This window comes from Pleuronectes platessa, chromosome 8 (assembly GCF_947347685.1).
Source record: "Pleuronectes platessa chromosome 8, fPlePla1.1, whole genome shotgun sequence".
NCBI lineage: Eukaryota > Metazoa > Chordata > Actinopteri > Pleuronectiformes > Pleuronectidae > Pleuronectes > Pleuronectes platessa.
In genome coordinates, this window is record NC_070633.1 from 16,313,802 (window position 1) to 16,581,698 (window position 267,897).

Consider the following 267,897-nt stretch of genomic DNA (forward strand, 5'->3'; position numbering starts at 1 on the left):
CATCTTGAGATGAAGCCGCTCCTCGTATATCTTTGCATCCAGACCCCAAGCACCTCATCGCATCGCCTTGTAACTCCTTTTAATTATTCTACTCACCGCTGATTCAATGATTTTTTGTGGTGAGTGTAAAAACCTGTGTCTCACTGTAGCCATAGCCTTGACCGATCCACGCGCACCTAGCAGTGCGCACACCATCATTCTCGGAATCTATTTGAGAGATCATTTCTTGGCTGTCAGCACCGCTCGGCTCGGGTTTCACTCATCACTCAGAAACACATATATTGGAATCGGAGGAGAGGATTGGTCATTTGGCGCTGTCACTTCCTTTTCTACGCTGCTCGCTTATTTCTCGGCGCGTCACTCCGTAGAATAGCAAAGTAAGTGTCACCAGTGAAGTGTGTTCCCTAAACCTAACTGCACACCCACTGGTCCGCCCACCAATCCATCTCGTCCATCCATCCATCCGTTCAGCCACACAATATGTGTCATGTGAGAAGAAAGAGAAGCGACTGACAGTGACATGTCGACCATCTGTTATGCTGTAAAGCGGGGGGGGATTTATAGTGTGTAACGAAAGAGATCGTTGTTAGATTGGAAATCTAGTTCTCCTGTTTAATGATAATCTACCTACCTTCCTGCCTACCTATATTTGTACAGTGGACGGACATGGCTTTCCTTATATTCTAAGTTTTCTCAAAATTTGCTTTCTTAATTCTGTGTCAATAAAAATAATACATATATAGATGACAAATACTACACAATTTGGAAATATTAATGTGGTCCATGGTTTGATATAATGTTTTACGATGCCTGGAACAGTGAACTTTCTTTTAGCATAGATTACTATCTATTATAAGTACACAACTTTTCTGGTCGGAGCATAGACTGTAAATAAAGATGGCCGAAATGATGGCTCTCAAAAAGTGAACCCAATGCATGTAGATCACCACCTGGTGGCTGTTTGCAGTATAGGTCTTAAATCCCGCCTCGTCCATGTTAGCAGATGAGACAGGAAAAATAAAAAGTCAAAAAAATTTTTTTATCAAAGATTGGTGTCTGTCATTTAATGTATTTCTAATTCCACTGATGTATGCCAAAGACTTAATTTTGTTTCTTTATTTGTTGAATCATGATTGACAACTGAGACTGACTCGCGATTGGTCGAGTGCATATATCCCATGATTGCTACTGCAACCTGGCAGCGTTAATTTCCAGGATATTGTGGCTTCATTTCTTGATAGTGGGAGGAGGTGGAGACACGTCGTCCATCTTTATATACAGAAACACAATACTTGTTAATGTTGCCCAGAACCAAAAGGTTGTTTTCCCCAGATGTGAGTTTTATTTTTTATATTTCTTTATGTGTATATGATATTTTCTCATATTATTTCCTTCAAGTTTTATCTTCAAAATGTCACGAATGTGTTCAGAATTGTATAAAACGAGGTGCGCATGAAATTCACATCCGCAAAGGAAACAGATATGGTTAACAATCAGCAGCAATTTGTTGGTATAACTTTGAGTCACCCCTCCGTATCCAGTGCCCCGATATATACAAGGTTATTTCATCCCATCACCTCATTCCGTCCCTGTAGCATGTTCGAGTGCTTACTAACGAGAAATGTGGTTTAGGTGGCAGTTAGAGATTAAGTGCAATGATTCTAATTCCATCAGGAAATGCTTGCTCCTTTTCTTTCTAACACGAACGGTGCTTTTGATGGCCCATTTAATTTGTCACAGTTTCTCTCTGCTCAGCCAATTTCCATTAGGGTTGAGTCGATGTGGCCCCGGTCAACACGAGCACTAACACCCATTTCTTGTTGGCCATCATGTCCAAAACATAAGCACCTAGTTTGTATTCTCTCCCTGCGTCCCGGCATCTGCCTCGCTCGCTCACTCGCTCAACCATGACGGACCGAATCCCTCGCTTTCTGCTCATCTTCTCCACTTAACTTTAATGGTGTGAAAGAATCATTTGCATGTTCGAGATCAAGAGATAAGAGAGAAACAGTCGGAAAAAAAACACATCATTGTCATCTTATCCCGGAATACCTCTGTTGTCAGTCACCAAACCAATTTCCCTTCCTCGCTCTTCCCCTCACTCTCTCTCTCTCTCTATCTCTCTCTGTCGTCTGGCACCTATTTAACTATGTATGGTGTTGACCAATCAGACTGTTCATTAAAATCTGGGGTCATTTTTTAGTAGTTTTGAAGGAGAGCTGGTCAGTGTCTGTCATTTACGGACACATTAATGAGAATATTGATTGATTGATTGATTATTGATGTTAAAAAGACACCTGCGTAATTGTGTTACATCCTGCTTATCTGTTTCGCCAGTGTCACCGACCATCTCCCTTCAAAGATCACCCACTGTGGCTCAGAGAGTCATTATCATCCAAAAGGCAGACCCGGGTAATTCAACACATCTCACTTTAAAATCAACTGTGAACAGAAAACCATTCACAGAAAGCACTTCAACAAACTAAATAGGAAGGTTTCCCGCAGGGTTACAGCTTTGTCAGCGTCGTAGATAATTTGTGCGAGAGTTTGATATTTAATCCAAAACAGCGAAATTTCCACCCTGTGCCTCTAATCTTCTTCCTAATTCCCCTTTACACCTGCGCGTTTCATTTAGATATTTTGATGATGAGTCAAAGTTGCATGCATTTATTATGGAAGTAGATTTTCCAACGAGAAAAGAAAAAAAAAGAGCGCACTTTGGTAGAAGTCACCTTTATGCCAAAAATGTATTTTATGGCTTTAATGTCTTTGGCATGTAATCTTCTTTGAAACAGAAGAGAGGAAGTGAGGCCAAAGCGTCTCATGAAAGCTAAACCAATCCCGGTGGGATTTTGCTTAAAACCTGGCAGAAGTCGAACAAACTCTGACTAATAACTGCACCTTGCATTTGGAGTTTTTCTAAGGACAGCAATCATGGTGAAGGAGAAACCCACATTCTGCAGATTAAGCTCAACTCTCAGCTAAGAGCTCTCATTCTATTCGAGGAAATTTCGCTCTTTAATAGTCTGTTTTCAGTATGCCCTAAAATCACTTTCTTCTCAATCTAATACGCAGACACAACAATCCATTATTGAAGTGAAGTGTTTCCATGAATTAAATGCACAATAAACAAGGTTCTATAAAACTAAATTGCCTTAGAGCTCTGCTTTGCAAACGGTAAGATACCTTTTCAAGGAAAATAAGATGCCTGTTTTGGGTTGGCATGGTGCTTATGCAGTTATTTGCCGTGGGCATGCTACTTGGCAAGTAATCATGGCTCCTGGCTCACCCTCTCCATTCAGCACGGAGCAGTGCAGCAGGCAGAGCCACAGGTCAAGCAAATATTGTGCATCTTAACCTATTCACATGATTTATGGACTAAATTCTGCACAAGCTCACCTGGCTCCCTGATATAGAAGTTTGATTGGAATTACTTGAAGTCATACAGGGTAATGGCCCGAGAATTTAAATAATTTAAATAGCTATCATCCCAAAAAGCTCAATTGTGCTTCCTTGGGGAGCAGGGATGTTTTATTTTGCCAGGTGCAATTTGTAATTGAAAATATACCTCAAAGGTTTTGTCAGAATAATACATTAATGACATAAATTCACAAAAGGCTTTTATTAGAGGGAATAAATCAGTGTCAGCGACCAATACATGCAGAGGGAAGCCAGATAGTACATCATCAGCTTATTTCCATTGGGAACGAAAATTGCCTCATTCTTTGGATTTCTAGGTGAGAAGAGATAGAATTGAAACCTCTCTCTTTCTCTGCTTCACTGGTTCAAGATAACCATTGTGGAGACCGATGCTTTTGAAATCACCCTGGTGGTTCAGTAAGACTACCAATAGTGGAGAGTCTCTTGATTTAAGAGCTGACAGACAGAGGGACTACAGCCGAGTCTCACGGTTCTCAGCGAGCATGTCTCCTCCTGGCTCCCTCCCTCACTCCCTCCCTCATCCCCTCACTCACTCACTCCCTGGCTCACTCCCTCATCCCCTCGCTCACCCACTCCCTATCTCACCCCCTCGCTCACTCACTCATAAACCCTCTCTACATGTTGGTTTTAGTGTCCGTACTTAAAGAAAAATAACATCCCCAAGAGTCCCTTTCACATTTCATAGCTCTGTTCTTTACTGCACCGGGGAAATGACCACAGACAGAAGCTCGGCCCCAGAGATCTGGTGGCATGCAGATGTTTGTATTTATTCTTTAATTTTCTTTCTCCAGCTGTTGAAGTGACTGAATGCAGCGGCTGGATCAAGACCACACGGGGCCAGTGAGCGTTTAAGGGCCTCGATCCATAACATTACATTACAAGTAATGTGAGTTTTGCAGGTCAGGGGAGATGTTTTCCGATGTCTATAGCTGGATTTAAAACTTTTTTTCTTCTTTTCACAGAACTATAAAACCTTCATAGCCTTCATACAGATATACAGTATTGAGCATATAATAGACATTCTGTCAATATAAACCGATAAGAAAGGCACAACAGCCCTGCACATCTCCTGTTTACTTAGTTGGTTTGTACACAAGGGCAAAGTGACATACCGGGTTTAAATGAAATAGCAACAAAAATGTGATTATGAAACCTCAAAGCTTATTCATGAATAACGTATGTCATGGTCGTATTGGATCCCATGTTGTACAGCATTTAGCTGAAAGTTTATGAAACTGTCATCAGTCTGCTGAACCTTAGCTGGAGATAAAAGAGCCGCCACGAAGACACTTTTCTCATTTTTGCTACTAGCAGTGTGTTCCTGCATTTTGTTGTGTTGTGTATTTGCAGCACTTTCCTATATTTGGTTGATTTGCAGTCTATTTGGCTCTGTGGTGTATTTTTATTTGTAGTGCATGTGTAGTCAAATTAATTCATGCCACCATAGAACCCACTATGAGTGCACCCAGCATGTGCTGGCCCCTGTGTGCACTCCAGGTCAGCTTGATTGTAGATCCAGCGTCACTGAGTGTGGCGGATATAGCCAAGGCAGCTAATCAGCATCCACATTTTTCTTTGTAAAGGAGCAAGTTGAGCATGAGGTGGAAAGAGCTTCTTGAATTATTCCTGTTTTATAACTTTCCCAACTTGAGAGGAGAGAAATCCGAAAACAGACCCCAGTGCTGAAGTATGAGTGGTGAACACGCACAATGTTGTTTAGGACCTAAATTTAATAAATTCCAAAGCCGTAGTGCTGATATTTGTTCCAGTGATGCCAGCCCTCAGTGTGGCTGACTAGGGACAGGGACAGGAGTCAGAGTGCCTGCAGTCCCTTTTTAATGAAAAACACATTCCTCAAAGCCTATTATGACCTTGTAGCGTGTCTTACAAATGGCTACGATGTTGCATATTATGTACATATGGATATTAAGAAATCAAACATTGCAATAATCACAGCTACACAGTGAAAACATCTATATGAACATGTCTTTGTCCAGGTGAACTTCCTGTTGAACTAAAGTCTCTAATGTTTGTTCCTACGCTATTTAAATGTTCTTATCCGAGTTACACTCTCAGTTAATAATTTTTCTCCATAATTGCTTGCCATTTAGCAATGATACATAACCCAAAACATCTGAGGATGTAAACAGAGGCGGCGCTGAAAGAGCAACAGCCAAGGAAAACACCACCTGAAAGAAATTAATGACAAGCTGTGGTGTGTTGCTGCGCTGCAAACATAAGGTGAGAGCGGGAGTAGAGGAGAGGGAGCGAGGCGCAGACAGACCGAGGAGATCTATCACTCTTTTTTATGTAGAGGAACAAGGGTGGATCATAGTTGTGTAAGGATCGGACCTGTTTGTGTCATGTTTGTAAAGTGCAGTTCAGACGCACTGGAACACTTTGAATGGCAGCGGGTATTTATATTCCACAGCATGCACTTAAATGCACCCTGCTGACAGAGTGAGAGTAAAGTTGTGTGGGGAACGGGGAAACTTTGTCCTCACCCATTAGATGGTGACTAATTGACTCCTAAACTTGCTATGGAGGAAATCACCTCTAATGGGATTTCTTTGTGTGAGTTAAAGGCCTTTAACTTGGATTCTGCCTCAGGGCAAAATGTTCGATGATTTGTGACAATAAATAGAATCACAAAAGGCCTAATAGACCTGCACCAATGTACAGAGCAATTAGACGAGAAGATACACAATCATTTCAGATTGTTGTATTTAAAGGAGACATATGCTCGTCTTCGAATCTCATTTTGGATTATTACTTGAAAAGGGTTTACACACGCTATAGGTTCAGAAAACGTCAATGCTGCCAATCCTCTGTTGAACCTCTGTCTGAAACACTTGGTTTTAGCTGCTGTCTCTTTAAGGCCCTTAACAGCAGTCTTTCAACAAAATGTTCTACTTTTTATACCTTTCCAGACCTTATCAGATACACAGGAGAAAACTTGAAAAACCATAGTACCTCTCCTTTAATACCTGGTCTTAAAGTGTCTATCCATGTGGCCCAATGAGATTGTCCATGGCTAGACATCTGCCTCTGCTTGCTGCTGGCACACTGAGTGCATCTCGCTAACTGACCAGAACCGTCTTGACAACTTGTGTCTATTAACTTAAAAGGAGGGAGCGGGTTAACTGAGGATGCTTATAATTAATTTAAAGGCACAAATTAAGTAATTTATGCACACATTATTTATTCAACAGAACAATTTACTAATTTCTAGACTTCAATTAGTAATTTCAGGAAGACATTACTAGTTTGGATTCCCTTATACAAGCTAACAGCACCACAAGGTTGAGCCACAGCATTTTAATCCATACAGGCTACTACATGATACAGTTTCTTTAAGGGTCGTGTCTTACATAATAACCAAGGTATACATTTCAAGAGATGCTTTTATAGAAAATATGAACATATCAAAGCTATATCATTTCATTTTGTGAATAGAACCAAGGCAGAGTACCCAAAGCAGACTGTGTGGTTTGTGGCCATGTGGAGAGTTGTGTTAAGGGTCTGAGAGCTGTTTGAGTTCTTCATCTGTAATCAGAGAAGTGTTTTTTGGTTTGAGTTGTGTGGGGTTAAACTCGGTTGACGTTTGAGTCGCTCTGGTTCTGTAAGTGCCCGGGGAAAATATTTTCCTTTCTTTATGTTGTTTGGACAAAGCTAGTCTATCAGCGTCAGTCCTAGTTCTACTGAGTGGTGTGCATTACACAATGTAAAAACAAGTGATTTATCAAACCTCAAACCCTGATTACATGGATTTAAACATGTAGCTGGAAGTGTGTGGGAAGTCGTCTCAATTGTCTCCATTTTAAAGGATTTTGTTTGTAGGTTGGTTCTTTAGTGATTCATCCTTAAAAAGAAAAGAAAAGAAAAGTCTGCATCCAGGGTGAATACCCAGGAGATAGATCAACACTAAAAGGAATACATATTCTATTGTTCTGCTTGCTAATTGTTATGTTCTTTATTCCAAAAATGCAGTCCAGGTTAAAAAAGCAAATCATCAGTAGCAAAAATCCAGAAAACCTGCAGTAATCACTTAGAAGCTGATATTGATCGACATCACTATTAACACCCTGTGACTACACTTTGTGGATCAGTTTGGGCTAAACAAGCAATAAACAGCCTGATGTGTGAAAGTGTTTTCACTGTGTTGCTCACAGCTGATCCCACTGATCCGTCCACACTTGTGCTGTTACGCGTTGTCAATCACGTCTGGATTTACAATCGTTGCCAAAACACTACTTCAGCTTAATGCCACGACAGGCTTCGGGAGATTGACCAATACAAACACACTTCGCTGAATAATTACCTCAGATCAGCTGCTGTGCGACAGAGGCATGTGTAGCGCATTGGGCTCTGCCGTGAATTCTGTGGAAAGTCAATCCTTTGTGACCAATCATCAAACACAAACATTGCTGTTTACAGATTGGACGTACACGTTAAATCCCATTTGACCTTGGTGACCCCCCCCCCTCTCTTCTCTCCCCCTCTGCCCACACATGGCTTGACACACATGAGTGGAATAGAAAGTGACATTTTCCAGTGAGCTTTGTTACCCATCAGTCATTGTTAGCCTGTGTCTTGGAGAGAAAAAGCCCTCAGAGCGCAGAGTGAGTCGGAGCTGAAATGGGGGGAGAGGGGCCTTTAAGTGTTGTTAGCAGACAATGGAGCGAGTCCCCATGACATTGCCCCGAAACTCCTAAATCATGAACACCAATTAAAATGGTGAACAGTATGTTTTACATTTTAGAGGTGTTTGCCTAAATCCTCTATTCTATATTAAGACCGACAAACCGAGAACTCTCTTTATGCCAAAGTAATTTATCACCGAAAGTAGAATACAGTACCTGTGTAACTAAGAAAACCAATTTCAGGCAAACATGTAAAATCCCAGCCGGTGAAGTACATTCACAGTTTCAAGTGGGTTATAACAGTTTAAACATGCTAAATGCTACATAGAGTCACTTTCTTAGTTTTTTGACAACACAATATTCACCCTTTTTCAGGATCCACTTACTTGAGTCTCAGTTATATTCCTGTTATTCTATAGGTTTTCTAGGCCAAGATCAAAGTGAGAGTTGTCATGCAGGTTATGCATGAAGCCCAACGTATCAATATATGAAGTAAATCCATCAGTGCAAGCCTTGTGCATTTAGCAGTACCTACTCTCCAGAGAAGCTCCCCATGAGGCTTCATTATTAGCCCTGAATATTTCAGATTATATCTGCATACTCAGAATACTTAGCCCCACAGTGGAGTATTTTTAAAATTTCATGATACAAGCCTTATCTCCGTTCACCTAATTAGTGATTGCCATTAAATGGATGCATGGCACACATGTTGATAGAGAATGAAAGCTCTCTGACCTCTCAAAGACCTTTTGGCCGCCCCTCTTCTCCGTCAGCATCAACATGGGAGGCTACTATTGTCACGTAAATGTTTGCAAACATTGATTCGTTTTGAAAGCCTCTCGTTTCCACTAGTTACCCTTTTTTGAAATCTGTTTAGCGTGTTTGGCAGATAAAGCAGTTAGAGAAATTTAAAGTCAGAGTGTTCATATTTACTTTTCCAGTAAATATACAAAGCTATAGTGGGTATTGTCGTAGCTATTGATTGGTGTTTATAGAAGCCAACAGCGCTGAATGTTTTTCACGCCCCCACGTCATAGTTGACAGTAATTAGCAGTTTAGCATTTGCAGTCATGACGACACCCTGTTCCCTGTTGTTGAGGACTTCTCTACACCTCCTACGCCTGTGGATTTAAACCGATGAATTGAACAGCTTATAGATCCATCACCACTGGTTGCTAACTGGTAGAATTATAGGTTAGGGATAGGGAGTTAAAAATTGAAGTAAGCATTATTATTGGATGAAAAATCTGTAAACGCCTTCTATGAGTCGTCAAATAGTATAAACGGAATAGAGAGGACAGGAAGTTTGATGTAAAAAAAATACAATGATATTGGTTTTCTGACAAATAACAAAAGATAAATGATCAATTAACACAGGGGCACAGGATTAAAACTGTGATGCATTTTTTCATTTCGTGAGCCCTGAACATACAGGCAAGGGAGGAGTCCTGTTTGCACAAATAACATCCAGCAGGAGGGGGGGTGGGGATGTGGAATAGAGGAGGCTTTAGCCAAAAGAAACACAGTGTCTTGGATTTGCACATTGTTATCACAGCAGTGTCATTGCTGTGACTGTGACACAGAGAAGACAATGGGTATCTTTACTTTGAAGCACAGACATCCTTATATTCAACTTGCCAGACACATTTTTCTTCCAATGCAGGCGAGAAAAAAATTCCAATCTCTGATGATAGCTACATCTCGTTGGAGGGGCCCCGTTATCGAGAATTAACGAACACCCCTGAGCCAGTCAGAGTAGCATATTCTTTCAGGGGATGCTATAATGTAAAATATGTTCCTCAATCTAAGTATATGCAAACCACAATAGCTGTAATGACGGTGAAGATAATAGTTCAGTCTGGAATGAAGATGGTCTTTAGATTGCTGGCAGACCAGATCCTATCATCATTAGGAAACCTGCGAGAGAGGGATGCTGAGGGTATGTGGGAGAACTAGATTTAGAGAGCGAGACGTAGACAAGGAGAAAGGAAAGATGAGAAGGTGGGGGATCTACAGCATTGGCATTATTGTTAAATAGCCCACAATCACAGTCAGAAAAATGCCCAAAGACCTGCTGGAGTAGCAGTACTTGACTCGCCACTCGTACACCCCTCTATCCCTCTAGAATTCACTTTCATAGCGGGTGTACTAGTGCATAAAGTCTTCCATGGCTGAGACCTGACAGCCTCAGATGCCAAAAATCCATCTTCCAATGCAATTTAGCACAGAGGGAGCTAGGAAGATGGGGAAATTATACAGGACTCGAGTCAGAGTTTTAAGGTAGCAGTGGCGGCCCACAGACACATTTGAAATGATGACAGCTGGCAAGAACCTGACAAGTCAAAAGTTAGCGACTCCAAAAATAAAATTTCAGTCACTTTCTGGAGACCCCTGTGACAAGGCAGAGTATTGAGGGGCTGTCGCGCTGCTTCTCTTTGTATCCGAGGGCTCACGATGACTAACCTTCAGACCAGTTTTCCTTCGAAGTCCTCCCGTGTCTAACCTCGAACCGAGGGAAAGTGACAGAGATAAAGTGATGCAGAATGTCGAGACTTTCCTCCGAAGAATCAAATCTTATTGTCTGAACAGTGCAAGTGAGTTTGAAAGATCAGAGTTTCTACGGCGTTCTCACCCTTCTGCATTTCTCAAGGCTTTGATTTGTGTCTCTTGTTGAATTATTGAATCTTCGATGCATTATAATTGACAATTTTCAGTTAATTCGGAGAAATGCAGCATTGCAATTTTAGTGCTGAAGAAATGTGAAGGTTTCTTTCACCAAACACTAACAGTTACTGTAGCAGTGAAAGACAAACCTTTAACAACAACATTAACATATTGAATCCATACACTTGCCACTTCTTTTTAGATATTTAGCTCACATCTAAACTCAAAGGAAACACATATCCTATAAGACCAATAATTCGGGGGCGATCACATTCCTAGGCTGCATTTGAAGACCAATGGTGTCGCAGTGGCAAAGCTAGTCTGTCCTAATGCTAAGACTCCACCCACTGCCTTCAAGTCAACTGAACAGCTAACGGTACAATGTTGAAAATAACAAGGGGCAGCTGCAACGCTATTACTCGGCGTCTGCGGTCACCTAGTGATGCTGATCATGAAAATCCTCCGTAGACCCGACCATCTCATTTCAGTTAGGAAGAAGGTGGCCCCTGAAACGGGCTAATATGTTGTGGTGTTTTCTTGAATATTCAAAATAACACAGGTAAATGCTGCCTGTAACCCAAACAGGAAGGACATGACTGTTATGGTTTCCAATATGTAGGTCCAGTGTGCCATAGATTCACTATGTGTTCGGGGTCCAGACAAAAAAAGGTTTGAGCAAGGAAGAGTCCGAAGTGACCAAAGACAGTAGAATCGCTCTATTTACCCAATATCATTTCTTAATTATAGATATTATATCTTTTTTTTAACATTACGATGCACCTATTTTAGTTCTAACCTTTCATTAGTCCCCTCATCTAACACCTTTGTGTCTCCTCCTCAGCAGACAGTATATCATACAATATTTATCATTATGAGGCACTTGAGGAAACTTGGGGAAATTGTTGTTGTTTGATGTGAGGAAAAATACTTTAACTATTTATCCCATGTGAAAAGTTTATAGGGATCTCCTCATTGATTTATAGTCTTGATGTGAAAAAAACACCAAATACCAGTAGTTAAATAGAATTTGTAAATTAAACTCTGCTCATTTCATCTCCAAGGGAACCGACCAAAATGATCTTCACTGTAGACAGCAGCTTAGTTGCTGTGGGTCGAGGCAATTATTTCAGATCAGAGCCACAAAATCGCATCCCATCGCATAGTGGTGATAATGGCTGAACACAAATTTGGGCTGGATATTTTAATGATACGGCATGGCGAATAAACAGATAACACAAAACCACTCAAGCCAAATTGATAACGCTCGGTGGAAACGAACCAGCATTTCAGTGGTGCTGGGAGTGTAGAGTGTAAAGCCCAAGCCTCCCTTCTGGGGCTCCACAGAGCAATATGTGAGAAAGGCGAGTGTGGGCCGACCGCTCACGTCCCTCGGAGGAACGCATGACCCAACTGTCAGATGCCAAAATGCCAAAAGCTTGATTGACAGCCTTGCGTTAAACAGCATGTTTGAACTCATTAGCACATTAACACTTGCTACATGGAGGACCCCCGGTCATTGTGTGTTAATGTTGTACTTTTGATTTCTGCCGCACGTCACTCAAGTCAGCACCCTTGTGACAATATGGAATTGTACCAGTAACACGTTCTCAAAAGCCTGCGAAAAAAGGGTGCTACTTTTATACCAGACACGCCCCTTAATTGCAGAAAGAAAAGGATTTTCACTTAGTAGCGAGACAACAAGCCGTCCATTTAAATCAGTAGTAAATTTGTTTAGATGTGTGAATGCGTCTGGGCCCACATAAACATGCACCCGCGTGCACACACACGCGCACACAGAAACATCGGTCCGGAGTCAGCACAGGCTCTTTCTTCACAGCAGCTGTAATTCCAGTCTCAATCATAGCACAGCACTGAGAGCTCAACATCAGTCAAGTCCGCCCACTGCTATTCTCACATCTGTCAAATCAAACAATCATGTTGAACTTTAGGGTTCAAACATTCTTTCAAGCTCTGCCACAAAAAGGGGACGCGGGACTGTAAGGGACATATAAACACGTGTTTGTGCCAGGCCTGTACGCCGTGACAAAAGGTGAGCTCTGGGACGTAAGTGGGAAAATATACCGATGCTTCCTCACCGCAGTGTGGAGATGGTAATACCTTCACACAGCCAAGGTTACAAACAGGGTTTGCTTCTTTTTTTTTCAAGATGAGTGCTTGCATTTTATTTTTCATATGTGACTGTCACCCTTATGCTTCTTTTTTAAAAGTGATTGACGTATGGTGTTATCATCCTCTGTGGCATTCTAAAGAGGGCTAGTGGCGGACTCAATGCACTCTTCATTTTTAACTAATAGGGACAGCAAATGGCTGGAAGCTGTCTCCTTGTTGGTCCCTGTTTGACACTGATGCATTTCTGTCCCGACTGAAAATGCTTGGTCAATAGCCAGCCCTAGCATATCCTGGATATTGTGTGTACCGCATGTCAGCTGCACAAAATCCTAGCAATCTTTTTTTCTACAGTGACATAAATAGTCTGTTCTTGTATGCTTTACAACATTGAATATTCTCTCTTCGATGAGAGTCCTGAGGAGGATGATCAGAAGATTTAGTCTAGTGAGTGACAAGTTAAATGACCTTTAGCATAATGAGACTTTGACAATTAAATTCCACTCTGGCACACTTTTCCCACACAGGCTATACATAATTCATTTGAAGAAGTAAGCAGTCAAGAGAATGTCACGTCTCATTTGGTTGTGCTGAGCGACAATGATGAGTCCGAAACACGCGGCTTACAGGATCCGATTGGAAGGCTCCTCCAGATATCCGCTTCCGCAGTGACACGAATGTGTTAGTGAATCTCAGTCAGAAGTGATGCTCAACCCTGGGATTTCATTTAGTTAATTCTCTCGGCTCACATTATCCATTTGATACATATTTCAAGAGCACTCTCACTTTCTAAGTTTCACAATCAATGAGAATCAGTACATATGCCACAGAGTATCATAAAGGAAGCTATGAGGGGAGATTGAACACTGGTGGAGATAAAGATGAGGTGTAGTCTAATGTAGCTTGGTATGAGTTAAGCATTTAAATACACTTTGTGAAGATTATTTTAAAATGTTAGTCTTCATTATGATTTTGTTCCCAAAAGCAGCATTTAACCTCAAATGACAAAAAGACATAATCAACTGGATTGACATTGCAAGAATGAAACTCATCATTTCATGCTTGATGATTGACGTTGATGACATGAAAACAAGAACATGTCAAAGCAAATTAATTGCACTCTATTGTCTTTCACAACAAATTTTCTTGAAGCAATTTCAACAGTCGTTGAACGATTTCCCCGCAGATTTCAGGAGCAGACCGACTGGGTTGAGCCTTCGATATAGATGAACATCCGTTCTACCCTCCACTCAAAATCAGTGTATGATGCAAGTCAATGCAAGTCAAAAATTTTACACGATTTCACTGAAATTACCATGCATGTCTTACAGGGTCAACATCCTCCAAAGATCCAGCGCTTCCCCCCCACGCTTGTGTGAACGGCAGATTCCCCCCCCTTCCAACTCATGCAATTTGGTGATGGAAATGTATTCGTCTTTCAGGCTGACATGGAGTACCATACAGGTCATATCAGTCTTTTGATCCAGCAGCCATTAATAATCATGGGCACGAAAAAACTAGACTTGCATATAGTCGCTCCCATTAATAAATGATAGCGCTGATCCAATTAAAAAGCCTCGCAAAGGAAGGTTTCTCAGGGTGTCCTCACAGAACATTTTTTTGAAGGTGCGCGGGCCTGTAAATAATCAAGCCCCGGGCGCTCCCGCCCTCGGTACCCAGGAGATGCATGCTGTGTCAACAGCGTAGCACTGTGCTGTCACCACATATCACTCCTGAGCCTTCTCACAGCCCTCAGCTGTGTGAAAAGACCACAGCCCTTATCTTTCCCCTCCTTACCATGCCACCATGTTAGCCGTAAAGCATACACACCACAGCTCAAATGTAGACTCCGGTTTTCACAGAATCCCTTTTCTTTTTTCTTTCACAGCACCACGTTCGCCGGTTCTATTTGCTTTTCCTTTTCGTGTTGTGTTGAGTCGTACAACAATAATGAAGAGTCTTGGTGTTTGCAGATCACCATGACTAGCAGCAGGGATATTGTAGAACTTATACATTTACCCCTCTTTGTTTTCAATTCTCCTTCCAAATTTACAGTGAAAAATGGTCAATTGAAAACTATGAGCATTCACTCATGATTGAATACATTGCTTTGACTCTGTCTAAGCCACTTTCCCTGTTGATATCTTAAGAGATTTAACGTGGTGATTGTTGCTTGTCTAACATCATCACAAAACACTTTTCTTACTTTATATCTTAGTATTTATTTCACCCATTTGTCTCGTTTGTCCTCCTCCTCAAAAATCGGCAACCATTGAAGCTGTCACTACAGCGATTTGATCGGGGCTAGTTATGCTTTTTTCTTTTCTTTTTCAGGCTGACTGTCCCTTTAAAAGAACATGGAGATACGAGAAAGCCTTAGATGTAATGCATGAGACTTGGCATCATTAGTGGAACCGACACGCTCATCCAGGTTGGCGTTTGGCTTTGTGCCTGAGGCTTGATGATGCCCTAATATATGAGCCATAGTGTGTGGAGAGCTCGCTGTGACCTTCTTATACAGAAGCGTTAATACTCCAGAACAATATGATGGAACATGAAAACAAAATGATCTTAATTAGGAAAGGAGCTCATTCTGTCTGACACCAGCTGAGTCACCAGTGTACCCGTCCACTCCCCAGCACCTTATTATCATGTAATGACTTCCACTGAATTAAACATGTCGGCCTATCTTTAAATACAGTATGAGGGACAACTCGGTATATAATAGAGTGGTTGACACTGCATTCATACTGAAACTAGGTTTGAAAATTATTAGGTACGAGCGGTTATGTGTATAATTCACTTGCCTCCTGAATGAAATGTTGAGCATGGCCACATCATTAGCATTTCTCCCTTACCAGAACATGAAAATCTGTATTTTCAGCTGGGAAGGGCTGCCACTCAAGCATCAATGTGACATTGTCATTACTGTTGAGTGTGGCCTTGGCTTGAATTAATACAATCCCATTTTGATGTTTGACAAACAACTGAAGCGAAAGCCTCAAAATTTGAGACTTCCTTGTCAAATTGACCTGTACATGTAAGACCCCCAAATTACTTTGTATACCTTATAATGAGAGTGGTTTCAAGGTTTTCAACAGAAAAGGTTTGATGGCATCCTCTTCATGTTTTTTATGCTTTTGTTATATTTTAATAAGTAATTTTATGGAAGAATCGATTAACCCCTGAACAGAAAAGACAACTGTGTAGGGTTAAATTCACTTACAGAAAGTCAGGCTCTCAAATTTGTGCTGACTTGAGGGAAGTGAATTTATCAACTGTGTAAATAACAGCAGCTCTTAAATTATCTTTTTTCTATTTACAGTGTAAACACATGCCAATTACTGTGATAATAAACCTGATTACAAATACACACACAGTTCCAGGTCTCTAGAATTAAGACGCTTTTTCTTGAAGACTTATTTGCCCAATGCAATTACTGACATTCCCCTGAAAGTGCAAGCGAGATATCAACTCAGGGACAAAAATAGTCCTAAATGCTATGTATTTATTGATGAAATAATCATCGAGCTGCGGTTCATTAGGCCCTGCTTTATGTTTCTGTTTTAATTATTGGTCCTGGAAGATGTAACATGACAGGATCTTTAATCACCTGTGACGGAGGCTTGCTTCCAAAGGACACCTTGCTGACACGCTGAGGAGGGAATGTGTCTGCAATGCAGATTCACTGATCTCTATGAGTACATGTGTCGCCTCACATTGATAATTAACAAAGGGATGTGTCAATTACTGACGGGCAATCAGGGAAGCTGTGCCAGCAGGTGGGTTCTAAGGTCTGGGGGATTTCAGTCTCAGTTCAAGCATCGCTGCTGCCAATCAAAGGTGTACTCACCTCGCCATATAGGTGGGGAGAGATCCCAGGCACCCGCAGCATTCCCACAGCAAATATTCAAAGAAGGGCAAATTGGACTCAGATCAGTGGAGCAAGGAGGGCATAGAGAGCCCGTCTAGTGCCTTTCTGTGCACATGCATACCGCATTCGCCCGACACTAGAGGTATATGACAAGACTTCTACATGGTAATCAGGTTGGAAATGCATTGCATCACAAACTAGATTACGGACAGATTGACAGATTTCACAGAGAATCTCTCGAAGATTTGTGTTGCCTTAAATATGATCGCACCAGATAATGAGGTGTTTCTGCTGCCTGTACCTGTCACTGATGATCATGCTGTGTATATTGATCATGCAGGGATCCAACATGAATAAGCATACATCAGTATGCACTTCAGAGTGAATGGAGAAGGAAACAAGGTATTTGAAGGATTTTGGCAAATGTCTGGGCAAAAGATTGGCTGAGGGGACCCAGTGTCTTGGCTCGTTTCAGTAGAAATATCAAACATAATAGTGCCGCAGTTAAATTAGAAATATAATAGATTCGGGGAGGGAGTTTCCAAATTGTTCTCCCTTTAATGTAATCATTGATTACAATCGCGACTTACCATTTCTGGGTCACTTCATTGTAATCTGGGCTCTCATTTGCTGTTGGCAGCTCTCTCTGAAATAAATCTTTCATCAACCCTGCAGTGCGAGACCGGTGCAGATGTTGGGAGGAACTGCTCGTGATCGAGGCTTTGACTCGACAGAAATACACAGTAAATCAAGCCGTCCACTTTTTGTGTCTCACTCAGGCTTCGCGATCCACAGGCCTGTCCACTTTCTGTATTTACTCGGTCTATTACGATGAGTCTTATCCCGGGGAGCGGTGCAACAACATTGACACGGCCAAGAAGGCTAATCTCATCTGACCTCATCTTGGGTTCATGAAATCTGTATTATCTGTGCATGTTTGGTTTCTCACTAACTTCCTTCATTTCTCAGAAAAAGTATCTCTGGGTTGCAGAGGGCGGCTATAAGGCGTTATGTATCTGTTTAGCAGCCATCATGTATCACTGTGGCGCCGGCAGATTAGAGCGGTGGTGGTGTGATGTCACAGTCTTTGCACTGCAGGTTGAACAGTGCGGAAACCTATTGTATCTTGGCATGGCTATGCTGCGAAAAGGTCTAAGGTTGTGGAAGCTGTTGGCATTTTTTATGATGCAGTGTGGTTTAGAAATAGCCTGAATAAAATACAGCAATGGGTTTTAGTTCGTTATGTTGCAGAGAGTCTGAAAATCTGTGGAAACATTTGGACTCTGTACCGAATGAAGTTCAGTAAATTCTTTGAAATTCTAGGAAATACTTGTTTTGAAGGCTGCAATGTGTACAACTTGAATTCCTGCTGCAGCTATATATTATTGAATTGAATAAGAAAATGTGAAATCAGCATTGTTTTGCCTCACTCAAAAATTATGTCATAGGCAAGATAATGCATTTGCAGTACTATGTGTAAATATTAAAAAAAGATGTTGAAGCGAGACATTTCAAGAATGTGCTAACAAATCATAGCTCTCGACCTGCTAGCCTCCAGCCACCACTACAGTTGGACAGTCCTTGGTGTGCTAGTCTCTAGCATGCTATGCATTGGCATGCTAACCATCATTCTATACCCCAGCTCATTGATTGGCTCAGGTTTGTGAGCCTAACACCTAACGGTGGGTGAGTCTGGTGTCTGGTCTTGTTGCTGTGCCATCTATTTCCTCATCTGATCCTAAACGTTGAGCAGTCCTCCCTGGGACTTCTCTGGTAATCTCCCTGATCTAGTAGGAGGAGCTGATTCCCCATGCCCATCAGCTCCACAGAGCTTCCGGCCCTTCCGAGCACCTTGATCAATGCACAGCTGGAACTTGGCCACGATTTGGCTTGTCTGGACTTTCATCCCCCTCCTTTGCCTCTGGGGGGAACCCGTCTTTAGTGTTGGCCTCCTGTTCTGCCTCTGGTGGTCTCCTGTCTTTGCCATTGGCCACTGCCTGCAACGCCGGAATCCAGCTACCGTCTAGGGGGGGATCTGCTGTCTGCCTCCTGAATGACCGGGCTTCCACCGTCATTCTCCTTCTGTGCCTACTGAGTGTCCTTGACTTCATCATCAGTCTTGTGCTCCTGGGATATCCAGTCTTCAGCATTATCCACCTGTTCTGCCTTAAGGGAGATGCCACCTTCGCTGCCGCCCAGCAGATCAGCCCTGCCTTTGCAGCCGGCCTCATAGTTTGTACTCGTTTGTGTTCAAGTCTTTCAGGTATGAACTGACTTAAAGCGGCCGACCTGTGGTCAGATCACCCAAGATGCTTGTTAATACCTGGTACGAACAAGTCTTAACACGTATATTTTTAAATGCTGAAATTTTCAGCTTCACATTTTACTGTTCAAATTCTATTTTACCCTGCGGTCTATTGCCACCAAAATGAGATATATAAATGATATGTCCCCTCATGGATTGTTAAAGTTTTCTTTCTCTCTCTCTCTCTCTCTCTCTCTCTCTCTCTCTCTCTCTCTCTCTCTCTCTCTCTCTCTCTCTCTCTCTCTCTCTCTCTCCTGTTTCTTTGAAACAACGTTCATTATTATCAGTTTACTACCATGGATTTTTTCGGTTGCCGCTGAAGATAAGTAATATTCATGGTGAAAAAATGATTAAAGCTTGCCTCTGATTCATGAAATTAGCCACACAAACTAATAATTGAGATCAAGGAATTTATATAAACATATTTTTCAACATAGCTCCCCCCTACATTTACACACCGAGTGCCGTGGCCGTCTTCTTATCCCTGCTTCTTAGAAGAGAGATCTTATCCTTGGTCTTGATCCTTTGTTCTGACCGTCAGTTGTCTTCCAGGACGGGGTTCATTATTCCAGACTCTGCCACATTTTAATTCAGCAACCCACTTCACCCTAAAGCAAAAAGATACTCCCTCGCCAGTGATGCCATCATCTACTTGTGAATCTCTTAGGATGATAAGTGCAAGGGCGTCAACTGCACTAAGGCCAATACTGTCCGTTTTATCAAATTGATCATTAAAAAATAGAGACACCACTAAAATGATGAACTACAAACTTTTAGCCTTGTCACTCAAAGAGATTCACAAGCATGTGACAAGAGCTGTATACAACCCACCTCCCTACAGTTTAGTCCCCGGACTTATCAATCACCTTGGATGTCAACATTCAATGTATCTGTGCAGGAGTCATGTTAGGACAGTTTACAAGAAAACATATAAACCCATATTATATCAAGCCAATCATGTTATAACTTAATACATGCATACTATTCTATTAACTGGTAGCTTCGGTGTTTCATGTGCTGACACTTGTCTGTATTTCGAGAAGAGGCAGCCAATCTGATTATAATGAATGAGTCACAAGAGTGTGACCTAATGAACCAACATGGTATATCTTTACACAATCTGAAAATAGAATAAAAGACACGTCTGACAACTAGATAATGACATTTTACTCCAATGCAACACTTTGAGGTAGGTTTATTTATATATTATTTTTCAAATGTGTTAATTTTCATATCACTGCATCACTTAAAGTCATTGTAAGCATTTCATGTCAAAAATCATTAATCTTTCTCTCTGACTTAGAAATCATAATTCTTAACAAAGCCTGCCCTGAGATACATTACCCAGAGTTCCCAGCTGAAGGCTTGGCTGTTTGAGAAGTGGAAGGCTCTATCTTTGAGGAGTGAACACAACCCCCCCCCCCCATTCTGCTCCAGGGGACAACAGTGAGCTGAAGTGACAATCTTGACAGAATAAAAGTAATGGCAGCACTAAACAGTGGGCAATGGATCTGACAAACATTTAGATGCTATCTCCCAGTTACAGGGAATAACTGCGCTGCCACTGCTGCACCATCGTAGCCACTGGCAACACCAGCCAGACATGTAATCCCTTTGGACAAGCGAGCACCTCATCAAGCACAGGCCCAAATCAAAGTAATTGACAAACCCAGGGAAATAATGAATAGACCACGAGTGGATTACCAAGAATTTGTATTTGTCCAGAATAAAAGCTTAGCTGCGTGTTCGACACTGTCCAACTTAGCAACAATGATGGCAGTGATTTGGGAAGTTAACAAGGCCAAAACTATGAAAACTAAAATATAATGTTCATATATTTCTGTTAGCCGGACTTCATATGTCCCTTTAATGAATTTGATTGAAATTGAAATGAATTCGTTTTTTAGTGCTTGGATAATAATGCAATACTTCCATTTCAGAGATACCTTTCCATTGATTGAAGTTGAACTTTAGGTTTGGTCTGCTGGTTACCCTTGTTGTGCCCACTAGCTGTAAAACATTATCGTCCAAATAGTATTTCCTCCTCTTGTTTATGTGCCCTCTGGGTCACAATCCGTATCTGGTCAAAAACTCCATCACATACGCACTTACAGTTCAGTATTTAGAGAAGGCACAGTATGTTCTCTTGACATGCAGAGATCGACCCATTCTCAACCCTGGTTCATAAAAGAAATACAGTGTGTGCTGAACACCAGTCAATACAGTGCACCTACAGCACCAAAATATTCCTGAGCAGAACATATCACTGCCTTAATTACCTTGTATATTAACATACCAGACGAAAACATTCCTATTAAAATGTCCGCAAATTGTCCACTGTTAATGTTTTCTTCAGGCTTCTCTTCCAATTAAATCCACTTGTAGCAATTAGCATGATAAAGGTAGGGTTAAAAGTCGCCCCTAGCAGCTTTTAGCGCCCTATCTAGTCAGCAGAAACATATCACACCATTCCCTTTCTTATGCAAGGGGGGATGCATCTCTGTGGCCTAGCCCAGAACCTGGCGTTCCACTGCTCATGGAAACATTTCTATGCAGCTCGAGCAGTGGCAGAAAAAAACATTCAGTCAAAATTCAGTTAAGACAACAGATAAATCGATAAAAAATGTACAGTCGACCTTATAAATAATAAACACGCATAATTCAAGCTAGATTTTACACAGTTAATAATCAATACTTTAGGGAAATGCCATCCATATTCACTTGTGAAATATATTGAGCAAAACTGTTATATTTTAAATAAATCATTGAGGCTTGGGAGAAAATGCAGAAACACCTGTAGTATGTTATTTACAGTATTCAAGTGTATTCATTGTGTTATTCATTGACTGTTTGTTTATTACAAATGTTTGATGTTTTTGTGTGTATATGCGGCAGGCAAAATGAGGAACGCAAAATGAGACCGGAAAGACATTGTGAAGGCTGCGCTGTTCCTTGAGAATGAGGGGAGTGATGACAAAAAAAATGAAAGTAACCTTGAAAGAGAAGTTTCCACCGTCAGCAAGTGCAGAGATCACAGGGGTGGAGGTGTCTCCCTTGTTTCTCTGCCTGTAGTGTGGCTTTCATGCGATGTTTCACCTCATTACCGTAAAAGTCCTCTAACAACTCCGGCAATCAGCTCTTATATATGTCTCCGTGCATGAACACAGCGTCAGTCATATATTTCCCCTGCGAAATACTCATGTGGTACAGCAGCCTCTTCAGGGGGGAGCAAAAATAATCAAATGTGTTTTACGTCATGTGGTTTTAAGGATCGTATTCCTAGAGCAGCCTCTATTCCCAGTACCTCTGTCAAACGGTCAACACGTGAATTTATTAGTATTTCATAATTAATGTACTTCAATTAACAAAATAATTACACATTATTTGTATTTATTGCAATAAAGATAATTTTTTTAATTCAAAAATACTTTCGCAGAACAGGTTAAGTGAGCGACATCATGTGTAATAAAAAAAATGCTGAAATCCTGACGGTGGAAATAGGGCACCTCATCAATATTGTGAAGTCTAATTTTGTTCCCATATTAGGATATTAATTCCAAAGTGGACAGATGGCACCATTTGCATGTCTACCAGCACTCTTCAGGATCAAGCAACAATTTTGCACTTCACTGCAACTGTCTCCGAAGAAGGTCATCCATTAAGCTATGCGAGGCTTTAAAAGCCTTTTCATGTATTATGAAATTAATTTTAAAAGTGGGGTAGGCACGTGCGTCTCATTCTTCACCGGACAAGCTGCGGCTGAATTACCATATTTAGCTGGTTTATTCTGAAAAAAGAAACCATTATTATAATACAGCCATTAAAGTGTTCAGAATCCTAATTTTTTGCTTCATTCCTGTGATGATACACTTGTATGCTTGACACTCGTGTGGGTGAGCCCAGGAACAGAACGGCAAACTGACCTTGAGTAGTCCTTTCAGCTCTGTGAGGGCAACGTTAAGGACTTTGGCTGACTGTCATTACAGAGGGGAAAATGTTTGGGGGATCATCTACATCTCTGATTTAATGATGCATAGTGAAATCTTATGAGAGTCACTTATGTCCCATAAAATCCCTGGACAAAGCTGTAAAATCAATGACCTGTTTTGTTACTTAATGAGCAGCTCGACTGTGGAAAGGTTGGACCGCTCACCTCCCCGTGCCCCACCCCTCAAGGTATAAACTTTGCTGTGTGGCCTCCAAAATAGAGTTTCATCATTCATCATTTGTTGTTGTTATCTGCCTATTGACCCTTTGATGATGTGTGATGCTACACTAAACTGTATTTAAAGGTCATGTGTTGCAGTTCATCAGGTTATAAGGTATAATCTTTAAATAGCTTGCCCTATAATAAACTTCTATGTGCAAGTTTGGGTGCTTTGCCGGCCATTGTATTACAGTCCTGTGGATGTCTTCCATAATATTGTACCGGCTAATCTCGGCGGGGTATTAAAACTGGAATGATTGGTATGCAGCCTTAATGTGGGAGAGTTAAGAGTTAGGGGTGAGAGAAAAGGATATAAAACCAACCAGGGGAAAAATTAATATGAGGCAAGGTAGTGGAACTGATAGCATTCTATAATGTGTTGGCACAGAGATTGGAGGGGGGAAAAAGTCACCAAATACAAAGTGATGAAAGTTGGTGGCTTGTTTGGGATCTTTTCTGACAGCACAACAGAATGTGCTATGAAGTCGGCTTGAAGGCAACTCTGAAACTGTCTGATGACTTCCACCGAGTCCTTCCTCCTGAAAGCACTTTAAAACAGTGAATGACTTTTTTTTATTTTTTTATTTGCAGACTTTCTCAGTGAAAGTCAAGGAACGCAGTGAGGCTGTCGATCCAGGTGAGGAGTGATTATGCATTCCGGCCCATCCTTGTGAATCCATAATCATTAACATCTGCTCCAGCTTTCATTATTGAACTATTTCGCCCATGTGTGGTCCACTTATTCTCGTTAACTCCACTTTAGCCAACTCAGCACATAGATCGAAGGATAGATGGAACGGAAAGGGAGGTAGAGACAAACAGAGAGAAGAATGAGAAAGAGAGAGAGAGAGAGATAAGGGCACCTTTTGGGGGGGATAAAATAAATAATATCTGGCTCTATTTTAAGCTTTTAGGTCCAGGCAGGCTCACCGCAGACGTTGCTTACTCACCTTTCTTTTTTTCTTCTTCCCTCCCTGGAAGTCATTCCTTAGCCTACTGTATCCTGACAACTGACCCATGGATTTGCTGTCTGGCTGCGGGATGCCTTGAAATAATTTCTATAATTGCCTTCCCGCACCTATTGATTCCGACAAGGATAAAATAAGAGTAGCAGCAAGTATACTGAGAATTTGTTGACGGCGGGAATTAGAAACTCATTAGAAATCCCATTGACCTTGTCACTATGGTAACTTTCAGGGAAAGTCATCTCTTTAAGTCAAATACACGATCGACGTTCCTGGTTTATTATGATTATTAGTACCAATACAAGTATTTGCAGCATCACCTGTCGTACTACTCTAGTAATACAGGCTCCGTGGAAGCTCACTGGGTTTTTGCACAAACCACGTTTGACAAATCACCCAACAAATCCCCCTGGATGACCTATTGATATCAAGTGACAAGTCGTCAATATGTCCGGCCTCTGTCAATATCTACAACATCCCGTACAGGAGCTGTGTTCTTGTGCACGGCTGCAAAACAATCTGCTAATAATTACATTCATATGCAGTTATTCTGCACAAGCAATTACATTTTTTGGGGAGGGAGCCTATTGCCAACCAGATTAGATTTTATATGAATGCAGGAAACAATGTGAGAAGGTCATACAGAGCAGCTGGAAGGGAAAGTATGGAAGGTGACTCTGGTGTAGAAGTATTTGCCTTTGACACCTGCTGTCCTGTCTTTGTCTCAGCATTGACATTTTCCTCTAATTCATCCATGACCCCTGTCTTTGCCTAACCTTGACGAAGTGGTTGAGTTGCCTAACCCTGCAGTTGTCGGTTGCACATACTGAAGAAAGGACCAAAGAAATACAGTTTTGGCTTTTAATGTTCATACAATATGAATATTTTATTTTGGATTCCAGATAAAACATGATGTAAAGTTATGTGTCATTTAGTGTCACCTCATATAATGAAGGTATTGCTTTAAAACAATTAGGATTCAGAATATAGAAATTGCAAAGTCCTTCCAAGTGATCTCTGGTCACATATTCAGTGATTCTCATTGACTGTATGAGACAATAAAGGCATTCACACGTATTATATTTAATTTATTATTCCATAAGTACGATTTTATGATTTCAACAATATTTTCCTGTGTTCAAGGGAGCGTGTGAAGGGACTTTGGCAGCCCCATGCAGAATGGGCCCTGCATCAACCCTCCCCTAATGCATTTATGGGATATAGTCTTCAAACACAAATTGCAAAGCTTTCGGCAGGAAGTCGGTGGCACGGGGCTTCGTCAGGGTGTTTCCGACCATTGAGCCGCTGCTGCGGCCTCTGCATTGCCTATCATAGGAATTAAGGGGGCTCTCACAAAGTTGTTTTTACTGTAGTAGACTAACACGATCAGCTTCTCTCCATAGGGCCCCCTCTCATCTCAGGTCCCCAGGCTCTTCTCTGCTTTGCCTATACCCTGTTGTGATGCCTCTGCCTATATGGCCTACAAGTGCTGCAATGGTTTCTATGTGCTTGAAACTGTACTCACTATATGTCTTATTACATGGGAATGTACTAAATTGTTGAATATATGGCCATGTGATTGAAAAACAAACGACTAAAAAGAATGTAGGGATTTATTCACCCGTCGTTTCAGGGCACGAGCGCTAAGCACATATGAATTTTTCTCTCACAAATAAAAATGTTACATGATTCGGCCTGAAAGGCAATTTCAGTATCTTTGCACTTTGATGTACACTTCTCACATTTTACCCAAAAAACAAGCTTTGAGCAAAACATATTCGAGTTCCCCTCTCAGTAACCTACTCCTACCTCTCCCTTTCTCGCCCTCCCTCACTCCCTCACCCTTTGTAGCAGGTGATTAGGGCCATAACTAGAATATTATTTACTGGATTGGCAATGTTAAAGTTAATGTTGCAAAAATCCCCTTTCTCCAGTCGGATTCCGGCTCTAATGAGGCTTTACTGAAACAGCGCTGATGGCTCTGCAGAGGAGACGGGTGCTTCTGGAGGCATGTCAAACATCTACCTCCACATTCTTGCACAGCATCATTAGGGTTATTTAGTAGTTCCGTTGAATCACAGCAGAAACCGGAGAGAGCAAAAAAAAAAAAAAGCACAGAGGTCCATGAAAAGTCATCCTGTGCCTCGTGGAGGGACTGAAGTGTATTTGCATGTTTGAGAGGAAGAGTGCCGGCTTTATGTGCCCTTTGAGCTCTTACTGCATACGAAAGTATTGATTTTAAAGTCCTTTCACCGATCAGAGTCATTTGGAGAGCGGCATAGCAAACCGTGAAAAGCTCGGAGAGAAAGTGCAGAGAAATATATTCTCACTGAAGTGAATTTCATGTTTTTTGCAGCTGCTGGTTGCTTTTAGTGACTTGATATTCCGGCGTCGGCCCTGCTCCCGGTTTCGTGTTACATTTTCAAGTTTCACGTGACTGAAAAGCTTTTATGAGAAGACTTTCAGGTCCCATAATTTATGAGGAGACCTCCATATGTCCGTGTTAGGCTCGGTCCATTTGATCATGTGATGGAATTTTTAAGTCCCCGTTGAAGACAGTGCTTGACATCTCCGGGTCAGCCGGACCGTCGTGACATTTGCTGCCGACAAGTGTTCAATCTGTGGGGAGGATTGTGAGGCCGCTGACTCACATTACCAATGAACAGCGCCTGGAAGAGAAACACCTTGATGAAAAAGTTAAGTGGACAGTCGGCCAGTCCGCTTCAAAAGAAACGTATTCTCCATCACTCCTCGCTGTTATTTTTGATTGACTTTGAGATTTTTGTATTATTCTATTCACTTACTTTCCATCCAATCCATTTGTGGATAGAAATGTCAATCCTGCCTGAGTGTGACCCTCCGGTTCAACCTGCAGGAGGCTTTAGTTTTTTTTTTCATTCATGTCGTTTGAGACGTAAGATGTCATCTAAAGCGACATGTCCTTTTTCTATGATAACGCTCCACTGTCTGCCGACTGACATGAAGACAGCGGTGGCTTCAAAGAACCAATCTCATCCAAATGGTTTGAAAATAATCAGTTCACTCGCTAAATTCTAATCGCGCGTCCCTCTGAGCTCACATTCCTTTGAAAGAGCAGGACCTGGACCCCTGAGCCACCCACAGGTGACCCTCCCCTCCCACACAGGTGCTGGATTTCAATACGCCCACACCTCCTAACCAATTGAAATTCAGCTTCTGTTGTGGTCCGACCGGCTAGGATTGCCCTCGGAAACCTGCTGATAGTGACACATGTAAGCACTGGTAGAGAAAAGGTTTTTAATTAATTAGAAAGAAAAATTAATATTCACACTTTATAGAAATGACTTTGACTTTCAATGCATTGCAGTTGACATTGATTGACGTTACCCTTGATTTTTATTGCCAGTCTATCATGGATTACAAATGCAATAAATGTAGGTAACTCTTATTGGAAATTCACAAAAACCTCACAAAATGTGAACAATGTTTAATTGTAAGGAGGTCTGGTCTCCGTGGATTATAAACTCTGAATCCTGTATGTCATTAATGATACATTCAGAAGGTGAGAGGATGTACTGGTTCTGTATGAGGAGGATTTCCGTGGCGGTGGGGATATTTGCATTATGATTATGGAATGTGCCACCACCTCCAATAAAGCAGCTAAAATCCACATGGCAGAGCTCTCCAAAGTTTTACCTGCTGGGATCTGTCAGGAGCATTTAAGAGTTTTAGCTTTTGTACTTCACAGAGAATTATGCATGGGGCTTCTCAACAGTGCAGGCTCAACATCACACAGACCTAATACATCCATGTTAAACAGCTGTCAAGATTAACACTGCACAATATGTTTACATTTCTCGGGTTTGGCGCGGAGAGGAACAAGTGAGCTCAGGTCTCGATGTGAGACTTTGCGATGTCTGTGTGATACCGCTCGGCATCATGGGAAATCCCTTCGGCCTGTTAATGAAAAACTGCCAAATCTTTCATTTTTTTCCCTCTAGAAACTCTCAGGTCTGAGTTTCCCCCTCACTCTTTTCATGCTATCTGGGGGGACTCGTGGCCAAAGTGAGTGATCTCGCCTTCAGGCAACATCTTACTCTTATGGAAGTTTGCAACCTTTCGCCAGGTAATAATTATGTTTTGGACAGGTTAATTTATATCCTTGTAATCAAGTTTAAAAGCCATAAAAAGACTGTAACTGCCAGCAGGTTGTGTTTAATGCGCATGCTTTAGTGTAGGTTTGGTTGTGCGGTTGTGTGTGCGTGCATCCCCTGCAAACACAATTCTCCGATGCCTCCTATGCCCGAAAGCCATCATCAAACTTCTTGTGTGTACTGTATTGTCTCTGTCATTAGTCATACATTTCTATAAATATTCAATCAGCTTGACTAGCTGCCGAACACCAAGTTTCCAAAAAACAATCTCACCCAGCGATACATTATTTATTTCCGTGCCCTCTTATGAATTATTTTTCTTGTTCAACTATCTTGCATTGCTTTTTTTTTTACGTTTCACTTTCCCGAATATAGACCTCGCCGAAATAAAAGCCGAATCTAAAGCACGCTTCAACTCATAAATTCAGTCGTAAATTCAGTTGTGTGCTGTGGATGCTGCGCCTGAAGTTTACATGAACTTTCTCATGTACACGGGGGGATGTTTGGTTTACTGGGACGCCGGGAATGATGCTATGCTATAAATATTTGACTTGCAAAAGAATGCACATTGAGTTGAAATAGAATACAGTTTTGAAATATATTCATGCACGTATACCATACTATGTATAGAGATATAGAACTTTGACCGGGAATCCAAGTATTTAGTTCGACGTTTTTTTTCCATTATTTTCTATTCATTTAAACAATGATTTCCGCGGAATAGAGAAAGAAACAAAAGGACCATGTGTCATTTAGCTTGGCTCATAAATACCCTCCACAATATGTCAACCCTTTGAGTAGAACTCACCCTTGTTTGCTTGTTAGCTTTGTGCTCCATCATCAGCGGACCACAAACATTAGCCCATTGTTTAAGTCTGATATTCAGCCGAGCAGGTCATTAGTCCCTGTCTGGGCCATTGTTCATATTCAAAACCCCATGTTCGTTTCATCACTCAGCCCATTTAAGCTCCATTTTCCTAAGTCATTCTTTTGGTGATGAATTGGCCCCAGCAGTGGCAGTTCAATCAGCTCTGATTTTGTTTAACACGTTCGAAAATGAGAGCGAAAATGATACGGAAATAAATCACATTTTGCTACTTGATCGGAACCACAGACTGAGCCTGTGCTGCTCTCTGCCTTGAGTCAATTACTCATTACACACAGCTATTGACCTTTCTTCCAACAGGAAGTTCAGTGAATATCTCTGCAAGGATTGTAATTGACAAAATGTCTCTTTTAATAGAAAAATGCCCACATTTCCTCGCAAGTTAATTATAAATTCAATAGAGGACCCAATGGCCACAGCCCCTGAAAAAGGTTAGTATAGACATTTGTACCTGCCAGACCACCCATGAACACATTATTTATTCCTGAAAGAGAAGAAATTAACACATCTACTTTCAAGCCATTTAATACATGACAGTGTCACAATTTAAAAATTCAGATCCATTTAAATCTACACATAATTCCAGCAGGATGTGACATGAAAATGGAGACTTTAAGGTAATTTGTGCAGCATGAAGTAGCGTCCATACAGTGGCCGCGTTGAACGGTGGCCTCAGCGGGCTTGTCAGCACTGTACATACAATACAGAGGTTCAATTTCCAAAGTGAGAATGATGTCATCGAGGAGGAGATTTAGTCCCACATTATGGGACGATTTAAAAAAAGTGGCAGCACATCCATCAACATGAGAAAAACACGACAGCTCCATGCTATGACACGTATAGATCTGACCTTCATTTGCCCCAGGAGCCTCTCCCCCGGAGTCGACAGGCGAGTTCATCGGTAAACAGAGTGTTTGAGAGAGCAGCTGATTCTTATTTGCTGGGAACGTTTGATAGATCCTGACACGCGGACTCCAGAGGTACCTGGATGTTTCTGAAACTCCCATCATCTCAGACATGTGAACCTTCAGAACTCCTTCACTTATCCAACTTGAAACCGGTGGGACCCAAACAGCTCGTGGCTGTGTTAAACACTCACAGACGCTGCAGTTGATGAATTTCGCAGCATTTTGAAATTTACAATTTAACAATGTTTACAGGCAAATTTACTTTTATTCTAAAAGCCTTTTATCCATTGAAGCGGAGAGATGAAAAGAAGCACTTAATGGTATCATGCTGATCGTGAAAGGCAGTCAGCCTGAAGACACACGGCGCTCCTCCTTGTTGACTGACACCTCTGAATCTTGAAATAGGAGACGAGCTGAATTAAAAATCAGACCCAAAATATGTTAAACGAGGAATAAGAGCCATGTAGGACAGTTTGACATTATTCATCATCCTGTTGGTTGTCACATAAGAGTCCAGATTCAGGGAGATTTATGAACAGAACACAGTGTTTTAAAATTACGTTTTAATTCGTGCATATTCACCTGTAATAAAGTATTGTTGGGAAGAGGGTCTTTTGACTTTTCCGGTTGGTTGGTTGCAATGTTGAAGCTCACAGCTAGGTGCCACTACATCCTACACACTTAACCTTTAAAGGACGACGCTGACCTTTTTCTGCCAATCTTCATCTCTCGTAGTGACTCACTTTGACATTTTTGTTTAGCAGATACACCGAGAGATGTGAGCTGTACTGTAAAGTGCCTGCCGCCTTTTGCTTTGCACGTCGTACGGCTCCTTTTCTGATTTATCAAGCTAGTCAACCTGCAGCCATAATTCATCTATTAAATGTGAACGGTGCTTCATTTTTTTTTTGTTACAACCTGTCATAGTTTACCATTCAAGCATTAGTTATCTGCTTGAATCCGATATCCGGCAGCAAATTCCAAATGGCACATGAAGGAAATAGGCTGTCAGAGATAATATTATTCATTTTGGAATTGATAGAGGCATTGGTGGCATAAATAGTGTCAAGTGAACACAGATTGCCAGCTGTCCCTTGTATAAGTGAAAAAGTTTTACCTCGTGTCAAATAAAACATCAACGACAATATCCTATATTTGCATGGTTATTAAGAATAGGATTTATTAACACAGCATATATACAGGATTGATCGCTTTAAATTGGGCCTCCATTAATCAATAGTCTGACACAATGATTTGACACAATGCAGCAAGTAAACTGACAGATTTCTACATTTTTCAGGGCAAACACTTGATGTGGCTTCAGAGGACAAAACAATGAAACAAGGTCCTGCTGTGCCAGACGGATGAAAGGACCAGAGCATGGTGGAAAATACACATGAGTACATGCATCAATCACGTCATACATCAGGCTGTGGCGAGGCAACGCGTGGCACATATTTGGACCCTTGATAAAAGAGAAGCGATGGTTCAGTGCCATGGGATAGCAGAGTGCTATTGCCAATCAGGTGCATCCCTAACAGCATAAAAGCACCGCTCCGGCAGCAGGGTAATACACCATGCTGCATGAACAGGATTGTCTGGGAACAGCTCGGTGAACATGACAGTAAATTCGGCCTACTGCACTAGACTGCTCAGTCACAAGATTTCAATTCGATTGAGCATCTGTGGGATGAGATTGAACATTTGGAGTAGAGATCTACTTCCAGTCAACTTGACGCTTCTGTGGGAGGCACTGAAGTCAACATTGGCGAGCGTCCCCGAGAAACCCTGTCACAAGACGCGGAGGTTATTACCTAACAAGCTGACACTGTGAGAGGGGACAAGCTGGTATGAGTCAAAATGAATACAGCTTCCTCTTAGTGTTTGCACCATCTAGTTATAAAGTGATGGGAAAATAAAAAGTCATATTCTGTTTTATAGATCCGAAAAGATGTATCAAAACATCCAATATAGGAACCAATAATTAAAAAGTATTTATATTTTCCAGATTTTTATTAGACTCGTTTTTAAGAACCAGTCATTATCAACAATTTTAATAATGTTTATTCCTGATGCTTTGATAAATGGTTCTAAACATGACGCCTTGTACACATCAGTGTTTAGGAAATGTTTTAACCTCCCTAGGGAGGGCATTTTTTCACCCCTGTTGGTTTGTTGGTGTATTTGTTTATTAGTAAGCAGGATTCCACAAACGATACTGCACCAACGTGCACCAAACTCGATTAGAAAGATGGGACGGGGCCAGGGCAGAACCCATTTAATTTTGGTGCGGATCCAATGAAAGGAGCAGATCCAGTGCTTTTTTTTATATCACTTTCCTTAACATTGTGAGATAAATTGACAATTTCGCCGCCACTTTTATGGTGTTTAAATGTAGGAGTAGTACAATTTGGGGCAGGTCCTCAGACTTCATTTATCTTTTTCTTATTTTTATTGTAAGAGCTAGATAGACGTGTGCAGGATTGTTTGGCCTTGGTGGAGGTACAAACCCAGACAAGCGGTCTGATTCTGCCTGTTTCCACTAGTTTTTGTGGAGCTAAACCAGCTGCTGACTCCAGCTTCATATTTACTCTACACGCAGTGGTCACCAACCTTTTCAGGACCAAGGTCACTTTTAATTCCATACGTCAGCCGAGCTCTACCGCCCGATATCTTCCCAAACACCCACTTAGGAGCGTCACATTTATTATTTTTGCAGTTTCTGCTAAAGGCTCAATGTACGAGCATAAATATCCACAAAGAACGGCAGTTATTCAACTTTATCTGTTCAATGCACAATATGTAGGTTCTCAGTTCAGCAATATGTTGTGCAGAGGAGCTTCTATAGGCAGTACAATGTCAAGGCTTTACCTTGAAAACGGCCATAAAAATGTCTATTTCCTTGCATTAAAGTAGTCCTGTGTACACTGCTAAATACCAGTTCCATACAGTATGAAGCCCTACAAATATTTCACCATAAAACCCCTTTTTCTTTAACAAATGAATGGATTTATCTTGAAAGCCATACAGGAAGCGTTGCAACCATTTATATTTGTGACATAAATTCAACAGATAAACATTAAAACTCAGGTGAAAGATCATTTGCCCTGTTTATTTAGCTGTGAACCACAATGTTTATCTCTCCATGTCACAAACGTATATATTTACAACACTTCCAGAATCCCTTTCAAAGTAAAAGCACTCTTTTTCCGAATCCATTCATGTATTCTATTTAGGCTTGATTGTTAACACAAGACTGAAAGATCCACATCTTCATACCGTAGTATTCTGTCATTTAATTTATTAAATAATACGACTTGCATTCAAGGAAATGCAGTAGAAATATACCAGCAGCTCCGCCGCCACTAGCCGACAGGCTGCTAGTGTGAACACCAGACAATCACCACACACAGCTGGTCTGGGGAGCCACGGCAGCCAGTGAGTCCAGAGCGTTACTGGGATCAACGAAGGTCAAGATCGACCACTCTATCGCGAACGACAGGTTGGCGACCGCTGCTCTACAGGCAGTATACAGCCTTTATTCTTTTCATACCAAGAGACTGAATATGATGCATTTTTTTCACTGGAAAATAACGACATCTGAGTCATATATACACAAGTGAATATCGCAGCTTAACAGATATTTTCTACACTAGCACACAATGATGGAGACTCTACTTTCAGAGTCATTTAAGTGCAGTAAAGTGATGATGCATCAACATTAATCTTTCCTCTCAATCGCATACTCTGGAAACGCATCTCTTGGGAAGTTGAGGGAACCTCTTGACACATTGTTTCCTCTTCATTACCCAACCAGCTGTTGTTCCTAATGAGCCTAAAGGCAATCTCTCATTCTCCAACTTCTAGCCACCATGTCTCTCATGCAACCGGGGACACATCGTCTGCCCGCAGACTGAGGACCAGTCACCGAAGGAAAGAAAGTTTGTTATCACAACCTCCCGAAAAGTGAGTCCAAGCACAAGAGGAGTAGTTTCAACTTGAAGTGTCCATCTGGGGGATTTTACCAATTTCTTTAAGCCTCTGGTTGTTATCTTGTAATGTTTATTATGTTAGGTTTATATGTGCAGATCGGCTCTTAGTCACTCTGATACGACTGGTGTGAGAAACAACAGTGCTCAAAAATAATACTTCCTAAATTACAAAATTGCTAAGAATAGTGCAGAGAAAAGTTAATGATGTGTTGATTTGTGTACAGTGTGTAGAAGGCCATTATCCGAGCTAATGGACGACAGAAAAATATATATGCACAGCCACTTACGGCCAAAACAATTTCGAGGTTTTAAAACACAGTTAAATCACTTAACAATGTCGCGTTCTCCGAATGATCAAAACGCCTCGCTGTGCATCGTCCCTCTCTACTTTGTTTTGGTGAAGGTGATAACTCATTACTGCTTACAAAAACAAGAACAACACACAGAGGGAACATTCCTCTGTCTGTACAACTTAGCTTTGAAGTCTGCATTGGGAATATCACCACCTGAGTCATTTATCTCCACGTAGTCTCTGCACATAATCAGCGTCAGTGGCTGACAGGGTGCTGCAGGTGTAGATTAGCTCCCACTCGGATTACAGCCTCATGAATCCTCGTGGATAGAGTATGTACCCTGATGCCGAGTGAGTGGAACTGCTTGTGGTGTGCCAGAGGAGAATTACTCCCCTGATGTATCACATTAATATGTGATAAACAACCTTGCATTGCCAGATTACAATAAATAATTCACTGCCCTTCAGAGGATGTGATATGTGCCTGCACGGATTATTTACAGCTTTGAAATTATTCTTTTAATCTCGTGCAGCAAGCTGCCAAGGTGAACCCGGAGTAAATAATGCATGGCAAAAGTTTATTCCGGCTATATATTCTTTTTGTCGGACTCTTTCTTTTTGTATTACATCTCAGTGAATAGGTGGATTACTTAAGAACTGTGGGAGTGTTGGCACGGGGTGTTTTTTGTTGTTATTTTGCTAATGGAGTTTGGTTTAATTTGAGAGTCATTTAATATTCTTCTGAGTTACTCTGCAGGGTTCATGCTTGGTCCACAGCAAACAGAAGGCTACAAAGAGGAATACAGATTCCCTCCAAAGACATGTTATTTTTTTATTTTGCCAGAAAGGGGAGTTCTTGGGTTTATTGAAGTTCAACCGAATCTTGTGCTGCACATGAACCATTGCAGGAGGCACAAAAACACGCGGCGCACAGACCATCCTTGGCTCAGCCGGTGCTGAAAAAAGATTTATCAATAGACTGTATCATCCCTATTGAGAGGGTTTAGAAACCATCTAAATACCAAAAAATCTTCTGATTAAAGCAGGTTTGATTTGTGTTTACAGTCAGTGAAGGACAAGGAACAAATTCATGTCAAATAAAGAAATAAATATCGATAACATAAGCTAAGATAAGACTTTATCCCATCCTGAGGGGAAAGTCTTGATGGATAGAATACAGTAAATAAAAGTATTACGTGTAAAAAGAAAAGTATCAAGTGAATTAAAAGTATGACGTGCCGACCCAGTGCCTTATATAATATCTGGATGTCATCTAATGTTGGATTGTTGCTCCGCTTTGTGCATATGACAAAATGTTACCCCTCATCGAGCGAGCCACACACACACACATTTAGCAAACTTGTTTTTTTCTCCGTCCCATCTTTAAATGACAAGCTCACACCTCTGGAGTGCCTCGGTGAACATTTCAGAAAACAGAAAATGTTGTTTTGTCCCCGTCGAGTCCGGGAGGAAAGAGGCCGAAGAACAGCTGTTGCCTAGCACTAAATCTTAATCTCGGCGCTGGACTGCAGACATGATGATTCACAGCTGGATTGAAAAATTCTCCGCCCTCTGCCAGAGTAATTATCAAACAAGTGGAGTCAGATGAATTTTGAATGTGGGATGCCAGAAAGATGACCATGGAATAAAATGTAGGAAGGTGATTGAGTTTCTAATATCACAGAGAAAAACGCAAAGGAATGGGCTGAAGACTTTTTCTTCCCAAAACTGAAAATGACAGTTTGCACATGAAGCCACAAAACATGCTCAAACCAAATGTGTTTATAATCTGGCAAAAATGATGGAATAAGAAAAATACATGTCTATGATAAAAATTCTTATCGTGTCTGAAACCCTTGTAGATCTGACGTTTATGTGAGCTGTCAGCTTCTCATTCAACCATATCACTTATAAATTACATTTATGCACCATAGCAGCGATTTCATTTTGTTGATACGCCCACACAATGTGAATGGTAAAACTCAATACATACCAAATCAAATCCTACAATAACTTAAACAATCGGAAATCACTGTCGTGCATTTCGACTGAGTAGTAAATCTGGGATTACACAGAACAGTATCCACGTAAACATTAAGATATCTCATTTCAGCTAAATACATTGTGTACGGTTGAACAAATGTGTAACCTTTACGAGTTTTTCTTTTCAATTTTTTTGTGTAGTTTTTGTTACGAGGTGGAGGCAAACTTCACCTCACTTGTTCACTTGAGGCTCTCATGATAATAATCAACAGTTATGATAAAATAAGAAAAACAAATCACGGACACAACTGGCATTAGCCCTGCATACCAGTGAAGAACGCAACATAGAAAAGCTTTTGTCTTTGCTATGTTTTCAAGTGTGTTAGTACGGACAGGCCTTAAAGGTTCAGTGTGTTGAATTTAGTGACATCTAGTGGTGAAGTTGCATGTTGCAGCTGAACACCCCTCACCCAATCCTCCCCTTCCAAACATGATAGAGAACCTGTGGTAGCCGCCAGTTGTAATATAAACTCCAAATGTGTTTGGTTTTTCCAGTTTAGGCTACTTTAAAAAAAACATGGTGGCCCCCGTAGAGAGGACTGATGTAAATATAAAGTATTTAAATATAAAGGACCCATTCTAGTAAATAAAACAACAATTCATACAATTTAGATATCACATTAGTGAAAACATCACTAGGATTATTTTATTTTCATTTTCTTCCAATATATACCTCAATAAAAACGATGATGGATAATGTTTTCTATGCCCTAAAACCTCCACATTTCAATCTGAAACAACAGGACAAAAAGGGCTGAATTCACGTGTGATTCAGTCACATCTCTAATAGTGATAATGCATTGGACATTTGTCAGAAATAGTTATAGTTAATAAAAAACATGATGGATGTTCTATTCTTATAAAATGAATTAGCTTGCCTGTGTCGCATGTGTAAAGCAAAGCACCTTGACTGTTGCCTTGTTTTATGTATGACTGCGTTGTTTGGTGCCTTAAGCTACTGTGTTTCAACTTCAGGATACGCTGCCGCCATGTATCAGACCTATCAGATGGGAAGATTAGTGTGTCAACGCCCAAGGATTACAGTCAATGCTCCATCAGCACTTCTCTGTCTGTAGCCATTCACCTGCAGGCTGCGACTGCTCCTCTCGTCCACAATAATCTACACAACGGGAGATTCACAGATTTACAAAGACACACACGCAGGAAGGTGAAGTGTTTTACTAATAAAAGCAAAAGTTAAATCAACTGCTCTGATAGGCTTTCAAAACTCAGTATGCTCTGGTTTATTCATTCCAATATTTTCGAGACATGAAACAGCTTTAAAAAAACATATCTGTAATATCAAATGTTTCATTCCAGTCAAGAGTCCATTTAAACCAGTAAGTTATATTCCACCCTGTATTGTATTGAAGAATAATAATATTTTCTCCTTCCATATCCTCTGAAACTCGATCTATTAATTTATGATCGAGAAGCATTGGGATGTCATGTGTAACAATAATTTCTTAACGTTCCAGCTGGAGTTAAACTTGTTTTTAAATGTATATCTTTTTTGATTTGCATTCATAATTGAATTAAACCTTTTGTGCATCTGCTCGCTGCTTTGTGTCACGGATCCAGCAGAGCTTAGAAATACTTCATTGAATGGAAATGTTCCAAGGATAAGACATTGTGCACGTCTCAATAACTCATTCAATTTCACTTGCAATATTTTCACATTTGATGAAAATCCAATAAATTAAATTCAGCTAAATACGAACCAATTCAATTTATTTTTATTAAGAGTAATATCCGCGGCGCACTGTTTCGTCTCGCCGGCAACTGTGAGGACACGACTCCGTCCCGCTTGCACCTAAAATTGCTTGCGTGTCATATGAGGACATCGTTGTTGACAGAAACATTTTGCACAGAATGCAATTATTAGCTGTATCAACAATATAATTAGCATTACTAGTTGAGGCTAATAAGATAATTATGCACACCGGAGAGGTGAAGTGTCTCTTTTCCAAAGTTACTTTAATGAGGATCATTTTCGAGACATCTTCACAGAAGCAACGGCCTCAGTGGCTCAAACGAAGGCTCAAAAATGATGTTTACATTCTGCCGACAAGTCCCCTACTGCAGCGGAGTGAATAATGATTTTGCCCTTTCACCGAATCAAAGGTGGCAGTAATGCAATGTTGTCGCACAAGGCAAAATCTATAAACTTGTAACGTGAGGGAGGTCAGGCTGGATGCCGGGGCGCGGCCTCACATGAGAAACATCAGCTGCCCTTGTGACGGTTTGCATAGCAGGTGAGATTCATTCGTATGAACAATTAGATATTCAGTCCGATACGTATTCATCCGCTGCTGACAAGAAACATTAATACCATTTCCCCGTTTTTTTAATTAGCCATCTCTTCTAGCCCGAGCTGCTCTGGTATGAACGTATATCTCCTTTATTAATTTACATAGGTTTCTCTAATGTGGGAGTATAAAATCTTGACAGGGGATTCATGCTGGAGTTGGGAATGAGTCAGAATGTGATTAAAAGGAAATCATTCATATTGTCAAGTGGTAAGTAATGTTAATTCAGCATTTGCTACATACTAATTTCTTTTTTAACGCAAACCGCAGTTCTACGACGATGCCGTGCCAGATTTTCAACCGAGAGAAAAACATATTCAGGGTGATGTATTATGTATTTTTCGCAACATGATTTTCCTAAAAGCTGCGAGGTGTGTTATCTCTGAGCTCGGAGATTACTTAAGGAATAACATACAACAATTTCTGAATCTATTCGATACCGGGCGCTGGCAGGCGAGGTCTCGCCACTTCAGGAGACAATTTGCTCGCTTTAAAAAGAGGAGAATGATCACATCTCCAAGGGCTTGACTCCTCGCTGTAACCCCAAAAATGATGACACAGTAATCTATGGAAAATCCCCCACCTCAGCAATTTTTTTCTTTCTCGGTGTACCTTGAATTTGAAGGTAGCCTTTCACAGTCGGACAATGCAACAGGGAGGGATCCGTCAAGATGAGAATACACAAAGTGAAATTACAGCAGCACACATTTGCCTCCAAACTTTTAATTAATTGACTTTGTTTTAATGATCTCTAAAAGATAGCTCCTACAACATTTCGTGAGGATGAAACAACTTGTTCAGTGCTTTCATCAATACGAAATATAAAAATAGATTTAATAATACACTTTGTAACATTAATTTGAATCTATGTAATCCTCACACCGTGTATTTCAATCAAACTGTGTGTTCGGCCTTAGGGCAGGTGAGGAGGACAACTCTGAGACAGATGATTAGCAGAGCTTCAACTCCCATAGATCCATCTCACCCTGTTCGGGGTTGGGAGGTTTTACAAAGAGTCAGTTTTCTGCTTTTTTGTGATCACTCTTTCAGAATCATTAACCAGATCTGCTCCGGTGAAAACAACTAGCGGCAGCATTGTCGTCCAGCGTGTGGTCTCCCAGATTATTTTGTCATCGTGAATGTATTTTCGAGGTCATTCATCCACAGACGTTTCCTGCGCTGCAAGTGATTTCAATCATTGGATTTCACTGAGAGACTCGCTCAACAAATGGATCAATGTTATGTGCATGCCAAAGCGAAAGTTTCTACTCTCCTTCACAGTCGCTGGCAGGATAAGACGGCTGACGGCAACCGCCATACAATCTTCAAGTACAAATACAGCTAAGCCGCTAAGCTGATGATTGGTGTGGGAACAGAGTATGTAAGCAAATGACTTTGAGGAGGAGGAGGAGAGGGCCCTGCTGCTTTCTCAATTATACTTCCTCCTCAGGCTTGGGAGAGACAAAAAAAAAGCCAAACTGCATCATTGACAGTCAACTGGGCCAGACTGAACTCTTCCCCTGAGGTATTGTGGTCCAAGTAAAGAAGGGTAATAGAGCCAGTACCACGTGACGAAGGCGCGTGCTGCTCTGGGACCACGGAGAGCAAGGTTACACGTCTGAACAATGCGACAACCGCGCACACCGGCTCACGGCATTGACCCTCTTCTGCGGTGTATGGAGATGCAATGTTCTTTGGATCTGATGCTGTTTATTCATGAAATAAACATGCACAAATATGTATCCTACTGTGTTTGTATGGCACAGGGGGAAGATAACACCGGCTGATACAGACACGGAAACAAGGAAACCATCAAAACGTGGAGCAATCAGATAGTGGTCGGTATATACACACAGCCAATTGTTCCAGAATGAATCAGTTCTCTTTACTGTTTCTATTCCTTTATGTGCATCAGACCCCTCCCTCACAGAGGCGTGTGTGCCGGAGAACAGACAGGGTGAATTTCAACTAATGTCTTCAGTGTGCGAGCGCGCTGTAATAAACATCAGCATTTGCATTCATACTGCGGTGATAAGTAGGTTGCCCTAGAATAGGAATACAGTGCAGCCTCTGCGGTGCACCATTGTTGTTAAATACTTAATGGTGCTGCCAGTATCTTCAAGGAGCACCTGTCCCGTTGTTTTGTTAGTGTGATTAGAGTGTGAAAGAGCTGTAGGGAAAAAGAATCAATAGGGAGCTCCGTGTTAAGTCAACTCTGCGTGAACATACTTCAGGAATGGAATATTTGTTTCTGCAAAAAAAAAAAAACGCTCCCACAAGTGCATCGCAGCGATTATCTCATCAGGACCGCAGGTATACGAGCATTGCAAGTAGGTAAACGCTATCTGCTGAGGTATTTAACTGCAGAAAAATATTGATCCAAAGCAATAATAACATCATCTCAGAGCCTTGCTTGCATTCTGATAGCTGTCTATTGTTGTAACATTCATCCCACCACAGGGGATACATTCACATGCACACAGTCAGCTATCGGTTGAGCAGTAGAGTCGTATTCAAGTTAAATTACACACATTCTTCTTTGATATCTGGAGACATGAAACACAGAAGAAACAAGTGAGCGGATAAGGTTCAGCTGAAAGCTCCGACTCTTTCAGCTCAGCGGGAACGGATCCCTCATATCAAATGTTTAATTCAATATATTTACCGATAGTTATTTTAATTTGTTTTGGTTGACGTTAAACTGATGTGTCCCTACGCTGTATCTGATTTTAAAACCAAACCAAAGGGGAAGGAATAGCGTTGTTCATGCCACATTAAGCCCTTAATCTGAGACTACATGTTGACAATGTTTGTTTTCATAATCTGAATGATTCAGAGTTATGACCAACACCATTTTATTTGATTACCTGGGTTAAGAACTCAGAACTGTTCATGCACACAGCTCATATTTGAGATGTGAGCTGTAATGGGGCTGGATGCCTCTCTACAGGTCTGTAGAGTCTTTGTTTCAGCACTACCCATCTAAGTGCACGGAGAGCCCTGTGTTCGGCTCTTCAGAATATATTTCAAGTGCACAAAGATGCCGAATGCAGAAAAGCACCATTCAAACATGTACCTGTCATTCTCCCCCTGTGAAGGGTGTGGGAGTTCTCTCCCTCCCCGCCGAGCTCTTGTCTATTTTCAGTGATATGGTTTCCAAGCCAGCAATCACATAATTAAGACCCTTCATCATATTTATTCATCCTCAAAGATTTCTGACAACCTACAACTGTTTTCCACCCCCACTGCTAAACCTTGTACAAACAGGAATACCTTTGGCAGTATCTGGATAATTTGATGCATTTTGTCTGTGGCTTGATCCATCTTTATGAGAGTGAAAACACTTGCTCACACTCGACTGCATGCTGACAGTCCTAATAAATAGATGAATCAAGGTTCCCTCTCTCTTGTCTCTCAAAATGAATAATGCATTTGTGTAGTATATGCATGACGAGACTCGCCCATTCTCAATTTGAATGTTCTGTAGGCACAACCTGCTGGAAATGAAAGCCTCACACTCAGCTTGCTGGAAATGGTTTTGGAACAAGACCTTATCATTTATGTATAATCCCGGCTTCCCATCAGAGTAATACACTATCATTGTGCTCATTATTAAAAGTTTATAAGTCTGTTACACTTGTCTGTAGCCACCTTAAGAGCTTTCATGGATTATTTAGGCAGTGCCCGGCAGCAATATAAAGCCAAGCCTATCAACTGTACTCTGCACAGTTGTATGGTGTCCATCTGATGCCCCTCGCATGTGAAATATTTAATTAAGTTTATAATAGACTTGCTGACAGTCCCCGGCAACAGCCAGCTGAAATCTGTGCATCTTTAATGTCTGAGTGCTGTGGAAATTGAGAACGAAACTGTATATGAAAATGTCTTACTTCTATTTTAGGTCAAGTCGAGGTAGAAATGGGGACATTTTTTATAGGCAAAGGAAAGTCATCCGCAGAAGTGAAATCTTGAGGGTGAATGGGTTTAAAGAAATCCTCTCCTTTATTCCCTTTTTTTTATGAGTTCCTGAACATGAGGTATATATGTGCATGTCCATCAGCAGCAGCAGCTTTGTTTTGTCTTCTCATGGATGTGTGGGATAGCAGGGGGACTGGGTTTGCCTGTGTCCAGTGTTTTGGTTTGTTATCTCTAAGTGTGATTCATATTGGCCATCGTACAACAGAGGTGGAGGTTGTAAATCTGCAGCAAAATTCCACTTAGAGGACAATGACTCAGTCAGTGGTGTTGGACACCCTGGCTGTGCTGTGTACCCACTGCAGCTGCATTCCAGTGCAACACTTCAATCATCTCTGAGACCATTGGAGGAAAGGCATTCATCATATTGTAAACATATTAAAGCCCAAAGAGCAAGGTTGATATAATTAGTGTGAGTAGATCACAGGGAGAAATAAGCTGCACACACAGCCCTAATGACTTCTGGGTAAATGACTAAATAAATATGCACGTTTAAAAACGAGAATGGGTTCACTTCCAGTTTTTCAGTGTAGTGCGCCATAGTTCCGGTGGCCAGGCAAGCTGCCAGCAGCAACTCATAGGGGTGTTGTGTCGTTAACAAACAAGGCCCACACAGCTCCATTCTTTGCGTCCTACAATTTAAAACACAAGATGGGAGAGTATGCCAATGATAGAGCATGGCGCCATGCCAGAAACTGCACAATGTGGAGGAAGTGCTAATGGCTAGTGCTAAAACACACAGCTGGAGCAGGACAAGACGAGGGAACAGTGATAATAAAAGTCTGTTTTGTTCTCGCTACTTAGATTATGCCTACTTTGTGTGTGTGTGTGTGTTTGTGTGTGTGTGTGTTGGATAGGCTTGAATTGGTAATGGTCAAGGTTTGGGTTAAGGTTTTTGTTGATCTGTCCACAATGAATGGAAATCAAATCACAGTTATGTGTGGCTTATCACAACAGGCATTATTAGAGTGGGGACTCACATATTAAATATTTTATGATTTCAGTTATTTGAATTCTCAATCAACTAAATTTCAAGGAGTTTCAATAAAACCATGTCTGTGTGTTTCTACTTCTCTCATGCTATGAATTAAATTCAAAACTTTGAATCCAAATTGAAATTTAGCAGCAGCCTAGACTCCGGGGTCTCTGGGATTCATCTTAATTGACTTCAACTTCGCCAAACATCTCTTTTTGTGTAGTAGTCTGTCTCTCCTCCAGCGCAAACCTACTATTTGAAGAAATTACTGAGGAGAAGGGGGTTGTTGTATATTTCAAAAAACAAAGTGAAATGGCATTGTTATGACCAGGCCACAATTTCCCCAAACATTTGATGCATAAACACAAAGTTCAAGTTTATTCTTGGGATACTGACTATCCTCATGCACCTGGGTTAATTCATCTGCATTGTGGAGGAAGTGCTAATGGCTAGCGCTAAAACGATGAGGGGACTGTAAAAAAATATCTCTGATTAGTTCTAAAGAATGCAATTATTAAAACTTGAGAATTTTTTTTTTTCCCCAATACAAAGTAGAAAAACAAAGCCAATGGGCCACTGACCATATTTATGTATCTGTATTAATTCAGTCTGATCTCTGTCGAGCCGCAATGCACTCAATCTGCTGTCCGGACATCAAGGAAATCATTATGGTGCGGTGAAAAATGTATTACTTTGAAAAAGTTCTTGAGTTAAATTTTATCTCTAAAGATCTGTTTGGCACCTTGGTAAATCAACTTTGTGTCATTCGAAGGCACCCTGCTTGTTATTGAGAGAAGCCTCCAAATATTGCATTTAAAAAAATCAATTACCCAATCAATGAGGAGAAAAAGTTTTTAAACAGGATATTAAGAAAGATAAGACGCCACTCTGTCAATGTTATTAATAACAATTTGAACACGGTCCCTTTGGGTACGTTGTTGCACTCTGCAATCTCCAAAACACACGACCACAGTCGTTTTCTGAATCCGAACCAAAACACTCCACCTCAGACAAACCTGTTTCTCAGCAATCTGTGTGGCAGCTCGACATTGGCCAAGATTATCACTTAGGTTCATATAACTGCTGAAGTCAGGCTTCTTCCCGAGCATCGACTTTAATTAGCTGCATGGACTGGAGTAGAGGAATGAACTTGTGTTTAAGACTAAGAGTGTCACAGTGACACCCTCCTTGATCCCTCGCCCCCGGTCATCACCTGAGGGAGGCTCCTTCTAAGGCGCAGGAGGTGAGAAAGTCGACTGATTGCCCTCAGGAGGATCACAGTGGCCTGCCTGCGGGACCGGACATCTTGTTAAGGCTCAGTGGCTCACAGTTACAATGAATGGCCCCCCCACAGTTGAGTAGGAATTTCAGGATAGGACCCTGGCTATCTAACAAGCCAATCACAAAAGCCAATTAGGACCCAGGCGTTGCTTTGGGGATACAGAGATTCCAGGGCTTGGGGAAGTGATCCTAGCCTTGGCCTCAGTCTATAAGCTGGAGGAGAATTTCAGTGTTGTCAGCAGGAGAGCAAACTCTGCATCAATCTCACCAGTGGACCGAATCCGATTTCCCAGGGTCCAGTGTGCATGGGCTGAATGCAACATTACTTTACTTAACTTAGTGTTTTGACAACTTTCCAAGGCTTGTCAACGGGGTTCTTTTTTCCGTCTTAAGGCACTGCTGAGGAAAGTACAGTGAAGTTCACCTGATCCGGGGGAATCAGAGGGGATCCTCAACTTGTACCTCCAAACTTTTGAATGTTCTGCAGATGTATCATTTGTTTTCACACCCTTATTGAAGGTTGTCCTTTGGGTAGAAACCTTGCTACTAACTTTTCTATGATAGTCCAAATGGGATTTTTTTGACAACTTCTTGGAGATCTCTTCCCCTTGATTGTCTGCACAAAGTGGTCATTCAAGAAGAAGAGATACAGGCACAAAGATGCAGCGTCTTACTGTACTTGATGCACTTTTAACGACTTACTGATGTATATAGAGAAAAGACAACATATAACACTAAATCATACTCAGATTTGATATGCTTCATTTCTTAAATAACATAAGATGGAGACATATAATCAGCGTCACAAATATCAAGAGACTGATGCCAGACAAGCTGATGGATCAAGATGAGGTACACTTCTCCAACAGCGTAGCTCTGGACTTCAAATGCCAGGGTTAAGGGGTTAGGGGGTTAGGGGCTGGAAAGTTTGTTCATGGGAGGATCAACGCAGCTAATGTTGGTGCGTTTTGTTGTCGAAGATGTTTAGAATCAGTCAATATTCTTGCCTTGATGGCAGTGAACTCATGTAGAAGCAAGGTGAATGCGAGCATCCCATGAAAGAGCTGGTTCCGTTTTCAGCAAGTGAACACATACAGAGTGAAGATCCACTGCAGATCTGCAGATCCTTCAATGAAACTCAAAGGAATAATGTGTGGCTGAATAGTTTATACAAGGTGTAAAGTGGAATAAAGACAGCATTTTCAAGCCTTTTGGATCTTTAATAAAAACTCCTCAAGGGTTAAGAGCAAGTCTTTTTCTTACTTAAAGCCATGTCCTTATAGTTTTTTCTGACTTGTAACCATTCAGAAGGAGGCATCTGGTTTGAATGAACAAAAAATGTTACACTTGAAAATGTTATCATTCATGACTATCCAGAAATGGTATCCCAGCTTCACAGAATAATCCCTCCAGCATTATTTGATTGGAAACAATCGTATACCAAATACATGAGAGAAGTTATTGCGACATGACAAAAACTGTTTACTCCTCTCCTCCATCCGCCGCCCTAACTCCTCATTGCCATGCTGTTTGCGATTTTTCTTCTCAGTGTGTGTTTGTTTGTTTTTCTGGCTTGGTCATTTCTCAGCTGTCCTCCAGGAACCCTTTGTGTTCCCCCCTGTCCTTCACACCTGTTGCTCATTCTTATCGGCCCTGATCTCTGCCTGCCTTCCCGGTGGTCCTTAATCTCCTATTAATGTCTGTGTATGCAGTTTTTGTGTCCTTTGGCAGATTGCCTGTCAGCACGCTGCTTTAGTGTTCAAGCTATTCCTGTTGTCCTATTTCCTGCCACTTAACTGCTTCCCTGTCCAAAGCACCTGTTGCTACTGCCTCATCTTCCTGCTAATCGCCTGATTTGTTTGCCCAGCCACTGGCTGTTTGGTGCTGACTGTGAACCCGAACATTCTCCATGCCAAATCTTCAGTGTCAGTATGTGCACTTAAGTCTACTTAACTGTTGCTAGGTTTATTAAATGTTGTAAAAACAGCAAGCAATGGCCACGGTGAGGTGACATAGAGAGCAATGAAACAGCACCAGTGGTAGAGGGCACTAAATTACAACAGCGTGCTACATTTATTGTAGACAAGATGCAGTCTTGTGATTTTAAATGAAAAATGCTACGGCCATTACCGACTGATTCCTCAAGGCCTGCTGTGGCTTTCCAAGAGACACTCATCACAGGTGCTGAGATGATGAATGGCATCTTTTAACCAACTGAGGTGAGAAGGTTGGAGTAACACTGTCGCTTTTACTGCCATGAGTCACAAGGCTGCATAATGTAGCATTAACTTGAGCATATGCATTAAGGCATGCTAATGATTGACCTACTTTGTATGTCTGCTCAGCCTTGGCTTCAAGATGTTTTTATTTTACAGCCTGGGTCTAACAGTCATGCTGTCATGTTGTTTAACCCCAAATACCTAAAAGCTCCATTATGACATACTCAACCAGCCTCACTGCAGAGGCGTCATTGCAGACATTATTCACATAGGATACATACGGTCTGTACCTGTTGTCCAAATACTTGCAGTCTGCTTTCCCAAGCCCTTGTTGCTACTTATGCCAACTATTTTTGTAGAAATAGGCCGTCTCGAATGCTTGGTATACTGAAGGTAGAATTCTGCAATGGGTCATCGGGGATAAGGGGCTTTGTGAAGTGAATGTAGCTGCAGCTGTCAGAAGAATGTGACATTGCCTCACTCTGACAGTAGATATAGCCAACAAAGAACAACTGAAATGTGGCGTATTTGTTTTCCATGTATCTCTGGACACTATTTGCAACAAAACGTCTTTGGGATCTGGTTGCTGGTTGTGATGTGATGTGAAAGGTGTTGCATAATTCCATATGTTTTCTTCATTCATCCTAATGTTTATCATAACCCTGAAAAATACTTCTTTGATTATTGTGCTTCTGGTTCTATCATTTCTGTATGTTCAACTCCAAATGAACCTCTTTCGGGGCGGCTGAATGACAGGAATTCCTGAAAATGAATTGCATCTTCTTGCAGAGATTAGAGGTATGCAACTTTATGCGCCTTCTAACATTTTATTCCCTCAGTTAAAGTTAAGTCTGGGGTGAGATATTCATTTTAAATAATTTGAACCAACCAGTAAAAGGAGCTCTGAGTCATACTGCTGATGCCACACCACATTACCCCTAGTCTGCCAATGGATTATCCAAAACTTTGTTGTCGAACATGGAAGTAATTCAATCTTGTTATCACTCGCGTACCAACATCTACTTAACAAAAGAATTCCCCAGAGCCTTTGCCATGGTTCGATTCTAATAGTCTTAGCAGCATTAGACTTAGAACTACAAAAGGAAGATTGTTCCTCCACACCCCCACAATTAAAAAAAGATTAGGGGCATGCCACAAATCCACTGCATGTTTACAACAGGTGAAGCATGCCGAGGGAGCCTGCTGTACAGAATGGGGGAACTTCACACAAAGAATTCTGTTGACATTTTATCTGACAGAGATGTCGATAAATTCCATTAAGATGCTTTGTGTAATCATTAATTTACAAAGCATGCATTTAACAATCCCTATTATACTTTTTTGCTGTTGTTTTATAATCCCTCAGTTTTTGTGATGAACCAGATTTAGATAAAAATACTGTATATGCATGTGGGGATTTGGAAACCTTCCGTTTGAGTGCATCCTGCTCATTATCCAGGCTCGTAATAAGAGCTAATCAATCAGTCTCTCTTCAGGCAGTTAAGCTGTGGGTGTACGGCCACATGACTGTCTGGTGTGCAGAGCAGGTGGAAATGGATTCTAAAGAGCCAGAATGACCCTGAAAGGTTCGCCAAAGGAAAAAAGAAATCTGTTCTATGCCGATGTTTTGGATTCAAGTTCAGTGACATTGAGCTGAAAATCCATCCATCCATTATCTATTTCGCTTATCCTTCGATGGTCAGAGCGCGGCTGGAGCCAATCCCAGCTGACAGCGGCTGAAAGGCGGGGCTACTCCAGACAGGTGGCTTCGATCAGGAGACATCCAAACAAAAGGAACCACAACATGTGTTTGTGAGGGTTATGGGGTGAGAGTGTTAATGCTGCACCACATAACAAGTCCTCACAGAGATATAAAGGTATCACCAACTCCATGATGAACTTGGCATTTTGCAAGATGTCCAGCTTCTTATAACTATATTTTATGGTAAACACTGGGTGATAAAGATGTCTGAATTTTACTGATTGATGCAATAAAATACAGCAGATCAATAACCTCAATGTTCCATGAAAAGACATGTTACATCATGTTTGGGTACTGGAGGTTATGGCCTGAAAGCAAACATTGTATAAAATAAATGTATAGCTAAATCATAACAATAAATCTAGATGCATAGGAAATTTGCGCAGCTTATTGGAATAAGAAAGAGTCTTTTGAAGATCGTGTTTAAGTCTTCACAGTCATAGTAGCTTCTCTAACCTAACTGGTATTCCTAGTGTGGATTTTCAATCAAATTGTGTTTTAAAAATAAACAGAATCATTAGATGTACAAGGGAAATAACCAATGGAGACTGAGGCAATTAGTACTTAACCAAAATATTGATTTTGAAAGCTTTGCCTTTTGGGCCTTTTCAGCCAATAAAAACATTTGAGCTTAAAGGAGTCTGATGGAGTCAGATGCAGGATTTTGATTGATTGCTCTCCTCGGATGTATTTGTGAACAAATGTTTAGACAACAGAAACATTTAAGCTCTGATTTGAAAATGCATTTAGTTTGTAAATGTGGTCGTTTTGCATGTTGTTAGGTCAAGCACCCAATCAACAAGGAGCTGCATTCATCCTTTTGCTACTCTACTGTAATTTATAGTGTTCTTATTGACGCAGCCCGCACAACATAAGGTCTCTTTGTCGGCTCACAACTGGCTCTAGCCCTCTGTGCGTCTCCATTAGATCGATACAAATGCTGCTCTGTATAATGGAAGCCAGCATTACAACAAAGGAAAACATTAAGGGGTGAGAAGTGTTCACGTTTTATTAAATTTTCACTGTCTACTATATATTGAACATATCCCGTTGAGTGTCACAGCATCAGTCCCAGAGTCAAATCTATATTTCTGTGGCACGAAATAAATGCTTTGAAATCAATATGTTGACAGATCAAGGCTTCAAGTTACTTATTGAGACAGGCAGCACTCAGGTGCATGTTACGCATAGTGCAAATAATATTGCATGACACAAAAACAAAGAAGTGATGGAGGACTTGAAGCAAGCCCTTGTGCTTTTCAAAAGCAAACTAAAACCGAAATATATTTTATATACTGCAAACAAAACAGTATATTCTTATAGTTATTATTGCAGCTTTTATATTTAGTTTAAATAGTATGCGTGAGAGTGAGAGAGACAGAGAGAATGTGTGGATACTGTACTCTGCTGAAGTAGCCTGAGTGGAGATGAATTGACACATTAGTGCCGGGGCTCTTTAACGATTTGTCAAAGGAAATTAGAGCCACTGCTCTTTATGACGGTGCTGCATAGGAAAGTAACTGGGGGAGAATAATTCAGTCTCAATTCATTTTATGCTGAAGGCAGGTCAGGGTTGAATTGCACCATTTGGCTTTCGAAACTAATGTCCATGCATATCTTGATTGCCTGAACAAAAGCGCAGGGTGGCCTTTATGGGTCCTGGAGGATGGGTGTGGGGAGGGCTTAGCCTGTAATGCTCATTGCTAGAGATGATCACTGACAGCTATAACCTTAAGGCACTATTACCACCAGCAGCAACCATCATTTGGTTATTACATTCAACAAAGTAGTCTAATGGGTCTGCCATTGTAGCTGTACTGCAGCATGCTGACTTACTGTGGTACAACTTTGTTTCCTCATACAGAATACTGAGTAACTTAATGACATCAAATGCAATTAAATAAAAACCTTTTACATGAATTAAGTTAATTTGTATAAAAAAAATACACAAGAGGCTAATGGGAACCACAAATATCTGTTAAACTGGTAGCTTGTTAAAACTGCACTCAGTTTGTGGGTCAATTAAAAAAATGGAGCGTTTGGGTATCCTACAGGAGCTGCGTTTAGGACTGCAAGTTTAGCAGTTTGCGGAGACTTAAGGGTTTTGCTGCGGTATGTTTACCCAAACAATTACCTACCAGGATCGCAGCTAAGACTAAAATCACTGTTAAGTAATTGTCCCATGCTTTAGAGCCCCAACATGGAGGCAGAATAGATCCAGTGTTTTAAAAGCAATCAGGCCGCTTGTCTTTTCTGCTTCAATACATTGTATTTGGAAGATGAGCCATCCCTTAGAGGACTAATGCACCCGATGCTGTCTACGTTTACAGCTCACCCTTCACGTGGCACAGAGCGGAGCGATATTGACTGCTTCCACTTCAGTGGAGTCGGTCGAGATTGACACATAACGAATGCACAGCAGGGGAGAGCAAACAAGGAGAAACATATACATGCTGTTTTTGTGAGGGCTTTCAAACAACTGATACACTCACTGTCAACCGTATTTAGGATACAAATATAATTTAGGATGTGACCTTGCAGCACAGGAGCTATTTGGAGTTATTTTTCACATGCTTGTGTGGTAAGTCAGGATGGAGCCGCAACTACACACTGGTACTAGCTGTGTGAATGTCCTTTTTAACTCTGCAGCCACAGAATCAGGCCTCATGGACACGGAGCTTGTAAACAGAGGGTTACTATTTGCAACTTCCATTCACTTTCAAACTAGGCTCTCCCATTTTGGCTTGTTAGTACAAATATGTCATGCTAACAAGAACTACCACTCTTGTTGGGTTAACCCTTCACCTTTTTGTCACACCAGTGATATATACAGATAGGAGCAATTATCCACTAGGCAAGTGGATACACACCCGGGCCACCGTCTTTGTGTATCGTTTGTTAAGCAAGAAAAACAATCACACTGACCAGCGTTGAGGAGGCCACTTCTTTTGCATATTACTGAATTGTTACTCCTGGAACAACGAACCCTCTAGTTCTTCTGTTCAAGCAGCTTATTATGGCTCGTTGTTATGTTTTATTATTCAGTGACCTCTAGCAGCTGCAGCAATTATGAGGGGAAGATAGATGATGGAGTAGATAAAGTGATAAGTGATCAGTAAAATTGTCAAGCACATGTCTTTCTAATGCATCCAATCCCTCCTCCTGCACTATGCTGAAGTTTGACTGCCCACACAAGAAAGGGGAAATAACCTCCACACAAAGGAAGGCATCACCTGCTTACTTTCAAATGAGCTGACTTGTAAACATTTAGCTGGATCTTACTGCTGCTGACCTAACTGTGAGGAGGAAGACTTTAACCAAATATTTGACCTTCTCTCCATCACACTTCTGCTAGAAGGAAAGATCCAAGTACCGGGACCAAGAAGAGAATTTCTCAGATTTCCCCGACAGCCTGAAGCTCCAAAAATTTGACCCACGGGTTTCTGCTGCAGAAGTCCCCTGCCAGGCCCACTCGACCAGCCGCCAAAAGTTGCCGGGGATCGGAGCATGAAACACCAACGTTTCCGAAGTCTGTCTGAAGTCACATGCAGCCAGAAACATGGGGCCAAGCTCGGGCAGAGATCTCTGCGCCGGCCTGAGGAAGTGGATGCCTGCTGTTGTTGCAGATATATTAACCGGAAAGCCTTTTTTCTTTCTTTTTTGCACGGACAGTGGGGGGGGGGTCTCTCTCAGAAATCTTCAATGGATCCAGGAGAGGAAAGGTGCCTCGCTCTCCACTTCAAGGTCATCAGCTTCTAAAGAGCACCGGAGAGACGGGTGGTTGTTGCCAGCGTGCACCGCTTGTGGAGACGCAGTGAACTTGTCATAGTTACACCACGAGATCTTCAGCTTCAAGAAAAAATGTTCCCACTGCTGTGGCTGATGAATTTGTAGAAACACCCGGCAGGACCCGACAGGCTTCACACACAAGCCTGTTGAAGGGTGAAGCCTTTGTGAAACAGAGCTGCACCAACATCTGTGTGATTGACACCGACAATGGGCTCTCAGACATGAGAATCAAGGACAGCATTCTGTAATGTGATGGCAAAATTGTTAGAATTTGACTCTCATTGTCACCGGGTGAGTTTTTTTTTCTTCTCTTTAAAACCTATTACTCTATTCCTATGCTTGCAATTCATGATGAAGACAAACTGTGCCCACTCTTATATTTCAAGAAGGAAGAGTTTTGAATCTCAAGCCTCGGAAGAACGACATCAAATTTTTCAATTAAAGTTTTATTATTACTCCATCATGAAGCTGACCTGCTGTCTCGAATTACTGCAGATGATACAGTCTGAGGCGTAATTAAAACACAATTAGGAGAATGTGGCAGGCTAGGAGCACCTTCACCTCCCCTCAACTAAACAAGGTCATTAAGCATGCTGGGTATGACTTTAAGGAAATATCCAGGTGTGTGTAGGCAGACGCAGCGACATTTAGAAATCAGGGCTGCAAAGTATAATACATATATATTAGTGGGTTTGTGTGATTTAAAAGACTCGATAAAGGTATAATTAAATGAATAGAATGGGATATTCTCAATTATATATCTTTAATTGAATTGAAATACAATTGGTTTGATAATAGAAGAAAATAAAATCAGTCAACATCTGTTCCTATTTAAGCCAGTGTGGGATTTTATTTCCTAATGCCAATTAGTTTGGAGACAATTTGTTCTCTGGAGCAGTACATCAGCATGAAATAGAAATCAAGCAATTCAAATCTATATAACAAAGGTGGAGATATCTGAGCATTTTTTAAGAGTTTAATTTAAAAAGTTTTTGCAGACAAAGAAAAGCTAATATTCTATCATTGTGTCTGGTCTATCTTTTTTTCTATTTATTCTAACCTAGTTTGATGTTTCAAAACGAGTTCCCTCTTTGCTGGGTCCTCACATTGATGATTTCAAGCAGCCACTTGATTTTTTAACGCAAATTAGATTTTTTTTACATATTTGCTCAGGTTTTGGCTGTGGAACACAACTTTGTATTTTAAATCTATTGTCCCTATCAACTGGGAAACATTGTTTTTCTTTCAAATGAATCGCACACTTTTACCCTACAAATGATCACCTAGACACAAATCATAAAATGTACCACTGATACCTGCTGGGCTCTGTATTTTAATATCATATGCTTCTTTTTATAACTTCAGACAGTGAAGCGCAGCTAAAAATATATAAAGGAGCATTCATATTACCAGTCATCCTCATCCATCGCTTGGAGGCATTTATAGGAATCTTTGGAGACTTTCTGTTGAAACCAGCTTCCTTATTGCCCTCCTTGATTTAATTTCTCAACCCAAGGAAATGAAGAGTAAAGTTTCTGTATTTTCTTTTTTTTTATTCATCTTTTGTCTGTTCTTTTTTTGTCGCTGTCTTCATACCCTCCAGCTCCAGCAAGGTCCATAATTCCACTGGTGTATCACACAGCCTTCTCTGTTTACTGGCAGTTATTTTAAATTAAAAGTCACAATCTGCCTATCAAGCAATTGTCTCTGCCTCGTGGCAATAAAGACATGAAGTGAAGATGCACCCTCCTCCCCCTCGGCGCTTTGTATGTTTAAATGGCAATTGCCTGCCAATATCACTTTGCATTAATTAGACCATTTGGTGGAGGACAATTTAACGTACATATAAACTCACACATACTCCCGACATGAACTGGCTCCCGTGCTCGCGTCCACAATGCCCAGTGAGGACCCTGTGGTTTTTCCGTGTCACACCACTTACCTACTGGATCTCTGTAATATTATACTGCACTGTCTAGCACACGCTTGTTCGACTTGGAGGAGGGTTACAGATCACAAGTTTTGTCAGTGAGCTGTCTGTGCCCTTTAAGCCCTTAGTCATTCACACGGTGTGACCTACAGTATACTGACATGACAGTGATATGGCTGGTGTCTCACAGCCGGACAACAGGTCCACAGGGAAGTCATAACATCGCTCGACTTTGAGAGTAAAACTTATCTCCCTCTAGTCCCTTTAGGTCACTGCTTTGTTTCGTGCATTTCTCTTTATTCTGTGAAGCACGTACACACCCTGTGCATCTGATTCTCTTCAAGAATACTTGAGAATTACTCTGAGAGGTGCTTAGTGTGTGTGTTGGCGCTGCTAAAAAAGTATTACCAGTCACCAACTTGTCAAGTCTATTTTTTCTTGCTGGAGGTTTGATAATAGAAGTGCTTAATCAAACAGCACAGGGCTTTGAATAACATCACACTTCTCTTTGAAACTTCCTCCAGCAGTTCACGTGCATCAATTCCGGTGGCGGAGTCACAATGGGCAAACCGCTACACTTGTTACTATGGAATCCGCATAAAGGCATAAGCACAGAGGAAGTGAGTGGAATCAAGAAAGTCTCTTTTCATCGCATCTTGCCTTCTACGAGGAATCTACAGCAGTGTAAAAAAAAAGAAAAGAAAAGGTGGCTGCACAATACACCACGCACTGCTTCCCGAGGTCGCTCGTCACTGAAGTGATGCCGAGCCTGTCTGTGATGGCGAAGCCGTGTCAACGCATACGCGATGAACGCTTTGACCCAACATGTGGACAAAGGACGCTTCCTGGGCTAATAACATGTTGTGAATCAGCAGGTCGTAATTATAAAGTCATGAGACCTAGAGTTACAGGAACACACAGGTACTTCTGCGTGTTCTGCAGCCCATTATAGCCTACGTTAATAGTCCGTTTCCTATTGGGAACATATTGTGCCATTACCTCTCGACGGGAGCCAATGTATTCCATTGTTCATTGTCCAGCTGCCATTCTACAGAAATAAGTGTTCTAATATAAAATAGTTATGCCTTTTTATTACCGTGGCTTTATAAGCATTGCACTGCCATCGAGTGTCTCTGTATCAGAGGCCATGTTTAGCTGTGTGTGCTTTTAATTCCCACAAAATGTACCATAGACTTATCATATTAATGTACAAATTGGGTTATCCTTCTTTCAAGGTCCCCAGTCTTAAATTAATATGACATCTTTGGCAAGGAAACCAGAATGGCTTTTAAAAGAATTTAATAAAAGGCATCACTGATGAAATTAGCTAATGCCCATTGACATTTTATCCTGAGCTCTATAAGAATAACAAGATCCAGTGGTCATATTTCTCGTGGTTTCTGATGCTACCGTCCGATAGATTTCTATTTAATTTGTAAGTGAAAAGTTAGCCTTAAGGTCAGGTGTGGCACCAAGGTTTATTTGGAGGTAAGCGATAATGCTTGTCTACTGCATTTGAATTAATTGTTCTAGCTGGCAGCTCTGTTCTCTCAGTTTCGCGCTATATTCCTACCGACAACAAAACATTCAGTGGTGTTATCGCCTAACTCACACTACAGATAACAGGTTCCATATTTTCTCTCTGATACGATGCACATGCCCTGAAAGCAGTTGCATGCATTCACGTAACTGTTCATCGCAAACGGCAATTACAAACATGGTGTTCCTGTCTTCAGCTGTATCTGAACACAATGTTTAATCTTGCCTTTTCTACGCAGTTTACAAAACTAGATCAAATGACTCTGCTTGTTTTATATCGCATGTCAGCTCTAATGATGGAGGCGCACAAAGAAGATTCCCACAGACAGAGCAGCAGAAGCCGCACGTCTCGGTAAACCCACGAGAGCAGCAGCCTGTGAAACAAAGCAGCCTTCACTTTTATGTCCTGTTTCTTTCTCTCTGGTTGTTGGTAAAGTTGCAAGTAAATTTGCCATTAAAATGGCAGCAAGAACCATCGCTGTTGAGCGTCGCAATCTATTTGAAACGTTCTAGCTGGTGCACAGTGGAGGGAGCGTCAGGCCTTTCATATGCAATGCCATTTCTCAAGGAATGGTTGAAAGTACTGCATTTTTAGCACATTGTTTATTTCTCTCCTTTAAAAGCCTCTTTTTGCCTGACGTTATTTATACATAAAGAAATACGTTTTATTCCACAGCTGGTTTATTCCTCACAGCCACTGTCATTTCATTGTGATTAAACTACATAAGGTCATGATGACAACAGTGCTAAAAGTGATACATTTACAAATGTCTATCCATTTTTATGTATGCCAAACTCGTCTGATGAAATGTAATGAAGCACCTTTTGATGTCATGGTTGGTTTTCTGTTTTTGAGGCAAACATTCTTTGACTCTGTTAAGTATTCCATAACAAATGGAATGCAAGTGTCTCTACTTGTTTCAGACCAATGCTGACATTTTCTCATGCAGCGCCCAGTATGTTGTACATGGCAAAAAACAAATGCAACTGAGCTCAATGCGGCGTTGGCCCGTTGCTGTCTAGAGGCAGTAGCGAGCGACTGCTCTTTTGACGAACAAAAAACAGGTCTGAAGTCAATGGCTGGTTTATTTAGGGGCAGGTTGGGTGCATGACACAAGCACACTGTTTATTACAAACACAGATGATCAGCTCATGCACAAAGTGTGAAGCAGAGAAGCCCTATTTTAGTCCTAGCTGTTAAAATCAGCTTTAAAATACAAATCTACCAAGGTGCAAGGGCACCTGCATGGAATAGGATGAGACGCTCTGCGTGGTTATTGCATGTTATGCCAAACAACAGCAGGTTTGACATTTCTAACATTGAGTCTTCAAGGAGACCTTATTAGAGTACACCTCATTTGTACAGTTTGGCATCATATCAGAGGTGGTTGGAAATCTCCTCTAAACCTGAATGTGCACTCATTTCCTCTCCTAGACTCCAGTTAGTAGGAGAGAAAACGATATCATACAGTAGCAATGGTAAGATAGAGATAAACTGAGAAGTGGAAAATTTATAACATGTCTGGATGTTGAACAATATAAAAAGATTAAAAAAAATAAATAAACTGTAGTCGGCTGCCACTCCGGCCGTGAACCGAGATGATTGAATAGCTTTTTATTATCGACTCTTTTTTCTAAACCTCATTATGAAAATAAAAGTTAATACATTGTGAAAGCAATTGTGCAAAATATAAAAGAGGATGGCACTCAGTTGATCACATAACTCAGCCAAAACTTAATAATCCTAAACATCTGTCTGGCTCTTAGAATAGAAAACAGGAAAATAGCTTGATAATCTGCAGCAAACTCAAAACAAACTCACAGATGTCCGTATAGATTTGTTTCCGTCCAGTTACACGGCTCCTTCCCTCCACCAACTTTGCTGCGGATCGGTTCAGTGATTTTTGTGTATTCCTGCCGACAGATAAAGAAACCGACACACCAGCAAACAGACATGGGTGAAAACATGCCCTCCTTGGTGGAGGTTATTTACACAGAATCTTTTTGGACAGTATTCCTTGCACATTACTTCTAGTTTACCAGGTCTTGGCAGGTGAGCCAAAAGTTATTTTTACACTCTGTGACTTGGCAAGATGATGACATTATCATTGACCTTGGCCATCTATGCCTCAGTGTGTATAGGTTTTTAAATGTAAAACATTTGTATGCCTTAAACGCACTGAGGAGTTTTTTGGTTTGTCTTTATCAACAAGCCAAGGGCTCCTGTTTTTTAATGTTCCAGATATAGAAATGACAAGTAGAGAGCCATACTGGTTTCCTGTACCAAAAAACTGCCCCTATACTCATACAGAAAGCAAGCATGGTTATGTAAACTGGAAACTTGGTGGAAAGATTAGACAAGGGCCCAGAAAGAACCCATTAAATATTGGTGCCCATCCATACAAAGGGGCAGATTCAAACTTTGCAAGATCGTTTGATTCCTCATTAAATCATGGTATAAAATCAGGCATATATAAGAGACTTGTCTGTAGAATTTAGTTCGCTCTGATTGAACTTAAAGGTTCAGTGTGTAGAATTTAGGGACATCTAGTGGTGAAGTTGCAGGTTGCAGCTGAACACCCCTCACCTCAACCTTCCACACATGAAAGAGAACCTGTGGTAGCTTTCAGTTTTCATACAAATTTAAAAGATGTTTAGGTTTGTCCAGTTTGGACTAGTGTAAAAAACACGGCGGACTCTATAGAGAGGACCCACTCTCGATGTAATATATATATATTTAAGTATTTACATATAAAGGGCCCATTCTAGGGTAAATAATTCAATTTGTACAATTTAGATGAAACAAACTAGTGAAAACATCACTAGGATATTTTTATATTCAATTTCTGCCAATAGATCCCTTTCACCTAAATCATACACACTGGACCTTCAAGTGGACTGTTGGACCTTTGTGGTGGTATGCTCTCTACTTAGTGGCATTCAAGTTTTTGTACCTATTTATTTCAATTACTAGGTTTAGATTCATGGACAATTTTAACAGGAAGGATGCAAACACTCCACTCTGAAAACTAGGGGCAGTTCTCTATTTGAAGTCTTGAGGACTAGTCTGGGTTTAGCATTAGGAGTTAAGGTACTTGGGTCCAGACTTCTGACTTGCGAATCCCTGTGTGGAGTTTAAAGGACTTGGTTTCCTCATGCAGCTCAGGTTCACTAGTGACTGTCCATGTGTGCCTGTTGATCTATAAGCCCTGTGATGGACCGACAACCTGCTTAGTGCAAGTCTGAAGAAGTATATGGTTACCTTCTGCCTGGTGCATGCTTGAAGCCAATGACTCCCCCTCCATCACCCTGAATAAGAATGAGCCTGGAAAGAAAATGAGGGAACATATGGGACATGAAGGTGTATTTCAGCGCTTGAAGTAAAAAGTCACTCTCCTGTAGAAGTTTTTGAGCTTGTGACTGAAGAACCCTCTGTGAGTGATGGCATTGTTTTGACAGATGTTTCCTGTTATCCACAGCCAGTTATTCACATGCCCTATCATATTTATATTTGTAAGGTTTCCCCCCTCTCTCTTTCAATGAAGTTATTATTCCATGCACTTCCTTTCCAATTTCGTACACCATACAAGACGGTAACAATAGTAACATCTATTGAAATGGATGCCCGTACATATACGTGCATTTATTAACAAGGTTACGTGTCTCACTTGTTATGGACGAGAAAAGCTGCTGTCAAAGTCTGGATGTAGCCCTCCAATTAAAACACATCAGTGATAAATAGATCATCCACCACTTGAGCTCTGTCTGGCTTTTATGTCGTACAAGACAACACATAATTAACAGCAATTACAATAACCAAGGCACTCTTATAGCTGCTATTACTGCTCATGTGAGCTCAGGCACCCATCCAGCCAGATAATGTGAGATGATGTGTCACACACAGACACACACACAAACACACACACACACACACACGGTTGATAGCTAATAGAAGTAAAGAAGGACTGTACCTTCAGATTAAAAGTGGATTATCCCAAAACCCTTGGTATGTTAATCCAGTTAATAGCACTTGTAGTCAAACTCTTTTTGTTCAGTATTAACTTGGGCCAGACACAAGGTTTCACTGCACTTTCACAGTCTGAGCACTTGTTACAGAAGATAACTGAAAGTAAACTACAGGCAACTGTATTGTCTCATGTTCAGCAAAATCCAAGACAACTGTGATTATTATAATTAAAGTGAAATAAAGATTTATGTAATTTGCAGTAAGTGCAAAGTAAGGCATTTAGGCAAAGTGGAAACATTTTTCTCCCCGGTTGTCTGTCTTTTCTTAAATGTCACACATCTTGTTCATTTCAGGTCTTTAACCGTAGAGGAGCCACTTGTTTACAATCACAAGAAGCAGTCAGGATAGACTTTTGAATCAATTACACTTCTGGATTGCTCATTGGTTGTAATGGTGAAGTAGTTGCAGAACAATATACTAGGCTCATGCTGTACAGTCTGAACTGGTTTGTGGATGTATTATTGTTTAGGCACACAAATCCTCAGGCACGGTTTACTTTCTTTCTCAAAGTAGGACGCCGTTAAAGATGTGACAGGCCTCATAGTCGGATGACGCTTTTTCGGACTTGTTTACGCAGGACGGTTCATACTTTTTATTTATTATGTTGTTGTTTTTCCTGTAGTTTTTATTCTAATTTTAGACATTTCAACTTACAAAATGCCGAAGGCAGGGAAACTGTGGGCAGACGTACACTCCTCAGCGTCACGGAATGTGTGGTCATCCTTCATTGCACTCATCTTGCCCTGGTTTCTAACGGAGGCAGATGATTTCAGAATCTGCAGCAAGACACCAGGTGTGAAGGTGGTGGCATAAAATACACAAGAAATACCGGAAAAAAAAGAAGAAGACAAAAAAAGAAAAAGGCCTCTGGGCAAATGTGTGTTTTACACAGGCTGAGCCTCTGAGACGCTGCTGGCAAGATACTCGACAAATGACAGTACTTGGTTGGTTGTTTTAAGGCTTTGAGGCCATTTTCCTTCATGTGACAGTTGTGTATCCCTCTCCCCGTTCTCGAGAATAGTTTGGCTGTATGATTCTTTCACCAAAACCATTGGGGGACCGGCTCCGTTTTGTAGGCTGTACTCTTAGATCATTTTGCCTTATTTTCTTCTGGTGTCTTCACGCCAGCTACGCGTCAACCACTGATATGATTGATCCCCAGTCTGTCCTATGAGGGATTTTCAGCGTTTTCAACACTATGTGTCATCGTCGTCAGCATGAACATATTCACCTACAAGGATCATAATTCAGTACCCGTCAAATAAAGAGACAAGCGCTTCAACCTGTCCAACTGGAAAAGGATGGCAAATTAACCGTAACGTAACTCTGCTGCAGCAAAGAAACAATTCATTTGCCTTTAACAAATCCACGCCCGAGGCCTATTTTTAATCACCAATTGAACAAAGAGCGGAACAGATGCCCGTATAAGACCATCAGATAAAACATCAAATTGCATATTTCAGTCGGCTCTTCAAACATCACAAAACCCAGCGCAACATAAACACAACGCATATGGTGCCATGAGGAACCACAAAAGATGCACCAGGCTGCATTCCCAAACAGCCAAACGCTTGAAGACTAGAAAGCCAATTGTAGCTCTTAAATGGGACACCGAGGCAGCAGCAGTGGCCATCCACCAGCGAGAAAATGGAATCAGTGAGACATTGTTCCTCAGAGAAACGCACTCTGCTTCTGTCTGTCTGTGGACAAACACTCGATTTTTTATGACCTGGCAAAGTTTCCTGCAAATACCTCCCCCCAGTGAGTTCCTAACTCCCGTGCTGTCTGCAATAACCGGCATAAACAGCATCCTGTAGCATGGCAGTAGCTGTAGCAGCATAGAAGGTGATTTTAGATCATTGGCTGTCATCATAAAGAGTGTGCACGTATACAATGATTAAGTATATTTACTGTCTTACTCATAATGAAACAATTTCCTGCATTCCTACAGAAAGTGTGAATATTTCAAAATGCAAAATGGGATGCTATATTTGATACTTCAGATGCAAATTTTCTGATACCTCCACCAGGGAGGTTGTGTTTCCACCCGTTCCTTTGTTTGTTGGTTGGATTTTACTCATAATTATACTAATAAAAACTCCTGGACGGATTATCATGAAGTTTGGTGAAAGAACACATTAGATCTTTGGCTCAGGTCCAGGTCTTTCTTTCTTTAATATTATAAGATTGGGTGTTTCTTTAACATTTTCACATGTTCCCAAAGGAGTAATTCATGGATCCTGATGAAATCAAGCCCATTCATGGAACTGATTCCATGAGTGTGTGCAATTTGTTGCAGCTCGATTTAATTTAGTCTGTTGGACCGAGGCGGAGGAGTCCACTGTGACGAGTGGCATTTTAGTTTTTTTGTTATTTTGTTATTTAGTTACACACTCTAAAACGCATCTTACCTAAATGAAATGCTGTTTTCAATGAAAATTCAAGTCTGAAACATGCCTCATCAGCACAGTGGCTGATGAGTAACTGTAGAGCTTAAAGTGAAAGGTGAGATTACTCAGTTCATTCAATTCTCCGGCATTGTAGTCGTGTAGCTGGATCGAGAATCACCAATCAGCCGCCAGGTGCCTCTCAGCGAATCACACACTCCAGTCTCGCAGTGTGCATGACGTGCCCTCTCTATTTGCCGTGCGCCTCAGATGGCTATCCACCCACGTGCACATTATGCTCATAAAGCCGAGGCCTGCATGAGCGCTCCAGGCCGGCTTCTGCACATCTGTATGTAAACCAGCAGGGACGGGCTCCGATGTGTAGATCAGGCAGACGCATTGTAGCCACTGTCACAGCTGTAGGCTGAGTCCCTGAGGGAGTGCTCCACCAGCCACCCTGTAGGAAAGTGCCAGAGCACATCTGGGTCCCAGCAGGTGCTCTGCGGTCCCATGATAGATTGTCATTCGCTGCTTAAGCCTTTGGACTGGTGTCCCAGCGCATCACTATGAAGCTTCACATTCAGCTTGGAATACTCAAGCACTGGAAATAAGGGTGAGAAAGTAGCCTGTAACATGTGCAGGGGAGAACTTAAAGAAGGAAAAACATTTTTGGTGACAACAATGAGATGCGATTGTGATGTTGTCACATATTGTTACCAGGATACCTCAAGGCCAGATATCTGTCCTCTAACAAAAGCATTTTATCACAATGTGGGGTTTTTCCTGTCTTTTTTTTCTTTTTTCTTCCGATTAAATAATCAAATGTGGCATGCTGTCCCCTGGCATCCATCTATATAAATGATAATACTGTTGTGTCATGGGTTTTCAGCCTTTAAGGACAGACTGTAAACATTGTTTACATTTTTATTGAAGTGAGAGAAAGGACAAAACAAGGATCGCTGAAAGTCATCCTGTCTCATCATTATTCTGCAGTGCCATGTGCCAATATCATCAGAGATAAGCAAGTGCAGAGTAATTGCAAAGATAACTTTCATTTAAGGAAGCTCTAATACTCGGCCGTGGTTCCTAATTGACGATGTTCTCTGCAGAAAGCCCTGACCTTCGTGTCCCACTTTTGTTTATCAGCAAAACCATCAAAATGTTGCTTGACAGTATCTGTGAGAAGCAGTGATAAATGATTGACTCTGGAAGTCACACACTCTAATTGATTTCTATAAACATTAAAAAAGGTGCAAGAGTCACCTTTCCCCCCCAAATGTGTTAATTAGCTAAGTGTCATGTAACGATAACACATAATAATCAATGTTTAATAATAAGTTTTGATTGCTCTCTGACAAACACCTTGAAACTCAGAAATCACACAGTGGCTTCAGAGGGAGGCGAGTTTTACGGTGGCAATACTACATGTCACAGAAACGCACAAATGGAATGGTGCGGCAGTGCAGCCAATTGTAGCCTATCGCAATAAACCTTCTATTTGTGTGAGTCTCTTAGGTTGATCCATCCCTTTTTGCTATTATTTAATTATCTCATGAACCTCATTGTACAGAATATCAAAGTCTGTAACTTGTAACAAAAATGGATGACATTTCAGAGCTTCCCCGTAACTGTCTCCAAGAGGGATTTGAGCGGATAAGCTCCCCATCGCCCCGTAATTGGAACCAACACTTTCAAGTTTTAGGACAAAGGATCAGTTAATCAAATATAAAAAAAAGTAGGCAGACATACAGCCAGAACTTCCAGCTTGCTGTATTTTAAGTGACAGATAAAGTCCAGCATAGTCTGAGCCCCTTATCGGTTTATGAATGTGATGTCTGTCAACAAATTAATGTTTTTGTATAAAACTTCCATTGGAGAATTGTGATTAAATAGGTCTGATATCGATAAGGAGAAAAAAAGAGAGGAAATAAAAGTAAAAACCAAACATTATTTGGGGAACATGCGCGTCTGACTGATAAATGTTCAACCAGGAAAGAAGAGGAACAAGTAAACAACAATACAGATGTTTGGCTTTAATAATTCAAAGATGTTTGCGGCTGATGAAATCATGCAGGGTTTCCCATCGGGAGCTGTAGCCCAGGGCTTGACACGGGTGACAGCGCGGTGAAGGAGGGGCAGAGCAGCAATTACACCCCAGAATGTAACAGGTTCATAACCCGTCCACACGAGGGACCAGCGTGCAATTAAATTCCCCCTTTTTTCAAAAATAGATAATAAGACATATAAATAAAGTGAATACAAATAGAACAAAGGAGTTGCAAACAGAGTGATGCTATTTGGATTGGAAACAATGTGAGGAGGTTTGGGATTTTTTGGGATGTAAAAAGAGAAAACAAAGTGTGTCTCCTGATGAAAACTCTTCTTTTCATCGTGACTCGCCCGTTCTGATCTCAAAATTCATCTCACTCCAATATCAGTTCTGATATCTTAAACTTCAATTTTAAAGCGAGACAGGTATCTAAATAGCATCAAACTGTAGCCTGTGTGTGAAATTGGTGAGGGTCTGTGAAATATTTTTTAAGTTGTTTTCTGTGGAGGGTGCAAATACACCTTTGGAGAACAGGTCTAAACAAGTGGGCCCCTAACACGCTGCCCCCACTTTAAGGCTGAATGAGGCGTGTTGTACAAAATCCTTTTACATTGAGAGCGTACCCAAGTTTGAAAAATAACTAAGTGGAATTTGATTTGAGCTGCACTCTTCCACCTCCGTGTCTGAGAAAAACAGAGTATATTTGTGCATCTGAATCCTCTCCCCTTCAACTTGTCTGGGCTTTGATTTCTTGACATATTCCCTTGTTGCTTTTTTGCTTCAATGCTCCGTGCGCCGTGTTGTCTCCCATCTTCTTGTATCCGTCTCCTATCTCATCCCAAATGTGCTTCCAGGCAACGCAAGGCTCACAGCCTGCTTTCCATAAAGATAACATTGCGAGTTAAACAGATGGGGTATAAATGTTCTCTCAGTGGTAAGTATTTGCTCAGATACACCAAAAGATGGGGGAAAAGAGATTGTTCTTAGTGTCTTTAATTCTCTACAAAAATGTGCAATCTTGAGTGGAGTCGGGGGGGTTTGGACGTGTGCACAATGCGTGTTGAGCCCGTTTTGAACAGAAGACTCGCTTGTGCGCCTATCATCATGACTGTGCCACTTCTAGAGCTAATGGCCGTAACAACATGGCTGCAAATTGTGCTGTATTTCTTCCAGTGGATCTGTGGAGCTGCATCAGTTTACTATCAAATGATATCAGTTTGCAACCGCAGTCCTGTGTAAAGTAAAGAGGTTAAAAGAGGTTATGTATTAAAAATGTACAGTATGTCCCCGACGGGCGAAAGGCCACAAGAGCCGCTTTTCTTAAATCTCTGCTGCGGTGGCATTTTTATTGCACCTTGGTAGTTGCAACTTAATTCTAAGTGTTACTGAACTCCTTGTCAAACATCGTGTGTTGATAAATCTCCTAGTTATACTTAAATCAATACAGGGGGCAAGGTGCTGGGTGAAAAACCTTTATAATCCTTGCCCTCAGCAATTCTCCGCACGCAGGCCAATTTCAGTCTGGTTTTATCATTTGAACCTGACAGGATGCAGTATCTCGCCTGCACCCGATCCATAGCGTTTGATACCGCTCTCGGTCAACACCCATAAATTATTCCAATCAAAGTTGCTGGGATGTGATTTTAATGTCACAGGAAACCATCGTTTGTCTATGCACTCATAAGATTTCCACATAGAATATCAATGTGGGAGGCAATTGAGCAAGTGCTAATCAATTTCCTCTCTCATAAGAAATGCTACAGCACCTTGTTTAGTGACAGGAATATGATCACATACTTAATGTTTAATTAAATAACGTTATTGTTTAATTACTTACAAGACATAAAGCAATGCCAGTGAAATGAGCATGATTTTGTTTTTCATACATCTAGTGGCTATTCTTGGGAGATGATCTTTAAGCACCCAGTCATTGTAATTAATGGAATAATTAAAAAGTTGGAAAGTACAGCATTTCTTATTCACATGTTTTGACATTTCTTCATTTATATTTTCCCAGCAACATTCATCAGAAGTGTTTGTTCCACGCAACCTCATCACTTCTAATAACAACTTCTAGATGATCAAAATAGCATTAATTACAAAACAGTGAATTACTGATAGATAACAGTTGTCAAAGTTTTTTGTTGGATAAATTTGAATGTTTTCGCGATTGCAGAATGACAAGTGTGTCAGTTTGACATTTGAAAGTCTAAAATTGTCTTTTGAATGATGTGTTTCATGGGACACGTGGTGGTTCTGCGGCATGAAATCAAGTTGCAGGGTTTTGGCAGAATGAAAACGCCAAAGTTTTTTACATTGAGTCTGTTGACGGAGGGTCAGTAGATCAGGTACTTCATGGTGTGTCTTCAAAAGTTCAGCGCTCCTCCTTTCATGCAAGTCATCATCATGAGCATGTAAATGGAAGCAGTGAATAGAAGAAACACTTTGGTGATTCAAATCAACATTTTTTTCTCCTACCACGCATCACATTAAGTGACAAACAAGGCAACAATTTCCAGCCAGTTGTCAAAATAAGACGAAACTCCCATCTCCTGTGGTCTCTTCTCATGTAGATTGTTTTGCAATTTTCCAGTCGGGTTTGCATATCTTCAAAACGCTGTATTGAACATCATTGGGACATCTTGTTAGCATTCCTCCAATCCAGGGCCCACCTCAAAGGTTGCAAGAGACAGAAACAATCTTAAAGAGCTCCTCTTAGGCTCCGAGAAGCAGCGTCAAATGAGTGAAGGGTCAGCACACCAACAGTTAGAGGGAAGCCTCAGGGACATGTATAAAATTGGATCTGCCATTTTCTGAAAAATGTGCTGTTGATTTGATACTTTTCGGGTCCGGGTTTCGTTCCTGAGGATGTCCATAATAGTTGATGAAGACAAATTACAGATGCTTCCCTCTGAGAGAAAAGAAAGGAAAAGGAAGGAAGAGAAAACAGATCTCCGGAGAGGTCTGTTTCATCTTCTTATGCATTCAGAGAAGAATATCCATACTGTGCACTGAGCGTTGGCCCATTATAGCTGAATGGTTCAGGAAATAAAAGGTTATTAAAAGGTAATGCCAGACATTTTAAGTATTCACTGATTATTTCACTGTCCCAGGACAGTTCGCCCGATGTCTGTGAACTTACATCAGTCTTTCCTAAAGCTAGACTTCAGAGGCAGAACCCTTGAATTTGTGATGTCACTGGCGTGTAAAAAAATAAGGGGTGGCGGATTTGCAAGTATATCCAGCTGCTTCTTAAAATGAAGGAAGTTGAATTTGGGGTTCGGGGTGGGGGTGGGTGTCGTTTGAACTCTGACAAATGACCGCTGCGAACGATAACGGTCAGGTATGAAGGGTCTGCAATTGAATGCTTCTCTCAGCTAGTGGACCCTGACCATAAACCATAAAGATGGACAACATGGCAAACGTGTAGCCTAAGCATCTCAATCACCACCTGGTGGCTGGCTGCAGGACAGGTCATCAACCTTGCCTCCTCCATCTTAGTGGATGGGACATGGGCCAAACTAAAAAGTTAAAATATATGACAATTCCAAACATTGGAAAAACATTTTTATCAATGTTAGTAGCTCCTAAAACAGGTGTATGTTCAAGAGCTAGTGTTTGGGCTTCATTTACTAATTTAAAGCTAAAATGACAGGCACCAAATGACGTCACTGGCACAAGATCGCATCATCCATATCCAGGATATTTTTGGCTTAATGTGTGTATAGTGGTAGATGGAGAAAATGTTGTTCATCTTCATAAAGAGTCTATGACCCTGACCATGTGCAGCAATCAAAGCTCAGATCAAAATGAGATCCAAGCTCTAGTTCTGTGAAGAAGAACACAAACCTCACATGGGTGTAAATTCGTATGCACTAGGCCTACATCCAGTTCAAAGCCAACTTCTGACTTAACTTTCCAAGGACAAAAGAACAACACAGTTTGTGGAATTTCACTGTGAAAACCACAACCATAAAATGAGTTTGTTAGCTTCTGTGTGCAGTTGAGAACAACTATGCCTCCCTTTAAACTAACCCATTCCGAGCCAATGGGGGTTAAATTAAAGAGAGATGATGCCCTTATGAAGTTCTAGGCCAGGGCTGAGTTATTCTTCAGAAAGGAATGCTTATACCCATGTGGAAACGCCAGAGAGAGATCACAAATAAATGCACATTTCTCTGCTCGTGCGATGTATAATTTCCAACGCTCGTGTGTTCGAGTGAGAGTCTGCTGGGCTGACAGCCTTATTGGCATTTTCTATGGTGATTTCTATGAGCCCACTCTATTAGAATCACAGAGGGCTTGCATCTAGTCCGCAGCTGCCTGCATGCAAAAGAAGTGTCCCTGGAGCCTCTGTTTACCAACCAAGTCGGATTTGCTGCACTCAAACGCAGCCAGGGTAAAGCTGAGCTATACCCAGAAACAACCCCTCCCCCGCACTTGCCACCAAAACACCCACACTCCCCCCACCCCACACACACACACACACACACACACTTAACACCCCCATCCTCACCCCAACCCACCAGTCCTTGAGGCTTTCATTTTGTCGCTCATCCTCAGTCTACTTTTCGCCAGAATGTGTTTGAAACTTTCCAGGCTGCAGGCTTTTTATGTAAATCTTGTGGCACAAAAAACGTGAAGTCATGGTTACAAGCCAAATCTGCATCTTAAAAAAAAAAAAAAAGGAAATAAGGGACACTTCAAACAGAATTGTTTAAGTCTTCAAATAACAAAATTGAAGGGGTGTATTGTTGCTTTGACAAAATGAAAAGGAGGGACTCCAAGAGCTTGTTAATAAACATTGAAAACAAGCCTTTTCTGGCTGAGTGAAAAGGTCTTCAGTCTGCTTCCAAATAGAAAATGTATGTTTTTGTTATTTCTTCTTACTTCCACCTTTGAAGAGTTTGAGCGTGACGGCGACTTTTGCAATGTGTTGTTATACTATTCTTTACTTCTGATATCCCCGCACAAATCTCTCAGAGTGCATGAGTGTGAAATAAATAGTTGGTGCTCAAGAATTTCTTCTCAGTGATAACAAGGAAAAACAATCCAAAGGCGAGACAACAAGAGAATGTGTCTGTCTCGTTGACGCAGCTCTTCTGGGAGGAAACTTCCAACAGTTGATGAAGTTAGTCAACAAGGCCGTACGTCAGCTGGTGATGAAGATGTCATGCGTTGCTCCTTGTTTCACCAAAGCACAGTGTGTGCCTGGACAGAGGGGATGTTCATTTTGAACAGTGTGATCTATCCTGGCTGTCTTTTCTAACTTTGTAGAGCTCCCTCCGCAACCACAGGAAACATTATGAGTCCTTGAGACTAGTACACTGAACTTCATATGTGTGCGACTGCGGCTCATCAGGGATGTTTCTAAATCGGGGGCCATTGAAGGGCCACAATTAACAATGAAGGGCCAAGTATATGTCAAACATCCATCCACACTTCCTGATCATTGAATTCCTTGTTTACTGTTAGCATTATAGTTTTGAGCACATCGTGTACTTAGAATAATCATTTGAAAAATAAATGTATTCACATATTTATTTTTAGCGTTGTTAGTAGGTAACTATACACAGAACAGGCGCGCTTCAGGGGCCCATCAGGTTCCAGCTGAAGCCAGTGCCCCCCTGGATCCGCCCCTGCTGTGAGACGTACAGTATGCTGTGATTATTAAAAAAAATGTAGCAAACCAAAATTACACCATAATGGCACAAATTTATTTGACACTTTGCCATAAGCTTCATTTATCACTTCCTTTTCTGGCAGCCAATATTTAGCATTTAAATCTGGAACACCGAGTTGGCTCCGTGTTCACATGCTCCGGCCTCTCTATTTGCCCTCATTATAAAGGTCTGACCTACCAACACATTGTAAAAAGTAAACATGAGCAGTCAATAAGCAGCAGGGATGGCAGCACACCAAACATGTGAATGGGACAAAACTGATACCATCGTTTTCATTATTCTTAGCTTTTTTTTGTGGTTATTTATTGGCACAAAGATGAATGTGAATTTACACAGAGCTGTTGTTCTGGCATCCACGACTGGAAGGCTGCCATAAACCTGGCACAACACTGTCATTCTTCTTATCCAAAAAGAAGTCAGGAGAAATGTTATGAGTTCAGTGATGCCGCGTTAACTAGTTGGCACCCAGTGCTCGCATGACACTGTCGAGAAGAAATTAGTTTGCTGTCTTTACAATAAACATCTGCTCAAGAGTTTCTCGGTGCACCTTCAAAGCAGTTTCTCGTTCAGCGTTTTGTCTGTCAACACAACCGAGCTGAGCCACCGACTGTCACTTCCAACTGCAGTCTGGACTCTCCAGACATGAAATCAATACTCAACATTTTCCTCCTGATGGACACATACTGGGGACAGACAGATTCCCCTTTACCAAGACTGCACTTGATTGAGCCCCACTTAGATTGCTAATGTGACTGATGGACTGACACAGACAGCTCTGCAGGAAGATACTGTGTGATCTATCGCGGCAATCTCTCCCTGACAGCAAGGGAGTGTGTTCCAACGATGCTGTGCTGTTGTCTCCAACTGTTCAATGTTCATTGCCTTTGTGCTTCCTGTAACTTCCCTCTTCAGAGGTCGACATCATGCCACGACAGAGGATTCCATAGAATATATAGAATAGAATAGAATATAGAATAGAATATAGGATGTGTGTTTGGTTTTAAAATCCAAACACACATCCTATATTCCATTTTTTGCTTTCAGCCTGAGACTGTATCATTAAAATGAAGGACAATGCTCCAACATCTGTCCGTTTCAGCCTTGTCTCAGTCCAGCAATGAAATTACTACACACAACAGCTTGTGACAATACCTGTGTTCATTTCAAGTGAAAAATATAAATTTAGGATTTCCAAAATTTTTTATGTTTGGAGGCATTTGCTAACTACAGCATCTGGCAGTGTGGGATGAGAGCGTGATCATGTCTTGAGGTTGTTTGCAGACCACGGCAACATTTGAAAACATTCAAATGTTTTTTTGGAATGTAGTGTAACTGTGGAGGTTTATGTGTGTGTTATTCTGAGGATTGTGTTATTCTGAGGATTGTAAAATACACGTGTTATTGTTATGGTTATGCATTAACCAAAAGCAACAGAAGAAAGTGAAAAGTAGAGGCAGCTACTTGATAAGATGATTCTTTTCCTCCGATAAGTTGTATAAAAACTTTGGGTGCATATTTTACATCTTTAGACTCAAGAAATGATCAGTAAAACAAAACCAAACAGCGGCTGTTTTTTTTTTTTTTTTAAAGGTCAACCAACCATGTTTTAATTTCCTTCATTTTCCATCCATAGAATATGTTTTCTGAGGGGAGAGAACCAAGGATTAAAACATTTGTAGCCTCTGATGTGATGGATCAATTCACACTTTTTATTTACTCTCAAGGGCTAAAGCATTTGCTCGGAAATCAAATCAAGAACGTTTAATTTTCATTTTCATAATATTATGATTTGAAGGTCCACCTCTAATACCCTTTCAAAATGTAGGGGCTGTGATTCACACGAGAAGGTACTAACAAAGACACAGGGGTTGCCAGGATGGAGATAAACGCTGCAAGGACAAACAAAGAGCCCATCCATGTTTATTTCACCAAGGCTCAGCCATCTATTAGCCTCTAAGGCCCCGACCACGCTCCAGTGTGGAGCTGTGCACTGAAATATGTGAGTAACTTGTAAAGGACTTAGTTAATAGTTTTATAAGATTACCATGAACCAATGAGTATCTCCATTGATTTAACAACTGCAATAGCTCCAACTACTTTCATGACTTTCCTCCAATCAGGGATGACCTCGTCTCTACCTCATGTTGTTTGAATCTCCCCCTTCGGTCCAGGTCTCATGATGGCATGTATGATTGAACCTGCCCTGTGGAGCTCATATTGTTTACAGCTGCTTTCTTCAGCTGATAATTCTTTAAGAAGTTGCCTTGTGTAGGTGAATAGTGCCACATATAGTCTATTAGCAGCCCAATGCAGTCCGTTGAGTTGTAATTATTATTCTCTGAAAAGGCTGCAAAGGGCCTGACTTGAATTTATTGATTGCTTTTGGTGTAGTTAAGTTTTGTCATCGCACATTTTACCTGACCCACATTGTGCCTCTATCAAAGTACATATTTAGATATATAATGTTACTTCTGGTTCGTTAATATCACTTTTAGGTACTTTTATCTGAGAACATGCAGTACCCCTTGTAGTTCGCTGCTTGAGCTTCCTATTCAGCGGCCATGTTGCTCCTCTCTCCACTCTGTCCCCCCAACAGTCTGAGCAGGAGAAGGTGAACCAGCCATTTTGTTGAAGCCCTGTTCCTCTGACACATTTTCTCAGCCGAGGCGGAGTGTTCATGCACAGACGCTGTTAAACAAACATTCGTTTGCTCTTCCCAGGAGAATCTGCAGGCTGCAGAGCGACACCCCACTGGCTGTCTCACAAAGGGAGGCCACTGGGTGCCAGAGATTTTTTTGAAGCATCCATACTCTTCTGCGGCCATCAGTAGTCAGAACAGATATGTGGCGATGTGGGTGTCCGACTCTGTAATAGGCTTCGGCTTTGTTTGGAAACTTTTTCTGGCTCCGTCTTTCTCATCCTTGGAAAGTGTTCTTAGGAATACTTGTAGTGAGTACCTTCATTGTTCCCTCTGTGGAATCCTGTTTAGATTCCGATTAGCAACCCTCTCCTGCACCCCCTTAGCTAGAATGTGTTTGATAACCAGGTGCCTGAGCTGTCCCTCAACAAATCTTCAGTGCAAATGATAAACTCATGTTTTATGAAGATTTCACCTCTATCCTGAACTTTGTAATGTAACATAATGTCAGATGAAATATTGAAGGCCTCAGCTCAACCGCGGATTTTGTCAGTTATTTTCTAATCTTTGATTATTCAAAGCTGAATGGGCATCTACCATATTGGCTGCTCAAAGAGAATATATCACCCTCATGTTCAGATTCATAATTTTAGTTTGGCTTATCACTTGAAAGGGTTTATGTACTGCTCTCATCTTCAGAAAATAAATCACTTTCTTCATAGGTCCACTGCTGCAGCTCCTCTTTTCAGCCTCTGTCTGAAAGGCTTGGTTGTAGCACCTGTCTCCTTAAGCCCCCCCTCCCGATGAAGCCTGTTCTGCTTAGATTGACCAGCACGCTCACTCTGCTGTGATCGTTCAGCTGCTTGCATCAGCCTAAGATCTCGCTGTTCCTAACCCGACCATGTTAGGGGTCCTAGAAGACTTGCTGCTCCAGGCTAGTCCATGACATCACAATAGTGCAGAAGAACTGGCCGAATAACTGATGAGCCGTGTAAGGAGCAGTGTTTTCTTTGGGGGAGGGGAACTCCCTTTACTGCACAATTTGAGATTTATCACTTTGCAAACCTTTTAGATACACAAAACAATAACACATTACACGCTTATGTCTCCTTTAAAAGATAACACCCTATAAACAAAGATGAGTTCAATAATTACAGTTTACAGATGAGTTTTTATCTGGACTACTGAGTCTCAAACTCATGGGAGCTGTTGTTAAATGAATGTGAACAAAATGATTGTCCGTGGTTCACTGTGTGGGGGCACACACAGGTCGACTATCTGCTTCTTTATTAGTTGGAGTGGTCAAGTGTGGGGGCGGCCGACCAGGATGGGATAGTGTTTTCTTTGAAATGGCCATGTTGGTTATCTTCCTAGGTCAGCGTTCGCTACGTTGACGCCAAAGTACTTCCACACCCCCGTGTCAATCAGACATGCTCTCATCTAGCTGCTACATATTAAAATGTCATGTTGAGGACACAGGTGGACGTGTCGAGTGTCGGTCTTTTCCATCAGAATAAATAAGATATAGATGACCTATTGTAAGTCTACCAGTACATACTGGGACTGGACTAAGACTGGTGTCGAGAGAGAGGATTAGGCAGATATGGAAGTTCAACGTATAAGACTATCGTCGATGGAACCAGTGTGCAGGATGAGAGAGCAGTCTTGTCACATACACCAGTGGAGCTGGTGTAGACATTTTGCCAGTTAGTGACTCATTTGTGTCAAAGAAATTTCAGGAGGATTAAAGAATTTCAGCACATAGTTTTACTTTATATTTCACCTTGGACTGTTTGTTTACCAATGCAAGTGCGTTTGACTTTCGCAAACAGAGAGAGTAAATAAAAGCCTTCCTCTCATTATGGAAACATAAGTCAATTTGATGCTGTCGTTGAAGAGATTACACATGCAAATCTTATGGGCCATTTGAAACATTTTACAATCTCTATACCTGTAAAACCCACATGACTCGTGTATTACTTCTCTCTCGCCGTTACCCTCCACCTTGAATTCAAGATTAATTGGATACAAATTCAGAATTTTTTTTACGGGAGTGGTCCAATCCATTGCAAATAAAACAATGAAACACCTCTCCCTCCTGCTGCACCCAAACAAATGTTGAACAGTAGGTAAGAGTGATGATTAAACATGCTGATTCCCGCTCTGCCTGTCAGCCCCGCTCGGCTGTCACTTAGCCTTTCTGCTCCAGCCGTGCTCTATGTGAACTGTCTCAGACGTGAGAGGGGGATTGTTCCAGTGAACAGACCTACATGCTCATGTGCTGCTAACTCGAATGTTGGCAGCTGGGGGGGGGGGGGTTCTGCAATCTCAGTGTTATTATCAATCGTGAGCTACATTGAACTTTTAATACAACCGTGATCACTCAATCAAGATTAGACCAAAATGTATCATGTGAACAGTGAAAAACTGAAATGTGACCAAAAGCGATCAGTTGTTTATGGACAGGCATCACAGTGTGGAAACAGGTGGACTGTCCTCCATCATCTGTGTGGACATGTTCTGTCGTCATTCAGGACAGCCCCAGGGCGAGCCAGAGGGACGGTATCTGCCACCTACTGGGGGACAGTAATTGGGAAAGTAATGTCTGGATTGTATTGCTGGCTCCCAATCCGACAGTGCTGCAGACAAAGAAAAGAATGGACGGATGGGTAGATGGATTGAAGTTAAATATTCAGAAGTTAGAAAGAGTTGTTATTGTATTGATGGTGCTTTTGCCGTATGTTTACCTGGTCTTCCTGAAAGCACTTATCTCAGTCAGACGACTAAAAATAATAATAATTAAAATGGAGGAAATATGAAAGATTTCCTCTGTACTGACAGGGCTTGAAATGACAGCTCTCTGTTCTCTATCAAATACGGATGATCATTTGTGCACTGTAAACTTTTTGCAGACAGTTGGGGATAAACAACAATGCCACTTAATCTGTTTTTTTATCGAGGTAGAATATCATAAAACCAATGTGATATTTGTCTTATTACCGTATTGAAGCTTTACATAGCATATAAAGGATGAGAGGTATTTTTCTCTTTAAGTAAAACCATCTGCTTCCTCTCCTTCGTGGTATCATGGGATAACACATGAAAGTGCCCAGTGATCTCACGCAAACCGACTGGAGAATTTGGTGTTTTATTCATAGGCCATTTGGTGATACCAGGCTGTCCCCTCTCAAGCCGCAAGCTAAGGAGCATGAAGTCTCCAGAGTGCAACAGACATGTCTGCACACTGTCTTCTCCGTGCCAGGTCTTTGGCAAAGGGGGCATCCATAGTTTACAAGGCTTGCCTTCAATTTTACTCATCAAACAATGGTTGTGTGCACAGCCCGTTGGAGGCAGGAAAAATGCAACGCAACGTGACAAGAACATCAAGCGTTCGGCCATCTGGGGAGGAAGCGTGCCAAATAATGAGTCTTTAGTGATTATGGAAGTGCTATTCTCTTTCCTCTCCTGTCAATCCCCAAAACCTAGTGGATGAAGGAGAAATGGGTGTTAACATTGATTTTACTACGTGTTTCTGTGCACCATCTGATTTTCCTGTTCGAAAAGGAAACAGCGACACAAACATTTTAACCTGCAGGGAAAAAAGGCGGCCAATTCGCAGATGCTGATTGATTTAAAAAGCCTCCTCCCACCCTCCCACTCCTCTTCCTTGCAATTTATTTCCCACTTGCTTTTGTTGCCGCCATGGCCAGTCCAGTTCTTGACCTCTCAAAGGCCCGTCATTGAGATTGAAATCTTCACCACATAAAATTTTATTTGAAATCAATTCGGTGACCTTCACCGCACAAAGGCAAACACATTGTCAAACCCTTTGCAGTGCGAGACACTGTGTTAAACAAGTGTTGCATATCTTGTATTAATCCGCCCTATGAAGTTAGAAATATTAAAGAGGTTAAATCTTCATCATGTTAATTTTTCACATTCAAGGGCACATGGTAACCTCTGTAAAGGGGAATTTTGATTAAAGATTATTTTAAGTGTTGTGAGATCCGATGCATGAATGTGCAACTGCACTTGGCTACAGGGTGGGACTTTATTTAACTGAATGTACAGTACACAGCGAGGCGAACCATTCCCGCCTCACATAGTTGCCCCAGGCTCCGTTTCACAGTAGACAGATGGAGGGAAACATCACCGCAGTATGTTCAATCGCCTTCATCAAACAACACACAAAAGCTTTTTTAACAGTCAGTTACATCTTGAGAAAAGAGAAAGCTGTCCAAGAAAGCCAAATGGAAATGGTTTAGGTATCCATCTTGGAAAAAAACAAGGGAAGCCTGTCATGTTGATATCTGTTGATGTTCGGCGCGTGTTTGGGAGCATTTGTGTTATTTGTGTTTATTTCGAGCAGAAAGTGACAGATAAAAGTGAGGAGGTGAAACATTTGTTCTTCTTTTGCACTACAAATTGATCCCTCACTGTGTGCTTACAGGAAGCAGATGTGTGATGTACATGAAACGGAGCAGAACAACAACACACTACCACTGTCAGACAAGTACACTATCATCAACACTTTTCCAACTGTGATTTATCACACAATTATCACTTTTTTCTTGCTTTTTCTAGCTTTTTATGACGAAACATGTCAGACATTTAAAGACATGAAATGATTGATTTACATACTGGTTTCACATTTAAAGGTTTGACCTCGTTATAAAGAAAAAGGAAAAAAAAAATCTGATCAAATTCCATTTTGCTAAGATTTTAAAGGCCACTCTTTTATACAAAACCGCAATACAGTCAAATAAATGTAACCTTACGTGGTAGCTTACAACAAACAATTAGCAATTATCTGTCAAGGACAAAGCTGATCAGGCAAAGTCACAGAGAAGTGAACCAAATCTGCAAAATTCTCAAATAAGCAATTAGTAGTTTACTGTCTGCAAGACTTTAACACACTTTTGGCTCAGTCCTAGTGAAACGATCACTTGTACCTGTCTCATACACAGAAAAACACACACAATAATTCTCCGGAGGAACATTAGATGAGAACATGTCAAATGACAATAATGGTGATTCAGAGGACTGGCTGCAGCCTAATTGGCGTCTTGCAGATGCATGTCACTCAACGTTATACCCTTCATTAGTCTCAAGGTTCTGTGTTTTGTAATGAATTTCACCTCGTTCTGCTTAAGCCATGCTTCAACCTGACAGGATAATATTGACACTGGTCATCTCAGCAACAGAAGAAAAATGACCTGAGATCTGTGATCGTTTCTTTTTACATTTTGATTTTTAAAATACTGCATCAGGCATCACATTAGGTCCAAGATTTGGGCTTGACTGTGTAGGCTTGATGTTGTACTCGTTTGAGACACACAATCAGGTACCGCAGATTTCTCTTGTAGTTGTAAATTGGAAAAAATTGCTTCTTGAATTGTTTCTGGAAAGATCTGCAGCGATAGCCCAGTAAAAGTCTAAGGAAATTCAATTTAATGGTGGGTTCAAGTAACTTTCAGTTTCCTGACAAATCAAGTTTATTTATGAAGCACAATGATAAAATAAAACGTTGACACCTTGCATGTTGTTAAGTTCATTACTGATAAGATTCAAAATCCTCAAAGCAATAGTCAGATACTCATCACCCTCTGATGCCTTGTGATTTGTGTCTCTCTTGTTTTGAGCCTTTTTGTCCCAGACATCACAGACTGTGATCTGCTGGCCTAAAGCCCTCTTGCTCCTCTATGTACTGCTGAGGAAGACACTAGAGCTGGGCATGTTGAATATTCAAACTGGACACGGAAGTTCAAATATTATTTCATTCACGGTGCATTTTTGTCTGTCTTGGGTTTCTATGAAATTCCTCCTCTGTTGTCAATAAGGTAAAAGCAAATATTGAGTTGTCCTCGCTCTGTCCACTCCATCTTTCTTGAACCGTTTCCTTTCTCCAGAGATACTCGACAAAGTGCGACTGAAAGAGACAAAAAGAAAAGATTGAGGCAATAGAGATGGTTTTGAGTCATTGTGGCAATTTTCAATGGTTTGTGAAAGTTTCCATGGATACAAACCCAGCCTGTATGGATAAAAAAAAAAAAAAGAAGCCTTTGTTGAGATGTGTCCAACTCTTCAGATGGCCAATGTATGTCTTATAGCAAATGATTTGGACATAGTTACACTGCTCTCTGTGAATGACAGTGGGAAACTTGAAGATCCAATTAAACAATTTAGCCTCAAATGCCAAAATATAAAATTAATTAAGAGTCCATACTGGCATTTAACTAGGTAGTGAACAAAGACGATGGTGCAGCAGTTACTGTTGTGGTCTCCTTGGACAAGTCATGCTGTTTAAGCTGAACGGATGATAGACAATGGCATTGGATTGAATATGGTCCGCAAGGAATCTATTCTTCCGCAAAACCTCTGGATGTTAATACATGGTGACCTTAAAATGTAGCTCTGCAACCTCTTCCTTCCTATCCCCTTGTCCGGCTGTGCCTGACTGATAAGGTATATTAGTGAGTGTGCTCCTTCTACCAATTATTTCTCTTACATGTGTGAATAACAAGTCGTGGATTTAGTAGGGGGGGCAGCGGCATGGATGATTAAAGGCAATGTTGAGGAAAAGGACTATTTGATCATATCTTAAAAAAAAAGGAACAAAAATCTTAAGCAAGATTCACTTTTCTACGCTTTTTTGTGACACATTTTTCCAGCAGGGCACAGTTTAATATTGTTGAAAACACTTGTTGTAATTGACTGTTCAGATTCAGAAAAGACAACCCAGTCAAAACTTAAATAAAAAAGGTGACAATACAGTTTCAGGGTCCCTTGAAAAAGAAAAATAATTGTATTTTCCCTGATTTTGATTTCGCCTGAGACGCAGGATGTGATTACGCTGTCACATCCTTCGTTCCCCCGGTGAAATTGTCAGGTTTTTGAAAAGCCAACACTGAACTGTGTTAATTTTCAGAAATAGAATTTCATAAAATTGGATTTCGATTTGGCTGCAACGCTGTTTACCCCTGAAACTCCGAAAATGTTTTGTGGACTCAAACACTTCACACACCACCTCCATCTACATAGCGGTGAGTAGATAATGAGTGCACTTTCATTGTTTGGTGAACTATCTCTTTAAGGTATCCTCAGAAACTAAAAGCAAAAAATTAAGCACACAAAATCCTGTGGGATGCTGTGTTTTCTCACTGGGAAAGAGGTCATTTTGCCTATGGAAAAAAACATGTCGCTACAATTACCCAGCAGTTGCCTTTAGGCCAGAGGTGGGGAACCTTTTACCTAGCAAGGGGCATTTAAATATTTAAATCGTCCGTTGAGGGCCATATTAAATTACTCAACACCTATATTTCAATAACCTCTTATGTTTTGACTGGAGATGCCTCAGGTTTCTGATGTCAGTTGACAGTGATGATGATGATGATGATGATGATGATGATGATGATGATGCCACTCACAGCTGGCTCTACCCAAAACAGCAAGTTAAAACAAATATTTGCTAGTGCCATGTAAATCTTGCTAAGACAGTGATTCCTCTGATTGTAAAAAAAAAACCAAAACAATCCCACAAACAAAAATGGCATATTTGGTGACATATGTTATTGTTTCAATGGAGGCCAGAAATGTCTTACGTTTTTCCTCCTGTTTTCTGTATCCTCTGTTTTATGGGATATATGTAATCTGCTGAGAAGATTCTCAGGGAGACAAACAAACACTTTGGAACTATTTTACTTTGTCTGATTCCAGCAGCAGCAAGTCTCCTCCACAAATGATCTATCCGATGATATCTAACCTAAGGCTTCAGCTTCGTAGTTATTAAACAATATTTGACTGCATAACATTATCTTAGTCCAACTTTGTCAGAACAGAGTCTTGAGAAAGCTGCTTGTTGGGCTCCCAAACTCAGCCAGGGATTGTGAGATGTACCCAAGTGCCCTGTCCTCGCAACTCATCAAGTGCGTCTGCATCTTTCCGGCTGTAATGACACCTGAGATTGGCCCTTTTTTTTGTATCACTCAGAACGCAAACTAGGCACAATCTCTTGGAAAGTGCAACACTCTGCATCTACTTTTCTTTCCCCCGACAGCCACCATGATGCTTCTCAGCGATGACAAGCATCACCTACGTGTGTTTCCTTCCTGCCTGTGACCTGACACTCAGAGAGGGAAGGGACCACCCTGACATGTAAGTCTATGTTAAAAACAATGTCTGACTTGCTTTTTTAATATTTAGAAATTGTCCTGTGGGTTGCGAATGGCCAGAAGGCTGCATGTGCCCAACCCCTTGTTAAGACTTAGGTATAATTTGGCGTTTAAACACAAACAGCCATCTGACCAAATCCTTTTATCTTCAGGGATGAGTAGTGTGATGTGAAATAGATAGAAAGGGACATGGTGACCAGGTGAGAGATGTTGTTTATGAAACCTTGCCAGGGGCTAAACTTGTTAAGATGAGGAGTTGCAGCTATCTGTTGTATGAGGTGACACCAAAGGGACAAGGGTAATTAGCTGTAACACAACCGGGGTCACGATTTGCCCTTTGAGTGACCATAACCTTTTATGACCCCCGTAAAAGCACCTGTTAAAATCTACCTCAGGGTATTTCGGGGCAGAACCGCAGCGGGAAAGTGACAAGTTAAAGATTTGTGGTCAGTGATTTTTTTTTTTTTTTTTAACCAATATTGCTCAGATTCCTGTTTGACATTGGGCCCTACGACCAGATCTATAGTGTCCCTTCAATAGGTTTTATGGTCTGAGATACACACTGTTAGACAAGATACAGCACTTTGCTGATCCTGAATGTCTCATTCACACCTCGGTATCATTTTAATGAGGCATTTGAGTTAATCTGTCACTTTTAATAACGCGAAATTTTCCACCAATTTCTCAGGTAATCTCTTGTTAACATTTTACCATTCCTTGCATTTCAAGTGTTCAAAGTGTTCACGGCAATAAGGGGAACCGTGATTGGCTCATACATAACAGGGGATATTTGACACCCTTTTATACATGGGAACTATGGAAACTGTGAACAAACCCATTATCGGGCTAATTCATCCTCTCCTCCCCGAGATGAGCTCTGCCGTGGCCTGTTGACACTCTCGGGAATGTCTGAGAAAAAGAATTTAAACCTCATCATTATTAAGAGGCGCCGAGGATACAGGACAGCTTCATTGGAAATGAAAAAAAAAGCTCACAGCGAGGCTCGGCATCAAAAGTGAACAGTGCCCCCCTCTTGCTTTCAGGCGCATTTGTGGAGCCGTGAGGCTGTACTGTAAACAGCAGAGGCATCTGTGGTCCGCGCAGACACCCGCCGTCCACCTCAATCCCCGCGCAAGCATCTCTCCAACGCAGTGCGGCTTTAAGAGGACCGGGGCTCTTAAATCTGCGCTTGGCTCCTCCTTCCGCCATGATGTCAGCGTGAGGGAGAGCGAGAGGGAGAGAGGTGGGCTGTGTTCAGGAACTGAGTTCATACAATACTACTGAGACATCTACAGCTTAGCAGACAGATACGGTGAACCGCCTATCCCGGCTCCTGTAAGTGATGCTGCACTGAGGCACACTTTGATCCAACTCCACTGGGGGGGCGATGCTCTCTCTGCATCCCTCCATCAAGAGTTATTTTTTCTTCTTTTTGGGGAGCGTGCACCTCCTCGAGTGAGTCCGAACAAGTGATTTTAGAATAACTTAGGTTCAAGCTTTCGGTTTTTCCACAGATGTCCATTTTTGCGCTCTTGGATTGAAGTTTTACGCGCGGGTCCGGACGCGTTTTGACGCACACGTTTAACTCCGGTGCCAGCGATTTTCAGCTGGAAAAATAAAGCAGAAATTTTCGAACGTAGGCTACAGATGCAAAGTTTATAAAAAAAAACAACAACAACAAAAAAAGACACTCGCTTGGATCAATGCGTATCTTCGCCGGTGGGACTGCGACCCCAAGACATCCGAAGAGGAATAACAGCGTCTCCTTTTCAAAGTTGCTCGCTGTGCACGATTTGTTTTTTCTCCCTTGCACATGAGGATGCCGATTTTTTAGCGCATGGATAAGTGTTTGTAGTGGATAACATTTGATTTTCCCTCCCCTGCTCGCTCCGCATTGTGCGGCTCCTGGCGAGGATCCTCTCTCTTCAGTTTAATTCATGGCACAGCTTTTTAGTAAATCAGTGATGTCCCTACGCGACGGTGCTCGCGGTTGATTTTTCCATCCCGTACGAGAGGAAAAGGTAAGCTCTGCTCTTCATCACGACTTCACTGTTCCCATCCGAATGTGTTTTTACTTGACCGGTCTCTTGGCACATGTGTGCACGCGAGTAGCGTGTCTCCGGAGCGCATTCGGAAACATTGGAGTGCGCCCGACAACCTAATATATATGGTTCGTCTAAAATCAAATTGATGTCCTGGTGCCGGCGCTGTATTTCCATCCGCTGAGCGCAACATACTGTAACATGTATGCTGGATGGAAATGTAAGTGCCGCTCTATGAGGTACTTGGGTAAATCTGCGTCTTGCCATAGTGGATCATTTTCATGTTCCGTGTTTTTTTTCTTCCTGGAGCTTATCCAAAGATATATCAGGCGGCCCCCGTGCACCTGATGTAAATACAAATTCTCCACGGACACGGTGCGTTTGGGGAGAATCTAAACCCGGGTAGTCGCATTACGAACATCGTATGTACCGCGCGGCTGGTCACGACTTCGGGCATTAATCAGTCTTGCTCCACACTGATCGCTTGATAGATAGGCCCACTTTCCAGGAGCACCCGGCCGACTGCAGGGACTTTAAAGTGCGGCTCTCTCCTCAGCCTGCGGCCGCCGATGAGCTCGGTGCGCGGCAGCAGCAGCAGCGCGCTCCGGCGTGGTCAAGCGGTCCACTGTCACAGACCACAACCTCTGGGGCCACGAGTATGTTCCCACTCAGACAAGACCCATCCATGTGTTCGCGACAGGGACTCTCAGCTCAGATAGTCACGACGGAAAAAGCCCAGTTGGCCCGAGGAGTAACCGCCAGCTGGTCGTTTGGGCTCCTAATATTCAATACCTGCTCAAAAGGCAATAGATTCATATTGTGCCCGTTTAAGACTCCCACAAGGCCTCGCTTATCAGCACAATATTAAATCAAACGGGGATGTGAACCTTCCCAAGGTAAGAAGCAGATTATTTTTTTGGGCTGCACAATGAGGTATTTGTACTAAAAGATGAATCAGCGAGTAAATGGGTGCAGCCCGACTATTTGTCTGATTTGAAAAGAGCAATAAAACCATCTGCTCTCGCACACATTTCCATTTCGCCAGGAGGTGCAGAGCAATTGATCATAGTCTGCAATATCCTTCCATTCTGTATAGCCTACTCCTTATAACAGTGTTTGCAATTGTCTTTATACCTCTGATAAATTCAACTGAGTATGAGCGATGAGTTTGGGATTCAGAAGTTGACTAAAGAGTTCCTGGTGTAACTAACCTGTAGCCTCAGAGAAGCGTCCCAGGTGTCGAAGATGTTCTCTCTGAGCTCTGCTTTTCGTTTTCGTGCCACTGTGTGAGTCTGGTTGAGCCACTGGACCGCGTCCAAGCTTCTATAAGTGACTGCTTCCCAAGTCACATTTATTTTATATCGAAATAGACACGAGTTTGGTTATCGTTTTAGTTATTAATCCTCGCCTGAATAGCTTTCTGATAATCATCAGATAGTAGTTCAGTTGTCTGTTTCCCCCCCCCCCCCCCCCCCCCCCATGACGGATATTACATTGGATGTGACAACCCACATTGAATTTTCCTTATTTCAAAACCCACGATGGTGCCTGCACAACTTGAACTATGTGGCCAGTTTGATACATGTATAAATGTACTGCCGCACGTTTTTCCAGTACTATTCTGCTATTAAATTCTACTTGAGCAGTAACTTTAAATATTTCTGCTTTCAGACATTTTTAATTTGTCTGCTTTGACTGATTTGTCTTGTTTTAATTAATGGCACAGTTTCTCTGAAAATGCTTTCCCCTTGTCTGATTTAGTCCCACTTTCTATAAAAAAAAGTTAAACTTAATATTCAAGATGACATAAGCTACGCCCAGAAATATGATACGTATATTTAGCATTGGGATTGCATTTGGATGTATGGACTGCCCTCTTGAGGTCTACGGTTACAGCGTTGTAAATCAGTTCTACTGCATTGGGGACGAGAAATATTACAGAGCAACAACATTATTACCCAATGACCTGTCCATACTCACTAATCTGTCTGAGAATTATGATTGGAAAGTGGAATGACACTGATCTATAATGCAGTGTTCGAATCCCAGTGAGATTCCAACTTGAATACACCTATTTGTTTCAGTATTAAATAAATTATAAACATTGTCATCGCAGCCTGCATTTATGTCAAGCATCATTTTCTCTTTCCCTTTCCGGCTTTCCCGCATGAGTTGTGTAGTCATTGTTGAAGTTTCCCGAGAGAGAAGAACTGTTATACCTCCACCTTGTAAGGAAAACTGTTCTGACTGTGTGGACTGAAAAAAAACTGATGGATCTTGACAGAAACCTGGTCTGTCAGGCTGTCAGCGATCCTTAAAGCTGTTAAAAGAGGGAACAGCCCAAGACAATCAAAAGTATTGTATTTGCCAATGCCCTCTTTTTAAAAAATCACGTCGGCTCCACAGGCGATCTTAAAAAAGATACGGCAGTAACTAAAAACTTGACGGGTAAAGGACTCCGACTAACTCGGGTCCGAGGCCGCGTCCCAGTTGAGGGTATCTTAATGGGCGAGGGTAGGGGAGGGGGGGGGGGGGGGGGGTGACCTGTGCTGTATGTCCCCCCCTCTGGCTGCTCCCCTCCAGCAGATGCAAACACCAGGAAGGCCTGTCCATCACATTGTCGTGTAAAGTGATCCAGGGCCGGGCCCGCTGCTCCTCACTCTGGGTCTCTCAAGAGGGAGGCTTGAGTTTGCCTACTGGATTCAACCTGCTGTCTGGGGCTCAAAATAGCATTTCAGGAGACTGGTGAAATGTAAGCAAAGGAGACACTCTGACTGACACCTAGGATTTCTGTCTCCCTCCCTCTTACCTTTTTTCCCCCTCCAGCATAATTCCTTCTCTCACCTATTCTACTCCTCGTGGACAGGTTTATAAAGACGCTTGACACGTGAATAGCTGTGCTAATATTGGAAAATCACAGTTCAGCGCAAAAAAAGGACACGTTCATTTAATGGAAAAAGAGGAGTAAACATGTTTGTCCGTAATATGTTGAAGGTCAACCTATCGAAGATCACGTTTTGCCTTCTAATTCCATAGGAAGAGAAAGACCTCTCCATAACTGCATATACATTTAGTGTATGTACATGTATTTTATGTATATACCTATAGTAGAAAACGTTAGCACTACAAAGGTGTCCTTTTTGTACTACATTTGTGTCCTACTCCTGCACATACTTAGAGTCAAAAGACATACAGCACCCCTTCATCCTGCGGAACATTATTGTCACTTACGCGGAAGAGAAAATCTGGATCATGCTTTGATCTTTTCTGTTATTTATTTTTTTACTTCGGCGAATCACATTCCATTTAGGGATGTAATTTAAACTTCATTATGCGTTGTGTGAGCTCAGCCTTGGAGAGCGTGGCGATCATCACAGAAAGCCAATTGCTGCTCGCTCTCAGAAAGATGCACACTTCAAAGTAAAGTGTGTCACAGTCACTAATGGGATATATCTCGTCAATATTTTGACTTGACAGTGGAATAAAGCGTGTTCTATACGTGCAGAGTGACTAACCCTCACACGGATCAATGTCAGCTGTTGCTTTCTCTTTTCTGTCCAGCTGTCTTTAATGAGTCTCGTGTGACTGCTTTATGAAATGTGTGAGACGGAATCTGTCTTTTACAGGCTGCATGAATGCCTTGCAATTGTTGCTGATTCAAAAACCCGCTTAATTAAATTCTTATTTTTAATCAATTCCCTTTTGTCGGTAGGCCCAGTGCTTCAATGGCTATGAACGCTGTTGCCTTGCCAATTTAGAGGACCCCTGTGGTGCAGTTTAGGTGGTCATACCTTTTTTTCGGCAGGATATTATACGACTCATGTAAATGGATGGAAATTTCATAAAGTAGGAAATATTACGGTTCCCAAAGAGGCATTTGTGGTCCCTTGTTACCGCCTTTTCAGCTCCAGCTGCACATTGCTTGTCTGATCGCTGTCACACACTTTTGCCATCCTTCTAAAGGAAATGGACGTTTGATATCAAGCCAGCTGCCTTATGAATACAAACCAATATCTTGAGGAAAATCATATAAGGTTAATAAACACTCAGGGGGTTGGCGGATGTAAACACAAGGTGGGCTATGAGCAATGAAATTATATTAGTCGTTAAATATATTGCACTAGAATACACTCTGGGAGCCGGTGTTATTACAAAGAGTGACCATAGCATTGGTGGGTTTATCTGGATATGTCATTGCACACCAGAATCAGTGTAAAGACTAGTAATGAATTTATTTCATTTTACAGCGAATCTCCTTACTTATACTTATCCTGATATACTAAACACACTGCTCTACCACCATTCTGTCAAAAGCCCATTACAGCCTGTGTGGCCAACCATTGAGAGAGACCATTGAGAGTGTGGTGGAAATAATGGAACTTCTATTTATTTACTATTTCCAAGAATGGATTAAATGAGCAAATAAGCCAAAAAGTGCGCTAACCACATGAAGCAAGTACCCTTGAATGACTAAGCAACCTGCTAATCGACTGGTTGAAAACAGTCAATATGTCATGCTAGCGTATACTGGCAGCGAAGACATTGCACAGTGGGACTCCTTCATCGTCTTCCAATGACCTATTTGGGTTTTGGCAATTGGGGCTCCTGCCCTTTGGCAAGCTTTGGCACATAGAGAACAGTTCAATATTTTGTAGAACAGCAGCATCACATGAATTGACACCAATTAAAGAATAATGTTCAGTGATGTTTTATTCATATGCACTGGATTTACTGGTAAGAGTTTATCCTAGGCAGAAGTGGGCGCTTTTTAAATTAGTTGTTGGAAAGAGGCTCATTTGTCAGGATGTAATGAAGTTGATGATTAAATTTCACTAATTTGATTGATGGCAGCTTGCACAATAAATAATTCCGCATCATCCTCTCCTTCCACCAGAGTCACTTCAAACAGTGCTCTTATCAAACTGTTTATGTTTACACACATGGGCGTTCATGACAACATTTGCCAGCTCAATTGTTTACATTGAGCGCAAATGAGGTTGCCCATTAATAGTGGCTGTCAAGCGGTTACGACTGCATGTGTGTGTGCTCATGCATGGCGGCACCAGCGCTCAGGGCTCGGTTAAGCCGTCTCCAGATCAGCTGAGGTCTGGATGTGATGTGCAGTTTGTGAGGACGCCATCGCACCACGTTGATTCGCAAAGACTCCGAAATGAATTGAGTTTCTCTCTGTGTCCCATATTTTTCCCTCCATGCGCAGTACTTTGTGAACAAGCTCTCAAATCCGACACTGAACTCAACAGCGTTCATACTTCTCAATATAAAAAAAATGAAATGGTTCATTACAGCGATGAAATGGATTGATGGAATATGTGAACTGCCAACCTTCACGTGTCCGCTTGCTCAGTGGAGGTCGTCAGAGGTTAATTGTGTAAAACTAACGTTAATTTGCTCTCAAAGACATTGGGAAGATGTGGGCTCATGGCTAGTTAGGATGAATAGGTCAAGTTGAAAAACTCTGTCGAGGAAAGGTACAACTAATTACAGCAGAACTTGAATGCCGTGTAATCTTCCCGCGCTGACATTGTGTGTTCTCTCTTTTTCTGTCTCTTGCGACAGAATTGCTGCCGTAAAAGTGAAGCTCCCATCCGCTCTCCAGTATGGACTTAGCAAGTCAGGCTCAGGTGCTGGGGGTCTTGCTCGCCTGTGGGGTCTTGCTATGCTGGGCCCAGGAGAAGGACTATACGGTGAAGGAGGAACAGCCGGAGAACGTCCGCATCGGCAACCTGCGCAAGGACCTGGACCTCAACTTAGACCCCAACATCCGTCTCTCCTCGCCGCTGCAGTTCAAGCCTGTGTACAAGACAGGTGACGTGCCTTTGGTGAGGGTAGAGGCCAACACAGGAGAGATCTTTACCACCAACCACAGAATCGACCGGGAGAAGCTTTGCTCGGGGGTCTTCGCGGAGAAACGCTGCTACTATGAGATTGAGGTGGCCGTGCTGCCGGACGAGATCTTCCGATTGGTCAAGATCCGCTTCCTGATCGAGGATGTGAATGACAACGCGCCCCTCTTCCAGTCCACTGTGATAAACATCTCAATTCCGGAGAACACCGCTATCAACACCCGATACCCAGTGCCCTCGGCATTTGACCCTGATGTAGGGATCAATGGGATCCAACACTACGAACTGGTCAAGGTGAGGATCACTTCTTCTTCATCTTTATTGTATATAAAATGAAATACAGAGGTACTGTTGTTTTTGTTAGGAGTAATTACTGTTATCTTATTCAGGGGATTATTTTTTTATATATATATAAACAGATACAATGGTTTGAAATTAATTGGAAAAACTAGGGTTTTAGTGTGGGCTTTCATGAAAACTGCAATTGATTGGAAGAAAATAAGCAGTATTGTAAAGGTGTATGGTTCAGAGTAGTTTTAGTTATTACCTTTTTGATCTGGTTTGTTTAAAGAGGCAAAAAAAACACATAACAAAAGACATAAAACTGACGAAACTGTTTCATCAGCCCATTTCCAAATTAGCTCTCCTTAGTTCTCATATTAACACGAATGTGGTTTATCCAACATCCCTCCTGCTACAGCGTCTGAGTGCTTAACAATAATTGCTCTTTTATATACCTGTTTCTTTAATTAATTATTTGCTCATTTCTCAGCTGCCACCACTAAATAAATAAAAACATCTATGAAACTGAAGCAGAATTTCTATGTAAAGAAAATTGAAGTTGATAAGAGGCTATTACTGTATGTCTGCAATCTCATGTCTAAATTAAAAGCCATCTTGTGCAAATTAATTTAGTTCAATAGTGACCGAGTGATAGATTTTGATAGTAAAAGATAAAGCCTGAGGCTTTATAACACTGGAACAAGCCTCATCTTACTGGTATGCTTTTTTTTTCTACTTAATAGATTAAAGAGACGTTTTTTTCCTGTGTGGAATAAATTGGCTTTTTTCGAAAATCCAAGAGAGGAACATTTGCTGCCATAAATTTGAAACAAACACTAGTGTTGCTATCTATGTCTTGGAAAAACAATTAGAAAGATATAAAATGGGACAGATAGTAGAGCAATTCTTTTTTTCAAACAACAGATGCCTGTCTCCAATGCAAGCAGTATTTTAGACTGCAGGCTGCCATCTGTTAACAACAGGTCTGAATAGTTGGGGCTTTTTTGAGTTTGTACATAATGTTTTCTTTTGCCATTTCTTTTCATCCCATATGGTTTTAAATAAAATTCACCTTCTGCATTATAGCTTCCTCTATACACCTGCTCTTAGTGCTGTTCATTTTCAATCTGGATTGAAGATATGACCTACTTTTTCATGAAGTGGAATATGCTTACATTATTTTGTACCGGCTAGTGATATTTTCCATATGCTTTCTGTCTCTATAAAAGAAGACTGTAAAGAATGGAGGCTTTTCACCAAGTACAATAATATCAGAAAACACGCAGTGGAAAGTGCAGACACAGCACACAGTCCATGTCCAATTTCCAGCAACAGGTTGAATGTGCTGAACATCGTAGATTAAGGCAAAAGAGAAGGAATGCACTATATTATGCTAATAGGTGTCTCATGCAGCACTAGCGAAAGCTTTTCTTCATCATCTAATTGATGCACTATTAAACTGCAGTGCAATATTCTCTGTTGCCTAATGCATTCAGCCCTAAACCCAGAAATGTAGGATAATATCATGCGTTCTTCATTTATAGTCCAGACAACACTCTTTGCTTTGTGGATAGACGAGTATTAGAGGTGACACGAGCCCTTACAAATGAAGTGTAATTAAAGAGGGAGATGCAAGTACTCTGGGGGAAATCCTAAACATAATAAATAAAGGAAGGTTGCTGGAACCGAGCGCACGGTGCGAGACAGAGATGACAAATCCATCCTGTAGTCTCAGATGAAGTTAACATGGGGTTGGAACAAGCAGAATCATTGCCGTGTGCCTTGAATACTGATTTGCATTTTTAAAGAGTCGCTCCACTACCGAGGCCTCTCCAGCGCCATGTCCTGAATTGTTCACACCGGGAAAATCACCAACCAAATGCTCTGCTCATTATGATGATCATCCGCAATCATTTTTCCCTGCCCTTTTCACAACATACAGCTTTCCAAACCCCTTGCAGAGGCGGCGGTTGTATTATCTTTTGCAGGAAATTCCTCTAAGAGCGTCCTTGGCACTGTGTCTCTGATTCACTTCTTCTCATTATATTCTCATTGTGCTCGAGATTAATTTCCTTGTGTTCCAGGCTCCATATGAGTAAAACACAGGAAGGAACATTATGGGAGCCAGCAACATTTTCAACCTTTGGTGTCTTATTTTCAAAAGTGCAATAGAAAGCGGAGGGTTTAGAGGGGAGGGAATGTGCAAGCATTTCCTAGAATAACTCTCGGCCCTTAAGCCACCCTTAGACTATCTTTGTTTGGTCCTGGGAGATTTCTCTCAGAAGCTCCCTGACAATGATAGTTTGCCCAGTTTTCTTGCGTTACACAGGGCACTTTGCTGAAATTGCTACCACAGCATGGCAAAGTGAGCCACTCCATATGTAGCATGCCTGAGTTGTCAACATACAGAGCAAGTAAAAGAAACGCAGTAGCCTCGTTTTGTTCAACTTTGTCCTTTTCCAACGCGAAGACGGACAACAGGTAATCTCATCCTACACAGTGCGCCGCACGTAATGGCTGGTAATTACACTTTGAGTGAAACTTTGCCATCAGTGCTGTGCAGCGATGTGTTACGTCATCTGAACTGCAGAGAAGGCACCTAAGAAATGGCCAAGGTCAGAGAAAGCAATCACATGCATGGATGGAGGAGGATCTCCCTGGAAATCAGATCTGATCACTTTACATATTCACAGGATATCTCAGAGGCCAAGAAAGAAACATGCACACAGGACTAAAGGAGAGTTTGCCATTGGTTTTATTGACTGGCCACCTTTCTTATTTATGAAACATCAAAAACTACAGAAATCTGAATTATATCACTCTCTTCAGACACGTCTGTAGTGGGCATCTTGTTCAAGTTTGTAGGGAACAGTGGTCTGCTGCTGGCCTGGCTAAGTCTCCTTGATAAAGTGGATGATGAAGTGGATGTCTGCAATTTGGTCAGGCAGTGGAAGGCTTTTCCTTTCAAACTTTCAAACAGACCTTTTCTCTTTCTCTGGTATTTTGCAACCAACTCGGTTGCTATGTGTCTATCTCAAAATGTACCTAAATTTCTCTAGTGGGTGAAGGGGTCCGCTGGTACTCAAAGACTGAGCTTGAAGTTTATTCAGAAACTGATTCTAACTTTCTATCTGCAAAATTTATTCAAGCACCATTGCCAAGTAGCACATAAATTTGATTAATGCACTGACTGCTGCCTATAGGCTGTGAATAGGATTTTGGGCCAGTGAGCTCGCTGTCAAGCATTTCCAGCTTTCATTAGCATCTTATTTTGACACATTATCCTCTTTTAGGGTTTGACAAAAAAGACAATTCCTAGCTACTTTTGTCTTAATTCTATGCATGAGATCATTGCCAGGGGCAAAAGTGAATAAGGTTTGGAAGAAAAAAAATGGGGAAGGAAAAACACAGGGAGAGGGTGAGTCTCTATCAGCATTATAAAGAGCCGCTATTGCGTGTGATGAATAGCTGTCCCCAGTTAGCCCCATCCATGGGCATCACCGTGACTACAGTCTTCCTGATATATTCACAGCCCAATCTCAGTCTCCTCTGAGTTTTAATAAGGTCGTCAACTTGACTGAAAGATGCATCCACTGATAATCTGAGGCACTGTCTGCAGAATGAGGTTGAGAGTCGTCTCTCTCTCTCTCATCAGCAGCCACCCCTGCTTCTGTCAGTGTCCCTCAGTCATTTTCATATCCAGCTCTGATTAGATCGTGTACCACACACATCCCACGTACAGTCACCTGCTCCCACTCTGATCACCGAGGAGACCTTTGGTCCTGTAATGTGAAATGAATGGTGAGTCATGTAAGTTCAAGGAAACGTACCTTTGCAGTGCACATGTGCTTAATGAGTGAGGCATGGTAAAATGCACACTTAGCCGTCTAGAGAACTTTGCTAGGCCTTAGGGTCTCCAGTGAGTGATTCATGCTAGTATTTGGACTTTTCTTAGCTTGCCCTAGATTTGATCACAATCCACCAGACTAATTCTGCATTCAGGAGGATGCACAGCCTGAGAGATAGCTCTCTTCAACTTATTGAAATGCACTGAGCGCTGTCTTGTCAGTTGTAAAATTGTGTGAAACCCAGAAAAAAAGCATAGAAGAAATCCAGGCTCATAAATCATTGTGCAGCATTCCCTCTGACACATCCGAACTCAACATCCTGCTATTAACATCAGGCTTTGCCAAATATCAGTGTTCAGCTACTCAGCTACTGTGCTGAATCTGTGAGCTATTCAAACAACCACGGATTGAGCAGCTCTGTGCAGATGGAGCCGTGCCTCGTAACAGATCCCCCCAGACTGTTGCCTTGGACCTTTCAGTTATGACAGAGATAGTTCGGCATGGGATCGAGCACTGTTCATCCATGAGGCATTTTATTTTTGTTTTCACACATAGCTTTATATAACATATCTGCTTATCCCTACGTGACTTATGCTTGCCATAAGGATCACAAAATAGGGTCTGTAAGATCAGTGCTGCAGTGTTTGCCGTTTTAAGTAGTTCTGTCAATCACCGACACGTTGACAACATTCCCTCGGCAAGCAATTTTTCAGAGTACACAATAATTTACATGCTGCAGCTGCACGTTTGCTTCTGTCGGCTACAACACCGTGTTGGCACACGGGCGGCTCTGGACTGTGAAACCTACCGAGGACTCTTGTGCTCACAATTTGGTTGAAATGTTCCTCCCTTGAACATGGAGAATGTATATATCTTAATCTCATTTGATAGCTGTGCCTAGACAGAGTAATCTTTTCCAACATTATGTGCAGCATGGAGCTTATCGCTTTAAATAGGATGCTTTTTCTTGTTTTACCATGAAACTGCTTCTGACTGAAAGAGCTTCAAAGGGCTTCTTTGTTTCATAATGTGCATGCAGCTCATTCATGGGCTTGATCTTCTTCTTATTCCCTCCCCCCTCTCTCTCTTTCTCTCTGTTTCTGCCGCTTGTGTCTCTTTCCCTCTCTCCTCCTTCGTTTACTTCCCCTCTCTTCTAATTTGAAAACTTGTATGGATCCATGCCATACTCTATCTGCAATTGTAAATATTAGTGCTACTTTTTTTGCGTGGAAGGCAATTACTCATAACAGCCACTGCCAGTTCCTCTGGCTTCTCATGGGGATTACTTATGCATTTGTTTTCATTTTCCTTCGGCTTTACTTTTGCCTAGATGTAGCACTTCTCGAGCAAAAATCCCTCTAATAGGCAGGATTTTTCACTCTCCTACTCTTAATCTGTGGTGATCTGGTCTTGTAGCGTATATAAATGGGAGCTTATCGGTGTGTCTCCATTTCCAACTGTCTCTCGCTCTTTACTAAAGTTAAAATGTTACAAAGCTGCCTGCTCTATTCTAACTTGATGCAAGGAAGGAGGGTAGTGAGAATGTATTCTAGTGAAGGTATGAGGAGGAGATTATAGGAGCAAATATACCCGGAGGGGAATCGTAAGATATGCAATATACAATTTATTCAGAGCATGGTTATTTGCCCATTTTTTTTAGAAAGATCAATTTACTGACATTTGGTAATTTTCTGGTCCATGTGCTTTGTAGTGTATGTAAGAAATATAAACTTAAAAACTAGCTGATGATTAGTATTTTTGAAAATGCTTTACATTAGTTTAGGCACCCAGCTGGGATGAGCACAGCAAAGCCAAGAACCAGCTGCCTTGTTCAAGAATGTCCTGGGCTGTTTAATTTGCTCTTGACATTCATCACTGCCTAAAAGCCTGATCCGGAGAAGGACTACAAATGAACCCGAGTAGCCGGAGGAAATATCTCAACAGGCTGTTCGGCTTTCGAAAAACAGCTGAAAAGAAATCCACACTCAAAGAACAAAAATATCACCAAGAACAAAGAATTTATCACTGTACCTTCCTTTGTTATTACCTTGGAAAAAAATATAGTCTTCTTACTTACTTGGAATTGATATGTCAGTCTGTTTATATAGAGGGCTTTGTTATTTGCTCATCTTATGACACCACCTATCTTTAGACACTGGATATATGAGGTAAATCTAATAGGTTATTCAATGATCATAAGTTTGTTAATAAAAACATCTCTGGAGTTCAGATATTGGTATTATGTGTACAAAAAATAATCAAGCTAAGTCAAAATGTGTTTGTTTTTTCGCAGAGTGTCAGCGAGTTTGGCTTGGACATCATTGAGACCCCCGAAGGTGACAAGTGGCCACAGCTCATCGTACAGCAGAACCTGGACCGGGAGCAGAAGGACACATTCGTCATGAAAATAAAGGTAGAAGATGGTGGAAATCCTCCCAAGTCCAGCACCGCCATTCTCCAAGTCACCATCTCTGATGTCAATGACAATCGGCCCATCTTCAAGGACACTGAGCTGGAGGTCACGGTACCAGAGAATGCCCCCATGGGAACATCGGTTGCTCAGCTCCACGCCACAGATGCCGACCTGGGTTCTAATGCACAGATCCACTTTTCCTTCAGCAACCAGATCTCTGCCTCCACCAAACGTCATTTTGCTATTGACGGCTCGACAGGACTGATCACTGTGAAGCAGCCACTGGACCGGGAGGTGACTCCTGTTCATAAACTCATTGTCCTGGCCAGCGATGGCAGCTCTACCCCCTCCAGAGCCACAGTGACTGTCAATGTAACAGACGTTAATGACAATGTTCCATCCATAGACACTCGCTACATTATCAACCTGGTTAATGGGACTGTTCTGTTGTCTGAGAATGCTCCTCTCAACACCAAAATAGCCCTTATTACTGTAACTGACAAGGATGCAGATCTGTATGGCAAAGTAGCTTGCTACACTGACCATGATGTTCCATTCCGGTTGAAGCCTGTCTTTAATGATCAGTTCCTACTAGAGACAGCTGCCCCCCTAGACTACGAGACGACACGAGAATATGCAATTAAGATAGTGGCCTCGGATAGGGGGACGCCCCCTTTGAACACTTCAGCTATGGTTTTAATTAAAATCAAGGATGAGAACGACAATGCACCCATCTTCCCCCAGCCGGAAATCCAACTTTCCATACCGGAGAACAATGACCCCTCCACACAGTTAATAAAAATAAGTGCCACTGATGCAGACAGCGGACGCAATGCCGAGATTATTTATACTCTTGGCCCTGACACACCTGATGGGTTTAACATAGACAGACGGTCAGGAATCCTCTCTGTTGGCAAACGACTGGACAGAGAGAAGCAGGAGAGGTACTCATTCTCTGTCATAGCGAGGGACAATGGCTCCACTTTCCTACAGAACAATGTCACAGTCAGGCTAATCGTCCAGGACCTTAATGACAACAGTCCAGCTTTCACACACCCTGAGTACAACTTCTATGTGCCTGAGAACCTGCCTCTCTTTGGAACTGTGGGCTTGATCACAGTGACGGATTCAGATGCAGGAGATAATGCTGTTATAACTCTGTCCATTTTGAATGGCAAAGATAATTTCATCATCGACCCCCAAACCGGTGTGATCAAGCCCAATATCACCTTTGATAGGGAGCAGCAAAGCTCCTACACATTTATGGTCAAGGCAGTAGATGGAGGCCACCCTCCAAGCTCCTCCTATGCCAAGGTCACTATCAATGTGGTGGACGTGAATGACAATCGCCCTGTGTTCGTCATCCCATCCTCCAATTACTCATATGACCTAGTGCGAACCACCGTCACCCCTGGCTCCGTGGTCACCAGGGTGTTTGCCATTGACAATGACACAGGTATGAATGCTGAGCTGCAGTACAGTATTATCAGCAGCATCATCATCACATCTAGGGTCTCTCCTCGAGGTCTCTTTGCCATCGACAAAACAACCGGTAACATAACACTACAGGAGAAAATACTGACAGCCGATCAGGGGCTGCATAGGCTTGTTGTCAAGGTGAAAGATCTAGGCCAGCCTGAGTCATTACAGGCCATCGCACTTATTCACTTATTTGTCAATGACACCGTGTCAAACGCCACCTTCATTCAAGAGCAGCTGCGAAAAAGTATGGAGACACCCTTGGACCGTAACATTGGGGACAGTGAGGTAACACCTCAAGCCAGTGGATATGTGATTGTTGTCATAGCTATCATAGCAGGGACCATGACTGTTATCTTGGTGATTTTTGTGACTGCCTTGGTGCGCTGCCGGCAGACCCCCAGACACAAGGTGGTGCAGAAGGGCAAGCAGAGTGGTGAGTGGGTGTCGCCCAACCAAGAGAACCGTCAGATCAAGAAGAAGAAGAAGAGAAAGAAGCGATCCCCCAAGAGCCTCCTCCTGAACTTTGTGACCATAGATGAATCCAAGCACGACGACCCTAGCCATGAGCATGTTAATGGTACACTGGATCTCCCTGTGGAGCTAGAGGAGCAAACCATGGGGAAGTACAACTGGGCCACCACGCCCACCACCTTCAAACCCGACAGCCCAGACTTAGCCAAGCATTACAAGTCAGCGTCCCCCCAACCTACATTTCAAATCAAACCGGAGACTCCAGTGGCCCCAAAGAAACACCACGTGATCCAGGAGCTCCCCTTGGACAACACGTTCGTAGTGGGCTGCGACTCACTCTCCAAGTGCTCATCGACTAGCTCCGACCCATACAGTGTCTCAGAGTGCAGCTGTCAGGGGGGATTCAAGACTGCGGGGCAAATCACCACCCGACAGGTAATTCACGACTTCCTTTTTAAACCCACCCACACTAGTCCCCACTCACACTTCCCTTGCTGTCCCATGGTAGGCGATGTGAAAGGGGGAGGGTGGCAGCATGGAGCCAGGGGCTATTCCCACACAGACCATGACCATGTCTACATGAATGTCATTTGCACTTAAAAGTCACTGAGTTCAAGACTTGCAAGGAAACAAAAGAAACATAATTTGTCGTAATTAGAGGATAGAACATTTCTCTGTCCTGATTATTTTTTTATTCATGTGTTCACCCTCTTTTATAAGCAACTTAACTCTCATAATCTTTTACAAAACTACTTTTCCAGGTTAATTTCTTATTCAAAAGCTTGGTTATCGCAGCAATGCAACTATGATGGCAAGCTCTTTTAAATATCAGTATGAGTGGTTGGTGGCCATGTAGTGTGATTTAGAGGAGCCAGGGATCGGCAGCGGTGAACTCCACTGCTGTATTCAAGGTCAAGGGCGAATGAACCCGTGTGCTACTATATTTGACTGACACATTAAACAAGCCATGAAAAAAAGAAAGAATGTGGCAGCCAGAGTGACAAAGGCTACTCACTTTATCAGGTATGCATTTAGGCAAAAAAAAAAGTGTGCAGGCTGTAGCACAAAAAAAAGAACAAAAAAATTGCTTTTGACATGGTAAAACATGTCGATAATCAATTCCACTTTTTATGGCTTCTGTCCTCCCAACATTAACTTGCTTCCATGGGTCTGAGAGGGTTTGTGGGAGAGAGGCTCATGCGAATGCCAAGGTACAGCTAAGGACTTATGATTCCCTAAGAGATATGTGCCAAATGCGAAGTGCCCCAATAAATAAAAACTGGCGAGGGAAATAAATGTAAATCAGAGGTAAGGAGAGGTGGCCTTGCTCGGTGCTGACAGCCAGAGCAGAGCGCCATGGGGAAGACTGAGTACTGCTTTGGGCGGGGAGGGGGGTCACAGGGATCAAGGTGATGCAGAGCCTTGAGACCAATATACTTAAACACCAAGGGAGCAGTAGTCCATAAAAAATCCTGCCAGGGCGACGTTGCATTTAGCCCATAAATGCTCCACTTTAATGACTCCAATTATTGTTATAAACGACACACGTAGATACACATTCTTTTGATTCTGTGAATTAGCTCACAAAGGAGAGGGTGCGATGACATCACACCACCAGTTTGCTTCTGTGGTGTGTGTCACTTTGTGTTAGAGAGGACATAGAGGCAATAATTGTATACCTAGTGCATGACAGAGTACATACATGTTGATATTTGATATGCTTTCTCCAGTACAATGGATTGATTCATGGCTGACTAGTCAGCGCACACGATTGCAATTTATTCCCACTGATATGTGTTCTGCCGTAGTTTTCACTCAATGTCAAACATTCAGTTGATTTTGCAACAATTTCAGTTTTTTTTTCTCCATTTTGTTTCTTTTATGATTTTGGGGACATTTGGTTGTTGCTTGGTTGCACTGGCTTTCATTTTTGTTACACTTTTGATCATAATTATCACGACTGCCATTCATCCGATTCTGGGTCAATTTCATGATATTGCATCAATTATTGATTTTCTTTGATGAGGTGCTTGCTTTTGTTTGCGTCTAGCCTCACATTGCACGCAGCTGTCAGATCTTTGCTTCATTTCTGCCTCTTTGCTCCCAGTGCGCTTCTGTGTGACATCTAGCAAGAAATTCCTCATGGCACCGTTTCGTTAAATGGCTGTTGATCCCGTGTAGTATTGTGCTTGTGGATAATTTATGAAGACACCCACACAGAGTTGATAGTCATCCCCTTCATCCACCTTTTATTTGAAACCCCGGTTAAAAGCTATGCTCTGCCACGGTACTTTATACATAAGCCTACTGCATGTCTTTGGTACCAAAGATTTAATTCATAATGTGTTTGTACGACACACGGACAACTTGTCAGAATGATTTTCCCCTCGTACTGGTAGTGACTGCCCTGGAATATGCAGAAATATTCAGTCTGCGCTCTACCATTCTGAATTATTATCCGTCATAAATGTTATGCATCAGGGACTCAAATTGATTTTCGCTTATGTTGCTAATCAGAGTGGAGTATTTTTGAGCGAAGAATTTAAAATCAATGAATATATGATTAGTAAACATCAGGCTATGTTTGTATCTGATCGTATTTTACGTATTTTTTATTCATTGCTCGGAGAGAGAGGTCAGGCTTAACATTCGTAATCTTCTCGTAGTTTTGTGTCGCACACTTGCAGCGTTATCGAGAACAATCTGTCCTCATTGGTTCTACTCACTAACCATATCTTCAGCTAGCTGATAATACATCAAAAATGTCCTGTCCCCTCGAGCAACTGACAAAGTGATGCCTCCCACTTTAGACATTAGATTTCCCACTAGCTTTAAGTGTGCTTATTTAAAGCATGTGTCATGGAAAAAAATAGCATGAAGCTTTGCCTGGTGAGAGTTGGTGGCTGCAAAGGTTAATTAAATGCACCAAAGGGTTAATCACTCGTACTACAGTATGATTAAAATCACTGTAATTAGGTTTCGAATGAGGCTGATAAGGAAGAATAAAAAAGGCAGCCGTCCTTTAAGATTATCAGTGATGTCACGTAGTATCCTCGGGTTAGTGGCGTTCTCAGGTTCCAAAGTGATGTGACAATAGTTGACCGGCAGTCTAGTATATCTTTTTTTTTACTATCCCTGATTTGATCTTCATGCCACCTTGAAGAAATACTATTTTCAAAGCCCTAAAGAACAACAATTGATTGTTGCTTTTATCTGACAAGGTGGGAGAATATCTGAGCACTCCAGATCTTGTTCAGATCATTTCAAGTGTGGCTGTTAAAACAAAAGCTGCATTTAGTCTTGTCAGTGGCAGCGATTCAGTCTCTCTTGAGCCCCGAACCTAATACCAGGAGTCCAGAATCCAAGATCATAGGCAGGTCTCTCCTTTTCCTTTTTGATCTTCAAAGTGACAGACAGTGCTTTAGTGCCTTTGCTATGATCTCTCGTTGCCCCACACCCTCCCACACAAGTATGGCAGTTTAAAAAATGGAAAAAAAGGGACGACAAAACGCCCATCCCTGGAATATAAAAGGGGGAGGGCCGTGCAGGAGGAGATGATTAAGGCTGAAGGTCACGGAAAAATGTTTTCAGGGACTCTACAGATGTAGCTGATAAAGAGTAAAGCTTGTAAAAAGACTTCAGAGACTACAGATTTGTGCCGCCATATGGCTTCATTATACAGCTAGGGCCATATTCGCACATGCGAACCTCCTCCCTCCACTCCCGTCTCTTCTCCGCTTTTTTTACGCATATCATCATTTTCTTTTAACCCCCCACCCTGTGATATAAGAGGTCAATCTGCCTCCGGTGATGCGGAGCTCTTGTGAGAGTGTGTGTTTTAGCAGAGGCAGATCAAACGAGTATCACCCTGCTTGAGTGATCCCAGACATCACCATGAATATGCAAGGCTGGAAAAGGCTAATACATTCTTTTGTTTGGCCCATCATTCGGTAGCCGCGGAGCACGAAGGGTCGCTGCTTAACGAAGCTAACCGCCGATGACTCAGTGGTGGGGACGCTGCTGTATATGGTTGTGTAAAATCACATAGGCATACACTTACAGTTTGATTAAATACCCGTTAGACTATATGTGTTGTTCTTTTACCTTATTTATATCGCAATTTATGGTATTATCTTGGCAAAATATGCGTTGGATTACGAGGGCATCAGTGAACAAACTTTTTGCCTATCGTCATTTATTCGTGTTGGTGAAGGGGCGGACCTTTCCCACTCGCCACCCGTGGTCATAGGGCTTGTGCTGACTCAAAGTGGGCTCATAGCGAGGGGGAGATGATTATTTTAAAAGGCTAACCGGAGCTTGTTCATCAAATCTTATGCCAGTATTAAATCCAGCAACTTTATTTTATTGTCATTGTTTTCGAATTTGGTTTCATTTTCTTATGATTTGATTCTTTTTCTTTTTCTGTCGAGTCATGCATCTGTTATCACTGTGCCTTGCTGATGTACGCGCTACTAGTTCAGATTCTTCCTGATGCAGATACGGGTAGATATGTTGCAAACTTTTCTGAGGAGCAGCCAAATATGATATTCTGTACATATCAGAGGACCCACTGGCAAGGGTCCGAAAGAAAGAGCGGGCCTAAATTGATCCAAATGGCTTTTTGAGGGGACACAAAGAGTGTTGCACTAGTGTGGTGGGAGACAAACAACAAATTGGGAGTGATAATTGGATGAGATTGCATGCTCTGATAAGTACAGGAGAAAATGCACAAACATGGGACACCTGTAGCATTCTTCAAGGAAACCTGACAAGATAATGACGTGATTGCCAGCCGTGCCTTGAAGAATGCTCTTTTTCCTTTTTGCTTTATCTTCTACACTCTCTTCGGAGATTTCTCTTATTCAGTGTTCAGGGTAGCCTCGCACTGATAAGACTGAGGCTTAGGCTGCTCAGAGCTCGATGATATTGTAACTACAATCTCCCTATATCTGTCTGTCTCTCTATATTTCAGGAGACGGCACTGAAACCACCACACTATGGCACACTCTGTGGCACAGGTACAGCTCGCTCCCACAGGATTAAAATCAATCTCTAGCTCCCACTACCTTAAGAGAGAAAAAAGGTGAAGAGAGAGTGTTTTGTGTGTGTGTGAGAGAGAGAGAGAGAAAGAGAGGAAGAGAGGGCAGAGGAAGGAAAAGGAGGAAGGCGAGAACTGAAGAGGTGAAACAAGTACTTTACTGTCTACAGCCTCAAACCCAGCCTCTTCGTGCAATCGAGAGAAAAAGATGGAGTTGAAGGGGGGAAAAATCTCAGAAAAAGAGAGACGCTTCATGTTGCCTGCCTGAAACTTGACAAAGCTCCTCCTGTGAATCTGTTGGAAGTTTGAAATGCTTTGAGTCCTATGCTACCACTTACCTGTGTCGGTGAGGATGAAACTGTATGCCCCTGAACCCTCCTCGGAAAATGTCCCACTCCAGCAGCCACTCTGTAAAATAGGTGTCAAATACAGTCAGTAGATCTGTAAAGTATGTTTATATGTATGTATGTATATCTATCACAGAGTTGATGGTGTTTATATTTATTGATTCCATTCCTTTGCCTTGTTTTCTCAAAAACTGCCTGGTGGCCATTTTATTTTCTTACTTTCTGACTTTTGTATCATTTGACGTTGCTCTCTCTGGGCTTGCTCGTGGAACTAATGACTTCTAATGTGTTTTATGCTGCAAGGTCTACAACCTGTAGGCTTACATTAGTACAGTGAACCCTGTTCTGTCAACCTCTGCCTCTTTCTGCCCCACTTTCTTCACGGCCACTTACGGCGTTGTTAGTGACGAGTGTGGCTATTGTTACAGAAAAAAATGCGTGGGCCCCACAATGGGACCACGCTTGTAGTGCTTTACAGTTGTGCTGCCGATCGCCATGCTGTTATTACACTGGGAGGAATGGTAGGACAAGTTTAATACTTTGAGCTAAGCCACAATCACAAGGGACTAACTCCTGGGGTTATAATCAAAAGCTGTTTATGTAGGGCAGATTTGAAGAGCACTAAGCCTAACCTTTTGTGTGTCGCCTTCAATTCCTAAGTCGGAAATGATTTAACCTGTGAGATCCATATTAAAATGACTCCAGATGGTAGAAAAAGAGCAGTAATAATCCTCAGGCTGTCTTTAATATGGGTTGGTGGGCTTAAGCAAAAATGACTAGACTTATTTAGGCTGACAAAAATATTTTTTCGGATGAGGAGAAAATTGAACACTAAAATGAAAAAAAAAAAAGGTAATCCAGGCTTCAGTTTAAAAAACTGCAATAAGTTAACATTTGACAGACATTACTAATTCTTAGCCCTTTTAGTTCAGAGCATCGTTTTGCCCTCACACCTTCCACACCAGTAGGTTCACTATGGTTTCAGTGTGTTCTGATTTGAGTATATATTCCACAGCATACACCAGTAACTGGCTCGATGGGTTAGCAGCGTTGTTGTCCTATAGTCTTGTTAACTGGTGAGCTAGAGACTGCTTTGATAGGTAAGGCCTAACCGGCATTTACAGTACATACATATAACCATAGAATTAGAGTCATTAAAATGGACATAGCCTGTGTAGTCAATTTAAAATGTACAGATGGGCTGGACCAGGGGTTGTTCCCCCTCTTGTGAGAGACAATGTATACTGTATTTAAACAAAATTACTGCACAGACCAAAAGCCTTTTTTTTTTATTGTTATTTTGTTCCAGTCTCTATATGTCACGGTTCTACAGACTATGTCTATTTTAAAGCTTTTAATTCTATGTATGTTGCCTCTTTGTGAGACAGGTTGTTATTATTGAAGGAGGTATATTAATGTAATTATGGTATCAAATGTATTCAATACTGCGTAGGAGCCACAGTATTAAATATACATAGCATCCTAGCAATGTGTAATGATTAGATTTGCCTGATCTTTGGGGAAAAGAGAAAAAAAAAAACACTCATACATGGGGAAAGCTTTTTTTGTCCTTGTAAAGAGACACGACAACCTCACTTTTATTCAATGTGAATTACAATATGCACCTTACATGATCTTTGTAATTGACTTTGATTTGCCAGTGTGGAGAAATACTGTAAATGTTTTGTTTATGTATGTGTGCGCTTCTGAAATTTATTAAAGTCTTTTGCATTGTATTGAATATTTTGACGACTCTTCTTATTCATTACCTTGAGCTTTCAATGCTGTCACTCAAGTCGGCTCAGTTTTTACCGCACGTTGTACCGGATCTGCTCGGCGAGAAGAGAAAGAGCTAAAACGAGGAACAACACACGTTGTAGAATAATAATTTATTTTTCTTATATATAGATATAGCGCAGGTCAAAGAAACTCTAGCCTGTTGAAGCATATGCGGCTGTGTAGGGCCGGATACAATTAATTGGCTCCTTTCTGCCACAGGAGAAGAATAAACTGCCCAGTCCTCCTTTCCTTCTTCAATACAACCCTTGACTAGTAGAAAGGAATAAAGAAATGGTTTGGATATACATTGCTCATTAGGAACAGATTACACATAAAAAGTTATGGAAATTTGGTGGGCGCACATCCTTTGAAGTTCACAGACAGAAAACAGCAGGAAGGAAGCTTTTTTTGGCACAGTACAACTTCTTTCCTCCCCCCCCTCTACTCCATGAGAGCCGATAATGATCATTTGATAACAATAACCCTGCTCTGATGATGTACAACAGTGCACAAACACGTGGCTTGAACACATCTGAGAGGGTGATTGATTCTGGGAGGTAGAAAGACTGCCGCTCTAACACCGCGCTGCGCTGTGTTTATGTGGATTTGATCCAAAAATACAGACTTGAAAGGCATAAAACAAAGCCAGAGTGGAGACAACAGAAAATGTTTAATTGCTTATCAAAGTTACTTTGGATTTTTAAAACAGAGAAAGAGCTAATCAGTTCCCTCGGGGAAAGTGTCCTTGGTGATTTGAGGAAACTGTGCACGCTCAAGTGGAGCGCTCTTATATAGCGGGTGCAGAAATGTCAGCGTTCTATAAATAGATAAATGTAAACTTACTAAATGCTTCGTTCCTACTTGAAAACAGAGAGCTCGGGTAGATCATAAGGTAGTTTTTTTATCCCTTTGAGCTCGATAAATTATGGTTTGATTTCTCATGTTATGCATAATTAGGAAATGGAATGGATTTAAATGAGCCATACATAAATAAATAATAAAAACCTCCAACAGAAAGACACCAATAATGAGTCTTAACTTTTGCCTGTGAAGAAAGAGTAGGCGATAAATGGATTTTTTTCCTGCTTTGCGGTGTAAAAGGAGGATAGAAAAGAAGGGATGGGAAAAAAGAGTTGCCGTTCGGGGTTTGCAACAGAAGATGTCTGTGGTATGTCTTTGGACCAGTTTCATTATTGCTCCTCTGCTCCAGTAGAAATAAGCAGTTGTGATGTTGGTCAGCTCACATCCAGTGCGTTTCCTGTGATTTTTATCATCTATAAAATGACTCTTAAAGGTTGTGTTACAATACGTCAGCGAGGGACGAGTTTCCTCTCTTTCTTAGCTGACATATTGATTCGTGATTTATGAGGATGCAGCATCGCTTTCAACGAACAGGCCAGGAAGCTAGTTACATGTAGCTACTTTGATAATGCAGTGATAAGACTGCAGATGGAAAATTATACAGACCCACACACATGGTCTTACTCTGTCACACAGGCAGCGATTCATTCTGCTGCGGTGGGGAGGCTATCCATATGGTCTTCATTAATTGTATTTCTTTCTTCCTTTTTTTTTCCCGGTTTCTCCTTCTTATCATTCTTAGTGCGCCGGGAGGCTTCTTCAGTAAAGCTTGCCGTTTCCTGTAATACAAAACCTTTGGGTGCACTGCAATTATCGAGCATCTACGGTTATCACTTCCAAAAGATGAATCCGAGACCACATCTAAAGTTGACCATTCTGGAAAAAAGAGTGGATGCGGCCGGTGCAGTGACTTTTCATAACCTTGAGAATGAAGTCAGTTCAGTCAGTGCTACCTCCCCCCTGTTATCAGTTCATTCCCTCTGACCAATGTAACATAAAACTGAAACATATTTGTTACCCGTGTGAATTATCATTGCGATGGAGCTATGGAAATGGCAGAACCCTTCTTTTTTGTTTTAAATCACATTATATTGAATTTACAAGTCAGCCCTGATTCTCTGCAGCACAGAATGACGGTCCAGGAGCACGGATCGTTTGAACTAAATGATCGCCGTAGTTGCTGTCTCAGTGAACTTTTAAAAAGCAAAGTGCATTGAGCAATCCGAGCACCACTTGGAAATGTTTGATTTCTCTAAACGTGCCAAAAATCACTTATTGGAAGCCTGTATGGATTTGTTTTGCCCGGTTTTTATGAGTTGGGAATGGGGATTTCGGTAGCTGCTTATACCATCATACAGTTTTACCGTATCTTTATCTTTAAGTGGCGATTTTAAGTACAGAAAAAAAGGGAATTTGTATTTTGTGGGTTTGGACTTCGGGCCACTAAGAAAGCATGCCTCTTTTTTTTAATGTAGAACTATTGATGATGCAAATGCTTGGATTTAAGCCATTTAATGTGCAGACAGTCTATGGGGAGGTGTGGGTCAATTAGCCAAGCAGCAAGCGTGTTCGGTTTACGATGTGAAGTTGTCCTGGAGCGATGCTGACTGTTTATGCGGGGCCGATTTATGCATGTGCTGTGCAGTGGTGCAGGAAACAAGAAGATGCTGTCTTTCTGTTGCACTCCACTCAAGGCAACACTCCACACAATTGATGCCAAATCTCTGCCAAACTGAATAATTCAATCATCCCCCGTAGCCGCGGCGGTCTTTCTACCTTTGTGTATGTGCAACAATCAAATCAGTGTGGAAGCCCGCCGAGTGGTTCTTTCTGAGACACTGAGTAGCTCCACAGCCCGGAGATTGTTTTCATTGAAAACAATTCTGTTGATTAAACGAGGTGTGACTGTGGCGCGCGGATCTGAGGAGCATCGATTGCTTGTACAATTGTTTGTTCCTTGTTAAAAGTGTGATCTAAAGCAGTAGTTGCGGATAGTGTGCTAAAGCGCATGTTGGTTCACCGGTGTGCCTTTCGAGACGGCCGGTGTGTGCCTCTGTCTAACTTAAAATATCTCAGGTGGAGACGTCCACCCTGATCTCTCATGCAGGATTAATAATGCCCTCAATCACACAGAATGTTTGGAGATACAGTTGCCGGTGCTTCAGCGTGGCTCTGTTAGCGCGTGATTGTTTCGTTGAATGTATGTTACTCCAGTTGTTACAACAGGGATAAGGCAGCTTTGCAAGCATTCTTTAGGCGACCCCCCCCCCCCCCCCCACAACCACCCCATCCCTCTTGGTAGTAATCACAAGGTTCCGACCTTTGTTCTGATTTAACACTAATCCCCAATGAAGACAACCACTGCAAAGAGAAGGCAAACAAGGTTTTTATTTGCACTTTTTTCTTTCTTTTGTGTGTCGCGGGGTCATCGGTGGAGCATCTGCATTCTGCGGACATCTGCTGTCAAGGTGAAGCCCCCTCAGAGGTTGTTTGCATTGAAACTCGTTCCTCATTGGACCTGCTTTCAGGCATACAGTGGAAAAACCTGACCAGCAATCTATCATTCTGTTCTGGCTAAAACATGCCGTTTTCAAACCTAGCCACGTCCCACTGTGGGTCACTGTTCCACACTGTGTGATGCTGTCAGTGTTGTGTGGGGTGTTTTTCTGAAGTGTAACTCAGCTGCAGGCTTAAACAGATTTGGTTCCCAACAGTCAAAATGCGATGCATCTGAACACTGTTTTGCTGTTCTTACCATTACTACATAAAATTGCGAGAACAAACCATTCCTGGAAGAATCCTTTCAGCCAAAACAAATGAACCCTTGTCGAGGACAATGTCATGACTGGATGCAGTTGTTGTGTGTTCGCATGCTGAAGGTAGCCAGACTGAAAAGGCATCAAGTTAAGACGTTGGCCAAGGAGAGCCATGTCTGTGTCCTCCTTAATCCTGGTAATCCTCGTACTGGATTCTTGATTTGCTTTTGTAAAAGAGATTGGGAGACGATAAGACGCACGTTCGCCTCCTTAGAATAGCTGATAATCTGGTTTGAACAGAGGACTCAGGGGGTATTTAGCCTGCCTTAACATTTGCCCAAGCAGATGGCACTGACGGGGGAAGGCGCAACCTTAGCCTCCAACTACCCCCCCACCCCCTTTTCTGCAAAAGGTCCACTTTGGAAAGAAAAAGAACAGTGGGATGATAATCAATGTTGTTTATTTTCCTGCTTGACTCTTTAAGTACTTTCAGCCAGATTATAGGCTTTTCCAGGGGATAATCGGGAGGCCGCAGACAATTGCCTTTTTCTATCCTGACAGTATTCCCCGAGGAGCGCACAAAGAAAGCGATTTAAAGGAGATGTCGACTCTTAATTCCCGATTAGGCCCGTTGAAAACCCTGTTCAAATTAACTGGACACTGCACTAATCACTGCATTTCAAACACCCCGTGTTCTGACAGAGTGGACAAACCACATCCAGCTGTGAGAGGACGTCCCGTGGCCGATATCTCCATGTTGTAAGTACTTGTGTTTGAAGCAGCCTGTTCCTCGATGTGATGACACACACAAACACGATGAACCCGGAAATCTACTCCGGGGTAATTGTAATACTTCAGCACCGGGCAGTGAGTGTGCTGAGATAGAGCTCAGCCCCTTCTTTTTGTAAAGTGTGTAAAGTAAAGTGTCCAATGGGGCATCGCCCATACTGCTGTCAACGTATATAGTCCTTTGCTAGATTTGAACGATTATCATTTCAACGTGACAATGAGATGCAGTAATTGTCTTTCTTAGGTCGTAACCGTGCAAAGGCAATACCTCTGATTGCATGCGGCGTCTAAGCATGGCTGCATATAAGCCATTAAGTCATTTAGATTGGTTTCCTAAGCCCCGCCCTCTAACCCGAGGCCTCCGGCAATCTCCTCATCTCGGACTGGACACCTGCAACAAAAGCATTTGACTAATGAGATCAGCCCATTGACTAATTAGAGTTCCGCATGACATAAGTGGGATGACTGGGTAAAGGTTTGCACGTATAGGAAGGTCGGTTAAAACCAACGCTCTCCATGCCCCGCCCCCCCCCCCCCCCCCTCCTCTCTCCGTGCAGCTGTGTGTTCTGTAACAAGATAATGTACGTGGCTGTCAGGCTCAATCTGGGTTAGAAACACGAAAGACAAGCACAGGCCCCAAACGCATCTCGCTCAAACATGCACACTCGGAGAAGTTAATCCACACATACACAATAACATATTGATTTTCCTTTGTGTGCTCTCACTTCATCCAGTGACAAGCTACAGAGTTCAAAGTGAATTCATGGAGAAGAAAAAAAAAGAAAAACTGAGGCAAGCATTTGAAGGAAAAGTGAATATCAGGTTACATTCAAAGCAATTTGTACGAGAGCCAGGGACGTTGCATGTTGTGGTTGAAACTACAGTCACAGCATGACGTCTTTGTGTCATTACTGCAGTAATCACTTTTTTTTTTTTCTGCCGTTCGTGCTCGGCTTTTTAAATGATGGTTCGATAAAAATGTACGCCGTGCCATGTGCTTGAGATGTGTATGAAAACTGGTCACATATAAACGAGAGGTAAAGAAGGCATAGCCATTAGCGGGGAATAATAAACGGTGAACCACAAAAGAGCTAATGCTAGTCAGCGGTAACATAGTGTGCGACTCCTCCTAATGGCTTGCATCTTTACCCGTATCAAGACGCTGTCGACTCTTGGAGTCAAAACCACAGCATTAACTTGCACAGCAGCAAAAAGCAAACATCTCTAAGCCTTTAACAAGGCTCGACCTAATCGCTTTCCTCCATCAGGAGCCGCTCCGCTTTCTTTACCTGAATAACACATCGCTGTGAACATACAGTAGGTAGTAGTTCGAAATATAACTGTTTGCATAGTGTCAGAGATCATATTCTCCAATAAACTGGAGGGATGAATTGGCCCAGGAACATGCCAGTATAATAGAATGAGGGTTGTTTTTGAAGAGTCTTCTTAAATAATGCGTAATATTCAGCGTTGGCCATAAAGAATTAATGTGCATGCAGTCTTCTCAACTCCCTCTCAAGATCAGTCAGGCAGATTATCACGTGTCATTTGGACATTTTCTTGTAGCAGTGGTCTGGTGTTGCTTGACTGGTCAGACAGTCGTTATGGAGTGAGAAGGCTTCACGATATGCTGCGCCATGAATTCGGAGGGAAATTGTTTTTTTTCACACACCTCTTGTGATGCCCATTTTAATACCCCGTTGCATGTATGACTTGATCATATCAGTGACTCAATTTACGATATTCCAGTCCCTCCAGTGCCTTGTCCGGATAGAATCAAAAAGACTAGAATTCAACTGCTTCCATAATAACTTTAAGAGCTCATGACTACATCAAGACATTTCCACAATTTCTCTCCAATTCAGTTCCTCTCTGCTTCTGTTTTGTGGTGATTGGGGGTCTATTCTCTCTTTTCATCAGAGGAGAAAAAGCCAGGCGTCTAGGAGAATTGCTCATGTATTACCGACATATTCTCTATATATTACCTCAGCTCCACGCACACAGACATGCTCAGCTCGTGATGGAGCACACATGTGTTCAAGCCAAGAGGTAATGGACAACACTTCAGCGAATTGCGCCGACCTTATGGTATTGTGTGGATGATTGTGTTATGCTCCCTCAGATAATGACTGTGCCCTACTTTGACTTTGAGGCAGTGACCTGAAATAAGGCACACAAGTGAAATCCGAGCTCGGATGAACCTGGAAGTGATTAAGGTCACCCAGACACACCACATTTGTGTGACCCCCCGGCGACTCACATCGACCAAAGTCTCGGAATCCTTTGGGTGTATTTTGTGGGATTCCTCCTCAATGGAAACACTGGCCATTGATAAGATGTTTGGGAAGAGTGTCAGGATGATTAAATACACCTACAAGGATAGATCCTGATTTCTTTTGCATCGTATTGTCCTGGGAGATGCAAGAAAACACGCTGTTCACTAATACAGGACACAAGGTCTTCCTGGTAGATTTCTATAAACCAATCAGTTTGACTCCTCAAATAAGGAAGTGTATTTCTTCCATCAATTTATCAATGCAACCAGCTCTCGTTGTGCTAGAAGATGCATTCTTACTCTTCAGTCACCCTCTTTTGTTTTAGACTGGACAACAATGTGATATACAATGTAATCAATGGCTGGTGCACAGTATGCTGGTACTCATGTATCCTGTATTGCTATGTGCTCGCCGTGCGGGTGCTGACTCCACAAAGGGGGAGCCACTGAGGTCACAAGTAGTTCAATGGCACCTATAAATGAAAGTGCACAGTAATGCAGTGCAATGGCAGCAACTCAGTGCAATAAGATGAATAAAGAATTATGCATACACAGTTTCTTTGGGAATATGCAAATGTATTGCTTAAGTATGCATCACATATAGGGAAAATAAAAGATCAAGTGTGATGCTGAAAGCATGAGAAAAGATGACGCCACAGCGAATACTGGATTCGTCTCAGAATTAACTCTACTCGGGCCCTAGCTTTATACATTATTTAACATGGTGGCGGAGTAGATACGCTGAGTTGCGTCGTCCAGGTTCCATTGACGTGATGCACACATGCCGTAATGCTTGGAGGGAAACAGGGATAACATGAGATCATGTCTGCCTCTTGAGGGCGGGATGCAGTGAGTGGATAGCTGGCTTGTTTGTGTCTCTCGCTATTCTGCTGGGGATCAGCAACACATCTCCACGCCACAGCCATGACGCTCAGATAGAAATTACTCCTCCTCCGGTGTGCATGTAAATCAGAGTGGAGGGATATAATGAAATAATGAAGTGTGCCTCTGCTTTTTTCCAAGTGAGGCCGCTGGGACCCACTATTTTTAGACACAACAAAGAGATTGCCAGGGGTGTCCAGTCTCTCTGGTTAAGTTATGGAGTTTTATCCACTTGTCAATGTACAACTGCCGAGACACAGGCTGGGATGAAATGGAGGCCAGTGCCTCCGCCCAGGCAACGTCAATTAAGCCTCTGTGGGATTCAGTGGATGGACATGTTCATGGATAGCCATGATAGATCATCAATGAGATCAAGGGAGTTGATTTTGAATTATGTTTAGTGCTTACTCAATGGCCACATGCAAGGTGACCCCCCCCCCCCCCCCCCCCAGGAAAATGCTTTGTCACTCAGTCAAACGTAGAAGACGAATACTCAGCATGATCCTGTGGTATTTGTTATCTGGTGTTCTCTTTCTAATAGGTTTACTGCTGATGAGCCAGGTCAGACAAGGACAAAGTGCTCCACAGCAGAAGTTAAAGGCAGTTTTTCAGGAGGGATCCCAAGCCAGACCACAACCTCTCAACCTTCTACATCTAAGACTCTAAATTGTATTATTATTATTGCTGAACCTTTGACCTCAACTCCTACGGAATCTTAGGCCTCTTTGTTCGTGATGCTCCGTCTGAATCACGTCAAGGCTGCGGCCGTCCGTAGCGGAGCAGTCGCGAGGCTGCTTCCCTATTTATCGCAGAGGACGGTTCAGCCATCGATTTATTCAGCTGGAACTCTGTTAGAAATGTATTCCCATAATTTATTGTAACAACATTATCTCCCCGTATACTCTATACAGCATTTGACCTTGAAAATGTGAATTTTGCAGATGCAGCAAGACTGGATCTTTGCAAAGTCAGATATTTTCTGGCATCCTTGGCAAGAAGGGGGGGGGGGGGGGGGGGGGGCGTGCAGTAATGCTGCCATGTTTGACTTTTGGAGATAACGCCTCAGAGGTCATTTGAATGACTTGGTGTAATGTGGGTCATGTGGCCGTATAGCATCAGACGCATTGAGCGACTGACTTTACTGGCATGTGAGATATTTCCTCTCCAGCAGGTTTTTATTATGTGACTGTGGTTGGCTGCTTACTTGCGGATGATCACTCTCCTGACTTTCTCTGGGGTGCAGGGCCGCACATATGGAGCCGGGCGATAACACGAGGGCTCACCTGTACACATCGGTTTGGTTTAGTGTGGAAGTTATCCTTCTATTCGATGACTCATTAAAAAGTATTTTTCCTGTCACAGAAATCAAAACCCGTGAATACCACTTTAACGTTCGAGATTAGAATACCTCCAAAACTAACTGTCCTTGACGACTTTAAAGGGAAAAAACATAAAAGGCATGTGTATGTCAAGACACACATTCCTCAGCAAAGTGAAAATTCCTGCCTCTTATCTGTTTGATTTTGCACTTAGGGAATTTTTTTTTTTTACTTCATCTTTTTTCTTCAAACATCAAGTGCCAAAGTCATTTACATGTGCTCGGGGCAACTCGAGTTAAAAAACAGACAAGCGACTTGCTGCTGTCTGGAGGCAGTCTGTGAAGCAAATAAGGCTGTGGTAAGGGTAAAACAAGGAAGGAGGACGAGCAAATGAGAGGAAATGAGGGGAGGATGGGAGGAGGAGAGGGAGGAGCGAAATTAGGATGCCAGGGGGTGAGACCGGTGAGACACAGAGGGGGTAATTCAATTTGACTAAAACTCTCTCGTCGTTTGCACAACTGGGGGATTGACCTCGCCACCGAAATGAATTAAAATTCATGAACTATTGAAGAGTGAGCCGCCAGTAAGTGGAAAGTGGGGAGTTTCACATCATGATATTATTATTTATTTTTTTCTAATTGCAAATAAATGAAGCTATTAGTTTACCTTGAATTAAAAGCAGGAGGGTTCCCACAGAGATATCTGATCCCATGTGTAACTCATTTAAGACGGATTCGGGCCCCCATCGAGCTGCCAGGCAAACCAGAACTAGGGTAGCGGAGCATTGTCTAACTCCTCCTGGCTCGGTGCCCTTCCTTTAACTTGGAAACGCAGCTGAGGTTTCTGCACTGGGAAACCATATCCACAAGGTACAATTAGGTAATAAAAAGAAAACATACTTTCTTCGCCATGCTACAATTTATGCACTCCAACTTGTAATGTGATACAGATTCCTGAACGTCTACGCAGTGGAGTCTGGCGCGCCCCGCCGCTGTGCGTAATGCCTCCCCGAACCAGATGAATCACAAGAAAATCCTGTGCTTGACTTTTATCCATCCACAATATAAATAGCTAATTTATCAATTGTGCTTAAAGAGACATACAATGGGCAGAACAGAGAACATTGTGTAGCTGGGATAATCCCTTGGAAGATTTAGCCTGACGTTGCCTGGAGGGGAATAGTGGGAGCAAGACGCAGATCTCGTTCCCTCCGTCTCCGTCTCTCTATCTTCTCTCAGGACACGTAGTCACGTTATCGGCTCCTGATCAGCCCTGTTCAGTTATTTTTGCATTGTGTTCTTGGATATTCCAGTTAATCCGTCAAGTGAAGAGATTTAGCCTGAGATTACCGCGATACTGTGAACTTTTGTTGATACACTACACATGCTTGTAGCCCTAAGGCAGTTTTCTTGACGCACTTTACAGTAGGTGCATTTGTACTGTGTGTGTGTGTGTGTGTGTGTGTGTGTGTGTGTGTGTGTGTTTGTGTGTGTTGAGCAAGGTGCTTGTCTCCATCTCATGTGTGGGCGACTTTGACTAGATAGTGAGCACAGCCACCGATGGGTCTGACAGCCCCACAGCTTCCCCCGAGCTACTCGGGAGCGACTGGAGGCGGTTTGTGTTTTAAACATGAATGACAAAGCGTCGACATAATCCCAGAGAGCATAATTTCCCTTAATGCTGTTTTAAACTAAAACAAAACACATCTGCCCTCCAGCGTTGGGAGAAAAGAAGAAAGTTCCACGACGCCTGACACAGGGTGTTCAGCCCGAATTGCAGATTCAAGTCGTGAATAGTTTTTTCCCCTGCAGTCTGGGTCGTGAGCCGGGTGACTTGATGGAAATAGACCACGGAAGTGCAATTGCCCTTTAGGATCGCCCATGTCCATCTTACACATTAACTTTGCATGTTTTAACCCAAGGTGAGCTGCGTTGCCTGGCAACAAAGCAAACATGCCCTGCATACATATAGATAACATCTGGTTTCAGTTCATAAATTCTATCACTGGGATCGTTCGGTGTGGGCAATTACTTGAGCCAATCACATGCAGAAGCTTTTTCACTGTGGCTCCTTGAGTGCTGTCACTGGTTATTACAGTGTGTGCTATTTAGCAAAAGTGCATTTGCAGTTTGAAGAGCATCCCAAGATATTAGTGGCATCTAATTGCATTACCTGGAGGAGACTGATGGCGCCAGTTAAAACGGCTGGCCCCAGTTCAGACTGTGTTGAAGGCAAGTGCTTCTTTACAGGTTGTACGTCATGTTTCTGACTGGAAACTTTTGTCGACTAAGTGATTTTCTGACAGCTTCAAGCTTCCCCTCGTCTCAACAAATACCCCTATTCCCCAGGCAATGGTACGTCTTACCATTAATCCACTTTCGTCCATGTGAAACTAAAACAGTGACAGAATGATAATGGCAGCTAATGCAGCCAAATTTTGATTGCACGCGTCAAATTCGCTCCCATTAACTTGTTCTGAATTGATTCATGCAATCATGCTTGTTTACCTAGCAATAGTGTAAAATGTCCCAGCAGTGAAATCCATAATCATGCAGGCTAGCTGTGAGGCTCACTAACCCTAACCCTTGTCCATTCAAGCCCTGAAGAAGCCAGATTTCATTCATCTTTCATCTTGTTAATGATCCTAAATAACCACCGATCTTATTTACATCTCTTCAAAAATGCATTCCCCTGCAAATGTTGTATCGGACCTCCATGTCCATGTAGACCCCATTTTGCAAGGATACAAAAAAAAAAAATGTAATGTACAGAAGATATACAGTGTCTATAAGAATAAGAAGTCACCTCATGGGCAGCCAAAGGCAAATCTCTAGACTGAGACAATAAGGCTGGGGAAAAAAATGCCAAGTGACCCTCACTGGATATATCTCTAGGACCTCCTGTCTCCCACTTCTCGATTTAGTAGGCACTGGAGGGGTTTTCACCTCCCAGTCCCCACGTACTCCAGTGGGACTCTCGTCTGGGGAATTGCATGCCAGGTTTATTGAGCAAGGAGTGGCAGGGGCCCTCAGAGACGCCTCACTGTTGTCCATGGTAAACGGCAGAAAACAGAAAGCGAGAGAGAGAGAGCTTGAAGATATCACTGCTGAAATGACTTTCTTTTCCACTTTCTCAAAATTCCACTTCATGCAGCATAATTATGGAGATTTGACATATCTATCTCAGTTGTTGGTCTGAGATTTTTATTCCACTCTCACACTCCCTCCCCGCTCCTCATTTCACTTCTACCCCACGTACACAGTCCTCTCCTCCTCTTCTGCCCTCCCTCTTTCCCTCTCTCCCCTGCCTGGCACCAGATTCCTCCGCACTAATTCCCCAACCTCTAACTCCTCTTTTTCTGCCTCACTTCCTACCGAGAGTATAATGTCTATGGGCATTTATAGTCGCATTAATATGAGCAAAGGGTGTGGGGTAATAAATCGCTTTCTTTCTCCCAATGAGCCATAAGAAGTGGTGATAAAAACAACTTTTCTGTTGTTGTGCGCTTTTGCCTCGTGAAGCGGACGAGGGGAAAAAAGGAAAAGAGTCTGTGTTTGAAGTTCAGATTAGTCTTCAGGGAGTCCCACCTATTGGGACTGTTAACCTTTAGCCACTCAGCTATAAAGCGAGTGAGTTCCATTAAAATACATAATGCATGAAGTGCCCGAGATTGCATGTCATTGATCAGCACTTGAATAAATTGGGTTGAAATCCTATTAACATAACCAGTTACACATAAAGTGAGATGGATAAAGTGCAGTATAACACCTGCAAAAATTAGCCATCATCAGCCCCGCGGTTTTGTGATGGTTGAACTGGCCCTGGCTTACTGAAGGCAATTTAGAAATAAACAGTAATGAACCATAATTCCTGCTATTTGTGCAACGTGGTGTCCCTTGTTTACCCTTTTGTTGTATTTCTCCTGCCGTGTACAAGCATTTTCCTTTTTTCACCATGTTAAACAACGTTGCAAATGTTCCATTGTCAACACTAAATCCATTTGTGAAACAGATCCACTCACAGATCTCATCATGACCATGTGATTGATTGATTTTGCCCTAGACGTGAACTAATAAGTGCTTCGGAGTCGGTCAGTGTTTGTCACAACGGCAAAAGTTCGCCTCCTCCAATCAGCAGTAGCGTTGTTTTCACCTTTTACTCTTTTGCGCCACCACGACTCCGTCACCTTCATGTGGTTTCCGACTAGCTGTTGTTTGTCCATTTGGTTAAGTATGAAAAATTGCTACGAGAGACACGCAAGAGCTGCTTAGTGCGATGCAATGTGGCCTCCAAGGCAGCTCCTTGACTCATGGCGCCTGTCTGCTTCAAAGGGTTGTGTGCGTGTGTGTCTGTGGTACCCCCCCCCCACCCCCTCTAACCCAACAACCACACTCCACTCTCCAGCATAAAGAATGAGCATGTTCCCCCCTCTTAAAGCAATTAAGAGCTCCCCTATCATCTTGACAGGTAGCCTCCGTCTTCCGGGATGCATTTGTGCCACGGCCATCAGTCTTTGTGGGTCTGATGTGCGGGCCGTTTTTTTGCAAAAGATGCTTTTACATACCTAACTCCCCCGCCTTCTTGTATCAGGAATAATTAGGCCAATTACTTCAGGTGGATACCCAGTACAACATATGTGTTTTCAGATTAGGCACAGAGGAGGCTCTGTCACCCGACCCCTGTGCAGACTGGGAGATGACCCAAATTAAAGCGTGTTTCCTCCCCAGCCATTGCCAATGGCAGCAGCTCCTTAATGAAATAGTAATTGTGACTGGCATGCATCACTTGCTTTCCTGTCCTGTTCTGTTTCGCTGCACAATACAGAGAGGCGTCGACTGAGCTCCGGCTCTGTGTTTTTTATTAATGCTCCGTGTTGCACCTCTGGTTACACTTTGTTTTCATTACAGCTGTACATTATCAGTGATCGCTTCAGCAGATACGTTGCCTTTTTGTTCAAATCTTAATGTCTTAAGAAACGTATTGTAAGGCATACAACCAGGCTCATGTAGAATTTCTTTTTGCTGAATGCAGTGAGTGAGATGCTCGACGTACATCGAATATTCCCCGAAGAGGATGTGCAATAAGGTTTGGTGTGAGTGGGGCGGCACGCAGCTGTTCACAGACACGAGAATGTGGAATATTTAGGGTCAATATATCATTTATTTCACTGGGAGTCTATAATGGGCCCGCGATGTGCGCTCCATTACTGGACACAAGGGCTTAGACTGCTGACCAATCCCCTCTAATGAAAACAAATGTACTGGCGGGCGGAAGAAAAGAAATACACTACACTGCAGTTCATGCTCCCATGTCATTTGGTGCGAGGACTGTGGCCCCCGGTTTATGCAGAAAGGCAGGCTTAACAACTAAAGTGTGTCATTATGTGCTGGCAGGGAGAGGAAAAATATATAAATCCAGTAGTCATTTCATAGACATGTAAAGTGCAGCACGGCACATGTATTACAATGAACATGGGTGAAATACAAAATCTGTGGAATTCCATATCTATCTATCTATCTACCTACATACCTAACTACCTATCACTATATCTATCTATCTATCTATCTATCTGTCTGTCTGTCTGTCTGTCTGTCTGTCTGTCTGTCTGTCTATCTATCTATCTATCTATCGATCTATCTATCTATCTATAACTACTCTATTTAACTCAAATATTAAACCTTCGTATATCATGTTGAGATGTTCAGTGGTTGAGTCTTTCTCTCTCATCAGAGCACAAATGAGATCAGGACTATTATTTCCAAAGTGCCCATGCTGATCCAACATCACTCTCAGCTTCAGATCACGCCGAAAATGGAGGAAAAACAAGGACAAATTGAGTGATCCCAGATCAGCTCACCTCCTCTGAGACGAGTTTGATGAACGCAGCTCCAGATTAGATTAGAGGCCTCACACTGATGAATGTAATCCATCATCTTGTAAGCACCGGATATTTATGACAATTTAGTTTCGGTAACTCTGTCACAAGCCCTTAGCTTTTAGTTTTCAGAGTTGCATAACTACAAAGAGAATGCAGAAGCGCGAGTGAAGGCTCGTGGGGCGCCACGTCTCGTGAAACTTGGTGGGATTTTTTTTTTCTTCACAATCGTGACCATGACAGAGATTGAAAATACCCTGTCTCTCCAAGCTGAACGTGCCTCTTTTCTATTTCCTGCTTTTTGTTTCTTCGTTTCACCTTTTGCCTCCCCACTGCAGGCAAAACAAAATGTGTGGCGGTTCCATTTCATCAACTAAACTCGGAGATGAAACACGTATGAAACTGAATGTTTTACCACTCCATTCCAGTTTGTGAGACGACAACTTCTTTGAACTCTTTTTTTTTTCTTCCCCCACGGTGCAGCTACTGTGTTGCCCATGAAGCAAGTGTTCTTACGGGCACCGAGGGAACGGGCTGATCAGCCTCTCAACAAAAAATCTTTTGTTTTTGTTTTTCACGTCATATTTCTGTCAGGTGTGGCAGCTCATCAAGCTGAAATAATGAGGCCATGTTCCGTGATTAGTGACGCAACTCTTTAGATATTTATGTGATGATAAACTGTTACTTTTTCTCAAAAGAAATATTTGCTCTCCTCCATCTCTATTTCTTTGTATTTCTTTGATATCATTTAGAATGAAGAGTATAAAGAAAAGCTTTATATTCAAAATGTCACCTTCTGGTACTAACATGGGCTAAAACACAGTAGATTAGAACTAAATAAAGCCAAATGTAATCACAAGAAATGGTTTATGTGCAACCCACAAGTTAAAACCAGTCGCTAAGTGGGCGTGTTAATTTAATTGAGGCAGAATCTGTTGGGTGACATGATAGAGGGATGTGGGTGGGAAGGTTTAGCGGCTAATGATGTTTATGCTTTTTTTGGTTATAGAATTCCTAATACCCATTAAGTGACATGAAATGTAATTTGACAATTTAAGTATTCCAATATCCAGTCTTATTTTCCCCCGCAGTCTAATTATGCTGTATAAATAATATGAATAACAATATCCCATGAAGCCGTGCCATGAAGCATAATTCGGGTTCACATTATGATGTCTGGAATTAGTCTGAGCACAACACTGATGAACGTAACGTGTCGTCTCGAACGTCTCACAGAGGGTTTGATGAGAGGAGCCGCGCCACACATCCACTCAAGCGCCACGGAACTCGGAGTGCCGATTTTCGGGTGAACTCTCTGTATGCTGCCTGCACAGACAACAGCTTGACAGTCGGTTTCAAAAGAACCTCTCGGCACCTGAAGGGAGGTGTGCGAGGATGGAGTGAATCACAAACGTGGTTCAGTCGTGCGTATCACATTGTTCTAGTTTTTGTATTAATCCCCACTGTACGTCTCGGCAGCACTTAAAACAGACTCCCGCTCGCACCCCGCGACTCGCATCAAAGTCGGCACTTGTTTGTTGTGTCATCTTCGGGAATAGACATTTGCCCAAACAAATGACAGTAGCACGTTTGATTATGCAAATGGCGCAGGTAGGAGTTCGCGTTGTTCTCGGCGCAGGGTGGGACAAGTTTCACGTCGGGTTACAGGTGGAGGAGAAGTGATGGAGCACAGAGCCGAAAAACTGAACTGGTGTAATTGTTGTGTCAGTTTGAGCTGTCTGAAATCAGACTAGCTGGGCTTCATGAACATGATAAGTGAATCAGGCCTTTTTACGCTATATGTATTCTGTCTATATTCTCTTTACACAGTTAAACGTTTCCTATTCTATTTGTATTTCTTTATTTCCTGTGATTATATTACATGTTTAGTTATTTTATACGTTTTCTGATGTCTATCTTTCTACCTTTTATCTTGTCATATCGTATCTTATCGTATCTTACCTAGCTACCCATTACCTTGTTCAGTTGCATACTGCTGTTTATAGTGTTTATCTTTTCATTTTACAAGGGCTGATTATTGTTAATGTACTTTAACTCTTTGTGTCACCTCCCGCTAAACAAAAATAAGTTCATGTGAATCACGTCCCTTCGCTTTGGCGCACACGTCACATTAAAGCTTAATCAACACTCCATCCACCGCTAGGCGGGGAGCGACGTGAGCCGAATTCCCGAACAACCAAAAACAAACAAAAAGAACGCAGCGAGGAGAGGGTTGCCGAGCACATCATGCTTAAATCACACAAATTTCAATAATTAGCATTAGACGTGCTGTGTTGAATAAATAACGAAATAAATAAATAACACCTCCGGATCATGGCTGGGGTTTCTCATTAGGAGGCAAGCTGTGCGACTCCGTGCTCGGGAATGAAAGTCAAGTGAAGCAATTGCAATAATTATAGCAGCAAGAGAAGCCTGTGCTCTGGGAAGGGGGGGGGGGGGGGGGGGGGGGGGCTTAACGGAAGGCAACGAGGAGGGAGGGGCCGGCTGTCTACAGGTGCCTCTGATTAAGGGTAATCTGAGCAGCCCTCCCCTTTCTTATCTCCGCACCGAGGCCCCGCTGCCTCCGGGTGCCCGGGGCTCGGCGGCTGCCTGGCGTAATGAGCTCCAGAGCCGCACGGTGGATGCCCTGCAGGACAGTCCCCGCAGAGACGTAATGAGCATTCCAGTGTACTGACTTGTGCTCCCCACCAATGGGTCCCCCCCAAGCCTGCTCCCCCCCCCCCCCCCCCCCCCCTCAGACGTGGGTGGGCCCCGGCTTATTGGCCGAACCCTCCGCGGCCTCCCTCCACTTGAACTCCCCCTTTTGCGAGGTAATGGCATCCTCCCTCCGGGGTTCATCGCGATGTCCCCGCACGTGTGAGCGGCAGGGAGGGATGGCTCAGAGCCCGAGCTTGGCATCAATCACTTTACATCGAGAGCGAGGCGGGAGGCAGCGGCAGTGATAGGGATTGAGTTGCAGCGAAGATAGAGGGGAGGCACGGGACAAACGGGATGGAGTGGCTGGTGAAGAGCGACGGGCAGATGAAGTAGCCGGAGATGGGAAAAAGGTGAATGACGGCGGAGGGATGGAGAGGGTGAGGTAACTGACAGATGGAGCGAGGGTGGGAGAGAGAGAACCAAAAGATAAATGGGGGAGCTGCACAGTTAGATCAGGAGAGAGAGAGAGAGAGAGATAGAAGGAGTGGTATCTGGGTATAACGAGGACTGTGCGGGGGAGTGGGTAATGAGGGAGGGAGGAGGGGGTGTCAGCGTCCAAGGTGAGGAGAGAGAGAGAGAGAGAGAGAGAGAGAGAGAGAGAGAGAGAGAGAGAGAGAGAGAGAGAGAGAGAGGCTCTTTTGCCAAACAGCGGCCCCTCTGTTGGTGCTGGGGTGGATCTGTGTGTTTAAGAAACTGCACCGCTGTGCTTTTGCTCTCTTAAACAACCAGGAGGTGGGTGAGAGGATCGACGGGCCTGACCACGGAGCAGAGCTTTGAAGCTGCCTCATGCTGAGAGAAACTGTATTGGATTTAGAAAGACTGCCTCTCAACAGGGTGGGGGGGGAAGGGTCGGTGAAAGAGAGAGAATGAAAGACAAAAAGAAACAGAGTAGGAATCAAAAAGAAGGCATACATAAGCTGGACATGCCTCAAAAACACAAGCCCTTTTTCCTCATCTTTATTTATCACCGTTCCAAAGATTAGAATAATAATTAACATTTTCCATGAGACCCTATACAAATGCAAATCAAGGACATGGTGTAGCATTCATTAGGATTATTCACCTTCATTAGCTGAACAATTCTCATGGTTAGGGATGGTTCCATCTGCTTCTCAAATAGGTTTTGCTTTAGCATTGAAAAGGGGAAAAAACATGAGGCAGCATGTGTGCTCGCCTGCGTGGTTTTGCATATGTTGGTGCGCCTCTCCCCTGCACATGCGAGTGGTCTCAAACTCTTGTGAAATTCAATGCGTAAAAAAAAAGAAAAGGCTCTCATCATCTTTCATCTGTGCTGCATTTATTCTGCGCCGGCACTGCAGCAGCTGTTGTGGCCATTTTTCTCTTTTAGCCTTTTTTTTCTCCAAAATGTTGTAAACTGGGTTCTTTGAAGCTGAGCTCTTCAGTGACATGCAGGCGCGTCACCGGTTGCACCTATTGCCATCTGAAAAGAATACATTTTAATTTTTCTCAATAAATACCCCGGGGAGACAGTACGAGTCCAACATAATGTATTGATACAGTAAAATGGGAAACTTTTTGCACTACAATAGCGACATCTGTGTCAGAGAGGATTAGCTCGGTGGTTAGGATTGGCCAGTGTGTCTTATTTTAATTGTTGTGTATTTTAAATAACTTCCCCATTGCTCCTCTTCTTGAATAGAACCTCTGCGGGGCCTAAAACTGTCTTTTCAGAAACTGGTTCCGTCTGGGAATAAGGATTACATTATTATTATTATTATTATCTTGTGAGGGATTAAGGATTTGTCTCAACCAGTGAGTGTTGCCCTGCAAAATACAAGTAAATCACAACACAGTGTCACAAAGTGTATTGTTCAGTTCCTGAGGGGGGGAAAAATGAAAAAATGAAATGAACTCCTGAAAAGTAAAGGTCTACATCCTCTGAACGAGAGCAATGTTCTGTTCTAATGACAGCATGTCACTGGATTGAGAAACTTGAGTGTGAGAATGATGTCTGGCAGCAGAGTTCAGTTTAAGTTTCAGCTTTCCAACGGAACTATTATAACTTTTAAATATCAGGTTCTTTATGCTCATGTCACAACTCAGTTCATCCGTCACATATGACATATGACACATAAATGAATTCAGGAAGATGCAAGCTATCATCCTTTATCATTTTTAAGCCTGTTATCCTTTTGCTATGAACGTGTTATTATAACGGACCAGAATAGCGAGCATTAGGCTCTGATATGTAGACTGAGGAGGCAGACTGATGTTTAAGTGGTGTTATTACTTGTTTTCACATGTGTCACTTGGCTTCAGTGCAGCATGAGCTGAGAGTACAACACAACAAAGCACTGCCCTCAGCCACAATTGACCTTTGGGGTTCTGATCCCTTAATGTGTTTCTGTGTGTTGGCGCTGGTAAAGCCTTTGCTTCGCCTTCTGTCCAAATCTATAAAGCTGTTTTTCCAACGATGCCGGTAATGTGGAGCGAGAGACACAAATATCCTCAATGTCCAACGGTCATAACTTCTGCCTCTGCTATCGATAGCTCTAATAGGTGTTTAGAAAACCTTGAATGTGGCTCTGTGTGATAGCCGGCCGATGGTTTGGCGAGTCGTTCTGAGAAAATACTCTGTGTGTCGAGGGCTGACGCCAGACCACAGTTCTGAGTGAGATCTGCTGAGTCTGGTCGGGTCTGTCATGCATAACAAGAGCATCTATACAAACCTAATCTTTTCTAAATTTGAAACACTGAATCTTTGCATTATTCATATACGTCGATGAACAGCCATAGGGCAAAAGAGAAAACTGTGCTAGTACTGAGCACTTACATATACAGGCTAGGCTGCACATACATATAGGCTCACACACACACACACACACACACAAACATGTTCTAATACCAATACCAGCATTATTTTAGAGTGTAATTTACACGATCGCATACTTACGAATTCTCGCAAGAACTGTAGCAGTAACTAGCAGTCACTTGAATTGTATTGAACGCTGTTTACACCTGAAACTCTAAAAGTGTTTTGTGGACTCTAACACGTAGGCCTTTCCGTATTATTGGTATGGGAACCTTTGTATCGTAACATCTTGTGCTTCTATAAACCTTTAGCTATTTGTCTCTAAGCCCCCAAAAGACAGAATTTAACCTACTGAGTAGTTTTAGATCAAAAACACAATTTGTATAATTAAACAATTTCTGACTTTGGCACATGGTGGTTTTAAGTAAGACTGTGAAACACTCTTAAGAAAAATTGGCAAATGAGTTATTGTATTACATGTGGTTGCGTGCTTGGATACAAGTGTTGCTACTTTCATCCTGGATGAATGCGTGCGTAACATAACAAGCTATTACCACATTAGCATTAAAAGTTGTACCAATCGAGCGTGAGCATCGTGAGTTCAGCATCAAACTTCACTCCTTTCCCTGCCAAGAGCTGACTCCAGCAGTGGAGAGCAACACCACAGTTAAGTCACGCTGCCCACAGGGTGTATTATAACCTCTTGTCTTGTAAACACAACGATGGCTGAAGCTCTTGGCAAACGACCACCACCACCACCACCACTTGCTCCCGGCAAGAAACCAATGAGATTACTTGTGCTTGCATAGCAGCTCTGTCTTTGAAAAATATTTGGATAGCTAAAACTCCCATCTGCCTACACGTCCTGGTACATGTGTGGCCGTGACTCCCCAGACTGGGGGTTTGGTCGCGGCCTCTGTAGGCCTGCTACTTGTGTGGAACACATGCCTGGCACAACCGGTGCCATGGGGGGAATGGCACACAGCTGGTTTGATTGGGCTCTGGCCTTAATCGCCCATGTCCCTGCCATCAGCGCTCAAGGAGCAGTCACACACATGTTAGCTGTGCTCATACAAGGGAAACTGATTGGAGCCATCCAAATTCATTCCCAATCAAATACTGCATCAGGCTCTGACAGATAAAAAAAAAAAAGAGGCTGGTGTTGCTCTGTGAGATGGTTATCAGTGTCTAACGAGAAAGCTCAGGCTATGCATTCAACCAGCTACTTCAAGTCAGACCAATGAAGGAGTCTATTTTTCAGAGAGATGATTATTGGGTACAGCATGGTGGGTGACAGTACATCAAGACAAGAACATCTATACCTTTCAGAAAAGGCATTAGAACCTGCATATTTTAACCCTAAACATGATAGCAAGAGGCTGCAACATGAAAACAGAGGTGGTGTGAAAGGTCGACGTTGAGCACCCCTGCTGAGAGGAGAGTGGAGCGCTCATCAAAGCAGAGCAGCTCCTCTATAATTTGACAAACAGATAAATGATTATACATGGAGCAGATTTACTCCCAAACCGTCTTTTCTTTGTGTTTCCTGGATCAGAGCCACTGTGTCATTTATCTGATTCCTTCAAAAATGCAGCATTTTGAATTTGCCAATGCACAGAGCATGCTCTGCATATTTTAACTTCATTTAATGATACTTATTTTCATAATAGGCAGTTGGTAACAATATGCCGCTGATGTAATCTTGAATGCACTGCTTACCTGAGAGAACTGAAGTAGTAAAATGACTGTTGCTGATTAACTTAACAGCTACGTGGCATCCAGGCATTACAATAAGGGCATTAATGGTGAATAGACTGACTTCTGAAGGACGACAACAGATACAGTGTTATGTTAATTGTGGATCAAAAAGTAGAAAAAATGTAAATGCTTAGTTTCTTTTGAGGATCATTTTTTATTTCCAATAAAAAACAGCTTCTCTTGTACATGCACCCATATCCAAATACATGTGCATGGCTGAATATACGACACATACAATGCACCCTCAAACACGGACCTCTCTTGAATTGTTGTAACACACACACATGCGCATGCCCGCACACAAAATACACAATCAGGCACACATGCAGTACGCAAACACAAAAGACAATGTCCTTACAAAGTAGATGAGCTTCATTCTGTGTCGAATTGAAAGCATCTGCAAAGCCGGTTCCTCTCGGCCGTGGAGGCGTGCATCAGCCGGCAGAAGCGCCTGCTCGGTGTCCCAGGGAGGCTCGCGTAACACTTGGCCTGCTCCCTAGCCACTGCCTGGATCAGAGAGGCCCACTGCTATCATCCAGGCGCTGGCAGCAGCGCGGCTAGGCTTAGAATGACAAATTGGTTAGAGGGAGTGAGCGACGAGAGCGGGCCAAGAAATATACTTTGAAGAGAGAAATGCATTCCGGGTTGTGACAAGCGCGCCACATTATATGGTCAAGTGTACAAGTCGGACTCCCGCCATGTGGATTGATCCGGATCCCAAAGACACTTAAATGAGGCGAGGCGCTCTCGTCAAGACAATGCCAAAGTATTTATCTTAGAAAGTCACCCAAAATATGACTGGATTAGAGAGCTGTTCAGCACAGAGTCTCTCATCTCATGGCCTCAATTTGTCTCAAACTGTCCCTCCTCTCCTGACAATGTGAGCGACAATGAATTTGCTACGTTTGCCTACTAACTCATGTTTTACACAGGGACAGTGTTCTAATATTCATAGATTCATAAACACACATGTTATTATATCCAAGTTAATCCAGAGTCAGGACATTTACATAACCCATTTTAGACAATTAGAAAAAAGAATCAGGACAAAATCATGCTGTTTTTATAATGGCAGGCTGTAATTGATTTAAAACGTATTACTAAATTCAGCGGCACTGGAGAGTCAATCTGATAATAAATGCTTTCTTTGGTGAGTATTGAGGTAAATACAGTGAGAGTGGTGCACACAAGGTTTTCGTCAGAGGTCAAACATAAAAAAATAAATCAAGTCACACCCTCTCTCACCTGAAGGTCACGCACTGCGGTGGACGGCAGCGGGTCGAAACAGGAAAGCCTGAAACTAAAAGAAAATAGGAATCCTGTGTGACTTGTTTTTTTTAAGAAGGCACGATGGGCATCACCGATACATAAACCTTTGTCGAACTACTAAATATGCCATCCATGAATTGTGGTACACAGCAGCTCTATTGCTCAATTTGAAACCGCATCAGCCTGTGAAATGTTCCTGTCTCCCGTCGCTGTAGGTATCAGCTTTCTGAAAACAAAACCTCTGAATGCAAAAGTCCTGGCAGTTGTGTGGGCAGTAAAAACAATATTAAGCTTTCTTCGATATATTTTAGATTATAATAAAGCCATATGGTGTCCCGTTCCATTTAATCCACAGTAATATTGTGCTTGTCAAAGCAATCCCTAGTACTATTGAAGTCAGAGGGGGAAAAAACACCATATGTATCCATACCTACACTTGTGAAGCCTGCATATCCCCTGGGACATTTTGCATGAAAGATATGCAAACCTAAGATAATGAATGATGTAAAATCCAGAATGGCCTCTATAGTTAAATTCGATTTGAGTGGGTAGAGTATTGTAAAAGCGAACAATTAAACAACATATTAGAGTCAACCACACGCATTTCTGTCATGCTCATTCAGGAACTGACTGATTTACTAGTATGTGGTCCGCTTTGTATTAACACCGAGTTTGTTCGAAACACAGCAGCTTTGTAAGTTGTAATTACAATGTTTTACCGAAGGCTTGTTGGCACCTCGGTCAAAGGCAAGCTCCTGTGTGCCTCCAGGACTCCCTCTCATGCAAATTAGGCCCCCTTTCCTTGCCAAGGCAATCATGACATAGCGCTGGTGCAATGCAAGGTTTGCAAATAAGCCATGTCAGGATCACACACACACACAGACACACACACACACACACACACACACACACACACACACACACACAAGACACCGGATGTAACCTCTTGAATATCCTCTCTTAGCTCACTGCGGCGCGGTACCAGTCGGCATCTCTCGAATTTGGTTTTGAAGTTGTGGAGTATTTTACTTTTGTTGTCAAATTGCTTTGCAAATGAGGCCCACCCTGGCACCATTTCAAAGAGCTTGTGCTGTATGTGCAGCTTCCTCCAGGCGCTGGTTCCTGAACCTTCATCACTCTGTATGCATATGCACAGCGCTGCACTAAGCTCTCATGGAAGACTAGATAAACATGCCAAACAGGGAGTAAGATGGAAGGCAGCATGCTTACGTCGTGTCAGCCTCTCTGTATGTTGCTGCTGTGTTCCTCAGCTTGACTGACACGCTCCATCTAATAACATGGCAGGTAGACAGTATGAAAGCCGAGTCGGTTTCCATCTATTAAAATGATATTCAATCATTTTTTGATGGGCTCCCTTTGCCCAAAACCACGCCTCATAATGATGCAAGGTTTGAAGGCCATTCACATTGAAATGTTATGTCGCTTGAAGCCACGTCAAAATAATTGTTTTGATATGTCCAGTTTTTGTCTTGGCAATGACATGAATAGGGGGTGATCGCACAATGAAGATAAAGAACAGTTTTTGAGGTATGTCGACTAAATTTGAGCCACGGATCCCCTGGCTCACAATTACAGGGTTTCCGACTGGGCAGTATGGAAAAGGCATTGCTTTGCGATACAAGTGTGGCACGTATTGCGTGGCCCTTTGATTGCATGTCCAAGTCAGCCACTAAATAACAATGATGCAGGAATTGAAACCACGCAAAATAGCCCAAGGCTTGGAAATTGCTAATGAGCAGCAGTGGAGTGCAGTCGGAGGTACAAAGGGGGGTTGAGGGATCTAAAACCCTACTTCCTGTTTCATTGGCAAATATTCTGTGGTCCCTTTCTTTGTACTCGCGGCATCTGTGTCATTACCTTAAAACGAGCTAAACATGAAACGTGCTTTTATTGGAAAAGGAGTCGATAAAAGCAATTCTGGACTAAGATGAATGCTCGTCTTATTCTTACATGTCACAAACGTGTTAATCAAACTTAAACTTAATGTTTCTCCTTCATCACGATATTACAACTATGTGTGTTTTACGCCTGTTACATGCTCTTTTCTCACTGCCTGTCAAGAGCTCCTCTCACACTGCGCAGAACCATCAAGACAGGGGAAATCCATGGAGAGGGGGAGAGACAGAAGGGGGAGAAAAAGAGAATATATTCTGTGCTATGTGCCGCGGATCAAAAACATGGCAGTCACATGATCAAAGGCATTTGATAATCCTTGAACTACATTGCTTCTTTAATCCTAGTGAGAGAACTGTATTTTATTGGGGGTGGGGGCAACAATGTCAGGGTGGCAAACAGGGCGAGAAAAAAGCAGTAACTAGCTGCTGGAGATGCAGTTTACTCAGAGTAGCGTGGCAGTTCCGAGGGATCCGGGGAAGGAGACAGCATAAAGCCTCCTTATGTGCGCAGGGAGTGGAGGCTGAGCTGATGGGGGCTAGAGACACAAATGTGCCACAAGTCCCTGTCCACTCAGCACTGAATAGATCTCTTGTTCTGTTCGCGGGGGCTTGTTGGGGAAGTTGGCTTGCCGAATGTGACCAGACTGCTATATAGTACATATATGGGGTTTCTTTCCCTATCTTTATTCAAGAGCACTGCCTTTCATTTTGAGAGCATTATTTCTTCATTTCCCGTTCAGATTTCGCGGTGCTTTGCCTCAGATTCCTGACCCCCTCTCTCAAATCGCCCCTGCGAGCGTGAATGGGCTCAGAATTGTTTGTCTGCCCTCGCGTATACTGTTGTCGCACAAATGCCCTGCACTTCAGCTGGAGTCCCTCTCCTCACACTCAGGCCGGGTTTGCAAAACTCCCGCTCTCAGATTCGTGAAATTATGCTGTTGGAACTCCAGAGCCAGAAGAATGACAGGTGACTGTTCCTGTTGAAATGGATTATTCCACTCCAGGACCTTATTATATGAACAGTACTTCACTTGTTTTCTTCTACGACTTTTGGAGTTACTACACACACCAGTGTTGTTTTTTGAAGGATAACTCCTCGAATAGTAGCCCCACGTCAACATATATCATGACTGTATTTATTCCCACAGGGAAACTCTCTGATACGTGATGTTTAAAAAACTTACCACATTGTATATGAATAAAAAACTCCATTTACATCTGGTACCTAGAAACAGATGGCAAGTTACACAAAGGTTCTTGAGCTGCCTCGCCTAAAAAATTAATTAAACCTCATAATTAGGACCTGGGCAATTTGTAGGTCACAACGCTTCTCAGGTGAGGGTAAGGATTACTCTGAAGAAATACAAACCGAAAGGCCCAGCACGAGGGATCCATGCTAATTCAGCATGTCTCCAAGAAATCAGACAAAGAAACATCATGTTTCAGTGATCAGAAAATACATTTTGTTCTATATCTTACCGCGGTGCTCTCTGGGCCTTATTAAATTACAATAACCTCCCCAAACGACAAAAAACATCAATATGTGGTGTAATCCAAGAGCCTTTGTTTCAAGCCGTGTCAATAGTGTTTCCCTATCAGATGCAAAATGTCCCTGACCTAAAGGTGAGTTGAAAAATGACAGTTGTTTTTCCACTACTGGAGTTTTCTCTTCATCATTTCTCTCCTGCCAACACCATCATCGGCCTGTGTGAGTGCGGAGCGTGAGTTGTTGCCCACAAAGCCGTGTTGTTTCAGCGCTGATGAAAAATTAATGATTAATAATCACCTTTAACATGTGTGAGCTGCACTGGAGCTGTGTGACAAAGGGATGTAACATAGATGAAATGCACTGCTTCGTTCTGCTCAAAGAATAAAATGAGATTGTGTTTAAAAAAAACAAAAAGAAAACTTAACAAAACAGCTCAAAAAGCGAGAGCAAAAAAAAATAAAGCAGCCGTAATTGTAGCCAGGGGAGATCTTGCTTTGTGTTTGTGTGTGTGTGTGTGTGTCCAAGAGAGGGAGAGGGATTTAGATTATCTATGGTCGGTATCAAGCGTGAACAGGCTCTTTTATTCATCTAAACTAAAGCACTGGATCCAAGCACATTTTGAGCAGCACACTATGTTTTCATTTGTAGATGTTGCTTCTTCCACATTGTTTGTGCTCGTAAATTAAAGTGGCTGTTGATTATGGAATACAGACTAAATAAACCTCTTAGGAGTAACATCACGTTTTCTCTGTAAAATTTGTCGTATTCCTCGTCAGATGTTTACACGGAAGACCTTGACCCTTTTTTTCTTTTAGCACCTCAAACCGCTGCAGACTGACTGCAAGTTGTTAATGTTTGTTGTGATGTTTTTCAAGCTTTGAGCTTTCGAGTATTGTTGATCGTGACCTTGTCTGCCACAGGAACAGAATTGTCTGCATATTGAAAAAGCTGCGGTTCATGTTATGATGAACTTAACTCTGACACATATATTTTAAAATGGTTAAATTGACAATTAGACAATATGTCACAATTTTAGTGGAATTGTTTTGGAGGCGTTGCCTTTTACCCGATGGAAATCATACAATCACCATGAGGGCTTCTTTGTGCGCACACACAAAACACACACGGCAGCAAATTGCATTTCCTGCTCCTGTCCCCAAAGAAAATAATTCATGTCTATTTGTCACATCAATTAAGATATCATTATTATATAGCCTACTCAGTCTGTCGGGAAATTTTTTATCTACTAATTCCATCGTCCCAGCAAGGCCCATTTATTCATTAATATTTCATGACGTGGTGTTTGTGCTACATTGAAAGCAAGGGGGTTGTTTTGTTCCCCCCCCCTCGGCCAGTGAGGTGTTCTCCTTCTGCGTCACCATGAAATATAGATGTTGAGAGTCTGGAGACTTGAGTGTCTCATCTGTCCTGGTGATACCATAAGGCAGCCATTAACAGTGTCAGGGAGCATCAGATATACCACAGGCACATAATTGGATGTGAGGACATAACTGAAGGCACCTGCCTGGAAATCAACAGGCCCCTTCCCAGGTGGCAGACCCTCAGTAGATTCCCAAAGAAGTTTCCAGCGCCTGTCTACTTCCCCCGCTGGGTTCGCCTCGCCCGTCCTTCTCTCCGCTTCTCACTGAGGTCAACTCCAAATGGCTCCTTGGCTCTGTGTTTTTTTTTTTTTATGGTGGAATTGTGAATATGCAAATGCTTTGGATCTTTGCATAATCACAAGCAGCGGGACCATCTGTTGTTGGCTTGTTGACTTACCTTGTGTCTCCCTTTTAATGGTGTTTTCTTGTGTCTGAGTGATGTATCGGTGTATTAACAATGTGATAATCATTTAACCTCAAAAAAATGCACTCAGGCGTGTGTGTAAAAGTCGGAACATATGCTCGGTGAAATCTTCTGACAAAGAAGGATTTATAATATCTTTGTGGAGGGATATGAAAGAAGGGGGAAACTGGAAAACAAAAACACATCAGCATATCCACCCCCCACCGCCGTCACATGATGTACGATAAGATGATATTGTCATGATAAAGATTTAAAAATGCGACTGTCCACAAAAGCCGTTGTCCCCGGATTACTGCGTGGCCGAACGTGCCTTCTGAGTGAGACTCGCTTAGCCCCTCTAAAATATATTGCGAAAAATGCTAATGGCAAGGGCCAGGAAATAAGCTGCAACTTCTGTCACTGAAGATTTGCTGGGAGATGCCCCTGCGCTGAAAACGTGTCCCTGATAATGTGTTTTTCTTGTAGAATCCCAGCCAGACACCGGAGAAGTCTTTTAGCTCGCCACCCCCCATTTGTCCTCATAAGGTAAGCTCCAGCTTGCTTTCAGCCGAGGGACAAACAACATTTATGTGATATAATTGCAGATATTTGAAGCTTTTCATGGTCTCGTCGGAGTTTGTTTGCGTGCCTACACATTGTAAATTAGCTCTTTATGATGTCAAGACCCCTCTTATCTTTTCACATATCTGACGTCCCGTTCTCTGAATGCGTTTTAGAAGAGTCTGTGCAAAAGAAAATCAGAAAATCAATTTACAAATGATTCTAAAATGATTTTATTTCTAAGAGAACTATTTCTTTTGAAGCTTCTCTTTTCTGCCTTTTCTCTCTCCATCTGCGTTCCACCATGATGCAATATTCATTTGATATGAGGTTAGAAGGGCCGATTTATTCAACGCTAATTAGTCCTGATCATGCTCGGCAAAATTCATCACTCTCTCTGACGGTCCCAAGTCCTCACACTGACCGAGGGAACCGTTCCCCTTTCACCTCCTACTCCTGGTGCACTCTTCTTGCAAACGTGATAATGTGTTGTGTAGTGAAATTCACACAAATTCAGTTCACTTAGCACCAAACGTGTCAAAAAAAAAAAAAAACGCCTGTGTCCTTTTTCTGGATGACTGGCCGGTTTGATGTTGAGTGGCTCACTGCAAAAGTGGACCTTGGTAAATAAGGAGCCCTGTGGGGGGGGAAGCTGTCTGACAGGCTGTCATCAACTGTTCAGAAGCCCGACACCGCTCTATACGTCGCTAATGCACCGCAAGTTGTCCACAACGACCATGGTGGCGTTGGAAGCTGGTGACGCTGGTGGGGGCTGTGAATAAGGATAAAATGAGACACCGCTTTCCAACATGTCTATCGTTAGAAAATCAAGGTAACACTAGAGCAATCGACAAAACTACACGAGATGTCCTTCACACGGGAACCTTAACCTTTCATATTAAAGATAACGTGGATGAGCTACTGCAGTTTGACCTAGTAAATGATGGGATGTTGTAAAAGTTTAAATACAGGAACTCGTCTCTTCCAATAGCTCTAGCGTCTGATCGGTGCGCCTGAGTTTATCTCTGTCTCCGTTTCATTCTCTGTGTCTCTCCGATTTGCTCCCTTTACATTTTCCACCAGCTCACGACAGGATGTTGCAGCAGCTTGAATACAGGAACGCTTCTCTACCTTTCACAGAATACCTGATCTGCGTTGTTGTCGTTGTCTCTAAATCTGATCGTCTCTCTCTCGCTCTACCCGGGATAGGATGTGGCAGAAGTTTAAACACAGGAGCTCGTCTCCTCCTGCAAAGTATCCGACGTGTGTGCCTGACTCCCTGAGTGCTCGTCTCCGTCAGGCTCCTTCTCTCCGTCTCCAGATTTGCTCTCTTCACATTTCCACCCAGCCGATCGGGGGCTGATGTCATGGGGAACACCGTGGGTTTGCCGAATGGAGCTATTCACGTTTTAGCTGTTAGCGGCGGAACATAATCTCCCTCTCGTCAGCTCACATTAGTCTCCGTGATCCGCACCAACCCAATATGTGCAGCGAATGCATTGGGCCAGCTGGGGTAATTTAGGATGTCAGTCAGCTCAGGAGGCTGGTAAAAGGAGTAAATGGCTGAATATGATTTATATGAAAAGAATATTCTAAATTGTAACGGCTCTCAGAATAGAATATCCTCCGTTTTTTCTTTTTTTTGTTACACTTCTCTTCATCTGCATTGTGTGCATCCCCCAGACAGATAGTGAAATGAACAGAGGGCTTTTAAACTGACTGCTCTGTGATTATATTAAGAGTGTGAGAGCGAGGAAAGAGGAGGGAGGGAGGAGATCGGGTGCCCGAGCACTAAGTATATATAATTGCTTCTTGACACATTGGCCAAATTCTGCAGTGCCAGGATCTGAGCGAAGATGATTAACGGCTGTCCGAGTGGGTGGGCACCGCGGGTCGTTCAGGGCCTTTGGTTTCCATAGTGATCCTAGTCTAAAGGCCATATATTGCATACGGAAAATCCCAGAGGTCCGCACATTGTTAAACTACAATTATTACTCACATCCAGAGCATTGTCTGTCTACGGCAACCTCTCTTATTCATCCCGCCGAGCCGCCCTTCTCTCTTTTTCTTCCCCTTAGTTGCTTCTCTATTTTTCCTAAATGGTCTCCTTTAGCTGGCGAGAAGATAAAGGGTGAAAATTTTGCATTCTGGTGAATAATTGATGAGTGGCCTCACCTCAGAGCATGATTACAGCACGGCAGCGGGGCTAAGAGGTGAGGGTAAGATTATATTTCTGACACCAGGCTTGAGGCGGTAGAAAATTGTGTGTTTTTCACAAGGTTTTCATCTGAATCCACAGCGCAAACAACTGTATCTCATTATTTCAAAGCAGGAATAGGAGTAGAAGTGAACAGGGATACTCACGTGCATGCATATTGATGTGTATTAACTGTAGAGATTTGTTGCAGAGGTGGTAAACCGAAACTTTAGAAATATCTGTGTTGAGCACATTATTTTCCGTGTTCCGCACAACAACGAATTAGAGAGTAAATAGTTGGTTTTGAGCTCTTTACTTTTGCCTTTAGCTGTCGGTGCTCTGGCTGCTAGGACCGAGTCTGTACGTGGGTAAGAATGTGTGTGCATGCATGCCTAAGTGTATGTTTGTGTCTGCGTGAACGGTGCACTCTAGTTAGGCGACAGATGGAGAGGGCAACGGATGGGGGTGGGGATCAAGAACCTCCGACAGTATGGGGCCTGCGCTGCACCCATGTTCCTGCCAGCTCTGAAATTGCAAAGGTAAACTAAAAACCGAGGGACTCCGGGATGCCAATTCACGGTTTTATACTCCACACAAAATGAGACCCTCCCCGGCGAAATGTCAACCTGACGTAAAAAAAAAAATTAGTGATGAAAATGCGAGACAGACACCTTCTTCTCGAGGCGCATTTCTCTCCTGTGAAGTTTAACATGGATTCAAATGTGACCACGCTGAGTGCCACAGATGAAACGCTTAAGAGATCCGGCAGCATTTCTGAATCCGAGGAAAGGGCCACTGAATAGGCACATCTTAATGATGATTCATTCTGTATAATAAAAGAAAATCCCTCTGGCGTCCAAACAAGAGGCTAGTCATGCAGCAATTAAGCTTAGTTAGAGGCATCAAGCAGAGTAAGGGTGGTTAGCGAGGCATCTTCCTGAACATTTGCGACCACACTCACGTCACTATGCAAGCATACACACACAAACACGCACACAAACACACACACACACACACACAATCCCTCTCACATACACACGCACACAATTTATTTGAGGTAAATGTGATCTCAGAAGACAAGCAGCAACAACCGACGGCTCAATCAGGTGGCCCGGGGTGGCATCGGTGGCCATCGTCAAGCGAATAATGCTTTGTGACTGAAAATAAAAGACAATCCAAAAGGTCATTCGTGACCTCTGGGACCAGCGCTGTGCAGCATCTGTCACTAGCAAGCACCACATGTCCGTGTCAAATGGCAAAAGGTATGCAACGCAGCCAGCCTGCCGTGTTGTAAAGGCGGTAGGCCTGCATATATAGAGCATCCCTGTCACAGTGGCGTTAGCAGGGATCCTCGGTCTCCTGGCTTCTCTACAGAATGTCAAACATGGCGTACACACGTGGTAGGACAACATGAAGGGCTGGTCACAACATGGATAGCACACATGCGCTTTAAATACAAGCACTTTTTAAGGCCACACGTGGAGGTGTGTGTGCATGAATAGGATGATTTTCACAACTATAACAGTAATTTGATGGGATCGTCCCCACTTTTATGGGCAGAAAATTGGGAAGACATCAGACTGGAAGGTCTCTGGTTTGACTCCACGGAATAACAACAAAATACAAACCTGGATGGACAACACTTGGATCTGTCCAAAAAATCCAAAAAGGATTCTCCCTACCCTGTGTAGTGCCCCTGAGCAAGGCACTTTAATCCCCCAACATCTGCTCCCCGGGCGCCTTACAAGGCTGCCCACTTGTGTGTCCTGCACCAGATGGGTTAAAAGCAAATTACAAATTTCCCTCAATTGCATGAGTGTGTCTTTGCATGTGTTTGGGATAAATAAATGTATCTTGCATCTTGTATAAAGGATATAAGATCATTTTATTTATAATAAGCATTCAGCATTCATCATTCATTAATGTCAGTGTGCATCCTCACACAGATACAGTTTGATGAGGTTGAGGTAGCCTTCATGCAAATCACTACCAAGGACTTCAACGTATGATACTATCTCCCTTGTCACACGATCTCAACAATAAGGGTTAATGGCATAAAAAACTCAGGGGAAATTGACGAAGGACCATTAAACAATGCTCCCTCTCTGCCAACGCGCCGCATGCGAACATCTCTGCGTCAGACCACACCTCCATGTGGAACAAATCAATAATATTCCATTTTTAACCAAGTTCCCCCCACCCCCTTTTTCTGAATGGTGAAATCTAATCTTCACGGCCACACTAACAAATTGGATATCCTCACAGCTGCATTAGAGAAAGAAACACAAACACTGACATCGCATGGGATCATCTGTAAAAGAAAAAAAAAATGTACAGCGCCTATACCGCGTGTGGAAAACCACAAATCTGACAACATTTCATTCTGGATTCTCTCAAAGTGCAAATGAGCCCGAGTTCTCTCATAGATTCCCCCGATCCCCTCCACTGCTCTCGCCCTCTCCCTCTCTCTAGCTGGCTGTCCTTTCCTCTCACTTGCCACAGCATATCGCCCCACTACATCCAGCTAAACCAATCAGGGATTTGAGGGCCTCACTTCCAATCAATTACCACCCAAATCAGTGCAGAGGCCTTTGATATAGAATCATTTGTCAAATCAGTGCAGATGGCTGGGGGCAGGTACCCCTGTGCCACAGGCCACATCCACACGGAAATCTCTGCTTAGGGTGGGCTCCCCTCACGCTCCCCAACCTATTAATGGGAAGTCATTGTGCGCTCCAGGACTGCAGTCCAGCTGCCCGGTCCCCCGGATTGCAAATGTATAAGCATCTTAACCCGACCGGTGGATATTACCGAGTCCCAGAGTCGACCTGAGACTATTTTTGAAGGCCGGCAAAATGTAACTTTAGCTGATTCTACTTGAGGTGCACTTTTAAAATGCGTCATTATCACATTTGACCTGCTGCAACAAATTATACTTTAGTACATGAGCGGGTCCACGTAAGCAGAAGACCCAGGAATAGCCAGACGATAATCATCCCACTGCAGGTGTTCACATGTGCATGATTACCATGTTTTTCTCCTGTCAACGGAAAATAGTCCTGATGAAAATATACGTCTGAACTCATGTACTGGTACACCGCTAGATAAGATGAGGATACAGCAAAAGGAAATGATTAAAGACAACAACAGCGGTAACACAAGATCAGGAGTGAGTGTCACAGCCAACCCCTCTGACAGTAAGACCGGCGGAAGCGCTAAACAGTACACTAACTACGCATGGATTAAACTATTCACGTTATAATTAATGAAATGCCACTGCAGAGATGTGAATAAACAGACATTCATTATAATAAAATCATCATATCAAACAAGGGGACAGATTAATTGAAAATTAGAGTGCAAATGAGCCTTGCAGAGTGACAGGTGTACCTTGAACGAAGAGAATAAAAGATGCTAAACACTTTTTCCCCTGTACAATTGCGAATTTGTCTCACAAGTCTTTCCCCGCCTTGTTTTGTTTGTGCTGTTCACGCAAAATAAACTGTGATCCGTGTGTAGAGTAGTTCAAGTTAGCAGGATATAGAAGTCTAGAAATTGGAGCAGTATAGATGTTACACATGTTGGAATCTACAATAGTTACCTTAAAGGTTCTAGGGGGGATCATTGACCACTAACCCTCTGCTAACATAGTGTTAAAGACTGAAAGGAATATAGGACTGTCTCCTGATTTAGTTGCAGTTTTTACCATTCAGTTTAATGTAAATTCAAGAGGAAAAGGTAATTCTTGAATATCACCTAATGACAAAATGCACTGTTATAGTTATAGTGTTGAGTCCCAGTCCTTAGATGAACTCGCACTCAGTCAGATACTTTACTCAGATTAATAAACTTACCAGACAGTTACGTTGTAGTTCAATATGTCAAGACCCGTTTTTTGCTTAGGTTGCGCCTCTCGGGCTAAAACACACTCACTACTGCCCAAGGATTCTTCTACTAATCATTATTGATTTGCTGTAAACATGAAGCAGACCTTGTCACCTATCACCCGCAAGCAGAGTGGTTGCAGTATTTACTGTAAGCTCCACGTGGCCTTTTTGTCTTTCTGAAACTATAGTTAGTTGAACATATTGGAAGTTTTATATCTACATATAAATGTGGATGGGATTTTATCTGTTCACCGTCTACTCGTAAATGACCAGTCGAAGCGTTTCGAACCACTTGAACAATCCACCTAAATTCTTTTATTTACCTGACATTGATTTCCTTGGACAGGTCGGCGTCATGTAATTGTTTGCCATTAGAAGTAAACTGTGCAGTTAGATTTCCATGTTTAATGACTTAAACAAAGCCTTTGAGGCTTCATTAGTCGGCACAATGGTGCAGCCCAAACGAGATTGTCTGAGAGAAAAAAAAGATCTCAAAAGTTTAAGCAAACAGAACTTGTGTCCTCAGGTGATCCGGCCCGTCAAAACCAGAATGAAATCATAAATAATGGAGAACATAAATAATTATATAAATAAAAAGCTTTTGAAATTCAAAACCTTTAATTTATAGATAAAGCATTAATCATAAAATGTTCGAAATTCATGGTTATGGCCCAAGTTATAAAAGAGCTTCTTTTAATGATTTTATTCATGAGTAAAGTATTATTCAATGCCTTCATGTTTCAGTGATGTATCCTGGCCTCTTATTTTTTTCCCTCCCAACTATTATAAATCAGAGCAGTGCTGCAGGATGACATGGAGGCCGGCCCCCACTTCCCTCAGTAAGAATAAGACGAGTTGGTGTTTGATACACATTATTTTAGAATCTGTCCTCAGATCAGCGCAGCACCACTGTGTCTCCGGCAGACAGTACAAAGATCGCCCAAATTAGAAATAAAACAAAAAAGTCCCAAGGAGCCGATGACCGCGATCACACCAATTCAAACGACCTCAGGGGCCGGAGCCGCATTTTAGCAGCAAATCAACATAATCATCCGCAAGCTGCTCTCGTAGAGGAGGTGTCGCCTGTTCTACTGTTTCACAATTTACAGTCACCCGACCAGGAAACGCTTCCACCGTATCTCCTAATCAAGCCGCATTTCTAATTCATGTTGTGTTTAAGTGTTTAATGTTTTCCTGAATGTCATCACATCGTTTCGCTTTGTGAACAGATTAGGTGATTCGGGTTATTTGCGAAAACTCACTAATACGCTCATTTGTGAAATTATCTGCAAACATTTGATGCCTGGTAAACAACATCCTGCGATACTTTGAGAGATGCCTCCTGTACATCATTATTTCTCCTCCTGCCAGTTTGCTCCAATCAGTGGATTCTATTTTGTGCGTCGTTGCCAAAAGCCTGTTTAGACAATGGCGAGTGTCATCTCCCAATTGTGCTACGATCGAAAAGGACACGCTTCTGTTTAAGAATATGTTTTTTTAAAGATATCTTTGAATCACTTCAGACGGAAACGGAAAAAAAAGAAGATAAACCCCCAAAACAAATGTAATGATACAAGGAGATGATAGTTTAGTAATGATTACGAGTGTGTACGCTCTCCAGGCAAGAGTGTGTTGCATTGCTCGGGATATTTTTCTCACCCTCTGCCTTTGCACATTTCACACTGGTGTAGTCTTTAGAGATGTAATTCATACTGAGAGAATTTGACTCTGCATGCTAAAAAGGCATAAATATGGGTGGAAAAAACACACACACAACCAGCCGATGAACTTATTATGCTCAGTGTGTACCATCCAGTCGCAATATTGCCTTTATTTGTCATTATTACCACCCGCCATTGCTGTGAGAGGAGGAGGAATATCAATTTCGCAAAGAGGGCCTCTGACTAAATGTTAAGGAGCCCCCCGTCATGTGAGACACATCCCTACTGTTCTGAGTGGGCAGATATGGCTGTGTTTTACTACTTTCGGATATTCGGTGGAAGAGCACAGAGCGCTTCTTGCTGTAATAAGGCATTTACCAATGCAGAGTAGCACTGTGCACGGTGAGAACATATGTTAATGCACTTGGCTGTGGCCAAAAAAACAGCAAGAGGTTCTGGGGGAAACAGCACATGGGACCGGCCTCCTGGAGCACACGTTTGACATCTACAAAGATATTAATATGACCGGCGCGCAGTGGAGGGAGAGGAGGAAAAATTACACCGGCTGTGAGGAGAACTTTAGTTCGGCGGTGGCGACGGACCCCAATTGGTCGAGGCGGGCTGGGGAAGAGAGACAGCTCTGTACTCTGTAGCTTTTGAACTACATCAATGACACACTTTTAAACCGACTGCACTGCCAGAAAAACTGACATCAACATATTTGAGGAAGATATATGCACGGAGCAAATGGGGATACGACTTTGAGCCTTGTATCTGTGCTTTATCAATGTTTCACCAAGACTGTGCCACTGGCTTTCCAAGAAGGCTTGTCTGTGTTCTTTAAGTCAGAGTCACAGCACCACGTTATCAGTGAATATTAAATAAACTGCACTCTATGTTATACACACAGGCTTAAATCTTTTAACATAGTAGAAAAGTTATCCAGCATTGAAAGTTTGCGATTATACTTGTTTTGTACTGCATGTTTAGAAATACTTACTTTGAAGTGAAAGTTAGCCACGTCTGGACAGTGTATTTATGTCGAAAAGCTTTACCACAGAGAGCAAATAAACATCTGGCTTGGTGTGCGTAGGAACCACCTGAGATAATATTTATCAACTTGATGTTGGGCCCTGGAGACGGTAGGGGGAAATAGTGTCTCTTCCTGATTATTGACAATGATGACTTTTGATATTTTATCGGTACCAGCAGCGGTCCAAGTAGTTTGTGTGTCCTGTGTGCATCCAATGTTACAGTAATTAACCAGCAAGTTGTGTTCTTCTTCCTTTGTCTAAAGTGGACTTCTTTAAATAATCATGTCTATTGAGCTATTTCACTGTCTGGTCTTTGGCTCTACGACCAGTTCAGAGAAGTAAACACCGGACCGGCACCGACTTGTTTGTCCATTGTAGGGAGCAAAGCACTAAGAATGGAGGATTCAGCACAAAAACAACTCATTAACAATATACCAAAGTCTGTTGACATTTACTTCCCAGCCTCTTCCATCACCAGGTATTGACTTGTGTGGTCCGTATGAAAAGATGGACGACGCTGATCCAGAAGTTTAGCCAGAACTTCACTGAATTTACACTTGGATGTACAACAGTGGGATTAGAACTAGGGAAAACATCTTCGAGGAAACTTTATTTGACGGGAATTGTAACTTTTTAATTTGCTCTATGTCCCATCCACTAACAAGGAGGAGGTGTGACCAGCCACCAGATGATGATCACAGCAATGCTTTGGCTTCACTTCTGGGGAGCTGTCATGTCGTCCATCCTTATAGACACTATGAAACAAGCGTTGACAATGTGTTGGTATTACAAAAAATGCTCCTTGCTTTTAATGTAATATTTCAATAATAGGAAACTTATATAAACTCCTTTGTGGCGAAGAAGCCTTCCTTTAAATCGGTCTTGTAAGAATGTCTGTTATCATACCTGCCTGTGAAGTAACAGTGGTCCTTGGCAGTTAAAGGAAGACAATCTTTATTCTGAGATACAGTGAGATTCAGTGGTGATGTACTGTGCTGGCAGCAGTGATGACAGAACTGTTTGACTTACAACCAACAGTGAATGTTGTACACACATTCCAGTTATCTCTAATAAATCTGACATCTGAACGTAGAAGCTGATTAATGCATTGCGATCACATTACTAACACATGCAATTCTTTTCGAAGTAAGACCCATAGAAGGAAGGTTGTTACATTGAGAAAGATTGATATGCAATATAATCTAAATATATTAGTACTATCACGTCTAGTTCCCGGCTTTTCATCGGAATTTATATCAACGCCACAGTTGTGCGGATTATTAATGTTTCACCAGCTTCTTTGTGGAAATCCTTATGCCCACAGTGATATGTGTGGAGTGACAGCGGGTGCACTTTGAAACGGTGATGAAATTAGCTGAATGACATTACTGCTAACCGTTTGGATATCAGCTGCGTGTTTAAATTTAAGTCATGAGCAATTCCCAGTTTCCAGGAGGATCATTTCCATAAATGTTCTGAGAATCATTAATCAGTATCATCATTGTGCGTCGTGTTTGTCAGTGAATGACAATGATTCCTTCTCTTTGCTTCACACACGGGCCTGTGATACGGCGTGTCGCTGCGCATCACAATCTATGGACAATGCCTCTGCCAGTCTCAATGAGGGAAGCTGTCAGGCGTTTGAGCGGGAGGAAGATCAAACGCACAAACAATTCGCATTATTAGGGAATAATGATGATCTGAAGTTTTGACACATCAAGGGACCATCTGTTCGCTTGTCCTGCGTGTCCCCCCCTCTTTGACAGTGCACCTAGTGGTCACTTCAGTACCTGCACCTCCCTGGTAACACAGCTCCTTCCTGCAGACAGTGAGTCAATCATTTGTGAGTCGATATAGATGAGTGGTTCATTCACTGTCCATCTGAACCCGTCGGCTCCAAGTGCGTGGCATCGATGACTACACTGTGACTAATTTCACATCAGTCAAATCTTTCACCATATATTATTATTTAAAAGATTTTGATCCAGTGTAGATAATATGTGGATTGATGGATGGATGGATGGATTGCTGCATTTTGATCCAGGGATCTCCCAATCAGTAAAATATGTTGTTCCGTTATCCACTTAGTGTGAAAGTCATTGGACAAAAACTGAAAATGCACTTAAGATCTTGTGGAACCTTTGGTCGAACACACAATCATTAAAACTGAATCTCTGAAGAGAAGACCAATCTTTACTCGTCTTTATGATCATGCAGATGATCAAAATTTTAATTTAAACTCCATGGACTCTCCCGCCTCCTGTCAGCATCAGGGGGTGCCGTATTCTTCGAGCTAAATCGACAGTGCTTTTTTCAACCCTGATGGTAAAAGTCATGATCAATACATGGTGTAATAAAAACTAGATGTAGCCCGAGTCTAATCATATGTACGGTTACGTGGATATAAAAAAAACTACAAGGCTGCTCCTGTCTGCTACTGGGCTGCAACCTTGTTGTGGGTGGCCGAGGTGTTTTTTTTTTTATTCTCAGCGACTCGTAACTGAAACATTATAGATAACATCTTTATATTTTAATGCTCCACAGCCAAGTGAACATACTGTTTTTGAATCGCTTGCTTTCCTCATGTATCCTTTTGTATTATCTTTGAGCCTGCAGCATCTTCTAATCTCCATGCCTTGTAGCTGCACATTAACCGAGCCCAATAGCAAACATATAAACCATAACATAACAAACAGAGTGAACACGGTGTGCTGCCCCTGGGTATATTTTCTGTCATTTCAATTAATTTCTCTGCTCTGTCCAGATTTGGTTAAATTGGAAATATTTTTTTATATAAATATATATATATATATATATCACATTCACAATGCATATTCGGTCAGTTGCAAAGGTCTGGATGTTGTAATGCATTAATACGATTATCATCAGCGACTGTGACAGCTACAGCCGATGTGCTTTCACCAACTAGCCTGTCCCGCTGTTAAACAAAATGCCCCTAGGTCGTTCCCTGACAGCTTCTTATTATGACCCACAGTTATGTTTTATTGCCAGGTGACCTCTAGCGGGCGTAGTAACTGGAGGAAATCAGATGACATAGTGTAAAGAGCAATGAGGTCTGTGTTAGGACGTGGGTTTAGGGCGGATTTATGGCACGACGAAATGCGGTACTTTGGCGCTGGAGATTGCTGTTGTTCTCCCATTGGAAAACCAACCATCATCTTTGCTTTACCCGGCAACCGCTCTACAACGTTAACGGCATGTTTCTCATCGTAAGCATGATGAAGAAGCTCCTCTAACCTTAAGGATGTACTTCTTCAAACCTAAACCATGATTAAAACTGGTTGTTACGTTTGCTCAAGCGCGTGTTTATTACTGGGACCATGACGACACAGGTCTGGTACGCCTGCTGCCATATCGGGGGGGGGGGGGGGGGGGCTATTTCAGGAGATGTTCCCATGAGTCACATTAGAGGGGGGCTGGGACAAATGATCTATTGTTGTTTCGTTTGGAGGACTTGTTGCACTAGACAGGAGAAGAATAAAATCCTGTCTGAGTGCAGCGGGACGTCTCACATACAGTGTATCTACCCTCCGACTGCTGCAGGGCTTTGATTTTTAAACAGAGAAAGAAGAAAAATAGCAGGCTTACTAAAACTTAAGCGCTTCCCTGAGAATGCAGTCAATCAACATCATGGTATACACTATAGTACAATGTCTGCCAAATGTGCCTAATGCAGCTGCTAAAGCCGAGTATACACTGCTCGACTATAGAAAGGTTGTTATATTCCACCTCGCACTGTACGAGTAAATTGCCTGAGATGGAAAAAACCAAAGCTCTGATTTCCCGTCGGCAGAGCAGCTCTGGAGAAGTTGCTCTGTTTGCGCACAATGCTAACGAGGGAGAGGAACGCTGCCTTGATTACATACGTTTCATTCTGTGTGTCAAAACATCCAAACCAAGAGTTTCGGCATATGGACATTCTGGTAGCTTGGAAGACGCAGACTTTGGGGTTTGGCCATTTTGCCGAAAGAAAGCAAACTACAGATGAAGCTACTGTATTGTAAATACATTCGGTTCTGTGAGATCCCCTTCATCTACTTCGTTTTCTTTCTTGCCGTGCAATCGCGTCCTGCCATGAACTCCATTTGCTATTATTGGGTTAGGGATTTAGTGCAGACACAGTCCTGACATGTCACAAATGGGATCAAATCACATTGTGTATGCCCAGCTTAAGTGCAGTGGGGATGTTTTTTTTTGTTTCAGCTAAGAGGCACAACAAGCAGCAGTACATTGCAGAGTTAAGGAAATATTATCTCACTTTTACAAGACAATTCAAAGCAAAAAAAGAAAACGACAGCACACTTCCACAGTAGCCATGAGTGGGCACAGTTGAACTTGCTTATAAGGAAGGGCAATGGGGTCATCTCTCCAATGAAATGAATACTTAATATTGCAGGAAGCAAACCTCAGTAAAATGCCTCACGTCTGCCGGCCAGCAGTCTGTTCATGATATTGTTGCTTCTAAAAATACAGCCAACGTTGTCGCTGACCAGGAGCAACCCTTCATATTGACACTGTGTGCACTGGTTTTTCAAAGGGCTTGTGTTTTTTTTCTGTTTGGCAAGATAATGTATCATTGTCTCAAGGTGGTTCCAGGAAATTGCTTTACACCAATGATCTGCACAGTCCCCAGGTCACAGCCCAATAAAACACATTTGGGACAAGGGGGACAGTGGGGACAGTGGGACGCTCACAGCATTCACACCAGTGAGAAACTGCAAAAACTATGTTGTCAAGTGAGCATAGATCAAAATCCCAACGGAACTTTTCTGGCACCTTACTGGATCAATGTTTCACAGTAAAAAAAAAATACTGGCAGGGCTGATGGTCAAACACGATCCACACAGTAATACCAAGGTGTGCCTCTATAATGCAACACAGTGAGTGTATTTACACTGGTGAAGGGACCGCACTTCAGTTAGAGACCTCCGGCTCAAATACCCCCCCCCCTTCCTCGGCTACTTAGCATAGACACCATGACATCCCGAATTTGCATAGTAGTAAAGATTAATGTAGCTCTCGGAGGCTGGTGTGTGACACTTTCCAAACAGCTCCCGTCTTCTCCCCGGTGTAGCAGCCACTGAGCGATGTGGGTAAAGAAGCTCAGACACTTCCGGAGCCGTCCTGAGCCTCAGAGAGCATTTTATCATGTATCTCCACTTAGCAAAGTACCTGCAACCGTCTCCTCATCACCACTGAATCCAGGTCTGTTTCACAGCACTCGATGCCGTTTGATGTGAGCTGACACGTGCGATTAGGTAATGGAGGAGCAAAGAAGAAAAATCACTTATTCTCTAAAACAGGCTTTTTTGGGGGGGGTGTTGATTTCTCATTTTTTCTTCATCTTCCCGCAGATGACTGATTCGTGCTGAGTGATAATTATTGAGTGAGTTGTCAGAGCATTATGAAGGATGTCCTTCAAGCCGCGCCTGATTTCAAGGGACAGCTTGACAAAACTCACTTTGAATTTGGTTGAAAGCGTGTCTAATTGAATTTTGATACGTAATTAAATCAGGCAATAAATCAGCCCAGATCCCACTGCAACCGGCAATTCAACACTTGTGAGCGCCACCAAGCTAATTATGATGAAGTTATTATCACAGCCGAAGGGGGGGGGGACTCTGAACGGCTCCTTCTGCATCGTCTAGAATGTGTTCAACTACTCAACCTTGAGGAAAGGGCATCTCTTATATTAAGGATCCAGGAGAATCCCATAAGTGTCACCTGCTCGGGCCGGTAATGTGTCCAGGCTGGAGAGTTGTCCCTCTAACAGCGTGGGGATTGTTTGACGCAGTCGTGGCAGCGAAACGCATTGTGACTCACGTAGCATAAACACATTCATGCACCGAGCCAGAAAATGATCTGATGCCTTGTAAGTCACTAATTAAAGCTGGTAGTAATTTCTGTCAATAATCCCTCGGTGTGTAGGAAGTAGCTATATTGATTGAACATGGATTTAGAGCATCATCCTCATCGTCTGCTTTCCAGCCTCATATGGTTAATCAATTACATCCCCTGCGATTTAAGTGTGCTTTAGATGCCATGCACTGTGCATGTAATCTCATGAAATAAGGTATTAAACTTAGTCTAATTATAACTTTGCAGCTATGTGTCACACCGTGCTCCTTTAATACCTTCGCTAAGTAGACAAATTGGTGTGTCAGTCAGGACGGCTGCTGCATTTTGATTTTGTGTAAAACTAAATTTCAGAAGTTCGTTAAGACGGGGACATGATCCTCGTAAATAAATGTGCATAAATGAATAAAACGTGCTTTAATGATCATCCTGCTGAAAGCTGAGAAACCTTTGACAAATACATGAATAAGGTAAAACAGAAAAAGAAGTTATGATTCTCCAACTCCCCAGATACTGGATCTAATGTAGCTGGTATGTTTTAGTTTTTTTTTGTAAATGAATCCTCTGCAACAATTACTGAAGTAGCCTCCTTCTGCATAATTTGATGAGCAAAGAGAACATTGATGAACTTTTTTAATTATTGCGCCGCTTGGGATTCTGACACAAGCACCACAGCGGGGGGGGGGGGGGGGGGGGGGGGGGGGGGGTTCTCTTTTCTTCTTCCCGCCTCCCCTTTTTTAATTCACCCAATTTGTCGGTCCAAATGAAACAGCGAAAGGTTAGAGTGTGGAGTAATTAACAGCAGCTAGCCTAATGAAATCAGGAGGGGCCGGTACACTGGGCGGATCAATACCTCACTAAGAGTGAAGCAAGATGGGGGGGGGGGGGGGGGGGGGGGTGTCCAGGGAAAACACACATATACAGACCACTTAATAATAATAAGCTGATGAAAAGGCAACATGTTGTCCACTTGTAAATCATCCGGGTTCGAACACGCCGTGACATTATTGCTGTCTGGTAATTGTGTTAGAGGAAAGTTGCTCCTCCTGCACACTTCTCGAGAAGCGTGCAGGATTTACACCGCTCTGTGTGGCTCGCTGAGAGGGTTTCCCTTTATTGAATGTCAATAAGTGCATCAATACACTCTGGACAACTGAACACCAATGCAGAGGGGAATGGGGATTCTATTTATCTGAGGCTACACTTAAGTATATTGAAGACTTTATTAGCCCCCTTTGATGAGGAGGTGTTTAGTTTGCAACAGTTTTATCACACTGTCTAAGAACGTGCTGCGTTCGCCAGAAATAGACGGGACGTAAACTTGAACCCTGCCCGCCGTTTCTTGGCTGAGGCGGTCCCGGCGCCCGCGCCCGCACTCGCGAGCAGATGGCGATCCACGGCGAAGTTTGCCACTGTGGATATTTGTACTACACGTGCATATGTCTGCCTGTGTGTGTGGCCACCTGACAGAGCTGTCCTTTTCCTCCCATTGATAAATTCAGACACATCCATCTCGTCTGGTGGGGATAGCCACTTGGTAGCGGGCCACATGCTTTTCTCTCTCGCCTTCTCCAAACGGCTCAACTCAGTGACTGTGGTGCTGCGCTGACATTCATGGGATACAGAGCAGCGCACACCGGTCCGTCTAGACCATTATTTTCGCCAAACTTCTTGCAGAGAGACTAGTTAAATTGAACAGCAGCCTTTTAGTGAGCCTCACCGATGTTCCCGGTGTCAGGGTCACAAGGAATGTGAAATACGCCAGGGTGAGCTCTGGCCGCTCGGGAGACTTTGGCTGGCTGGCGAGTTTCCCTGTCTGTTTGTCTCGCTCTGTGCCTCTCTCCACCTTCAAAAAGTATTTACATTGCGAAGTGAACTGCTACGTGGGAGGCTGTGGAGACAGGAGCCGCAGATCTCATTAGTGTTGAACTATTAGGAGCATGAGGACCCCGGGGATGAGTTTTTTTTTTTTTTTAAGGCTTTCAGTGTAGCTTGAAGTTATCACATCATATGCTCTAAAAAACAGTTTTACAAACAGCAGTGAAGAACCTTGATGCTGTAACTTGAAAAAAAGAATCAACAGCAACAGATCATATCGTGATGTGGTCCTGAGATCCGCCAGTTAACCAAGGGAGAAATTTGTTTTAAAAAATGGTTTAACACTGGGTTGAATTTTCGGTATGATTATCTCATGGTGGAAAAGGTCGTTGTGAGGCCAGAGGATATTTTGACACCAATCATGGTAATTGCCTAAAATGAGGAATAGGAAATCTCATCCACACATAGTGTCAGCGCCATCAAGTTCATAGAGGTCAGAATAAAATCTCATCAAAGACACTGGAATAACAAAACCTTTGAAACCCAGAGGAGGCAATTTGATTGGCCTTGTGTTTAAATGTGCCCGGAAAACAACACCTTTTTAAAAATGTCCATCTTTGTACAAATGATCTCTGTGGCTATGAATTATTTTTAAACCGAGCTGCTACCAAACTTGTTTTTGTATTTTTGGAAGATCCTTGAATATGTTCAGACCTTCTTGAAATTTGAATATGACTTTGTGAAATTAAGTTTTAGCTCATGTTTAACTGCAAATATTGTCAATTACAAATAAATTATGACTAAACCATATTTATTGTTGTCCCTCCTTCAATGATAGAGTGAGAATTATGTTTCCATATATTGGTCTGAATGTGAGGTCAATCTCGCTTTTCTTATTTCATGCTGAGAGCGAGGCAGTTACAGTAATGAATATAGATCTAGCTCTCCAGCAGTTAGAATAATAATTTGTATTCATTTTTTTTTATACTCTAAATGTAAATGCATATGTACTGAGGGAGATCGCCTGTGTTAAAAAGCTGATGGAAAATTTATTTTTTAATATGCCTCATTTTCAGTTGTCTTTCTCCTGCATATGGGCTCAGTTTTGACTGTACATGTAATATTAGCCTCCTCTCAGTCACCTATGCACCTCTGGAAATAAGTCTTACCAACCTCTGACTATGCCTTTATTAGCCAGGCCCTGAACTCAAACCCTACTCCGCAGTTTACATGTTGCAACAACATCAGATATAATTATTCATAAAACTATAATGCCATATGTACCATATGCTCCTCTCTCTCCTAGCCACATTCCCTATTGCACAGCCGATGTCTAAAAATCGTGATACCAGTGGAGGCAGGAACAGAGCACAATAATGTCTGGTGTTTTCAATCAATTATTTAGCCAATATTTTAATGATCACAGTGCCCGGGGTGATCAAAGGTTTGGTTTGAGCTCCACTGCCTTTGCTCACTAAGACATCCTTCTCTACTTTGATGTGGTTCACCAACAAATGCACTTATCTCAAGCATAACTCTCTCCCATACTCGCGTGTGGGTGCTTTGAAAGTGCTGGTTTGAGAGGCGTGGGTACAGAGAGGAGGTCGCCGACCAGTCCATACGGAGGACATAAAAAACAATAAAAAACAAGACATTAATGGTCTCCGACAATCATACGTACAACCACTATTCCGAATTTTATCGAAACGTGAGACAAGCATAGGTCACCTTCTCAGATCCCTCATGTACATTATCATATATTTAATTGGTTGTCAGGGTCTCTAACTTGAAGTGTGTGTCACGGGATGTTGAATAAAACATTACGCGGAGAAGAAACAACTGGCTGACGGCAGCCTCCAGTAAAACCCAGCTTTAAATGACCAGTCAGTGGATGCAAATGAGTCGCCCCTCAAACACACCTGACACATGTTGGTGTGCTCAAAAATGCAGAACGGGAAGAAAAAATTGGATTTGTGCCGTAACATGTCAAACCATAATGTCAGTCTGACGATGATCGGTAAAGTAAGAGTCACACAAAGTCGTATAAAAAGTAAAGATAACCATAAATTAGTTTCCCGTTTTCATTATTACCTTTATTATATACTTGTCAATGGTATGCTCAGTGATTTCATTTTTTTTTTTTACTTTTATTCATTTGGAGCCACAAGAATCTTTCTTAGCTCTGTTTTGGTCTCCTCCTACCTACTCCTGAGTTAAAAGGTGTATCAGAATGAAAAGGTGCATCAGACCAGATGGACTATATCAGGTCTATCAGAAGACATATGTTCTCAAGCTTGTTGCCAAGTGTGTGTGTCTGTCATTTGGTGCGGGTAGAGCATGGCAGTTTTTTTTAAATTTTTTAAATAAATAACTTCTAGTCCGAAAAAACAAGTCCCAACAGTGAAAAAGTAAATGTTGCCATAGAACAATGTTATTTCATAGTGAACAAAAATCCCATCAAAAATATTGAAGAAGATTTTTTAAAGTGACCATATTGCCAAATATATATTTGATCTTGAAACGATTGCAGAACAGACAAAATATTGACGACACATTGTTGATACAGAATACGCTGACAGTGTTATTACCAATATACAAATCACACAAGTGTATTATGTCCATCTGCTCTTGGCAATGAGATGATTTAATAGTTTCCCTCATAAATCTCTAAAGCATCACAACATCCTCTCTTACTATAGAGACAACCCAACGCAATAGTTTCACTGTGCGAGGCAGTTGTTTGTGAGAAGTTGGGAGATGTAACTTTTTGCTCACGTCTCTCAGTTGTCCATCATGAAGCCCGGCTTTGTTTCAGATGAACAGATTTTTTCGAGTGTAGCGCTCCATCGCTCAGTCAGTAGCAGCGTCCCTGGGTGAACAATTATTGTGGAATAATCCTTTGACATGAACTCGTTTTTTTTTTTTTGCATTCCACCCCGGCAGTCCTCTCTGCATCTCGTCAGTCTTAGTGGCTCCTCACTGCCAGATTCCGTCTATTTTCTTTGCAAATCAAGTCATGTACTCAGATTATTATACACAGTACAAAGAAAACAAAATTGGTGATTAAAAATTAAATACTCTTATCTCTCTGAGAGTTATCTCGGTCCCCAGAGAGAGGATGCTATTTTGCAGGCTTGCGGGTGTCTTTTGTTCCCAATTTAGAAGCTTGTCGCTGTTTATTGTTCATTTTTGATGCATCATTTGATATTCTGTTCACTTTCCTCCCTGACATGCAGAGAAAACATCTTTATCAAAGTGTCAGTTGCATGGCTTGCGTTGTCAGGATGTCAGGTTTGCCCTATTCTTTACATTCCTGGGGAGAGGGTGTGTGCTCTGCAGCCTGGTTTGATGCTGTGCCAGGCGAGCACGGAAATGTGCTGTACAAACCTAGTCTGAGTGAAAAATCAATATATATCTTAAATCTCAATTCCAACTGAAGAAAAAAAGACTTTTAACTCCAAAAATCGGCGAGGTTGTCATTTGTGAACTCTGACTGACTTTAAAAAGTTGTACTCAGGGATGTGAGATGACTGTTCTTCTGTCCTTGCAGGAGGCCTGTCCGCTCGGCAAGATCACCTCTGTGAATGTAAGTCACTGCGCCCTGCTCCTTCTTGCATGTGCATGAGCATCATACACTTCATGTGCTTGGTCTGTTACGACAGTGTCACACCCATGGTGATTTCAAAGTCCTACTTCTGTGGATTAAGTGTTATGCAACCATTAGGACTAGAAGGCCCCTTGTAAAGTAAACGTTTTGAGGAGGTTAAAGTTTTAAACCCAACAGCCGTGTTTTTTTTATTTCTCTATTATATTTATATCCTTCTATTAAAATTGCCACTCAAGCATCACTGAAGAACTGTGGGTAAGATTGTTAAGGTGTTAAACGTTTTCTTCAAAGTGTTAACTTATCTGTTTAGAATAGCAGCAGTCAATTCTCAGGTGACATATTTTCTGATGAAGCACAGAAACGATATCAACATCGACGGCTTCTTCTCATCGTTTTAAAGATTTTTCTTTTTCTTCAACAAAAGCACCTGTACTGTGGAGTTTAGCTTGATACAATAACAATGTAACACATTGTTCAACTTTTTCTCCATGCTGCTACTGTGAAACCTGCACAAGGCTTTTTTGTGTTCATCTCTGACTTTAGTTTTTGCAGAGTAATTCTGCTATATTATATATTTTTTGTATATCATGATTTGGATTTGCAATCTAACAGTTACATAGATTATCTCAGGGTTTAAGTTATAGGTAATTACGGCATCACATTAGTAACGTTTTGCTATAAAACTTTTATAGCAAGACCCAACTTAGATAGGACTGGAGAGTTGGCTGTTACAAATACTGTCCTAATTCATCTTGCACTGCCGTGATGACTCAATAACAGATTAATTAGATACATAATGGATTTGATTTGTCAAAAATCACCCAGTAATCTCAACCCACTTGTTAACATCACGTCCCTCTAGCATGTTCCTGCTAACTCTCCCTTTCACACAGTGGCACATTCACCTCACACATAATAGGCTGCTCTGGAACAGCGTGTACAAGAAGAAAGGAAACACCCGCAACTTGAAAATACAATTTTTGGGGGGATGTTGCACGATGTTGACACCAAAAAGGAAAGGAACATCCCGGCCAGCGTTTTTCAATTGGATTCTTCATTTTATTGCCTTGTGCCTTTCCTATTTTTTTTCCTTCTCTTTTCCCTTATCTGCACATAAGATGTGTGACATGACAAATCAGCATCTCCTCTCGCAACAGATCTATGCAGGTCTAGGTGTGCCCGCGAGCTGATCCTTATCTGAAATGGCAGAGCCAATCTCCCCTGATTCACTCCTAAGTGGTCCCTGTTTATCACTCACAGTGAGGCGGTTGTCAGGCTGGTCCTTCTCCACGCGAGCACCGACTTCTTTCTTATTTCTAGGGGAAGCTAAAAAAGAGAAAGTATATACAATAATCCAAAAACTCAAGAGCTGATGTCGACCATAGGTGGAAGCTACTTGGCCTCTCCTCCTCTGTATCTAAATATAACCGACTTCTAATCTGCTAACCCGTGAATCCAGCCCCTTCTGCCTATTGCCTGGGCGGTAACCAAAGAGGGGGGTGAGGGATCTGGGGTGGGGGGAATTGGCTGACCTGTTACATGGCGCAACTTGGCATGCATCTCTCCTGTTCATTCTATCTCTGTGTAAATACTTCTCAAGGCAGTGTTTTATCTGGCTGAACGGGCTTTGTTTGGTCTTGATATCTCTTACCGCAGCCTGTCTTTGCTTTATGGATTTCTGGCAGCTTCTTTAAATAAGTGATAAAGCCTTCGCACAACACTCACCTTGACTCCTCGGCGTGCGTTTGTTTGTGTTTGTCATGTTTGTCTTTCGACATTAATGTTTTAGCCGCACGTGTCATTACCGCCGACGGGCGAACTTTCAATTTATTTAAACAGCCATTAATGGCATTTAATTGTAATTAACACTGTAGCTAAACAACTTAGCATTGAGTGTATCGCGGAATCAAATTACGCCCTTTTCTCAACATCTGGCACCGACTTGAACGGGCTCGAGCAAACAGGAGCCTCAAAACGAAGACACTCCCTCATGTAAAATGATTATGTCCTAATTGTCACGGACAGCTGTTTGTTCTAATAGATTCTGGATGCAATTGTTGGAGCAAGTTCCCGATAATTAGAATCATGTGGCGAGGAAGCATGCTTTGTTGTGGAGCTGCCAACCCCTCCGTAAGTGGGCTCGTTCTTTTTGCTGGAACCTGGACTTGCGCTTCTGCAGTCATTTGAGAACCAGCTGCCAACACTGTTTGAGAACAACTTGATATTTACACTACTTGAAAGCGTGGGCAAACATGGCACCCGGAACTATATGATTTTGCCAACAAGGTATTCATCTCCTCTCTGGCTCGGCAAATGAATAAAATCATGAGGAGAGTGCTGGGGGGAGAAAAGAACATCCCAATCTGCTGTGAACAGTAGAGAGACACCTCGTGGTTTAGGGGCACGACGTCACGCCACTCGCTGTCAAAGAGAGATTCGTTATAATCCTGCGTTTCTTATATTTCCATGTGCAGTGTGTGTGAACAGGTAACAATTCCCTTTGTATTTTTTGCTAATAGACACACGAGCAAAGAAAAGCTTCAGGTTCAGAGGTATCTTACACAACGGGTGAAGGTTGTGTGTGCTCTGTTTGTTTCTTTGGCTGCATGCCCTTTTTCTCTTATTTCTCGTCCGTCTTTTACCTACCACACACACACACACACACACACAAACGCACACATCCACGCACGTACTGTGATTTGTGGCCTCGGGATCCAGATAAATCGAGTAAATAGAATATTTAGCTAGCTCTCTCACCAGCGCAGCATTGAGAACCACTCAGTTGTGCTTTCAGGGTGCTAATTGTGTGGATTTAGGTTAGTCAACCCTCTCTGATAGTTTTTAAATGAAGCTTTTTGTGCACTTGGTTTTTGGCAGTTTCTCCTTCATTAGTGCCAGACTTTATTTCGCTCTCCCTCTCTGCTCTATTTTCCCCGGCCTTATTTAATCTTATCAGAGAACAATAAGTGCTTCATCTACACACGCACTATAGCGGCTAAGGAAAGGAAGAAAAAAAAAACAAATGTTCGCACGGAGACATCACCTCCTCCTGAGCTTGAGGAGCATGTGTTAATGATGTTTTTAATTCAGGACGCGCATATTGCTTTTGTTGCTATAGCACCGGAGCAAATCAAGATAGTCGTGCGTGCCGCGGTTGTGTTTGCTCTTGAGAAAAAAAAAAATCGTCTTATCTGTTTGAATAACGGGACGAATAAAATTCTCTGCAATAACCGAAGCTGAGGGCGTAATTATATTTTATGGGTTTTATGCCCCCATACAGTGTGAGGCGGTAAGATGTTACACAGGAATCATGTGAGGACATGAATTCACACTAAAGCATATACATATCACCCGACATCGCTTAGTTTAGCCTCAGAGCCAAGTTACATCTCCTCATTCTACACATTTTATTTTTTCTTCAACTTTATGGAAAATATATGCAAAAAAACCACCAGGATGAAATGTGTAAACGTACCCATTGTCCCTCACAACACCAATGGTTGTTTGTATTCTGAAGAGCTGCCACCATGTTGGCAGACTCCTGCATATACACACAAAAAAAAAAAAGTGTTTTCCTTTTTAGCTCCTCAGAAAGGTCGCAACGTGAACTTCTGTAAACCTCGGGAGAAATCAAAGAGGCCTGAACCTTTCAGAAGAAAATGCCCCGCACGCCTGTGATCCCCAAGACTTTACAAATGCAAAAAGTGTCTACACGCGGGCCCCACTTCTTTTGTGACTGAATTGGGTGAGAGGGGAAACTAGGACATAGTTCAACCTGGTAATACACAGCCCATCTATTATGGGAAGTCTCAATTATGAATCTCGCAGACAGTGTATTATCTGAAAAGTAATCCGCGAGGCTCAACAGACCAGAAATCATTTTTTGGGTTATGAGGTCACTGCTTCATTTGGTCCCCTCGGTGACGAGATGCCGCTCTGTTTTGTTTTCCCACTCAAAGCAGGTATGGATGATGGATGCAGTGCTGGTAACAGCTAGAGTTGATTCAATTAGGAAAGGATTCCCCTTGTAAATGCTGTCTCACAGTACTCACTCACCCATAAACAAGCAGTGTTGTCGCCGCTCATGAAGATGTTATTCATATTTGTTTGTCAGTGGTGGTGTGCCAAGAGGAGCAGGGAGAAACGCTTCCTTTAATTCCAATGTGCATGCTTTGCCTGAATGACAGACACTTTTAACAACATCATTTAAATATTTCTTTCTGGTTAAGAGAACCAAACAATATGTCATGCAGCAGTAACCAGGGTATATAGCTGATAATAAGAGAAATAAAATAAAACAATTTGGTGTTATTAAAGCAGATAGTTTGGGTTTCATGTGGGGGAAAGATTTTCTGTTCTTGATACAACGGTGAAATTTAAATTGTGTCGCTCAAAGCAGTGAAATATTACATTTTGAAAAATTCGACAACAGTGAGACTCTCCAGGAGGAATGTCCTTGTTCCTGCAGACAGACCTGACTCTGAGCACTTTTCATTGGAGCTACTTTCTTCTGCGAAAAGAGTCCCTATGAAAACGTTTTTCATTATTTTCTAAAGATGATCCACCAAAAACTGTTTCTGAAAAACAACCACCTTGTCGATTTCTTTCAATGTGATTTTTCAATACAGTGAGCACCAGAGAACTGCAGGTCACACTTAACTTTAACATTTGATTCTGGTCTCAATCACACACAGCACTGTACTTGCTTGTTTACTGGTCCCTTTTCCCATTTTTTGGGACTTTTCAACAGCTTTTTTTCAAGGAAAAATGTCCAACAGCGCATTTCTTGTTGTTTGTGCTTCAGACCCAGCGTCGTGTGACGTTCCATCTCCCGGACGGTTCCCAGGAGAGTTGCAGTGATAGCGGGCTGGGGGACCCGGAGCCGAGCAGCACGGCCAGCACCACCCAGCCCCTTCCCCTCAGCTTCCCCCAGGAGGAGTACTACGAGCAGACGTCACCTAACAGCCGCACCGAGGGAGATGGGAACTCAGACCCCGAATCCAGTGAGTACTCAGTTTTGCGATGTTCCGACATCAGGCAAATCCCTTGTTTCATTTCCTTTCCCTTTTTTTTCTTCATGCAATGTAATTTGCAAGCGGCCATCTGTGTGTTTTTAGACAGTTTAAAATCATTTTACTGAGTTTACAGCTGCGATTTTCACAATAACAACTCAACCTTTCACACGCTTAACAAGCAAACGTTTTCTGTATAACAACTGGTAACGAGCTAGTTGCACATTAATGGGGGGGTCATTCCTGAGATGAGTGCGGGGCAGTTCTGCTACATGGACGAGGGTTCCACTCCTGACAGGGGAAATGAAATTTAGTTTTGCATCAGTTTCTCCTTGTTGAGATGAAACCAGGAACCGCCTGAGTCATATGCAAATAAACTGGATTTAATCAAAACAGACATCGGATCTGTTGTCACTGGAGTGCAGAATAACATTCAGGGTGTACCTTGCATTTATTATTGACAATTAATATTGTAAGCCTGCATTTTGTAAACGGTGTTCCATGCTAAGCCGCGGGACGTAAGGGGAATTACACCTCTGAAGTTGAAACTCTGCTGCTGAATATATTCACATGATTCACAAGACAGCTGTCACTGCATGGCTTACTGCCCAATGATGCTCCCTATAAAAAGCTCCATTAAACGCAAGCAGGCACAACTCATACATATACAAATTATTTTTTTTCCACAAAAAACTAAAATCAACGCTTAAATAACTGGCTGAGGGGAAAAGAAAAATACTTAAGACACTTAACAGAGGATGCTGAAAGCAGCCAGCATGCCGATGATGCTGAGGAAGTGATTCTGCTCCACCTCAACATGAACAAGGCTATTTTGAGTCCTGCACCTTGTCTCTCGCACACACACGCACACACACACACACACACACACACACACACACACACACACACGTGGAGCTGGCTATCTGAAGGTAAACCTGCATCCTATCATGCAGCCTGAATCGAGGCTCAGATCGCAGCAGACCTTCACTCCTCCCGTGGCCTCTGTGTATCATTGCCAAGAATGCTTGAGGCGTTGCATGGAGCAGTGGTGCATGTTGACTTTTACAGATAGGCAAGCCGAGCCAAAGCCCCCACCTCTGCACTCCTTCCTGGCTGAAGATTGACTAGTTTTACTGCTTTGAAGTGGCAGTAAACATATATCCGACGTGTAGTATGGAAGACATCTACAACACTCTATGGAAGTATTCGCCTCTAACAGGGAACGACAGAGACGAAGCAGAGTCACGTGTTTTCCTGCTTTGATATTCTGTCACAAACTCTTTAAACCTTCTGCAGATTCTTATACACAGGGTTCGACATTTCAAGCAAATTGACTGTTCGATGTTTGCTGAGAAGGATTCGACCGTCTTCTGAAGGAGACAATTTCGGTATCTTTCTAATTGATGTCTATTTTTAGTTTAAGCTGGTCAAGCGCTGCTCGCCTCAGTTATCCTGACAGCACGCCACTTATACATGGAGCTACCTGTCAATGAACACGTCGGTTTCCTTTTCCTTTCCATTTTTTCTTTTTCACCCAGCAGAGAAAATCAAATCTACAGGACAGGTAGAAGAAATAGATGCACACACCTACATGCAGTGTAGCCATTGTGCCATAGCTGTAGGCGAGACAACAGTCCTTGATGCATCTGCCTCCCCAGCAGCTGCACCGACAGGTCCGGGGCCGGGGTGTCAGTGTGAGTGTGATTGTGAATACATTTGTTAGACATTAGACACGGGGGCTGACGTGCGGGCGATGGCTTCCTGTTCATTTGCATGCGACGGTCCGTCCCATTCGGTGGATTTTTCTATTTTTGATGAGAGGATCTTGCTGGCTACAACAGGAAATCCAAGAAATCTTTATTTAATTTTTGTCACCTTTTTTACACAGTCAACTGACCTCCATATTCCCTCACACACACAAACACACACACACACGCACACACTCATAAACACATGCACAAACATCTAATGATCAAACCTCCATCCCCAGCTGTTCCTTAATGTATTCACCATGGATAGCGGCAGTGATTCATACATGTGATTCATGCACAGGGACACGATTTCTCATCAGCTCATTAATAGTCAGTGACATAAACATCTCATACTTCATAAACTTGCTCAAATACTGCACTTATTACCCACTTTTTCCTCTCGGGTAATATTTGTTGGAGTGCATTAGTTTTAGATAGGAGACCATGCTAATGCGGTAAGTGCATGTGTACTTTTTATAAATTGCTGCATTAAATATCACTGCCGAGTGAGAATGTTAACAGAATCAAAGAGGGTTTAATATCGGTGTCTGATATTAGCAGTTTGGCTCGGCTGTAACATCACCACATGAATCGCTATGAAAGCGGATGTAACTCTAATGTGAAAACAGGTTCAATCAGACGGGATCTGACCACGTTGGAGGGTTGTGTGAACATCATATGAAAAGTCATTTCATCCAATTTGTGTACTCGTATACACATAAGTGATTAAGAATCGCACATAGGGCCGTGTGTGTTTCTGATAGTTTGCCTTTCCGTGCATCAGGAAATGAACATTTTATATAATTTGAGTCGATTAAAGAGGGAGGATGGTGCAGTGGTGTTGCCTCCCAGCAAGAAGCCTCCATGTTAGAACTCCCTCTTTATTCATGCCTGCATGGGTTTCTGCAGCTACAACAGCCTCTTCCCACCGTCCACAGTGTCTCCATTGTCTGCTTTGTTATAACTTGTGGCGACCTGTCGGGGGGGGGGGGTGAATCTTGTCTCTCGCCTGATGTCAGCTAGGATTGCCCCCCCCCCCCCCCCCCCCCCCAGGTGACCCTAAAAGGATGGACGGCTCTTTGAAAGAGCAAACATTCTCACCTAAGTCACAAAAGGCCTTTCATTTGCGTTTAGATGCTGCTGCTGTGTGATTGCACAGACACACGCACAACAAACAGACACACACACACACACACACACACACACACACAACACACCTACAGTCGCACGTCAGTTGCAAAAAGACGCTCGACTCATCTGACTCCATTTTCTCCTTCCAGAAGTAAAGTCAGATAAACTCTGACTCTTGGATGCTCGCTTCAAAAAAAAGGAGAGATGGATCCTGTGCGTGTTGACCGTCTCTGAGAGGAGTGCGTTAGTGACAGGGGGGGGGGGGGGCTAAGATGGACTAGATATGGTTTTATCAATGAGCAGCAGGCTGGCATGGAGGTGGCAATCTCTTATCGTGTCTTCTCGATTTGTAAAAAAGCAAAAAGAAAAAAGAAGGTACTAGTAAAAGTGGGAAGAGGCGATGGCATGACTCCAATCGCAGAGGGAGAAATGGAGCCGAGAGATTGAAAGACTGGAGCGACGGCAGAAAAGAGGGAGCGAGTTTCCGGAAGTCAAAAGCCGTATTGTTTCGTTTAAAGGTGTTTCAGCTCGGACCTGAATGTCAACGCGCGGTGAATAATCGCCTGCGCCAAAGGCAAAGCCATGTGGCCTTCTTATGACAATGAATTTCTCAACTCCTCTGACTCCTCTTTAAACCTGCATCTTTATTAGACCACCCACTCTTGAAATAAAGTTCATATGACATTTTATGTTTCTATTATTTATGAGTTAGGCGGCTGTTCGTTTTACGGGCCCTCGTGTCCCCCTCCAGGCGTACTGCACCACGCCGCCATCAGTCTTATTCCAGCGCCTCTTTTGTCACACGCGGTTCCGAAGGTTTGGATTTTTTTTCCCTCCTCTGTCTCGACAAATAGATAAAAACGGCAAATTAATATCATCAGCGTGTTTTATTTAGGTCCCACCCCCGTGCATCTGACTGCGGGCTTTTACAGTACTACACATCCAGAGCAATTAGACGTGATGAATAGTACCTGTCCCTTTTGGCCAAATTGCGACGCTTCATCAAAACATCAAAAAGGGGAATGCATAATGACGTGCGATGCATCTCTTCCCTTGAATAAGAAGGATGCACGCTGCTGTTCCAGATGACATTCTCCCATCTTGAGAGTCTGCTCTGTGGCATCTGCAGTTTTCAGCACAGTAACACAAAAGATTCACCCCCTATCACAAGTGACTGACTTTTCCTAGAATCTCCAAGAACACAGTTGTTTTTACACATAATACTAAAAACCCCCGGTTGATGAAAATGACATTTTTGACCCACAGTGTCCAGTGGAGTTTGTCTTTGTCTTCTAATGACGCCGACCATTGGCCTTGTCCTGGCTGACGCGATGGTGCAACTTGTGATCGGCTCGGCTTTGTTGACATGGAATAATTGAATTTCGTGTTTTTATCTGCACGTATTTATTGATTTCGTGGCCGTCTGCGCCGCTGCTGTGTGTTGACGTTGGCTTAATGATGTCCTGAAAGGTTTTTCCGCTGAACGACAGGAGTCATCATGTCACAAACAGAGAACAGTGCTAAGCCCTCAGACAAAGTGCAGCAAAGTGGGGGCAAATCCCCGAGTGTAAATCCCTCACATCATTTTTTTTTCACAACAATACACAATTTTGTTCTCCGGACAATTTGTAATATACTTATTTCTTTCTCCTGTCGTCGGAGTTGAGGGATTTAGGAGCTTGTGATTTCGCCCACTTACAAGCGGCGCTCGAAAAAGGCAGTTTTGAAGTCGTGCATTAGTCTCCGCGAGAAACATGAGAACTGTGTGGTGCCGCGGTGCCGTATCTTAATCTGCGGCATATGGCTTTCAAATGACCAGCTTACACCTTGTCTGTCTAAGATCTAAATCTGCTATTAAAATAAGCCAATCCTTTTTAAATACTGCAAGTATAATAAGATTATAGTTTTAAGCATGCTGCTCTGTGTATTATAAATCTAGAGACGTTTCACGCAGGGGGATTGCTTCGTCCAGTAACAGATTTTAATCAATTATTCTGTTTGATATTTAAAATCATTTTTTTCCACTTTGTACAATTTTTGTTTCTAAAGCTATTATGGCACATTATACAACTCCCGATACCAGAAGACAAATAATCTGATTAAAGGCTTGCTGGGCGCTTTGTCGGGGGGGTTACATTCTCAACTGTTTGATCCCTGTCGCTCCAACATTTCCATAACAGCCCTCGAACCAAGTCTCCCGTCTTTGCAAAAGGCCACTTGACTTGATCTAGTGCGCCAAACACATTGGTACCACTTGGATTTTTTAATACTCTTCAATCCTCCAACTCCATACCCAGTATGTCTGGGCCGCCCAATGGCGAGCTCGCACTAAGACTGGAACTCAACTGTCTAGACACAATCTGCCCATGAATAAAGGGATTTCATGAGGAGGCCGGGGAGAACAGAACAAAAACAACACACAGTCAAATTGCTTGTGATTGGAGCTTGAACTACAACCGAGCGGCACCGGCCCCAGTGCAAAACATTTTGTGATTCATACCAACAGTTTAACACATCATTATGTGACGGAGCCATAGCGCTCAGTACAGTGAGCCACATTAATTATTCATATGAGTCCAATCTCAGTTTCACTTTGAGTGTTCTCATACGCAATTAGAAGTAATGAATGTGCTTCTTAATTACATTCATTTGTGCAAATTTCCATTCCCCGTTGAAATTTTCTGCGGAAACATTGTGACACTGACCAATGGCATATCATTTGCAATGTGACTAAATCCATTTCGGCGTAGAACAATTAGCAGTAATTAGTGTTACAATGTCATCAGCGACCGGGGGGGAGGACTAAGCTGACACGCGAGCCAGGAGAGGACCCTTGTCACGAGAGTTAGAAGTCCAACATTGCAGCAAGATCCAGATAATTGGTTGACCACAGGTTAGAGGGATGATGACCTGCTCCAAGACAGTCGCGCTTGATTCCTCTTTCTTTCTCTTTTTTTCAAGTGGTATTCATGTCAAGTTGGCTGAGCGGGCGTTCTCTTTGATAGCGATGGCTCATTTCACATTTACATGTGTAAGAGCTGCCGGTGCATCCTTTTCCCCCTCCTGCCGTGGATCGCTGACAAATGAGCAGGTTCACCGAGGTAATTAAGAGCGAAGTGCCTTGCTTAAGGGTACATCTCCGGTAGATATTGGAAGACAGGGGGCACATGTCTCATTCATCTCGCAGCATGAGCTCACACACTGCCATGTAACGGCCTCGGTGAGTGTACTTAATTCATTCTGCCCATAAAACTGTTACGCTGCTTATTCCGTTTTTTTTTTACCAGAATCTACAAGACAACTTCTTTAAACTGCTTTTTTTTTCCCTTCCCACATCTTTTGCACCAGATTACTTCACGCTATATATTCTCCCTCATATAAATAAATAAAAGCCTTTGTGCCTTCCGGGTCCCAGAACTTTTTACAGCCGCCCCAGTGGGCCTGCAACGGAGCTAAATGAAGCAACAGAGAGTATTAACCTACATAGATTGGACCTTTCCTTTTAAGATGATTTCAGATTTTTTTTTTCTCCTCCTCTCTCCCTTTTTCTCTTTGACCGCCGGGGGTCCACAGCTCAGTCAGAAGGGGATTTAGATGGACTCATCTGTATCCTTCTCAACCGATTGGGATTTGGGGGGGGGGGGGGGGTGCCCGGCTCTCCGAGGTGCGGTGGAGGGAAGCCCCTTGTTTTATCTAGTTCAAATGCCGCACCAGTTGTCTTTCCGAGTGCAAGGCGCGCTATCGATTTGCGGGGAGTCAACTCGGCTCACGGAAATCTCTCCTCCACCCTCCTTCAAACAAGTGAGAAGTGTCATGTTCGAAAAAAGACCTCCTCTTCCAGAGTATTAGAGCCGTCCTTTGTTGCCCCGCCAGAGCCGTGTGTGAAGTTGAGACTTGAGCCTTCTGGAGCAATCATGCACATCTCAGCAGGACGGGGCGGCGAAGATATTAAAAGATTTGAGAACAATCAGTGCGTGACATTTACAGTTATCATGCCGATGGAAGGGCTTTCGGTGTTGTGACCCCGCGGAAAGTAACACACAAAACGGAAGTTGAACAAATTGTCACGGGGCAGACGCGCAAAGTAATTGCAACAGACGAGCAGCCTTTAGACTGGAATCGTAAAAACAACACATTTTGAGTGACACGTGTGTTTTGCGACTTAAGGACAGATTGCTGTAAGCTGTTTTGGCTTTAAACTGGAATCTACACATTTACTTTTAATTAACTCATATGCGTTTAGTCAATTTATTATTTTGTTAAGGGGATTAAATAACATTTAAACAGGAATATTTGTTTTCTCATTAACTTTTTCTTTAATGCTTTTATTTTAACATTTGTTAATGCTTAACTGTGCCTTGGGGAGATTTGACTGCTCGGAGAAGGTCCGCGAGATCTTTAAGAGAAAAACAGGACGCCTGGCGGAGCTCACCATGTTTGACTGCTTATAAGTCACCGCTTCAAAATTCACCCGGCAGCACCGAGTGCGCTTCTCAAAGACCTGCACAATTAAAATACTCATTCCGAAGTTGTTAACATGTCCAGTAAGTCTTGCGTCTGGTTTGGGAAGGGATCAATAGCTGCCAAGTTTGATCGTGTCTCTGGACAATGTATTCTGAACTCGGCAGGGGTGGAGAGAGAGACTTCAAACAAGGACAGAGGCTCAAAGGCCCAAGCCGGCAATTCACTTTGTTCCCTTTCACTGACTCTGTGATTTCTAAACTGGAATATGGCTCCGACTGCTTATTAAACCTGGTGGGATTCAGAGAGGTTAGCGGTCCTTTGGTTCTTGATTCCATCTCGCAGATATGATCTCGGGCCGCACCAAACAGGAATCATTAAAAAGGTGCAAACTATTCATCAGACGCCAACGCTGTCCCTGGCGTGTGGGGCATGAGGCTCCGCAGCCATCGTCTGTTTCCTAAATTCATTTAACGTGGTCGAAATCAAGCAGCCGGTAAACATCCCCTCAGACCTCCAAGTCTGAGCTCCGCAGATAATAAACCGACTCCAGCTTTTGAACTTTGAAAGATATCTCTTCACAGTGAGAGTGTGGCAAGGACACCGCAACCGCCCCCCCCCCCCCCCCCCCCCCCCCCCCCCACCAACATTTCTCGCGAATCACGCTGCCCTTTCAGCGCGATGAGCCGAGGTTACACCTGCCTGAAAGAGCAGAAAACTTTCCCTTCAGAAGCAGGAGGACAACATGGGAAGCCATCAAATATAGATGCGCTAATGTTTTATTCGAGGCCATTTGTTATAGATAGCTCTTTACAAAAGTCCCCACTCCTTTTCATTTTTTAGTTTGAGGGCTTGTGTTAGCATTAACATTTTTTGCCTCACAATTTCTGAGGCCCCGGTCCCTCCCGTCAACCCCCTTCCTGTCCAACACACACACACAAACACACACACACAATCACATAGACGCACACACACACACGTTCCCAGTACATGTGCATTACATTATGCACATTACACTATTTTAAACCCAGTGTTTAGGCAACAAACATTAAATTGATATCTATGAAATGGACTTTCTTCGGCTCTCAAACTGGGGGAAATAGTCGTGAAAATCTCCTCCTTTGAGATTTTATGATTTTGTGTTAACAGTCTTTTTTGTAAATTCTGTTGTGGGGTCAGAGGTGAGCCGGCTTTGTGTTTCAATCAAGCCATTATGCTCTGGCTCGGTGGGTGTTGCATTTCAGCATAACCAATGGCATGGTTTATTGTTAACAAGCGCATTATTGAGGCTGAGACGGGGTGAGAGGAAGTGCATCTCTCCCTCTCTCCTTTTTTCTCTCTCTCTCTCTACCCACTGGCTCCTTCTCTCCCCACAAACCCCCCTACCCCCCCTTTAACATACAGCGCCATAGACAGATTAAAATGCATGGTCTCATCCCTTTCTCATTTTTCACATGCAGTCGGTCTCAAGGATAAGGATGGCCTCTGCTCAGAAGGACTTATTGACCGAAATAACTGTGCATCAATATGTCTCCTGAAGGCTGAGCCGACCACAGCATCACAGGGGTTGTATTTTCACCGACTCTCTCAGCCTTTAATGTTATTGACCTGGCTTGTCCTGATATGCTGCAGAATGGCGTAGCAAGCTGGAAACGTACACGATCAGCCCCAGCACCGAAACAGGTAACTGGTTCTGGTGCTGTGGCTGATGGTGTATGTCTGTGGCCTGGGTTTTTTAAAGTTATGTTTTAGTTGTGTTATGTTTGTCTGTCTGTTTGTTTGTTGGTTGCTGTTTATTTTTTTTGTTTGACATTGCCACAATGTCAATGTCACTCCATGGGTTAGGGGAAGATGCTTTACAGTTTTGGTGAGAATTAGTGGATCCAAGTTACATTTTATGTTATTACTTTCTTTAAGATTGTGGTTTTTATTCAACGATTTCTCAAGGAATAATTCATGGATCTTGTTGAAAATAATCGAGATTATTTTGGAAACTGATATAAATATTTAAATATATATATATATATGAGTTTGAGACATTTGGTGCAGACTTATTGAATTAAAATGGACTGCTTTGGTGGGGTCCACTTTCAATCATTTGCTATGGCTTTCTATTTTCACTCAGTCAAAAAAACAACAACACTGATCTACCATAGTACAAAAAACAACAAAAAAACAATTATCTATTTTAACGTTGTGGCTGGTTATATGGCAAATTCACCTTCAAGTGCCATTATCTAAAAATTGCAAATTTATTGATGTATCAGGGTAAAACTGATGCCTCAATACGCTGCCAGACAAGAAAAAGGAAAAAGAGTGAGATGCTCTCAGAACAGCACAGTGTGACCAATGTTAGATTATACTGCTGCTCCTCTCTGGCTTCTTTCTCAATAAGAAATCACTGTGAGATAAACTACAGTTCTGATGAGATTTAATTCACAGTGATAGCTGTGGCATCGCCGCCGCAGTGGCATCAATGTTATAATGACAGACAGCTACAACCATGATGCCATCTGTCTATATTAAACATATTAGCATATTTCAACTAAAATCTGTCATTCACAAGAAATGCAATATTTTCATGTGAAATCATTAATTTCTCAAGCACGGGCATAAAATTGCAATAAATCTCATGCGTAGCCGTTCTCACACACACACCCATACGCGTGCACGCCTCCATGCGCACGCACCCACACGCTGCTGGATTTTGATGAAGTTACAGGCAGTTAATTCAATCGGTTGAAATTTAATACAGCATGCAGGCTACAGTATGTTTTTAATATGCATCTTGAGTTACCGCTGAGCCTTAATGCAGGTGTTGAATGCACACACACGAATGGGATTACTCCCCACTGCACTGGACGGGACCCTATCCCCACCTGATCAATGTATGCACCGGTTGATAAATTGTCATTCGTGGATAAATGGATCGCTTCACACACCACTCACGGGCTGGTAACGCTGATAAATGGAGTGAAAGTGGGGTGAGGAGAGGAGTTGTGCTGAATGAGCGCAGGAGGAAAGAGGGAAGGAACAGGACGGGGGGGGTTTCGGATGGGACATGCTGAGGAAGTCGATTTTTGAGATAGGCCCTACAGGACATGTTTGGCCTAACGGAAAATGACAGGGGGCTTTTGAAGGGCTTGACACTGAACGCATGAACCCGCTCGTTGTGTATCCACCTCAGCCAGCGAGCCGAGGTTATTCATCAGATTCACCGCGGTGGAGTTCGCGAGGCGCCGCCGCCCGGCCTCTTCGTGGGGCATGTGCGGGGACCTCGAGGCAATGTAGCGCTCGCGAGGTCAGTCAGCTGTCTGCCAGCCCACGCATGCAGGAGCAGACCCGGAGCTCGGGCCTCGCCAGGAGCTCCGGCAAGCAGGCGGACAGACCGGGTCCCTTTGTCCCCGTCTCCCCAAGACACCTGCATGATTGCTTTGATTTGTCCTGATTCCACTCAGCCAGGGGTCCCTCTGGAATTTCAAGTGTCACACATCTGTCACACAGAGGCTCCCTCACGCTGGCTGACTGCACACTTGTGAAATCTTCACTGAACTGATTGTGAATATGCGGCAAAAATTGGATGAGCACATGGAAATGGCATTTATCCAATACCAAGGTCTTGTGGATTCTTCTTCTCTAATTGAGTATTGGGTTTACAGTATATACATGTTGACTTACCATAACCGGCCATGACAAAACACAACATAATGCTATTGGGACGTTGAAGATTACCTATTGTGCTACAGACATATATTCTTTGAGGATCCCTCGGTGTTCATTCACCGAGTGAAAGGGAGACAGAAGGCATTATACAGAGTGAGTTCACAGTGTTGGCAGAGAATAGACCGGAATGTCTCCCGAAGCCAGATACAGGCTAGGAGCAGCAGCAAAAAGTCTTTTGTGATGATAAAAATCAGGGACCTCTGCGAGCATGCCCTTGATTCTGCAGTTGGCTTAACTCGGCGGGTCACCAAGGGGAGGCAGATGTTGTCTCGAGGCATGTCCCAGTGCCTCCGCGAGGGCTCCGGCTGGTGTCGCTGGGCTTACAGGTGCAGAGGCGATGGTGGGGTGAGGGAGAGGGAGGAGGTGGCGACATTGGAGGCGCACTAAGCCGCCAGTCTGCTGCCACAGGCGGGCACTGGGGATGTTGGGGCAGATATGCTCGTTTTTTATCCGCTGAGGTATAATAATTGATGATCAGCCCCGCTGTCGCATCTGGGAACCACTGGTCCGTGCCATAATACAGCCTTAATGCAACACATGGTGGTGTAGACAGAGGTGCCACAGGGTCTCACGCTGGATTCCATTTCATGTGATATAAAGGATGATTGAGGGAATACAGGTCCATATAACACACCAAAGAAAAAAGCACCTCTCACACTTCAACTCCACATATTGGATGTTTGGCTGCAATCCTTCCTGAAGAAACTCAATACATTTGACTACTGAGAGCTCTCTTTTAAAAGTCTTGTTACCTTGGAATTTCTATTAGGTCTTTTTGTATTCCTTTGATTTGTGTCTAAACATACAATAGAGAGGAAGTGCACAAGTAATAAAGTCCCCAGATGAAGAGAAGTACTTGCAAAGGGTAAAAGGAAGAGACAGTCACTAAAACACATCGGAAAATTTCAATTTGGAACCACTTTAGTAATGTTTTTTAGCAAATAGTGGCTTATATTAGGGGCAAGAAGTGTCAGATAGTTGTGTTCTATTAAAAAGAGATTATTTCCCAATCCTCAAATCCTCATATTTGTTTAGCAATAAAGGAGTTGAAAGGAATGTGCAGCATTTGGGTCGAGCCATTTCTCTTCACTCGTCTATATATTTGTGCTTTTTCTATAAGAAATGGAAGAAAAAAAAGATCTATTGGCATTATTTTCACAGATGCACACAGTTCAAGCAGAAACTTCACAAAAGCCGGCGTATACAAAGTGAGCATAGAACCACACACCTTGATCTGCATCGAGCTGAGCAAACCTCCCACGTTGTACCAGTACAGTTGAGAACACGTATCTCAAGCACAAAACACTACCTTCGACAACCTCGGGGTCTTTGAAAGCCCCCCCCCCCCCCTCGCTGATCCTTCCGGAGTCTGGTGCTCCTGCTGCAGGAGATCAAACACAAACACTGCAGCCAAATGCGAGAACGTGGCAAAACTCGAGCCCGACAAACCTCACCCAGTGTTTCTAAATAACCAGGTCTCGCGTATGGTGTCACAGCCTCTTTTTCAAAATTAAAGTGAAGCACTGAAGTAAAAAAAAAAAAGAAGAAAAGTTGGCTTTTCAGAATAATTTCCAAAAGGATCAATAGGCTGCCATTTTCCTGGCCACGCTGAAAAACATTTAAACCGCCGAGCGGCTTTGTCCGCTCCAAAATAAGGGGCTCTGTTCCGTGTTTGTTGTCATTGTTGGTCGTCAGTGATCCGATCAAATTTTAATCACGCTATTCAGCCCTCATTGATTTCAGTTTACCACAGATTGCGTTGAATGAAATATTGTTCCTTTCTTTTCTCCATCAGTGGCCATTACCCAACAATGAGAGCTCAATATCACAGTGCATTTGAGGCCTGGTGTTTGTGAACCACTGGGTTTGGACTCTCCCCAGTAGATGAATGCAGACACATACAGAATAATGTGCATCACGAATGGATGTTTTTTTCATATTTAGTCGGTTCATTCATCAATAGCACAGAACACCAGTGTTACAGCCTGTGTCTTCAGTTTTGAGACTATACGTATATTCTTTGTGTAGAATGAAGCCACTGGTGGAGTCTGCATCAACCTTTAATGTCATTTGAACTGCTGCATAATTTGGTTCATGCAGGCTAAGTACATTTCCCAGTGCATCTTCAGTATAGGTTACCTTGACTGCACCGCTTTCTGCATAAAAAGAACATTTAGCTGAATATATTGTTTTTGTTGTAGTCCTGCTCATGACATGTCGTTTGATTGGTAAAACAAACACACATACAATTAATTTGATTGTCTTTTTAAGGTAATCTGTATCTGAGTCTATAAACTTTAATGTAGTTTGGAGACTGTTGTTGTAGAGAGATGTTCTACAGAAAGTGAAGCAGAGCAGCTCAATCTAAAAATTGTTCAAAATCCACATGAACTAGTTCATTCTGTGTGTGAATTGGGTTCAAAATTCAAAATTGTGAACTACGGCCGTGATCTAGTTCATCTTCCTGAGTGTGAACTGAAGTGTGAGCCCGCTCCTCTGAAGTGTGACTTTGCAGCACACAGGCTACAAACTGCAGCCGGGCTAAACTGCAGTTTTCTGATCCGTCCTCACCGTTGAATAACATGTTGTGCTTTCAAGGTCAGGGAGACTTTCAAGCCTGTGGTTCCTCTCAAGATGCATCCTACTTTGAAATCCCTTGAAAATATAATGGAGTGTATATCTAAGATCTGTAATTTTAACAGTTCTGGTTTTACGTTCTTATTCTATTATCATTTCTAGGTAGGCTTTTGTATTATTGCCTTGAATATGATTAATATTCCTCTTTCCAAAGTGAAAAATGTGCACAATTCCACAGAACCCAAAATCCATCTGTCTTACCTTTGGAGCATCTGCCATCGCTTACAGGGACGTCCACCTCACGAGTCACAGGGACTTAGGGACATCTGTCCCAGCAGATAGAAAATCAGGATAGGGCCATCCATTCTGTTAACGCTCCGCTGAACTCTGTGTTATGTTCACCATAATTTGCTTTTGGTTGCTGCAGCATCCCGGAATATTGCTTTGCAGCGGCTCAGACAAAGTCGGCTGGTTGTAATGTGTCCCTTTTCGGCCATTCTGCAAGCAGATAATTTGATAAACCCCCAGACGTAATGGCTATGCTGCATCCTGATAAATGTGGGTAATATGACAGGGGACAGAGGATTTCCCTAACAATTTCTGAAGAGAAGTTTGGCTATGATTTGATATTTTCCGCGGAGAGTACATTTGATCTGAGGGGACTGTATTCTTTGGCATTCAGTGTCACACTGTGTTACTTTTTGTAGTTACAGGAATTGATGCTTGTATTGTCTGTTTTGTCTCTAAGCTTGTTTGTGCATGTGAATGTTGTGTCTACATTTGTTCAGCCAATAGTCCCACTCAAATAGTTCTTGCAGTTTCAGATACAGAACCCGTATTCCTCATGGGGAAATATAAAATAAGGTTACAAATGCAAAGCATTGCACAATTTTCTACTTTGTGTTACGGCGCCATATGGCCTTTCAGTTCTTCCAAGCAAGAATGCTTTTCACTGCAAACATTTGTCTCATAATACCCTCTTATATATTCTTGAAAACACAAATCAGAATGAAGTTAGTGAAACTGACCATGCAGTGACCCAAAAGCTCACTCAGCCATTCCCCCTCTCATCTGGCTTTCTCTCAATCTTCTGAGGGTAACCGCGTCAGCTATTCCTCTTATGGTAAAATATGCAATCTGTGCCTGCCAGTCTATGAGCGAGTTTTGGGTTAATCCTCATGAATACGTGACTTTGTCTGCATGAATAAATAAAACCTGCTCACTGGGTAATTGAGGTGCCGTGCCACTAACAAACGAGGACACAATTTGTAAATGGGATTTTTTTTCCCTGACCCTGATCTGGACCCAGTGTTGATTTATATCATGTTAAAGTGTTCGCTAAAATCATATTGATACACTTCATAAAGGAGGCGTCGCAGTAAAATGCTGTATTTTCCCCCTGAGGGACTTTAAATAAATTCGAATATATTTCGATTATTTCATAATTTGCTTCAGTTTTGTAGAAACTCAAGGATGAAAAAGTCACAGAATTTATATCGCTACATTCTGTCCCTCAAGGTGGAATTGTTTTGAGTAAGACATGACTTAAAATTATTTTAATTTGCTTGAATGGTTGACAGCAGCTGAAACATACATATGCTCACTGCCCCTTGGTCGCAAATTTAATGTAAATACAGTTGCAGTCATAATATTCAACAGAACATATATAACCCACATTGCAGTGTGGGCAGACTTTTAATGAATGAAGAAGAAGAAGAAGAAGAAGAAGAAGAAGAAGAAGAAGAAGAAGAAGGAGAAGAAGAAGGAGAGAGAGATGCAGCAGACAGAGACAGAGTGGAGGTCAGCTGTGATTCCATCATGGCTGTTGCCCTTTATAGAGTGCTCCATTTTCTATTTAAAGTGGTCCAAATTATGGTCAATTTTGTGTTGTCAGTGTAAAGGATTCCATATGTTGATCCCTTTTATAGAAAAAAAAAGAAAAAGAGCTGTTTGTCTAGAGGAGGTTTTGTGACAGAGCACTTTGCAATTTCCTGCAGCAGCGATGGTAATTGAGCCAAAAGGCCCAAACGGCTCCAGCGTGTCACCGTGGATCCTCAGCGGCAGGTTACGTAAACATTTAGAGACGAGTGCGGTGTCGCCAATTTTAAACCAATTATCAGACCTTTGTATTCATTTGGAAAATTAAAAGCCTTAAAATAAGTCCTGCATAAAATGGCAAACGGTGTCTGACTAAATGTAAATATGTATTCGTTTAACTTTAAAACACACTGGGGTTTAATGTAGCTCCTGTGGCTACAGTGTAACAGAGAGAAAAGCTTTGAACTACGAAACCTGTATAATTTGTTCATTTGATTCACCGACTCCATCTGGTGAACGATGTCGTCTGGACAAAAAGGAAGAACATGGACATTGTTTTCTTACTTAACCTGGATATATAGGAAACTGTAAAGAGGGAATATTGTGCCAGAGTGTGACATGTTGAGTTGTTGATCAGCCCCGTGAATCAAATATAACAGTTTCATCTGCTTCAAGGACGTCATGAAACCAGAGATTTGACAGTTGATTTACCAATATTGAAACTAAAGAATTTTCATTAGCAAATTTGATTCCACAGCAAAAATCAATAAAAACCCACAGAGGCTGGTGCACACACATGCACATACCTTTATATTACTAGTGGGCAAGCAGGAGTTTAAATGATCAAGGTCAAAGATTAATTATCCCAACATATAAAAATATAAAAGACACTTCAGTTGATGTTTTGACAAACTGAATGTTAATGATTCTACTAATGCTGTGAGCACTCAGTGCATCTTGTGAGTTGTCCCTGTGTTAGCCTGAGGAAGGTGTTACTCGCCTTTGTGAACACCACGTGTAGGAAACAGATGGCAGCGTGTTGTTAATATAAGGTTAACAGCTGAAAAGCTCCTTCCAGGAATTCTGTGTGTTTCAAGTGTTTCCTCCTCGCATTAGAAATGTACATCCTGGCTTTTGAAGATTTATCCATTTAGATTTTTTTGTCAAATGCCAAATATCTCCACACACCCGTCTCTGCATCTTTCTGTTTTTCCATAAGCACAGTGGTAGGCCCGCTGCTCCACCTCCACTTGCTGCTGGCATTCCACATGTTGTTTTTGTTGTTAACAGTGCCGGCTTTCTTCTTCTATTCAAGTTTTATGGCAGAGTGGAACGCTTATAGGGTTATTACGGCGCCGTGGTCTGTCCCACAGGATTCCCATCGACGGTGCGCGCGACATCTATTGTTCCTTGGATACTGTAGAAAAACAAGTACAATCAGAAAGTGTGAGGAGGAAGCACTTTGAAATGTTTTTGTTTTCTCTTTAGATAGAATGGGTTTGTTATGGAGACAACGCTGGTGTGTTATATTTCTAACGGCGCACACGTAATGTATTCACCTGTTTCAAAAGCACAATCCAGTTGTCTGTCTGTGAATCAGGATCATTGATGGTGTTTGTGAGCGTTATAGAGGGAGACAGCTGCTTCTTCTTTTTAAACACTTGGGCCCATGTGGCATTAGAAATGAAACGAGATGATAATGTTTCCGTATCAGAGGGATCTGTGTTTAAGGTCGAGAAGGTGTCTTGAAGGCCTGGTAGACAAATGTGTGTGTTGCTCTGGGTTACTGTGCTCGATTCATTTCATCTTAACAAACGAGTGGTTTCATTTCCTGTCCTGGCTGCTGTGGATTGTTTAAAACTGATAACGCTGCTGATAAAAAACGCTGCAACTTATTTTCATGGCCGAATAATATAATAGTCGTTTAGAATTCATCCAGTTAAAACCATTCAAAGAAGCTTGCCAGGTTTTCTCTCAAAGATCAAGGCTTTCTGCCAAACAGAACGATCAGCACGGAAAATGAATGGAGGTCAGAGTAGTCACTGAGTTTACATGGCGTCGGTTTTAGTGAGCGCGGTTGGTTCACCAGCTTACTGTCTTTCGGTGGTTGCTGTGAAGGCCAGGTTGGATGTTATCAGGAACCGACTGCACAATTAACATCTTTTACACCCGAGCCCCAGAGATGTATCACTGCTTCCGTCTTGGGAGAGGAGGCTGTTTAATGGACCGACAATTTATGTAACATTTACTGTAACAGCAAAAATACACAACTATTCTGATACTTAACTCGCAAGATCTGATGACGGGGGCAGGATATAATCCAACACAAATAGGGCCCTTCCAGCTTTTAGCCTGTCATTTAGCACCACGGCACACTTCCCTGGTGTTCGATATCCCACCAAAGCCGGGCTTGAGAAGTGCATTGATTTCAGTGGCGTCCTCCTCGCCAGTCCTGCCCCTCATGCCTGGTGCTTGACCCACTTATTTTCTCATCTTTCCCTGTTTTCTCATGAGAGTTGTGCTTGCACGTTGCTTTCCCCATTACAGTGTGAATGGATGCAGGCCAAGTATGATTGCATCGCGTAGTGTCTCTCTCTCTCTCTCTCTCTCTCTCTCTCTCTCTCTCTCTCTCTCTCTCTCTCTCTCTCTCTCTCTCTTCCTCTGCGGCTCAAGCAAACACATACACAGCATGCACTCGTCTACCTCAGTGAGTTAGGTGATACCAGCTCAGTTAGTCAGCAAATAAATCACCAGACAAATTGGCATGTGGGCCACGAGAGGGGCTGTCTTTAAAGGAGTCAGTGAACACCGCATGGGCTATGAGGATTTCCACCATGATGGATATTGACAAAGCGCTAAGTTTAAAGCGAAGCCAGGATCCACGCTGATCCAGATATTTCTCAAAACACCACTGACCTCATGGAGCCGGATGGAGACTCCACTCACTCTCCAGAATTCAAAAAAAGAAATAAAATATGAATGCGTTCAACTTTTAATTCAATAATTTTACTTTTTTTATTTTTTGAAATTTCCTAACAGGCCCTCAGGTTGCAGGGAAGCTTGCATGCCCAGGGTCTTCCTGTCAGGCCTCACCCTGTCAGAAAGATGCATGCTGGGTAAACAAGACCACCTGAGGGGCAGGATGTTACATCATAATATCTATTAATTTCCTCATGAGCTCCTCATGAACGCTAGGTGGTAGAGGTGCAGACAGCCTTCAGCCACATCACAGCTCAAGCCCAAAATCAAGCAAAGAGAAGAAAGCGTATTCACACAACGAGGGGAACAACTCCAGGTTTTTTTAAACCCATGAAAACTGAGCACAAATCCATTTGCAATCCATTTTGACCCTGAGTGGAGGGTTTGCTGCACGTGATGAAGAGTCCCAAGGTTCTGCCCGAGGCGGCCTCACGAACATCGCTTGCAGCCAGGCTGAGTGCTCCTCTCTGTGCCGCTGTTTGGGGATTTGGTGTGGCAGTGTGAGAAACCTGAAATCCTAAGTTTTTCCCTGTGAAAAGTCACAGGAAGTGGAATCAGCTGATGGTTAATGTCCCCGTCACTTTGGAACAAGGTGCCTTTGGGTGCCTCATTGTCACGTTTGAGTGTTTTTTACTATTTAATTTGAATAAGGGGATAAAATTAAATTAGCCAGCGCATTAGATTAAAGGAAAAGAATGTTCACGTTTTATTTTCTATCGTGTGGCGTTTGTCAGAGAAATGTTTTTTCTTCCTTTATCAATTAGTCCGTCTGATAAGTTGGAGATTTTCATTTTGATACCTGCTCAGGCAGAGTGGATCAGTCCAGGAGAACAAGAACAGGCAGCCGAGTTTGAGGCTGCAGTTAAGGTTTCTTCGGAGAGGCTGCATAATATTTCTTAATAGGGTTGAAGCAAGCTCGCGGCAGGTCTGTGGAGATTCTCCCCTTCTCTGCTGGATTATCGTTTTTAAGCAGCTTCCTTGGGAGCTTCCAGAATGAGGGTTATAAAAGCCAAGGTTGGGAAAAAAAATAGACCATGCCAATTTAGTTATTTCACCAATTTGTCTCCTTTCATAAGATTTACAAAAATTTACTGCTCACCCTAATCTAGGGAAGTTCTGCTTCATTTGTCCCAAAACCAAAAGCATTGTGAGCCTCACTCAGCCCACTCCGAGCTGTAAGTTGACTTAAGTTTCTCTTTCACCCACATTCAGCTTTGGTACGTTGCTGTTTTTTAAACGTGCTTCTCGAGGGCAGAGCAAGAGCCGTGGTCAGGATAATGCAGAAAGAATCCTTTTGCTCTCAGTTTCTTTCTATTAATGATGAGGGAATAACATATATACAGATACCAACAGTCCATGGAAAGCAATTTGTTTTCATTTTCGCGAAGAATTCACAAACTCCCGTTTGGAAAAAAGATGCAGAATTGAACGTACGTGCTTTGTTTATTATTCATCATGTGATTTATTTTGGGGTGGGGAAGGGGGTGTCGATGATTTCTCCTTGGACTGTGTAGCAAATATCACTGAAGCAGCCCACTTTACTGTTTTATGCAGGCGACATCCGTCGAGAGATACATATGCAGAATGGAAAACGCAGCGAATCCTTGGGAGCGAGTCCTAATTTAAACAGATTGAAACAGATGGTGATATTACAATTCAGTATTACTATTGATCCTCGGTGGAAGCCGAACTACAAAAGGATCCATCATGTGTAGCGTTTGCGTTTTCGGCCTTTTCTGTGTCACAGGTCAGCGCTGTTCGTCCAACTCTGCCCTCATTGGCTGGAGAATCCGGACGTCTCCTGGAAGCTACCTTTCTCCCGGGTCGCCTGTCATTTGCATTTTTGAACAGAGGCAGGATTTGAGCAAAGAGTGTGATTGCTCTCTTTGCTCGTTAAATGTTTAAAGATGACATGCAATTTGAATTCCTGCAGAGCTCATCAATATGAAATTGGACTAGTGGAGGGAAACAAAATGTGAGGAGGCAGCCCGGCACGCGGTACGCCTAATTCCAACACTCCATTTTGCAGCACACAGAAACGCAGGGGTAGACATTCAGTGGGAAGGAAAAAACGACAATCCTTCGGCTACCCCACCTTCTGAGGGTTTTTCCTTAATATCAACAGCATAAATACTTGCACTACTCAGCCGAGCATCTGCAGGGAGAATCTGGTTCGAAAAAACGCCTTTTGAAGAAGCAGAATGAAAGATTAATACTTCACACATGTTTAAAAATAAATGCAAAGTTCAGACACTGATCGACCAAAACCGATGAAACCTCTTTTTGTCAATCAATAGAATTTCCTCATTGACAGTCAGGAGATGTCTTTTTTAATGAACAGAATAAAAAGGATCTGTTAAGTAGCGTAAAACAAAATTCAATATCCATGAGGGCAAAACTTCACCGTGCCTCTGAGCTTGTTATCTGTCATTCAAAAAATGATCCAATAGGATTCACAATGCCGCTAAAGCCCACCCGTTGTCTTCTGCCCCATAATCCCGCTGTTCTTGAGGATGTGTCTGCGGCAGCAAAATTATTAAATTGTATTTTTCACTCTCAAGGGTTGTCAGCAGCCTTGCAACAAATAGAATTTCCCAGTGTATTTATGATTACTGGAGGGAAGGTTGAAAGAGAGAGAAGAGCTGATACGAGGTAAACAGGGACGTTCCCAGCCAACAAGGGGGCTGAGCCTCTGGACAAGTGACGTCTCCTCCGTTATTTCTCTTCTAATGTCAAACCGGGGCACAAATTTGACTGATAATCAAACTCCGGCCGAACACAAACGTTGCGCGGTGGAATGAAATAATTTGTATGGAGAGACAGTCAGAGTTCAATAGACTTTCTGTCATCGACTCCTTCAGCTGATAAAACGCACAAGGCAGCGGGGCGAGAGGGAGCCATTTGCCGAGTTGACAGATTCCATCATGGATGACTTTAGCATACCTGAGTGCTGCTCTTTCCCTGCCTTCTGCGTGCCCTCTGCGAGTGAGAGGGGTGATGAATCAGGCTTTATGGGCCTTCAGAATGCCGGAGAGGCCAATCTGTGCGGATAGCTGTTAAAATCTGACATAACTTGACCGGGCCCTTTTAACAAGCTCAAAGCCACACTACACCCACAGTCCAGGCAGCACATTTATATCACGCTCTAATATGCAATGCCCTGATAAGCTGCACGCCGAGCTCCCGACCAACAACCGGGGCTGCTACTATAATCTGCAGTGAAAAACAAATATTTCTCCTTGCAGTCAGGTTCACGATCCGCCTCGACGTGCTCCCTGGTTTTTTTCCCGGAGCTGCATATGATGGCAGAACAACAGCCTCTGATCTCCGGCGCAGTTATTGTGTGTTTTCTAAAACCACTGTGTACTTTATTGGCTCTTAACCACCACACTTTCCTCGCCCAGATTTCTTCATTTTAATAAAATCCAAGTGAAAAGAAAATGACTAAAAATGAGAGAGAAAGCGAACGAACATATAAACAAATTATTCAACATACTCTTCCCTGATTTCCAGTACAGTGGCGGCAACAGGAGGACAAAATGATGAGCTATCTTATTGTTTCGTTATTATCCAAAGCTGATGATTTAATCTCTTTGAAGTTGTTTCCTTTTTCATTACTAAAGCCTCCGAGGCACCGCAGACCGGCAGAGCCCACTTCACGCACACGCAAACCACAAAGCTGGGAAAATTAAAAATCCGAAAATATGATAACTTAATGAAAGGAATTAATCTGACGAGCACGACGGAGCATAATGCGGTGGTAGGTTCAGGAGATAACACAAATGAAAAACAGACACTTGGATGTCTTATTTTTTCCTGGTTGCAAATTGGGGGGATATTTTCCAACGTTGTCCATTGTTATTAACAAAGGTAGCTGTAGCTTTATCTATGAAAATTAACTATGACAGTATTAACAAAAACAGGACATTTTTCTGTTTCTTTAAATAAAAAATATATATAAAAAAATGTCTTTACTCTCCTCCCCACTTACAATGACTCAGTGCAGCTGCAGTTCATTTATCTTATTTCTGTCCTTTTCCTCCAGTTGATTTTACAGCGTCATGTTTTGCTGCACAATCATTCTACGAGGTTCTGGTTACCGTGACAGCTTCTTAATTTGGGGTGTCCATTGCGTTGCCTTGACAACAGATCTGGCCGATCCAAAGTGCAAGAGGCTAAAACTGTTGGACCATAGAAAATAAAAAAACAACATGGTGGTATCACCTGGACTAGGGTGTCTGATGTTTCCTCACTCTGATCTTCCCTCTGAATATCTTGTTGATGTTGTGGAGTCACATTTTCACACAGCCGCGCCACGTGCACATGTGTGTATCCGCACCCATGTGTGTGTGTGTGTTTCTGTTTGTGCACTTTGGTCTGGCGATCATAGGGAATAACACAGCTCAATGACTGGACACTGCCCATGAAAAAACAAATCTGTTCCAAGTCGAACTAAAAAAACAGCCTGCAGCCTTCAAACTCAATATTTATCCTGTACACATTCTGCTATAGGTGGACCTGAAACAGGAACAAGAAGAAGCAGTAGCCTAGCATTTGTAGGACAGCTACAGTATCTCACTCAATCGGCCTCTATTCAAAATAAAATCCTTTAAATAAATAGGTTATAATACAATGAAGTGATATGTTTTTAATTGTGAGATTTACAGTACCTCAAAAAAGTATGAACATATATCAGATCAGAGCATGTTGTTACGTGTAATAAACGTGCAGTAAAGCTGTGTATGATGAACGGAAGTACGTGGATGCTACTCAGGTTAAGTGTTTTATCCTCCACTTGTCAGCTGGTTTGGCGTTTTTTTATTTTTTTTATTTTCTGGAAGCATTTTAGATCTGACGTGTTCTTTCTTCTCGTTAAATGTCACTGACAGGTTTTGACATGAAAACTTAAGTTAGCAGTATCCAACCTGTCATAGTGTATTTGTAAACAGCTTATGTTTCCTTCTCCGGGCTTAGGGGAGAGGAGGTGAAGCCTGACAGGAGACAAGGGGTTTTTAACAAACAACCCCACATGCATACATAATGCCTCATTTCAAAAAAGAGAAAGTTTGCCGCTCCATTTAATATGTAGCATTTCTCCGGGCGCCCAGAGGATACCTTCTGTCCGCGGCTTTTTTATTGGCTGCATGTGCTATACTTAGCAACCCTGAATCTCAGTGTATGGCAACACGGCTCGCCACCGCCTCTATCTCTGCATCGAGGCACTGAGTCAATTCATGTAATGAGATTATGCTTCCTAAAGAATCCATGTGGCCCATGCAGAGTCGCAGGAATAATCCATGACTTGATGAATAACCCAGAGTTTTTGCGAGTTGAACTCCGCTGGACAAACTTCCGACGTCACTCATTGGCTCGGCCAGCTGCTACATGCTGTGTCCATGTTGCATGGATATTGATTGATGTAGCTTAGTGGTACGATCGCTGTCCTACACAGCAGCAGACAAGGCCGATGGAAATCCTGTGGATTCCTAGGGCTCAAGCAGGTTTAACTCATCAGCAGAATAGGAATCACTCGGGTCCCCGGGGAGTTGGGCCGGGGATACATCAAGGCTAGGTGTGAGGAGACAGGTGACCCATGGCCTTTGCCTCCCACTGCCTGACCTTGGAACGAGATTTCTGTCTCCGGGCTCAGGCTTAAATCTTCCTTACTAGATCAATTTGATGATGTATAGAGGGTTTGACTGGAAGCTGGGGATAAGAGCTCAATATTTAAGTATAAAGAGACACATGGGACACTGTGTTTTTACACATTGGAAATCTGCTTAATCCAGCGAAAAGGAGTGTGGCATTTGACCGGGAAATGGCCAAACGCGCCCGCACAGTCCCAGCTGTCGTGATTGGTACATCCTCATATATGAGACTTTCTCGGCTGCTGAAATTTAAAAGCTGACTCAAAAGATATGAGGTTGTATGTGTTTCATAGATAAATGTTGTTTCATTTAAAAATCGGGCCAGCAAATTCCAAAATGTCCGTCTCTGGTCTATTCCGCTGACCTTGCAATAATTCCAGTAATGCTCTTTCAGTTTTTATGTGGTCATTTAGTCAACCAGTTAAATACATGACTGTGAAATACACGTGTTACTAAACTATTTAAATGTTTTTCCAAGCCGACGTCACACAATAAAGTTCCCCACCTGCTTGACTTTAAAAATCTATTGGGGTAATAATCCTCATCACTAAATTCACTGCACTATAAGTTTTTTAATAATTCCATAACTTTTACAAAGAAGCAAATTGTGCTGCACACGATTTTTTCCAGCGTTTTCTTCAGGCAGATTAGCCGTATACAATACATTGTGTGTAAAAGCCACTGCCCATCCCAAAGCGCACACACACAGACACACACAAAAAGGGGAAAAAATGTGGTCACATCGACTTGGCAACTGGACGTGACCAAGGATTAAGGATGGCTTGCTTGTCAAAATGCAATCTCTGCACACAGTGGCGACCCATAAGCAATAAGACATCCGTTCAAGGCCTGGAAATTCCTTCCCCTCTGCGAGCAAGTCCGTGAGCGCAGGGCAAGAGCTCAACATGAATGACTGGACACATCGTGAACGAGCAGACAGAGTATGAGTTAGCACATTTTGCATGGCTACTTCCGTCCTATGAGAATATTTTGATGAATATTCAATAATAGTTATGTATTTTTAAGGAAAAGGGTGTGTTTCGTTGTCCGTGCACAAGAAAAGGAGTTTATTTGACCAAGCACTTCATTTTACAGTGTGAAAAGTGACAGTGCCTCAAGACCTCTGATTTAAATCAATTCCACTTCCACATGCACAGCTCGGTGATTAGTGCCAAAATCCATAAAGGACTCTGAGAATTCAATGTTAACCGAGGTCATTCATCATATCTTTGCCCAACTCAAAATAGTTTCTTATTCTAGAGTTGGGTCAGCGTCATAAGTGTTTTAAAGACCTAACTGCCCCATCAGCCCCCATAGGATCCACTTAGAATTGCAAATGTTTCATATTTTTCTGTTGACTTTTGAGAGTAATTTCATCGCATGTAACAGTTCTATTTGTGCACAACACAGACACGAGAGTGACGAGGGTAGCATGCACGACTAACGCATCAACCAGGTGGTTTGAAATTTCTCACCTTTGGAAGGAGTGAAAGTAAGCAGATGGCCGGCCTTTAGGGTCCATAGCACATTGTCGACAACGAATTACAGTCCAGAGGGGAATGGGCTGGCTGATAACCTCCATCCCATGGTTCCATCTGCTGAATCCTAAACAAGGACAGAGCATGCAGACATGCAAACCTCGACTCTGGCATCTTGGAGCCCTAATGTAGATTTATACAAAAAGGATGAATGGGTAAAGAATATTAATTGTTAACAGGATGTGCAATGAAGGTTTCCCGGGAAATTTACATTTGGTTTTGGCAGTGTATCGCATTCAAATGTACCCGGAGAATACCGAAATTGTTAGTCATCATTTTTTTATGAGGTGTTAATTGTTACACACTTAATTAAACAGTTGCTAAAAGACCAATTTAAATAACAGTATTTTTTTTTTTTTCTGAACCACAATAACTGTATAAAAGCTTGAGCAGTGTGATAAAAAGAATACGGCCATTCCAAAGGATTCAGTCTGTGTTTGTACCTTCAATACAAAGAAATCTCCCTGCTTTATTTCTGGACGTGTATTCAAGGCTCTGGATGGCTCTTTGGGGTGATCCAGCAAAAAAAAAAAAAAGACTTAGAAATAGCAAGCAAAGGCATTTGTCAGGAAACACATGCCAAGCCTGTCTTTTGTCCTGTCGGAACAAAGTGGCTCGTCATGTTCTGTACATTCACCGGGTTTGAAAATAGGCTTTCATTACAATGGGACTATCTAAATCCTATTGTGACAGAACAGGGCAGTGTTCTCAGAATCAAATGGAAAAAGGAATAACGTTGTATCTAATTGCAGCTCCTTCACTGTATTTGCCACCGGGTTTAATCTAGCTCCATTCATGCCCCGTGCTAATCACAACATAGTCTCTTGCAGCAGAATCACTGCCGAACATAATTCTCACTGTCAAACATAATTACAGAAGTGGCATTGACGAGGGCCTCCCGAATCATCAATATGAGCCACAGAGAAGCGGTTTGTAGTTTGCACTGATTTCACCGATGCAGGGCTCTGGTGAAATTGCAACCAGCTCGCTCTCTGCAAAACCTGTTACCTCCACAGTATTGTTCATCCCACTTGTATGTGACGGGAGGTCCCCCCCCCCCCCCCTCTCTCCTCTCCCGCTGCACCTCTGTGTGGACCGGCTACAGCGAGATGTGAACGCCTGCGCCGAAACAACAGCTGTTTCTACTTATGTAATGGCCGCAGGACGACTGTTCATATCCTGGCTTGTTGAAGCTGTCACAAACCATTAATCTCGGGCCTGTCTCTGTGGGGCCACCCTGTCAAGTTGTTTTTTGGACATCTGCGGCGAGACAGGAGCGGGGACACATCATTTAAACAGGTGCCTCACGACTTAGCTTTAAAATAATCGGACCTCACCTGCGGCGCTTTCTTTGCTGCCATGAGGTACGTGCGTTCCCTGTTCACAAGAAAGCCAACTATAGATCTACAGAATAAAATGTAACAGAATGCACCAAAAAAATAAAATCGTCTTTTATGTCTTTTTTTCTTCTTCTGGGAGCACTTGACTGTTCAAGGAGGTTCTACAAGGAGAGGGGGGGGGGAAATCCACATGTCTGTCAAGTGAGCACTAAAGAAATCCACTGCACATTTCTGGATGGTGGGGTTTATGCGTGTCTGCTGCTCCCCCTTGTGCAGCGCTGCACATGCTGTGGGGGGGATGTGTTACTGGTAACACGCTGCAACAGAGAGCCCTGTAGAGGTACCTCAGACTGAATAGTACATCAAGGGGCTTAGCTGCAGCATTAGTGAGGTCTTAAGTTACTTTTTCAAAACTGACATTGGCATTGAAAGACACTGGAACGAGACAGTGAGGGAGGCTAAACGCCCTCTAGAGGCGGATACAAGCAAATAAAGAAAAAAAAACAGGAGAGCTCAACTCATCATGTGCTTTTTGACATTAATGTGCTTAATATTATTAATTTACTCATTTATGTGACACAGATATAGCCTGTGCAGCATCAGGTTAGTACATAATCATGCATTTCGTGTGTGCATAAAACGGCCTTCAGTACTGTGTGCATTTCTGCATGTATTATCTGTAATCGCAAGGCTAATTGCAATTATAGGCTGGGTTATAATAAGCATTCTATTCTGCACAATGTATAAATACTGGCACATGGTGGCACATATAAGTCAGGATTCGTATTTATTTCTGTATCTACTTGTTGCTGATTATATTTTTGCAAATTAGACCCAATGCATAATAAAAGCACCGAACCGTTTAAGTGAGAGATGTACAGTTTGCCCGGCTCATAATTGCTTTTTCAAAGTCTAGCCGTGGAAGTAATTAGAGGTCGGCGTAAAAACACTAACCAGTCAGATAATCAGCTTGCCATTAACACCTTTGGGGCTGTATTCTGCTATCAGCTTGACCCCACTCGGAGAATGCGTGCTCCTCGGCTGAGTTGTGGACTTTACTCCTCAGACACAAAGTGTTAGCGGATTGATTAGTGCAAAAGTCATCATGTAATACTCAGTGCATATTTGTGGCCCGGGAAGTTATTGACTAAACTGGACGGATGACATCATACTCTCGAGCCGCTCGGTGTTGGAAAAGAGTTTAACAATCAGGCAGTTTGTTCTTTCTTTTTCTCTTCCTGAGACAAAAATCTCCTTTTATTACTTGACCTTTCATTGTGGCTACTGACAAACTTGGGATTGAGTGTGAATTTCATTATGGAGAGAAACTCATCTTTATTGATCAAATTAAGAGGCAGGGTGCAGGAGGAGAGAAAAGGCTGGAAGGTGTATTCTGCTGCATATATTCACAATCACTGAGCTCCAAACCACCGTGTCAACTCCGTGACCTCTCCTTTTTTTTTTCACCCGTTCTTCTGAATTAGATCGACTGAAGAGGCTTCTCTCACACGGTAAATGTCGATGTTGGATGAGTTGTAAAGAAGCTACACAAAGATTCTAAAACAAGTTGCAGCACTTAGTGACTTGCAAAGATTTTACCAGGAAGAAAAACATTTTAGCTCTGTCCTCACTTCCATCCCAGTCACACAAATATAAACCAGTTGACAAAGCTAACTGAGCACGCTCACTATCTTCCTCTCTGGCAGCCTATCTGATGGATCGTAGACTTTATCGCCACCAACTGGGCCTGCATGCCGGTTGGAGTATTTGTTTTTGTTTTTCTTTTAAAATATCCGCGTAAAAATATCTCTGTGCTATAGAGTAGACGAAACCTGAAACTTATATCACACAATTCGTTGGATTGTTGCCTGAACTTCTGATTGAAATATTATTTGGCAACAGGTAGAGCACAAGGTGTAAATAACTGTGAATAATATGTTTTCTTTCACTTTCACACGCCGGCGCCTTGACAGAAGAAAAACAATGCTCTGCTCTCAGCAGGGAAGTCACGCAGTTTTATTTACGCTTAATTTAATTTATTTACAGTATTTCAGCCTCAATAATTGATGCACCATCCGTGCATCATCCTTTTCACAAGGAGCTAAGACAGCAGCCTATTTAATTTTGTTATTTTCCCATTAAAACCTGAGAAAACATCAAAGGGAGAATGATTTAATTAACAATGTGGAGAGTCTGTGTACAGCCGTCTGCATTTTGCAAATTACTCTTTGCCGAGAATAAGAGACTTATCAGGCCCATACAGACATCGCTGCACACCTCAAAAGAAGTTGTGTTGACACGAGGAAGTAGGAAAATGCATGTCTCCCCCAGACAGAATTATCCACTTCACAGGTATTTTCAGTTTACCGTTTCCAGGTTGGAAAATTAATACCCTTTCTTCCCCTGCCAGTAGAGCTTCCAATTCTTTGTTGTGCGCCCTGTGAAGTGCAGACCGAACGAGGAATAGAAGGGGAGTGAAGTGTCATATATGGAGCCTCGTTGTGATTTGTCCCTTATAGCATTTCAATTCTTGATAATTGTTTCTGACAGGACGTGTCTCCGGGAAGCTGTTTATGAATGATTATTCCCCTCTCGCCACTTGGCTTTTCGGAGCTCTGTGGCTGTTTATCACTGCTACGCGGTGAAGATGTGCAGTATAGGAAAACCCAGAGAAGTGCTCTCAACAAGTTTAATAATAACAATGAATCCTATTTCAGAGGAAAATGAAAAGACATACCACTATAATTGTGGCAATTACTCTTCAAAACCTGTTTGAATGAAAGAGCAATTGAAACAAAGGTGATTGGAGACAGATGCTTTCCTTGTAGTCTCTAAATTGCCGAGATTGTTTAAGTGGAGCAGATTGTTTAAATGTCTCTCATACAATTTTATGGTCTTATTATTCTTTTCTTTTCATCATCATCTGGTATGATGATTATATTTCCATAATGAATTATGAATGACTGGGGCCCCATGCTTGCAAATTAGCAAATTAGTTTATTCTGTGTCTATGTCAAAGAGATAGATGCTTAACAGATCCACCGTCCCTTAAGTCGGGCTTAAATATGTTGACTCTTGGAGAGCCACTGTAAATAAGAGCGGATGTGTGGGTGAGGAGTGGAGGAGGGATAATGAAAGGAGCGCTGCAAACCCTGCTGAAAGAAACCATCAGTGGACCACATCCACCATAATGGCTGTTTTTTTTTCTTCTTTCTTTTTTAGACTGCATCCCCTTTATGCTTTTACCTCCGTGCACGTACAACCTGCAGAAGTTCCCTGATCCAACATGGGCTTTAATAATAACACAGAACACCAGATATGCTGATCTCAAGATGACGATAAAGTCGAAAAGAATAACCATAAACAGAAAGGGCGAGACTAGCGAGAGATGGGAAATCATTTTTTATTCTGGGAGTGACACTTTTGGGCAAGTCAATCTCATACCTATGTTTTCTTGCTGTGTTCCTCCTGCTGCGTGACATTTCTAGGTTAGACGGTGCCTATTACAGATCACCGTTGCCGTGTTTCACATAAATTCACATTAAGATACTTTCACAGAAATGATCTTTTTCAGTTTCGACAAACATTCTTTTTTTTCCCTTCTCTTGCCGTGTGCAAGCCCCCACAGGTGAACGGGAGGGAAGAGCAAAGGCTGAACGCTGTGGTGACAGAAATGTCACATTTGATAGAATCACTTTAATTACATGCACGTACTAAATTGTTCTTTAACGCCTTCAGGTTGCCTCGGCTAATGCCACGCGTTGAATGACATTCTAATTCACATTATTCCAGGGGACAATGAAGAGAAAGCATCTGGTGCTTTATCATTTCTTTTAATAATCATTTTAATTACGGCTTAAATCAATCACGGGCGACCTTTAGCAACATTCAATGAGAAACCAGTTTCTCCCAAACTCCAATAAAGGCGTCAAACCACGGTGACAGATGTTAATCTAAACAAGTTTGCTAGAACTTGTACATACACTAGTACCTTTACAACCACTATAATGATAAGAATAGCAATAATAAATAAAATATCTGAAGAACCATTCGTCTTATTGGCTGCACACGTGGCATGTGACCCAGGGAAGTACAAGGTTGATTTGTACATGCAATACGCTCAATATGAACAAACCTTGAATAGATAGTGAACCAGTGCTCTGCAGCAGCGGTGGCTGGAACTCATCAACACAAGTGATGTTGTTGATCATGACAAAATTACCGATACTGATTCTCCAGCTCTGCGTCCTGCGTACTGAGTCCAGCTCACTGAACTTTAAATAAACAGGTGAACAGCTGTGGTGCAACCTCGGGGTTCTGGGGACGGAGCTCCGCAGCCGGTCTTTACTGCAGGTCCCTGTTGAGACAGAAAGGTGCAACCAGCATCACCACAGGCCAAGCAGACATGCATAGAACAGGCATTGCACCATGACTAATAACCTTAAAAGCAGAGATCACCCATTTCCTAGTGATTCACTATCTTGATTCCACCTTCACCCGTACTGTTTATTGCAGATGCAGGGGCTAGGTGAATGTCTTCAATCAGCATTAACCATCAGCTCTGAGCTATCGACTGATGATTCACCACGGCAGATTCTCCTCTGACTCTAAAATGAAAGGCAGCAGCAGCGGCGGCAACTTGAGGCACAGACACTCACTTGATTGGCACCTCATTGAGTCTGGCAGGGGAGCCTTTGATTGCACTAGCTGTCAATATCACGTAATTGTTTTTTTCTTACATACATGGTGCCCTCCATTTGCTGCAGCAGGATCTACCAGGGCAGGCTCTTTTATCTTTCTTGTGCAAAACTCTTATCTTAATCGGGATTTCAATGAACTGTTATGAAGGCTGGACGTTTGCTGAACCGACGGCGCACGGCTACATTTACCCTCTCAGTGACAGTGTGCGGCAAGAAAATTGTGTAAACTGCCATCACAGGGTGTGTCATCGTAAAATCAGTGGATTAAGATTCACGGCTTCCGAGACGAGCCAGATTAGCTGCATATGGCTGTAAATCTATCCTTCACAGCCACTAGAGTGCCCGGTTATGCCTTGAAGCTTTAACTGGGTCCTTTTCAGTGATCACATTAAGCGTTTCACAGGAGCACAGCACACTCCTGTTCCAACATCACTGGACTCAGCATGTAGTCACTGAAGTCAGGCACAAATTGAGTTTAAATTTCTTCCTAAATTGCGAACCATAGCTGACTGAGGGAGCAGCCCCGTTACCAAGGTCAGCGGGAGGAGACAGGGTTGGATTGAAATTGAAACTGTCTACCTGATAGTTTGAAATAATTAGCAATATATCAGAGAGCGGAGAGGAAGAGTCGGGGATGAAGAAAAATCAAAAGGACATCATGCTGAGATAATAATGGCAGACTGACATGGCAAGTCATCAATTCAAGTGAATTGAATGTCACTCTGATGGACTGGACTGGATGTCACATGTGAAGCTCAATCAAGAAATCAAATAAGACATGAAACTTTGCCAAAGTTATTTTGTTCTTTTTTTTAAACTTTAGAACCCGTAGGCTTTGACTCCATATTCCACTAAGTGTTTACAGGAGCTATCTGCTCTCCGACGTGCACTGAACTCCGGACACTTCCTGGAGGGACAACACAAATGTCCGAGGCAGCTCCTGACCCTTTCCATAGTTTTCCAGCCTGCCAATATGATTAGTGAGAATACAGCAGTATAATGTCCAGATAATTCACAGCGAGTGGGCGTGTAAATGACTTTTCTACCATGCGATGACCGAAAAAGTGACAAAGAAAAATAGAAGACAAATATCGCAAGACCCCAAAAAGTTAACGCATCGGTTTGGACGTCAACAAAGATGTCAAACTGTTAAAGTCTCAGTTTTGAGATCTCCTGGCTACAAGGACCAACGCCAGTGTTGACATGCAGTAAAAATAAAACGTCCCTAGCAGAATGTGTGCATAATGTCCTGCTCCCTGCTCCATGCATCACCCCTCACCTGATGGTTCTGACATTTTCCTGTTTTTGTGAATGAATCTGACTCCCACAAGCTCCGGCCGCATCTGTCATACGTGAAAGACAAACTCTGGAAAATGTCCGTGGCCAAATGCAATCTCTGACAAATGCTCAAACTCAAACAAGCAATGCAAATAGGACATATATGAAAAATAAATCGTATTTTTTAGATAGATATATATATTTTATACTTTATATCTGAAAGGCTTTGACACAGGGTCTCATTCAAAGGAAGACGCTCAATGGTCCACTAAATGTTCACAGGAACTGAGCCTCTTCTCTCTGGCAAATGTCTATTACTGAAGCCTGGCTCCCAAAAAATCATCAACCCCCACACGAGCAGCTTTCTCCTCCCACCCATAAAACAAACCCTGCCACCCCCGCAGCCCTGGAAGACTTGAGGAGTCACTTCTGCCAGGCCCAACGTTTCCGCACCAGTTAATAAAGGGGAAATGAATTGTATCAGTGTTACTGTCTTTGCTCACAGTGAATAGGAAATTATCATAGAGATGGGTATTGGTGGCTTCACACACTGAATTACAGAGGGAGCGGGCCTGCGTCTCTCTCTGCCGTGCACTTACTCAGCCACGTGCACAACGTGTGTGTTCAAAGCGCACACGGACACGGTCGCTTGAAATAAACTGCGGGGATGAAATTGGCTGCGGTGATGTCACTGGAGCAGCGGTGGCCGTGGTGCAGGAGAGGCTCTGGCAATTTTCTCCCACAATTCAACAAACATCCAAACATGTTAGTAACAATCAGGGATTTAATTTTTTTTATTTTTGCCAACTTCCTGTGTCTCCAAGCCGTCCCCGGGCTCCCCGGAGACATGTCAACACTCGAGCTGATACTGGATGCCAGCTAGTGGTAATGTGACATACCCTTGCCTCTTTGTGGGTGTTTGTCATGTTAGAGGGGGAACAACTGACACAAAGAGGATGGTACCCCGGGACACACACTACACACAAGAGCCCTCTGGGCCTGTCAGGCGCACAAAATCAAAGACGTGGGGTGTTAATATCTGATAGTTAGCGCTCTGGGCTAAACAGTACAAAAGACATTGAGGTCAATGGGTTGCTGGCAGTCTCCAGAGCGCAGTAGTTGCGTGGCTATTTTCACTGTCTCCTCCTCTGTGGACCGCTGGAGCCACTGGAGCATTCTCCTCATCATCACAGCCAGAGCACAATCAGTGAACCTACTTTCTTCTTTTGCCCTTTTATTTTATTATAATTCTCTCCATTTTTTTTTCTCATCTTTTATTTTCCCCATTGACTGTTTGGAGCCCAAAAAAGGAGCTGCTAGATTTGCCACAGCGATGCTACAGGTTTTTAACTCACAATAGTTTAGACCATCTGAAAATAGTAAGAATGTGATGAAGCTAAGTTCCAATATTTTTAGATCAAATCAAAAACGGTGACACTCAAGTCAGACGAAAAGAAAACTAACAGCACAAAAAACAAATTATTATTTTGAGTTTTTTTTTTGGGTTGTTTTGTTTGTACCTGCGTCAAATTTTCACAAAAAAAAACTGAACACATCTCTGCAAAACGTTAAAACCATTATATTTTAGCGTGGATCCAGATTGAAGGTGCAGATCCAGGATTATTTCTCAGCTGTCTGTAACACCGTGAGATGAGCTGTTTTTCAACATGTCGACCATAACACAGGGAATAATTCTTGGATCTTGATGAAACAGAATATTAAGGGAACTGATATCTATGAGTGTGCAGCCTGATATTTCCTCTCGGTATATAACCAGTCTGACTATGGCCAAAATCTAGCTGTAATTGCATTTGTGTTTATATTTTGGACGATTTAAAGATACTCTATCCTAAAATCACCACAGTATCTGTATCATGGGCTAATCTATGTCTGCACCACTGTGGGATACCGTTCATGTTGTGTAACATCAACTCATCCCGTTTGTGTAAGAGCATCAGTTTTTATTATGTGACCACTGAATGGTTATTCAGTCTGAGAGTGAGACTGTAATGAATGGTTTGCTTCACTTAAAGCACCGAGACAAACAGCACAGAAATTAAGCTTCTTCTCTCTCTCCTGCTGTAAATAGAAGTCAATACAGCCGCAGCTATTTTTAAGGATTATGAAATGTTTATCAAGGCCGGTCGATTTATTTTGCACCGAGTTTGAAGCATGTTCTGGATTTTATTGCATTATTTATGGGTTAAACTTTACATCTTTTCATTTAAGTCTCGGCAGCAGCCGTGCGCCCTCGCGCTACCTCCCCCTCGGCGTGTCTATCCGGTATCTGTCGCTCTCTCCCTGACGCGGGTGTTAGTTGACAATGCTCGCACTCAACACAACCCAAATAAAGTGCATAGTGACAGAGACATTAACACACTGAGCACCTCTGTGATTTTGGTGAGAACGTATCTGTCAGCCGGGGGCCTGGGGGAGTAAAAAGGATCCATCTGAACTTTCAGCGACGGGCGTTTGGGCGGAGGATTGTGACAGTCAACATCAAAACAGTAAAAGTACGGCTATGATTTATTGAATGTGCCGTTTGTGTCGGCTTTCATGTTTGCCAGTGATACATTCTATGACTTTTCTCCTGCCTTCAAGAACATGGCGATGCGGATGAATTAAACATGTTAAGCAGGGACAGGTCTTTCTCTGAAAGCCTTACCCTTTTCATGATAACCCCTTTTTAGACATTCACTGGACTTATCACGGCGTATAAATAGGACAGAATTCATTATTCAGGGGAGGTTTCAGTGAAAAATTAATAGTTGTCCCCGGAGGAGGGTCTGTGTCGCTTCGGAGGAGGAAAACCTTTAAAGTGTACATGCACAGGGGGATCAGGAGAGAGGCTGCCCCTCATATTAAAACCTTTACCAGGCTACACCACACACTGGTATTTCAAATATGAGTTTGCTCAGCACTAATGACTGTGACTAATACCGCATGCAGTCTGCATTCAAGCCTAAGCTGTTCTCAAAATCTTTTGAAAAATGGTGAAAGAAAAGAGGAAAAGGGACAGGATGTGTGTCTGGTCCTGACACTGACGCCTCATATAGATTACACACACACACGGAATAGTCAAGTAGGACTAAGCGCCAGGACTCGAGCTGTTGACATCTGAAGAGAGGCTCCTTTTTGGAGACTAAATGATTTCACTTAGAAAAATCTCACTGTAGAGAAAACACACACCCCTGGAAAAACAACGCAGCGTGCACAGTGGGTCCTCCTCGCCGCTGATGCACATTAGAGATTACAATTTCCACCGTGACCGGGTCACTCGTGCACTAAAACTATGCGGCCGCCGGTGCTGAGTGGTTCTCAGCATGCCAGTTATCCGTTGAAAGATGGGCTTCACGATCCTTTTGTATCCACTTCCTATCTGCCGGGGCCGGGGAGGCAATAACAGTAATGTATGGCTAAGGGAAAACAGAGCTAATCATCAATGACTGCAAGATATATAGCATATGCAGTGGCACCTAGTTTATTACCCTCTCTTCTCCTCCTGCGGAATCCATCGGCTGCACAGACAGGCCGCACAGATCTGGGAACTTCTTCCTCAATGCTAATGTGATTCATCCTTGTTTTCCATAATAACTGGGGGCAATAGGTCAGCGTGATGGATTTGCTTGTTACATGACACAGGATGCGGCGCAGTGGTGGCTGGTTGGTCTCTGTGTAGTCTCGCTTCCCTCACGTGAACCAGGGGCCTCATTTATTATCAGAAAACATCCTGAGGTTAATGTTTCCTCTAAATGCAACAGGTTCAGATCTCAGAGGAGACCCGCATGCTGCACATCAGCCTCCATGTTTGATTTTAAAATCGGAATCTAATCGTGATAAGTGACATTTTCATTGTTAGACTGAAAATTCACAAAATTACGATGGTTCAGTCCTGCTGGGACAATCCAATCTTGTCGCAGATATCAAGACAGCTTTGTCAGGCTCCACTTAATCAGCCTGTTTTCCTTTTGTTCTCAATCTCTCTCAAATATTTCTGCTTCCTTTTCATCCCACGCTCGTTACTTTCATTTCCAGTGACCTCACATTATCCATTGCGTGCATTGCATTTTATATTTAACCTTATAAATATGCATTTGGGAATACTTTCCTCGTCAATGACAGCACCCTTCCAGTTTGTCTACATTATCATCCAAATTCTGCACAAGTACAGACTGAAAAAGAAAATAATTATGGCTTGAAAAGTGTGTTTGATTCTGTGTGTGTGTGCGTGTGATTCTGTGTGTGTGTGTGTGTGCGTGTGTGTGCGCACGTCTACTGTACACGAGCCTGTCTTGTGTTTCTACCCCCCGTAGTAACTCTGTGCCTCCTCCTCTGTGTGTCATCGCGGTGATGAGGCCTGATTGCAGATTGTTATGGTGTTTTCACCTCTCATGTCTCTGGCCCATGCTGGGTATTTGGCCAGGCCTGATTGTGTTGATGGTTGCCCCCGCGTCGTGTCCCCGGGTAGGGAGGCCCAACAGTGGTCCAGATATAATGAAGGAGATGTAATCAACCAATGTCACACACGGAAAGTCAAGTGTCGCGAAGAATAGCTGTTTCTGTGCTCTGCCTTCCCGGCTGGGCTCTCTGTCGGTGGAAATCACACAAGTGCGGTTGTTGATGTCAGCGTTTTGCTTTTCCGAGAACATTTTATGCCGAGGACATAAACAAATTTAGATTTTTCTTTCTTTCAACAAGCGACAACAAAGGTGACTCGGAGAGAAAAGGGATTTACAATAAATTAAGTCTTCACATTCTGTTGCTGTTGTATATTCTCATTGGGGAAACGGTCGCTTCAACCTATAACATACTTTTAATCAATGGCAACAAAAAGACAGAGGCGAGCGCGTGGCCCTGGATTGTTCAAGAGATCCTTTCTCCCTCCGTGCACTTTGTCCTCTCCCTGTGCTTTGTTATTTGTTTTGGTGTTCTAATCTCAGCCAAGTCAATAATATTCTTTGTTGTCTGAAATTGTGTGTTGAGAACAAAAAGGCCTCCTCCTCGCGTTGAAAGTACCTGTCTGTGACTTTTCACTCGCTCCCACACTCCCCGATAAAGTAATCATTAGATGTTGTTTTCTGCCTGCAATTACTTTCAGTTACAATGGGTCAAACACAAGGAAAGCTAACGGGGTCGAGAGGAGACAAGGCTAGATGGATTACAGGCGATGAACTGTATAGGTCCCACAAGTGCTGATAAATACGCATGTGGCTCGGAGACTCACACTTGTCGGCGGTGTCTCAGTAAATGCATCAAAAGTAATTAGTCTAGAGTATATATGGACAACCCCAGTCCCCTCTTATCTGCATCACATTGTCCCCTGTATAAAAAGGGCCATTTATTACATCTGGCACTATCTGTTTTAAAAAGTCCAAAAAGAAGGAGCAATGGCTCTGCTGATTCTTACGTCGCACTTTTTATCGCCGCTGCAAAGAACTGCTGTGAAATTTATGTTTGAGAAAAAATCCACTTTGTCATTAGGGTGAGTTATTGATCAACATTCCCTGACTGTTCTTCAGACCATGTCATCACCGGCGAGGAGATCAAAGCAGGCTGTATCGAGATATTACCATTGTTTCATTCCTGATTTTATAATAAAATCTTGTTAATGAGATTCTACAGTAGGCGTTGACAAGCTGTCACAGCTCCTTATAGATCTTAATACATGTCAGCCTCCTACATGGCACCACTGACCTCTACGGCAGTGCCGGTCTCTGCCCTTCCGAAGAGCATGCCAAGTTTTTATTGCTAAAATGGAATATTTACTTCCTCCTCCACGCCCTTGTCAGCAGTGACAGTGACGGCCCTTATTGCCTTCGCCAGGGATTATACCACACCTCCCTCTGATAGAGAAAAAACAAATAGCCTTTGAGTCTGCGAGCAGAGAAAAGTTCATTTTCAGACTCATTGCCACAGAGACAGGTTTGGCAGAGGAGGCACAGACCTTGTCTCTGAGCCGGCATATTGTTTAATTGTTAAAGTAATGTTTATGAAGAGAATTATTACTAAAGAATAGTCTTCTTTCCTGCAGCCTCTCACAAGCTTTGTGATATCTTGAATAGAACTTGAATCCTACACATCATACAAACTATGAGGCAGTCCTAAGTGTGCATCATAAGTATGATACCCGAGAAGGAATGGTGAAATGCATCAAGAATATAAGTGGGCTGTCTCATATTTGCGATCCTGTTGAAGTGAGACATTACTCCGTTCTTCAAATGATGATTGCCAGAGCTGTGATTTCATTTCTCTAAAAGTCCTGGTAATTACAAACCCAATTATTTCACCGGAGATTCTCTTGGTTTGAGAGAATCGTCCACGAGTTTTGATCTCTCGGTCGTCATCCACACGCAGACACACTCATGTTCACGTGTGTGTGTGATTTTCTTTTCTCCCACTCTCCCCCTGATCTCATCGCCTATCACACTAGAACATATGATATGATAATGATATTATTTTGTCACTCATCATAGCTACAGCACATGCAGTATTTAGGGATGGTTGTAAAGACAAGGTCTCCATTTGAAACATCTCATGCAGCTGAATATTCCGCCTCTTTGCATTTTAATTTTAGTGTGTGGCAACAAAAAAAACTGTTGATCCCAGATTACCTGACAATGATGGGGGTGTAGCTCCAGGTGATAATACTCTGGGTGGTGAAAGGTTTATTGTCTTGGCATTGTTATGTTCGGGGATATGTTTGAGCGGTTGTGTAACTACAGTAAAAAAGAAAAACGACCATGTATGAAATCCTTCGACAGTAAAACTAAAGAAAGGAGAAAGATCACCTTGTAAAAAATTAAAAAATATATCTCAACCGTGGGGACCAGGCTGCAGTCCTGGGCTACAGGTGGACCATATAAACTACAATACAGCTACAGCATTGTAAAACAAACAAATATAATTTAAATAGGGCCATAATCATGCATGCTCACACGGAGGCAGTTTGCACAGCATCATAAAGCTTTCACAGGACAATATGTGCTGTTGATGAGCGCAGGTTCCTGGCGAAAGAATTCGAAAGATTGTTCCAATTAACAGTGAAGGATGAGTCAGGGGCCTAGTCCACCTTCCTGATGGCTGATTGAGGAATTTAATGTCCTGGATGCATGCAATTATCCTTTTAATTAGCAATAATGAGTTTATGCATGCTGAAATAATGAGTCGAGTCTTGATATGTGTGCAGATCTTAATGTGAAGCTCATCAAGATGTAACAAGCTCTGTCAGTAAAAATCATTAACTGTCATGTTAAATATCTCACTATTTTAGTGAAAAGCCCTAATCAGGCGGCTAATATGCATCTTGTGTGTGTTTGTGTGCGTGCATACAGGTGTGTGTGTCTGTGTGTGTGTGTTTTGCCTGTCACACCGTCTATGTGCATTAGTGGATTTCATGGCAATTAGTGAAAAATGGGAGATTGAATGCATACCAGTGCAGTAAAAGGGCAAAATATCATGTGTATACGCAGCATATGTAATCCTGTATTCACCACCGTTATAGAAAAAAATGGAAACACTGGTGCATCGTGCACGGGGTTCTATTGTTACCTCAGCCAAGTAGGTTATGTTTTCTGCGTATCTGTTTTTCTTTGTTAGTTAGCATGAATACTCCAAAACTACTGTGTGCGGATTACCACAAAACTTGGAGGAAGGATGTTGTTTGCGTCAAGAAAAAAAACCCAATAGATCCTAGTGTGGATCCAGATTCCAGGGTGGAAACAGGAATTCTTTCTTGACATGAGCGGACATATTAAGGGAATGAAATATTAAAGTATGAGCGAATGAGTGCAGCTTGATTGAGCCTTGGTGGAGGAATGAGCTTTATGCATTTTTATTTTGGTCAAACGTAGAATGTGAAGGTGTTTCTTTTAATGCTAGTACATCATCAAATCATGGACAGTTATAGATGAAACCCTGCAGATACATTGGTTGATATATTATACAATGTGTTTGAAAATGAATCAAGCAACTGTACACCACAATACAGTCCAATGAAATATACTCGCAGTATTTGATTGCATATTTGTTGGCTCAAAAATGCTCTTTCCCCCTGGCTTGTATCAACATAAACCCCCGCTCTAATTTACTTAAAAGTCTGAACGCAAACACTTCATGTCTCATGTATAAGCCTAACCCCAACACTTGAAACCCCACTGAACTGAACCGAATTGCAAAATATTGCATTACATTCGATTCATCTCGTTGAACCGCCTCACATATCCTCTTAACTCAAATATTACACATCACAGAGAAGCGCTTGCACTGCGCCGACCCCACCTTGTGTTCAGTCAAATTGCAAATATTTTCATTTCGCTCAAAAAACATTGGTTGGGTTTGCTTTGCATGCTGTCCGGCACTCTCCTACACCTCTGTCCTAAATGTGTCCAATGTTTACACGAGCTGTAATGTTTGACCGCTCGAGTGGAAGGTCAGCTGAAGGTGGATGCCGCGGCGTTCGATCAGTGGCTGGCCAAAGGATGTGTTGATGTTGCAGAACAAGACTGCTGTAGGCGTCCACTGGTTTTGACCTTGTGCATGACCATACGATCAAGTAGAAACCGAGAGCGGTGGCACAGTGGGGTGTCGGCAAACCATGGATAATAGATTACCTTGTGACAGAGCAATCAAATTAGCCCGCAGGCTGTATTGAATCAGAAAACAAATTAAATACCATCTCATTTCTGGAGTCAACAGAAGTCAGTCATTTGGGGAGATTGCATCTGAACTCGTTTTAGATGTTCAGTCAACTCCACAGAGCGGGTAAACAGGTATCAGGGCTGGGTTTCAACCGCGCCGCCGCTGCTCAGTGGAGATGAATCATCTCAAATGAGAACACACGGTCTGAGCTCAGTCGCGCTGTCTAATACACCCCATTGTTTGCCATTATCCCCTCTTGTCTGCCATTCAAATTTCCTTGAAGGGAAGGCGGGAAAGAAAGTTCACAGCATCAGGGGATCTGCAAACGTCAGTAATGTGTGATACCTCCAGAAGGCTCTGCGGGGTACAGTTGTTTCCCCTGAATACAAAAGACGGCGGCATCACAAGCAGGCTGCGGCATACCTCCAGCTGACGCAAGCAGCCAGAGCTGTCTGCGACATCACTCACGCCGCGCTTCCACCCTCCCAACCTGCCACCACCTCGGCGAACTATCCCACTGGAATAGAGAATCGTGCGGGCCCGTGTCTCTCGGAGAGGCTAGATATGTGAGATATTGCACGCCAAAAAGCTGGAGGCACTGAAGGCTGTTGACACAGAGCTGCTGTGAGTTCAAGCCGTGTGAAGTCACTGAGCCTCAGACTGCCTTTCATTGGTGAGATACGCCACAATAAAGGCAGCTGTGCCAATCATTTAATGTTGAGGAGGATGGAAGGAAAAGACACACACGTTTAAATGTGTGTCTGTTTTTGGTTGGAACCCTGAAGCAGTTGTTTGAGCGTGCTCGACGAAGGCAGCGTTTATGCTAATGGTATTACCTCATCAATAGCGCTGCTCTGAAAAGGCATCACACACACCAGGAAACACACGGAGAGACAGATTGAGTCGGGGAGCCGCCGCGACCGGGCTCGGCCCTATTGTGCCAGCTCAGAGAATGAGAACGTAGCATCCATTTTAGCCTTAATGAAGTTAGTGACCCTCTGAAAGGTGACACATTTACCGCCCTGGGGATTTACACACTCCGGCTCCAAGGCTCCAGTTCAATAAGGAGAGGACAGATTTGACTCCACGTGGGCAGTCCAAATATATCCTCTCAATTTATACCAGGCAATTCATTTTCAGACACTGCTTCCGTAATTAAAGTTGATGCTGTGCTATTCAATCTGCACCTGAGATACAAAAAACGAAGTGAGGGCACTGGGCCGTTGTGCAGCGATCTAGATAGTTTTGGGAGGCCAGACTGTTATCACTAACACAGAGTTATAATAATGTTTATTTCCATTTTTCAGAATGCCGTCAAACCACAATTAGATAGCAGGAAAATGTGCTGATGTCTGGAATAGAATAACACACCCTCTATGTGTTAAGGAAATTGTTGTCCCAGTGTACTAGGGTCTACGGCCGCTTAATTATTTATAGCATTCTTACTTATGCAAATATACTAAATAATTTCTACATGACAGCTTGAAGCTGAGGCCTAGAGGAGCGATGTGATGTTTGAAGGAGGACCCGTCTTTTCTTTGCGAGGGCCTAGGAAACACAACACCACAGGCTGCCGGTTGCCTTGGTGCATACTGTTTTACATTCTAATTATCTGGCTTGACAGGCTTTATTGCTGAAGCTCAATGCTGAGGCCTCATCTCAGACTCATTCCACATGTGCCGGGATAATGAGATAAGATAGTTTGAGTGTTTAGCCTTGCCCAGTCGCCTGCTCGTTCAGTTTACAGATTTTTCCCTCGGTTCCACGCATGCGACCTAATGCTGGAAGAACTAGCTACGTTTATTAATTATAGCTAAATGAGGAAAAGGATCCTGCTGTTCGCTTTTTTTATTTTTTCTTCCAGTTCTCACTGTTTGAGCTTTTCTTATTTGACCAGATTCATTCTGGATTCTGAAAGATCAAAAGGATTTAAGGTGTGCCACGTTGACAGTGATGAAGATAAACAACGCTTTGTTAAGACGTTCATTAAATATTTATTACACTAAAGCCAATCCGGGACATACACAGCGAGACATATTTTTTTCTAACTCTAATTAAGCTACTGGGAATTCATTGCATAGTGTAGGTAAACAGACAGAGTCACGGGAATACCAATGGAAATGAAATGCTCTGCTGGTGTTTTTCTCATTACGAGATGAAATGAAACATTTATCACTGACTTTCATTTCTCTAAAAGGCTGACATTTTGTGGGTCAAAAACTAATAAGATGACAACTGTCTTCTGTTCACATTATTCATGAGTTCACTCGGTGCCTGTACAACACCCAGGTAAAAAAACATTTCAGCTGCAGTGTGTATGTTCTGACCTGTTAGATTAACTATGTTGTTTTCTTCTTTTTCTCTCTTTTTCTTTTACAGCCATTGAGGTGAACTTGCAGAAAGCCTTGGCTGAGGCCTCTGAGACCTGTACCCAGGAGTGTCTGATACTGGGCCACTCGGACAGCTGCTGGATGCCTCCAGCGCTGGCCCAGTTCCAGGTTCCTGGCAGCAACAGCCCCACCTCCAACCCCGCCGTCATCATTGGTACCCTCCCCTCTTTTGGCTTCCAGCAGAGCTGTGCCCGAGGAGCCAGAGCTAACATGGGAGGCATGGGGGTCATGGATGGCCGCCATACCCTGGGCAGGTCTGTGCCCAAAAAGGATGAACTGGACAAAGGGATCAACCGACCGCAGTTCTACCACACCCTGGACAGACACTGCAGCAGTAAGAAGGAGGACACCGTCAAGGTCATCCCCCTGGCGACTTTTTCCTCCCCCGGTCAGCAGACGCCCACTGGGGGCAGCAGCTCCTTCTTACATGAGCACCAGTTGTAAGCGTCGTACCTGTGACTCCCTCCTTTGACGTTTTTTTGTCAGTGACTTATGATCAGTGTGTATGCGTACGTGTGGAGGTATGCATAATTTGAATAACTTTGACCAGCTCCTGCTTAGTTTAACGGATGAAGACATCTGAGAACGGATTTCATCATGACGATGCTATTCAGACAAAACCGTACGGGATCCGTCTGACAGCTTAAGTCTATGGAAGGAAATGTGAGTGTTAACATAGCAGACCCATGTACAATAAATAAAAGGTAGTTCTATACCAAAGTAGATTCATCACAGAAAAAAAAAGAAAAAATTTGCTTTGGGTTTTGACAATGTTTGCTCAGTGACATGACAGGGCGATGTACGCTTTAAAGTCCTTGGGCCCAGCTAAAAAAAAAACGTTCCCTTGCACAGAAACAAATAAAAATACATTACTTTATGTTGAGTGCGCTAAACTGGGCTAAATGTTAATTATGAGCTCTGGGTGGACAGTGTTTGTGTTCAAGTTCTAGTGAAGTATTGCTCTGTATAACACGCGGCACAAACTCCTTCGGTGGCGGGAGATGTTTCTTTGTCTTCAATGAACGAGTTTCAGAAGTCTATTTTGGTCAGGGGACTGTAGAAGGATAAAAAAAAGTCTACAAAGCATAACTAGGCCAATGTTAGACAGCACCGGCAAGCTTTTGTATTCTACATTTTCACCATGGACCAGTACACAAACTGTTTCAGAAGAAAGACACACAAACTCCTGCAGGTACACACACGTGCCCAGGATGATTTCCATACGGTGGTCGCCTCATCTCTGCCAACTCTATTAGGAAAATCTTCACTCTTAGCATTATATCAGTAGCTTAGCCTCGAAAGGCGCAGATGGATGCGCTTTGAAAATGTACCCTTTGTTTCCATTCCTTTGTTTGTGTTTCTTCCATTTTTCTCTGCTCATAAACTCTCACATTATAACAGCTATGGAGCCAATTATGAAATTCTCAGTCCAATTACTTTGATGCGCGATCTCAGAGGCGACCCTCATTGTGGTAAGGAGGTCTGGAATGATTCTCTCGGCTGGCCAGAAACATGCTCCACACATGTAGAGGTAATGAAAAGGTTTCAGGCGCCCGGGGGAAAAAGAGCAGCTTCACACACTCGCTCTCTTCCCGATTGTTTCAATGCAAACACCTATGTTAATGCTTCCATTCATATTTTGCCTCGTCATATAGCTCAGTTCAGCTGCAAAGTTTCTATTATCGTTTTCTTAACAATCCGTGTTGACACCGGAATAATAGACCGGAGTACATGCATACAGGGTCCCGAGTCTAAGTTAATTATTGATGTTAAAGTTATTCTTGCAGTTGTCATAATAATAGGCATTGGCAGCATTTGAAAGGACCTTCCTGCAGGCTGCCTCTCACCATGGTTTCACACGAACACACTGCATCACTGCCTGTGTGTGCAAATTGTACTGATGATGATAACTACATCGGACTAACTCTCTCGTAACAGATTGGGTACAGCATAATCTATTGCTACAGCAATAAGTGACTTTGCTGATATCCATTTTTCTCCCCAGTAACATCCAAGCCAGGTGTCTACATCATCAGGTATATGATTCATTTTCTTGTACCATCCTGCAAATTGGGAACAGGCCTAAATCTATAATGCAACGTGGCATTCTCGAGGGAAGGCGCAAGGCAAATTGTGTTTGCATGCTCTTAGCTAGCACGCCCATTCTCTCTGATACCATAGGGTCAGGACTCTTATCATTATGAAGAGAATCTATCTGAGGCTCTGAGATGATCACTAAAAGGAGCAGTGTGTCAAGGACACAGACAGGGATAATTCAATTCCACCTCAGTCAATTGTGAAAATTGATTTAATTCAAAACGAGTAACTTAAATAAATCCTCTTATAAACAGATTGAAGGAAACGTCCCAGTTTGGGAATCCAATTACAGCTCATTTACTAATACTCAGATGTTTTTTATTTCTCTCTCTCACTTCCCATGTCATTTCCAAGGATAGACATGTTTCACCACATGGTACAAACAATTCATATTTAATCAAAAGGAGCGTATATCAAAGGGAACCTGCATCATGATGTCACAGGAAATTGGAATTTTATCACTGACAAACGCAAATCCAAAATTTGTGATATAGTTACCCCAGGTCTTTTCAGCCTCTGTTTATGATCACATGAATAAATCGGGCGGATCAATCCCTGGTTGGACCGTTTGAACAAACATAAAACTGAAAAAATAAGAGCGGACTTTCCCGTTCATTAACAATGAGAAAGTGTTTATAAATATGACACAGTAAATTGTGCCCTTCCTCATATTGCAGAGGGAGAGAAAAAAACATGAGAAAAGTTAGAGATGATACACTTTCACACACTGCAAAAGGAACGTGATTGTGTGGAATCATTAATCCAATCACACGTGTACAGTTAGCACAATACTACCTACGTGTAACTCTCACTGTGTTTTAACTGTCCCTGCCTACATAACCCACATGTACTGTAACGCTGCAGCAGCTACATTAATCAAAAGAAGAGGGAACAGTACAGTAACTGCATGAATGTACATCTGTAGGATGTTGCTTTTGATACTAACATAAGTTATTTTGTCTGCCGCAGTAACATATCGTTTTACCATAAGTCCCTTTTAGAGGTAAACGTAGTGGTGTTTCGATTATTAATTTATTTTCTAAGCAAGGAGCATAACATATGTGTGTTTGTTTGTTTTTGTTTCTTTGGGATGATGCTCGTCTGACTGTGTCAAAGGTTTTTCATCGCTCACAAAACGTTCAGTGACAAAGACAAGATGTGACGACATGTTTTCACTTTGCACGATTCTGCTCTCATTCTGCTATTTTCATAGTTTTCTAATTCCCTCTGCCCTGGTGATAGAAATAGAAAAGACATTATACTTAAGACTGGAAATTGCTTTTTTAAGTTTCTGAAAATTCTCTATTCAAATGTGTGTCATAATTACCATGCCCACCCGTGTCATGATTTGCATGAACTGTTTGGACTCGCACAGGGCGTTTTGACACTTGCCCTGTGGGGTCCTCGCATCCGTCATTAGATTCAGTGTCCGTATTGGTGTTTACTACTCTACCTGTTTGTCTGTCTTATGGAACAAAGCAAATGTTATACAGTGTGCACATTCGAACTTTGTGAAATGTGCGTACCACTTATGCCTCCGCGTACACACAAATATCTATACTGTCAGGTTAACTTGATTTTAAATTGTACATAGCAGTACCCCTAAGAACTCGTACCGATGGTTACAAACTGGAAAGACAAACCGGAAAGATGAACAGCAACAGGTTATGTACTGGAATTCATTATGTTGTTTCAAAAGGAAAGAAGTGATGAGATGACAATCTCTCTTGTAATGTAAATGGCTACATATGCATAATATCGATGAGAGTGTGTTTGAATGTGTTTATAGGTGATCTTGTATGTATGTGTGAGGGGGAATGTGCGCGTCTCCTTGCATGTATGAATGTGTGTGTGTGCACATACGTGTATACTGGCATGCACCTTGCCAGAATATTTTATGTACACAAATGTATCTTGTACAAAAAAACTATATCAAAATATGATATAAGACTTAAGTATATGCTTGTAAATTAGTCATCAGTGAGTCAGGTGGAGTTTTGCTTTGAGAGAAGGCTTCAATGCTTGCCAGCGAATCTGTATTGGTCAGTTTAAGCTATACAGTCTGTGTTGTCATGCCTTTGTAAGATATTCCATTTAAATCTATGAAAAAAAAAAAAAAAAAGTTCCATATGGTGAAATGATTTTTCTTGTCATTGAATTTTACTTGAGCCATTAAATATTGCGTCCTCAAAGTATGCTTGGATCGTGTTTGTCCTTCACTTTACATCGTTGCTCGAGAACATTGTCATTCAGCGATAGATGCGACACGAGAGCACACTGTCACTGTTTTCCAATTATTGCAATTACAAGCTAATGAAAGTCGGACATGGCATTTCAACTTCGTAATTTCTGGAAATGAATGCCGCTGGATATATGGCCTGTGACATATACGTGTATGTCACTACTTGACAAATGACAATTAAACTGGCAGCCATAAAATGTAAAAATACCATATCATATGTTATGGACATCAGCTAAACTCAGGCTTGTTGGCGGTAGATACATTCATATTAAATCTAAAAGATTCTCTAAATTTCCAAAATTAACATTTCCAACAAAATGCAAAGAATGTGGATGCATCAAGTCAATTAAAAAAATCATTTTTTTGCAGAGGCAGGGAGTTGGATTCGCAAAAACAAACTGCAAAATCAAGACCCTGACTATTGTCACAATATAAAATTGATATGGAAAAACCAGCCACGAATCACATAATTACACTTTATACGGAGCAACATTAGTATTTGAGCCACTTCTCCTCTCCTTTTAACTCTGTTTTTGGTCTCCACTAATGTCTGACAGAATTATTTGGCTTTTTTGTTATTAAAAGCGACATGATCTGGCCACCAGCATATTTATCTTTATTCTTTGGTGCTTGGCAGCTTGTGGTATAGAGCTGTTTCCCTGAAAACAGATACCTGCTGTAGCCAATGCTCATGCTCATTAAAGCACAAATAAATTAGACTGAAACAAAACTGGTGACTTGTGGGCTGGAGAACTAAAACAATGAGCTCAAAGACATTCGAGAATTCCCCTAGGGTTTGTGCAGACGTGTTGTTGATATTAGTAGATGCTCATATTTCTATGTTTTAAGCTACACTCCCTCCCACATGATGTGAAAAACATTTAGTTTTACCTTATCATAAGAAACTCCAGGACTTTTACACTATTAATAATTAAAATAGCTTCCTGTATCCACTGGATTGCAGTGATGAAAGGCAGAACTCAGGGGTGTTTTAAATATTGAATCCAATCAAATGCTAATTTTCATCTGTACACTTAGTAAAACTCTCAAGTTATTTATGTCCGAATATGTAAAGCTTTGGGAGTGGAGGGTCAGATCTCTGCTTCGATCAACCTTTTTGATTTGGTCCAACGAGCCAAATCAATGTGCTTCCCGTCACCAGGTGGCTCCTCTACTCAATACACTGTCCAGACATTATCATATCAGCATAGGCCATAGACTCTAGGAAGTTGCCTGTAAAGCAGACGAGTAAATCAATACGATACAATAAACCCTTGATTTTAGCCTTTTGGTCCCAGGGCCAAGAGGTAAATGTAACTCTAAGTCAGGGTGATTGAAAAGCCTCTGCTGTGGCTGCTCAGAATGACAAGCTGTGGTTTAGTTTGACTCACAGAGCATCATCATCATCATCTTTTCAGTGATACCCTCAGGCTCTCCACTATACCTGTGGCCACTTGCACTCATACACGGTGAAAATATAGAAAACAAAACTGTACATGGATTTATTTTTATTTTTATACATTTGATTTCATTTCAGACTTTTTGGTCCATTCCTTGTCATAAATCTGGACTGTGCATCCGTAAATCTACTCATCCATCCATCCCTGTACCCATCCATCCATCCATCCATCTATGAGAGCTTTGATGCCTCAAAGGCTAACTCGGCAACAGCTTCGACAATCCCCCCTGGGCTATGTATCCTACCTGAGGCCCTTTTGACTTACTGCTTTTTACACTGTTCTCTTATGAATGCATGCAGTCCCTCGGAGAGGAAACCTAAAGCATACAGTGCAGTGCAGGGGTTGATGTTCACGACAACAGGACATGACAGGATCTCCCGGCGCTGACTCCTAACTTGCGCGACACAAAGAGCCATGTCATGTATCTCGTACCGTGCCAAAGGCTTGCTGGACTGTGTCATCTCGCTGCATCTTCAGCATATGTTCAGTCCCCAGCCTCCTTAAGAGAGCCGGCTGTGACCCGTCCCGCTAGTTTTCCATGGTAATTGGTTAATAATGAGACAGGGTCTGTGCCGAGGACGTCCGCACTGTCAAAACACATGCATACTCAACAACACCAATCTGCATTTCCAGTAATTACTGCATATTTGAGCAGTAAGGATTTTGTGATCTAACAGCACACTCTGTGGCCTCCCACCTCCACCCCAAGCGCACACACAAGCCCGGACACACACACGGGCAGTCCGTCCCCATCTGCTAACAAGCCAACTTATTGTAAGCCTGCTTAGTTCTCAAGGTGTCATCTGTTGAAGTGTCAGGAGAACATATAGGGATTGTCAAACAGTACACTCATTTCAAATTGTAATTAAACTGGCCATCAGGTACCTTGAGGCTGTTTAGTCAACAGCAGGGTACTAATTACTATAAGATGACCTTTGGAATAATATCTGGTGAATTATTCATAGTTGAGAAAATTGCTTCGGAGACATGCCAACGACATCCAAGGGACGGCTGAGTGTACACACAAAGAAGATTCCACTCGACGATTTCAGCCTGGCCATGAAAATGAGGTCAGCAGATGGATAAAAACGTCGCTTTTTGTGTGTGAGAAAATGAGATGGTCGCGATAAGCCCCGAAAGACAAAATGAAATTTCTTTTTTGCCTGCACAAAGAAGAAGGTTGCCAACCAGAAAACAGAGTGACTCATGTAAAGTTAATGTAAAGGATTTTTGAGAGAGAAGATAGCCTATCTCCGGGTGGCTTAGGATCCAATATTATCCTGCTGTGCAAGCTGACACTTCCTCATTGTGCTCTCGACTCTGCTGGCTATCTAATAAAACTTTGCAAACCACGATTCCAAAACTATGACTACTACAAGAAATAAACCAGATTTTAATTCCAGTCAGATCTCATGTTAAAAACACTGAAACCAATTAACCTGATAAAAATAAAGCATTTGATTCAATGTATTCATAATTATTTATTCACCATTTGTTTATTTTACATGGCAATTTATTGACAAGAAAATGAATAATGTTACATAAAAGAAAGAACATAAGAATAAAGACAGACTAACCCTCCCTCAGTAGTTTTCCTAGCCAGTTACAGCTTCTGCTCCCTCATGCTTTAATGTTTCTGTGGGGTATACTCCACAGAGAGGGCAGAGGTTCTCTGGAGTTTCTTTCCATCTCTGCTGAACCTTTAGGGACCCTCTGCAGAGATTACCCCTGGGACCTAGCACACAACTGTCCTTCACATCTCTGAGCAACATAAATACATAAGCAGAGAGAGAGAGCGAGTCTTTAAAACTGCATCAACCTGTGGAAATCAGGTGACACCAGATAAGAAAAGTGGGTGACGGGTGGTGAAATACTTTGTTTTCCACGGACTGGCTTCTTCTAGTATTTCCATTACTGAGAGACCAGTAGTTGTCACCCAGTGGGCCGAGCACCATCACAATGATTATAACCATATGGCCAGGCCCAATGAATAACCACATTCAGTCTGATCTCAGTTGAGTATTTATGGCAAGGTTTGAAAGGGGGTCAGAGACAATGCTCTCCACTGCCAGACAACCCAAATGATTCGTCAAAATTTGGGGTAATTGCTGGTAATTAACATTGACCTTGTCCTCTTGGACATTAGAGAATCAAAGCCATGCCAGAAAATCTCCCCTTGCCATTAGAGAGCAATTACTGACAGGAGACTGTACAGCAAAATAAATCTATGCAGCTGTGTCTTTATTTTTAAAATGTGTTTTTTACAATGCTAAATCCTGACGTGAAAAGATTTGCAAAAGAAAAATGGCCATAGATCTTACTTATGTAAGACAAAACTGTTTAATGGTTTTCAAACTAGTAATGTTGTTGAAGCTAAGTGGGTACTCATGTAGTGTTTCTGCAGTGTCATTCCCTCTAATCACACTAAATGCAACACTGTAGAGCCATCCCTTGACCCATTGTTGTTGTTTTTTTATCAAAGTTTGACTTTCTAAGTTTTCTTTTCACAAAGATCTTTGTTATACAGTAAAATGCATGTGAGCCAGTACAGATATTTCTATGGGGAATAGGATATCCGACCCAGACCCAGACAGTGTGCTAGCAGCTATGTGCGATTTTACATTAGTATGCAAATATTCTCATATGTTATTAGCAGTGTTTATTATATGATATGTAAGGGTAGGAATATCAAGGGACCTTAAATATCTGTACAATATTCAAAATAAGTATTTCACACCAAACTCAAGATGTTAACCTCATGGTGGCCCTGGATGAGACGTCTGGGAATCACCAGGATCTGGAGGATTCATCTCATGGGGATGATTGTATGAACTGACCAACAGACCATTATCAACATCCATGCTGCCAGTATGGCTCCATAAATAAATAAATACATCTCTGTAAAGTTGTTTCTCTGTGTTGCTCTACTTTATTAATAACAACTACCACTTTATTTGTTCCTCTCAGGGGTTTCCTGCCTGAATAAAAAAAAGATGAGACATATATAATGTTGGCTTGCCTGATAGGTAATAAAGAGAAACTAAGTTCACATCATGCCCCTTTCGCAGTGAGGAAGTACATCAGAGAAACTGCTTTTACTGCGACTTCTCTGTGCGAATCTAAAGACAGTATCACAGGGCAGCCACTGTGCCTGACAAGCCCGTTCCCGTTCAGCACACACACACACACACACCCAGAGCTTTCCTGCAGTTAAGGCAGCGAGTCCCTGAAGCTCTTCCTCTGTGGAGTTTATTGTCAGAGTCTCTCCGACGGTGGGACGCTTCTCCCTCCCCTTTGAAATCCGGAAGATCAAACAAAACAACAGTGTTGATGCAGCTGCTGTTGTGTTTGTGGTTTGAATGTATAATCAATTTCCATGGTTAGAGGTTTCTATACGCTGTTGCATTGTTGCTAGATTACAAAATAAATACAATCTATCTATCTATCTATCTATCTATCTATCCGTCTATCTGTCTGTCTGTCTGTCTGTCTGTCTATCCATCTGCCTATCTATATATATATATCCATCTATACATCTACCTATCTGTATATATATATATATCCATCTATCCATCTATCTTTCTATCTATATCCATCTATCTATCTATCTATCTATCTATCTATCTATCTATCTATTTATCTATATATATATATATATCCATATATCCATATATCCATCTGTCTGTCTGTCTGTCTGTCTGTCTATAAGTATGCATTTTTCCCAACTTTCAAAGCTTAAAAACCATAATGTTCTTTGAAAATAATAAATGACCTATAATTTACTTTATTGTGGGCCAACATTTGCAACAGCGCTGGTATGGGCTTTTCATGGCCCTTTTTCAAAGTAGCATTACTCTAGGCAATCAACCTTTACTTTCAAGAACATCTTTTGAACAATGGCAAGCAAAAAGCATGGTGGGATGAAAAGAAAGAAGGCAACAGGGAAAATCAATATGGCAATTACGTGTGCAGATAATGGACATCAAGGTGTTATTTGGAGTGACCGAAAAGAAGAGGTAACATAAAGCCAATTCAAATAGTGCAAACATTTCATTGTCTTACATCTGGCATTCTGGCATGGATTAAGTGTCATCAGCCTCTGAAAAACCAAAAGTGGCTTTTTGTAGTTTTTCCCAGCACAGACACAGCTGAATTAGCATTATTTAGCACTATCTAATCATTGGGTTCTTCTTGTGTTTACTCACAATCACCAGCCTCTGTTAAAATTCAGCTCGCTTTTATGTTTGTATTGACTTTGGAAACCCTAAAAACAGAAAAAGAAACAAACTGTGATTAGCTAATTGAGATCTTAGGCGACTAAATTCACCCCTCACCCCCACTCACGCATTCAGACACACACACACGCAAGAGGAAAGTCTGGGAGAAACGACAGATAACCGTGCGAACACACACCCACACACACACACATGCACAGACACACACATTCCTCCCCTTCACGCTTTTACCTGCTCAAAGGAGGTCACCCCCAGCTCTGTCGAGCTTTGAAGGTGGGTCAGAGATCTGGATTTGATAACTGGAGGGAGTTTAGAGAGCAGACATTTGACAAGCATGACAATGCTCTGACAGCCCTCATTGGGCCATGATTAATGACTGACATCCCTGTCGCCTGTCTCTGACAGAATGCAAATGCAGCACTGTTAAAAAATTACCCTAATGTGCCCCGTAATTGGATGCAGGAAGTACCACGTATAAAGCAAGGATGCAACAGGGCTTTATGCTCCTGAAACAAGGGGAACGACAGAGATGATGAGAGAGATGCTGCAGCAGTATTGGAAATGCCCTCAGCTAATCCCTCTCATTTGTAGCAACACACTGACATTTAGCAGTAAGTCCAGGTAGTATACGCAAAGTTGACGTTTGGTGTCGTGAGTTAAAAAGTCACTCCTTAGCTGCTCACTTCAGGCAATCATCGTTTTCTCTGTCTGTTTGGTCAAATGTTACTGAGTCAGGGCAGCAGTTGTGTACCGCTCATTGTTTCACAGACAAAGGCCATGTCAACACATGTAGAAAATGAACTGTGCTTGTACCACGTTAAGGCAGGATCGCTAAATTTATCAGGCCAGATATTAAGTAGTTGCTTCGTCCTCTTTCAAATATCTGGCATCAGATTCTAATGAATATGCATAGCGGACATCATGCACTGACGTTTGTCATTGAGTGTTTTGACTGGAATTGCAAGTTGACTTTATCTTCTCAAGGGCACTGAGGTAAGATGCAAAGGCTTTGCTAGAAAGAAACAACAACACCATGGAGCTCAAACGAAATCAGGCTATTCACAAACAAAACAAAGTATCTGGTTTCAGAGGAAGCAAAACGTCAACATCCCTCAGTCCACAAGGCCAAAACACGACAGTTTCTTTAGATGTTGATTCACTTTAGTCTAGCTATTCTTTTAACCTTGGTGTGGTTCCATTCAGCAGAGCCTCAATGAGTCCTACACCAAATGAGCAAGTGCTTTAATGAAAAGACTTTCATTGAAAGCTGATCCCTGCACATTGCGATTTACACGAGTTTATTTTTATCTGTCATCTTGCGTTTACTTTCAAAGAAGGAATGGCTAGAATTCAAGATTGTATTGAGTCAATATGTGTGTTTCCGTGTAAGTTCCAAGCAAATCTGAAGAGAATTTTTTGAAAAGTTCCAAGAAAGGAAACGTGAAAATTGTGAGTGTTTCCATTGACTGGTGTGAAGCAAATATCTTAGTGTTATAGGCATGGCTGTAAAAACGAGAGGAGAGGAAGAAGTTTTCCTGCCAACCAACTAAAACCTTGATGCAAAAGAAGAGAATGGATTGAAAACTGTCGCCTTAGCTCGTGTGTTATTTTAATTGGGGAAGTTATAATATTTTCTACAAACTGTTTTTTCTTCATCTTCTTTTTCTGATCAATCACGTAAGTGAAATTCTCACAAAAACTGAACTATTCAGAAAATGTTATTTAATCCCCAATTATTTGCGGTGACAATTATCTGTTTTTTGCACAATAGAGGGAGCTTATTAAACGTAGTCATCTGATAAAATGATGTAACCATTCTAGTATTGAAATGCTGTCAGACAACAAAGGAGATGCAACACAACAGTATGAACAAACATAAAGACCAGCAAACATCAGCGTGAACTTCAGTCCTGATATTTCTTTGATCGTCTCAAAAGCAATTATAGAGCAAAGTGTAAAGTATGAAAGCCACTTGGGGGGGGGGGCTGTCACAGAGCAACCCTGTCATGCTGTCGGGTGTGAGAGGGGGGGGCATTTCGGTGACAGCCCCCTCATCACTGGTTAGAATAAGTGTTAACAAGCAGGGCTGCTTTTGAAGACTGTACAGCAATTACAAAGAAAAACAGTTATGAAAAACTAAGGGGAAAAAAAGAGATGTACAGTAATGAGAAAATTTGATATTCGGTGTGTGTTATTGCTAAAAGCAGACAAGGCTGGATATCTCCTGCGAAGTTTCTCATTATCATGATTGCGTAATAGATATAATCAAGAGACAATGTCCAATTAGGAGCGCACGAGCAAGCCTCTAGCTAAAAGAAAATGAAAGGGATAAACGAACAATTGACACTGTAAATTTGTTTGTGTGCGAAACACTGGGGCTGCTCCCTAATCAGAGAGTTATTGATGAATCCGGGGGCTTAAAGCAAAAAAAAATATTTTTGTGATATGATGGAGGCTGTGGGATGTGAACAAACAGTCCTTTCCAGGTGGTTTGAGTGATTGCCTAATCCCCTGTAGCTAGATGATTGCAGAGCAAGGTCAGTCTGAAGGCCCAGACTGATTGAGTGCTGTCTGTGGTCGGGGGCTCGCTCCAGTCTCTGATGCCATTAGATGGACAGCGGCTGAAGATTCACTCTGGAGTTTTTGCAGCACTTGAACCGAACCTGTCCAGCTTGAGTGACATTGGTGTGTCAGTAATCACCAGGGCATAGTGACAGAAACAATATAAACAGCTGCCATCGGGGCTGTTTGCACCGTTTATATTCAGATGGGAAAGTTTGGGGAAATCGTGATGAAATAAGAGCACTGATTTGGTTGGGGTTCAATTCTGTGTATTTTAAACCTTTTTCTTGTTGACTTCTTGGTTTTTATACATTTTCCGTCTCCCTGTCTCGACTGCTGAGTTGAGAAGTAGTTGATAACCACATTATCGCTCCTTATTTGCCTCCTCCCAGTTCTGCCTGATTTCAATTTGCATGGCACCAGGTATCGAATGTTTTCCACTAAACAAATTGTGTTGTCAGCGTTGTCGAGCTGCGTCTTCTCCCTCATCGACGCCCCTTTATTCCTCAAGCTGTCATTTCGTCGCCAAACTGGGTTACCGGTTTAAAATTCAACGTTTCCCGGGGCTGCAATTGGATCACCCCCCACCGCTATGTACATTCAAATACCGAGGGAGAGCGCTGTTCTGTATATCAAACTCCACGAGTCTGCGGCAGAAATCCTTTGTGCGGACATCCCTGTGACAGCTCCTTGGCAACTTGTACGCCTGTGTGCCACAAGCTCCCTAAGCTGACTGTTTGGATCAAGTGGGAAGAGGCAGCATCCCCCAAAGAGACCCAAATAGCAGATCCCAGCAGCTTTCACAGCCGATGCTATGAGATTTACTAGACGGGAGAGGAAGGTGTGGAAGCGCGCGTGTGTGTAAGTGTGTGCACGTGTGGGGGAGAGGGATTGGGAGGGGCATGGGTGCACTTTGAAATCTTTCGAAATGTCAAGCTTCAGTGTCTCGTCAGCATGCACATTTGTTAGATGATAAACCTGAGACATTTTTATTTCTCATAAAAGGCTTCGGTAAATTTACCTTGTGCACTTTGAAGTTTGAAGTTGTTGTATATTGTGCATATTTGAACATGTTTGCTTCTATTAATTCATGTCCGCACTCATTTGGTTTAAATTTGGCATTTTTATTATTGAAAATCTCTTTTCTGATAATTTGTTGAATAAACAGCCCTTAATTGGAAACCTTTCCCTTTAGACACTGATAGATAATTTCAGCAGCATTGTTTACACACACACACACACACACACACACACACCTCTCCTTTTTATAATCCCCTAAACCACACATGGGTACGAGCTCTCCACTGTTTTCTTGGCCAACTGAGCTTTAAAGACACGGGGAGAATAGGTTCCGGTCCGCTGGACACTCTGCATCATTTAATGTATTCCAGTCTATTACCACTTTTGTTCTGACACCTCATTCTTTTCCACCAATATAGGAGGGGAGGGTCATTCAATAACTGACACCTCTCTTCCATAACATAGTCACATCTCTGTTGCTGTTTGAGCATGTGTCACAGCTGAGAAGCCTGAATTTCCAGAGACAGATCTGCTGACAGAGACATCCCATCACTCCGCGGGCCGGGGCTCACACAGGAGATGTTACAGTGTAAAGGTGCAGACGACTTGTCACTTTCATCTGAGATAATTGATCGCAGCAGACAACAGCTGATGCGTGCAAGTCAATCGCGGGGGGGGCAGAGGATGCTGCTTATTCAGATTAAAGATCTCGAACATCCCACCAGTCACTTCCATTGATGGGTTGGCTGCATCATCAACTGGAAATCAACCTGGAAGGAGGGATTTCTCTTTGGAAGGATGCTTTCACTTCAATCAAACATAACCACACATAAAGCAGGTTGCTCTAACTTAAACCTGTTTCTAACTGGTTAACCATTACATGTTTCCATCACAACGTAAAATGCCTCACCACACACCCGACAGGCCGCCCATATGAGGTACTGGAAGTGAGGCATCTATAACTGTCATGGTGAAGGTGCTCTGGGAGAGCCATTCCAGGCTAGAGAAAACAAGCACACCCTGGGACTTCGCAAATGCCACTTAGCATTCAAGGGGTTTGTGATTCATTAGTGGCCCAGCAGACTGGTTAGATGGAAGCATCTGTTTTCTGGTTTCAGTCCTTATGCCATCAATGTCACAAATAATCACATACAACAGCTGATTTTATGGCCACGGGTACTTTAACAGCGAACCTGCTGCATTACCTGGAATATTGGGCTCTATGTCTTCACGCAGCCTTTTTGGATATTGTTACCTCCACCTAGCTGGTTAGGATTTTCGGCCCCTGTCGGTTTGATTATTTGTTGGTTTTCTTGGTTGGTTTGTCAACAGGATTATACAAAAAAACTGGACAGATATCCCCAAAAACATTGTGTGGCTAAAATAATTAAGATTGTGTGGTTTTTTTACATTTTCACCAAGAAACAATAATGAATGAAGGAAATCTGGTATGATTTAGCGACTGCTATTTTTGAGTTTGTGCAGTGACAAATACAGTGACAGTACTAACAGGTACTAAAACTACAGGGACTCATGTTTGTTTGATCTTTCCAGAGTATTTTGTGAACATGATTTTAAAAAAAAATGTTTTTCTGCCTTATACTTTAAAGGCACACACTTTATAAATGGCATTAAATACTTTCTTACTGTGTTCACATTTAATGATGGTATACTTAAACACACCTGCCAATTATGTTGGTGTCATACTACATGAACCAGGGTGGGACACTATCATTAACACCCCTATAATTGAATCCTTGTCAGTGCAGTGACTGTAGAAATATCCGCTCTGTGAAGTGCACAATGTTCAACTTGCTTTACTGTGCCTCTCCTCCGCAGCCTCACATAGTGTTGTTCAGTGCACCCTCTTGGTTGTGTTGAGTGATGGTGTAATGCTTAATTTGCATCGCACAACCTTGAGGAAACAAACATGTTCAATACCTACAAGTGGGAGTACACACCTTGGCTAGTGTTATTCATCAAATATTTATTTGCACAAGGTCGGCTGATCAATCTCATCGATGCGCTGCACTTAGATTCAGTCGTACTGAGGCTATCTATATACGTGTTGACAGTTTGGTCACAAGCGAGAAGTGAAGATGTCACAATGACGATTTTTTGTCCCTCATTTTTTAAAGTAGCCCTGACACAGTTGAGTTGGAGGTTTCTGACCCATCTCCACACGTCCCCTCCCGCTGAGGAAAGACATCATAATTACCAGAGGCTGTGAACTTGACACTTCTTTGAATGGGAGAAATGATGGAAGTGGAGATGGTGTGATTATGTCCACAGGGGACTTCACCATCCATCGTCAAAACCTACGAATTATTGTGAGAACACACGACGGGGAGCATCTGGCAAGGGAAAGACAGCTCTGCTGAAACGGGAGGCGGGAACCCAATTTGACACGAGTGGATGATCCGTATTACTGTAGCTTTTAGCCATTTTTCCTGATGAAGATAAAAGTGAATGCCGTTGTAAATTGTGAAATTACTTTGATTTAACAAAAACCGAAAGAAACCTGACTTTTTTTTTTAAGTGTAGTTTTGGAATATCTTGTTCGGTTAACTTCATTTGACCTTTGTCTTTGGTTGTGTAATGTTCTTTTTGCTGCTTCCTCATCAGTGTTGTCGAATCAGAGAGCCGAAGCACTTGTTCTTATGCAATTGTGATTGTCTTTTCATCTTGATCACAGGCCAGATTTGCCTGTGTTTATAATCGCTAACCACCATGTCAATCTGAAGGCAACTGTTTCAATGTAGTCCGCAGCTTTACATCATCGACATTAATTGTAATGTGCGATATCAGAATCAAACATCTGGCTAGTCCTCCCATCCAAGCTGTTTACAGTGTTTTTGATGTTTTCTTTTTAGTATCTCGTATCGTATATGTAATGCTTGATATACAGTGTGGACACACCTCACCAGATGTGTGGATGATTTTTCTGCGAATCCATGTGTTAATTTTTTCTGCTTTGATCATTAACAAAATACAATGTAATCATAGTAACTCATTATATTACAATTATCGCTGTAGTACAAAATATGATAAGCGTACTTTTTGTACGGTTTATGTCATATGCAGTCCATAGTAGGTCTTGGATATAGATTTTTTTGATCGGATTATGGAGTAATGTGCTATTTTCATACATGTGAACAAAAGTTGAAGCTTATATAGATTTTTTTTTTCAGGGAATTTAAGATTATTCATAATAGTAAACAAATCTGAACCTTTTTTCCTTGAGACACATTTTATACAATCTGGACAAATCTGATTTCTCAGTTTTAAATTGCCGTGGACACAATAGCAATTTGAGGGTTATTCAAGTTAAGACGCTGTAAGAGATCTGTCCGGCTCGTCGACCTTTATCTCAGCAAACATCAGAATCCCTATACAAAAAAGCCGAAAATGAGCTATTGATTTCCCGTTTTTCTCCCCCCCCCCCCCCCCCTCACTTTCTTATTCCCCTCCGGTATAGTCATTCCATAGTCTAAATGAAGGTCAGCATTGGTTTCCTTGTCACTGCCACAGAGATTCACAGTAGAAATATAGCAATCTGTGTTTTTGAAAGAAAAAGGTCTTGCAAGACGAGGAGAGGCTGCCTTTGTCTTCGGGGATTAATTGTTTCAATACAATGTTTCTCTTTAAAGCAGCAGCGGGTGATAGTTGCACACACAGGAGCATATGAAGCACACTCCACATGAGTAAAACAATTTGATGTTTTTAGGGAAAACCACAAAAAAATTATACAATTTAGAGTTGATTCAATCAAAGAGGTGAAAGTGTGGGCATCTTTCCCCATAGCGATGGAAGAGCCACGGCTTTTCTGTTCAACTGCCATTATTGCATCAAGATTTAGATCTGAATGACCTCAATATGATCCATTTCAAACTGTCAAACCCTGATTGATCAGTGAATCAATCAAATTTGATTCCTAAACCCCATATTCACAATTTGTCTCATAGGGCTTAACAAGGTGAGGCATCGACTTAGCTGTGGCTTCCAGCATTAGGAGCTTTTCTATCCTACGTGAAGAAAGTAAATACTCCCTCATATACACTGAACTGTCCCAGCAAATAAGGATACGAGCTGCAACTCTGTGTCGTCCCCCCTCAGGATGAGCCTCTAGATTTCAATAATCTTTCATAAGCTATCATATCTATCTGAAGCAACTCCCCAGCAGCCTGTGAGATCAAATGTTTGTTACCTGTCTGAGTCTTTGGTCCCGACGTGCCTGTAATCCTCTAAGCTGTCTTGCCATCTAAATTAAGTTGAGGTAAAAGAATACAATTTGACATTTTCTCTTACTTACTCGTGCTCGCAGGGCGACCCAATCAACGGCTTCATGTTATATTCGACCCGAGATTGTTGAGCTGTCATCTGATAGGGGGGGGTGGCACAGATTCCTCTGATGATGCTGGGTACATCAGCAGGATCAAGCGCTTTCTTAAATCTGCTGTGATATCAGTGTGTTTGACTCGGCGTGTCTCATCTCAATTCATCACCTCCCCAAGGTGAGCGCGCTATCTCGCTAAATCCGACTCGGTGTACAGCGCAGGGGCCGTTTTTTTGCATATTCTCCACACTGGTTTATGGTTTACTGAGCAGGTCACTTCCCCCTGCTTGCTTGAACAGCTGCTTCGGTGGCGCCCCCTCCTCTCTTTCCTAACAGGGGTTGGGAGTCTACTCTTGTGCTGCTCCCTGTCAAGTTCTCCTTTGCTTGTGAGGCCTGCTGGTGACCCCCTTGCACAGCCTTTACTGAGGCCACATGAATAATTTATCCTTTGGATTTAGCCCAAACCTGACATTTCGATGTTTGATGCCCAGAGGCTTTGGCTTTAACAATATAGATTGTGCTTCTTTCCTCTGCACATTATCAGATAAAGTCTGAGAGCAGAGCCAGTGCACTCCATACCAAAAGCGTGATGTATGTTCCACACACTGGATTCTTCCATTCTCAACGCTTACTGCTGTATCTCTGTCCGTACAATTGGATTTTGTATAGGTTGGGGGCATTTGAGTGGGAAATAATGTGTTGTGTCAATAGGAAGAGAGATTTAATAATCATCATTGGGAAACCCTTCAAGGAGAAAATAGCACCAGGATACATCCGAGTGGAATATTATCAGAGGAAGGTTAGAAAAATATATACAAAAGACCCGAAATATTAACTCAAAGCAGTAGAGAGGGTCGACCTCCAGTGTTACATGAATTCCCTGAATCAGTACCAAAATATCTCAAATGCAGCCATGACAGCAAAATAGCATCAGCAGTTGAAAGGGAACTGAGTGAGAAAAGGCGATGCTGTGTACGGACGGCCTTTTTTCCATAATTGTTTTCAAACAGCTTTTATAAAACCCTGACTGCTAATTTTATAGGATAACAACAAACCTTAGTGCCCTAAACTCGGCCGTGGGACTGCACACGAAAAGCAGTCATAGACCTGAGTCTCTTCTCAGATGAGTAGTCGGTGCAGGCCTCTCTCGTACGTTGTCTCTTTTGTCAGGTCGGCAGGGTTTGTGGATGTGCAGGTACATGTAGGTCTGCACCATCTCCACCTCTTCACCCTGAATGATGACAGGTGTCAGTAGCTGCTCGCTCTGTCGGAAATCCACCATCGGCCCCTTGATCTTACTGACATTTAGCCGCAGATGGTTCTCCGTACTCCACCAGACACCCACTATAACAAAATCATCAAAGAGCTGCTGGAGGCTGTGTGATCCAGAAGTGGACCCGAAGTCAAAAATGCAGTGAGGGAATCCGGGAGGAAAGTGACCTTTGTGTGCTTAAGTGGGCAGTATTTGTTTCCCTGATGATCTATACAGATAGCAGCTAATTTACAGAGCAAATTACATGTTCACTGCACTGTGTTGCATTGCACTGCAACAGGGAATACAGGTCTAATCGTACAGCATCAGGCATGAATACAATAGGCCCACTATCATTATTAATGCATTTATATGTGTCCATATGGTTCTACGTCCTACTCTCATGAAGTTGACATCTCAAGAGCGGCGCCAGGGAATTTTTTACAATTTGGTATAAATATTCACTTAGAATTGAAGTGAATATTATTACTAAGACTAAAGAATAAACTTATATGATTTTGTCATCAAAGGTCAAGGTCGATTGGATTTAAAAAAACACCTTTCTCAGTCTCGTAAATATGATATTTCATGAGTGAGATGAGGGAATTTCTTTCAATTTAATATAATATTGAATATATATTTAATAATAACTGAAGAAATCAACTTTTAGATATTTCTCTTTTTAGATTCCTTCAAAGTTCACATATATGAGTCTGGACAGACATGCAAGACAGTAAACCAGGTCATAATGTTTCTTTAATAATATAATTATTGAATAATGGATGAGCAGCATAGAAGTCAGGACTAGTCATCAAACACAACTTCTTTATTTTCTGTTTACTTTTCAGAGAAGTTAACTTCTTTTTTGCACCATTTGCTCCGCTTTTAACTTCGTAAAACATCGATAATACTGAATGCTGCAGACTTTCAAAGAAAACCAGGATAAACAACTCAACATAAATTCATCTTTATAACAGACAGTTCTTTGAAATATACAGAACTCATTCTTATAACCTTGGATACACCTTTTATCATTCAGCAATTCAGCTTTTTAGCAAAAAAGAGAGACGGTAGCTGAATGCCATTTTGTCAACTAGCAGGAATATGGCTTATAACAAAGAGGTTGTGTTTGCTCAACGTTATCTCACTTGCGTACATCTAATAAAACTCACCACTACTTTTCTTTGAGGGATTTTTTCAAAAATGTTGTACTCTGGTATTTTCTTAGATCTCACTTTTTTTTCCTTTTTTTTTACCCCCAAGGACATCTCCTCCCGCTGCCAAGACCTGTCAGGCAGGAGCATCTCATAGTGGAGAGGTGAGAGGACACCAATTAGAAAGCCATCCTCGGCCAGGAGAGCCAGCGGCACAGCTTGCCACAGGAAGTGGGATGTCTGACTTCCTGCATGGGGTCACAGCTGTTTGCGGGGAGGTTACCGCTACCGGCCAATACGCGCTACCGTTTAGCGTCTGATGAGGCAGGCCTCATTTGAATAGCAAAGAACCATCTCAATGTCACCAATAAATTTACATGATATCTTTGCTGGTACAGCTGGGATCAGAGTGGGGACTTTGCTGGAATTAGGGGAGTGTGACAATGTCAAAGGAGCAAGGCCAACACGTTCCAAACTGGCTAGTTTTGAACTTCCTTTATGTATAGTTAGATCAAATTGGTACTGACAATGCTTCCTCTAATCACCAAATTGTAGATATAAAAACATCCTATACATTGATATAGTGGAACTAAAACTGTACTACATATTAATTTTTGCCAGAAATGCTCTGGCCCTACCGAGCTTCCCTAAGGCTTTCTGTATATTTTATTTCCATATATTGATAGAGAGACAAGAGTGACAGCGAGATGGAAAGAGGACATGGTTTGCAACAAACTGAGAACATTGCTTCTACATTGTGTGCATCCGTACACACTCAAACTAAGCATCTGAAGTAATGGATGTTGGATTTCGGAAACAATCTCTTCCAACAAAAGACAAGTGATCAATAGCAAAGTTCCCACAGCATCTTTTCCAGCACGTGAGAGATTCATATGTCTTTACCTGAGGTGGTGAGCCACTGGAAGCGTGGCAGGGACGGCAGTGTGTGATTGGCTCCCGCTATGAGCAGCTGTCTAGAATGCCCAACCCAATTACATCCTCTGATCCCCAGTCACTGGGCTGATGCAGTCAGAACCATTAATCTCCCTGGCTGAGTACTATGCCATGTGTTAACCCGCCAGGAACCCCCCACCCCCACCCCCACCCCACCCCTTCCCCACGCAACCCCAACCCCCTAAACATTTAACCGTCAAACCTCACCAAGGTTGAAGGTCGTGCCAATCACTTTGCGTCCTGTGAATCCAGGGTCCCACTGTGGGCTCATTGTGATCGTGGACAAACCCCCGATGACTGTGGAAAAATACATAAACTGTCAGCCTCAGAGTTCTGGACGGACGTTCAAACGGGAGTTACAGTGTGTGTTTTCAGATGTGTGGTGCAGGTGAGCTGTGCGGGAGAAGGCAGGGAAGGAGGAGGAGGAGGAGGAGGAGGTCAAAAACATTTTCAGATCTGGGATGTTAACGACAAAATATCCTGGAGCTGTGTCAGGGACCAATTCCAACAAATCATTTTCAAAAGGGGCAGTAGTAAACTGTAAAGGGTCTTTTTTTTCTTGCAACTGCCTATTTCAGAGAAACGAAAGGCACCTTCAGCTCATCATCTACAAATGGCTTTTCCGGACAAAAAGAGGAACAAAGAACAAAAGAAACAAAAGCATTTTTACTTTGGCTTCTACAAATTTCTCGACTTATTTCAAAGACGAAGAAAACCTTTGATCCAAACCTTTGCTTCCCCGCCTCAGCAATAACCAATAAAAAGCAACGCATACGATTGTTTTGACCTCTTTTTGGCTTGTGTAACTGTGATTAATGCTCATAACTGGGGGAACAGAAGGCCAGGCGAATGTTAAATTAGGGGAAGTGGCTTAATCAGGGTCTGAATTACATGGACCCTCAGTTCCAGTTTAGTGAGCCCTTTTTGTTCACAAAGATGAAGGGAGGAGTCAGGCAGTCCCCCATTGTTCCTCTGAGAAAAGAAACTCATTTGCTTTGAATGATAAATGTCTTTTGAGCATAAATCATGCCTCCTAATCCCTCTAACGCCACGTAATGCAAATTGTCTCTCATTTACAGATCACACAAAAGAGACGATGGGGGAAGATTGCACACAGAGCCCGCTCCGTCCGTCCTGATCAGGAGAACTGGACCTGACACCGCAAGATTAAAATCGTCAGAAAGCTTAATCACACGTTCTCATGTTGCATCTCTCTTTTGATGTCAATGGAATAGTTTACACTGCAGCTGGGACTCCAAGGAAAAGGTAATTTTTTTTGCACAGGTTGAAAATACAACATGAGAAAGAGCACTCAGTACGTATGGTAGGGCAGACTCTTTTTTAATAGGCCAGCTACCAACAACTTTTATCTCGGGTCCAACTTGGGTCTTGTTACACACCTTTCCAAACACTGTATGACTCATTTACCCCGGGGAAGCAGGTTGACATTTAGGTGTGTGTGTGGCTCACTGTGTGCATGTGCTCCACTTCAATTCCCCTGACAATGGTGACTCTACAAAACATGCAAGCAGCAGAATATCTAAAGTCAAAAGGCATGCGAGGAGTGATATTAAAAAAGGTCCCTCATGAGACGCTCCTTCATTAGGAAAACGCTCCCAGATTTGAGTTTTTAGAGCATGCCTGTTTTTTAAATCTCTGATGTTCTTACTTTGAAAAGCACCACACACCACACACAACAGTGGCATGCAGCAACATCACATAGAATGTGTCCTATAACGTAACATATGATAAGAGCGTTTTAGTTGTGTTTTCTGTGTAGGAAGTAGCTCTCTTTAAGATGGTGTGACCTTACCTTTAATACTAAAATAAACACTTCAGGGCACGCTCAGCAGGTTTTATCGACAGCTCTTCTCTGTGTGATGTCCTCTCTGCCATGGTGGCTCTGAGAATGACACACAAACAAACCTTGGGTGAGGTGCATTTTTGTGTGCTGGCAAAAGTCCCTTTGTGTAGCTGTGGCGTCATGTGTGTGTCTGTACACTGTAAAAGTACATGAAAGGAGAATATCCATGTGCGCATGTGTTTTACTGCGTGGCTACAAGTAAAGGGCAATGTCCATGTAATATGTTAAGATTAGTGTGTGTCTGTGTTTTGTTTGTGTCTGCCTATGTGTGCTTTAGTTGGTCCTGGAGGATCACATTGTTTTCAGAGGGCCCTGTGTGTGGCAGCAACATCTGCTTTGAGCGGGTGATCCATCTCCTCTTAGCTGCCATATAACAAGTCATGAGGGATTTTATTCAATGAATGCTCAACACAGAGGGCTCCATCATAAAATGTACCATCTCACAAGGGCATTGTAGAGGTTGTGCTTTTTACTTCCTGCAGCAGAGTGCTAATTTATCGCGTTTCTTTGCTTTAATTACTCTAAATAACAAACTACATTTGGCGTCTTGATCAGAACCAGTCACGCTTTTCTCGTTATAAAATTTTACAGTAAACAGTAGCTGCATGTTCTGCCGCTAATAAGAGAGTCTAAGCGCTGTTTGGTAATAACAAAATATTCCCCGCTGCTTATTATCATTAGCGTCATCTACGGTTGATGTACATGTCAGCATGTTTGCACAGAGCACAGTAACAGTGTCAGCAGTGCACTGGCAGCATTGCAGAAGTTAAAAGTAAGCTTTCATCCCTTCTTTGGATGGAAGACTGTTTTTAAATGCCCCTGGCTTTCTTCCAAGCTCCTAGCCTCAAGCCTATGGGTCTAACAAGCATGATGCTTTGAGGATTGACTTGTGATTCAACCCAAATTTACAAGCTGATTACTATGCAGACACTGAGTCAAGTCGAGCACAAAAATGTGCCTCCTTATTTTTACCAACAATCTTTTGGATGTCCAGAGAATTAGATGGCGTGCATGTGTACTCATATGTTTGGGTGTCTGTGTGAGCATGCATTTAATGGGCACCAGCGGAATCTTTGATGTAATTGATAAAAGAAGCTGTTCCCCTAATCCTAATGGCACAATTCCTTATGATCCTTTATGCAAAGACTTGCAGAGGATCAAAGAAACAGAGTTTTGCCCCAAGCGATAAAAGATGTATTAAAAATGAGTTTGAAGGATATATTAACAGGATAAAAAAATCATGCTACTTATTCAATTGATAAGTTCAACATTGCATGTAGTGCCTGTAGTTCACAGGCTATTTTTCATCATTCACCAACAAAACTGCTCATGTAACCACGAAACCAACTGTTTGTCGTTCGGGCTTGGAACGCACACTTTTCTCTGCCTCTAATGAGCTGTTTTTCAAAGTAAAAGTCACTCTAGGCATGGGCTCATTACATCGATTGTCATGTGTTCCCAACTGGATGATACGTGTAGGATTCATAGATATACTGTACATTAGCATAATTTGGCTACACTCTGCGTGTGGTGATTTTTTTAATCTGAGGCCTTTCATCACCCACGCGGCGAAAAAGTGATGTCAGACATAAACCAGCTGAGATCGGTGGTGAATTTCTCACTTTTGTAACAAGTCTTCTCTCCAATTAGCAGAAGGCATCAACACGGAGGCGTCGACAAAGAAGCCGTCCAAATTCCCCTTCCCAAGTTAGAGCAGAGGAAGTTTGACAGAATTACAGAATATTAGAAGAAAACAGTAATGTTGCAAGTGTTATTCTTCAAGGAAACGTGTACCTGCAAAGCCGAAGAAAAGTTGTCACCGTGTACATGTAGCGCATCCATAATCATTAGAATTCAATTGGCTGCGTGAGGGTGGAAAGAAAATCACATCCGAAGCCAGAGTTGACGTTTTGTCTCGGGTAGAGTGATACCAGGAGCTGAGGAATAGAGTGAGACAAGTCGAGGTGAAAATAATGTGCTGCTCCCTCACAGGTGATCTATGGTTTGTCAGCACCAATCAGCCTGGAATGGAAGAACAGTCCATTAATCTGCTCATGGCTTATTGAAGGGGGTGGGCTGCTTTTGAATGCCTCGAGTCCACAGCTCCTTCCAGAGGCACTGTTGGATTTGGCCTATTTATCTTCCTCTTTATCAGTTGAAAATGCACCTTTTGGTTTATACATCCATATGATTCTTCTCACTGTGAAGAATTCCCCCAACATGTGGCACTGGGGCTAGAGCTCCTGAGCGTGAGATATAGTTGCAATGAATAAGTCCCACTGACATCCAGTAAATATCAACAGGAGGTCTCTGCCAAACAGATGTAAATAGCATCACCTCAGTAGTTCTGCAAGACTTTAGCACAAGTGATTAAGAGAGAGATGATTGTATGCTGAAGAAAAATATGGTATTTTAGATGCTCTGAAATAGAAACATATGCATATTACTTAGATTTACATTTAGACAAGGTGCAATTTCAAGGGGTCGGCAGGGGATTACATATGGTGCCATAATTGCACCACTGGTAAATGAGTTGCACAATCACATGCTGGTTGTAGGTGCAATGTTGATTCACTCCAGAATTTTTACATTGTATGTTTCAAAGTTTAACTCTCAAATCTGCTGAGTTTTATTTTTCTCGTCTGAATGCACCAAGACACCTTTACTCATCTCACTGCACACTCAGTTAAATCAAGCAGTTTCACCACTGATACAATAAAGGGCACATTAATGCATCTCCAGTTCTGCTGACTCACAATTTGTAGTTAATACTCTGTTGTGTAACGAGAAGTTCAAGCCAAGCAATTTGGTCGTGGATGTTCTCTATAACTGTGCCGGTAAAATCGCCATAAAGCGAACTAGCCATGCTTTGTTTGTCTTAATGCTAATTCTTGTGGAAACCAGGAAGCTTGCTTGTAATTCTCCTTATTTATTTTTATTTATTCCTCCACTTCTGCATGTGTTTGAAACAACTGTGTCAAAGTTTTGCCATTTTGTATTGAAGAACAATCAGTTGTAGCCTCTGTGCTTTTACTTCAAGGGGAGGAAACTTTTTTATGAACCTGTGCCATCCAAGTTTTGGATAGTTCAAGATATATAGATGTTTCTAAGATTAAGTTAATTTTAGTGGCCACATTCTTACAAACCAGAAAGCAGATTCAATGAAATGCACATAAATTTCGAATTTCAAGTAGTGTGAGTGCAGTTCAAAAAAATCACTCCCACTTATTCAATAATGATTATGAAACTTGCTGGGTATGAAGTGTGTTTTGACTTTTGCTAGCTGTAGATTCTGTAGAGAGAAAACCTTGATTTTGTCAAAAGGAAGAAAGAAAGAGCCACGTATAAGCAGAATCAGAACATTCCTATAATAAGAGTGTGGTGAAGCAGTGATGATAACAAGACAGCATTAATGGTGTAAATTGTCATGGGTGTTGTTAGACCCAGTGCGAAGTTGATCAATTAATTAGCCTATGATTAAACAGCTATCTTGTTAAACTTGATCTGCAACGAACAGGCAATTGTTAGTTTGTAGGTCCAGGCATAATAACATGAATTTTGGATGCGCTGTGCAGGGCTGACACTTACAGGGACAATTACGTCCAGAATAATAATGAATATTGTAATTTTTAAATGATTGCATTTACTCCCTGGAATATCTGTTTCTTTTGTAAAACTAAGTCTGGAAAAATAATGATCCCAAACAGCCAGGGTTTGTAGCATATTAACGCCAAACACTTCCCCAGTGATATGTACTTCAGAGCTGAAACCATCACTGAAATCATCTTACCGCTCAAATGCGTCCATTATATCTCTGCTCTATATAAAGTCAGTGTGCTGCATGCCTCGGGAGAGACTAAAGATGAGGTAATCTTTCTGTTTGGATCTTATTGAAGATGTAATGTATCGTCTGAAACTCGTAATTATTGATACGTCAACGATGCTGCACAAGAGCAGCCACTGCAAACACAGAGTTACTGTTAAGAACGCCCATGTATCTGCGTATGTGCATTTGCTTTTCCCTTTAAAAAATAGTTTTTCACTTTATCCACTATGATGAGATATATTTTGTTGTGTACACGTGCTGGAGCAGAAACCTGTCATACTTCCTCTACATTTCAAGTGCCTCCAGGGGGCCTACGTGTGACCTTGATGTTGACGTGCGTTGTTATGTTATGTTAAGTGGATTTCTTTGCTGTTCTGAAAAAGACAATAAACATGTTGGACAAAAAAATTACGGCCCTCCCCCGTATTAACTGCTGTCATTCACAAAACTGGCATCATTCGATTTTGGTTGTGTTCATCATTGACATCCAATTTTGATTCATTTAAATAGATTCAATGTGTAGATAGATAGATAGACAGATAGATGGATACTTTACCAATCCCTTGGAAAATCCATGCATGCTACAGGGTGTTTCCAACTAGAGCCAGACAACCAGTGAATGTTAAAGTTTGATCGGTGTGATTTTTGAGCTGTACTGGTGGAAGCATCACGACTCTGTGCATATTCCACCAGACTCCACCACACAATTGGGTGTTAGACTGTTGTGAACCCGGCATCACAGCTCACCACCTTCTCCAAATTTAGCCTGTGCCCCCCCCCCGCACTGCTCAGCATCAACTTTTTTTACGCAATTCATGATTTCATCTTAAAAGAGTGGAATTTACTGCATCGCCATAAAAGCGAGCACTACCAGAGAAGCACAATGCATGTTCAATAAAACAATATGAGATCATAAAGGGTGAGCAATAATGCATCTCGGAGGTAGATTAAATGAAAATCAGGGAACCAATAAGGCTTGTAATAATATACTCTGACAGGCTGGCTATAAAACAGGGCAGACACTCTTACATCTCAACATGACACACCACAGCTTTTCCCAAGAAAGAATCAAAGCATCACGAGTTTAGATAACGTGCAGTTACAGAAACAAAATTTAAACTATTACTTGTCACTTAATGTGCTTATTGTTCGCGTTTGACAAAGAAGGAGGATAGCAATAGGTGTTGAAATGAAAGGAATAGAAACATTACCACACACTCAAATCACTCAATATAAAAGAAATATATAAAAGAAACTGAATTATTCATGAATATTTTCAATACTATAGATGCTCTGTGGGTCCAGTAATGGATTTCAGATAAGGTAAGAGATAAAGCCAGTAGTGAAGGCTTTGGCGTGGCATTGAATTTTTACAGTAAATACGTGACTCCTTTATGACACATGATTATACCTCAGTGCCATTCCATTCTTTGACATAAACATAGACATAACTGAAAAAAAAGAATGTGCAAGTTTCAATAGGTTTGAAAGGTTTCGTCGTTGACAAGTATTCTAATGGCAGCCCTATTCATACAGTGCAGGACTGCGACGCAACTCCATCCAGTCATTCTCTATCTTCATCATTCCATGCCCAGAGGTATCAAAGCCTTTCTCGTTGTTGCCATGGAAACTTTTTACCCTCTACATATCCTATTTTCACTTGTGTTGTGTGCTTGTCTATCTCAATGAGGCAGAATTCTGATGCTATGCACCATGAGACACTTACAACAGGGTTTTAAGAGCTGTTGAACTCCGAGACATACGTCAAATAAGCCATCGTGGGACCTTGGCTCAGGGAATTAAAACTCCACTCAAAGGGAATTTTTAATGAGAAAGCAGAAAAATAAATATACATTTAAATGGAAAATAGACTGTTTGAATAAAGGATTAAATGCTGTCAGGACTATGTCAAACAAATTGAGCAAAGGAAACAATCATGTCCAACTATCCATCAATCTATGTAGCACTTTTTCGACCAGTTAAACACAAACTCGGTGAATATGAAATCGTGGTGACACAACTTTCAACACGAACAGGGAAAGGTGTCATTTGGTTCCATTCAGCAGAGGTTCAGAGATCTAGATTCACGACATGTCCTGAGGCGATGTCTCACTCTGATTGGATGGTGCTAGTTAATCCGTTTTGTAAACCACAAATTCGAAAAATACTAAATACAACAACTGTCCAAACTACCGACTGTGATCGTCAATCGTGTTGAAGTTAACAGAGACATTAAACAACAGGCAGCAGCAGAGGAGTCCTGAGAAGCACAGTTGGCAGATATGTACATTTAGAGGTACGTCTCACCAATGGCTGAACTCTTGCTGGCCATGGATTTATTTTGCCAAATGTTTTCACTGATCACAGCTATCACTCAAGAGCTGAGGAGGAAATGTGTCACTGAACCAAATAACTGTGAAAGAGTGGCAACTGCCGCTTATTCTGCTGAGAATCAACACCCCAGTTGGAACTGGCAGCTTTCAATTAATTTTATATGAAGTAACGGGCAACGCGCTTGAGCCTTCAAGCTCAAACGAATCTTGATGTATCGCAGAGCCAACTTTTTTTCTCCATTTATTAAATGTGAAATTAAAAGAAATAGCTAGTCAAATATTTTCTGAATAACTGGCAGGCCAGTGAGTGCGATACTGGACAGGTAGCCAGAAAGAGGTCTCCAGTGAATGTTCCTCCAAGAACTTGAAAAGCTAAAGCCTCATGCACACAGACAGCGCATTTGCTTTGAAGTGTTGGGTTCATCTGCTGGTGGTCAGTGCAGCTTTAACATGTCAGTGTTCCGCACAGACTGTCTGTTGGACTCTTCATCTCTGTGATCAAATTCATCGTGCATTTCTCTGCGGCCTAATATCAATGAGTTTGCTAAAATATTCAGTGGAATCCCTATCTTTAAATCAGTATCCGGCTTCAGGTGAGAGAAAGGGGATTTTAGGTTTAATGAAGGTATGGCTGAAGTTAAGGGAAGAAATTAAAGGATAAGATAGCTAAGTCTCTAGATAAGGGGAGCCAGACTCTATAAATTAAAGACTTATCTTCACCTGGACATCAACCATATTGTACAATACCAGTGTATAAACGTACACATAAAACTATGTATTTGTACGTTTGTTTAAGTCCATTTTACATACTACAGCAGTCAAAATATCACAATCTACTGATAATCATACAAACTTCGATTTGGAACTCGTGGGCTCAGGTGATGAACAATATCAGACAACTATTTTTATTTTATAATCATACCATAAATAACAACAAAATGATGTTAGTTGGATGTCTACGGGGGAAAAAAGCCTTTTGTGTGTCATTGCTGGCAGTGGCATCTGCTTTGCAGCTTCTCCAGAAATGCAGAGCAAGACAAAATACATGAGGGACTCTTTGTTCTCGATCTTGCCTATTTATACATGGTCTCTGTGAAAGAAGTGCTTACACTTGGACTGGTGACCGTGTTTTACTGCAAAGTAAAAAAGGATCCAAACATTCAAAATACTCATCTTCCACATGAGGTCAATGCAAACGTCTGTTTATGTCAAAATGTGGTTGACCATGTGGACGGAGAACCGAGGATTGGGTTCTACTTCAAATGTTCTGATGAAGATTTTACCAGCGCTCAATTCAAGCTGACTACGGCTGCACAGCGAGCGAGTGACAAACCTTTCAGAGACACTTTGAGTAGCAGTGACTCAAACCCAACTTACAGCATTAGGAGACTGAACTGTGAACAATAATTTAAAACTAAAGACAGCAACAATACTACTTTTATTATTTCATTTTTTTTACATCATGTGACGTATGGTGATTTAAATCGGGTGCATGAATGGCAGACTTTGACAGAAGAGGGTGCCATTCTGTTTTATTATTTTAATTTTTTTTGTTTGTTCTTTTCTCCTCTGCAGTTGAGCATGTTGTCTTTTTCAGGTCCAGTAAATACATGCTAGATCATGTTACTGTAATTATTATACTACCAACCAATCATATTACTTAAGTAAGCTTATATATATATATTTATATGTATATATATATATATATATATATATATATATATATATATATATATATAGCTTGCACAGGTTAGTACAAAATGCCCAAGAGAAAGTTTCAGCAGATTAAATCTTCTTCAGTAAACTCTTGAATACTTAAAACATTCTCTCACAATGCTTGCTTTTTATTCAGGGTATCCCTTGACCTAACACATTTTTTTTAGTTTGTTATGTAATTCAAAGAAAAAGATTAGAATACTGCCTTACCTTGCACAGTTTTATCTCTAGACAGATTATTCATTTTGAATAAAGCACCACTGCAGGTTTCAAGTATGTGCCTGGCAAACAGGGGTTTTGGCCATTGACAGACACTAGATATTCAGCTATTGTAATTTCGGACTTTTCACTCAGTTACTTCAAATCACATCTCCTTCTATACCAGTTCATTATTATGCAATACTGAAGGCCGAAACAATCTTGACCTCACACAATATTTATTTTTTTCAACTTAACAGAGTTGAAGTGACTTTATAATACCGTTTAAAAGATTATGCAGATTTGTCGGTTTAGGCCAACAATAGCAGACATGCTGATGAAGTTACAACACAACCTGAGGCTGAAGCTGAGGGAGTGCAAGGACTCCTACAGGAGGAAGTTGGAGGCCAAACTCATGCAGAACAGCATGAGGGATGTGCACAGCCAGATGAAGAAAATCACTCAAGATGAGAGACAGACAACCAGTGGGCCGCCTGATGAGGTCAAATGACCCAAACTCTGTCTCCACAAGGTCACAGCCCTAAGCTGTTTCCTTCACAGCACATCCAAGCCTTCACACATGCCCACTGCTCCCAGTGCTTCCACGCTCCCAAACCTGAATCCATTCTGGTGAGCTCCATGGATCGAAACACAACAGACGAGCATCCTTCCCTGTCTGACTTTGACAGTCAGGTTAGGAGACAGCTGGAGAGACTGCACCAAGGCAAGGCTGCATCTCTAGAGTTTGGAGGACCTGTTCCAGCCAGCGAACCATCTGCCCTATGAATCACCTCCTCAACATGAATCTGAACCATGAGAAGAGACCAGTGCTGTGAAGACCTCCTGCCTGGTTCTGCTTTCAAAGAAATCAACTCCATCTGGCCTTAATGACTATAAACCAGTTGCTATCCCACCACGTTACCAAGTGGCTCCCTTACGAATATTTGCTGCCATTTCCATCACTGGGATGGAGGTTCTGGATCTGGCTCCAGAGGATTCAATAGTATCCAGCCACTGCTACTGAAGAAGCTACAAGCAATGAGGGTAGAAGCATTTTCCTGGATTACCAACTACCTGACAGACAGACACTAGTTTGTCCAAATGGGCAGTGCTCCGTCTGAAATGGTGCTAGTTAGTCCAGGAGCTACGGGCAATGTTTCTTTCCTATTTACCTTGCACACCTCAGACTTAGAGTAAAACTACTGGGTACAGAGTAGAAGGTGAACATTTCATGAGAGATGGTGACTTGAGAAGGATGTCGATGACACAGCCCATGTGCATTTTAGGAAAGGATGTCAAAAGGGTGGAAGGCTTATGGTACCTAAAGTACCTATAGGCCTCTGCAATGAACAGATAGAACTGGAACGGGAAAACTTAGGCTGAATATTAGAAGGGTCTGTTTCCAGATTAAGCTGAGATCCATCAATGTGTGAAGTAGACTGAACCTAAGATAGATTTGTTGGTTCTTTGGCTCCTCACATCACTGGTTAGGGTTGTGCTTTACTAATATAAACATATGCTGTATGAAATAAAATCATATTGATGCATTTTAAAAGATGTGAGCAGTGCTGCTCTTATACCAATTATTGGCATCCTGCAGATGCAGCTATAAAACAGAATGAGATGAAGGGGACTATAGAAACAGGGTTCTACAGCTAGAGCTTTAGGAAACTCAGCTGGAGGCTTGATGCAGACCTGGAGATAGTTTCAGGCAGGGGGTCTATTAACGCTTAGGGGAGCCAGGCTTGACAGCTCCTTACTCATCTGGGCCCCACAGGGAAGCTTGTTCTCACTCCAGCACTGTTGTGATGGTCAATACCTGCGTTTCCAGGGACACCTGGACGTGAGCTGGGATATTCGGTCATTGTAATGAAACTACTCCATCTGGGACTTGATCCAGTGTAATCCATAATCACAGCGTACATTTCTTCCTCTCCTTTTTATTTATTTATTAATGTGTGTTTTTGCTGAGCTAAGACAAAGGAGGCAACGCACCTTAGAATATTAATTGAAGTGGAATGCATGTAAACCTGTATTTAGGCTTACAGTGCAAATGAGGCCCTGTGTGTGCAAAGCAATATGAAGCAATCATGAGACCATCAAGCACACATTGTTCTCATTATACTGGGACTGCTGGGGGCTACAGAGGTATCAAGGCAATAATGTCAGTGCGTGCTAACTCAGTTTGGCTCTGTTTGTTACAGATGTGAATCAAAAACAATGAGGAGAGGACTTATTTCCTGCACAAAATATAATGTTAAGAAGTAGCTTTGTGCTCGGGGTGAACTTAACTAAATGTAGATTTTTCCCTCTGATGATTTTATTATTAGAGTTTTTATTGTTGTGTTTCAAAATGCATGTACAATAATACGTAGATTTCTCTCCCAGGTACAGTTTTATTGTATTTAACTATTTTATTATGTGATTTCTACTACTGCATGTAGAAAACAACCAGTGCAAAAGACATTCCCAATAACCAGGGAGTTTTGATTGTACAAAACAAGGTGTAAATAAAGAAATAGCCACTGCTGTAAATTAATGCACAGATACAATGAGTAAAACTCAAACAATGGAGATGCTGCCTATAATGACATCTAAAAAGCTCAGTAGCTGTGGGAGAACATGATACGTTTTCATATCACATTTATTGTCACAGTGAAAAGGGTATTTTGGATTGCTATTATCAAAAATAATAAGTCAATGAAGGTCTGTGAAATAAAACGTATTCACTTTTATTGTATAGTGTCTATTCACTTGGTTATGTTATATGCGTATCTGTTTGGCGTTCTATGTGTACAATACCTTCAAAGTTGACTTTATTCAAATATTGTAAAAGGTAAAGACAGAAAAATATCTACAGAATCAGTGATTCCTTATTGTATGTATAGGTTCTCTCCAATGTCACATTGGGAAGATAAGCTCTCAGACAACAACGCCTCAGTAGAAAAAGGTGCCACATGACTGAGAGATTTATAAATAATTTTTAGATGTGCGTGTTTTGTGCACACCTGTGAGTGTGTGTGCCGTTCAATGTGTGTGTACATGTGTGGGAGATATTTTACCATGAGCCAATGTGGCAGTTCCCATCTCACAATGGATTGAAAAAGGAGTTCATCTTTGTGTCATTCCAATCCATCTCACCGAGCCGTTCCCAGAAATGTGATATGCCTATGAATATTTGCCCCTATCCTTATGTAGATGTGTCTTAATGGACTCTGACAGCTGTGTGGCTATTATTGATGTATGTGCAAAGCATAATGAAAGTGAAATCACTCCACAACAATAGGTGGCAGCTAAGTGTTGAAAACATTCGCCAGCTCTGACAGGTTAACATGTATCACAGAATTACCCGACCGTACCTCGACTGGGGTCATTAGTGAACTAGAAACATCAAACTCATTTTATCTGCATCGCCTCACGGAGATATCTATCATAGTCGTGTAATGAGTTACTGCTGTATAATCCGCTCATGCTCTTTCCCTATCACGCATTCCAGGACAGACATACCTGAACTGTATAAAACAATAATGGCTCATTTCAGGCTAAAACCGCTAATTTGTAATTTTCCTCCATATTCTACTGGAATGCTCGTGACACGCATTAAAATGCTGGACACCCCCCAGCTATGGTCATTGTTAATTAAGGCGGCTGTGGTCTGACTTATTGACCCCCGTAGCTCAAGGGATTGTGATGGGTTATGGAAGAGCTCAAGGAATCTGGCCCGTGGCCCAAGTTCTATCCGTTTTGGTCATCTGCAGTGTTTGATGCATGGCAATTTAAATCCTCTCGTCTAATTAAATGTGATCTGCACTTGTGCTAAATGGCTTTTTTTCTGCTCGCGGAGAGATATCAGCTGTCTCTCACACAAGGTGACATTCCACTTTTCCATTATGCAGGATTATAACAGGTAGGCAGGGCTTGGACGATACAGTGTATGTGGAGGGCCCGCTACCACACTGGAAGTCACTTTTTTATTTCAGGTGAATAAGTAATGGTGATGAGCAGACTGCCAGCCAGGGGGGAATCGAAGGGATTTGGGGCTTAATTCACAGCTTAGCTACCCCATCTCTGGTGTCAGCACAATGCAAAGTTCAGTGCTAAGTCATTAATAAAATAAAACCATCAGTCAGCCGACAGTGGACGTAAAAATGTTGAATTCTAATACCTCTTTTTTTTGGTCAGTACTTGAACTCCGTGACACAGCAGTGTGGAGAGAGAAAGAGAGTCGGCCCAGTTAACTCACGTGGATGTGACGACACGCAAATAAAAACACTACTTACATAAAACATAATGTGCTGGACTTGTATGAAAGAAAAAATAAACTGCATAAAGTTTAAGAAACAAAGCTGCTCATTGGAAAACATAACTCAACAATTAGTGCCGTATAACATAGACTATAGATCACCATTAGATGTTTGGATGAGTCAGTGTCTGACAGAAGGAGACAGCAGAGGAGACTCCTGATTTGTATCTCTTAACGAGACTCTACAGCATATTGACTAATGCATGTATATTGCATCAGGAAAAAATGCCTTTCACAGCACTAGAATTCTGCTTAAATAGACTGAATAGCATTTCTCAACCACACATCCTCCACATGAGGAACGTCAGCACAGCCTCAATCTCCACACAGGAAGTCGACCGAATCCATTCTTGTCAGGAGATTCACGTGTGCAGATTCAACTTAATCTAATAGATTTAGTCAGTTGCCGTCTCGTTTTCCTTCAACTTATTCCCGGCTTTGTCACTCTATGTGTGTTTGGAGTTGTTGTTGAAAGTGTTTTATTCAAAGATCTGTCATCATTCGTGGCACCTCGTGGGGGGGCTAATTAATGTGAGACCTGCTCCTGTCTTCACCTTCTAACAAGCCTTGTTACACCTATACACAACTCTGCATGCTTAAATTTTCATGAGTGCAGAGCGAGTCAGGGGGGACCTATAGGGGCTGCTGCCTATAAACGGGCAGTATTGACATTGCTCTTTATTCATGCTTCTGACTCCTGGCACATTCAACAACCAGGTCTTTGCAGCCGAATCGTCAGGGGAGCATTCGATGACTCACAAGAAGAAAAGAGCAAGAGACAAGTTGAGCTATGGCAGTAGCACTGACTGCTAGAGCCCGCTGATGTTGAGACGATCACATTTTGCTGCAGCACTGAGACACGTTCCCGGCTGCAGCTATGCAACACATCTTCCTGTTTCTTGTGTCCAATTATAAGCAGCGGGTTAACTGCCCTTCCTGGCTTCCTCACCATTGGTCTATGGTGGAGTGACCTTTCCCAATAAACCTATTGCTTTTGCTCTTATGGTTAAGCTGCTGAGCAGGAAGGAGAAAGCGACTGAGCTTAGCCCTGTGGCAGAGCTTTTTCCTCGCAGCTCTACTGAACCATGGCTGGCAATGTATTGTTGCACCCTGGGTTTGTGAGCATTAATCCTTCACTTCTTGTTAAGAAAGGTCATTTTATTGTTTGTGATAATAATATAAATTGTCAAATAACTTCAGATAAAAAAAAAACAGAAAAGAGAAGTTCTTGATTCTTTTTTTAAATGTTGTCAAGTCCAACTTATTGATAATAATGTCATCTGTAACTGGATAGATTAAAATGTTTATTGTGTGTAAATCAGAAATTAGGCTCAAAAACTTTTGCAATGGCCTAAAAACTTTAATAAATTTGTTTGTTTTTTTAGAAATCTGGATTTTAGATTAAAAAAAATGAATATCAGACAAACTTTCCGCTTTTACTAAGACCTTGATGTGTTGAACAATGTAGGACATAGCTCCACTTGTTTGAACCCAGCCACTGTTCAAGTAAGCAAAGTAACTGGAATGTGACTAATAGATTATTTTAGTTTATTCCAAGTTTTATATTGAAAAAATTAAAATATCAACTCTAGGTTTTAGCCTTGGGTTCCATTTGTTGGGTTTTCTTTGGGAGAAAAAGCAAGTCATTTTGAGAGTTGAGAAAAAAGGGGAAATTGCTCTGCACAAACATTGGGCCACTAATACAATTTGGAATGTCCTGGAAACAAAACAAAAAACTCCTGAACTGAGAAACAGGCTTCAAACAGGTCAGCCAAGGATGACAGCAGTTGTTGACAGAAACTTTCCAAGAAAGCCCCCATGAAAAACTTCAGAATAACAGCCAGTGTCCTCAGCAACAACATTCAAAGGGCAGAGCTGAACATGCAACCCAAGAAAGTATAGATCACACCATGAGACACAAATCACTCATCGGCAGCAGAATCAAAAGGCCAGATTTGAATTTTACCTACAAAAGATGTAAAATACTTTTCTTAAAGGATGAGAGCGAAATGAACCCTATCTTGAATGATGAAAAAGGCAAAGTGTGGAGAAAGAGAACATCTTCTCTTGATCCAAAATATAAAGGTTTACCCGTGAAGCATTACGGAGGTGTTGTCATGGCTTCGGTTTTCTCGACTGCTTCTGGAAGCTCACAGCAGTTTCCACGAACGTTTTACTCTGCCAATTTACAGAGAAAAAGACGAGTGAAATCATCATGCAGCAAGACAATGACCCAAAACACATTGCCAACACAACAAAGGGCTTCATTAGGGGGGAAGTGAAAAGCTTTACACTGTCAAAGTCAATCACAGGACCTTAACGAAATAGAGCAGGTTTTTACCTCCTGGCGAGGAGACTGAAGAGACAAACCTCTCGAAACAAACGAGAACTGAAATGTGTTAAAAGGCACGAGGCGCATTACAAATGAAGAATGCAAGAGAGTTACTTGTGTTCACCTAAAAATGACATGGATAGAAAAGGCGTCATATTATACATTGTCTAACATATGTCGATTTCTATACCAAATTTTGTTTAATATTCATCTTTTATAAAAGCCAAATGTCTTAAGTGCACAGCAAAACAAACAAATCAACCTTGTACATTTAATCGTTTTGGACTTTTCCATTACTATCCCCAGCAATCGTCAACAGACCCATCTAGATACACACACTCAGAGGATATACACATTATATCTCGTCCCCAGCTGTTAGCGGTCTGTATGCAACCCCGACTTTGAAGCAGAGGGACTGCCCACACTCATCTGAAGGCGGCAGCAGTGATGTGAATTTAATCTGCACTCTCTGATTTGCAGTGGATTTTTTCATTAACTGATACATTATCAAAACAGGGATATAGATTAGTCCAGTTAGCAACCCCTACCTTGGCCAGTGTGCCCGTGGAGAGGGTGATGGGATCTGACACTGAAGGCAGAGATCCAACACCTTCAATAATTCAATTCAATAATGCCAACTTTTCTGTGCATAAGGGGAGTTTGAAGGATCCTAGAGGGGGCGAACTGTCATAGTTTTTATGATTCTGCCCAGAGACATGTCAACGATAAGATACTTTCAGGTTCTACTTTGGGTGCATAGTTGTTTGTATGTGCTGCATGGTGCAACTAAGCAATTACTGTTCTTTTTCTGCAAGAGACACTCTTGGCTGTATAGATGTTTTGTTTTCTGTGCTGATGTGTAGGAAGGTCAGGATAATGCAGAGGTATACATTCACGAACCCAAGTGCTGGATTGTCTAGCAGATGTAAAAAAGGAAACAAGGTGGGATTTTGTTTGTTTGTGAGAGTGAACAAATCAGGAGGCAAGTGGCTTTGAAAAGGGTTTATACCTGTCAGCTAAAGGCAGGGAGATACTGGCAAATTAGAGTAGATTTGAGGAAACAGCTCCTAGCTCCTTGGGAGGTAGCTATGACTAATCTAAGACCAAATCTTCTGCTGTGGTCAGAGCCACAGTGGGTTGAGTAATTTGTGGAGTTGACAGCCTATGAGAGAAAAAACCTACAGAGGTGGCTCCAGAGGCAGAGGAGTGATTCTGGAAACTTGAGGTCTGCCCAGTGGGGATAGGCTGACAGGGTTTGGTTGGCAAATCAGTCTTGTTCCTGTTAAGTGAACTTGGTGTGAGAGTTTAAAGCAGACACCGTAGTTCCTGTGCGTTAGAGCGAGTGTGGAACTTGTGTTTTGATCTTATGACACCTTGAACAACACACAATTACACCTGATGACCCCGTAGATGTCCCTGTTCCCTTACACTCAGGAAAAGATTAGTTTCGACATTGTGTCACTTTATTAAGTATGGCAAGTCAAAGGCCACAATTCATTTAGAGGGGTCGCTAAGTAGAAGCTCTTGGTGAGATTCGTGGAATTAGACGGGGAAGGTGGATCGACAAATGAGCAGGCCTGATTTGGATTTCCTTACCAATGCTCACCTAACTTGGGTCACCTTTATCTCCATTGATAAATAAATATGTTTTTTACAGCTACAATTTTTTATATTTCATAAAGTTGACGAAAAAGTTAAAACCAGTTTAAGTAGTTAGCAGTAAATGATGCCAGTCCCCAGTGTGTTGTTAAACTGATTCTATGTTGTCTTGTGGAAAAAAACGAATCCGTGCAACTTATGTAGGCTCTGCTGGGATATGGACTGCTACGTTCAAATTAAATTCTTTGAGTGAAAACTAATGCTTCAGTGAGCCTCTGTTGGCATGAGGAGTTTTGGAAGAAGCGCAGTCTGTCTTCAAGCATTTCAGACTCGGTGTTATGGAATTGTCCACTGATCAGTTCCTCTGTCCCTCAGTGGGAATTGGCTTTGGTTATTGAGGTCCTTTCAAACGAGCTCTTTGAGCATATTTGGCACATTTCTCAAGTCACCGGCAATTAAGATGGTGCAGCTACTTTCTTTGACCTCAACAAAGAGTGTGAGTGATTTGTATACCTTTCAGTAAACCTGAGCTGAATATCTGAAAGAGCGGGTCTCCCTAGTACCTCAATCTGAATCCATCTTTCTTACCTAAGAGCATTTGGCTCTAATACATAAGCACAATGCACTCAATCCCGTCCGCCCGCAAGGATGACAGGGACAGAGACAGAGAGGCTGCATAATTTGTCCTGTGAAGCTGGCATATCAAAATGGGATCCTCTTACAGCTGTTTGTGTGCATTGCATAAGAAGTGTTCAGGCATCAAGCTCTGTTCGGTGCAGCTTGAGTGGAGGAGATTTGTGGCTGATTCCCTTGTCTATTCATCAGTTTCTCCTGCTCGATGTATATGTGTTTTTCTTCAGGGCTGAGCTTAGCACCTGAGACTGTGAGTGACAAACTTGTTGTGTGTGAGTATTTCATTGCTGATGTTTGAACTTCCAACTGCCAGCCAGTGCAGTGGGACTTCTGAGTTTCAGCACAAGGGCCTTCTTGTCCATGGCCATCTTCTACTTAGAAATAGATTGGTTTTGCTGATCATTATCGCCTGACCTGATGAACTTTGACAAAGTGGAGCTGAAACTTAGACACATTTGTAATTTGAAATCCATGCTGGGTTCACCACCGGCAGTCGAGTCGTGACTGAAAAGTCCCAATGAGGAAGCAAAGGTGGGCTTCTACATCAATGCTTCCAAAAGTTTCATTTTCTGCCCACCGACCCCTGGGTTTTCAAACTAAAACAGGACCAACGGCATTTTCAAAAGCCTCAGGTTTAAGGAGCTCAGAATGTCTGGAGCGGATGCCAGGTGTAAACATACCGAAAGAGATGCTTTTTACAGAGACATAAAGTGGATGAAGCCTCGGGCCGGAGGGCAAGCCCCCTTGGTGGTTGGCATAAATCCACTGCAGGGAGGGCGCGTATTACCAGGGGAAAAATTATGGAGAGAAGCTCATGAAGTGAAGTTATGAAGTTCAACGAAGTATGATTTATGAAGGGAAAATAAATAAGAGTTTGCCGATGTTATCTCGCTGACCTTTAGTTCACTGGCATCCAACTTGGATCCTTTTTTATTAGCTGCTAATAATTGCTGATAGTAAAATTGTTTGTGTAGGTGCATGTGTGTGTTTGTGTATCTGTGTGTGTGTGTGTGTGTGTGTGTGTCTGTCTGTCTGTGTGTGTGTGTGTATGCGTGTGTGCGAGTGGGGGTTAGTAGTTTGGAGGATGAACTTTTGTCCTGCTCCTGAAGAGGAGTATGCCAGAGAAAGTTAGACTTCGTGTCTTTAGGAGATGCGGTGTCAGGGACTGAAGCTATAAACCTACTGTACAATACATTGGATACCTGACGCACAAGCTCTCTATTGTTGAAGAACCATTCACACAAAGCAGGTAAAATGACTCCCCCTGAATGGAATGACAGGGAAGAACTAATTGAAAGCAGAGACATCAACAGAGTAAGGATGTGTTACTTTTTAGCAGCTGTACGTTCAACCAGAAGCACTCGTGGTTAAGTGTGCTTAGTGTCACTGCCAATTTTGAAATGAATACCCTCTCTTAGCGTCCGATACCAGCATTAGCAGGCGATTGGCTACAGTCAATGGGAATGTGGATAAACATTATCTATCTCTCTGTGCAAACATAAACAGTCTTATCACAGAGTTCTATAATATTTAAACAAGATCACAGCTCACCGCAAGGAAATGCTTAAAATATATAAAAGAGGCACCACTAGGCAGAATGGGACTTCTTAATTCAAACCAGTGGGGCTAATTTGACCTATTACTGTGATTTTGAGTGGTCAATGTGGCAAACAAAAGTGAATGATTGTGATAAATGGTCAGGGTGGATTTTTAAAAACATGTGATTTCCTCTAAAAACTAAATCTTTTGTTGCTTTTCAGGGTTTTGATTAAACCCGACTGCCCTGTATGCATACTAATGTGGTGAAGAACCCCAAAGTGTCCGTGCTTGATTGCAAGATTAATTTTGATTGCCATTACCTTCAATAGTCTTTTACAACTGAAGGGTGACGTTATACTTGACGTACATCTGTGACGCTTGGCAGTATTTTTTAACCTCAAACGGCAGCGAGGACATTTTGGAAGCAAAGAGTTTGAATGAGCACTGAGTGCCCAGGGAAACAAAACAAATGGGCCTAATTCTAACAAATTGTTGCAACGCCAGTGGGCTTCTTCCCAGTGGTTCTTTTATAAATTGGGACATAATGCGGCGGTAAGTCAAAGCATCCCTCATTTTTTTATGGGACAAACTCGATGATCTGTGTGCGGAGTGTGGGGTGGGGAGGCACACACACACAAGTGCACTCCCACAAGCGCATGCAGACGCTACACCTGCAGAATTGTGTGCCTAGCTTGCTGGAGATAGCGGGAGGGGATATAAATGGCCCATAGCGGAACCATTCCCGGCGGGCAGATAGCTATAGTCAAGCAAGTTCAAGGTATAATCTCTGTTGGCCCATGAGGGGGACTAATGAGTGACTGGAAGAAGGGGGAGGAAGATGATTATACTTTACATACTAACCTTGGCAACTGGGCCTGTCCTTTAATGACGGCATAATTCAGCGTTCACCTTGGGAGACTGCCACGGTTTTTGGTTTATGAGGTCACCCGGGTAACCTCAATCATTCAAGTGCATGCTCTGTCTTTGCTTCAGTGACTTCCCTCAACACACACTCGCTCACAGACACACACTCGCACTGCCCCCGCATCACAGATAGGCTGCCTGCCGCCACCACCAGCGGCAGAGCAGGTCAGAGCACAATCTTCCTTCCCGTCCTTCTCACCGCTCGAGATCCTTGTGCTGGGCTGACTCGTAGTTATGAGTGAATTGATAGATGTGCGTATAACTCAGGATTAATCTTCCGGCTTCAGTAACAAGGCAGAGTATTGACTTCAGTATATGGATTGGGTTTATAGCCCGTACAACAACACTGATCATTTAGTGTCATACAAATGCTACATGACATGTTGATCATTTCATTTGTCATCCACCGACTCTGTGATGTTTCCGAAAACACGAGATAAAAATCTACTAGCTTTGTTGTTGAAATACAATCTGGAGTGAATCATAGTTGAAGATGCAAAGGACCTATGGCTGTGATTAACACAGTCATTATAATTACTGGATTTATTGCTAAGCACGCATTCACTGTCACATCTGTGCACCTTTTCAGAAGTTATCTTTTCTACAGATGGAAGTCTCCCTGCGCTGTAGGTGGGAATAGAACACCCAGAAGAAATAATTCCTCTTGATCAATACAGTGGTTATAGGTGAGCCGCAGCATAATGAGGCAGTAAATCTACATATTTCAATATTTTGCTTTCGAAATGAGCTTTTGAATCTTTATTGTGCGCTTTGTTTATTCCTTTTGCTACAGTGATTTTTGCTGCTGTTTTACTTACCTTTAGAGTTGCCATTGTCTGCTGCTAAATCTCCAGCCCCAACCATCACTAATTGATACTAGATCTTATTACATATTGATCAGAAACAGGCTGTGCCACGTCCGAGAATGACATCTAATTAGATGATGTATATTTCATATGGCCTCTTTGCAATACAATACAACACGCCGATGTATTAAAACATCCATTATTCATACAAAACGCCAATAAGTTTGACATATTTATTTTTCAGTCTGCTTTCGCAGCCATGCTATTTCTGAAGATGCATGCATTTGACACTAATTTTTGGATCCATTGTGCGGGTTGGGCAAAGTGGCTCTCGTGTCTACATTATTAAAGGCCTCAGATGTGTTTCTCTTGTCTCCAGCTGATGGAAATATATTATCACGAAGCTGTGGAGAGCTGTAGCTGCACAGAAATGTATTAACAGCTCCTGACTTGCTCCGGTGCAAAGTACAGGATGAGTATGCTTGACTCTACAAATATTGCCTGTGCTCCTCGTGTATACAGGAGAAGAGGCAAAGCTCGTGTGTCTGTGTGGTGATAAGAGCATAGTTTATATTTCAAGTGTGTGAAATCATCATTCTCACTTGTTATATTAACTCTGTTAAGAGCACAGTGCTTCGAATGGAGAGAGGATTAAAATACAAGGGAGAGGGAGGAAAACACATCCAAATGAGGGGATAAAATGAGGATTCAATATATAACTATTAGCAAACAGGGCATTTTTCAAATAGTGAAAAAGTAGTAATGCAGTAGGCCAGTAGCATTAGTCGATAGTTTTCAGGCTGCGTAAGGTATTTTTTAAATGTAGAAAGTCACCCACTTTATCAGCCTCATCATAATGTGAGGCTGCATTAGAGAAGACAATCCCATCTTCACTAACCGGAAAAAACATTGATTCGATTTGTTTGCTCAGATGAAACTCTGGTTCTGTTATGAATATTTCTTGCCAACTGGATCTCTGTCGAGAAAAAGGAAGACTCACCAGCAGGAGCTCTTTTTCTTCTTTTTTAGCCCGTTTCTATAAAGATAGCGAAATTCTTAAGATCTACTCTGTTGTTTACTTGCACTTTTTTAAATGGAGCTATGGTTTTAACAGCTTTGTCTCACTGCAAGTAGGAGCCACATAGAAACAAGGTATAGACTGTACTTTTACAATGGAAATGTGTGAACATAAATCAAAACCAATGGGATGCATCACAGCCATCCATAAAAATTATTCCGGCAGTATTCTTGACAATGAACATACTGTCCAATGACAGTGAAATTTGAAAGAAATTACGACGGTTCTTTCCTTCACTCTCCTGCCTTCTCACTTACACTCAGTGCTTAGTCTTGTCAGATTTAGCCATGCAGAGTCTCTTTAATGACGATTCTCAGCTCGTCTTTAGAATTTACCGAGAGCTTTGATGCGGGTTGCCAACTCCGATTGCATTCAAGCACCTGTCACGTATCCACGTTTGGAAAAAGGGAAATGGAGCGACGTACAGAGAAAGAGAGAGAGAGAGAGAGAGCAGCCTGTGTGTGCTGAGCCTAGCACTGTAGGCATTATACTGTATCCAGACACCAGCCAGAACACAGATACAAGCAGCCAATCGAAGGAGACGCCGTCGTTATTGGCGAGTGCTCCACTCTCCACCAGAAGTTCGCCTTTTATTTGGCCAAGGTTTGGGCAAAACGCTAGAATTGATCTGGAATTGATCAAAAGGCCCGTACGGCTCTCTCATCTAAAGGGGATTTCATTGATCTGCCAAAGTCCTTCTCTATAATTGCTTCAGTGAAGTGTAGGAACAGCAGTTTCAGGCGGGTGGGTATCAGAGCAAAGAACACAGCTTGGACAATTTACAGATCCTTAAAGTAAAACAGACCACCTCATACACCCCCCGCAGCCCGGACCCCCTCAGTGGAACTGAAAGAGAAAGAAAAAAGTGATAATCACAGTCGGCAGCACCTGAATGCACAAAACTTCTACGCTAAGTTTGGTTTTTAAGACCACCATAAAATGATGTATTCGGATGCAGCCGTAAAACACCGAAACCTTGTCGATCCATATCTCCACCTTGACGTATGCATGCAGGCTCACATCAGCCACCTGGTTTTATGTTACTAGACTGCCACCTAGTGAACGCTTGTGAACGGTCCCCATCTGCTCTCCTCATGGGAAGCGACTGACACTGGAGACGGACCCAGCTGCTCTGAGCAAAGTGTCTGAGCCGGATTTGCACAGAACTTTTATTTAGGCTTTTACCAGGAATAAGGCAGAGGATCAATTGTAAGTTTGTGAAAATCACTAAGGCATCCACACAGTTTAATTTGTCTGTCAAAGAAGTGTTTTGACATAAAGTGGGATATTTGTCCGTCACTCAACTACTCACAATACAAGTTAAATTTGCAGGAATCATCGTTTCATAACAGGATGCTGTGTCAACGCGGCAGTCGACCCATCTGTCATCCTCGCCGCGCTCTGCCCTCTTCACGCTTTCTCTCCTTTCTTCCAAGGGAAAGGCAGAAGCACACTTTCCATTAGTCCAATCCACAGCCAGTGGAAGAGCTGTCTAATGTAAAAAGCAGAGGCAGTGGCTGTGGTTAAGCCTTCAGTGAAATTGAAATTACTCAGCATAGCTTTTATTAGGTACATAAAGTGAGTGGTGAGTTGGCTTCTTGGTGTGTCTGACAGAGGCTCATAATAATTGTCATAACACAAAAAGGAGGGATTCACTGGGCGTATTAAAAGAAGGAAATCAACAAGGAATAATATCGGAAAGGTCAGAGACCTTTTGTCTACAAACAACCGCACCCGGCTGAGCCTTTTTGATTTTGTCTCAGAACAGAAAATACATATATACAGTTTGCAAAAACTCAGATAGTTAGTCCCAAGTTTGCCTGTATTCGGAAAAGCCAGCAAATCAAAACAGCGAAGGAAATATGGGCGAGACATTGTGAGGATTTTTGTTTCCAGCCTGTCACTACCACTTGGCAGTCCAAACATAGATTTTTGTATTTTTTGTGGCCAAGTTTAACTTGACAAGAACTGAGGAAAAGGAAATAACAAGTAGGTGGTTTAACTTTCGAGAAGGCTGGGCAGTTTTCTGTCTCTTTTTCATCGACAGGAGCCATCGGACTTTTTGATCTTTTTCATTTTTGTTTTACAGACCCTATATTATGTCTCCCAAATATGCAGATGGCGGTCCCTATCTTGTAGAGCTGAGTAATGACTAGCCTGGGTAAGTATTGTTAAGGGACTGTTATAGCCGACCCAATGAATTGCACAGCGGGGGCTAATTGAGAGAGAGAGACTGAGGCATGATTGTTGCCTTCTCCAGAGATGGGTTTTGTCTGAGGCCAGGCGAAGAGGAATGTCGCCTCATCTCTGCTGTGATTACCACGTGCGTCAAAAGCAGATTACGCTCATAAGCTTTACCAAGTTACAGATATTATTTATTAAAAAGCAACATTGCCTTGCCACTGAATTACTCTCTTAAGATTAGTCAGACTTCTTATTCATTCAGAATTGATCTCAGATTCTAAAATGGATCTTAATAATAGATGAGCCATGGCACAATGGAAAGAAAGGGAGAAAAAAACCGTCGTTCCGGTTCTGGCTTTTAATGTTGTGCTGCAGTGATGGGCTATTTTTGCAGGCTTGAATCAATTAACGCACTTTAAGCGATGAATTACTCTGCATTTTACTGTAAGCATATATTCTGGCAATCTATTGAACAATGGCATTTGTATAGACATAATTTAATGAACATCTGGTTTTCAGAGGATGCCTAATGATTTTACATTCATCATCCTCTAAATGGCTAAAGTGCACGCAATTACATTTTTAATTAGCTGTGAATATGTTTCTGTCAATTGGAGTGATTCATCTCTAAAACATGGAATGTATCACGTGGTTTGCGAGAGGCGTCGTTATCTCGGTTTTTAGAATGAGGGCATGTTATCAGGGTTAAAGGTTCTGACATTAAAATATAGGTCCCTCTGAAAATCTAAATCTTTTAATAATTCTTGATATTGCTTTGTTCGAGCGGTGACAACTGGATTATCTTCAAGCTATATTCATTCTCTGCCTAATTCAAAAACATAAAAAAAAATTCAACGTCAGGACCACCGGGATATTTAATCATTGGGCTTCCTCAGCTCAGCCGCTAAACCCCGCTGTCTGCCTCTCGGAGCAAATCAAGAAAATCTGCCGGTCCCTGAAGAATACTGTTTGGCACTTCCCACTCTGCGAGACCTTTTTGGACTCCTCGACGTGGTGCTGACAGTCATTTCTTCTGGCCCCGATCACTAATTCCTCATTAGAAATGATGAGCTCCTTCATCACCTCTCTTTGGGAAAGGTTAGGCCTGGGCCCAGAGGAGAGTGAGGGAGTCCTTCAGTGCGGACCGAGCGGAAAGCTTCACAGGCCTGCAGGTATCGATCTGGGGGCTTCAGGTTGCCTCTCCACCAATGTAAGGGTCTGCACTGCAGCATACTAAGCTGATGTGTAATCAATGACTCATACCACAGCCGGCCTCTGTGCACGGACCCGTCAAATTATACAGTAGCCATCCAATATCTGACATAGTGTGTTTTTGAAACTGCCTTCCGGAAGAACGACACACACGGTGCACACAGCCAACGCGCACAGGTAAACACACTTTGGACGCCAGACAAGCTGAACGGTGTACAAGGAGGTGGGTAGATGTGCAAAAGCTTGCAAACCACCCTCTGTCCCGGGCGCGCTCTTCAGACACGCACAGATCCTTCAGGGCTACCTAGATTTCCCCCCTCTGTCCAGATGAAATGTTTATCGTCTCAAATACTTGGTGGGAAAAAAATATATACAAGCTATCGAAACCAATCCTTCTTAGAAGCGGTAGCCGGCTGTGAGACGTGGCCTATCCGTGCACTTGGCCGGGCAGACGTCTCCACCTCCTCCTCCTCCTCCTCCTCTTCGTGGAGCTTAATGATATGCACAAGCACACTCCGGGGCCAGTTTCCCAGAGCATTTAATCCACAGAGATATGATACTATGCTGGATCTCTTGTCATCCATCACAATCTCTCCCCTCTTTCTTTTCTTTTCTCCCTCCCTCTGTACCATTACACCATGCTCACATTGTTTGATTAGGTGCTCTGTTATCTGTCTGCTTACGTCTGTCTGTCACATCTGTCTCCTCTAATTGATGGAGCCGTACCATTCTCTTTCAGTCTTAAATTAGAGACTTTGTAAAAAAATTAATTTAAAAAAAAGTGTTGCTGCCTGTCTTTGGTGCTAAGTGCTTGTTGCCGAACTCAGCTCCCTGGAGATCTCTCCTCAATCAAACAGTGTGTTTAGTTCTCTTCTTTGCCCCTTTGATTCAGGTTTTATAAAGTTAGAGTGTCTGTATGTGGCTCTACTTCTCTTTGTCTGCTCCACATAAGTGGGCATCGCCGCTCATTATAGCTGCTCTGTTGTTCTTTTGCTCGGTTTTTCTCGTCACTTCCAATTTTTTTTGCTGTTGGTGGAAAGCAAAGGATCATTTTTCCGTGCACTAGATATTTTTTAACTGCAGAAGTTTGTGTTGTTTAAAGTAGCATATGTCATACCTCTCATGCTATCAGATATTATGTATTAAAATGACATAACATTTGTTTCACGGACATATACTTTTAGTTGATGCAAAAACTTTGGGCTCTTCCCCCCGTAAAAGAGTTTTCACAGCTACAATATTTTCGCTTTTTTTCAATATAAATTCTCCAAATCAATGTTGTTAAGTCAACACATGGCCATCAATACAATCCTTTATCCATTACATGGTCCATTACAATGTCCCCATGGCTTTCAGACGAGCCATTAGGTAACTAAATCTTGCAAAGGAAACACAATCGTTCACCGGGTGGTCGGATAGGAGCCTTCAGCGTGACGCCTTGCTCCACCTTCCTCCGGGGTTTTACTGCGCAGTACGGAAGACAAATGGTTCGCCATTAGTAGTGTATTAATTACATGTAGAGAATCACTCTGTTCATCAATCATGCCATTTTCCCCTCCGCCTGTCACATGTAATTTGGTGACAAAATGAGGGAAACCTGTTCTGATCTGATCTCAGCCTGCGTAGTGAAACACTGGATTCAGCTGCTGCCTCTTGTTTCGTGTGCAGATGCTCACCGTCGTGCCACCCTGCTGAGCAAAGGTTCCCAAAAACACTTCAAATAGAACAGACGCAAATTATCATGTCAAGGTGGATTAATTGCAGAGATCGGTGAAAGACTAATGATTACCAGTGTCCAAATGCATAGATGAACAGATATACAGCTTTCTGGTGCGTATCATGTACCTTCATCTGCTCTTCTCTGCAAGAATGAATGTCAGAATAGCAATGCATCAAAACCCCGCAAATGATTGGAAAGTGTTTTATTTATTCTACTCGACCTTGTTCCTGGAGCGTACAGTACTTTCTCATGTAATGCATCCCCACTGGGTACATTCAGTATAGAGTTTCTGCAAAGATAATGGTTATAGATATGGGCACGAGTGTAATATAAGCAGATAAAAATTACATAATTACATGCTAGGTAGTTTTACATTCCAAATACATTATAAACTAGTGTGTTCATCAGGTAGGATGACTTGATTGCATAGCAGACCTCTGACACAGCCCACAGGCAATTGACAAAATCTTCAGACCCAGTTTAACAGCTTTTCAAAATAAGAGAACTCACCGAAAAGAAATAGATTCTATGATTGTTGTTGCCATGACATAGATCCGCACCCATGACTCATGTCTGTCAGTCCAATACGGTGAAATAGAAATAATAAAATCGTCAAACTGATCTGGCGGGATGGCTGCCAACCTTTGCTGTGGTTTATCCTGTTTTTGTTTGGTTTGTATATTGACCGTGAGCACACTGACCCCTGTTTATTTCCTTTTCTTTTAATATTATAATTATATTGCATGTCCAAATTCCCCCACACGCAGCATTACAATAGAAATTCCATGTGTGATGCAGATAAAATGACGTTAGCTATACATTCCACATACAGATGTTTGTGGAATTAGTAGGTTGATATCCCTTTACCTTGGTGTTTCATAAAACAATGACACTATTATTATCTTTATGAAAAGGACAAGATGGAGATGAAGATAAAATCAAATCTAAATATAATACATTCCAATAATCCCATTAAAACTATTTGTCTCTAATTTGCTGAATTTATGTCACAGTTTGACCTTTTAGCTTTTCAAACCAGATAATTAATTGTTGTTCTATTTCTACTCAGAACAACAACAATTGCATCATTTCTATAAATAAGGTCACATTTAGTCTCGTTGCATGAAGAGCGTCGCTGTGTAGTAAGCAGAATACTGGAAAGCCTTTGTTGGGGTACGAATAACTGAGGTAGGCCCTGAGGCACGCGTATGACAACAGAGGTAAGAACAAACATTTCTCCCTCCTCTGAGCCGCTGCACTGCATCCTTGGCCAGTTTAGTGCGTGCAGGCCCCCCTGTGAATAAACCATGTGATACCATTGACACAGATTATGGATTTTACCTGCTTAAAAATATGCTATGTGGGAGTGTGGAAATGTCAGGGAAGGCACCCAGGCTCCGAGATTTACTGGGAATTTATAGATCACCAAACGGTGCTCTCGAGGGAGAAAGAGAGGGAAGGTCCATGCAAGCGGCTCGTCAGAATGCAGCCACTGTTTCCCATTTCACCCCGAGCAAGAACTGATATCTGGCAAATTTGCATATACATGTATTTGCACAGATCCAATCAAACGTCAAGGTGCCGACACAATTCCAGAATTCAAAGCGGAATACAAACCAGTGTTTCAGCTGTAACTAATGCCCACAGCCCAAGGAAGTGGAGGGGAGGGTGCTTTATCTTTGAAAGAGATAACATTTAAACCGCAGAGGAGTTTAAAGCAGACAGCGTATAGCAGCACAGGTCAGGTCAATTGTTCCTGTTAGAGCCAGAATGCGTCAAGCAAGTAGAATTGATTAAGGGTGGACAGGCTGGCCGGTCATGCACCATTCAGTTCAATTGGGGTATATGCTCCATGCATAGTGTTGCATATATATTTCAGAAAGTACCTGTTGGCTGATAAACAGGATCTTACACATTTTCATGGTTGACGTGTGACCAATTTCAGATAGAATCAAGGTTACTCGGTAAAGCTGGTGCTCTTATTAAGATAAAAAGTTATTCTAATATCGACACTTGTATCTGTGAATCTTTACGCCGAAGATATTTAATGCTTTTCCTCCCAAAGTTGTTTCTTTCCGGGATTTGTGCATCAGCTGCCAGAAACCACATACCGTAAAACTAAAATCCATCGCTGTTTAAAACCAAATAAAATCAAAGTGTAATGAGGGTTTTTTCTCCGTCTCCAAAATACAGTTAATGCAAGTGGAGAAACGTGGCGAAGGGATGTAAATGGAAGAGAGGTGAGTGAAAGAATATATTAAACCCTGAATGGAGAGAGAGTGTGTGTGTGTTGGGGGGGCGGGGAATATTTCTCATTCGCAGCCTTCAGAATGTGTTATTAGGGAATGATTTCAACAGGCTCTTAGTAGCTCTCATTAGATGGTGTATCAAACCAGAACAAAACTCACTTCTCCTAACTATCTGGAGGAAGTGGATTGGAAAATTAAATGGGGAGAGGAGAGTGAGGGAGCAGTCTCTGCCACGCTCTTGTCACCATGCCCCTGCTCCCACTAACAAGTCCACTCAGTCGACGCGCGCTGAAAGTCATTCACATGGTCTTTAATTTCACTTCATTGATTGGAATTTAAAGCCCCAGAATATAGCAAGGGAGACATTAAGATTATCTGGTCCCTAAACCGTGCGCTGAACATTTGTTTTTAAATTGCGGTACAGTATATGGCTGAAACCTCATTTCTTATCTTTCTTTTTTTTTTAGTTTGCCTACCCCCAGAAAACTTCAGAAACTTTACAAACCGATCGTGCACACGCTGCTGGGCACTGTATGAGTGCCTGCCGTTTTGAAAGAAGTGAATATTTATATACTGCATGCTGCAGATCAATAAAAGTAACATTTCATTAATCTTGACATGCTGTTCGTGCTTGATGCCAGATGCTGGGGACACAAGCTGTCGAAACAATAGACATGCTCCTCAGTGCTTACTTGCGCCTTCCCCGTTGTTCTTTGTGTGCACTTCCAAAGACAGCATTACATCTGTCAGCACCATATGATTTACATAAACATCAAACTTTTCTTCTGAGAATCTGTCAGAGAAACTCTTGAGACTAGCAAAATATTAGCATTTCAAGGTTGCATTTACACGATGTTCAGAGCTGTTTTGCATATACTATTTACGTGCACGTTTAATTTACAGTTATACTGTTTGGTCATGTCTCTGACCAAAGCCAAGGTGTTGAGACTACCGACAGGGAATAACTCTGTCATTACATAGCAATAACGTCAGTTGAGCATGCGGAACAAACAAACGCTACATCAGACCCATAAGTTTGCGTTTTGTGAGATAAGACACAACAAAAACATTCTAAAGGGCGCAGCATCCAGCCGCTGATAAGGAAATCAATCGAGAAAAAGAAATATAAACAGTATTCCATTCACTTCACTCAGTAACTGCGTGCAATCACGTCTTGAAATGGAAATTACACCTCGGACAAGTGCATGGCTATTTTATGGATTACTTCTGCCACTGATTGTATATCACTCATGTAGTCTGGCATCCTCTGCCTGATGGAGTGGCTGTTAATGAAAGCCGTATGGAAATTTCCCGGTGTTTGTCTGCAATATGTATTTTTGAGTGTGGGCTTGTGTTGGTTTTTTTGTGTACGTGTGTGTAAGTGCATGTGCTGTGTGGACCCAGAGTGTCACCTCGGGAAAAGAAAAGTGGCACCCTTGATCCCATTTGCATGATTAGCTGTTATTGCTAACAGGCAAAAGGCATTTGTACAGACGGAAGCAAGTGACCAGCCGGATGAATTGTTGGAACACCTAAGGACAACTATCGGACTACACTTCCACTCCTGTAAACTAGTATTTACTAAAGCTTAGTTATTGATTGCTTGTTTAGTTTTTTATAATCAGGATCCAATTCAATATTTCTCAATCTTTCTTCCATTTACTGCCATTCACGAATACGTGCACGTAAACAGCCTTGAATCGTCAACTTCTCTTCCTTGACCTCTTTTCACCTGTGTCAACTAAAACAAAGTTGTACAACACAAAGATTGTATTGAGTATCCCATGAGTAATGGGGACCTGAGCACACCTCCTCCTGAACCTGAAATATGTGCTCCCCTTAACTTATATCTTAAACATCATACTTCAGGAACAGCATACATCAATATGGCCCTTATATTTGGTATTTTACTTTGCTGGAGCGCCAGGATCGATACTCTATGAATTTTTAAGCGCATCTTAGCTTTGGGTATTGGCTGTAACCCGTGGCACTGACAATCTCATTTGTGCCGTCAGTCCTCTTCAAAGCTCCGAACTAGTTTGAAGTGCCAAACTTATGTTGACACAATGCAGGTAGATGATTGCGAGTGTGTCCAGTAATGTGAGAATCATAATGTGAAACACCAGTAGTCGAAGGTATTTAAGATATGATATTATTATATTTTTTAATGGAGCAGCTTTTTCCTGATGTAGTGGCCGTTTACACTGATCTCTCCAGCTCTTCTACTGAAGATGCTCCTGAGTATCTCATTTCGACTTGGCTAGTTTGTTTAAATTTTTTTTCAAAAGGTAAAATAAAAGATACATTTGTTGAAAAAAAACATTACAAAACAGATATCAGCAACATAAATCAACATGGATTAATAGTAAGAAGAAGCAACATACAAGTTCTACCCCTATTCTATACTTTATCTAGCAAATTAGAAAAATAACACCACTGTCCCCTTATTGTTCCAAAGTTGACCTTATTGTGAAAACCCAATGTCATCACATTTAAAACAGGAAAACATCTACTGGTATACAAACATCGTCACTTCAGGTGATCCAGAGCAACATTATATTTCAGCACAGGTGATTATTGATATCCTTTGTATATCACAAGGTCAGAAACTCATAAATGTAAAGGCTCTTAAGTGGCTCTTACACCTGACTTCAATGATTGTGTGTTGACATTCTGCATACATTATATATACAGGTATATATGGTCCATGCTCTGTTCAGACTCATGGTGATGGATCTGTAAAACAGGCCTATAGTTTCCCTCACAGCAAAAAGAGTGGAGAAGAGCGTTTGACTCAGTTTTCCATTGTAAGTTATTAGTGAACAGAAATGAATAGTAGGTTGAAGCTTTGCTTAGCTTGAATTAGGAGGTATTTCAAAACCAAACTTGAGGTTAACTCTTCCAAGGCTGACCACTGAACAGTGCCCTAAGTAAAGTTGAGGTGCTGCAGCAGTTCACAGACAGCAACTGTGATTCTGAATTTTTTCTGACACCCAAACTTACAGAGACTTTATAATTGGCTTCTCTGCATTTTCTGGATGCGTTTGACTTTTTTCTATTTTGAGCTGACATCCCCCGCTGGTTTATTAAAGAAAGTTTTTTTAAATGCTGAACATGAGCGGAGAGCAATGCTCTCAACTCGAAAACCTTGCATTGGCTGCACAGGAAGTGTTCGTCTAAGCAGTATGACCTTTGATAACTTAGAACTCACTCCTCTCAACTGACTTGCAGTAATTTACTGCTGCTGCTGAATGAACTTTCAGCTCTGAAAAACTCAACAAGAAATGAGTCTTTAGATCAGAGTGATCCCTCTGTAAATCACTCAGTGCTTGTACAATCTGCGAGTGTTTAAGGTGGACTTTATTCCGAACCAGTGTTAAACGAAATGAAATTCAACATTACACAGTTACAAAAAAACTCATCCGTGGGCAATGTAAAAAAATATTCAATTACAAATATATTACATGTTGAGTCTAGATTCGGGTTAATCTCAAGAAATACTATGTGCATGTATAGCGACACATGGCTAATTTAATTAGATCAGTTAAAAATATTATTCAGTTGTTGCACCTTTTCATGGAAAAGCCCTCAAGGTATCTCCAGGCATTGCCAGGTGGACCTGTCCATTTTCAGAAATTAGGGCCAAGTGCTTTTTGCCCCTGATTTTACAGCTATGGGGAAGGAAACTGAAATGACTGATTTAAATATTTGGGATGTTGTTCCCGAGTCAAGAATTAAGCTTCAGAACAACATGGTTCTGAATATAAATACTTTTACCTTGATATGGATTTTAGTGACATTTAAAAAGGAATATTAACACAATGAAACTGGTGTGTGGTGTTGAGCTACGCTCAGAGCACCTAGGTGAGGGAATTTGAAAAAGTCCCACTGACCAAAAGCGAGTCAGTGTCAGCTGTCATAAAGTGTATAAATAGCTCTTATATGTATTGGTATCTTGTCCATGTCACACTTATCAACATGGAGAAGGTGGGGGTTTATGATCTGTACTGCAGTCAACCACCAGGGGTGATCTAGAAACTTTGGCTTCACCTATGGAGAGCAGACCTGTCGCCATCTTTATATCCAGTGTGTGATCGGCTCGGAGAATGATGAAGCCTGACACACGGAATCAATCTGTCATTTTAGGTTCATCAGTCCAGTGGACACATGAACTCAGAGCTTCAAGAAACAATATGCATATGTTGCTATCCATTGCTTTACTAAAGATAATAAAAAACTTTATTGATCCTACACAGGAAATTCACTCAGAATGACAAGAGATATAAAAAAGGCAATAGAATAAATAAATAAAATTTTAATAAAAAAACAGAATATGTACATAATATACACCTTTCTCTTCAAAATTATTGTTTTGCAAAGAAATGTACTAGGGTAACGTGCAGCCGCGCAGGATGATTGCAGAAGTAAAACTGTATGTTTGCATTAGTATAAGGAAATATTGAGCTGGAGGTATGTATGCAGATAAGACAATATAAGTATAAGAATAGTATTGATGTGGAATAAATTCAGTATATTAAACTAAAAACACAGTATAATTTATACAATAGATTCACAATAGCATTCAATATAGTGTTAATATAGAAATGTATGCAGGTATAAGGGTATGACATCACAAGAAGAGGTATACATGTAGAATAATGTAATATAACGTGGTTTAATTGGTATACATCATACAGGTAATGTGCAGAGGATAATAATGTGCAAAATGATAAATGATAAATTGAAGGTTAAAGATAAAGTATGAAGATAAAGAACAGATAAAGATTGTTAGATATCTCCTTTACAAATCTGTGTTCTTGTCTGTTAATGAATGAATGATCTGAGTGATTAACCATTACAACACAATAAGTATTGTTAACATGTCTTTCTTATATGATCATTTGATGCAGTATAAAGATTTTTGGCCTAGAGAAAAATTTGTATTTTAAAATTTGTTTTGTATCACATGAAAAGTAGTTATGGCTGTGACTGAACTCAGCTCCCAGTCATGGTCAGAGAATCCTATCTTCCATCTGAAGTGCAGTGTTGTGATGTGATTTGGGGAAACTGGGTTGCAATGGCGTAGTCAAAAATAGGAACCACGTCTGACAATTTGATGCAGTCTGAATTTCCTGTGACACATGATTTCCAGCCCTTATCGTCAGCTCAGCCTTTCGTAAGTTTCCTTGGCGGGGAAAGGTAATACATGTCTGAACGGGTTGGACTATAATCCCTGTGGATACAGTGAATCTACATCGGCAAAAGGACAATAGTAATGATATTCACCTATAATCTCCCTTGACGGATTCAGGACATGCTTTTCATTAACACAAAAGTGGATAAGAGAGCAATAAGCACTGTTTCAGAGTTTACCTAAATCCTTTAAAGCTAACGGAGATCCACCTTCTGGTGTCATCTGTCTCCGTCTGCTCGGGCTTAAGCCATTGCAGGGACCATATTTACAGAGCTCTTTGACACACTTTTTTCAGCCCTATTTCTCAAACTGTGACGACAGACAAGTAGCAGATGTAAAGTTTATTTCACGGATATCGTTGCAAACTTCCACTACATCTAGAGTTGTTAAAAAATAAGGGAAATATTTGTAGAACGCTGTGCCGTACTCGTGACTGTCAGTGTGAGTGAAAGATGATAAATCTTTATGTTGTGAAATGCGTAACAGCTCGTGCAGCTGGGGTGTTTAATGCCTGATTATTATAAACATATTGGGATAAAAACAATCATGAGCTGATGATCTAATCAGATTATGCTCTATTACGGTTTAATTAAAATACACAGGTTCCAGCCTGTAAAGCATATCTAATCTGTCAACAGTATTCTTTATTGTCTGTGAAAGCACCAGATTGCGCTGTCAGTCATTTTAGTTAAGATCAGGTGTTTTTTTTTTTAAATGCTGGCTATCTCGTTCCATTCATTCAATGTTTTTGATGTTTCGAGGAACGTTAATTCGAGGGATTGCGAAAACAACCTTTCTCTTTGTAAACGTGAAGTAAAAAGGCGTCATTGTTGAGTTTCCAATCCGTATTGCAAAGGTGGTAAGAAGAGGTAGGATAGCACTTATTTTTCTTGTTAATTACCTTCATCTGAGGAATTACCCGGCACTAATATAATGGCTCGATTCATCTCCCACACCATCTGGTGCGAGAGCGGTGCACCTCTGGAGCTGATTGCTTTCCCCCGGTGCTGTGTCGGGGTAATAGGCTGTTCAAAGGCTGGTCTGGGCTCGGACAGCTGAGCAGAGGTGGGGCAGGAGCAGCTGGCCTTGGCGCCATCACCTGCTGCCTGTCAGAAGGCTCTCAAACATGGTCCATCCATGCCCTAAGTGCATGAATGTATGTGTGTGCATGTGTGTGCAACATACTTAAGAGTCAACATCAAGCAGAGACCGAATTCCTTCTTCTACCTTAAGAAAACCGGAGAGGGTAGGAGAAGAGAGAGAGAACATCATTAGGTGCCTCGTGAACATCTGGGAGAGGTGCAACAGGTGACAAATAAGCAGTGGTGCCTGGAGATGAAACCAGTATGTCACTAAGTTTGCATTTCTGCGCCTCATGTCAAATGACACAGCCAAGAACACATATAATTTGCCGTATATAAATTGCTTTTTTTGGTAAACCGTTCGCCAGCCCGACTCCGGGTAATACATTCTAACACTTGAGCTATATCTCTACATCCCCACATTTTTTTCTAATCATGTCACTGTCACTTTTGGTTCAAACACTATATTTGTTGCAGTGACAGGGCTTCATTTGACAGTTTGACGACATCTGGTTTCCTTCCGACTCCTCCGAGCACGTCCCACAGTGCATTGCACATAACGTCTCTGCTCGGCTGACATCTGTTGACTGCGACCTCCTTTCGGTCAACAAACCTGCGGTGTAAATTTGCCGGAGCTTAGAGGAGGATGAAGAGGATCATGTTCAGTAAATAAAAGCTGTGTTTCCGTGGTTAAAGCTGTAAAAATCTATATTTGAAAATCAACAATGACAATATTGCCACACGTAGCACATTGCTTTATGAAGCGAAAGGTGTCCCTTGTGTCTGTGACAAACCCGCGGAGAATTATCACCCAACCTGCAGTTTCTCTCAGCTCCACAGAGCATCTTTGGCATCTCTCAGCCCAGTAGTTTGGTTTTACGGACGAAGACACAAACAGCAATCGTATTTCTAGCAGCACATTTTCAGAGTTGAAAAACACTGATAAACCCACAGCACGCTACCTGCCCTGCAGCAAACCGCAGACAGACAAAGATGGCAGCTGGCCAGTGAACACAGTGGGGCATTCGAGAGCTAAAAAGCCAAACGTATCCCTCAGGACCTGGTAGAGACCAAAACAGAGAGAAAAACAGAGTGAATATTAGACTTACATTACTCAGGTCATCTGAAACGTTGCCATGTGTCTGCTGGATGTATAAATCAGCATTTGATAGCCGACACGTTTGACATTAACTTTATAAATGGCACAAAACTAAATATATTATATGCTCAAAAACTCTATTTCTTGCTGTGAGTCACAACCCTGTAAACAATAATGGGTGATTACATCTAAGGGCGCTGATCTGTGATCGTCTTACAAACAAATACTTGCAATAAACATGCAGAGAAAACACGTAATATTAATGAGGGCAAATTAACTGAGCGATGTTAACCACAGGAGATCTGCGTATCCGTGAAGAGGGGGTCGGGGGTTATAGAGGGTATCTTATCTAACAGTTGAGCAGCTTTATGGCTCCTAATAGGCACCCTGTCAGATTGAATTGTAAATATGGAGCACCATTGTACATTCAGAGGTGTGTACATCCTTCGCTTCATTTACCAGATGCTAAGTCATGACCAACCTGTTTATTACACCGTGCAATCCTCAATTAAAATGAAGCAAGGCTCCGAAGGAAAAAGCCATTTACCTTCGGCCAAGCTGCACTTACACACCAGACCCACATTTCACTGTTACTTGAAAACTTCCCATGCATGCAGCACATTATCATTTGGTTTCCATCCAGAGTTCTCAATTAAAATTATACAGAGGTTGCATTTCATTACCTGAGCTCGGGGCAATTTACAGGCCATTAAGCTCCTACCTGTTTCGGTGGAGATGTTTTCGAGGTGAACATCTGGGGTCGAGGAGACAGAGCATGAAATGAAATGCCCCTGGTCCTCTGCCCTGCCTTTTGTCCACCAAGGGCCAAAGGTATTAGAACGCCATGCATAGTAAAGAGTGCATTTCTTCAGGCTGCTACAAATTGGTCTGGGATCTGAATAGAAATTGAGAATTTACCATGAATGTTAAAGTTTTTTGGTACGAGCATCAAAGAGGTGGCAGGAAAGAGTAGAGGATGGAGGAATTATGCTGGATATGGTGTCAATATTATGAATATTATTGTTATTATGAGGAGGAGCCGGAACTTGGCACTTAAACACCACAGACATGTCACCGGTGAACACTTTTCACTGTCGTCTGGAACCTGAGGACGTGTAAAATGCAAAGCGTTCCTTCCTGACTTGCCCCTAAAGGGATCAAGATTCTCCATAAAACTGTAATTGATTTCTGTGCCATCCAATAATAGAGACTTACCATGAAGAAACTACTCTTAAGAGACCTTTTAAGAATCCAGCCTCATTAGACCTTAGATCTAGTGCTTTTCTCCCACGATCCTAATCATGATTTAAAATACAAACTGAAATTATGTTGCCGGATGATATAATGTACTTTGGTTGGTAATGCAATAAAAACAAAAAAAACTGGAGCTTAAGACGATTATTCCCTGGAATTATCAGATCAAAATCTAATATGTATTCCGAGCGCATATATAACTGACTCTAGCTGGAGATAAAAAATAATAATAATAATCATATCAGATTTTTATTTCTAGCGATTTAAAAGTGCATATAAACTTCTTGGAGCGAAATGTTATCTTATCCCCTCACCACTCTATGTTTATTAGCCTGATGTGAATGTTTGGCCTCAGTTTTATGTATAAAAATATTTCCGAAGCGTGTTCTATAGCTGACTGTTAATCAAAGCAGTATCCATGTATTGTCACCTCAAAAAAATCGGAATCACTTGTACTGAATGTTGATAACAATCATGGAAGATCTATAAATGTTTCAGAACAATTGAGCATTATTTTTAATAGTCCACTGCTTCTGATTTCGCATTTCTCATTACATGTGACAGCACACTGGTTGACTGGTTTCCTTTATGTGAGGAGTGATGTCTATGCAAAGAGTTGTTTTATAAAGTGTTACTGTGCTTGCACCACCCTTTAATCTTCCCTGCTTGAAAGAAGTGAAAAGAATAAAAAGCCAGTCTACTATTTTCCAGAAGAAAAAAAAAATCAGAAAAAGAAATGATCAAAACCCAAAGCAAACCCACAGTTAGTGCAGGGCAGCTTTGGTGTGTCTCTTTTCACACTGTTGTGAATAATAACATTTCTTTGTCGGGGATTATAGGTCCTTGCTACAGGGTGTTCCAAATAATTTTGCCTGTGACAGCCTGAAATGGCTTTCAGTTTGTCAAATAAGTGCAGAGTTGCTGTCTAAGTCATGCAGTGAACATTCGAAGATCACTGTCCTCAGAGCTGCGAGGCGGCTGCGTTGAGAGCCTCAGCGCAAACTAGCTTTTCATTTCTGTTATCGTCCTCCAACAGTATGGGGATCTCACTGGAGATTTGTGCGGGACAAGTTGTATTCTAGATGATATGCAGTAATCAGGCCCTTTGAGTCTCCTTCTGTCTCTTTCTCTGTCTCTCTCCATCTCGCTCTCCCCTCCTTCTCTCACTCCCTCTCTTTTTCTTTCCAGTCTGTCTCTCTCTCTCTCTCTCTCTCGCTCTCGCTCCCTCTTTCCCCTGCCTTCACTGAGGCTGGTGAGCACTCAAGTTTTGCAGTGTTTTAGCATTACATCATTCCACATGGCACACTATTAAGCTTTTGGGAACTGGGAAGACAGCCCAGGCTTTCAGATTTGTCTTAGCATTGAGCTCCATTGTTGCACTGAACAGATGAATCACATGTTGACCAATCCAGCACTAAGCTAGGGGAAATAATTAATGCAGTCCTTCTTTTTTTTCCTTTCTCTAAAATGGGGGTGACACTGCGACTATAGTTATAAGATTCCGTGCCGTTTTGGTCGACACTGGTTTGTCATATGTTTGTCCTGCAGTGGGCACGGCCTCCACCCCATCTCTCCCTCCATCTGCCCATATGATATTCCATCCAGGTACGATGTCATGGCGACGCTTAGTTATGCAGTGGAATTTATTGTCTGCACTGCGGCAGATTACCATTGCTTAACATGCCACACAGGAGACTTAAAGAGGCAGCACCTTTTGCAGTGTTGCATCCTGCTGGCAGCTATGTTGGAAAGCCCGAGGCATGCTGGGAAGCCTGGTCTTTATGCATGGGTTCCTGTGCTGTGAAGGACATAAGGCATGCAGTATCAGTGCTGGGGAGGAGAAAGAGGGAGACAGGTGGCCGTCACTATTTGCCCTGGCATTTGATTTTTGCTTTTCGTTCTTATTTGATGTTCTTCAAATAAGAACTACATCTGTATGTGGTGCCATATTTCATTCTGTGGCATATGGTGCCTACTTTTCCATTGAGTTTAAATTTGCCATATGCTTTGCCCATTGAGATTACTCATTACACACCAGCTCACATGCACTAACTTCCACAGAAATGTTTCTTTCATTCACTGGCTTAAATGTGATAAGATTAGGGACACAGGTTCAATATCTTTTGTTTTTAGTCACCCAGTCATCAGAACTGGTAACTTGGTGTATTTTTAGTATTCATTCCAGCTCCATTCTATAACAAAATACAGATTCAACCTAAATAATTGAACACCTCTGCACGTCAACCTGGGGTATCAGACATGAGCCGCAGGAGGAATTTGAAGGGAAAGTATTTTACCAAGCTAAAGGCTATGTAACAAAAGACTGAGACTTCGCGGAGTACAAGGGATTTTCCTGCAAGAAATGTGTAGCAAGATGTGAATTAATCTTTTGAAGTTGTTATCTGCATGAACACACTATCAGATTCAGACGCCAGGCTATAGGCGGATAAGAATGCTTCAGCTTTTGTCCACCGTGGGCAATCCTCCTGGCAATATGGCTTCTGTGTGGGTTTTGCCTGTGTGATGCTGATTGCCTGGGGTTAAGCAAGAAACAAAATGTTCTAAAAATTGATTAAATCAACCCCGGTGTGTCTGTGCTCAGATCCCATCTGTAGGTAGTTATAGACTGTGGCCTACAGCTGAAACACGGCAGAAGTGTTCAGAGTTACAACATCTCCTCACTGTACTCGCACATTATCCTCATTACTTCAGAAATTTCATTTTCTCGTCACATTTACATAACTGTCACTTCATCCCTGTGCGTGCACTGCTACATCTCATATTGATTAATTAAAGTCGCTTTGACCTAAACCATCTTTCTCCATGGGATTTTGAATCAGGAATGAATTAATAATATGTTATAAATAGATACATATGAAATATGGAAGTAATTTAAATATGTTTTAACATACATTAACTGACTTTCTGTTGCATGTGTCAGAGAGGACATTCCTGAGAAATCCCTCGGTGCACAGGATATATTTTTCTTTCATAGTGATAACTGAAAAAAGAAGATATGCTAGTGCAGAAGCACTTTATCGCTAATGCGGCTGCAAAGCAAGACGGAAGCACCAGCTTTTACACCAATTACAATACCCGTCATCAAAAGCAGAGTCTCTGGGGCTGTGTTGTAAAAATACACAGTAAGTTGGTACTAAACATGATGGAAGGTAAAAAAAAAAACAGTTTTACATTTCTGAGTATTTGCAAGTTAACTTTAACAAACAGTAATTCCTTCCTTGTATCAAAGATGTGTTTGGTCAGTGTCTCAGGTAAGTTTACTTACTTATACATATATATATATATATATTTTAACAACTGTGGCTATTAGAAAACTGCGATTTATTTAAAACAAATAACATATGAAACATCATGGTTTAACAGGCAACCAGCCTATAGTTGAAAGGCGTGCTGACCATTAGATAGCTTAAGAACATTTTAGAAATCCCATCTTCAAGCTGCAGGGTCTAAACAGTATTCAGCTATGGCTAAAACCCAGGTGGCTCATAAATGTAGGAATAGCAGCAGCTAGTTATCAACTAATGTTACCACACAAGCTGAGCAGACACAACATGCCGCCTCAGATAAAAGCAATTAAATCGCTTCTCTTTTTGTTGAGCTGACTATACTGCCCACAACTGCTGCACCAAAACCACACTACATTTACTCTACAAAAAACATATGCAACAATAACACTTATCAGTTTGAATGTCCACACAATTAAAAAAAAAACTACCCTCGTGTTAGACCTTTTCCGAACATCCCTCATAGGCCGTACTTTGATATTATTTATCTATATAACATAATATGGTGTACTTGTATCTCTGTCCTTATTTGTTTGTAGTTTTTAAACTTTGCTAAGGGCTGTGAAGGTGCTGTAGAAAATAAACTTCCGGTACATTACTTATCACACTGGCCTCTCGAATAAAATGACTGGAACTAGTACTCCGTGACCTCTGATGTCAGAGGATGATGATGATGATGATGATGATGATGATGCCACTTACACCTCCTTTTAATCAAAACAACTTGCTCATACAAATAGGCTTCTAACCTTTAGAAGGGGGGTAGGTATTGCTTGACAATAATTCCTCCCTTGTATCAAAGTTGACGGTAAAAGGATGCACACAAATGTCTCAGGCGGTATTTATTATTTCTTTTTCATTGCAGACCAGAGCGAAACACTGGACATTTCTTGTGGTTCCCTTTAGTGTTTGGTCAGTAGCTTGCCATATCTGCTCCGTGACGGTTCCTCCAACAAAACAATTTTACTTTAGAAGAAGCTCCACAGCAGCAAAAAGGGCACATTCACAAATTGTCTTTCTGTTTCAGCATTTCAAAAGGAAACCTTGAAGAAGTTGCTTGCTGGACACACTCAAACCGCAAAGAGTGTTAATTCTATCAGTGTTTCTCCTTACCGTGACAAAGCCGGTGGGAGCTCGGCTTTTGTCCTTTTCAGAAGCCAGAATCCATATAATTGAACTATGCTTGTTTATTATTTATTTCAACCATAATATCATCTTAAGTTGCAGCTTGCAGACACAGACTTTCCTGGGTGAGTTTGTGT

At 42.1% G+C, this 267,897-nt stretch overlaps 1 protein-coding gene across 1 annotated transcript; it reads left to right on the top strand.

Annotated features, from left to right (window-relative positions):
- Positions 1-88,877: 88,877 nt before the first annotated feature.
- Positions 88,878-203,317, top strand: pcdh11 (protocadherin 11). Its single transcript, XM_053429188.1, has 6 exons — positions 88,878-89,417; positions 95,547-98,054; positions 133,735-133,794; positions 153,834-153,869; positions 158,695-158,893; positions 202,863-203,317. Exons 1-6 carry the CDS (start codon positions 88,878-88,880, stop codon positions 203,315-203,317), a joined length of 3,798 nt encoding a protein of 1,265 aa, XP_053285163.1.
- The last annotated feature ends 64,580 nt before the right edge of the window (positions 203,318-267,897 follow it).

Bases quoted from the DNA above. Each gene is read 5' to 3' on its own strand.
- pcdh11 (XM_053429188.1), top strand. From the start codon at position 88,878: ATGGACTTAGCAAGTCAGGCTCAGGTGCTGGGGGTCTTGCTCGCCTGT. The intron at 133,795-153,833 runs GTAAGCTCCAGC...CTGTCCTTGCAG, and splicing joins CCCCCATTTGTCCTCATAAG to GAGGCCTGTCCGCTCGGCAA. The intron at 158,894-202,862 runs GTGAGTACTCAG...TTTCTTTTACAG, and splicing joins GAACTCAGACCCCGAATCCA to CCATTGAGGTGAACTTGCAG.